Source organism: Dromaius novaehollandiae, chromosome Z (assembly GCF_036370855.1).
Source record: "Dromaius novaehollandiae isolate bDroNov1 chromosome Z, bDroNov1.hap1, whole genome shotgun sequence".
Classification (NCBI taxonomy): domain Eukaryota; kingdom Metazoa; phylum Chordata; class Aves; order Casuariiformes; family Dromaiidae; genus Dromaius; species Dromaius novaehollandiae.
In genome coordinates, this window is record NC_088132.1 from 25,958,465 (window position 1) to 26,240,349 (window position 281,885).

At 39.6% G+C, this 281,885-nt stretch overlaps 2 protein-coding genes across 4 annotated transcripts; one reads left to right on the forward strand and one right to left on the reverse strand.

Annotated features, from left to right (window-relative positions):
* The first annotated feature begins 18,294 nt into the window (after positions 1-18,294).
* LOC112983254 (nuclear receptor ROR-beta) lies at positions 18,295-162,483 on the forward strand. The gene is made up of 10 exons (XM_026100245.2): positions 18,295-18,699; positions 117,310-117,395; positions 121,733-121,874; positions 124,963-125,364; positions 142,766-142,887; positions 144,194-144,326; positions 146,248-146,355; positions 147,560-147,670; positions 153,107-153,219; positions 153,710-162,483. Exons 1-10 carry the CDS (start codon positions 18,693-18,695, stop codon positions 153,863-153,865), a joined length of 1,380 nt encoding a protein of 459 aa, XP_025956030.1. The 5' UTR covers positions 18,295-18,692; the 3' UTR covers positions 153,866-162,483.
* A 20,573-nt stretch (positions 162,484-183,056) lies between these two features.
* Positions 183,057-279,375, reverse strand: LOC112983250 (transient receptor potential cation channel subfamily M member 6). 3 transcript variants are annotated; one of them, XM_064502925.1, is made up of 40 exons: positions 279,253-279,375; positions 273,123-273,281; positions 255,096-255,175; positions 254,184-254,222; positions 248,610-248,790; positions 248,010-248,223; positions 246,301-246,425; positions 245,344-245,515; positions 243,803-243,977; positions 242,845-242,968; positions 241,748-241,820; positions 241,527-241,627; positions 236,624-236,758; positions 236,028-236,081; positions 233,567-233,707; positions 231,670-231,807; positions 230,332-230,612; positions 229,099-229,327; positions 228,373-228,528; positions 225,533-225,664; positions 224,372-224,500; positions 222,086-222,337; positions 220,978-221,152; positions 219,233-219,347; positions 217,304-217,503; positions 213,947-214,079; positions 211,064-212,202; positions 210,200-210,312; positions 209,100-209,226; positions 208,100-208,197; positions 205,742-205,800; positions 204,306-204,331; positions 202,420-202,470; positions 200,057-200,122; positions 197,440-197,726; positions 197,092-197,174; positions 194,740-194,945; positions 192,678-192,729; positions 187,462-187,568; positions 183,057-186,471 (listed from the first exon to the last, which is right to left on the reverse strand). In XM_064502925.1, the coding sequence occupies exons 2-40, from the start codon at positions 273,150-273,152 to the stop codon at positions 186,356-186,358; spliced, it is 6,114 nt and encodes a 2,037-aa protein (XP_064358995.1). In that variant the 5' UTR covers positions 273,153-273,281; positions 279,253-279,375; the 3' UTR covers positions 183,057-186,355. The 3 variants fall into 3 exon arrangements, with proteins under 3 accessions (XP_064358995.1, XP_025956024.2, XP_025956025.2); XM_026100239.2 differs by having other exon boundaries at positions 225,533-225,667; XM_026100240.2 differs by having other exon boundaries at positions 211,067-212,202; positions 225,533-225,667; positions 279,253-279,374.
* Between the last annotated feature and the right edge of the window lie 2,510 nt (positions 279,376-281,885).

The window sequence follows — 281,885 nt, forward strand, 5'->3', positions numbered from 1 at the left end:
ATGGAGGAAGATGAGGAAGACAATAACATAAACATACAACATTTTAAACATTTGTTGCATTTTCCATTGCACCTAATGGTGTTCCAGGAAATACTGGTTTAGTCTGAAAATTCCTGGGAGGGAAGAGGAAAGGTGAGAAGACACTTTAGGAGTCACCGCAAGGTGTTATGCTCCCTGCGCTCTCCCCCTGAGAAAGTGCTTTCCCTGAGGATCTTCCGGACGTTACGCAGCTACACTGCCACATCTCTGCAAAAAGGGCTGTCCCCTTTGTCCCTGCTGTTTTTCTAACACTGCGGTTTTTGCAAGGCTGGTTGTTAGCCAGGTAGGTTATCCAACCCATCCTGCTGTGCAGCTGCCATAACACTGTCCTGCAAGCAAGGGAAAGGGGCAGAATTATCCCTTTTACTAGCGATCCAGACTTTTTCTGGCATTAAAGTACCTCTTGCCCACAGTTGTAGTGTAAGTCCAGAGTGCAGAATCAGGCCTTTAAGTTTTTGCACCTACAGATTTTTTTCTCGATACAAATTTATCTTTTTTTTCTAACAAATTTGTGAATACTGAAGCAGGTTAAGAGCCTAAAGCTATCCTGAAAGGTAGTGGCAGAGACAAAACTATCATTTGATACTTTCTGGTTTTCAGATTCCTCTTAACTCATTATATTATGCTACCTTTAATAGCCCTTCTTTCTTCTTCAGCATTGGTGATGAGACTGTAAATTTAAAAGACTGTCATTTAAATAAACGCAATACACTGCAATACAGCTTTAATGATGCACCTCACAAGGAACAAGGAGCCTTTTATGACTGTTTAAGGTTGCATTTTTTTAATTAAAAATCATATTTATGGAATGATGTTCAAACAGGTTTCTTTCAAAGAAAACTGCAAATGTGAACTTTCTGTATTGCAGTTTTAATTTTAGTGTGGGCACAGAAAATACATTGAACCATGATAACAAAACAGAACTCAGATTTCATCCCACTCTCTTTTGTATTTAAAATAGATTGTTAAACAAAGCACACAATAATAATGCTAATTAAGATGAAGTCTTGCTTCTGAACTCCTTAAATTGTCAATGAATCTTACCCACTTTTGCTTTTTTTCAAATCCTTTTTTTCTCCTCCTCATTGACATTCCAGACTAAAGCACACGTTCTTTAACCTAAATCTGTGACCAAGTGTGGGCAACAGTCTAACCTTTTCAAGAAGATAATGATAGTCTTATTCACTAAACAAATTCATCCTAAAGATTACAAAGGCAAACAAGGCTGAAATCAATTCTGGTAACCTGTACCACCAAAGGCACCTTGCTTTTTCTTAAAAAGTGGAGGATGGTGTTGGGTCATTGACATCTATAACTTTATTACCACCAATGAAATTTTAAAGTTCTCTTTCATTTAACATTTCAAGATATTTTCTAGTATTTTCATATGCAGATTAGCATATGGATAGCTATGAGGAGATTTCTGTGCTGATTTATTAATATTCTGAAGTCACACAGAAATCATCTGAATCATCTATAATGTGAAATTGGCCAGATCACTCCCTACAACCTCATCTCTACTGTCCTTTTCCATAATGTTGGTGTAGTAGGCACTATCTTTAAAAACATGAAATAAAATGAAGGTATGTCCGTATAAAGCAGACTTTATTTCCTACTTCTTGACTTCTTTGGCTTAAAAACTAAAATACGTCTAGAAGGCAGAAATAAGTTTACATTCATTGTTTTCCAACAGTGCTCACCAGAACATTTGAAAAAAATCTTTTAAAATGAAATAAAAAATAGAGTACTTTTTGAGATATATTATTTCATTTCTAGATAGGAAGAAAAACAATAAGCTGGAAGAAAGGAATTTCCTTGGAGCCTACATTTTGGTAGCTATGCCAACTTAAGCAAGTACCTTCAGTTGCTGTTTCATCACATTGCTTGTGTGCTTGCACAGTGAACTGGATCAGGGAACCAATCTGGCTGGAAAATAACCATTTAAATCAATACTCCACCTCATGCTGTCTGTCTGGGAACAGAGATGATTCAGAATTTTCCAACTTTCAGAAGAGTATCCTAACCTACAAGGTTATACAGTCATTCTCATTCCCACTGATAAAAAACAAACAAATAAAAAGAAAAACATATTGAAATGGCTCAATATTAAATGGAACTGGAACACAAAATGTGTGTACATACGCTGGATGTTACACATGTGTTGCCTAAGCTGTGTGAGCCACCTAGAGAAGCAAGAGAAAGGATAGCAATAGGTGTGAAAATACTTTATTGAAAAATAATATGAAATTTCATCCATTCTCCTTCTACGGGTTGAGAGTACTTCATGCCTTTATGTATATCCAACACAGACCCTTGGTTTACTGTAGATTAAGGCTCTGTGAATAGTATAGTGGTCTGTGAATAAATCATGTGAATATACCTTTACAACCTCCCTCTAAAAATGAGAGAAATCATGTTTCTGCAACATTGTGAGATAGGTGCAATAAGGCTTTTGAACTTTTGTGGTTTTTAGTTTGAGGATTCCTACATCTTCCTCTACTTTTTCTAGCATAATGAAGACATTTTTTCTTAAAATCTCATAAATATATGTTAAATGGCAATAGTCTGTATGATGCTTTAAATAAACAAGCTACCTAAAATCATTTTTTTCTGAGATTCTTTACATATTTCAGATGCTAAGAATATCCTGTCAACCTGGAATGCAAAGCTGTCAGGCTAGATATATTAAGAACTGCTGATTAAAAAAATGTTCTGGGTTTGTTTGAAAAGGAACACTGAGATTCATTGTGAATCAGGGTTTTTTTTTTTTTTTTCCTTAAGAATGAGAAGACAGGTGATAAAAAAAGGAACGAGATTTTATTTAAAATGAAAATGAATGAATGAATGTTATACACACTGTGTAAATCACAAAACTGTTGTGTTGTAGTCACAGTCACATTTTGCTGTCATGCCCACATGAATCCCAAGTCACTGGAGTCACTCCAACTTTTAGTGCTTTAACAGAAAGCAATTTTTTTGTTCCATAATGAGACTCAGTCCTCATTTCCTTTTCGTGGGGTTAACTCCTGCAATGTGGGAGAAGCATTTATTTGGCAAGTACAAATGACAGCAAAAACGAGCTGGGCCTGCAGCATGCAGGTTTTGGCTCAAATTCTAAGTCCCACCATCATTCAAATAATGTGCAGGGATCACGAAAACCTCCCTTTGCTCCACAACTTCTGAAGTGGAGTTGATTATTGTATATTGCTTATTGTATAAGAGGTTAGATCTGTCTCTTTTCAGACTGGTTGCTAAAGAGTTGCCACCCTAGCTAACTGTGTTTACTCTGGGACCACAGGGTAGGTGGAATAGGAGGTGATATGAAAATATCTATAGCACACATTGAAGGAGGAACTTGAGGCAAACATTTAAGCTAGGATGATGAGGATTTAGCCGTTGGCAGTTGCTGCACTTTTTTAACAGGAGCTTTCTGGCGCCCACCAGTTCTGTAAAACAGCAGAATCTCATTGAGAGCTTTGAATAACACTGAACAGCTTTACCTCATTGAGTCAACAAAATGAAAGGTTTTTTTTTCTCTGAAGCATAACAAATACCTTACATTTTAAAATAGAGGTTATGTATGAAGATACCATAAATGGTTTTAGGAATGTGAATATTTTCTTTAAAATATGGGTTTGAAAACTATCTGTGGTAATGAACTGCTAAAACAGGGGAAGCGAAAGGTGGAGATGATCTTCACTGAACAGTATTTTCCACTGGGGACTCCACCGGCATTCAGTTGTCTCATTTAATTATCACTTTCCTGATTCAACCATTATTCATGAGCTTCCTCGTGTTCTTAAAGAGCTCTGAGCTGTGCTTGCCAATGTTATGGCATATTATGAAGCACAGTTATGCAGCAAGAGGGAGGGGGTGATAATGCATTGGTCTATACTGCTGGCATGTTTTCTGTTTGAACTCCTCAGCTGCCAGCAGAATGCAGAGCTTTTTATTCAAAATCAATGCTGTTTTTCAAGCATTGTGCTAGTATCACGTCCTTTTGCATTGCCTGAGTAAAATACAGCAAGTTGGACTTGTGCAATACAGAAGCAGTGGGAATCATTTGCATGGAGTTTACACTAGTTTCCATTTGATTGCGTCCCTCTTTGTAGCAGTGGTGAAAGAAATGCATGGAGAGAAAAGTTCCTAACAGATGCAGGCAGAACACACCCGGGTAGGTTTGAGATGAATTTTAATTGGCATCAGTTTTATCCATACGTGAAGCTGAAGTGTATTCATTTTGTTTCTTCATGCCCTCTCTGCCTAATTTAAATGCTTAGGTTTTTTCAGCTGAATTATACACTCAAAATTTACCAGGTTTGGTGGATTTATATTAAAAGTATGTACGTTCAAGGCAGCGGTAGTCAGGATAATGATAAGGATAGAATGGCTAAATTAAAAATAGTTGTTCTCTTAAATGTGCCTTGAACCATGTCACAGCTAATTTGAAGAAGGGGGGACAACCAAAATTGTATAATTTCTGTTCTAAACCACTGAATTTAGTTTATAATAGCAGCATTCCTGTGGAAATCGGTCATTAATGAACTTAACAGCCAGTTTGCTAGAGTGTTATCTGCCCTTGGCTTCACCCTAGGCCATTAAGTCAAAAACCATCACTTGCTAATAATGACTGTTGTTCTTTTTTTTTTTTAATTATTGCTTAAATACTGAATGGGCACTTCATAAAGGTGAAGATAAACTTCACACAATAGTTAAAACAGAATTTATTTACTGATAGTTCAGAAGCATTATTAACACTTTTTATTTTTGGATGTGGAAAGCAAAAGCCGGAAAAAGAGCTCATTAGGTTTCTTTGCTGCCTTGCGTCAAATATATATGAAACTAAATGCTGATTCTCCCTATTTATGCCAGAGAGAAAGAATATACAGACCAATACTTTCTGCGCAGCCTGGCTGAAATAGTTATTATTCCAAATTCCTCTTTCAAGCACCTATATTCTTTTGGTTTAAATGAGAGAAACTATGAGACAGTTTGAAATGAGATGCAGTTCCAATAAATTCGGTAGAGTTGTCTTTAACTCAGTGGCAAACAAGTCTGAATTTGGCAGGGAGCGATGCATTAGCTGAATATTTACAAAATTCTGAAGGCTTCGCTTAGTCAAACCTTTCATTAGTTTCAGTGGGAACAGGAGTATTATCTGAGTGGGAGGTTGTTGAATAAGCATTATTTTCATATCGAAATACATTAACACTAGTATGAGCTATGAATGAAGAAAGCAGGCCAGCAGCTATTCAGAATTACATCAGTGTAACTAAGAACAGAACTTGGCTCGGCGCGCTTGGCTGAGGCGCTAGTTGCTAAGACTAGTCTATGAATCGAAAAAGCTGCTGCAACCAGTGCGTGCCAGCTGAGCCAGTCCTGGAGCTCCTGCCCCTCTGTAGCTCCACAGACTCACGGACAAAACCCGTTGCACAAAAGCACAGCCCTCTGCGTCAGGGCCCCGAGGACCCATGTCCGTCCCGCGTGGTCTGTATCTTGTGTTTTAGGACAGGACATCCAGCAAGGCACTATATTTAAGAAAGCAGGACACCACCGCAAGGGGTAAGTCACAAAGACAGAGCCCCGACAAGCTGGCGTGACATGGATTTGGTTTAGAGATAGTAGCTTGCAGTTTTAACAGCAAGAGTAAAAGCTGATTGGATGGTTTTAGGAAAGGGCATGATAAATTATTCAGCATTGGCAGGTTTCCAGTTGGTATTGGATGTTTTGCCTAAAAGTTTTGCTTTAATTCAGACAAGTTCCTGGGGAAAACCTATGGAATTTGTTGCAAGTACAACAGCCCTTCCTTGCTTTATTTTCTAGCACTAGGGTTTTTTGCAGATTTTTGCATCAGTTCTACTGAACACGGATTCCATTCTTTTGCCCTTAATTTTAGAAGTGAAAACTTTTGATGTTTTCCATTTGATTTATTTCCTGCATTTTATTTTTCTTAGACATCTATTAACCAGTCAAATGGGGCTGATCCTGTAAAAGTTTATTTGTGAGTCTTTTGTTCTTTTGATTAATAGGTCTGCTTGATGCTTAAGGTAAAATCATGTGGTTTTAGGATCATTGTAAAACTAAAAAAAAAAAATCCAGAATGACTTGGTATAATATACAGATTTTATTTTCAGTATTGGTTCTTTTTTTAATGAAATATATGGCCTTGTATAAGTTCAGTTTTGATATGTAAGGGAAGATCTATCAAGTGCACCAACCCCTTCCATCTTCTGTTCTTTATTCTTTTTCCATGGCTCTTACAAGCTAATGTGTTTTATGGGTGGTGCATGGTAGGAGAAATGCCCAAATAACAATTTGATAAGTTGCAAGTACAAATGTAAAGATGAGTTTTGTTTCTAGATTTTACTCAACAATCTTTCTGTTAGACATTGCTTTTTTTTTTTTCTTTTTTTTTTGCTGTGATCAACTTAGGACTTGTATACCTTTTCTTACCTGCCATTACCTGTTAATGATTACTTCCCACTTCCACCAACGTATCTTTATTTGCCTAGAGTCTTAATTTAAAGTGACATCAGAAGAAAATCTGACAGCTTATTTGCATAAACTCTTAGACCTCAGCAGGATAACAAACATGATACTTCTCTCTCGTACTGATGATTTGCCGTTTTGCTCTGCCAAGGATTGGTATGGTTTTACTACATACTTCACTCACTTGACTGTTTGGTAGTGCCTGTGATCAGCAGCTTGACCATCTCACACTGATGTTTCCCTTTCATTGTGTCTCATCAAATAACTGCTGCTACATGCAGATATTTCTAATAGATACCACAATCTTGCCCTGAAAACAATGCAAACAGACTAAAAATGATATTGGTGCAACAGGTATACAGAAAACTACACCTCCTTAAACAAACAATATCACATTTTTAACTACCTATTTAGAAAGCTGTAGCTTTCCAATAATATGAAATCAGACATCTGGTGGAAATATGTAACCAAAATAATGTATTTTGACTGTACGCAGTTTGTTTGTGTATTTGTTCTTTAAACATAATGGTGCTCTAGAAATAGAGAACAGAAAATGCAGGATTAAAGAAATGCACTTTTCCCAGAAAACAAAATTTTTGATGACTTTATTTGCTATAGAAGTGAATTTCACTGTATCAGACCAGTCCCTGAGAAGTCTTTTTTATCTCCTGTGTGTTTACCCTTATTGTAGGAAGCCCTGTTGTGCCAGAAGAACACAGCTGTCATTCCAAAGCATTAGGCAGTCTCCTAGGTATCTGGGACCCAACAACTATAAAGATAAGGAAAGAGTCCTTGAACATGATTAAAAATTCTATAGGAAAATGGTGGAAGGTCTCCTATGTTTGTGGTAGCTGTGTTGCTAAGGAAATGTCACAGCTTTTTAAGCTTGCTGGAGATTTCTAATCATCAGCAGCTTTGCATCCAGCTCTACTTCAGCGCTGTAGCCTGGTCATAGGAAGACATTTTTCTGGCAGAGTGGGATGGAGTTTCCTTGGCAAAAGGAGATGATGAACAGCTTTTTTGATTGATGCTTCTCAGAGTTTTGATTTCGTGGGAACCAAAGAGTATCCATACACTGGACATGAACCACTGTCCACTCAAAGAACAGTGTGCCATAACTGTCTGTTGGCTTCATCTTTTGCTTTCCCTGGTCAGGACTCAGCTTTGGCTGGTTTTGGCCAGCCTGTTCCTTCTGAGCTAGGTTGGTGGTCATAATATGGTGATGGACCATAGGGCTGAGTAGAGCCGAGCATCACTTATCTGTTGCCAGCACTTAGGTCCTCCTCCACTGGTTTATGGAAATTATACATAGAAAAACAAGATTGATCCTTGCAAAAATTTGTAAGTGAGGCACCAACTGAAAGAGGTGCAGTTTCTCAGGTAAGACAGAGGTATGATCAATAGCCGTGAAATCCTGGAGAAAGACCTGGCAGAATGAGAGTGGATCTGGTGGAGCAAGAGTGTAGTATCCATGGACAAAACCATATTCATCAATGCTGGCTTCAGATCTCACAGTGAAGCCAAGCAGTTTCAGATATAGATTGCTACAATCACTTTGAGGCCTTCCACCTGGCCTTTGGCTTCCTTTTGCATAGATAATTTGAGGAACGAAAGGTGTGACTCAGAGCAGAAGCTGTTCCAAGTGTATCACACACGATATGGCCAAGAGGGGGGAATGTGCGTGAAGCAGTGGTTGATTTGTTTGTTTAATACTGATTTGATTATTGTATATTTGACAACAGAGAAAATAGCTCTTTCTCTGAATAACATGTCTGTTTCAGTGACAGAGTTCATGGGACAAAGAAGGTAGAAAAAAGGTCTTTTTATTTTTGGTGGTTGTATGGCAAAAAAAAAAGTATACTTTTGCACGTTATGGCTTCTACAGCTTGCAAGAGACATCTTGGCACAATTGTCACCTGAATAATGTTGTGATTATCCCTTCACCTCCTTAAAATGTTTTGATATTCTTTTTTGTTGCCTGTAACTTTTGAAGTGGTTTGGCAGTGTGTGATTTTTTTTTCTTTTATTTCTTGGTAATTGACACCTTTTTTGTGTTAGCTTCCCAATCAAAATGGTGCACTGAGTATGTCAGTCTCAAAACATCTACAATATGTAACGATTACCTAATCTATTTTAATGGTATCTTATTAAAGTTTCCTAATGTAAAACTCTTTTTTTTCTCTCTCCCAAAGACAAAGCTTTTGAAAATGATTTTGACATATGAGAAGTGGTGCAAGCATAGCACTCACACCTTCTAGCAAGCCTTCAGGAGCATAGGAATTATCACACTGTATTATATCACGGTCTAAGCCAATATTTATTCTCCAACAGTCTTAAGTACCATACACTTTAGATGGAAGTAAATCCAAATCTCAACAGCTTATAAATTTCTTCAAGAGCTGAAAAACAAGTTTTAAGATCTTTTCCAAAACTTGTTAACATTTATTATCAGCATTCAAAATATCACTGCGTCTACAGATTCCAGGATTTTTGAGTCTTGCTCATTTTTTTCTTGCAGCAACGAGTTCCAACATTTAAGTGCTACGTGCCTTGGAGAGGGAGCCATTAGGTCTTGGGGAGGGGTTTTTTTTTCATCTTTTCATTGCTTTGAATGTCCCTTTGCCTTCTGAGTGAAAGGAGAAAAATATTCCCAATGCCAATTATTATTGTATCTCTTATTCTCCTCCTTTCTAAGGAAACAATCATAGCTGTGCCAGTCCCTAATAATTTTCATCCTCTTCCTTTGAAACCCAACTAGTTCTAAAAGACTGTTTTGAGACTAATGCATTTTAAGAGAGCAATGATATAGACTCCAAAGTCTTCCGCAGTTTGCTCTAAAACACTAATTTCTTTTTACTCTTTCTCCTTATCTACAAACATCTTCAGAGTCCCTGAGCAGTATTGCCACTGCTCAAGGGAGAAGGTTCTTGTATAACATCTCTATATTCTTCTAAAATGCAAAAGTTTTACAAGACCCTTAATGTAGCCTTCCACCTCCACACTATTCTCTCTGTCTAGTCTCATCAGAATAGCTGTGGTTTCTCCCAGCTCCTTGCAGTCTGCTGGGCATAGTTATGACAAAAGTTGTTATACAAAATAATACACCATGTAAGATAGTATCAGGTGGGGCTTCTGGAAATTACATAGAGCTTGTATGTAGTGCTCTATTTCTTCAGCAAAAGAATGTGTTTTTTTCTTTTTTCTTTTTTTTTTCATTTCCTGTGCCTACTTGTATTTATCTCTCTGTTTGCTCTCTATATTGTTGTCCTTCCTAGAGAAATCATTTTAACATAAAAGCTTAAGAATTATGTATAATAAGGAGTAATATGATTCTCTGTCCCACTTTAAGGCAATCCTCTGTTTAATTTAGTGTGACTAACATGGCAGTGTTTATAAATCGGCACATTTTTTTAAAGATTAAAGGAATATCAACATTATATTTGTTTTATTTTATTGTACTACATTTTATTGCACTATAGCCATATCTGTGCTTCTCTGTTTCCATTTAGATCTCTAATCTTGAGTTATAATCACTGATTTGTGCATATGGGGGGCTTATGCTGTTTTCTCGTCCTTTATTTTCCTATCCTGAAAATTGAGTCCTGGCCGTCTGTGTTCCTGCTGTCCCTCCATGAACATCTACATGTTTCTCACTGTTTTTATATGTTGTCTGTTAGCTGAAATTACTATTGTGTTTTCATACCCCTTGATCACTGGACTTCATGCCTCCTCGGATAGTAGCCCCTTGTCCACATGCCAAGAAAGTTAATGTGTTTTGACACATGAGCTATCTCCCTGAGACACGGTGGCAAACCACCATGGTTCTCTGGGATTGGGATCTTATCCTTTGTGACTGATATTAAAAACAAAAGAGAGAGACACTTGCATTTTTAGCTGAATGTCCTATTATCAGCAGCAGTCTTTAAGTTCTTTGTTTCATTCCAGAGTCTTGCAAGAATTTTAGGTGTTTGGAGACTGACTTTCCATTTGCATACATTATAAATGGTAAAGTGGCCTTTCCTGTAGAAATACCTTATTTCTTTAATAACACATGATTTTTTTTTCCGAAGGGGGAAGGGAGCATATATCTCAAGGCTGTCCACATTTCACCTAGGAAAGTTCATAGCAAGAGTGAAATCGTATCATGAATGTGCAAAAATGGTTAGAATACTGTGTGTATATTATATGCAGTGTAGAACTATCCCAGCTGTTCTTTGTGGTGTGCCTCTGCTGTGTTAGATACATTTTGCAGGAAAGGTATTATACAAAATAATACATTGCAGCCATCTCGCAATAGCAGCATGGAGCACAGGACAGGCTGCTAAACTTGCCCATGCAGCAGAATAAACTTCTTACACTGAGTTAGCTCTCTGCTATCACAGCTTGACTGCTGCCAGTACCCAAAATAATTCATTTAAAGCTAGCTCTAGCATCTTTATGCTACATTGTGTCCTAGTGGGCTTTTACATTTTGCTATTCTTGGGATTTAAGCAGAAAATACGAGTACATTTGCCATTTGTCAGGTACCACTGGCCATCCTGGAAACCTGGGATCTAAGAGGAATTTAGCTCCTTGGCCTTGCTTATGTGTGTTCCAGCTGTGCACATACCCCTCCACGAGCCAGCTGTGCTGCAAAGGGAAGCTGATCATGCCTCAGATACTTCAGAGCTGCCAGGTTTTATGCTGGAATAACACACAGCAACATTAACATGGGATGGCATACAGACCAAGAGATCTATTTTACACCAGCAGTTATTAGTCTTGAATCTATCTGGTGAAGACTTCTTTGTACAGCTATCCACAAATACAAGTTTTTCAGCATTCTTACATTGCTCTATCTAGGAAGTGTCTCCTGGACTCAATAATAATCCTGTCTTGTTCCAATGATCATAAAAAACTGTTTTTGGAATTAAAGTAGGCAATGTTTATGAGCTAATTTGCAAACAAATATTTATATCACCCATGTACCTTAGCCAAAACATATCAAACAAAAGGGACGTTCAAAACAATGTCACTTTCTGTATTAGGTCAGTCAATATGGGAAGATTTCCTTAATATCAGAATTGTAGCTAAATAAGCATCCTGACACAGATTCTAATTCAGAAAAGCACATAGCCACACGTTTAATCTTAAGCATTTGCATTAGTACTTTCTCAGATCAAGACTTGCTAAATCTGCCTGCCTCATGTAAGGGGTTGAGCTGAGGACACTTTTCCCTTCTTGAGTTTGGCCTATAAACTGGGGGGGGGAAAAAAAAAAAAAAAAAAAAAAAAAAAGAACACATGCATCACTAGTAGCTTTATATGAAAAAGGGCTTTTTTTTAATGAAAGGAGAGCATGGACAGTCACTTCTGCTTTTGGAGACTTTTTCTGTTATCTGACGTAACTATCTTGTCTCTGTTACGTTGGCCTGTAAATAGATCATGCCAAAAATAGTGGTAAGCAATCTGTAGGCTCTTTTATTCTCTTCAAATATCTACTTTGACACGTTAAAAAAAAGAAAAAGAAAAAGAAAAAAAAATCCCCCTGTCTTTTTAGTGTCTTGATTCTGTTCTTATCCATTGCACAAAATTAGGCCCACAATGGGCATTTTGAACATCCCTTGACCTTACTGTTTGAACAGTGTTTGAGCATATTATTTCCAGCTATCTGAGAATCAGCTTATTTTGGGGTACCAGTTTCAAAGATAATTCTGCTAAAAGCAGTTTTAGGTTTCATCTTAAAAAACAGCAGGAAACCCACCGTATGTGTTTCCCAAAGTATTTGCACTATATGCAGTGTGAATAGGTTGCACTTATTCTTTTTTTTTAACCAAATTTCCTAGACATACTTTGCAGTTTTATAAAAAAAGAATAAATCTGCAGATAGCTCTGGAATATTGTCATAGACCAGATACACATTACATGAAGAATCTTCCTGCATGAGATGGTTCTACAAATACCTTCAACCCTGAAAGAAAGAACTAATGTAAAAAATTCAGAAGAAACTAAAAAGTCGCTGTAGAGCAAAGGCTCTTAAACATCCTTAACTGTAGCTGCTGTTATGAGCTACAACTAAAGCTATGGAACATTGAGGTAGACACAACATGCAGGGCAGGTTAGTTTAAAACTGAACCCAGACCTGAGCTTCTCAAAAGCCATGAGAAAGGCCAAACACTTGAACATGAACTTTTCTTGGGTCAGTCAAAATCTGCAAGAAGTCCATGGGTTTTTTTCCAGTTTAAACCCATGGAATATGACCATTTTAAGCTGTTAAGTCCAAACCAACTTTTTGTCTCAGATCTGTCTCTGCTTTGCAGGTACTAATTTATTACAAAATGCTAATAAATAATCAAAACTTTGGGACTTGGTTCAAGGTTGCTCCCTGTCAGTGTGTGTCATCCTTCACCTTGAAAAATCCAGGAATCTAGACTGTCTAAATATTTCCACATTTTTGTGGTTCATATTCCTCTAATTCCTTGTATGCCAGATCCCAGTTTTAACCATAACCTGTGTTGAAATGCACACAGAGTGTTACTGGTTCCCACAATTTTACGAGTTTCAGAATGAAAGTTAGTAAGAAATATGTGCTTTTTGGCTCTTCTAATAGTAAAGAACTGATTTAAAAAAAATAGGAGATATACCCAGTTCATCTAAATGCTGTAAACTAAAAATGATTTTTCTAAACAGACATTAACTCAGAAATAGGAGAGCTATCCATTTTGCATGCTACAGAGAAAATGTTAATTAATGTTTAAAAATCCACTCTTTGTCCTTTCTTAACCCTAAAAACTGTGATGCACAAATATTTATAGGAAAGCAGGATTTCATCAGAAAATGAATTCATTTCCTGATATATCTCTATTCTGAGTTTTGCTTTTTCCAGTGAAATGACAAAAAATTTTTGAAAAAGTGGACTGCTTCCATAAGGAAGAAAGAAAGTTTAGCTGGAAGGTCAGCATCCATTTAAAATGGAAAATCTTTGTTTGTAAGAGATCTTCATTTTCTAAATTACTGTATGATGGCGATAAGCCTTGAAAGAAACACTTTGTTCCTTACTTACAGTGCCTTGTCCCTCGGGGACTGCTAATGGTAGGGTTCAAAGCACCACTCCATAGGCTGGTCTTCAGTCTTTCTGCTTCTTTCCTAGTGCATTTTATCTTGCCTGCTTATACCTTCCAGTTCTCATCTTCCCAAATCCTTTGCTGAAGCTCGTTTTTGCTCTTTGATGGACTCAAAGAGGCTTAGGGACGCTTGGCTCTGCCAAGAAAGGAGAGCATAGACACGGATGCCAGAAAGTCATTGCCTCTTTGAGCGCCGTCTTTCAGGACGGCAGTCTTTCGCTGCTGCCTCCTTATTTCAGAAACCTTCAGGCGTTCTGTAGTTTCTTCAGAGCAAACTCCAGGGTATCTGGGCATGGGTGCTAGCATCAAACTTAGCCCTGTTCCAATTTTATCACCCAGTCTATTGTTTTAAAGTTTGTGGTGTTTTCAGGTTAGCATGGCTCCAAACAATTACACCCTTACATCCAATCTTTTCAATTGCTAACCATCTTACGTAAACATTGACAAAAAAAGGCGGTGGGGAGGAATCATGTTAAAACATTTTCTCACCTGGAATAGATTTCCTCTCTCCATTCTTGCTCAAGGATGTATTTAACTGAGACATTTTGTACGATTGCCCGGCAATCAATACTGTTTCCAAAGCAGGTGTAAGTCACTATACAACTTCTGCCATCAAAGCAGAGCAGAATATATGGAATGAAATGACGCTTGACATTTACATAGCACTTAGCTTCCACAAAATATTAAAAGCAGTCTATTAGTAAAAAAAAATCTTTAAACATCTTGACTATGCAAACTTGATAGTAAATTTGCAGTATTGTAGGAAATATCAGATTTTAGATGTCATGAGGTATTTACAGGAGCTGAGATCCATTCTTGTGACTAGGAATTGCTTTTTATCTCACAAGACAGAGGATATATTCAAGTATGGTTTTGTTTTGTAGGTTTTTTTTTTTAAGTTTCTGGTTATCCTGTCATGCATAATACATTATATTCATAGCTTCTAAAATTGGCATAATTAAAGACTTTCAATTACTGAATATTGTTTCTGGTTGTGGCAAGATTTTTTGGAACTGCTTTTAAAACTATTTTAGTAGAGTTTGAAGAAACAGCACACGATTCTTGAATTAAATAATATTCTGTGGAAACAGTCTGGAATTTTATGATGGTTATAAGATTTTATAGGAGATAACATAAACAGGGTATAGCGTATGTGCATGCTTTGCCTACCATTCTTTCAGATGGCGGACAATAAAGAAATGAGAAAGAATTTAGAGAGTGAATTTACACTGAAGAATCTATGGAAGAAGTTCAGATTCTTAAGTCGCTTGATAATTCCATGCAGAAGTCATAAAATGCAAAATTAGAAAGTATGCCTCATGACTTAGAGTGAGGAATGTCTGGCACTGAGACCAGATCTGCTGGAGACAGATGAGACTAAGAAAACTGTGATCAATCTTGCTCCTGTTGAATCTAAGAAACAAATTTTGGCTATGGGAGGGATCTGGCTTCCTTTCCTACCGATAGAAATTAGCCATTGATATCCAGGGGAATGGAACGGGGCCTGTAGGCACAGTTTGTTACTCCACTGTTTTCTATTCAGTAATTTTTAATGAAGCAACTAAATTAGGCATAACTTGTTACAGCTTTAATGAATATATTGCAAATGATTAAAATGATAAAACTGTGTGTCCTTAAATATTGTCTTAGAAGATTGGTCATCCAAAGAGCCTTGGGGAAGGTGCTAAAGCAAGTGAATATTTGGAAAGGCAATTTCTCATTGTTCAGTCTGTAGTGCAACAATTATATTTATTTTTATAAAATGTTTGTTAACTTTTTAAAGTAAAACAACTTAATTTATTATATCTTATTTCCTTGTGCCTGGTCTCCCCCCACCCTGTTTCTAAACTCTTCCTCTGAAGCATGCCTGTGAAACCAGAGGAATCCAATTAAAGGCTCTTTGAAACCCAGGATAGCTACCATCTTACAAGAATAGCAAGGCTGAATTGTGCCACTCTGTTTAACTACTCAAAATATTTGTGTTCAATTTTTAAATTTACTACAAATCTCTTGTGTGACCTCCAATCCTATGACTTTTTCTGTGTCCTGTTTACCCACTTAGAAGTATAATCATTTCAGGAGCCATACATTTGGGAGTAAAGTATTTATAATTTGTCTGGTGCTCACTGAAGAAGCCCGGATACATGTATTGTATGTAATATTTTAATACCACCATTATTAATGCTTAGCAGACAATACCTCACTGTAAGTACCAGAATAAATTGCAAATTGAACAACTTCCTCCAGGTAATGAAGAGGTAAGCTCAGATTCAGAGTCTGAGTATACTTAGGCTATGTTGGAACAAGACAGAAGAATAAATCGAAAGTGGGCTAAATATTAGGACTTCTAAAAATAAGTAGATAAATGAAAATTGCTGCTCCAAATGATAGAGAGAAAAATACATTACATTCAGGGCCCAAACCGTTTGGGCTTTGTAGGTTAAAAAAAAGTGATCTGGAAACAAAATCAAAGTTAAATTAAGACAGAGTAGGTGCATTTCAGTTTTGTTGTGTTTTTTCCCCTGTGTTGTCTAAAGCACCATCTAAATTCTTCTTACAAGTGCACCGGTACCCAGTACAGATCTCAGTGCAGTAGGGCAGGGGGGTATTCTGAATGCACTGCTTAGCAGGATGACAGCTTGTTATTTATTTATCAAAGTTTTGACCAGTGTTAAGATGCAGCCTTACAATAATTAGATCTAAAAGTCATAGTGGCATAGACAACAACAAGACTCAGGATATGAAAAAGGAGTCATTGCCTCCTCTTTGAACTCATCTAGCTTTTGTTACTGCTGTTATGTGGACAGCCAGGAGGAAAAAAAAAAAGTTGCAATATACTGAGCAAGAAATAGATAAAATCTCTGCCTTCTCCCAGATGTTTCTCTAAAACTGCAAGCACTAGCCAGGAGTTAATGAATCCTTCTTCCGAATCCAAACAAGATAGTGGGTAAAACATATCCATTAGAAGATGAGCTGTAGAGCCGAAGCCTTCTTGTAAAGTGCTGTGTGAGAGTTATTTCGCTGCAGTTACCTCAGATACTTTTGAGCATAGTGACCAGGCTGAAGAGATGGCTGATGGGAACATCCATGACAGAGAGTCCTTGGTGAGAGTCCATGGATGCATCCAGCCACACCTGCTGAAATCTCAGTTAAAAAGAAAATGTGCCACTGTAAAGTCCTATGTTTGAGGAGGGCAAAGGTGAAAATCATGTGATTGGTATTGGAAAGCCTGCTGCTGTCAGTGGAATAAAAATAAGCAATTGGTAAGGGTTTGTGAATGGGAGCCCAAGAAAATGCCATAAATGAATGTTAGCCGCTATGTATGCAGTACGCGAATTGCATAAATGCATAAAACTGGATGATCAAGAATATGAGAAGCAATTAACATCTTATGAATTGAGCATGAATATGTGATCTTTAACTGGCCCTGTTTTCACCACAGTGAATTCAGCTAAAACATAATTCACCAAGATCGGGTGAATCTAAATATTTTCCAGATAGGCAGAGCTGTTTCTTCCTGTCCTTCACAGTTCGTGTTCAAACAGGTGCTTGGACAGAGGCTGGCCAGGTGAACTGCTTTCTGTAAACCTATTACCATGCTCTCCAGGAGCAAAGCTGTGCCAGTTTGTACCGAGAGCGGAAACACCACTTTCCCTCTTGTCTGTACTGATTCTTAACTTCTTAAGAGCAAAAGAGATCATACATCTTGCATAACAGAGCTAATAGCATTTCATCTCATAATTCATGTAGGAAAGAATAAATCTCCTCTGTCGGGTTCATATTTAAGTTAAAAGTATCTCTGTTAGTAATACATCCCATTTTGATTAATGAGGTTGATGTGCATAATTTTGTATAGATATACTTCAATTAAATCTGGAGTTTCTTATTTCTTTGCAAGTTTGGGGTTATAAACTGTGATCCTCTGCATCAGGGACCTCTTTGGGGACTTGACTCTAGGAAGACCCACCGAGACAACTGGTGACGGTGATCCGAGTCCATAGGTTCCAGCCTATGATTTACCTCGAGAAAAAAATAACATTGGGAAGATCTTGCAACCGTTTTTCTAGGGGGCAAAACATGAGAGGGGGAGTCAGTACGACTCGGGGAAAAAGCCCTCTGTCCTCAGAACAAACCAATTTCTGCAGAACTATCAATCAGCCACCCCTGTCCGGTGGAAACACGCCGCTTCGGACCTCCAAAATCCCTCTGTCGTGAGCAGACGACTCACCGCCAAACTTCCATTCCTGCCGGAGAAGGGTGTGCGAGAGAAATCCATGCCCGGGGTGGGGGTTTAACCTTCCTCCCCGGCCGTGAGGGGGTTCCTGCGCCTCTTCCCCCTCTCCCCAAGCTCCAGCGCCCCGCAGCCAGCACCAGCGCAGCCTCCGCCGGTGCCGCGGCGGAGCCCCAAAGCCGCGCGGAGCGGCCCGCGGGCGCGGCGGCGGGGCCAGGCCGGGCCGGGCCGGGCCGGTGCCGGTGCCGGTGCCGGTGCCGGTGGCGGCGGGGGCGGCGCCGGCGATTGGCGGCGGCGCTGACAGCGGGCGGAGCCGGTCCGGGGCGCCGCCCGCCCCCGCTATAAGCCGCTTTGCCGCTTTCTCGCCGGGTCTCTCTGCCGCTCCGCGCGTCGCTGTCGCTGCGCGGTGGAAGCCCGCGCCGGGGAGCTGCCGCCGGGCGCAGATGTCATGTGAAAGCGCACATGCTCTGCCGGCCGCGCTGCCCTCCCCGCGCTGCTTTCCGCGCCTGCTTTCTTAACGGCGTTGTTGCCTTTTTCCACGCGGCTCCTCGCCCCCTCCCTCCCCTTCTTCGCGCCTGAGGAGCCGCCGCCGCTGCCCGCGGGACCCCCCGAGCCCTCGCGGCGCCGGCGGTGGCGGCGGGGCGGCCGCAGCGCGCCCGGCGCAGGGCAGCCGCGGAGCCGCTCCGCGCCGCCGCCCGCGGAGGGATGGTGTCGCCGGCGGAGCAGACCCGCTCCGGCTGCCGCCTCCGCGCGTGCTGAGACGGGATTTCTGTGCTAGGGCGCCCGGGCTCCCAGCTTCATGACTGCGCGCAGCGGGGAGTCGCCAACACCATGCGAGGTAAGGGCGGAGCGGGGGCCGGGGCGCGGGGGGGCGGCTCTTCTCGGGGCGAAAGCGGCGGAGAAGGGGCGGCCGGGACAGAGGTTTCCTGGGGGCGCCTCCGGCGGAGAAAGTTGGCGGGTCGCGGCCGCCCGCGGCGTGGACGCGTGGCGTGTCCCCCCCTCACCGCCACCCCGCGAGGGGCTCAGGGCACCGGCGGGGGCAGCCCCGAGTGCCCCGGGGTCTGGGCACAGGGGGGCTCGGGGGCGCCCCGACGGCTGGTCGGCCGCCGAGCGGTGGGGGGAGCCCGGCGTGGCCGTGGGCCGCAGCGAGCGAGGGAGGAGGTGACAGGCAGTGCTTTTGCCGTGACCCCCCCCCAAAAAAAAAAGTCTTCCGCGGGGCGCGGACGGGGCGCGCTCGCCCGCGGCAGGTGGCCCGCACCGCGGGACCGGCTTCCCTCTGGGCCCCGGGCGCTGCTAGTGCCCCTCACCCCCCCAAAAAAAGTTGTTTTCCGGACTTTTCTCTGGTCTCCTCCTCTCCCCCGGCTGCCGCCGAGGACTCCTACCCAGCTCCCCGCGCAGCCACCTCGGGGGGCAGCCGGAGCCGCCCCTCCGGGATCCCCGCGGTTGTGCGCGCCCGCGAGCGGGGGTGCCCCCTCCGGGCACGGAGCATCCCCGCGGCCGTCCCCCCGCCCCAGGCCCGGGGCGCTCGTCCCGCCGGCCTCGTCCGCCCCCACGCCGACCCCCTCCGCGGTCGCCGCGCCCGGTTGCCTGCCTCACCCCGGGCGCGGAGAGGGGGCGAAGCCCGGGCTTCCCCCGGGGCGCGGGGCTGGGGGCGAGGCTGGGCATCGGTACGAGGAGCGGAGCGCGCTAGGGGCTGACGGCGACATCGCGCGCAGATGTCTCGGGTCTCCGGCTTGTTGCGGTGGATGGGGCGCGCACGCCGGACGCAACTTTTAGCCGGGCTTTCCTCTTGCGGGGTGGCAGCTCCCTTAGCGGCGTGTGTCCGCGGAGCTAGCGCATCGCCTGCTTGCGTGCGCGTGGTTTTACCGGGGGGAGTTGTAACTTAGACCTTCGCACGGGAGAAGGAAAAACCCTCCTCCCCGCTCCCTCCCTCCCCAGGAGACGCACGGGGTGCGCGCCTCGGGGCACCCGGCGAGAACTCGCTAAAGGGTTATTTCTCTTTGCAAGCAGGACAAGAAACGCAGGGAAAACTCCCGGTCCCGTAAAGCCGCCCCTTGCTGCGCCGTCGCCCTCGCAGCCGGCGCTCGGGGTCCCCTTCGGGCCGCGGGGCTGCGCCTGCCCCCGGCCCCGGGGGGAAGGCGGCGGGGGAGCCCCGCCGTCCCGCCGCGCTGCTCCTGGCGCAGCCCGAGGGGTCCCGGCTCGGGGCGCAGGGTGCGGGGGGAGGGCGCGGGGCGCAGGGCTGGGGGAGCGGCGGGGGGGCTCGTGTCCTCGCAGGAAGGGCGTCGTGCGAGAGGGTGCCGGGACGGGGTGTCGCGCCGGGTGGAGGCCGAGGCGACAGCAGCGCTCGACGCCCCTGCGAGCCCGCGAGGAAGTGCTGCGTTAAGAGAATGTCCCTGCGTTGCTTTTGCGAGCTCGCTAATAAAGGAAACGGACGCCTATCAGAATTAATAGACTTTCCGGCTTTTCCGCGAATTAATGCTCTGCGACAGGTAGGAGCCTTCTTGCAGCAGGCTCAGGAGCGGCTGCGTTACACTCGCAGCTGGTTTGGGAGAAAGAGGCTCTAATATAGGAACAAATCCATTCCCAAACTTTCCCAGACGAGCCGTGGTCTTTCCACGCTGCGGTCGCTGCGCTCAGCCCAGTGTGCATGGGATGCACAGGGGCTGCTGTGGTCGCGTCCCCTGCCCCACGTCGGAGCTGGGTCCAAAGAGCCTCCCAAAAACGCCCAGCCTCGGTTACCACCTGCTGCACCCAAAGTGTGGGGCAGACCCGGGGTCTGGCGACATCCCATCCCACGGGAGCACAGCTAGCTTTGGGGCACACCTCAGCCGTTACGTAAAAACACTGTAGTCATTGGTAATGTGATACCCGAAATAATAATTCCTTGTGCTCAGAATCTTACTTTAAATCCCTTTGAGGATACTCAGCCACACTGATTTATAGCTGAACAATGTCCCGTTACAGCAGGTTGAATATTTGCACTTTTGGAGTGCGCACCGTCAGAGCAGGTCCACGTCTTTGCCTCTGAACAGAGAGCAAAAGTCTTAAAAGTTGGTGATTTTTTTGCCTGACATGCATGGCATTGACAATAAAGGTTCAATAGAGTCCTTCTTTTTTCCAGCCTTCCCTCTCGTGCCAAAATCCTGGCCAGTTTTCAGAACATAGATGATGTAGTTAACTTTTTTTTAAGACTTATAAATATATTTTTAAAATGCACTAAAATCAATGTGCCAGTTAACTAAAAAGAAAATAGAACTTATGGGTTTTATCTTGTGTAGTTTAACTTCTGTTAAACTCTTCTGTAAAATCACAGCAGTTCAAAGAATTAGTGAATCTCGCATATAATGTGGTTGAGACTCAAAAAATTAACAAGTGGCTAAAAACTGTGTCAACTCTACAAATTTTACTCTGGGCACTTGCTCCCTATATACACAAAAGACAAGTTTGCAATCACAATTACTCGAGCTGTGAAAATGTCTTTAACGGTCATACAGAGCACCCCTTTTTATTGGGAAAGTAATATTAGAGCTTTCAGCTGGGGATTTTACAAATCAGGTGTGTCTTTTATCTTTCGAAGAAAAGGAACCCCTCAGAACTCTGAAGCTGGGTTGTTTGTTCAGCTTTCGCTGTGTGGTTTACTCTTTTATTAGTGTCAGGACTGAGCAGTGATACGTGTTGCATAATGTTACGTAATTATTCTGTTTTCTCAGTGTCACTGAAATATTTGTAAACAATTAAGATTTGATTCACACTGTCCTATGTGCAGTATTTCTGAGACAGTTTTTGATTAATGTATACAGATAGTCTGGATAGCTAAGAAGTAAGTAACATCTTCTGAATTTAACAGATGAATGCAGGTAACTTTTATACATTCATTAAAGTGAATGAAGTTTGTTTCCTAAGTTATTCTAGCATCCAACGACTACTTACCTGAATAAAGTCATCTGACTTCACTGAGGCTCCTTGACATAAGATAGAGCTCAAGTAAGTTTCTAGTGTTGGGCCTTTGCTGGTTGCACCAATTTTAAGCTTATAGCTATAAGTAAATGCTTAGAAAGTGAGTCAGTAACAAACTATTACTGTATTATATAATAGAAAATACAAATGTGTATTACAGCATGGAGTGATAGCATTTTATTTAGAATGAGCAAAATCCAGCCTGAAGTGTGAGAGCTTACTTGTACTTCTGCGATCCTTTACTCTGAATTGCATTGTATTTACATTCCATAGAGTATCTTGCATTTATTGTTGTTCCATGCCACAGTTTTGTGGGGTGTGGGAGGGAGAAGTACATAATGAAAAAGCATCAGTATAGAATTATCTGTTTTAACATCTTTTCATCTTTTTCCTTGGAAACGATTTTTTCTTTCTACTTTTTAACGGTCAAATTATTTTTGGCAGATAAAAGTTCGATGGCCTATATTATGGTAGTTAATTTAAACAAAAAAAAAGAAAAAAATGGCATGCATTCATGGTATGGAAAATATTTCACACCTGCTACTGGTCTTTTATATATAAATATATTGATAAGTGATCCTCATAAATTGGTATTATTTACTTGTTCAATGATACTCTCTTGATTGCATTAAGAGACAGTAATTAATCTGTGTTTTGTGATTAAAAAATGTATTCTGGGCAAAAAAGATGGCAGGGACAGCAAATACATATTCTGAGTAAACTGGACGTCAGAATTCCTAGTTAAAACATGGTTCTTGCACTAACTAGTGGAAAGTGTCTTTCGGGTGTTATCATTGGTACTGCAGCACATGACACTGACAGCTACCCATTAAGAAATGTATGGATGAAGTGTATCTACAGTAGCACTGTTTGTTCCAGGAACTAGAATTTGCTGTAGTACGCACACTGGTTACCTGATGCAGGAAAACAAAATTAAAAGAGGGCATGTATCCCAAGCTATCCAAGAAATCATTTTCTTTCCTCTCAAATAAAGCAGTGAATTCACAAAAAACAAGGTCTGTGCTATGAAATTGAAGAATGTGTGCTTTGTAGCTAAAGACAAAAGAAGCACACAGGAATAAATATTGATTGAACTAATCATCAGATGAATAGAAATGAGCTTTACCAGTGCACCAGTATAATAGGTTATGTTAACCAGCCCTTTCGTAGCCCATATGCTGCCCTTTCAACCCATGACCCTACCTATTAAGCTGTTAATGAGGGAAACCACAGGTGTTATAACGGCATCTATGGTAAATCAAGCTAAATATAATAGTTGTGTAAATAACTTGGTGTAGTTACATTGGACAAAAGGAACACATAAAAAGCCAATGAAAGGAAACTTTGCAAAAAGAAAATTCTCATGCATCACTACAGAATCATGAGATAATAGCAATGCATCAGTATTTATGCATTGTTTTGCACTTTTAAGATCCTGTCCTAAATCACTTACTGTTGAGTTTAGTAATAAACCTGTTTAATCAACTTCAACTGAAGCATAAGTTTTAAAGAACCTGATCCATTTGAATTTAAAATCAGTTTCTCCAAAGACTAATTTTAACAGCTTTGAGCATTTAGCACAGTTGGGGCTTTCCATAATGACTTTCATAGACAAACTATAGATGTCAAAATGTTGTTCCTTGTGCTTCGTGTTTATAAAGTTCAATGTTGTTCCTTCCAATTCTGTGTGCAGTCTGGGCAAAAAGTCTGTAGCGCTGCTTTGAGGCTAAGACATCACACAGTGTCATTGAAGGTGGAAGACAGAAGGTGCATTTTGGATTGTGCTATTTTCCTGTTTTTTCATGGTATTTTTTTCATAAGCACCTTTAACTCTCGTATTTGTACAGGATTGATAAGAGAATAGAAGTATCGTGGTCTGGTCCTTATTTGATTGAACAATGCTGACTCATTTGAGTGGCCCTGTGAGAAAGGTTGAGGAGAAGTTTGGCCCTCAGTATTTTTGCTGTCTTGGAACTATTTTTTATAAAGCAGAAATGCTCATGCTTAACTTTGCCAGACACATTCTGCTGGAAATTTATGCAAACAGAATGACAGCTGTTTCTGCCTCCAATGCAAGTATATAGGCTAATTCAGTTTGACATAAATGTGGTTATTATGCTGTTAATGATGAATTATTTTGATGAATTGGCAATTACGATGCATCTCAACAATTTTTAAGGAAAGTCGGTGCTTTTATTGCTGTGCAAAGACTTAATAAATTTTAAAAAATCATGCTTTTATCTAGATCTGAATCATGGACATTTAAAACCACATACTCATTAAAGAGTAAACGTCAAGTAATTGTGCTAGCTTGTCAGATGAACTCATTTTGAAAGAATTATCCTGCTATCGTGGGCCTTGTTTATGCGAGTGATTCAGTTAGATTCGATGGGACTACTCGCATGAATAAGGCAAACCAGATTTCAGACTGTTTGCTCTGTGTCCCTGTGAAACCCGGTGATTTGGGATTGTAAGAAATACGAACGATTATAAAGGCTTAGAGGGAATCAAAGTCCTAAGAAGCATGCTTTGTTAACAAAGCTTGTTACCCTAAAGTTTCAACAAAATTGCCTACCACTCCTGATTGCCTCATCCTCTTTGGAGATGGAATATAGCTGCTCGCTTGCCTGGAAATTCATGCTTGCTGCAAAGAGAGGTGGATAAATACACGACCTGTTTTGGGTTTTGTTCGTTTGTTTTTCCCCTCAGCTAATGCTGACATATAAAAAACCTTCTAAAATATTGCTCTTCTGCTAATTATCAATAAATTACTTTGTTTAATTATGCTGATAACACTTATTCTGATTGCCACATTCCTGCTGGTATGTAATGGGCAGATCAACCTTTCCTGCAGAAAATGCTTGCATTCATACTATATTTAGGCAGGAATATGCTACATGAGGTAGTGAACGTTTTAGTATGGCTAAAAGGCAGTACAGTTGTAAGAGTAATTTAGACAAATGCCACAAAACCTGTCTTAAATACATTCTGACAGAATATCTGTCTGCTTATACATATTCTTGAGGTGGTCTCACAGTTAACTGCTCCCTTTTAGTTATCCATGGCCAGTTAAAGGTTTCCTGAACTAGCTCATATAGAAATTATTCTGTTTAAGATTCTCTTCTCTGCTTCATTAATCCGCAGGAGCTAAAAGTGAACTTTATTCTTCAGAGTAATGTTTCCAAACAAGACATGCATTCTCATTGCATTTAATTTTTCCACTCTCTAAAGCAATTCTGTAGACTAAAAATGTCGTTATTCTTATGAGTAATATGTATTACGAATTTTTTCAGTGAATGTGTTCATGGGGAAAAAACTAGATCAAAAGAAGACAAAGAAGAAGAAGTTGTTAAATTACAGTTCAGCGTACTGTCAAAATAATGAGCTGTCAGGAGAGTAGCATATTATGTTTTGGAGCAGGTTGTTGTTGATCTCAGATGAAATTATGGTTCTCCTAAAATAAACTTCAAGTGCAAAAAGTGAAGACAAGTCTGTTTATAAATAAGCAACCCTTAAATCACCATTCCCACTACAACAGGAAATAAAGTGTGAGAGGCTTCATCTGATTTGATAATTCGGGGAGTTTAGTTTGCTTAGTGTAAACTGACAGTTAGAACTTGCGTTAGAATAATTGAGAACTTTTTGATATTAATGACTCTGGTGTTTGCTTATGCTCTAAGGAGGATTCAGAGCTATGAACCAGTCCCGGAGCCAGTGGTGTGTCCCTGTTTGTCAGCTGGCAGAGTGAAAATTGTGGAGCAAACTATTTTCCAAAGGATCTTTTTGGAAATGAAAATCTTTCTTGAAAAACGATAGCGTAACGAGTGATGAACTTACTATATGGGAACTGTAAAGACACTGAGTTAAAAAATTAAGGACAATATTTAGGAAAAAAATGTTGCTAAGAGACATTTACTTCTGTCATCTTCTCTTTCCTAAAACTGTGTCTGGTTTTATTAAGTGATGATGAACTGCTTTCAATTAATGTCTTAATCTGAGAACCTGCCAGAGGATTACTTTTTAGAAAATTTCATGCCGCCCTGCAAGCATTTGTTTTCCCTGGTCACTTTAGTGTTTCAGCATAACAGTGCTGATTTTGCTTTTCAAAACAAGAGGGAAAAATGAAAATAAATGTTATAGTTCAGGTCCTGACTATGTAGTGGAACAGGTGCTCTATTGTTTCTTATCGTATTTGTCTGTTTGGAAGAAGAATGAAGCAGCAAACTGGCCATGAAAAGCATCGCTGACTTCACTGCGGGTTGTTTGGGGGATTTTGTACAATAGTTAGACAATGAACCATATTTAGTATTTAATTGGACTGAAGTAAAAGAGAGGACAGACCATGCACAGGAACCGCAGCTAGATATTCAAGTGTAGTAGGAGCACAAATATGAACAAATGCAGCACAGTCTAGTGGTACAGAGCAGGAATGGCACTGGAGAAGCGACGTTATTAGATAAGGCACAGTGCCCTTCCGTGGTCATAGCTTTGTAGAGAAGAGGAGCTTTTCTGCAGAAAGTTCCAGGGGCATCAGGCAGAATTTATTTTAGTATGGTTAGGAATTAATACTCAAATTGTCATTGGTTTGTGTCAGTACATTTATAAAATTATAGAAGTACCAATTATTACTGGTCAGGATAGCAGATTTCTTTTATGACATAATCCCTTCTCCCTATACCAATACGTATGGAAAAGTGTTATGAGAAATATCAGCTTCACTGTTCTTTTAATGCAGAGAAAGCTATAACAGACATCAAAAGATAGATGCAGATAAGTAGTATTGCACCAGCAATCTTTGAGACATATCGATTAGAATAGTCAGAGATTTGTATTTAAAATTAGCATTGCTAAATATTGAAAAAGTCAAAAGTAGCAACATTTTTACTAAAATTCCTTGTTTGAAAACCTGTGTGTTCCAAATAAGCTAATTATGTATCTAAAATCATAACTATTACCTAGTATGAACTAAAGCCACATGTAAATAAAACAGCTTTCATTCATTGAATGGAATGCACTTTACTGAAGGATCACAATTGTTAATATATACCATCTTCTTAACCATAGTCAGTTCTGGAAAATTCAGATTATATTTATCTCTCAAGTCCTTAAGAAGGAATAAGCAGTAAGATTAAAACAACAGTGTCAGTAGATGCACGGTATAGTTCATTAACATCCATAATTTAGAATAGCTCAAACTGCAAATAGTTCCTTAGCTTAAAGAATGCCAACATCTTCTTCTACTGGAATTTGTGAAACATCTCTACACCATGTTTATGGAAGTAAATTCCTTGTTGTGAACTGACTGAAAAAAATAAAGGCCTTACCAGTGTTGTGTTTAGCTGTTGCAATATTAAAGATAAAACTTCAAAAGTATTCAGTAATGACTAGCCATTTACCACTGTCTTCAGTGACACCAGAATTTAATTCATAATTAATTTTTTTAAAACCTCCCCAAAACTTTGCAGTCAGTATCTACTACTTTGAGGTTTTGAAAAGCAACAATTACCACACAAAGGTTCCTGGAGTAACTGTTCATAACTATTCACATGTATCTGTATTTCAAGCAAATGTATGTTACAGTGTATTATACGAACAGAGTGAGATCTCTCTGCAGAGCTGTGGTTGATCCAAGCTGTATCTTTAATTTGGAAATAGAATTCCCTATAGACGTGGCTAGAGCATTTTACTTTAATGATACAATATGGCTCATTGGTTGTTTATACTCTAATGATTTTCAAAAGAGGGGAGAGTTCAGTAAGGCTATCGCTTTGAGTTCAGAGGATAAGAGGGAAGAGAACTTGCACTCTTTGCTTCAGGTGCATATGCAGGAACTCCCTTCTTCATTTATCACTGATTTGAGCTTGCCAAATTTCCAATATTTATTTTTGTAAAGAGTGTTTACCAAGCTGTGTTCTAAATCAGTAATTGCTACTATCTCTAGTGGGTGTGCTTTGAAGAACAGGGCACTAAGACCTTTCACAGGGTGCAATTTTCCATTTTCCTGGGAAAAAGACTGGACCACCTGCATCATAAAACTAAAAGAGAAATATGTATTTCAACATGGCATTTTAGAAGATGCAGGAGAAAATAAGGGTAGAAAGGGTGGTGAATTTGGATAACTGAACTGAATAGAAGTTGTGCTGTTTAGAAAGAAAGACAGTGATATGGAAGAAAGAAACAAAGAGATAAGTGGAATTATAAACGAAAAGAAGACAGTGTAAAAAGCCAGAAAGGGAAAGGAGGAGGACTTGGAAGTTTTTTTGATGTGAGCAGTTCTATACTCCAAAGTGCTGGGCTTTTCCATTTCTGCTCATTGCGGGCAGAATTAACTGCAGTGTGTACGCTGTCAGAAATGAGAAAGAAAGGGAAGCGGGAGAAACAGGAAAAGAATGAAATAAGTTAAGGATCAATGTACAATGTGAGCGTATTCATTGTAAAATTTTCTGTTACTTGGTGTTACATCTAGATTTGCTGGAGTGGGACCTCAGTCCATTTGGTATTCAGCTAAACGCTAACATTCAGCATCTGCTCCCATTCATTTGACTGTGTATATCCAGAGCTCTGCTACTCAAGAGTGCTGCAGGCTGGAACTTCACATAGACAGTTATGTAAGCTGTCTGTAAGAGCCTGGCATTTGCTTCATTTCAGCCAAGTTATTCATTTGCAAAATTAAAATATCATTTACAAAGTATGTCCAAACTTGATCTTTTTAAACGCTGGATGAAATTTAAAAAAAAAAAAAAAATTATTTTTCTGTTTCTCATTCCCTTTTTTTCTGTCATTGTTTTTAAGAAGAAATGCATTCAGAAAAGTCCTTGACGCTGACTTCACATGTTAAAAAAACGTGGAATTCTTTCATTAAAACTATACATTGCACATGTTCATGTATCATAGAATGACTTTTTATTCTTTTCACCCTTTTTTCCTTTTAGTGTATCAGAGTTTGGGATATGTTGTAGGGGAGAAGTAAACAATTTGTTAAATCTTGGCTTGGATACATCTCCATCATGCATCTCCATTACATTTGTATGATTGTAGCCTTGGAGATTGAAGAGGTGCTTAAGAGATGAATCTCTCCTTCCTTAGCACTGTTTGGTTGCCAGCACCTGCTCTTTCTCTTGCTAGGTAAAAGAATTTGCCTGTATCTTCACTTTTTTTTTTTTTTTTTTTTTTTTTTTTTTTTTTTTGGACAATAATCTATTATAATGGCATTCACCTAACTAATATAATAGGGTTTTGGAGACAGTAGAAATGTGCGGGAGTGAAGACATAATATCCTATCTACTAGCAGAAAAACATTTTTTGCCTGTGAAAAATAGAGATAATGCCTTTAGATCCTTTCTCCATACTCAGAAGATAGAGAAACACAGAGCACTGTTATGATGCTTTCCTGCTTCAAGGTATTTTTTAAGTACCTCCCCTTGACCACTTTTCCTTCTGTAGCAACCCCACAGAGCTTATTACAGAACCAAACAACTGCAGAACTCTCTATTACCAAAAAGTAAAGGGAAATCTGAATTTTCAGAAAACTCCTCTGGTAGCGTAGGAGGCTCATTTACATGAATGCTGTGCTTTCCCACCTCCCCCTTTTTTGTAAGTCCTAAGCATAAAACAGGCAGAGAGCCAAGCTGTCATCCTTTAACATCTATTTCATCCATTCTCAGGATCAGTCAAGCTAAAGGAGGGTATATATCTCGGGAAAAAAAAGTCTTTATGCCATTATTGAAATGTTTGGAAATGCATCAGATTTTGACCCAGTATGAACCTACATTATGTCTTGGGCAAAAATGAGCAGTAAGATAAAGTCATTTCAGGAAGGCAAATGCTATTAAATGTATATTGTGGTTTTTCATTATCTCCAAAATAATATTTTTGAGAGGCTTCACAGTGGAACAAGTCAAAGGATGGACTTTTAGATTACTGACAAGAATAAAATAAATCACTTGGAAATTGTTTTCATTGAAGGAATAAGCTAATTTGCATAAAACTCCTGCTCACTGTCTAGAGGCTGGTTGTTATGGTATTTTAAATAATACTAACCCATCATCAATTTTTTACTTGCTGCATAGCCAGGTAACTGAAAAGGGTCTGTATTTTAGATGTGTATAGGCATGTGTCCTATTTCATGAGCAGAGGTGACATTGTGATACATATGTGCATAGGATGGCTGAACATTTCCTTAAAAATTAAAGAATGTGATTCTCCTGTCATGTGAGTTTAAATCCACCAATTTCCAACAGGAGATATGTGTTCACATCCAAGCATACAAACTTACCTTAATATCTGTCTACTGCTGTAGTCTGTAATTAGGAAGAAAAAGAGAAAATAATATGTCATTTTCCAGTCCTGTTTGGACATCATGTTTATATTTTTGTAGACTTTGCTCTTAGAGCTAACCAGTCATTGTGATATGTGTTTACTGGTTTTGTTTTTTATTGCAGGTGCATTTTAGCTTTTAGATTTTTTTTTTTATTTGTGCTGTGTTAATTTAAATCACCACCTCTACTGATTGTCGGTTATTTGGGGTTGAAGGGTGTTTTGGGGTTTTTTTATTGGTACATTTCATATTCTTTTAGTCTTTTTTTCCTTCTTCATTTCACAAGCTGCTTCTATCACAAAGATACTTCTACTGGCAAACTTAACAGAAAATGATCACTGAATAGGTATTAAGGATGAACCTGGAATACAGCCTTTCCGGGCAGGGCATTAGACTCATTAGAAAGGCAGACTGAAGAAGAGATTGTAATTGCTCATACTCGACTAAGCTATAGTTATATCTATGGATAAATGTTTTCAATAGTGCCATTTATCAACTATCCTTCTTTAAGAAAACAAAAAAAGTGCATTTAGGTAGTTTATTTACTTTTTTTTCTCCTCCATGACTGAGTGTTTTTACCTATACAAAAAGGTCTATATAAAATAATACCCTTATTATTGTGGATACAGTCAGCATCCTTATACAGTAAGGAAAAGAATAAGAAAATTTTTGTGCAACAGAATTTGTCAGGTCAGTTAAATTGGAATTTTCCCAAGGGTTTTTCTAAGGCAGGGATTGTTATCTAGTGCCTTCAGCATGTCATGTATTTGTTTAATACCAGAAAGTGCCAGACCGATGGCTCTTCTGCATGCTGCAAAGATTTAGGACCTATTCCTGGAGGCTTTCTCTGCATGCAAACATGTTTTCAGCGTGGGTGAGGTTAGTGACGTGTGAAAGTCTTTGTCCGACTGATCTCGTTAGGTGCAGGCGAGACGCCGGGAGCCGCGTGGGCCTCGGCCGCGGGGCCGGCTCTGTCCCATGTCATTCCCCCATTGTGCCTCAACATTGACCTTGAAAGACCCTTTTCCCGTGTCCGTTGTAACCTTGGCCTTGCTGCTGACAGTGCCAACAGGGGTGCCAATTAGTGCTACGTGGTGGGGTTTGTTTTTGCTTTTTACGAACAAAGTCCATTGAGGGCTGGGTTGAGACCACCAACTTCACACAGGCCACCAAGTGCCATGGCATTTTTATTTTTGTTCAGTCACTACCAATCTGGGGTTGAACCTTCATCTGTAATCTGTGTATAGTCTCTGTACCCAGCATTACTTCTAAATCATTTAGCTTGGTAGGAGGAGGCGTTTGGCTCTGAAGTAACGTTTATCAGTAAAACATGATATTATATAGCAAGCACATAAAATAATTCTCGTTGCTTCTTATATTTAGATGCTAGGTTTAAGATGCTTTTAAAAAGTTAAAATATTATCAAAATTCCAAGGAATTTACCACATAGCAAAAGAAAATAGAGCAAGAATGAAAGGAGCAGTAGTATTTTGTATCAAATAAAGATAATCCCCTGTGTTACAGTGCAGTCTGGAATCTAATATAAACACATGAGCATCACTGCTCTGTTATGGCCCTCTAAGTGATCTGACAGTACTTCTAGCTGCTAAGGCCTTTCTATCAAAAATATTCAACCATATTCAGACATGTTTCAGACTTCTAAGGTTTTGAGCATAGAAAACTGAGCTGAAAAATAGTTTTGCATGAGCATCGCAGGAAGCCCAGAATTAAATCGGTAGTTCTGGAACAGTGTTCTATATCTTTCTATCTGTCAACAGAAAACTTATTTTAAAGGGATCTTGATTTCTTTCTTAGATTATGTGAACAAGGCTTTATCAATGTCTAATGGACGTGTTGATCACCAGTCTCCCCTTAAATCCCTAATTCCAAATTTCAAGTAATGTGCACGTATATATCCAGTAAACTTGCGTTGGCTGAACACAACATTCTTATTTTCATGCTTTAGACAGTTTTTAATATTTTAAACCAACGTATTTCATTCTTTTGTTTTCATAATGGTCCAGAAAATAAATGGTACAAGTCAGGCTATTTGTGTCCCTCCCCCCTCACCTCCCCCTTTAGAATTCATGATTGCCTAGTAGTGAGATGTATTATAACTGTGTCTATAACTTTAAATCCCATGGTGATGCAGTTAAAGTTGAGTTGATGCTAGAACTTTGTTATTAGCTGCAGTAGACTGGAAAGCACAGGGAGAGCAAAATTGACTTGTTATTAAGTTATAATAAGGCTGCAGGTTGGGCTGTGGATATATCCTCTTAAAATAGCTGTCCTGATATTGCAAAGAGCAAGTCTCCTTATTTATTCCAAATGTATATGTATCTACAAAGAGGCTGTAGAAGGAATCATATGAATGTTGGAACAGCTTAGCAAGTAACGCCAAAAAGGTTCTTATTCCACTTCAGTAAATTCAACTGGCTGCATGTCTGAGAGAGAGAGAAGGCTACAAGGGGGAAGGGCAAGTGTACGAGTGAGTGTGAGTGATTTTGTGAAGAGGGGGCAAAGAAGTCTGTGTTAGAGATGAGAGATTTGGGGGAGGGAGACACTTTAGCCTCTCTTTAAGTACATCTCCCTCCTGAGTACATTTACTTCCATCACAATGGGCTAGAAGAGATCTTTGTTTAGTGGTGCAGTGCCCCCGAGACCTAATTTAGCTTTTATAGGAAATTCAAAAAGAGACAGAGTGAGCAAGAGAGACCAGAACAAAGATAGGAGTTTGCACTGGGAATATTGATACTTGTGGGCTGCTTCTATAAATCCTTTAAAAGAAATTCTCCTGGAAAATGCTGAGTTGGACTTTCTGCTGGAGGAGGGCTGAACTTGAGCGATGCGCATTGTTTCGTTGTGCGGCTTTGATAACGAGGGGTGGTGCAAACATGCATCTTAGGGCAGCCTTGGTTTTGTTACTTTGAAATAACAAGTAGAGGGTCATTAAAGTCAAGCAGAAATACATTAAAAATTAATTTAATTTTGCATTTGAAAATGCCTTTTTGACAGAGGCATCCTGTTAAAAGCATGCACTGGGTCTAGCTCTGTGAACATAACAACATTGTCAGACATCTCAAAACTTAATAAGTGACATTTGTTATTCCTTTGTTCAAGTCACTTTGACAGTTTGAAGTGGCTTGGCTTCGCTTCTACTGTGTAAATGTGAAAAGATCATCTTTGACCCCCTGAATTTAGGGCCACCATGATATTTTTAGATGTATTTTTCCTGTATTTTTTCAAGTTTGTCTTTTGATCAGGGATGGAGTTGTATCATGTGTTCACATAAGTGTATGAATCCTATTCAGTAAGATCCGTTTCTGTAGAGTCTTGATTTCAGAGCCTTCCTTTGCCCCACTACAGATGTATCTTATGAGTATCACTATTTTAAAAGTACAAAGGGAAACAAATTTATATGTTAGGAAAATATGCTGTGGAGTACCTTATTCTGTTATCAGTTACGCAAATGTTGTTTTGATCTATAGTGTTATGGACAGCTGTGGAAATATCTTTTTGGCTAAAATGAGATGAGATGAATCTCCTGTTAGTTGATTTCACTTTAGGTTTTATTGGTACTTTTTTTGCAGATACAGTCATCCCACAGGTTCATATTTTACTTGTACATTTCCCTCAAAGAGTATTTGATAAATAAAACATAGGCTTGTCAACAACATATGGGAAGCTGATTTGAGTCAGCTTAAAAGTATATACTTAAAAGTGTATATTTTTAAGGAAGCTATATTTATACTTTATTTATCATCTCATTTTGACTGGCTTCCTTTTTCTCCTCTAAAGAGCACTTGCTAGTAAATATCCTACTTCCATAAACTCATGCCCACAGAAGTAATCACTAGTTTTTATCATATTGCTTAGCTGAAACTTGTTGTTGTTGTTGCTAGGCAGCCAGACTTACACAAACCAATAGAATTATATAATTTTCTTCAGCAGTAGATTTCAATTAAGGGTCTGGGCATATAACTGATTTCTTCAAATGGTCAGCTCCAGTGGTAAGAAGAGAGGAAGCAAAGGCTAGGCTGCACGTAAGTGTGGTTCCCTAAGTTTTTTTTCTGATAAATTTAAGCAGGGTAACTGATGAAAACGCTTAAAGAAATAATTGAGCTGTTTCTATTTCTCTTATATAAATCTAATTGGACAGTAAAATAGTGTTTGCAGTTATGTTTGTTTCCTTCATTTTCCAAACAGATTTTATTCCCTATATAGTGCACTGAGGAGGGGAAAAAAAATGAACACAAGCCAACAGAAAATCCCAATCTAACCTCAGGTGTGGGTAGGAATCCCTCAGAAAGAATTTCTCCTAAGGCTCTTTTTCAGTGAAGAAAGCAGCATATGAATATATTTTCAAATCAGTTTGAGATCTGCATAAAAACACTGCATATTGAGAAAAGAGATCAGAGATTAAACAAGAGGTTTGGGGATCAATGTAATATCTTGCATTTGTAAAGAAGCTATTTTGGTATGCTGAGGAGTCATATGGAGAACTTGAAATAATCTAGAAAAAGGAAGCATTTGCTTCAGAACTATGTCTTGGTGTCTTGAGTCAGGGCTGGAAAAACCAAAGTGACAAAAGCAGGATTTGAGATGGTGTCATTAATTAAAGTATAAGCTGATTCTGCTAATGTGGCATTTAAAAACACAGGTTGAAGAACAAACTTTGTAGGCATGTGGTTATCTTGCCTCATCAAAATACAAATAGATCATTTTTACCTATTATGTTTCGGGGGGTGGGGAATAGAATTTAGATATTAGGTATATAATTCATTTTCTAAAAGGTCGTTCTTGTTATATCCCTCAAGCCTTTCCTAACATGCTTCTTTCTACCAAGATATTGCAGAACTTGCTACGCAGAATTATACTGATTTCAGCTTTGCTGTTGCTGCAGTAGTATTTTCATACAAGTGCATATTCACATAGGACTGACCTATTCCTTAGCCCTTCTGAGGGGAAATATCACCAAAGGAAGAATCAGTAAGAGCATATACTGGTTCATCTTATAAAGTTTTCTGCAGCAACACTGTAATTATATTAGAAGTCATATTCTGATCCCAGTTGCAGGCATGCAAATCTGCAATTTCTCTGCATTTGCAGAAGTGTTACTTTAGAGAAAATTTGTTCCCAAGTGTTTTGTCTTGCTATGGAAGGGCCCAGGGCCTTTCTGGCCCAGAATTTATCTCCAAATGCAAAACTTGCTCCTAAGCTCACAAAGGGAAGAGAGGATGCATTTCCATTTTTGAGATGCTTGAGATGCTGAGCGTGAAGAGGAAATTCTATGCTTTTGCCTACCTACACTGTAATTAATATGGGAAACATAGCAATGGGTAAAATTCCTGAAGATTTCCTGTGAGCTGGGTAATAATTTTACTCTTGGGCCATGTCTAAGTTATTCAAACTCTGAGATCTGTTCCACTCTTTCAGTATTTCCGTTCTGTCCTAACTTAATCTCTAGGGCACCATCAGGCAGGATATGTAACTCAGTTTTCACAGCACTTCTAGCAAAATCTTAATAATTCCCTGCCCCCCAAACTGGATCTCCATATAAAGCTTACCATGTATGATCTACTTCATGTGGATCTTCGCTTTCTTAACAAGCACCATTACTCCTTGGAGGGTTCATCTGTCATCTCCTTGGCCACCTCTTGCAGCCCCTACAGCACTAGGTTGGGGTTGATATAATTCCCTAGCAGCAAACAGACTTGGCGCAGAGGGATGTGGGGAAGAAGTCTAAATGTTTGTGAGTTTGTGTATGGGAGAGGATGGGAATTTGGAGCTGAGGCTTTTCCACAGGACACAGAGACAAGAGAGAAGGATACCAGGATTTTACACATGCTTTAACGCTCACAAGAGCCAATAAAAATTATTATTGACAAGAACCAAGTACTTTGGCTCTCATCGTTCAGGTAGTAGATAAAGTATACACACACACACACACACACCCTCCCTCCTTCAAACAAATGAAACAAAACCTCTTCTCCTTTATTTTTTATGTTTTTCCAAAGCCACTTTTGGGTGGATAAGAAACTTCCTCTTGGCACACCCCGTGATAGTATGAAATTCAGCACTTGTCAAGAAACCAGGCTGAAGCCACCTGATTTGAAGTCTTCACAAAAAAAGAACAATGTCAAAAGAAACATCTTCCACTTTGGCCTTCTGCAAGAAGGCTTCTTAATTAACTGTATCTCAGTGCCAACAGCAGTTGGTCTTAGCGAACACATACTGTCATCAAAGATGGACACATCTCACTCCAGTTTGAAAATTAGGGTTTCCTATACAGACAGGATGCCTGGATTGGGGAAAAAAAAAAGGAGAGAAAAAACAGGACAGTCTCCAAAAATGCACTACATGCAAACTCTTCCTAGGATTTAAGGACTGTTGCAGTGTTCCCAGACGGCACATACACTCTCTAGCTCATTTCCAGGTTAGGTATGTTGGGAAAATATTTTTGAATATTATCCTAGTCAAGTCTGAGAAAGATGTACAGCTAGAAGAAAATCAAAATCATCTAGGAATGAATCCTAGATTTTTCTGATGCCCAAGACAAAGAGAGAAAGAAAGGATGGAAGTCTCTTTCTCTCTAGCATGGTAGCCCAAACGATGCTGAGCACAACGGGGCAGGCTGTGGTTATGGTCAGTCACATCGAGTCTTAGGGATGGACTACTTGCTTCTTCACGAAAAGACTGAGTGAAGGAGAAGAGAGAGCAGGGTGCATAAGTTGGCGGGGGGGGGGGGGGGGGAAGTGTGGCTAGCTCAGGTGCTGCAGCTGCAAGTCACTCATTAGACTTTTTCAATATCTATTTAGCTCATTATATATGTGCCCTGGTGTGCTACCTCGGACAGTGCCTGAGAGGAACCAGGCACTTTCTCTTTGTATCTTCTGTGTGAAATTTTCTCCACATCATCTCTAGCCCTGAACACTTCTGAGGGTATCCAGCATCTTTCCATCTTACAAGACTCAACAGCTAGGCTAAAAAGCTGCTGTACTCTTTGCAAGCATGGCACAGTATCTAACAGGTAATGTTTTCATGTCATTGTTCTGCGGAGTCCATCAGCTGGACACTACTGGCTTGATTCTTGGCATACAGTAATGATCTTGGGGCTGACAAAGAGAAAGTCATCACAGGAAGTCAGTGTCTGGCTTGCCACTTGCCCCAGATTCAGCCATTTCCTTGGGAGACAATTCACAGGCCTGTCTATCTGCATAATCCTCCTTGGGAAGTGGTATTTATTGGTATTTATTTGGGAAGTGGTGCCAGGGCAGATCCCTCTGGGGGTGTCACTACAAAGGGATAGCAGGGGCAAGCAGTCCCTGGGCTTCTTCTTGATGGTCTTAAGTAGGTTGAGTAAATGATGCTTTCAAACATGCCCCAAACCAAAGACAGTAGAGGCAATAAGGAGACTTGGTCCAAAGGAAGATTACCAGAAATGCTGTCATAGGACACTGTGGGTGCAGTTTAGAAATACTGTTTGTTACTTGGTCAAGCTTTTCATCACACTTTTTCTGCAAAATAACATCTTAGATTCTTTAAGTTTACAGACAGAATGAGACTTGGTAGCATAATCATAGGACACTCATACAATATGTTATGGTTATCATACTAATAGATTTATGTAACGGTTTAGTGCTGATCTGCATGTAGCTGTGTGGTGTAAGTTCCACTCTTTTTCTTTATGTGAGCAGAAGATCAGTCAAGCATTTCTGAAGCAAATTTAGCAAAATTGGGATTCATATAAAAGGGAACTACACTGACAAACACTGTGTTTACTTGTCAATCAAAACTTTGAAAGCAAAAATTAAGGAGTTAGGGAGGTGATTCTGAAAGTATTGCTCCTTTTGTAATAAATATTCTTGGTATGTTTGCCAGGATTTCCAATTCAAGAAAGGCTCATTCCAGTGAAAATGTGCATCAGTGGTAGTCTTACTGCAAAACCGTCATGTGACGATAAGTGGTAGTCCTCCTAACCACAAAAAGCCAAGAGTAGCAGACGTGTTAAAAGATTCTGAAGTCTAAACTCAGAAGGCATTGCCTGGAGACAGGCAGGAAATGCTTGTGCCCCATTTGCACTCTCTCTTTTATGGTTCTTTCAAGGACAATGCTATTTCTGCCGAAGTTAAAGAAGCCATTAACCGGGATGTCTGAGAGCTCCTTCCCAGCCCCAGCATCAGAGGAGAAAGGATAAACTGGGACCAAAATTATTTCCTGCCCATCAATAGGAAAACATTGCATCCTCCAGCCACCCCCAGTACAAACCATATTGTGTTGATTTAATGGAGCACTTTGCCGTAGTTGCATCCAAGCTCAAGCCAATAAATAATAACTTTTTCTGAAGTTTTTCAACCTCTTAAGAGAAAGAATAGCTCTTACATTTCTAAATGTTCATTTTTTGTTTCTTAATACATCAGTTCTTTCATTATCTGTTTAGCTGTTTTTATTTTTTTTATTATTAATATTGTTAGTGTTCCATATATTTTTACATATAGTCAGGCTTTCATCTCCTTCTACCTGATTTTCTCTTCCACCAGTTTCTTCTTTTCATCTGATTTGTTTCACATTCTTCTTTTTTTGCTTATCTTTTACTCTTCATTCTCCAGTTGCTAGCTTTTCACTGAGCATGAATTTTTCTTTATCTACAGTGACAGCCCTTAAAAATCTTAAAAACCAAAACTTTTCACAAGACATGCCTTTTAAGCATCAGAGATCGTCTCACCTAACCCCCTGAATCTCCAAAGGTCTTCGATTCAATGCCGAGCTTTCTAGTAAAACACAATTAATCTCATTTTAAAATTTACACCCATGAGGGTGTGCCTGGAAAATTATTCATCGTGTATTCTGGACAATTTTGCATAGCTCCTCAGTAAGTTAATACGGCTCACTTTTTGTTCACGATGGTCCAACGTATTGCAGAAATTACTGACTTCGCTGTCACATCTTAGTGATTGTAAATATAAGTTTGTGTTGGTGGAAGCATGCCAGCTTTTTTCTGATGCCGTAAGAACTTAGATCATCATCTACACATCATTATAAATGAAATTTAGTGCCTGTGATAGCTGTTCAGCTCTGAAACTGTGACTCTTAAAGGCTCTCCTTAGCTGCTTTACACCTTGCGGAATACTTATCTCAGTGAACCCATTTGCTTTTAATATTAAGGTTCCTCAGGTGTCCAAAGTTCTTATTTTCTCCATCCCTCATTCACGTCTCAGACCTGTACCCTCTTATGAAGGGTTCCTCTGTGTGTGCTCTTTTGAGGATCAAGTCACCAAATGTACAAGGGCTTCCCTAACGGAGGAGGCTCTGCACAAAGTACCAGAGGAGAGGGAGATGATGGACCTTTTTATACAGTCTGTCAGTTAGGAGCACTTCTATAGGACTAGTAACTGTATCAATCTCCCAGCTCAGCAGTGTCCTAATCACATTGCTGTAGGCAATTTGTAGCAAGGAGGCAATGGAGATGTTGGTTTTCCATCTCACTTGTTGACTCTGCTCACTTACAGTGCCTTTAAAGATTCATTGGATCAGGAGCAAGACAAGTGTGACCTGTTAGCCCAGTAGTTAGAGCAGGACTGAACACCAAAATTTGACACTGTGATCTTGGATCTTTCTTCCAAATTTTAAATTGGATAAAAATAGTTATTGAATCAGAAACTGGAATGATAGCTGCCTCCCCAAGTGACTTGTTAACGGTGCTAAAGAATTGTGCTCACTTTCTTTCTCTCTTGATCTTCTGCTCACTTCCCCCTCTTTCTAAAGAACAAATAGTGCAAAATTGAACAGTGTCATGAGGAGAATCTGAGAGTATTCACCACCCTTCATACAGTCTCTGCAACCTCTGTGAGTTTCTAAAGCTGAGTATTAGTGTCTTCATGCTTTTGCATGTATAGCCCTTACTTGCTATACTACGTAGCAATAAAAACAATTGCCCTGATCTTCCGCTTATTAATCATCATCATTCTGCTGGAAATGCTGGGGCTATGATAACTTACTCCAGCTGATAATTTGCCCAAATACATGATTTACATCAGTGTCTTTAAAGATACATTAGGAGATCCCTGTCAGTGAGAAGTCATCACTCAGTTTTAATAGAATGATGCTGGTGTCTTCCAAACCAACATGAAAGTTCATTGCCAAATAGTAAACAAGGACACCAAAGGTTATCAAAGGCACGTGGCTATATCAGGATGGGTTGCTTTGTTTGTGGCGTTTTGTTGGTGGTGGTTTCCTGTGCTCTGTAACAAAGTGAAATATCTTAGTTCCCAGTTATGCACTGAGTATACATTCGTGTTGATTGTGATTTCAGGCTTAGTACTGAAGGTATGATGAGCAGCGAGGGCCAGCAGTAGCCTTTCTTAGTAGCCTCGGACCATGCTATCCTCGGACCATCGTTCTGCTGACAGCTGTGGCCCTAATCGTGGGCTGCGGTTCAGCACAAGAAAGGCAGGATCGGTCATCTGTTGTACTATGTTGGATTACCACAGCACCAGAATACTGTTGAACATAATTGCTAATCATCTAGTTGTTAACATACACAGATTTATGGCTCACCCTGAGTAGCAGATAATTCTCCAAGTGGTCCCATTGATTTCACTCGGGACAGAGCAGAGTAAGAATTACTGAATGTAAGGATGGTTTTTTTGTCTCAGGGTATCTGGTATGTCTGTCCCTCAGCTCAGTTCCACAGGCACAATACGGATGTTTGTCAGAAATTCACGGTTTTTTGTTTTCACTTCTCCTAAGCTATTAAGTAGCTAATTGAATAATTTATTCTTTTATTCAAGACAAACTTGATCCTCCTGGCTGAAGGAGTAAAATCACTCAATCTTTTTCCACTCGCTATTTATAAAACAAAGATAGAGGGTCTCCAAAGATACACTGATCATTTGAGCTGTGTGTAGCTGAATCCAAGACAGAAAACCTAAGCTTTTTGTTTATTTCAGTTTGTTTTGTTTTTTACAAAAGAAATTATGTTTCTATAACAAATGAGGTTCAGCTCTTAGCAATTCACTCATTTTCCATTTTTCATTTTCTCTTTTAATACTTGGAAGAACATCTGCATGTGGGGCAGAGAGGTTCAGCATAGGAAGTATGCTTGCATATTCTTTATATTTTCTCCCCCTTAGCTCTAAATGTTTTTCCAAAGACTTTTGCCAGTGCCACATTATCACGTTGTCCCAACAACCTCACCATTTCAGGTCATTTTTCTTCAGCATTCTTGTTGTCTTTTCTTCTGTTACCTGGGTGTTTTCAGCTGGTTCCGATGCTGTACTTCCTTGAGGTTTGAAGTAAACTTGAACCAAAGCATTTTTCCTCTGCCAATGAAACCTCTTTCATATTAACCGTCTACAGTGTGTGTAACACATCCTACATTTAAGTATCGCCTCTCTGCTACTACTCAGGTGCTGTATAAGAAAAACGTTGCTTTCCCCTACTTAAAGACTATTGCTCAGATTATATATTGCTATCATAATACTGAGGTAACATATGCAAAACTGGGTCTGTATTTTGTGTTACCGCAGCCTGGTCAGGGAGGATACCCTTTCAGTACAACATCTTTCCTCCCGTGCCAAGCTTTCCTTGGCAGTGCACCAGGCCCCTATAATTCTATTCTCTAATTTCTCTTTCCTCGACACACTTCACTTCTCTTTTCAGACAATACGTCTGTTCTTAACCCCATACTAAGTACCTTGCTGTGGGTAACCCTTTAAAGGCACCCTTCCTGCTAGTCTCATACTGTATTTTCTTTGTTCTTTTCCCTTAGGTTAGCAACCCTTACCTCTGTTTCTTCTTCTCTTACTCCAGAGGTGCTTTCATGATGGACCTGTTGGATACTCTGTCCCATTTTTCCACTCCTTCCTTATTTTTCTCTCTCTCCAACAATGATGATATGGCATCTAGCAGACTGTCCTCTCTTTCTGAATGTTGGAAATGCTTACAAGCTGAATCACAACAAATTCATAAAATACACATCTAGAATAGTTATGATCTTTGTTAATTTTCAGCAGAAACTGTGTAGTGTTGTTTTTCTCTTGAGGAAATCTAGATAAGCTAAACTCAAAACACAGAAGTGCTGGATTACATGTCCAATCCCCTGATGTCACTACATGAAGTAATGACATCATGACCTCTGTAGCAGCACTGAGTGTTTGGATAATGGTTCGATTCAGTTCAGCTGCTTTTGATTGTCCCACTGTGGTATCTATTGGATCTCCAAGTAAGGACAATTTTATATATTTTCCATGGGTTTTGAAAGTTTATTCATCATACAGCATCTTTGTCCTTGCTTTTTATTTCTACACTTTCTGCTGCTATTCTGTCACAAGTAATATTTTTTCCACTACTTTGGTTTCCTTCATTCACTTATGCACCTAAATAAACTGTACTACGCAAGCCGCGGTGAGGTTCCCTTTTTTGATAGCTATACAAGAAGAAAAGTTAATTTCCCAATACCTTTCAACATGGATGTGCCTTGGCACTATTTTTTATCATGTATTATGTACTATTGTTGGATAAAATCATGATCACTTTTCCGAGAAATCGCTGTCACATGACAACTAATGAGCTGATGAGGTAATTGGGATCAAGCAATAAAATGTCTTTTCATCCACCAGTGGGTCTTGCACTTTTTTGAATCACCAGCTCTTCTCAAAAATATTCTTGCAACATTGTAGGTGGCAGACAGTGTCTTTAGAAGAGGCACTGGGGTCAGCTTTCTCATAGCCCTCTCTAGAGTAAGGAGAACAATTCCCACATGCCTGGGACGTGCATGTTAATTTAATATTTGCCAAGGATGCTATCTCAATGACAGAGTATTTTTTAAGTTTCTTTTACTAAGTAACAATTTTCCTATGGGATATTCAGACATCTATGGCTGAAATGAGACGTAGCCACCATTTTTCCCGGCTCCATTTGCACACTAATACAAAAGAGGAAAAACTGTGGTAAGAGGAGGAAGGTTAAAAAATTTCTGCTGAAATAAGCACTGTGGCAATAATAATTTATCAAATTAGAAAGCTGTTGAAATATTTCTAAAACAACCGCAGGATACAGTCATCTGGTATCTGATTGCCTTTACTTGCTGTGAGAGTATTGCCCTAAATAAACCATCTGAATTTTTCCCAGAACTATGTCTAGAACATTTGGCTTATAAGACATAAAAGGGCTAGTTGTTGGAGTCTTTCCCTGCATTTTTGGCACATTCTTTCTTTTTGCCTTCAGCATAGCATGGGGCAACATGTTTTTGCAGGCCATGAGTGTTTTAAAAGGGAGACATCTGAGAAAGGTGCTGAAATGGTTGTATTTTCACCAGTTTTTTTTTCTAAACTTATTGTAATTTTAAGTCAAATTTATATAGTTGTGGTTATTAGAATTTAAATCTTTGTGTTTAATTGCATAATCATTCAGTTTAATTTTTTATAGTTTTGCTTAAGTATTCTCAATGCCTTCAGGGCATTCTCAAAAGTTTTGTTGAAAGCTGTGTGTCTTTCAGCTAGTTTCAGCAGCTTTGGAGCATTTACCCTCGCATAGGGAAGTCTGCATCGTGATGAGTTTTGTGACCTGAAAAGCCTATCAATAGAGTTAAACAGCTCCCTTTTCTGTTTTTTACCATATCTTTTGATATTTGCCATAAAAAATGTATTTTATTGGGAAATAAATTCAGGTTGGAAATGCATATATACATTTTCCCCCGCTGTGTTCTCTGCCTCTATATCAGGGATTCAGTTACAGTGACTCAGTGGTGCCAAAATAAAACTTTTTGTTTACTCAGTAGTATAAATAAGGTCAAGTTTCTTGTCTGTTCTGCTCAGGATGTAGAAAGACAGGGCATAATAGTATTAGTTGCCTCTGAATCTTACCTGAAATCATCTTTATGTACATAAAGTCACTTGAGTAAACTTTTCAGCTGAAGTGTTGATCATTCTTAATACCATCAGGAAGCTGCTGGAAATCTCCCTTTTCTATTGCAGCTGGAATGCTATGGGTAATTCATAAATCTTCTTGTCTCAAGTTAGAAAGCTGGTTAGGAAGTTGGAACCATAGGCTTCAAAGTTTCGTGTGAGCATTTAGAATATATGATGTAATTAAAGTGGAAGTTTAGATTCTGTCAAAATTCACTTGTGTTGTCTCTAAATATTTAAGATTGATATTGCAATTTTATAATACACCCCCAATAATTATGAATGTTAAATAAACAATAGACTTCTTTCTGTAAGTTAAGGGAAACCCAAAGAAATATGTTTTATTTTAAAGAAACTAGTCTAGGAAAAATGTAATTGTTATGCTGTTTTTTGTTTAATTTTGTATATAATCTTTAAATCGGGAAAATGATCAGTTCAGCTTATCATAATTACAGAAACTGAGACATGTAGTTCTCATAACTGGAAGAAATACTGAAGAAAATAAGCAAAATAAACTTCTATATTACTGTGTATTGTTAAACTCTCAGCAAAGTAAAAGGCAGATATTATAAAAGTCTGGATGGTATATTGATTTTTCATTATAGGCTAAAGTTTGCTTACAATTCAAAAAAAGTGGCAACAAATCGTACTTGTTCTGAAATTCTTTTGCAGAAAGCAACAGACGACCAAAAAGAAATCTGCTTCAGTTCCGTAATTCTCTGAGATGTGGATGGGTAATGATGCAAGAGTTTCTTTATCTGATATTAAGAATATGTAGGGGAAAGGTTTGGCTTATTTTGATTTCTTTTTTTTGTAATTAAATCTACAAAATGCAGGCAAGATATTCTATTTTAAGTGTTTTCTTCTGCTCCATTCCCAAGTGTGCAAAATCAGACTGCAATTTTCTTCAGTTTTTCACTTTTAGTTGTTGAATTCCTTCTCTGAATAATCTTCAGTCTCTAGGCTGCTGGTAAGCAAGATGTTGCAAATATTTGGTATTTAAAATTCCAGGTGTGAGCATTTTGATTGAAAATACGACATATGGTCCAGGTTCTGTTTCCTAGCAAAACAAGTGTAACTTGAACAGTTGGCTTTTTATGTAAGTGTTTATAAAATCAAAATTCATGAACATTCTCTAATATTTATTTTAAATGAGTTGTTTATGGAAGTCAGTATTTGCTAAAATATTTGTCGAAAGTGAATATGAAAGGGTCACAAATAAGCTGAAGTTAAATCCATTTTTTTCTTGCAAATATTTGCTAAAATATTTTTAGTTATTTGTTCTAGTATTCAACAGATTAATCATTATTGGGTTAGAGAAATATCACTTAAGTTCCTACGTTGGCCATTCATATGCTACAAAAACATAAAGGATATGTTGCCTGGTATGTCTTATTTAAGCTTGTGATACAGGAAAGCAAAAACTTGCATACATGGTGCAGAACCAAGCTATGATGTAATTAATTTACGTTTTATCCATATGAACTCTTATCACAGAGCTATGTGTGGATAAATTCTGCAAAAAATAGAATCGCGAGCAGTAGCCACAATAAATGTCCCACTCTTGCACCGTAATAGTTGCAAACCTGTTTAGATCAGAAGATTTCCCCTGTGCAGAGTTTGCTGATGCAGCATGGTGCCTTCCCTGTGCGGACACAGGATATGTGGGTTGTTTCTGTGAGCTGCCAGCCTTTGGTGCTGATTGAGGTTGCTCGGTGCCTCTGAGGGGACAGTCAGCACCTTGCACTATTAGACCCTATAAATTCCATTTTGGACTAATAACTTCCTGTTTAATTGAACAGTTTGTTTCGTTGCTTAATTGTGTTAATTGTTTAGTTTCTTAACTGTGATTTAAGAGACTGTATCAGACTATTTCTGGCACCAACACTGATCGCTGAGCTGTTTGGCTTTATAGCAGGACAAAATAAATTATTTAAAACTCTTCTTTCCTGATCTTGATGTATAGACTTCATGCCATGCTCATTTCTTAGCCCGGCAGAAATAGCTTTTCTGGGAAACTTAGAGGAAATAATATAATAGACGTAGCTGGTCATAGTTCAAAGCTTGTTTACCTGATACAGTTTTAGTACTCAAATATGTATTTCTATCATTTATTAAATTTTGAAGAAGCATTTCTATTGGTCAATAGTGTCTTTCCAAGTGAGTAGGGGCCTGGGCTCCTAAACTTCAGAGACCCAGCCATCCAGTTCACAAAGGGCCTTAGTAGCTGCAGTGTAGATTTAAGCCTACTTGTATTACAAAACTTTCAGGTCAGGACAGATTCCTAATTTTCAGTAAAAAAATGGGGTTTGGCAAGTTTGCTAGGAATTTTATAAATTTGACTACCCACCTCTTACATCACAGGCTACAAAGCCACTGCTGAAGACGGTAGTTGAGCTCACAAGCCTCATAAAAATCATATGAAAATACGGCTCGATCTTAGGGTTATGACTGCCAATGTTCTGTTTTCTTTACCAGTCTTAATTTTAAACTGGGAATCCTAAATATAGAGAGAGATCCTCAGACAGATTGCTTCAGCAGTACCAGAAATTGAAGTTTCCGTTGATTGACACTGAAAGGATATTTTGAACTAAATTAGATATAAGGATATGAAGTAGGCATATGCTCCAGTTAGAATAAGGCCTTAATTTCAAATAATAATAAAAAAGTAGGTATTGCTACAGCGTTAGCCCCAAAAGGACTAAGGTATTGTTACAGTGTTAGCCCCAAAAGGACTAGAAGTCTACTTTTGAAAAATGTAGCTGTATGTTGTTATTGCCAGCTTGTAATTCCTTTCCAACTTGCATATTCCCAAAAGGATTTTTCTGGTAACTTTATTATCTGAATGAGATTATCATTAAAAATTGAACAAATATTGTTTGACTTCCCTCTGAATAAAAGAACAGCTCTTTGGAGATGCTTATTAAACTTTACTCCAGGCGCTGTAGTTCATAGAACTGAAAATCTGGCAGTTATAAAAAAAACAAAAAAACACACACACATAGTTTTGATTGATTGATTTATGGTGTGTAGGGATAAAAGAAAAAGCAAAGGAGCCTGCTGGTCATGGATTAAAGCCAGAGCGGGGAACCTGGATTTAGACCTCCCTGCTAGAGAAGGGACAGACTCTAAAGCTTTCTCAGGTGGTCCGCTTCCGTTTTTGGTCCTATTGCTCCATATCCCTACCTTCCTTATCTCGAATAAGATGCAGGGGGTGACCGTCAAGGGTTTCCCTCAGGTCTCTTATTTGTGTGGTAGGAGACCTGTGAACGAACGCTGCAACCTACTGCCTGAAATCACAGGAGCGTGACATTTCCCACCTCTCCCTGCTGCTTCCACTTGGGTGGGATTCGGGGCCGGATTCCTCCTTTCGGGATCCACATCCACAGCACGACAGTTTTGCAGGTCTCCGGGAACAGAGTAGAAGAGGAACGAGAGTACAAAGAGCAACTGGAGGCCACCTGATGCCAGGCTGGGCTGCTGGAGGTCCTGGGGGAAGTTTGCCCGTAGTGTGCAGTAGTTGAAACATGGTCATGAATAAGTAAAATGCCTATTCCACATGGGGCATTCATCTCTCATCTTCTGAGCATGGGGGAAAGATTACATGTGTATCTAGCTACCCATATTGAATGCTGTTTTTCTTTTCCTCCAACTGAAAACTGTTTTGGGGTTGCACTGAGCTGCCGAGGCAGAGGTTGTCAGATGAATTTTAATAAGAAGCTGAAAGCGGGGAGGGAAATAAAACAAAAATAAGACCCCTAACGCTTGTCGACAGCTCTACATGTGTTTAAATAGTTTCCTATTTAGACCCTCCCCAGTGAAGATGACCTTGGATTTTGACCTTTTGCAAAGGAGAGAGGATGTAAGCCTATTCACTAAGTGCATGCCTGTCTGTTTCTCAGCCATTCCAGTTTTCATAAACGTACCACTCTTGAGGTTACCAAGGTTGGTCCTACCCTATAGAGTGTAATGCAGTTCCGTAGCTGAACTTTTCTTGGCTAATAGACAAGGGCAATTTGGTGTTCTCTGGCCCTGGTTGAGCATTGTATTTTATCCTTCAAATGGATCACAAGTATTGTCAGTGACTTCAAAAATGTAGTGTAGAATACAAACTACTGTGTGCACAGACCATGTGCATTGCATATTAAAAACTGACAATAAAGATTATATTCTCCCCCTAATGTGCATGGATTTACATATGTAACACCAGGATGAAAAGTTATTATGTCCACATAAAAAAGCTACTTTAAAATGCAGAACATGACCATTTTCCAAAGTGAATATTACAATATTAAATATTTGTAATACTGAATATATTATTTCAATACTGTATATGCGCCAAATTATTAACAGTGGCCGTGCTCAAAGACTTGCCAATTTGCTGTTAGATAAATTGACCAAGTTATTTTAATATCAATTTGTATAAGCAAAGCTTCTCTATTCTTACTATAGGGAAAAATATGGAATACTGAAAATGGTGCAGTATAATTACCCCTGCCATGATTAATCAAAGAGACTATGCTGTTTTTGTCCTTCTCATGTGTTTCTTGATGACCGAAGTTGCATTTAAAATGTCATTCTCAGTGCTTAATTCTACAACCAAAATTCTCACAATTTGGCCTTCCCCTATAAGTGGACCTACTGTGTAAAGGGTCCAGGATGATACCGTAGTAGGGAGAAGGCTGAAAAGCTTTTTGACAGCATTTTGACAGCAAGACCTTCCAGGAAGTATAAAACTCAAAATAGCGAGTGAAGAATTAATGGCAAACTGTGTATGATAAGAACAGTTCAAAAGACACAAGTTGCTGAAAGAAGTAGAAAAGAAAACAGAACAACAAAGTAAGTGCTTGAGGAGGAGAAAGATTAAGGAATCCTTCTGAGAACCCATGCTGCTCATTATTATTCATTACAGTGAAGCTTAAATGCCTCTCTAACCTTCTCTTATACTCCAGCCGAACTCATGCCTTTGTTCGACCAGTACAATTTTATTGATATAAAAAATGTTTTTGTGAGCAACACACGTTTGTCTATTTCCTACTAATTTGTGGAGCTAAAGAAAACTGATGAAATCTAGAAAAAGTCTGTTTTGCCATGGTAACCCCAGAGTTTTCTGTGAGGTCTGCACAGTCGTGCTTGCATTCACAGACCTGTACCCAAAGTTCATGCAACTTTTCAGGCTGCATTTAAAGTGAATTCTTTGTGAAAATTTCTTAACAGTGCTTTGTATCAGGATAGCTCTTCCAGCTCTAACAAAAGAGCCTGGCTACAGAGGAGGCCTGAATAAGTGGTAAAAAAGGCAAGATGGCTGATTCATACCAATGATTCATCAATAGTACCTACATTAGGTGGTACTGACGAGGGTTGCAGAAAAATGGTTAATTAAGAAAAAGAGGGCAAATTAAATTAGCCTGAAATTCAAAATTGGAAAAAGTTTTCCCACTATAAAAGAGAAGATTTTAAACCTTGCTAATAATTGTGTTGAAAGTAAACTAGATAAAGGCTATTTCAGATGAATGGATCATGTGGATATCCTTATTGCAAAATAAGAGTATCCTATTCTTTTCTAGATGGTTAATAGTGAGATATTTCTAAGGCATTGCATGGACTCTGTTTCAAATGAGTATTTAACAGAACAAGTTATGTGTTAGGTCCACAGATCGGTCACCTTTACAGAGGAGACGACAGAGGAGCTGTGAAAGCTTAGTGTCTGGGCTTATAAATGCAAGTCCCAGCCCTCTCCTCTGTCCTGCTCTCACCTGGACACAGATGCACGTATATCTCACTGCCCACAGTGCAGAAACCACATTCTCTTCAAAATCAGTCTTCCATATAGCGCAGCAATGAAATGAATCACAGGAGCTTATCGTAGTAATTATTCTTAACCTCGTTTTAAAACAAGAGTTTGTGCTGTCTTGCTGTGTTTCTTCTGTCAAGACAGATGCAGTGCTTTAGCCAGAGACTGAGAGACTGTTGGGGATAAATCTATGGGAAGGTGCTTTGGTGCACTACTTCTCCACGTCTCTTATGATCTCCTATAAACTAAGGGAATTTTTCAGTTCTTAATTGGTGGAAAAATGTTTCAAAAAAGAAGTTTCGGGCTCAGATGCTACTCACATTACTGTGTATAAATAACTGGATTGTTTCACCTAACACATCGACTTTTGTGAGCGTCGTATGGCTGGTACTACCTAACACTGAAATATGCATTAGGAGATGGCAGGCAGGTAGTAAACCACCAACCAGAAAACACTGATGAAAATAAATTTCAGTATCGTCTAGTGGGATAGCATGGGATAAGAAAAAATAGCAAATTAATCCTTTTCTTCCTATAGGCAGTGCAGTTACTTGTCTCCAGTAAACTTCAATGATTTCTTCTTTCTTTTATAAAGAAAAAAACTTCCCTAGAACGCATATAGCTCCTTATTGCTTATTAAGAAGAACTGGACCCCTCGGTTCAATGGCAACACTATTCTCTATAGAAAGTTTTGATTTCGCTATAGAAAGATCTTAACTTTTCACTTTCAGAAACTAAGGTAGGGAAGGGAGGTTGCCGAAACATACTCTGACTCTTGTTTTATAGTAACCTAGGTAGTAAACAAGACTCTTAAGATGTTGTTTAGTTAGATATCTATTTCTTTAGGAAAAGGAATATGAAATTATGTGAAATAAGTTTTCTGTGAATAAATAAATCCCAATTAAAAGGATTTTAGTGTTGCAACAAAGTGTTTATTTTGCAGGGCGTTAGGGGCTCTGTGGGAGAGAAGCCAGTGGAGCTAAAGCCCTCTAGCAGTAGTCCACGAAGGCTCCAAGTTCAACCATTTAAAGAGCAAAACATTAACACGAATTAGAGGAGATGTGATGCCGAACCCTCAGCAGGGTGCTTGTACACACAATGGATATATTGTGAAAAGACTGACTCATAAAGAGTGTCTTACATAAAGCATATTATATAAAGTAGCTCTTCCCCTGCTGGCATATATTCTGGATTCCAGAAAGTTCTGCCCATCTCCCAGGGCTTGTACGTTTTGCCACGGTCCATCTGGTCCGTATGTGTAAGCTACCACCACCGTTAGAGTTTGTAAATACATATGTGCTGATCAAACGTCCCAACGTAGCACTTGAGACATGCCACAATGAAAGGACCGCTTCTGCAAAATTTGGCAAATGTTGCCTTTTGCTAAAAATGTTATTGAAGTTCTCGTATCTACACAGGGCAAATAAGAGCATAGCCTGGGCGTGAAAGATTTCATAGTGAACTGCCTGAACGTGAGCAGGCATCTTCCTTTCTATGCTAGGAAGAACAAATAGTTCATTATCCTGTATACTGTGATTAATTGTTATTATTATTATTTATTATTTAAAAGATTGCCAATGTGCTGAGGTGTACAATCGGAATTACATTTTACCACACAAGCGCGTCTCGTTCAGATCAGCTTTGCTTTGCAGCTCTCAATATCAGCCCATTAATCACAAGGTGACAATCCTAAGTGGCAAACCTGATGATACATATTAATATTTATGGTTTTGCTATACTGTACTCTCGCTTTTGCTATACTGGGAAAGAGCAGTGCTGTCTATCAGTATGAGCTAACACCTCTTTAAAGCTGTAAACTGACAAGCAGCACATTGGAATTTTACTAATTATTTTACCAAGCTGACGACGACTAATCAAAGGGAGCTGCCAGGCAGCCTGCCTGCACAGTGGCTGGCACCGCTTGCTTTCGGGGCCTCTTTTGCGGGTTTGAGATTTTCTTTCTCACAAAATTCTGCTGAATATAACATATCCCTTGAATGCAGTTGCATTGACTAGTCTTAAAGGAAAACAAATCCGCAGTAAGGTCAGCCCCAGATCTTCCAGGATCCCTTTATTCAATGCAGCTTTTGCAGCGGAAGGTGCTGGGTCCTTTGGAAATCCAGCCAAGCATCCAGGTATATAGACTTTAAAGCTAGATTTCAGTATCATAGTACTTTGCAGTTCAGCACCAGTCCTGCCAGTATTTTGAAGATGCAACTCTTCAAACAGGGCTGTATTTATTTTGATGTAAGGCTTTCGCTCCCCTTTTACAAACTTTACTTCTTGGGGAATGGCCTGATTATCTGCAGCCAGTGTAAAAATGGACTGAAGCAAATGACCGGCTTTCCGCATTAAAATCTGTGACTCCGTTTGCCCTTTAAAAGCAGCAGTTTATTCCTCAGTCTGAGGCTCTCCCGCTGCCCTGCTATGCACAGTCCTTGACGCTCAGTCTGAGAGTTGCAAACATGGCTGGAGCCGCTTGTGCGGAGTTTTTTCTATTGATGATATTCTACCTTGAGAATGTTGGCCTAGCTGATGTTTGGGTTCATGAGTTCAGAAATTTTGGCAACTGTTAAATTTCTGTAGAGCTAGCGCTGCATGAAGAAACGCCTGTGATCTTTTTTAGCTGAGCTGACATACTGTCTCTCTAGCTGAAAATAAACTATCTAGCGTGTTGAAGAAGCCTGATTCCAAGCTGAGTTTTCTGTCAAGGCTACTTTTTCTTAAGCAACTCTCAAAAATCTCAGTCAAATCCTTTTTTTTTTTTTTTCCTTTTTCCCCCTTTTTGTTTGTAAATGTTACTGTAGTAGATAAGGTATCTACAGGTGTTATTTTGTGCAGATAAGTGAATTATGCATGTTTTATTACTAATAACTATTTGTAGTTAACTGGAATGTGCAAAGGAAATCTACCATCAGAGACTATAAAAGCATATTTGAAGGCAGCTGCAGCTCTTTTGTGTGTGTGTGTGTGTGTGTACATATAGAAGGCCACATCCACTGAAGTCAAGTTTTGTCCATCTTCCACCACATTTTTGCTCTCCGTTGAACCATTCATTGCTGATTTATTCTAGAACGAAAACAGCCAAAGTCTTTGATTAATCAAAAATACTATTGTGTTTGATTGTGGTGTTCTTCGCTAAGCTTTATGAACATACATGCACAGTGTTTGTGGAAAGCTCCATCATGTTCCCTTAGGGCATGTGTGGGGTTTTTTTGTCTGAGCTATCATAGCATATTGGCCCAAGAGGCTCTGGTTAACTGAAATACTAAGTGTCAGTTGTAAAACTCAGGAAAAATAAGTTTCTGTGACAGCTGTTTTGCATGTCAAGTACAATGTTTAGTTCTATACAAAAGAAAAGTAAGAAAAATACTGCAACGGCACTAGCCGGGCAACTGTTGTCTTTGATGCACTCATTTCCTGCCACCTCGGGTCCTCATCACAGTACAGTACACAGAAAGATTATGCCTATGCTATGTATAGGCTTTGCCCTTCACGAATCCAGTCATTTCAGCTTTCACAAAGAACAAGCCTGTCTAAAACCAGAGTGGATTTGTAAAGTGTTTACTAAGCTTTAAAATCCAGCATAACAGGCATGATTAAATAGACACCAATGACAAACAGTTCTGTAAGAAACAACAAAACACATAACCAAAATTGTTCTATGAGGTTACTGTCTCTTGCTGCTGCTGCCAGGGAAATTGAAAACGAACAATAATTTTTCTTTCAGAATTTATTTGAGTGCTCGAAGAGCTATCTTTAATGTGTGAATTTTTAATTGCCGATTTCTTGTAAAACACTGCTATCTTTACATCCAGCAGAACCCTAAGCAAAATGACTCCTGCAAACAATCTAACGTGCAAACCAGGATTGTGCTTCAGATGTGCAGGCACTGCTGAACAAGCAGCTCAGTCTCTCACTCTGTGGCAGCTGATAGCGGCGGTGCTCTTCTGCTACACCGTAATGATAAGTGACTGGTGTGCTTTACAGCCTCCCATTTAAGGGACGCACACCGCCCTGCAAACTGATGGCCAAGTTTGTATCCTGCAGCTGCAGCAGGGGAAGCTGCAGCACAGGGAAGCACCCCGGCCGCACCGCGTGAGCTCCTGCAGCCCTAGCACGGGTCTCGGTGCGAACAAGGCGACGGCGCTTTGCCCAAGGTCGTTCTGTGCGTCGGAGTCAAGTCTGGAAATAGAGTTAGAGAGTCCCTTAGAGTTAAGGGACTCTGATTCTTTGTTTCACCATTATAAGCTGCTGCGTACCAACAGTTAGCTTAATCTGTACAAATGAGGACTAATATAGCTACTAGTACAGTATGTCAGTAGGAAAAATAAGATAAAATGCATTCTCTTGCTCTTCCTTGGAAGAGCACTAAGGCATGTAAAATTCTGAGAGGAGTCTTCTGTCCGTCAGCAGTAAAGCAGCTTTTAAGCAGTGTAATTAAATACACTTGATACAGTTGATTGTATCTCCCTGATGACTCCTTTAATTTAAAAAAAATAATTGAGAATATAAATCACCACTGCAAATCAAAAACGAGACCAGCAGCCACATCAGTGCAAAGCTTTCATGACTCTTACACAAGAACTGTCTAAAGCCCCTGAAGAGAGGATCAACTTCAAACTACGTTTAGGCCAGCGTTCATTTCGCTCTTGTAGATAAGTGGTTGCAGCTTCTAGGAAAAGCACGGAGATGGGCTGGAAAAGGGTCCTGTAAATCCTGTGAGCCCGACACCTCGGTTTGTCAACTTTATGCCACTGCAGCTCTATTGAAATCTCTCTAGCTGATGGGTAGTTGTAATTAGTGATGTGCATTCTTGTTAAGCTAGTTAGGCTGACTTTTCAATGTTTATGATGCAACCTACACCAAGGGCTCTGACCAAACGCAACGTATTGGGGAGACTGGGGTGGAGAAGTCCCGAACCGATGGCAAAGGGGGAGGAGAAAGGAGACATAAGCAGAAATAGAGCATTAGCTATGGATGCAGTCAGCTGTGTGATTTACGTACGGTATTTAAAACAAACAAAAAACCCTAGTAACCTAGGTGTCAGTGGCCTTTAGTGGATTTCCTCGTAATGCTGTTCACCCCTTCTTGTACTTCCATGTGTTTTGTTTTTATTGACATGGACTACATGTTATGTGTGGCTTTCTGTATACTGTTATCTCTCTCTGCAATAGAGAAGCAGTCACAGCCCTTCGGACTAGGAGGGTGGCTCTACAGGGGCAAGAAGGGTGTCCTGCTCCTTGCAGATCTCATGATCTCTTGCTGGGAGTGCGGCATATCTGAGCAGAGCCTAGGACATGCCTGTGTCATACCTCTTGCTCAGCTCTGGACGGAGAAGAGCATACACCTTCTCCGTCCATTGAGTCACCTCGGTACGTGGCAGTGCCTGCACTGATACCTTCAGCCTCCCATCAGAAAGTGATAGTGCTGGCAGAGCTCTATATTAACGTGGCCACGCAGCTTCTAGGCAAGGGCTGTTTCGTCTGAGAACTGGCCACCTCTGCCTGTCCGTCCCTGTTTCATCTCTGTTGAGGGCCTGCTGTATTTGCATCTCTTGCGGGCTCCACGGTTTTTAAGCAAATCTAAAAAAAAGCCAAACAGACCATTTTACACTAGTCTGAACAGTGTGAGGATGCTCCTTCTCCTTCCAAGCAGGGGCTCTCCTTGGTAGTACTGTGCATTACTATTTTGTATTTTTTGCTAGTGACACATTTAGCTGCACAAAATATCCTCGTTATTGGTAGCCCCAGAAGAGGGAGGGACCTGCTCCTGCATTGTGCTGCACTGTGGAGCGTTATGCATGCATGGCAGTTCATGGGGAAAGATTATGAAATTACTCCAGGACAACTGTGGCTGGCCTGGAAGACAGGAACATAGAGCCACAATGATTATATATATATATATATATATATTTTTTTTTTCTCCACAGTTATTGTATCCCAAAGTGGTTGTGTCAGGACATCACTACTTCTTTTTCTGTTTTTTCAACCACAAAACTAGGCTCAGAATTTGATTTGGCAGCCACTGAGCCACCCTAATATAGCAGCAGACGAATCTAGGCAAAGAACAGATCTATCACTATATCTGACTGATCTGTCTGCTTATGCACAGTGACAAATTCTCACCTCTCCATATAGATCAGCAGGCTCTGTAACCAGTCAGTCACGCATAAGTTGTGACAGCGCATCACAAGATTGGCAATTTGGAACCACAGAGTACAAGGTAAAACATGCAGTTATTTTACATGAAAACAGCAGCCTTTTCCATTCCAATACTATTTTCCCCCCTTGATCCTTTTACAAGAAAACATAATGTTCTACTGTCTATCTTGAAATACACAGAAAAACATACAATGGAAGGCATTAATGAAAACAAATCCTTCAAGATGAATTTTCTGTACCATTTGTTTTTTTTTGTTTGGTTTTTTTTTTTTTTTGGTTAATGTTTTTTCATTCTCTGAGGTCTGGACCAATATAAGAAAGAAAGAAATTCCCATTTCTTATGTTAACTTTAAAATGGTAAAAAAGAAAAAAAATCTAGAGATAAAAATTTAGGCATGGAAGTTGGTGGAGAGCAAAAGACACTCCTAAAAAGAATAATCCAGATAAGCTAAGTATCGCTAGGTGTCTTTGGTGTCAGTGGAAACTGGAAGTACCTGGTTTGTTTTTAGGAATTAACAATATGGATTTAGGGCATTTTAAATGTGCTTTTATTTCTTACATTGCTTTTCTATAGAACTTGAATTGCTAAAACACCTGGACATGTCAGAAAACCCATCCCATGGTTTCCAGTTAAAGACATTTAGTCAAATGCCTTAGAAACAGCGTATTTCAAGGAACTGTTGAAAAATGTGTACATTTTTCTCTTTAGTGTGCATGTGTGTGTGTTGAATTAGTAACCACAGAAATAACACAAGGGAAGTAGGTTTGAAACATATAAAATGTTATTTAAAATAAATAAATAAATGCATTCACTGGTGCTTTTAGACATTCTTATTGTAAAGAAAAAATCAGGGGCACATCTGAAATGTGCCTGCCAATGTGAGACTATTGATAATACTAAAAAATAGTTCTGCCAGTTTTACTGTTTCCTCTGGAAATGTTAAATTAAAAAAGGAATTTCCAGATCAGAAAGCTGAGAGGAGATTTGCAGAAAGACAAATGTAACAAGTAAGCTTATAAAACTTATATTTTATGTTAGACCTGATGTTCTGTGTTCTATTGCATGATGTGAGTGTAATGGAGATCTCTGCTCATCACAGCATGGGTCTGTCTGTCAAATAGACACTATTAATGACACTACCTTTAATATGATGGTTTTCAAACTTTTCTTGATCACTGAACTGAATATGGATCAATTATTCAATTTTTATGGACAGCTATACAGCCTTAGCATTAAACTTTTAATTGAAAACTCTTTTTAAGATGATATAAATGAAAATAAAGTAATAGCTTCTGTGGAGCAGCTGCAGGCTGTTGAGCATGGTCTCACAGACCACCCACCAGTCTATAGACCACCATCTGGAAACTACTGTTTAATGGGCTTATCTGATGATTTTTTTTACAGTTTGCATATAATTAGCTGGGCTCAGCCTATTTCCTAGAGTTTCATCCACTTTCTGACAACCACAATTTCATTGTTGGTAGAGATCACAAAGATTGAGGTGGACATAAAACAGACTTATCTTCTCAAGAGAGGGTCCATGCTTTCCAAAGTGCCAGCATGCAGGATTTCAGAAAATATCACTCTACTGCAGCAGACTATGGTGTGAGAATGACTAATAAAAGTGCATATCTCAAAGTATGGCGACCTAGGTCACTGAGACTGACACAGAAGCCTGACAAGCCTTTGGTATTAGAAAATTCAGATGTCAGAATAATAGAAGCTTTGAAACCATCTAATATTTTAATTATGCAGGGTGTATTATTCTGGATCCCTGATTCCCTAAGCCTGAAGTGTCATTGATTATAATGATGATCTGGACTACTGGTGTAGCAAGGAGAGCATACGCTTGCAATGACTTATTTTCTTGCATGAGAGGTGAAGCCTTAAAGCTTTCATTTTGTTAGTGAGCATAACCAATAGAAATACCCAGTTTAGCAGGTTACTTTGGTATATTCCTAACTTTGGAGTTACAGTGGAAATGAAATAAGATTTTTAATTGATGTAAGAAGAAGGCAACAGCATTGAAAACATAATTACTGATTTTGATATTGTGAGAAGAGGGCATCAGCTTTGAAATTATTATTACTGAATTTGATATTGTGAGAAATAACATGCTTTGGCAATACTCTCTGAAATCTTGAAATTCCTAATAAACTGGCTGTGTTCAAAACCTTCCATATGCAAGTGGTTATGAGAAGATATTTGCCAGATAAGCCAGCCGATAGGGAAGAAAGAATAATGCGGAACAGTTACTTTAAAACCAGTAGGCACAGACAAATTAAAAAAAAGTAAAATATGTATTTTTTTCTCATTCTTGTGGGATAAAAATTTTAATCTTACATATTTGTGATCTGTATTCCTATTCTTAGACATAAAGAAGATACAGGAGTTTCCAGATTGTAAGCCCTTTGGGATTTGCCTTTCCTCTGTAACAGTTTTAAGACTTCATCTTATCATCAAAGTTTTGTTTTCACTCGAGTTGCAAAAATGCTGGACAATTACTTATTCTCTCTATATATATATTTAAGAACTTACAGACCTTCGAGGACATCCAGTTCAGCAAATGGTGAGAGTAGCAGTTTAAAGTAAACAAATTCCAACCTCTGGGAGCGTTACAAGGAAAGGGATATGTACAGAGTGATCCATCCTGTGCTCCTCTTGACAGTTACCTGCTTTGAGCAGATGGAGGAAAAATTGCGTCCAAAGTAAAGGAAAAAGTAGAAGACTGTAAACTTTTCTATCTAACTAGAAAAACCTTTTATTGTGGAGGAGAAAGCAAAGAACATCCATTGCGTGCCGGTTCTTACAGGACATGTGGAAGAGCACGTGGAATCTCACAACCACTTAGCTCCTTTCCTGCAATCGTACCATAACAGCTCTGGTGTAATTCAGGTGAAGGCACTTTCTAGAAGCACTTATTTAAATAAATCGGCAGCATTTCTTGAGAATCCACAATAGCAACAGGCCAAGCATTATTTTCAGCACCACAGTGTTAGTAATATTCAGTATGGATTACTGCAGTATCGAGCTGACCTCAGTCCTCCACCTAATTTCAGTTCTCCAGAGATACCCCATGGAGGGAGAAACCTAGTCCTTTTGGCATTTTCTTTCTCAGTGCTAGTACAAATCCCTCTGCCAGATACCTCTCACTATTCTTGCCTAAAAGTGTGACCTGGCTTTGAGTGTTCCATAGAGTTGTTATCTAAAAAGGCAAATAATATCTCCATTAAAATATAGCTTTGTTGCAAGCCAGTAGAACACTGTCTAGCTGGTCTTTAATGGCAGATGGGTTTCTTTTTTCTGTTTGTTTTTGGAAGTGGAAGGAATCAATATCTGCCTAACAGAACAAAATACTACATTTCTAAAACAAAAAAAGTAAATTTCTGCATTTTGTATTAAACCCTGATGTAAACTGAAAAATTCTAGAACAGTTCCTTCTGAGGCAAAGTAGCATAGTGCAACCTTTAAACTACAGACGAAAGAAGGACCTTCAGTTTACTCATCACAACAAGTAAGCAGCCTTGTCCAAGATGTTAGAACCCTGCTCAGCCTCACTTAGCCCACCTGGAGTCATGTTAGACCTGTGCCAGACCTGTTTTGGAAGGAAAAAAAAATTGTCGATTAAGATTTTTTAGCTTAGCCTACATTTTGTTGGGCAAAATGGACATAACACAACACAACATGAGCAAAATGAAAAGCCACAAGGCAAAGTCAAAAGCAGATGCTGTTCTATTACATCACGACCCTAAGGAAAATGCAAATACTCTATTATTCCCCCCACCTTCCTTTCATGAAGATGGAAGTAGCCCATGAGATATTTTTTTTTCCTCAAATAACATGAAATTCTGTATTGACAAGTAAACCTTTAGATATTCTAGGTATCTGTGGTTTTAGGTATGCAGCTGGCTGAAACCCTTTCTAACCAGTGGAAGGGGGAATTTAGGTTCATCTCCCTTAATAGCTGAAGCATGTTCTAAATTAGTCTGAGTACTTAGATTTCAAGCTATGTGGTTTTTGATTCATTGGGATTTTTATTTCTTCTGTTGATTAGCTTTGCAACTTCTGCACCTGTTTCTTTAAAGAAAAAAGGGGGAAATGCTATCCCAGTGCCCTCTGTTACACTGAAGAGAGCAGAGGGGGTGAGAGATGCAGAATTTCTCTGGCATTTCCAGGGACTCTGTAGAAGATCAGTACCTTTCTGCACACTGGGGTAGACTGTATCTGTGGTGCGTTGCCACCCGGCCAGTGTGAAGGGACAAGGACTGATTCTGCCTTCCTTCTGCAGGCAGCCGCGCTGGAGGAAGCAAGATAGGATAGCAAAGATCACAGTCCGCAGTAGGGCAGCCGCGCTGGAGGAAGCAAGATAGGATAGCAAAGATCACAGTCCGCAGTAGGGGTCTGGTCACTGCCTAAATCCAAAACAAGAGCGAATGCTATGCAACTATCCAAAAAAATTGCTTTCCAGAGAGATCACCAGGCAAGATCTGAGCCTTGAATAGTGTGAAATTTGGGGGCAAAGAGGCAGTTTTCCTGTTGCCTGTGCTCTGTAAAGCATTGTGCAAACCTGTGAGAACATTCTACAGAAAAGATAATCGCTGCCTTTTATCGTAGCAGATATACAGAAAAACAGAGTCATTGGATATGTCCTAGGCACAAAGTAAATTGATTGGTTTATAAAAGACTTCTTTTTCCACACAACGTGGAACATCTATTGTCCTTGCTCCATTGCTAAAGTATCTGTTTCTTGGTAGGCTTTTTCAGAGGACAGGAAACTTTACTTAGGAGACTAGTTTCTGTTCCCTTTCATTTGGCAAAGTCAGTGAATAATTGGTAATATAAATCCCAAAGGAAAAAAGAAATCAAGTCAATATTGTGCTTAAAAGTGCTGTATGTTTTGTATTTTGTCAAAAAAAAACCCTTATTGCTTTTAAAAATACACACACAAAAAAAGACAGAGATAAGCCAAGGGGCTGCATTCTGCTTTTAATTTCATAGTAAATTCCACTGAAACACCAGAAGGAAATGGATTTGGAAATGGATGCAACTGAAAGCCTGATTTATGTATGTGCTCCTAAAAATGTAAAATAGAAAATTTGAGCATGTATTCCAAATATATTTTCCTGCATTAAGGAAATAAATTTATATTGGCATGGGGTAAAAGGGAATCAGATGCTCTGGCTTTGGTCTCCTGTAATTGTACCCTTGCTAAATTAGGTTTCGATGACCTTTAATGAGATAGGACTTCTATTTAGTTCCTTTCTGTCTTGCAGATAAATAATAATAATTTGGGAAAAAAGAAGGGAGACTGAGACCTTTGGAAATCATATAGAGCTGAAATGCTTTCCAAGATTAAATAATAAAATCCAAGTAGCCATGTCCAGCCAATGAACTGGTCTGCAGATACCCATAAGTACTGCCTGGTCTGCTTAAACCTATGTTAAGAAAGTAGTACTTGATAGTGCACCATTTTGTGCCTAGAAATATCATCCATAGTATGTATATATACATTAAAAGAAAGTTATTAAGAAAATGTCATGTTCCAAAGTAAACTAGCTGCCACTGGAGTCAGGGAGGCATCGTTCAGTTTGTTGTGCAAGCAGGAGGCTGGGCGAGGTGACCTCAAGTTTCCCTTCCAACCTGAGTTATCCTGTGATTCTGTGATTGTTCAAATCTGGCCTGTTCTAAATCTGGGATTCAGAGTTTGGTTCATCTTTAATTTAACCAATTTTAAACATAAATTAACATTTTGTTTGGGGTGGTGGAAATCAACTACTATCCTAAATATTCTAAGCTAAATCTTCCGCTAGTTTATGCAGAATGGATCATGCTTGAGTGAAGCATGACCAAAAGCCCAAGCCAAACTACTCAGAAGTAACTTTTCAAACTTCTCTGTGTTGGGAGGTAAATTGAGCCTTCCAAAAGCCATTTGGACCATATGGTACTTTGACAGTATGGCAATATATCAGTTTCACTGTGGAAGTCAGGAATATGGTCTACATACATGAAAACTTGGTAAAAGTTTGCAACATTTCACTTGAAAATAGCTTTGTGTTTTCTTAAGAATAATTGATTCCCTCTCCCTCCTCCTCACTGCTAATAACCGTACCATGCGAAACATGATATGGGTCGAGCTGCTGCTGGTTTTTGTTTGTTTTCTCTTGTCCTGTATATATACATTTTTTTCTTCTGTTGCTGGTCTTTTTTTCTGTAAGCATTTTCAGGATCGCGGGCACGGCTTCACCTCGGTGATACAATTTTGAATCCTCCCTCCCCAGCACTACGTAGGTAAATGTGAGGACACATCATGTTGCTATCTGAGCTTTAATTTCTTTGAAAATCCTGTTTGAATATCTTTAAGAAAGAAATGGAGGGCCATTATTCCTTTTACAGAATCCTTATCTGATTGGAACTTCGAGATAAGTTCTTTTTTTTTTTTTTTTTTTGTTGAAGAATGAATTAATACAGACGGTTCCAGAAGAAATAGAAGGTAGCTGAAACACTAACCAGGCTGTTCTGATGATCCAGAAGTACTTTTAGAAGGCCACATGGCTGGGCGACTTTTTCTCCCTTCTTCCCCAGACAGTTTGGCTTAAATAGTGTTTCAGGAAATCTTTTCATGCTAAACTTGTTTGGAGCCTCTCACTTCTGCTATTATTAAAGTAAATAAATGCCGTGTAATTGCCCTGGGGAGCACATATATGGGGAAAAGGTGATGCTGGGAATACTATGTATTGTGTAGGGCAACAAGAAAACCAGGTTGAACCTTACTTTTTTTCCCTTGGTTCCTCTTTTCCCCGTTGACTGCTTTATTTCCTGAGGTGCTGAAGATAAAACGCAGTCTGCCTCTTATGCAAGTCTGAAATCGGAGCTGGCATGTGGTTTGTTTCAGCCTGTCAAAGATGCAGTATGCTATATTCTGTTCAACAAGGCTGCTCAATACAGCATATGACTGTAAATCTTCTTTTTATGTACACTACAGCGGAGACCTTTGCCCCAAGTGATTTACCAGGTTTTATTAGCTTGTAAATGGACTGGCGATCAAGCTATTTTGGGAGGGGCTTAATCAGTCCAGAGAGAGAAGAAAAAGAAAGTTCTTAAAAAAAAAAAAAAACAAAAAACAAAAGTAGAACAAAGAAATAGAAACAGAGCAAAATTTTGGTTTTATTTCCTGATTGCTGTGAAAACTGTGAACACTTACTACTTGCAAAGTTGTATGCCAGGAGGTGATAACTGGAAATGTGAGTCAGGAAGCCCCTGTAGTCTGGAAGGCGGTGTTTTGTTTAATAGCTATTCTTTTTAAATTCCTGAAAGTTTTTACTGTCTAACTTTATACTACCATGTAATTCAAGCTAGGTCTTGGACTCATTTTTCAGCAGTAGTGGCAAACAAGAGCTAACAATGCTGCGTTTAGCTGCTTCTGAACATACACTTGACATGGCAGTTTGTGTATAATGTCAGAAAGAAAGAAAGAAGGAATTAGCATCTGTAAGCCTACATGAAGTTTCCATAGAAGACACACATCAAGCCAACACTGCTGAACACACAGTTTAGACACTTTTTAAAAATATATATTTAAGCCTTAAAGTCCTGTCAGTTACTGTATTTGTATTGCCAAGATTTAACTTGTATTGTATTGCTACTAAGTGTCAGCTATCTTCTGCCTAGATGTCATTTCAACCTAGATTTCTGAATAAAGCATTTTTTTGGAGGTTTAAGCCATGGAATTAACCCACTCTACACTGAATTTCCAAGCTATTAAGAAGCTTCATACAAATTAGTTTGGAAACATTGTGTCCAGCTTTTATCATTTGGACTGAAAACATCTCCCTGGGAGCACAGGGCATGTTTTTGGATCTCTACCGAGTGCTAAGGCTTAACTGGCCGACATAACATTAGTCGCTCCTTACAGTAAGTATCACAACTATTGCAGAGGCACACAGTCTAGAAGCTGCAGGTGTTGCTATTGATCCGTAAGATCCAACATGCACAGGCCAATCTATTGTGCTATAGTCAGCAAGAACAAGCCTGCAGTCCAGAAAAGCCCATGTTTGAACTCAGATAGTCTGGATATAGATTTTATGAAGAGTTTGCATGATATATACATATATTTATTTACTTATTTTTACTTTGCACAGTGAAAAAAATCTTAGAATGATTTAAAATCATACAGTATCCACGGAGGAACAGGATCTCAGACAAGCCCATCAGCATCCTAAGCAAGATGCTCCAATAAGCAGAAAATGCAAATGGATGTGATGAAACAGCAATGAATGAAGAGGAGGCTAGAAATGTTTCTTGAGGTCTTTTGTTAATTGTACTACAAAAGTGTGCAGATGTAAGTGCACGTATACATTTTGTATTGCATATACAGGTATATATATACACAAAGCAGTGGTTTGCGGTTTTTTATTTTACACATAAATATGAATGAAAAATGGTGGGAAAATCATAAGCAGTGGGTGAGGAGCTGTGAAAATAGAACAAAAATTATGGGATGGTTAATTTTAATGTTGTTCTCTATATAGATAGGATATAATATGAGCTATTTTGTAGGTTCTTGAGGAGGGTTTTTGCAGGTCTAAGTTAAATTATACTTTAAAATACAGCATTTGAGAGATGTCCAAATTCTAATCACATTTTAGAGTTCACTTCTTTGTTTAATCATCTGAAGTGAAATTTCAAGCAGTCACTCTGCAGTGCTTGGAGTAAGTGGGAAAAATGCTCTGCTCTTCCTTGCCTGCCCATCTTGTTATTTATAAGGCCCATACAAAAGATGTGAATTATGCTCTTACTGGGATGATTATAGTGAAATATCTACAGAAAAACCATAAAGATGAGGGCTATGTTACATGCTAGATATTCACATTACTTTTTGTGAAGGCTAAATGTGTTTAAAGTTAGTTCAAACTTAAAAATGCATCTTCAGATAATAGTTTGGGTGTTATGGGAATTATAGCTTAAAAGCCTGACTGTCAGTCATCTTCTTGCAATTAATTTATGGTCCTGTGTCCCTCGCCAGAGACCGTCTGCCATAAGGCAGCGGAAATGATGCAATTCTGACAAAAAGCACCACAAAATGGTGAGATGTTCACATCACGGTGTTGAAGATTGTGTCCTTCAAGAATTTTGGTAAAGAAAAAAAGGATATCATGATTTTAATAGGGATGTAATTTTAAATAAAGCCTTCAAGGTGATGTCAGCATAATGAAGTATCTCCTTTTTGAAATGACCTACAATGCTGGTATTTCTCTGACTGTAATATCAAAACAAGAGTTTCTTTACAATAAAGTCAGTTTTTGCTCTTCCTGCAATACTGAAGTAATAGCAACAGTCCAGCCAGCATCGATGCATGAAGGTTGGACACACAAGCACATTCATGTGCATATATATGTGTGTGTGTGTGTGTGTGTATGTGTATGTGTATATATATATGTGTGTGTGTGTGTGTGTGTGTGTGTGTATATGTGGGATTAGGGGGCAGGGTGTACACAGACACACATTAATGTAGAACAACCTAAGGTATATGTTTTATTCAACTATTTTCCTGGTGGTAAAATGACCATGGCAGAAGTAACTGGGTTGTTCATAGTATTAGTATCCTTGTAAAATATACATAGAAGTACCTTCTGTGTAGAATATGTAGTAAAACATATATCATTTATGAAATGGGATCAAGCACAAAAAATATAATAAAGCCTAGAAAAACTTCTAAATGTTTTCCTTTCTTAAAACTGAAAGGTGTGGGGGGAGGCTGGGTTTTTTTGTTTTTTAAGGGTGTTTGATGTCCTTGAATTTACCTTTGGCCACTACCTTGTTTCTAATCCTCTAAAACCTTTAATGGAGTCCTTGATAATTTTAAGTTATTAAACATTTTTGGAGGATTATGATTGCTACTACTAATTATACCATGAATATGTAATCAAATAGTCATCATATAATTGGGATCAGAATGTATAATCTTGGAAATGTTTGGAGTCGTGTAAAACTCACTGTATTTAATTGAAGTGGTTAGAAGGTTAGGAATAATATTTTAAAGGAGTGCTGGGAGACGAAGAGGAATTGAGCTACATTTATTTGTGTTCATATTTAGCTTAATTATTAAAGCCAAGTTTTGGATCAAGGAGAACATAAAATTCATGGCAACACAAAACTGGGTCTGAAAAGAAACGTTAGCTAATACCTGATTTTTAGAGTCACAGATTTTAACTAAATCAGGATATTTTTAAGACTAAACACTGAAATCATATTAGTGATATTATTGCTAAAATTATGCATAGTGGAATTACAGAGCGCAAATATTCTTGCTTACATGAATGCAGAAATTAATATTGCTTTCTGAGAATAAAAATTGTTCTGCAGAAATGTTTTGTTTGGTAGGAGGTTCTGAACTCGGCCCAGATTAATCCACAGATTTGTTGTCGTTCAGGAATAGTTTTTTACAGTTTGTAAAATGCACAGATTAAAAAGGTATCACACGTGAAGTGCAACAGCCCTTCAAACCATAGTGGCATTTTTGTTGCTTTTGTTAAGTGTCTATTATCACAGTTAAGGGTGCCATATTAGCACCAGCCACCAATTCCCCTTATCACTTAAATCTGATGTGTTAACTAGTTGTGGTTTTTTACCTTCCTTTTTTGGATCAGGTCATCTAAATTCTGGCTACCCCTTAAAATATCCTGAAAGACAGGGGACTTGCAGGTATTTGATGTTTCTTGCAGAATAGGGCTCTATCTTGTGTCTGAATAGCGAGTAGTGTAGAACCGAATCGAAAGTGCCAAAAAGCAAAACTTTTTGATTGATCTGTCAGAGAGGATAGTTTTGCTAATACAAGGCATTTAGAAGTCTTTGCACAAACGATGTGTATTTTGGCCAATCTAAATTTCTGTAGCTTTGCTCCATATGGTAAATCAGAAAACAGCAGGTCATTTTGAAGCAAAACAACCTAACCTTTTTCATATATGTCAGTAGCCTTCTTTGTCCTCCCATATCTACATCTGGAAACACGTATCAAAATTCAGCCTGCAGTTATGATACTGAATATGTATGACATGGCTGAATACAAAATTAAGTATAATTCAGCACTGGACAGCAATTTTGGGAAGATGAGTGAATCAGGTTAAAACTGTTCAATTTTTATGTTTGCCTGAAGCATGTATTTACATTAATTTTCCCAAAATGAAAGTCAATGTGATGACGATGATGATTATATTTCCTGTTTTACGTAGTGACACCAGAAAGTGACAGCATGAATGTGGCTATAAACAGATCACATCTTCTCCCCAGAAGAACCAATTAAAACATAACAGATTTCAGAATAAGTAACCTGTAGCTTTCAATCTTCTGTACATGATAAAAAGAAAAAAATCAAGCTTAAAGTCCTAGCACTTTTAAAATCCGAAATAGAAATAACTCTGACTCTCATCAAGAAAAATAAATATATTACAACCATTTCTAAGCCTCAGATGTTCTAGAATTCACGCTGTGAATCTAAAAGCATGAAATTCATTAGTCTCAACATTGTACATTCATAACTGGAGAATTCAGAAAAACCCCAAATGTTACAGGATTATGTGCTGTTTGTACATGAAAGACATCACCATCATACACCAAAGCCTGTGAAGAAGCATTGCAGTGAATATTTGAAAGGTTGAGTTGTTAGATGGTAGTCAGAGCTGGTTAGAAAAATTATCCTTGCACTGCTGATACACTGCAGGAGTGGTACTGTATTAATAAATAATCTATCCTAATAATATCAAGCTAATAAATGTTTGTACAGGATCATTATATATTGAGTTATACACATTGGTTGAATGGCATAACTATGTAGTTGCAAACTCAGTGATCACATTCTGGAAAAATTAACACTTCTGCAGTTTTTTATACCTGAATAGAGAGTGGAGTCCACAAGTAAATATTTTAACAAGTTATGCAACATTGTGGTAATAACTAGTGCACCTGCGGCAAAAAGAACAAAAACAAAAAAAGAAAAAATGAAAAACAGATTTGATTAATTCTACATTCAGTCTTATTATTTTCAAATATGGTACTATAAAATTAAACTTGACTGAGTTCTCAGCTGCTGTAAGTTAGTAGCTCCACCAAAGCCAATATAATCATATCAATTAACAATACCTATGACTCTGGGATCTTGAGTATTACGTGGCATGGATTTGTCATGGTTAGGTAGGCGTGGTTGGGTGGTGACGAGCCTCGCTGTCACAGGCAAATATTGGAAGGTACTGTGCACGTAGGGAATATTTGCAACAGGTACAGTAAAAGGCACAGACCACTGCCTTGCTCCTCTCACTCTATCCTCTGCACAGGTTCAGTTGTGGTCTCAGTTCTCAGACATGGTAGTGGCCAATTTTTGGATGGGCTCCCGTTTTTTATGATTTGTGCTGTTATAGTCAGATAAATACACTAACAGAAGAGGCAGTAATTTTTTTACAAGCATTTACATTTACGTTGCAAGCAAGTCAAGTGACTTCCACTAGATGGAACCAGCTTGGCTGCAGCATACTTGCATATGTAACATATTTATATGTGTGTGCATGTGTGTGCATGTATATACACACATACACACACTTATTTGTTTATTTATAACATATTTCTGCTACTGTGGGCAACCATGTCATGTGAACCCCACTGGAAATTCATCAGGCTACTCTGTAATAATATATGGGCCATTATGGTAAATAACCCATCTAGTTTTAACCTGGAACTGGACAGATTCATAAATGTGGTAGGGGTAGCACAGAAGTAATCACAGTGAGCTGTACTCTTACAACAGCCAAAGGTAAGTTTTGTTTTACCTCCATTACTAATGTCAGTGAGTTGTCTTCCCATTGTATGGATGAAATGGCTAGTATATGCTTCATTTGACAACAGTTAGGAGCTTTTTGGTGACCTTTGGGTGCCACATTCCAAAGAAAAAGAGTATCCTGTAATTTCAGATCTGAAAGGCTCCTGAAAACAAACCAAGCAACAGCAAGATTATTTTCCACCCCAAAGAATCTATGTAGCAATAATCAAAAAGTACAATGTATTTATGGAAAAATAGGAACTTTAGACCAAGCTCAGCCTTGTTGCAACTCAGATAAACTGGTCTCAGTGAGTTAACCTGCAGATAAATAAATGACATCCAGCTTACTTTCACACATAGGTTTTGTAAAGTTTATGTTTAGGACTGTGTAACTGTCGATGACACCATATGGCCGATAGAGATATGTACAGCTTGGTCCAGCTGGTGTAATAAATCAATTGGTACCTTATAATGGGCACATTCTAATCTATTTGATATGACTTTATAATTGTTCCCAATCTGTGAAAAATAATTTTGATTGAGCGCTATCATTATAAATTTACAATTAGAGCCTGATTTTTCTCTCACTTAAATAAGAGGACTGTTTGCCCTGCAGATTTGCTTGTTGAGAGCATTAGTACAGGGGTATGGAGCGATCTGTTGTTTTATTATCACAGTATCGTGACAAAAGAGGTTTTCCAGAACATATGAATGATCCCTCTCTCTCTTAAGGACTGTAGTGTATATTAGTTTATTACAGCATTAATAGAAATGCTATCGCCTAAAGAAATGGGAGACATTTCTGAAATAACTGTGATGTATTATTAATTAAGGAGCTGGATATGCCTGGGCTTGCCTCCAAACTATGAGAGTGCCCAAGGAAAGGGGGCTGGTGTCAGTGCTGGAGTTAAGCCAGGACCCACCAGGACTAAGTTGTGGTGACCGAAAGAGCCCCATACTATTTGTAATGGGAAGTCAGACCACAGTGAAAACTGAAGGCTGAATCCTCAATAGTATAAACATCTTATAATGTGGGGACCTCAGGCAGCACCACCAGTGTTCAGAAACCCCACTAACAAACACTGAGTTTGGAGCCACAGCTTGCTTGTTTTGGTGGACAAAATTCAGGTGTAGCACAAAACTATTTATTAAGTGCTATTATTCTAAACAGAAGTAAAGAAAATAACTTTAAAGTCTGAAATAAAAAAAGAAGTCCAACACTGGTCTTTGCCTTAGGTGTCTCTAAATTATTTTTTATAGCTGTAGTTTCTCAGTTTTGTTTTTGTGATGTACAAGTAAAATCACTGAGCTGTGACTTGTACCATTGTGAAATAAGGTAGTGTTTCAGTGCAATAGAGAGTACCGAATGGCTTTTGCTGCTCTAGTGTTGATACTGGTAAAATAACGTTGTCAGATTTATCATTTTGAAGAACAACTGATTTCAATTTGACTGAGATATTTCTAAGGCTTTTTCAGACGACGAAAATTTTCTTGTGATTTTTTTTTAACCTGAAAATATTCAGTATTCAAAATCAAAACTGCTTGTGGGAAAAGGTATGCCGTATTTGTCAAGATGGAGAGTTTGAATCAAAAGCAAAAGTGTTGAAGAGGGAAAGAGATAACTAGCTAAACTTTCTCCCTCTATCAAAACAGTCTTTGCTAGAGGCTGAAACAGACAGAGGAACTGTAGTACAATATAGTTCAAGTCCCTACTGCAAAAAGTATTTCCGTATTTGTTCAAGGTTGCATAACCCTAAGTGGGACAGAATAGCCAATGGATGGGTAATTAATTAGGTGGCCATCTTCATTATGTGATGGCATAGATCAAATCCTTAATTGGAGGGAGCAGGGCAGGGAATTAATTTCAGGACACTCATACAAATGGTTTACTCTGGTCCTGGGCTATCCTAAGGCTGATATATCTCTCTGTCATATTTCCCATAAAATGCTTCTAATGGGTCCTTGAATTGTTTCAGAATGAGACAACCTGTGAAATACCCAAAATCTTCACAAAGCAGCAAAATACACTCTCACTGTATCTGAAGCGACCTCAGGAACCCTTTGGAGGCTGCTCAGATGAAGCCAGGTACTGGCCAGTCGTGGTTCAGAGCAGGCTCTTCTGTGATTTAAGTTGTCAGTTAAGTCAGTTTTTTCAAGATTTTGTACAAGCTTTTGCTTTTTTGTTCCCATCTTTAAAGCAGATACATTTATAGGATGCTTTGCCAAATCTAGGGATATGTAGCCATATGTTTTTCTCTATGTTTTGGGGGATTTTTCAATCTGAGCAGGTATTCCTCTAATTCAACCTGTCATTCCAGGCTCTTTTCACTGCATCCTCCCTTCGAAACCGCACAAGCTTTATACCACAACTTTCAGCTGTATGAGCTGGACAGAAAGCATAGCTACTTGTGAACTCCATTGTGAACTGTCCACAGTATAAACAGTGCCAAGAGTATTCTCTATACAAAGTGCTCTATGACAATGCCAAATTTGTTGACATGCAAAATTTGAAAAATGGTCACAGCAATAAAAAATATGGCACCTGGTACACAACCATGTAAAGCTTCGTGTTGCAGTCCTGTTGATATGTCTGTGCTATTAGGTGAGTTTAGTCTAGACCTAAGTGTTCTCCATGGTGCTGTCTGATCCTTGTCTTTGGATACAGTGATACATCCTCTATTACTTGTATGATGTATTGACTATACGGTCCAGTTCATTAAAGCTTTCATGAATATTAATATCATCACTAATATATCACAGGCTTGAAATTACTTATTCTTTGTTAAGTACTGTGTTGTTTCATTTACTAAAATTGCATATGGCTTTGCAGTAATTATCTTAGAAATATCCCTTGTAATTTTAAGAGGCATGATCTCATTCTGAGTAATGGCACTTCTGACTTTGTCTTGAGTTTTGTCTGACATGCTGAAATGTCAGGGTCTTACTGAGACTATAACTAAAATGGTTGTGTAAATGCCTCATCCTCTTCACTTAGGAGTTTTCTGCTGTTCAGGTGCAGTGACCATATAATGCCAAATCTTTTCTGACAAGGCGGCGTATATTAAGTCATTCCATTTGTAGCTTTTCATTTTCTTCATTCTTCTCAGAGGAGTGAAACCATGCTATCAACACACTTGCTGGTCTTTTGAAGAGTATCAGTGTATTTATGGTTAAAAAGAACAAAAATAGTAGCTTGTTTTCTTTCATGCTTGTTTGAAGGGCTTTTCTAATTAAAAAGAAAAAAAAACAGGCTGTATACATTTTTCATCCACACATGTAATAAAAAGTGCTTTCTACTTAAACTGTACTACCTTGCAAATAGCAGTAAGATACCTAAGCAACTGTTAGATTCAAAACCAGGGAAACATCTAAAATAAGGATAAAGAGCACTGGATTTTCAAAAGTTACTTCGTCGATCTTAATATTTGTATCCTGGAATTGCTAACAGAATCAGGCAATTGGCAATCGGGTCTGGTTGCCAGATGACTGTGAAGGCAGTTCAGAACTTCAGCTAGCAAAAGTATATTGTGGAAGTTTGATTTCCGCCTTATAATTAGTCATGTCTTATGTAAGTGGTTGCATATCAGTAGCTTAAAAATGGACATCTTTTTATACTTCGCTTGATTGTTGCTAACTGAAATGACACAAAGTCGCAGAGTTTAAAAATATATACTAGACAACTGAAAAGTCGTCTGGTCTGTTGCTTTTACATAACCGCTAGATTTTTTCACAGAATAGTCTAGACAGTGGCAGAATGAAGTGAGGCAGCAGCCCACACACAACTTGGGGAGCAAATGCTTAAACAGGTTTCTCAGTTCTTCTCCCACCCGGAGATTTTGATAAGGTTAAAAAAATTCAGAGGCATCTTGAGTCCCTCCAAGCACAGGGTGGGACAGGGAGGAAAGTCTACAGATGAGCAACTCCATTACTCTGACCTTTGCTGATAAGAGCATGCTTTTGTGGACTCGCTGTGGGACACGGCAGAAAGGGAATAATGAAAGAGGTGGACACTAATCACTGTAAATCAGTCCTGGAGAAAAGCTATGTAGGTTGGACATAACGGGGAGGGATGTTCTCGTATACAGAGAAGAAGGATCAGCAGTCTTCCTGAAAAGAGGCGGGAAGTGGCTGGCTTGGGCCAAAACAAGGAGAAAGAAGCATGGAATTTCCCCTTTTCAGAGGTGAATCATCCTCCAGAGAGGCAGGGGGAAAAGCAATGCAGAGTGGGCTCAGACAGTGCACTGTCCAACAGACAACTCCTTTGGTCGTTGTTCAGCCCAGCTGGAAGGGAGAGCCTTCAGGACCATCAGAGCACATATCTTAGGTTGAAGAGAAAGACTACTGAGTTATTAGGATAAGGTTTTTCTGCAGTAAATAGGATACACAATAACATTTAGTACCAACAAACGAAAAAAATTGCTGGCTAACCCACTGATTTTCAGTTGCAAGATAGAAAAGCATGCAGATCTCTCAGGTGTTGTTTTGTTTTATTTTCCGCAAAACAGGGTGTGTGTATATACGTATATGTGTGTACACACACACACAATGTTGTGGTAGTAATAGGTATTTTTTAGACACAACCCGGCAGTGTGGCTTTTCAATGGACTGCTCTTTAAACCATTGAAGTTTTCCTCAGTAGTATGCAGTATTGTGCTCCTGACCAGTGCTTTAGAACATGTAAGGCCATAATTTAACAGGAGGTAATATAGTTAAAATTATACAGCATGTTACGCTGATGAACAATGTAATTTTGAAAAGGGAACTTCCAAAAATGTCACACCTGCAGCATATTATCAGCCAGTGGCCTGTCTGTAGGATAAAGATACTAAGGGCATGTCCATACTGCATAGCTCAGTTATCATTCCAAACACGTTAAAGAACAAATAGGCCGTTATGAGTCAAAAAACTTGGCTGATAGGGAATATAAAGTTTTCTTTAAGTACCTTTGTCTCAGGCTCTTAAGATTTAGTCTATGCGAAACTAAATGATTTATTGGTGATAAGAATATGCAGTAAGAGATTGAATAGAATTTTTTCAGTGGAGCTCCTCAGTCATTAATTTGGGGGCTGATCTTGTTTAATGTTTTCATTAGCGACCATGACATGATTTTCGGGGGTGTGCTAACATCACAAAGTTGGTGGGCTTTATTAGTCTGCAAAAGGCTGTGGAATTACTATAGGGAGAGCTGTACAGATGGCTGTGAGGACAGAAATAGGAATGGGGTAAAATTCTCTAATACAAATTTCACAGCATGTATTTGGGGATTAGCGGCAGAACTGCTATCGTCTGGGAGCTTAACCATGGAAAATGATGAGGAGAAGAAGCAACAGAAAGTAGTCGTGGGAGAATTATGTGTCATCAGTTCTCAGAATTTCTGCAGGGTTTTTTTTTTTTTGCGGGGGGAGAGGATTGGGGGGGGTTTGTTTGTTTGTTTATTTGTTTAATTTTCAGGTGAGATTCTAGAGGAGGCTTAAAAGACATTCTCACTATAATACTAATGTCAATAAGCTTCCCTCTGTGCCAGACAACTACTTCTCTCCAGTGTTTATGGCAGTTTCTTGAGGCAGGGGAATTAGAGATTCACTCCCACTTAAGAGTAGACTAGGGTTTCACCTTTGCAGGAGGGATGTGTGAGACACTAATATAAAAAGACATTATGGTGTATCATGAACCCCAGGATACAGCTTTCCCCTCAGAAGAAAGTAGAAGCTCTGCTTTGTGTAAAGTCCCCCAAGTTAGAAGATCTGAAACAAATTGCTAGTTTGTCATCTTTTTCTTTTTGCCATACAGTTAAAAAAAAAAAAAAATCTAGCACCACTCTACCAACAATCCCAGTATATAAAAACCCATAATTATTGGCCACAGTAAATCCACCTTTTGCTTTCATATTTTATTCTGTTTATTTGGAAGATGATTTGTATTGAAAAAAAGTCAGTCATTTTCCAAGCAGACTCATTCTTTCAATTCTCTATTGGTCTATGGGGTTTTGTGTTTTGAAAAGGATAACCGAGATCAGGACCCAAAAAACAGCCAACAGCAGCATTTTTGCATGTCATCTGAACTAATGAATTTCTCCATTAATCTTATATTTTAGCTGGCAGCTTTGGTACTTTTATTTATTTCAGTAGCAACTGAAATGCAGAGCTCCTGTGAGTCTGATCTGACAACCTTCACCACAAAGGCAGAGCTCCTGTTGTTAGACAACTGGACTTAATGATCACAGCAAGCAGGATTGAAATTTTATTGGTATGCTTCTGTGTGACTGTGACAGTGTTGACATTAAATCAAATTCAATTAGCAAGGGCTTGCTAATGAGTTATGGTGCTTTGCAAAGTAGAAAGGACAAAGCATTTTGCAATCTCCAGCCTGCAGACTAGTTACTCTCAGCGTTAACGGAGCAATAGCTTAAGGAACAACTGCAGGATTTTCTCCCTAGATTAATGTTAAAGAATGCTTTGCTAATGAATCCCTGAACAAATGTGTTGTGTGTTACTGGAGGAGGGGGGTGGCAGGAGAGAAATACAAGCAGCTTTTTTGTCCTCAAGTGCTCTCGAAGTGATTTATAAAACCATTATGGAGCATAGAAGGCATGGAAAACTGCATCAGCAGATGACAACATGGCTGAGCTGAGTATCGAAGTTGCAGAGGAAAATGTGCTCTGCGAGCTCCTAGAGCCAGCGCCGATGCCCTTTATGCCTCTCTGGTGGGCCTGGCACGTTTCAGGAGCACGTAGCAGGCAGCCCGCCGTGCGCTCAGTCCTGCAGCAGGCTGAGCAGCTGGCCCAGACCCAGCGGAGCACTTAGGCAGCCTCAGACTCGGAGGACATGGGCAGTGAAGCCTAGGGGACTATGCATCCTTTAAGTAAAAAGGCATGTGCAGATGCTTGGCCAAGGCTGCAGCACTCCGCATCTGCTGGGACTGGGCTCTGTCAAAGGAGCAGTTGAATAAACACTGCAGCTTTCCTTACGCTGCTTGCATCCGCTAAGGCTGGAGGGGACATGTACGGTCTGTATCGTGGGGGCTGCAGGACCCCCGGCTGCCTTGGTCTCTTCTCATCTATTGTTTGCCTCATAAACCTCTCTACACACTTAAGGTATCTTTAGCCTGAAAAGCATGCAAAAATCTGTTTCATAATACATGAATGAAAAATAGTTCACTATTTAAATTACAGACTAGCAATAAAGATAATAATTTCCCCTTTAAAAATCTTCTGACAAGTCTAACAATGAATTCTCAAGCAAGGTATATATGTGTCATTCAAATTGTATTGTCTTCCTGCTTCCTGCTATTGTATGACTATATCAATAGTAATTTATGATTATATTTTAATTTAACATTTTAAAGTATTTGAATTCCTACCAGGCATGACATCTCTCTTCGGTTTGCACACACACTCTTGGCATAAAGGTGTCTGTGTATAAAATCATTGTTTCATACTGATATCATACAACTCCAATGGCAATGGACTATAGCTTTATTAAATTTTAAAAATAGGGACTGAAAATTTCCCTCCAAAACTTGATATCTCGCTCAGAAAAATATTTCTGGAAAATTTTAACCAAAACCGTTCGGCCACTTCAAGCCAAAATGGAGGCTGGAGGACAGTATTTTGCTTTGCCCAAGCTGAACCCATGACCAAAAACTAAGCTGCATGTTACTGGATCACTGAGTCCTTCCAGTTTGCCCTGGATTGCCCGTGAGCCTACAGCCATATTCCTGTTGTGTTAGCAGGCACACATAACTCATTGCGTACGTGAGCTTTATGGTAGCTATAGGGATACCAGAGCAATGCTACATTTTCAAAATGTGTGAACAAATTGAAACTGAAGGAGCTGGTATCAGTTCAATCATCACTCAAAAAACCACTGTTTTTTGACCCATCGTTTTTTGATTTATCATTTCACTTCCTTCACTGACATATTCCTCTGAACTGAAGCCGTTCAAGAAATTCATGCCCCCATGCTGCAGCTCCCCTTCCCTGGCTTTGGTTAGTGGGGGCCATGATGGACACTGAGTCATCCAAATCATCGGACATATTAAAACAAATCTAGGGGCGGGGGCAGGGATATGGAAACCTTTTAATATCATCCTTTGGAACAAATCTTGATGGTTTGATATGAGTGGCCTGATTCTCAGACCTCGTTATCTTCTCATTACCATGGAGATTCACCTTGGAGGAAATACATTTTACACATGCTCGGTAGACACTTTCCAGAGCTTTGTAGCTTTATTTCTAGTAACTTCTATTTATGCTAGACATACGATGTGCGTGGAATAAGCAGGACTTTTCCTTGGAGTTGTCCAGGACTGGGAGCTTGTGATCCTATGGCCTCTCTTGAAATCATTCTCCGAAAACTGTGCCTCCCAAAGATGGGCTAATCTCAAAGATGAAGCCAGCTGAACTGAATGAAGACAGGGGGATCTCTTTTTATGTCCTTAGAGATTTTGCTTTTGTGTTTCTGTATTGTTTTCAAGATTCAGGAATTGTTTTCATTTTGCATTAGAATGAATCTCTCAAGATCTCTCATCTTTGCATGCAGTTGTGTGCAAATGCAGAGTGAAACATCTGTACGTGTGAAAACAAGGGGTGAGAGCTGAATCGTGAATTACTTGGTGGCTGGTAGCCTGACACTTTGGCTCAGCAGTCTGTGTCGCCGTACCGCCTGACTGACAGACTTGAAACAATCCCCTCTCACACTTCAGCCAAGTGTCTGTCTTATCTGAGAGACACCTTTTCCTTTTTTTTTTTTTTTTTTTTTTTTTTTCCTGTGTGGTCAGGAAATGTAAAACATCCTAAAAATAAGAAAACCCTCCTTGGAAACATTTCATCAAAACTTTTTGAAACTTTTCAGCAACTTTTCTCCTAAACAGCTGACAAATCAACATCTTCAGAGGATAAACCATTTAATTAAGAAAGCTTCCAAACAGGTCTATTTCTTTTAAAATAAACTCCCTGTTCCTTAGTTTTTCTCTTTAAAATTTGCGTATGAATACATGGGGAAGACGTGGTAAAATAAATGTATTGATATTTATGAAGCATTTGGATGCCAATGAACATCATTTAAAAAGCTCATGAGAAAATTAACAATTCTGTTTTTAGAGCAGTATTTGGTAGTGTATAGTAAATAAGACTCCAGGCCAAACATTGAACAGCCAGTAGAAAACAAACTATCGACTGGCTGCTTTTTCAATGAACACCATCCATCCTGTGGACTAAGTGAGGTAGGGTTCTATGGAGAAAATAGTATATAAACTTGTAATTAAGCATATGCACCAGAGAGAAGAATTAATTCTGGTATTTCTTAACTTTAGAGCCCTTGAGTATGCTACCCTAGTAAGGTTCTTTTAACTTATGTGTGTGCATTACACATCTGTAGCATGAATAGCAACACTGTCAGAACACGACATGGTTTGATGTGGTCCAACTATTCAATCAGAAACACTTGCAAAGTACAGTGTTTTGCTCTATCAGTGAATCAGATGATACTCTGCATTCTCCTGAAAAAAGCAAGACCAATGTAAGAGGAGACTGGAGCTCCAAAGCTTTAATTTCAACTCTGTTGTTAAATTGGTGGTTGCCTTTGGGCAAATCACTTAATCAGCCTCTCATCTTGGTTCTACGGTTGAGCCTAGAGTAATTCAATCAAAAACAAAGGGCTTGAACTGAATTTACATGACCACAACAGATCAAAATCTGTCCCTGAGAGTGCAATATGAAAGCTGGAGGAGGGTGTAATTATTATTTATTGTTTTATTTCAAACATAAAATTTTTAGTGTCCTCACGTAGAGTTTGTGTAATGCTTTTTAAGTGTTAACCTTTATTCAGGAAGTTTCCCATCCCCTCTACATGATGGTACAAAAAATTTTTTTCTGAGAGAAAGGAGTATTTTTTTGGTCTGTCAGGAGAATATGTGAAAGATACAATGTTGTTTTTAATACCTTCTGTTCTGTTGGTGGAATTTTGGGGGGTGAGTACATTGAATTAATGTAATGAGAACAATTTACTCTTTAATCTTTGCATCCTATCATCCTTGAACATGTTGCACTGGAACCTGAGATGCTGTATTTTATTCTCATATCGTGATTACTTTAGGGTTCTCCTTTAGACTTTGTGGAAAGTTATGTGTGGCCTGGGAGTTACATCCTACTTTGCACACAGTAGAGCCTTTTGTCTATGAAAGGGTCCCAGTGCAAGTGGAGTTTCACAATTATCCTGAAGGGAGACAACCCATCTAGTTGGTAGGTAACTCTTAAAATGACATAGCAATTCAAGTGGCAGACCCAGGAAGTGAACCCTTGTTTTGGCTCCCAGTTGCTTCTTCCAGCCCTAGCCACATCATTGCCTCATGAACATTAAAGGTCCAGAGAATAGCTTTAATTAAATCATAAATGATTAATTTGTTTTAGTCATCTCCTTGGAACAGTGGTGAGTAAGTACAAAGTGGATGATCCCGCAGAATGTTTTAATTGCAGTGAAAAGACTCTGGGTGAGCCTAAAGCAGCACCAATGAGAGAGAAGGCAAAAAAAGATGGGGCCAGATATGAGATGGCATGCAGACCCACGGTTAGGAGGTGGAAGCTCCTTCTTGGGAAAGCATATTGGAGCCATTTATAGAGGTAAGAGAATTAGAGAGGATTTTTCTCAGGGTAAAATCCTCTTGTAGTGAAGGATCAAGTTGCTGTAGTTAACCTGATATTAGGTAAACAGCAATGTGAGTAGCATTAATGAAGCAATTTTTCTTTCCTTATCCAAAACTAAAATGGATCTGCGATATAGCTGGATGACTAGATTCCAGCCAAGTAATTCTTTTTCCTTCTCTGCTTTGCTTTTTTGTACCTAAAACGTTAGTAATAAGTAGACAACTACTGTGAAATAAATTCAAGATAATAGATTTGTTTCATAATGAAGTAAAAGTGAGAAACTAACTGAGAGTGTAATTTCTTGTTTAAATGAAAATGCTTTTGAAATGTTTCTTTATCATGACCACTTTCTGAGGAAAGTCATTGATTCAGCTTAGTCCATATTCCAAAATGGAATTTTAAATTGCTGACTTCATTGTTAAATATTTTAGGATCTTAATCTGTTCCTGTTAGTTATGCGACCTATTCCTCTGTGAAAGAAAGGCTGCATTTCTACTTGTCCTTCTGCAAGATCAATAAACCTTTTAATATGAGAATACTGTGAATGGGGGGATGTGGTGGCATTTAAAATTTATTGGTCAATAGATCTATTTTATTATCACTGCTGAGGGCAGCTACTCTAATTTTCTCTGTCACGGTTGCTTCTATTCGAGAGCCACTGCGCGGAGGGATGCGTCCTGCTCCCCGCTGAGACCTGCAGGACTCAAGGCAGGAGGAGACCCTCTCTGGGCACTTGAAGCTGAAGTGGTGTGCAGGGATTTTCCTGCAGAGTTGTGGGTGAGGTAGGATTTGGCCACAGTCGTTACTGTGTAAAGTAACGCAGTATTAGCCTGTGTTCAAAACTGATATGGAACAGTTACAGGCATTTTAGATGCTGTCTCTTCTACAGTTTTGTATAGCCATTTCTTCACGTGACAGTGGGAACACCACAGTGACTTTAGTATTGCCTCAGGATCTTGGAAGTGTGATATACTAGTTTACTGAAAACTTCGCAGAACATTGGTCTGAAAAGTTTGCAAGTGCTGCCAGGGCAAGAGGTGAAACCAGGAGAGTCTATTTCTCCTTGCCCATCTCCCTGTCAGGAAAGCAATAGTTAGGTAAAAGTGCCACTCTGCTTCAGTTTTGCCAGCATTTTCAGATTCAGACTGTTCTTCCTTAGACTGGAAAAAGAGCGAGTTAAATAACATCTTGAGGTGCGTTGAGACTGATCTGAAAAGTTGAGGAAGAATGTGATTAAATCCATAATGGCAGCTTGACCCCATTTGCCTACTCGTGTAGGCATGGCTGAGCCCACCCTTTGGTAAGTGAGTGTTCAGTGAAGTTGTTTCTCCAGGAGTTATTAAAATTTATCACCAATAAAATATTAATTGTACAAATACTAGGAATACTCAAGATTCACTCTACCTTGGAAATTAGGCAGTGGTTTTGTTGGTATTTACTCTTTAGAATGGCAAAAAGCCCTGGATATTGCAAACTGTTTGGGTTTTTATTTTAATTAACTGTGTTCATCACTGAGTGGTTCTTAAATCTTTTTATTGAAATAAGAAAAATGTGATGAGATCTGTTCAAAAGTGAGTTGTGTGGTCTTCTGTTCTTTCTGAAATGTATGGGTTCGGATTTTTCACCATAAGAAATAGCTGAGAAGTGATATTGTAAAGGAATAATGGACTGATTAAATTTCAGGGGGTTTTTTCTTGACTTGTTCTAATATCACTAGGAATATGCTGTGTCATTACCATTCCAACTTCCCTCTGTTTTTTTAATTTTGTTCTTGTTTGGACGGCTTTTGTTTGCTTACCTCTTTGTATGTAGGTCAACCTTCAGTGCAATTAATTTATTAAAGTGTTAACTTGAGTTAGATTACTTGGCCAGTTTAGAATAAAGTAGGTTGGTTGTTCGGGGATTTTGTTTTGTTGCTATTACCTGATAGCAACTTACAGACTTTGTAAAATAAATGGATGATGCTGCGTTTTACTTGTGAAATCTTCCTGAAGAGAGATGTGGCCAAAGGTCAGGATGGTATCAGGCAGGCATAGATTCTTTACATCCCACTACCCTTTATTTGACTATACCCTTTATTTATTTATCGAAGGGAGATTAGCCTAATTTTCATCAGATTTTGATGAAAAACCAAAATACAATTTTTACCAATGTCCTACTAATGACTCTAGAGGAGCAGTACCTAATTTGTAAACAAGAATCAGGCTTGCTGCCTGATACCAAAATGCACATTTATTGTGCATACCTGGTGGCCTATAAGTTAAAATTTTGGTAGGAAACAATTCGTATGTAGCCAGTTAGCAGATTTGAATATGTAGTCAATGTGATTTACAGACATACTGATGTGTGTTTACACTTTCATGTGTTAAAATCCACTTTTTATAAATAAGCGCCCATGACTGCCAGTAGAGATCAAACACACTAGCTGGTTTTTGCACCTTTGGAGATATTTCCTGATTTATCTATGAACCTGAGTGGATGTCGTGGCTTGGTACTTTTTGTTATATATGTTGTTACAATTTTAAACCACACCTAACAGGTACGAAGAAATAAAAAGGCATGCCTGTGATTGTGCAGCTGGTACTCTACTATTTAGTTGAGTGACTTCTGTTTTTAACATTTAATTAGCCATGCTTTTGCAGAAGGCATAAGACACAGTTCTTCTGCAATATGTGGTTTGTCCTCCTTTCTGAGGCAAATAAATAAAGAATGGGCTATCTTTGAAATGTACCGTCCGCAAAGTCTTTGTATTTTTTAAATACTTGTACAGAGGATCTAAGTATAACAGAGGGGGAGGAAAAAGTCTTTCATCTTTTACTGCTTGGATCAGTATTCCTTGCTGATACATTTTTTAAGGATTAAAACAAACTCATCCTCACCAGATTGGAGTCTTCTGCCATGCACTGTGGGCTTTAATTAATTCTCTACCGAGAAGAAGCCTAGGGGGGCATACCAGAAAAAAAGAACCTTCTAGTTAGGGCTGAGGCTGTGTAGAAAAGACTCTTCTGGTTGCTACTGCTGTTACTAAATTTCACAAGCACTCCACAGTTTATTTTGTCACTGTTCAAATGCAACACATTTTGTTAGCCCTCAGTGTTGTCATGGCTATGTATTTTAACTAAAAAAGAGAGAAAATCATTTATTTCGTTTTGAAGGCTTCCCAGACTCAGCTTGAACAGAATTGCTTACCAAGTTCTAGCCACGTTTGACCTATCTTGGTGAAACTGCTATGTTAGTTAAGCATTTGATGTTTGTATTTTTGATATCAGGAGCTTCACTGCAGGTCAAGAGATCGTTATTGCTATTAGGATATATTAAAACTAGATAGTGCATGGCTGATTCAGGTAACTGAAGGACAGAGCTGTATGCAGATATTTGATCTCTGTATGTTGACTATGTAAATATTGGGAATTTCAAGTCAGAAGGTGGGAAGGAGACATGCTTGTAACAGAGGATGTCACCAGGACTTTGAAAGCTCCTGTTTTAAAAGAAGTGCTAAAGGTGATAATATATGGGACCAAGAGACCCAGTGGGTCCCTGTGGCTATTTCATTTTACAAAGCTAGCAGTGACAAACAAAATCTCTCCTTTTGCTTTTAAATAGAATCCGTTCGGAATGATAATTATTCAGAGAAACTGTAAATGTGGAGCTTCAATGTTATTTTTAGGTAGTTGTTTCAGTGAAAAGCTGAACTTCAGTGAAGTTTTGTGTATTGACATTGGCAAGAGTAGCTAATACTACTAAGATTTGTTGCATTGTAAAAGATTAAGGATGGTAGGAGCTACCCTTTAGCAAGGGAAAGCATGCTGAATAATATAATATCTGTGCATTACTTCTTAGTATTTGGCACACATCTATGGGCTGGGGGGGAAGGATAAAGCAGTTGTAGCCTCACCATTAGCATTTTGCAGCACAATAAATGCTCCGCCTTCAGGGCATCTGACTTGAAATAGCTGGACCTTATAAAACACTCATGGTCAAATTTTGTTCATCAAGTGATTCATATATACACTGTCGTACAATCTAAGCCAGTCAATTGAAATTCCTTAATAAGGCAATTTGATTAATTCACCAGACTTTAGAGCTCTTTAGTAGACTCCATTTAAAACTAATGCCAAGATACAGGCAATTTGTAGACACATACATTTACACCGTCAGAATTGATGCTCCCTTGCTCCCCAGCCTGAAGGCAGTGATCATTTACTGCATAGAGGAAACAAAATCTTTGTGGTTTCTAAGCAGAATTTCACTGACACAAAGAGAAGAAACAGCTTCAGATTCACACCTTAGTTATAAAGAAAATATTTACACCCTGTGAAGCAGTAGTGATTATTTCCACAGGAAGAAAATATAAAAGAGAAAATGTTACTTCGAATATATGGGCATAACATTTATTCATGAATGAGTAACATAGCTGAGAGCTGAGTTCATAACAGAAAAAAATTATAGGCAGATATGTCGTGCAGAGTAGAGAAAAAAAATTTGCTTGTAAATCAGGACAGAAATTGCCTGAAATAAAAAAAAAGTTAATGCATACTGACAAATGTATGAAACTAAGACAAACTTTTTCCACGAAGAAATGACAGTATCTTGTCATGCAAAGGAAGCATTTCAGTCTTCATCTTGAAAGAATATCTCTGTATTGGAATTTCTTAAATAATGATGAAGTTAAATGAAATATTTTATTTGAGGTCAAATGATGCATTTTGGTGATTAAAAAACATTTTGCCCTTTTTGCAGAGAAAAAAAAAGATTTCTAAAATTTTTAAATCCTGAACTGACCTGCAACTATTTTTGATGATGTTCTGGTTTAGCCAGCAAGCCAAAAATCAATTATTTGCTCCCCACCTCTCCCAACCTCCAAAATGTATGCAGGAATGAAATAGAAGGGAATCTCTCCTATCCTTGTTCTTAGAGCCAAGAAGGAAGGAGCCTTTATCCCTTCTCATAGCTAGCTATAGGCTGGCATTTGTTAGCATTGTTAGCTAAAGGAATCTGCCATGCTATTGTTAAATCAGAAGGTTGAGGGGTTTGTGTGTGTGTTTTTATAGAAATATGTATGTGTGTATATTTACAGTTTTATATTTAAAGATATACTTTTTTCATCTATTTTTTTATAACCTGTTTTTAATGAATTGTTTATGTGTTGCTGCTCTTCCTTTTGGAGCACATTACTACTGACTATCAGGCAAAGGGCAGACTGTGTTAAATAAATTCTATTTGATCCCTCTGGGTATTTCATCGTCCAACAGTGAGACATGAAATACTTTTTCTGAGCTTTTTCTCTCTGCCCATAGTTTGTATATCGGGGTTTTGGGAAAGCCGCTGCGCAGCCTTGAGGATGCCCAGGTGAGTGCTCAGGGCTCAAGGTGCACAAGGCATCACCGTGCTCTCAGGCCCTTCTTTCCTGCCGCTTCTCCCAAATCCATAGCCAGCAATGAGAATAGGACACCAAAAATCATCCAGATCCGTCCTCTAAATTCCTAGATTACTAGAAAGAATTATTTATAGGAGATGCGTGCCTCTGGGGAGAGATACGAAGGTACTCTTTCAAAAAGTCCTTGATGTGACTAGGGTTTGCGTTTAATCTTGCCAAGTGCTTATAGTATGTAAAACATTGAGGGGGTGGCAGTTGCGTGCTGTCTGAAAAAAACTCATAAAGATCACCTTGAATATCACTACAGCAATGGGATAGTGTACACATTATCAAAGTCTGAACATTACTGAACACCGTACTTTGTACTTTAACAGAGACCACTTGATCAACACAATCCTGTAAGGTTATCTAAATCTGTCAAAGTACAAGGCCAGTGAAGAATATATTTCTCTGTAGTTATCATCTCGTTCACATCGCCATATTTCTCTCCTGGGAGTTCTGGTTCTTCGAAGGAAATTTTAAAATGCATAAGGTGGTTTAGCCAAACTCATGGTGACCTGTGTTTGACTTCCATCACTGCTTCCACGCTACACTAGGGTAAAGAAATATCATGGGAAATGTCCATGCTCCTGAGTCATGCTGTTGTCAACAGAGATTTTTCTTCCTTATATACTGTTAAAGATATCCATGCATTTTTAACGTACTTAAAAAGTAAAATAGCCTAAACGGAAGCTTTGACTCTGGAGTTTGGATCATAAGGTTTGCTTATGAGTCAGAGTCTCTGAGGAAGGGTGTATGCACCCGTAAGTACGACTCATTTTCTCAGTCGTAAACATATACTAAACTCAGCACCAAACCTTGTCTTACCTATGCTCTTTGGCTACTGCAGCTAACCAGTACCATAATATTGAAATACGTATTTCATATAATATTCATTCAGTAGTCATATTGAAATACATAAGTTTACATGCTTAGTACTGAAACATGATTGCACTTTTTCTTTGAGAAAAGAAAAAAGTTGCAATCATGCAATTGCACTTTTTCTTTTAAAAAAGAAAAAAGTTAATATTTAGTGTAAATAGATAGTTCCTAAACAGTGTTCTAAAAGCACCTTGCAACTTCTGCATCTCATTTTTCACAGAAGTCATTTGGATGAAAAAGTATAAATATACATGTAGTTTGTATAGAACTAAAATTAATTGTTTAAGCCTTTTCTCAAGTCTTTTCTTGAGCCTTTCTGTTTCATTGAAAGAGAGTCTCTGGTAATTATATCTCATTTCCATATTCTTCTCTCAATTAGGACTGAAATCTTACAGACTAAAGATAGTGTCTTTTAAAAAGGACAGGGTATTGTTCATTCATTCATTCACTCAGTGCAAATTGCAGGTTGTAATCCTTTTTTTTTTTTTTTTTTTTAATATTGTCCTCTATCTTATTTCTCCCCCACTATGGATTTGGTAACATTTCTTCCTTGTCTTCTGGATTGTCCTTCAAAATCTGCATAGCCCTTAAACTCCTCCTCTTCACAAGGGTATTTCTATGTGAAACATGTATAAGATTTGATAAAATATCACTCAAAACTAAATGGTGGCTTGATTATTTTGATATAATTGCAAAGCAATTTAAATTAGAATGCTTACCCTTGAGAACTTTCTACTGTCAATGAACCATTTTAGGAGGTTCTTTGGGGGAAAAAAAAGTGTAATAACTTTGTATAAAAAAAACTTCGACAAATCTCTTCTGTTGTTCAGGTACTATGAACTTTCTGGTTCTTTCCAAGTTTCTGAGTGCCTAAATGCCACCAGACAGGCTTTTCTTGCCATACTTCTGGCTATTGTGGAAATGAAAAATTAAAAATGCTCACTTGAACCTTTTCCTTACACCATGTCAGCAGGTTGTGGTCCTTGTGGGGTCATCATTAACACCAACCAGTCAATTTCTCCCTCTCCCATAAGTTGACTTAATTGGGTGATGATTTTAATTACCATTTTTTCCCTATGCATTTGCTCTTTCAGACTGATCTGTACATTTCCCTTTGGGCCATGTTCTGGTTTGGAATCTATGCAGTTGCTATTCCATATAATATATGCTGGGGCAAGGGGATGTCATTAATACTGGCATGATTGGTTTTACTTTTTGAATAGTAGAGGAGACACAGCAAACAGCTATACCCCTCTCTATGCTTATTAATGGTTAGGTTCTGTTGTGGTATCTTTCCTCAGGCTCAATGGCGCATTATTTCGTGCATAGTCCCTTGAGCGTCAATGCTCAAATCAAGTTTTGGCATCAGTCACTTGCACTTTAGGGAAATAATTTGTTTCTAAACTCTATGCATGGAGATTTCAAACACTATAATAAGATAGGTAGGACCATGGAAGCAGCTGGTGCGGTAGAAAGCAGTGGTGCTGTGTCACCACAGTCAAACTGATCTTATGTCAGCTGTCTTTTTATTGGTAGCTAAATATACGCATTTTTCAAACTTTTGCTCAACAGCTTAGTGTATCATCAACACCAGTTACACAATCCCGTCTCACATAAATGAAGAGTATCTCCATGGATTCATTCCCTTAGGGTCAATTTTCTGTATTGGTCAGATGCCAGATAACTCCTGTGAACATTAGACACACATTCCATGTGATGAAGCCCTTCACTTACGCTTCATCCGGGCGTGCTGGTTTGGAGCACGCCCCTTCAGCTCAGTGCAACTTCTGTCTCCCATTGCAGGAGATTTTCCCTTTGCTCTGTTGTTCCAGCTAAGAAAAACTCTTATGCAGTGCTGTTCCTCCTGCTTCTTCACGATCGCTGCTCACAGCTGAGCTTATATTTTGAAAAATAATGGATTAGTTGAAAAGTAGTTATTTCTTTGCATGTGGTGTTTAATTTTATAATCCAGTGTAATATGGTGTCATAAATTTGCCTGGTTCGTTAGTAATATTGGTGGCGAGTGACTGTCCAAATGCACAAAAAGCCTGTTTCAAAATGTGTGTTAAGACAATACTTACTCCTTTGTTCTGATGGATCCATATGTAAGAATATGACTATGAACACGGTTGTCCTTCGCCTGTGCTCTAAGCTCGTACAAGCAGTTCTTAAGCTCTGAAAATGTATCAGTTCAATTTGTTCTGCCATTCAGAGCTGCCAGATCTTCGATCCACAAAGTGGATGGTTATCTTTAAGTCAGAAATAGATGATGTTAGTACGACATCACAAGCTCCAAACAGTGTGACCAGCATACGTTTCCAGGTCGTACACGGTGTAGGAACTGCCTCCATAGCTTGTGTTCCTTTCGTGTCTTCCGTGATCACATTTACAGAGTGTAAGTTTGATGTTTATCTAATGGAGGATTTTACACACAGGGTTTCCATGGAGGCATGAGGTATACCCCTTAACGAAGAGCTAAGGCACATCAAAAATAGAAATTTCTTGTGTGCCAAGCCAGCAAAGCATAATTTGTCTAATTTACATAACTAACCTATACTGGATGCTGGTTGAATTAGCTCTTAAATGTTACATGTTATATTTGTCAGGGATGATAAACTGCTTGTAGATGTGAATGTGAGGTATTCATCTTTTGGGGGTCTGGAGTACTTTGGACACCCAGCATTATGTCTTAGAGCATTGAATTTTGTATCTGGATCTCCAAGTGGGCTGAAAAGCACATACAACCACATGTAGGCTGACAGCTTCCTATTATCAATGTATTTGAAGAAACAGCTACTTCAGATATGTAATATTTGAAGCACAGAAATGGGCTCTGACATAGTCTTTTGAGAAATTATTAGGCACATAGAAAGGGTACCGCTGACAATTTGAATTTATATAGATACTGGTACCTTAGTTGTGTTCTAATATTGTCATAAGCTTAAAATAAACCTGCTATTATGTCTCCATACATAATAACCTTCAAAAATAGCTTCTAGAGCTAAACTCTAGAAACAGGAGAAGAGGAAACAGCAGTGGAAAACTAGCCTATCACAAGGACCGTCCAGCCTTGCAAATCATTTATAACTGATCGGCTAATATCAGCTTTCAGTTGTATTGCCCAAAGTGATACTGTGTAAAGTGCTAACGGTGTTGTATTGCTTAAATGAAGTTTGGGCTTGATCTCTAATGTGTGATTTGGGATCTCAAACAGAACTTGTATCCTCCTCAAAGGAAAGGCACAGCAAAATAAAAAAACAAAGGAAATAGTGAGAGACAGCCACCCACCACTAGTGATCAAAATAACCATCAATGAGAAATGCAGATTTTGCTTTTCAGTAATGTTAGTCATAATGATAAAGACTGCATAAAGTTTAACAGATCACAGAAGTCTAACCTGGTTTTTGCTACTTCAGAATGGTGTATTTTAAAGAAGATCAACTTCCTGCTGTAACAGAAAATACAATTTTAAAATTGTGTCTAAATACATTTTTTCCTGGGTGCATCAAGATTAATATAGAAGATTGATTTACTCAGCAGTTAATTCTGGAGAATGCTTTCTCTACATTCACTGAAGATGAAAAGAGAATAGCACAGGTGTAATAAAGCCTCTCTAGATCTGTATGTACCTAGATGAATGTTTTAAAGTCTTGAGGGACACCCGTTTGTCCTCTGAGTCTTCATTCCAATTTTTTTAATAAATTCTGTACTCTTAATTTTCTTTTTGTTTCAAATGCATTGGAAAAATTCAGAAAATAACATTGGAAGCTTTCTAACAAGACTTTCTGATTCCATTGTGCATTCAAATTGCATAGCTGCTTCAGTCAGAAAGAAAGATAGTATTTACCTGGGTTTGTTTTAATTCTTTATGCTGTTGTTAGACTTGTAAGAGCCAGATCAACTGAGAGAGAGTAAATTGAGTTCTGTTTCTTTTTGTGCATTAACAAGTTTTATTTCAGATAATTATAACCCCTGAGACACAGAATTTGCACTTTGTATGTCACTGAAGATAACACAGAAGAGAGTGGAGTTGGAAATGAAGGTAATTTTTCTGGACAACTCTTATTGCCCTAGCTGTAGGATGAGAAAGAGTCTGCCTGACTCTCAGGCCACAGGCTGAGTTTTCAGGGCCTACAATTAGGAGAAAAATAAATAAATAAAAACAGAAATAATGTCTCTTATAGAAGCAATTTGCTTTGAAAAGGCAAAAATGGATTTTTTGATGCAGTTTTTCTGCACAGTTTTCCAGAGAGCCCTATCAATGGACATATAAAGTGCCTAAGGTAAATATTCCCAGCATCCCATGACAAGCCATGCTACATTCAACTAGATGGGAGGTGGCTTAGAACATTACACTGTTTCTGATGTTTTGCATTTCCCTTTGTATTTCCCAAATCTCTTGTCTTTCTGAAATCATCCTCTGTGGGAAAATAAATAGAAATATCTGCAAAAGACTTAGGGGGTTAGCTTTCTGGCCAGCACCTATGCAACTAAGCCACCACAGATTTGCAGGCACAAATAGGATTGTTCTGTGCATCGCACAGAAGGATTTTGCAGGGCTGTTGCTACTAGCTGTGCTAAGCTTCCCAATTTAGGCATGGACACCTGGCCAGCAAAGGAACGATACAGCTCACATAGAGGTACAGTAGCTGAAAAGCTTACCAAGAAGCTCAGAGATGACTCCGTTAGTGTAGAAGTGCATGTTGAAGAAAATACTGAGCCCAGGGCTTCATCTGGAGATTAATGGAAATGTAATCCAGTAGGATTCAATGGAAAAATATGCTTAAATACGATATTTTCTTTGAAGAGTGTCTGGGGTGAGATTTTTATCTTTGTGCATCAACATTGTCCCTAGATAAAAAAAAATTAGTCCTCCCTTCTTTCTGCTCTGCAGGTACTTTACCCACTTGCCTTCTTTCTTGAAAAGACTTCTGCACCCTCTTGCAAAGAAGAGCTCAAAGCCACTGGTCTTCCCCTCCCTTACTTCCTCCAGCTCCTGGCTTCATGATGACAGGGCCTATTTGGATGCTCACTGTTAGTCATTTGCTTAAATCTCTGAGTAAACTGGTTCTTTATTAATCTTAAAATGGTTAAAATTAACAACATCCTTTTCAAAAAAGGTCTTTGTGTTAAGCATTGGAAACAAAGAATAGGTGCTGTCTGTGGGAATCTGGATTCAAGTTACAACTTTCTCTCTTCTTAGACATAAGGTAAAATTTCCAAATCCTGGAATGGAAGAAAGCTTTTCCAGCTCTAGGAAATTAGATGGTTAGGCTCTGAATGAGATGGTAAGGGTCCCATTTTAGACTGCTGGAGCATGCTAAGTAACTTACAGAAGGGATTTGTGTTCAGATCCCTTAGGCAACAAGAACCGTTTATTCTGGAAGAGTGCCACAGTCGCTAACTGATATAATGGGTAAAAGGGGATGCCAGCATCTCCATTTCCTTGCTGATTCTGCATTGAGATCCATGAACATTTGATCATTTTCTTAAGGAGAATTTATTGTTTCTGGCTCCAAAAAGTTTTCTTACAGTAAGCAAACTCCTGGAAAAACCTAGAGTAAAGAAGATCATCAGGTTTTGTGCATTTCCCTTAGAGACTTTAACAGTAATAGTAATAGTGATTGTAGTAATAGTAATAATGTTTTGATTTTGTCTTGCTGACTATAGACAGTCTTACTGATTGTTTGGACCTCTGGGACTGAATTCAATTCTCTTCCATCTCTAATGCAGTGAAAAAACTAATACAGATATAACAGGAGAAAGAATTTTACAGGTGTCTTTAGATACACAGTTTTCAAGCATGTAGGTGATTTAGGTTTCATACTGCAGTTTCCATTTCCAAAAGTAACTGAGGAAATTGAGGCTATAGGTCTCAGTGACTTCCAACAAGAGTTAAGCTTGTCTACTCAGATTCTTAAAAATACTTTGGCAACTAGTTCCCACTAAAACGCCTGGGAGTGGATCTCCTATTGAATGTTTTATGCCACTTTTGAAAAGCAATGCCTCTAAAATTACCAGGAAGTTTTTAAACATTCTGTCATGTACACTGAATGTGTTACTCTATCTGCACTCTTAGGTAGTGAAAAATTAAGCAGCCCACAGGAACAAAAGTTACCCAAATAAATAGTAAAAATTCGATGTATTTTGATTGGTTGATCTATAATAAAAATCAAGAACACTTAGGAAGAATAACAAGATATCAACTGCTCAAAAAGAATATGGACATTTGGTATGAGTTATGCATAAGTTAACAGTTGCCATCAGAAAGCATTCACAGTGTGTAATTGTTTGTCTACAGTCCAAATGCCTTATCAGAAGAAATGTGCAGGGCTTCTTTTACATCCACACACTTCAAAAGCGAAAGGCCATCACTTGAAATAAGCATTCTCAAAGTACATGAGGAGATGTAGGAAAGTGTTTGGAACACTTGGGATGCAGTATTTGAAATTTACTCATTTACATGCATTACCTAACAGTATTTTCCAGTGTGTCTGACGTTGAAGGTCATTCTGCTGTAACAGTGTTGTTTTCAACAGGAAGAGCTAAATTTATACTGTATTTGACAATAAATCAGAGATATATTTTGCAATTAACATAGACATTTAATGCCTGAGGGTAGTTGAGGCTAGTCATAATAATTAAGGCAACTGAAAAAAATGAATTATTCTTGTTAATCCTATATAAATCCCAATTGGTTGTATTAAGTTACTTTTCAAAATTTTACTTCTCAGATTCATCTGAAAAATATTCCAGTAGCCCTTGATTATCATAAACTTTATGCTTAGATTATTTCATTTTTTCTTTTTTTTTATCAGGTGTTTGAGTGATTTCGCTTCGTGGAAAGGTGAATCTCACTCACCAAAGATGTTCTCTATAAAGTAAACTGTGCATGCAACTAATTAGTTCATATTTCTCATTACTTTTAACCTCTGGGGACCTGCACAGTTGAAATATCTTGAATCATTGCATGGCAGTTTTAGCTACTTACAAGGCAGGACATTTTTCTTGAATATGTCAGTAACTGCTATTTAAATGTCACATAAATGCAGTTATTTTCTAGAAAACAGTTATTCTATTGATTTATTCACATTGTTTTGAAGTTTCTATAAAGAAAAGAGATTAACTAAGGTATTAGCTTTGAAAAAGAAAAGGTCAACCGAATGGCAATTAGCAAAATGTAGCATGACTGTTACCTCAAAATCCCTAGTTAACTGTTTATTTGAGTCTGTGTAGCAAATACTCCTTTCCCAGTGATTGGTAGAAATTGTCTTTCACAACATTTGATGTGTGTCTTTATTTATGGTTTTCATGAACAGCTTTTAATTCAAAGCAAAAGATATTTGGAGACTAAATGAGTTCTGTTATAGAGGGTTATATCATGAGCCTTTCCAATACATTTTGACTACTAAAGCACAGCAGGTAGATGCTAATGGCCTTGCAATTCTGACCTCTTCCAATATTCTGTTGTTTTTCTCCTGGGTGTTGGTGGCCTTGTGTGTCAGAAAATGTCATTGGAAAATGTTTACCAAAAACACTTTCTGAAACAGTTCCACGTTGCAAGAGCTGAACTGTGACACTGTAGTTACTCGGTATGAACAACAAAAGAATTTCCATTGCTGAGAATTTTTCAGAAGTTTGGAAAAAACTTTGCAAGAAAAGATCCCAGCAGGCAATGTGGCAAGCTGGCGAGAGTGACCAGCATATAGGGCAAGTGAGCAAGTATGAGTCATTGGCACGGTGGTCAATAGGCAATAGAAATCGCTGACCCCTGCAGTAGACACCTACTGGATACACTTTCAAGACTGAACTTGGTGCTTTGAGTTTGAGGTGTTTGGGCAGTAACAAAGCAGACTGAGTGTCCCATTTGTTGGTTCTGGCTCCAGGGAAGAAAGTGAGATTTGAAAGAAAGAATTCATGCGTTCAGTTTCTCCTGAAGAGAAAGTTTTTTATGCATGTCTTTGTAAGATCTGAGAAAAGTTTCATGAAAGGAGGTGGCAAATAGGATTTGAACATACGATGAGGAGTTAAAGTGTTGGGAGATTGGCAGAAAGGCATCTTAAGCTGGCTTTTGAGAAAGAGGACTGAGCAGCAAACAAGAGTGCTGAATGCATTTGTTCTGAAGTCAGTGAGGAAGAGGAGAGAGAAAAGGCAAACGAAGAGGAGCCCTAATCCCAGAATTGTCCCCTAGCCACCCATAGGCATGATGAAGGAAGAAAGGATTCAAATTCTCCAAAGGCATAAATTGGAGAAACATGTAACCCATACCTTTTGTAGGAAGTCGAGCGGTCAAAACTTGTCATCTTTTGAGATACCCAGTACCATACAGTGGTTTAATTACGTACACCCTGCTAGGAATAACAGTGGAGACCTATAAGAAGTGGAGATCATCTTAATAGCTGTTCTCACTTCTGGGCAGATGTTTCCTTCAACAGCCCAATGCCTATGATGCTACCAGGAATATATTTAGGTGCATCACTTTGGCAAAAGGTTTTGAAATTTCGTCAAGGCACATAATCAAAACGTGCTCAAGTAAATCTATCACCGTGGACCAGGATGACCTTCTCTTTCCTATGTGTACTGGAGATGCGTGATTGCTATCAAGCAATCACTGCGCCTAGGACAATTTAAAAGAAATATTTGAAAATACAAAATACACAGGGTTAAACAAATACGTAACATTTCCTGGAAATCTTACAGTGCCACATGACCTTCTTGCTTAGAAAAATTAGCTAGCTTCTGACCATCAACTACGGAAAAAAGGCATTGAGCTCTGGCTCCATGTCATTTCTTGACTTCAGTCCTTTTTTGCCCCCTTTTCTAGACATTTTCTCTGGTGTTGAGTCTGTTGCATGAAATCCTGCTGAGGCAATGTATGTATTATGTGAATGAGTGGTGAGGCAAGGGCAGTAGAGACAGGAAACTGAAAAGCTCAGCTTCAGTGAGAAGTTGAGACATGTAACATCTAAAGCTCTCCTTTTTTGTTTGTTTTCAGCGATTTACTTACATTTCAGCAAATTATTGAATATAAGCTCAGCGAGAATATGCAGTGCCATAGTATATATGCTTGAGACTTCAACCAGTCTTTTAACTTTTTTACTTCTATTTTTCATGTGCGGGAGAGCTGTGGATTTTTTTCATTGAAATAATAGAAATTCTTTCTGTAGAGAGTATCATTTTGGAAGTTGCCCAGTGAAGATTTGTAGTCTCGTAACTAGTGATTGACATTTGGATTTGACAAGAAGGTGATAAAATTTTGAAGACTCGCAAACTAACAGTGTTAGCAGTAGCATTTGAGAAACCCTTAAGCAAAGAACCTGCTGTTACATGTAATAGTCCTAACTTCTTATTGGGAAAAGAGCATATGAGTCACCTGAAGTAAGGAGATTCATACTTTCTCCCAGACATGTCTTTTCTTTGCATGCTGTTTAAAGACTGAACTGTATAAAACAGGATTGACGTTATGTAATTACTTGCCTCTTACACTGTGCTAACTCAATTTGCTTTTCATTCCCAGGTATTTAAAAGACCATTATTTTCCCATCAGACTTTACTGTCTGCCAATTAAAGGTTTAGATCGATGATGTGGAGAGGGAACTTTGTTATAAAAGGTTTCAGGTAGACATATTGAAAACATCTGCTTTGAATTGCTTTTCTTTACTTTTTTTAATGTCTATGATTTTTAGCAGATATAATAGTTTTCCTGACATTTTTTATAATGTTTTCCACCATTGTTCTGCAGAGCAAAACATTCGTGTCTGAGTACTTGATTTGCTAGCAGTACTAGCTAAGAAAGTGAGAGGAAAGCATCCAACCGCTGCAGGACTTTCTGTTTCTTTTGACTTCCCGGATCTAACAGTTAAAGCTACCCTGAATAAGATGTTAATATGGGCTGCAGTTGTGACATATCTCTCTGGCATATTGTTTCCCCCTTACCTAGCTAGGTAATTCTCGGTGGGACCAATATTACAGTTTTGCCAAGATCTTCTGAATCACCTGACCAGAAGTCATTAGTGTCCAAGGGAACATGAGGTAAGGCTGGTTAATAATCTAACGTATAACCACCTGAATGGAAAGTATTAGTGCTATCTGTAGTTATTCACTGTCATCTTAAGTAATAAGAGCTATGTTAGTAAGGGCTCTCTCTTGTACAGTAATTTGAATTTGGGTCATTTTCCTTCTCTCTGTGTTGTTATGGGAAATGGCTGCACTTTTGAGGTGCAGAAAATCATAGTAATTGCATTATGCATGAGAACTGTGCAAAGGGACAGATGATATAAAGATATACACTTTTTCCTCCTCAGAAAGAGCATTTACAGAGAAAAGAAAAATGGATAAAAAGGTCAGCGTAAGCAGACTTGAGTATATCACACCATTAAAACTTTTTTAATAGCAGTGACATTTCTGACAGCTGTAATATGACTATAGTTTAGTGTTTAAGAATATATTGGAGAGTATCTTAGTACTTTACCTTGATAAATATGATTGTTCCATGGTACCTTTCATTTAACTTTTTTAAGCAAATTAAGTTCTCAGGCTCAGCACCTAGAATGGGAAGTCTTTCAATTAGACGAATTGACTTGTTTTGTCTAGACAAGTATCAGAATTAAAGATTCCAAGAAACATATTTTTGATTGTGCCTTTCTTACTAGATTCTGAGATTTCATCAGCTGTCATATCTCATTAGGAGATACAAAATTTGTATCTAATCATTTTATTGTCTTCATCAAAGGTTATATCTTTTGTTGTCTTCAAGAACAATCAAAATATACCAGAGAAAGAGGGTTGTGTTTCACTGCCTAGAAAAGCACACTTCTCTATCCATAGGATTTTATGTTTCATGAAGATGACAAAGAATGGATCTGGGAAATGTGCTAACCTTTTTTCTCCTAAAATTTGTGCCGTTCCCCACTTGCAGTTTTCTGTCGCTAGTTTTGTTTGTTTTGAGGTTTCGTTAGAAGCTAAGAAGGGGAGATTCATTGCCACCCCCTGGAAGGGGAAGTCATAAAATAATACCTAACCCAATGACACACCAATGCAATGGTGATGAAAAAATTGCAGTAACACACATTTCTACTGGAGGTCTCTTCTCTCCTTACAGCTCATTCTTGTTTCTTTTGAAATGGCCTTTTGAAAGGCTTCTGGCAGAGATGTATTACTTCAATAGCCTGGTAGGAAACTGTACTTGTGACTCATTTGGTATTGCTCTTCTTTTTTATCCTGTCGATGGTGATAGGCTCTATCCATTGCATTAAAGGGTGAGGGGCTCATACAGAGGGCTCTCACCGTGCGTGGTGAAAGCGTTCTGACACATTAGTCCTAGTACTCCATGCATATTTTCCTGATTAACTAAATGTCCCCTGAAGATTTGCTTGGCTAGAACATTTTGCATTTCTTGTTCTGTACCACTGGTTCAGGTTAAGAAGCTATTGTGCTCTGTCTCAGGCGGGGCCACATTTCCATGGTGGCTGAGGTCCCTCCCAGATACTGGCCGCTAGATCTGTGCTTATAACCTGGCTTTCTCTTACAGCTTTAATCATAAGCAGATATAATGAAAAAGCTATTTTCCATTTAGCCTTAACGAAATTACAACTATGTTCATTAAAGTTTTGTCAGAAAGAAAAAAGCTCTGGTACTTTAGGCAAAGAGGCAAAACATCACTGTAGGTAGGTGTTTACATTTGATATATAATGAATGTATCAGAATCACTCATTCACTACTTCCCCCATATTCTGATCTCACTAATACCGTTTTATTGGTCAGTCACTATTGAGAACAAAATGAGGTAAATTTTCAAAATTAAAACTTTCCTTAGTAGATCATCCAAGACACCTTAGAAACTTTCTTTACCTCCTCCAGCTTTCCTATATGGCCAAGCCAGAAAGGGCCAGATCCAATAAAGAACCCCAAACTGTCCGTATACTGTATAAGAGTTCAGGCACTTCATGCAGGTTTACCACTTCCAATTTCAGTCAAACCGCTTCTGAAAAACAAGTATCAGAGTACAGAAGCTTTAGAAGTCTCCACCGTTTGTTTGTTGGATCTGGCCTTAATGTGTCTCATTGCAGATGAATGTCTTTTCCATGTAATCATTCAGAACAAGGCTGTCGTACTGATTGCAGTTTATCTCCACTCCATTTCATGCCTTCCTGGAGGACTTTCAAGCTTGGTGCCACAAGCTTTGCCATGTGTTTGGAGATCCCGTTGAATGGCATTGTTAAAATAGCAGCACAATATGTTGACTGGTGCATGCTCCCCGTCAGTTACACTTCTTCTGCCTGCAGCAGACATGACCTTTATTTAGGGTTTTTTTTTTTCAATTTTTAAAATTGTTGACCTCTGCATCTATTTTTCACATGCTGTACTTGGAAACAGAAGCCTGTGGTGGTGTTTAGAAGAGTGAGTTAAAAGCACTCGCTCTTTCTGTCAAAGAGCACAATCCACATCTTCAGGAGTGCAAAGGAGAAGTGCTGACAGAGGTATTAAAGCAAAGTTCTGGGCTTGTTGTTTTAGAAAGATTTGATGTTGTATTGTGTATTATTAATGAGCACAAGATTCAAGAGTAGAAACCCAGCAGTGATGCTTTCTTTGCAGCTGACCTTATACCATGGCAGGCAGTTTTCCTATTTGTGAAAGCTTATTTGAGTTTAAGATGAGGCACAAAATCCCCCTTCTCCCCATGAGATGTAGCATAAATTCATGAGAGGTCCAAGATCCCCACTGAAATAATTCTGCTGTGTTACTCATTTCAGCCCATTGCTTCCAGTATCTGGGCTCAGCAGACTGAAGGTACATGATGCAAGCACACATCGCTGAACATCACTGCCAGTCAAATATTATTTGTTGACAGTTACAGTGCAGCAGTGTCTGAGACATATTATTATTTCCTTATGTTAAAGTGGAAATACAGAGGTCTCAGACTGAACTATGTATCGTTGCATTGCCTTCACTAACTTGCTGAAGGTGACTGTGGTGATCGGCAGATAAATTGTCCTGTCTTACTAGGTTTCCAAATGCACGTTATAGTTACAGGGTACAATCTACATTATAGGAGACAGAGTGAAGTCCCACTGTGTCACGGGAGTAAAACCAGGAGGTCTCTGTTCATACTTTATGTAAAGTACTGAAGATTAAGGCTTGTATTATATATTAGGAAACTCTTGGAAATATTGTTTTTCAACACCGTTTATTTAATTACCAAACTTGTTTAAATCCCTCTGTTCTGCTTTTGATTTCTCAAGATGTAGGTGCTACTCTTCTTGAAAGACCACTTCAGTAATTCCAGAAAAAATGTTGGGGTTGCTTTTACTGCTGGTTTATTAATGTAGAAAGCAATTTATTCTTTCTTAAAGAGAAACCAAAATACCCTCTTAGATTTATCTCCACTTTTCTTGTAAGCTTTTTTCCCAGTCCACAGGCCTGTGTAATTTGCAGCTTTCCTTAAAGGTCAGATGAAGTTCTTGACATTGTCTCTGAACTTTCAGAGAAAATTCAGAAGTCTGAATTTTTTTGTGGAGGCACAATGATCCTGGCAAACAAATGAGGCCTCATAAGCTTTTAAGATCCACAAAGAGACAATATTTTGGTTCTTTACAACTGTTGAACCTCAGCAGAAAAGCTACAAAACATGGTGAAGATCTTACTTTCCCTCTCTCCGATTCATGTTTGCAAGGCCATTCAATTATTGACTTCCTTATGATGCTTTCATGCATGTATGGTCAATGAGAGACCATAGAAGTAAGGTTTTTGTTTTTGTTTTTGTTTTTTTTAACCTTGTCCCGCCTAGACTCTTCCTTTATCACTCTGATATGCCAACCTTGGAGAAGGAGAGATATGGGAAAACAGTCTCATTAGAGACACAGGGGATGGAGGAGGGGCTGTAGCATATATACTTAAGTACAGAAATATGCCTTGATTTAGGGTGAGATGCGTTGTGAGGGGTTTTTTTAACATTTGCTTGTTTATTGTGAACCAGCATAATAACACCATTTCTGTAACCGACCAAAGTCTGAGACCTGTATTTATTTAACTAATGCAGGCAAAGAAATCTACTGTTTGATAGCCAAGCTATTTATTTCATACTCAGAATATCAAGCAAAAAGAGAATAATATAGATCAATGGGTTAAACTTGAAAGCAGTCTTCAAAGCATTCCTGCTTTTCAGAAGGTGACTCACAATTAAGAGAGTATTTGTTGGCTCTTTTAATCAAAATAAAACATATCAATAAATCAGGCAATCAGTGAAGAGTGGAGCATAGCATATGGGCTGAAACTGTCCAGTGCTTCACATCTTTGGGAATGTGTGTGAATGCAGAGGGGGTTAGCTCATTGTCAGAAGTGCTGCAATCAATTACAGATTGGGCGTCGAGTGGGAGAAAGTGCTATGTTTATGACAAACCAAGTAGGAATTTTGGTGATAGTCCTGACGGTCTCCAGCCATAACAAAAATCTCTCTAATCACCCTACTGTTACGGGAGGAAAGGTGGCACTGTGACAGAATAGGCATTCTGACTGAGGGTGAGCCTGGGCCTTGCTGCAGACTTCCGCTGAAGGCAACCCAGTCATGCACACGTGAGCCAGCGGTGCTGGACTGACAGTCATCTGGAGGCTGATTTGGTATCCCGGGCCTCGGTAGAGCATGGCAGAGACTTTCTAGGAGTACCAGTGGCTGCTCTGCTTCCATTAGGGCTCTGTTAGGTACATCTTCATAGTACTGATATCTGTAATCACCCTGGAAAAGTACCTTTAGGAGTACAGAACTGTGGAAATCCTCAGTAGTTCCACAGGCATAAGAACTGCCCGGTTAGTTCAGACAATGTCTGATGACAGGTAGTTTGTTCCAGTGCTAAAAGCCAATAGCTCGAGATCAAGTTAAACTCTGACACTTGAGATATGACGTCATGGAAACGCAGTGATGATTGTTTAGCATAACTCTGGCTTTTCAGATTATCCACATAAGTATCTTTTTTTTTTTTTTTTCAATCCTGCTATGTTCTTGGGAAATCAGTTGTGGAAATAGTTTGGTAGTCTGATTAAGTGCTGTGTGAGCATCCAGTCCTGAATGGATTTAGCCCTGCATCTCTCCTTATACATTCCAAAGAGATCCAGCATAACTTTTAGGGAAGAGGTTTTTTACCCAGAGGAGCCTGTCACTCCTTGGAAGGTGGAACAAGAACTCATGAGACAAAAAAGTTGCTCAGAACAGGTCATCCAGACACTGCAAGTTTCCACAGAGAAGTTTAATAATAGACCAGCTCAAAATCTGAGGTCAGCACTTTCAGTTTGGTTCAAAGATACTATTTTCTACATGTCCTTGCTTTCCCTAAAAATTTTCTATGGCTAACCATCTCGTTCTCGATTCTTAAAACTCATTCAGTGTTCAAAGCCATTAGAGGTCATACTAACAGAGGAAGGCTGTCATCCTAATGTTACAAGGTTTTCCAAAGATACTTCTTTTCTTCACACAGAGGCACAGCCTCTGTTATCTTTTTTGAATTCTGTGAACTTAGAGTGCACTGCACATTGGACTAATAGACCTTTTATAGCACACTGCCTCTCATTCACTCCTTCCCTTCACCCAATCTGGTGTGTTTACTTTTCCCCAGGGGTGAGGAAACAAAACTAAACTAAACCAAAACAACAGAAAGCCCTGTTTCCAATTTATTGCACTAATCTCTCTTATATATCCTCCATACACAGCAGCCTTGATTAAAGCGCCTGGATTTTCTATGCATTTGTATCGATTTTTCTTTAAACCAGGAGGTAGCATCGCCGTGTCTGTATCTTTAGCCTGTAAATGGAATAGAGCTTGATTCACGTTGTTGAAATGTCCCCAGGACTGTGGAGACTTAGATTTACAGATCACAAGACTTTGGGATGCAGCAAGACTATTCTTTCTATTCTGTATTCACACGGGAGGAAGACCAACATCCAAAAGGACGTTTGTGAGGTGGATCAGAGCTTGCTGGCTGAAGAATATACAAAGCAAAAGAGAGCAAGCAGCAGGTTCATCTGATCCCATTCTCCAAGGACAATACCTACTTCCTACAGAAGCTCCTTCTTTGAAATTATGTGGGGCCACAACCTAGAAGCTGCCGCTCAGTTTCCCCTAGCAATGGCAGTAAGTCTGGGGGCTGTATCGTATGCAGGCAGCCTTCAAGAGAAGAGTGCAGTTATCCGCAGCCCCTTTAATGACACTCTCTTCGTTTCTTTTTAAGCTGCACTGTAATTTAGTAATAAATGAGGAGAGGACCTCAACCCACACTTAATATAATTTGGTGCTGCTTCGCTGGCTTCTGCGGCCCTACACCAGTTTGCACCAAACTGTGTTCTGAACCCGTGCGCTCCTGTGTGTGCACACGCTCACATCATTTGTGTCACTCCTTCTGCAGCTGGTGCCTGCCCTTAACTGGAGCAAGGTGTCCGGGTGGGAGTGAATCCAGCTACGCCCCTCCGCCCATCTCCCCGTTTATTGCTCTCTCAGACTCTGGCCAGACTGCCCTTGTTAAGCCAAACCATTTTAAATAGAAGTGCTACCTAGAACAGTTTTTACCTGGAGCAGCTTGAATATTCCTTGAGCTATAAACACACATGGGGGTCTCGAGCAGGATGGTTCCTGCCACCAAGGTGGCCATCCCGTGGAGTCGGATCCACACCAACCAGCAGCACTAGCTTTTGCAGAGGCAGAAAATACAGCCATGGACAGCTGCCAGCAGGGGCAGCAGCAATCTCTGGGCGTTGCATTGGATACAAAGCCCAATTATTGAGAGGCAAAGGATGGCTGGTTTTCTGAAGTGAGACTCAACGACGAGAGGTTGGAGAGCACCAGTCTAGCACTGGAGGACAGATAGCATCGTACTGGATTTTGTTTTTAAGTAGGGAACGGTGCTTCTGGAGGTGGGAATTCCCTTGGTTTTTCCTTGCCTTACAAAGTAATTAGTTTATGAGTATTTTATGCACAAAAGTGAATGAATAATTATGTGTGGCTCACTTCGGATGGCATAAGGATGGGGGAAAGGTTACGATTTCAGTATTTGCAATCTCTAGAAAAACCTGCAATAGCCACTCAATTACCTCATTGAATATCTGAGTCTTTGAGAAGCCAAAGGACAAACACATATGTCAGCGTCTGTCCCACAACTTTTATAGCTTATTTTCTTTCTAAGTTATTGAGATAAATTGTTTATATTCTTCCTTTCCATACATAGCCTAGGATTGTGTGTGTTATTATAATATGATAGAAACCGCTGCACAAATTAGACTGATGAGAGAATTAACTGTAAGGACATAAAGGAATAAGGCTAGATTCCATAGCTTTAACTGGTTTCAAACTATGGATTTGAGAAGCTTGATGGCATTAAAAACATTTTACCTTCTTCCTTTCTGGTCCTCAAAAATATTTACCAGATAACATTTCCTTTTTCTTCTCTGTTGAATTTCATCCTGCAGAACTGAACATGGGCAACATTTTTCATGAACATGCAGATAGGCTCTTTTCATGATGGCTTTGTGTTGAAATAGTTATAAAAAGGCCAGGTCTGTGACAGCCCCTGTATTTGTGTTGTGCATTAGTTCAGTCTATTCAGCCAATTCACAAGAAAGCTTTCTGGTCCAAATGCAGCTAGCAACGTGTGCATATCAGAGCTTGCATAACTACTAGGCTATAAATGAGTGGAGTTTTCATTTTATATTTGTTTAGCTTTTATAATTGTTCCTCAATATCATTTTTCTTCAGTTGAGAGTCAGTGAGACGCATTTCTAGAAATACAAACTTAAAATAGAAAAAAAAATTGGACTGGAGTATTTCTTTGTGAAAGTTCAAATATTGCCAGTTTTTCTGGAACTGAGTTTTCATTATGAAGCACAAATATTGTCTAGTAATTTTGATTCCCAAGTCTGCCTTCACTGGTGCCTGTGAAGGCAGAGCACACCCAATAGGACATACAGGATGCTTTATTAGGCCAGTAGTAAAGTGAAAATTCTCAATTTGAAATCCAGCATATCTGGAATTGTCACTCAGCACCCATTTGAAACTAATTCAGAAAGGTTCGTAATATTTGGCAAAAATCTAATGATTTCTTCCTGACTCTTGCAGAACTAATTCTCAGTTAACAAATTAGAGAGGAGAAAATGAAAAAAAAATCCTTAAATGTTGTTCATTTCTTTTGGCCATTTCTTTGATCCGTGTTTTTATCTGAGAGGGAAGCGGTGTGTCTAATAGGAAACTGTAATATATTATGAAACAGTGAGACTTAGAAATCTTGTTAAGCAATCACTGCTTCAGCAGAATGAAATGCTGTTGCAACAGGAGGAAAATTATACACCAATTATTTATCCAGTCAAGGAAAATTATGCCCCATAACTTCAAAGGTTTCCATTTATGAAATAATAGAGAGAGGGCAATTCCTATTCTTTTAGCAAGCCAGGGCATTTTTATTCATCTGAAATGCAGCAGGCCAAGAGTTTGGGACCTTACTTAAGATTATAAACCCATAGCATCACATGTAGCCTACGTGACTGATTCTAGGAACAGTCACAAAAAAATAGCTGTGTAATGTTTATACAGATTTAAAAGAGTTATTATAAGTAATGAATGTATCCTGTTTCTTCTTATCCTTCAAAGACTGCTTTCCCCATTATTGGAAAAATATTTTTTCAGGCTGCATATTCCCAGCTCATGTATTTGTTTGTTTGGTTTTTGTATTTCTCATAATCTTCAATAATTATCCTTATTTTGATAAACTTTGGAACTCTCTCCTAATATTTCTCCTAGCATCAGTTCCTTTTTTAAAAATTCCTCGACCACCAAACCAGAGCAAACATTCAAAGAAAGGTGTCCGTGCCGCAATTCTTTTATTAAGAGTAGGTGGGATTAACTATCCTCTGTTTGTAGCAGGCTTATTGCGTTTTGAAAACGAGGTCCTCTCAGTTTTATCTTTGCAAGAATTCCAAGGGAGCGAAGGTGCAGAGTTAGCACAACAGGACTGTCAAAATCTGAATCATCCCTTATGCCGACAACTACTTTATGCGAAAGGTTAGGACATGAGAGTATGGTTTAGCAGGGGAAGGTTGCCTGGAAATGAAGAAACCTGGTGGAGCTCTCCCAGGAAAAAAGCCTGGGAATATGTAAAAGGGGAGGGAAAGGGAATTCTTTCTGAGCCCAGAAAACTCACAAAGGCTCCCAAGGGAGAAGCGAATTAGTGAGCAGCACTGTATACAAACTATTAACTGTCTTGTAAAAGAGCTCTCATTTTGTGCCTCAGTTTTTTTTTTTCTTGTCAGAAAGGCCGTGTAAAGCTCACAGTGCTTTGTGTTTGCCTGTGTCGTGTATGACAGCTCCCGCCTGCCCTTGCAGGTATAACGTGTGAAGCAGAACGTGATGTGAGGCAGAGACCAGTGTGGGAACCTAGGGGGGGAAAAAAAAAAAAAGAACAACAGTTTCAGGGTCCTGGCAACTGTATTAGAAGGTTCATATTGAGAGGGGGAGTTTCAGACCCCAGCCCCCGAAATTCCCCCCTGCCATACAAACTAGGGGTAGCCAGGATTCAATTTATATTACTTTAAGGTAACAGGAGTCCAACGGGGGAAGTTCAGTCAGGTCTGTCACAAGGAGTATAAAAACACTGTGAGCAAATCAACTCATTAGCTCTGGAGGAGGTAGCAGGTAGGATAGAATATAGGTATTATTTCATGAGATGGTTTTATTATCTGTAGTAATTTGGCATCTTTCATGTGCCATTTTAAATCCTCCATTCCTTACATATATCGGCTGAAACAAAAATGACTGATGGTAAAGGAAAGCTGAGATTTATCTCCATAATTTCCCGAAAAGAAATATTATTTTTAAATGATTGGGCTGGAATAAGAAATGCCTTCTATATGAAGCCGTATCAGAAGACAATACTATTTCATCACTTTGTTCCTCAAGCGGTCTTCCTCCCTTCCCTAATGAAATGGAACAGTCTACGCCTTTATCACTTCTCCCATTTAATCTTGTTAATGCAGTCTGTTAAGCCTCCACTTTTGCAACAGCACAGGTATAACAGTGCATAAGTAGAGTAGTAGGAAGAATACTGTTCTGCACCTAGGCGTCTTACTTATTTACGACAAAATGTGTGATATTCAACCCCGAATAAAAACTGATGCAACTGGTGAGTTCAAACATTTTTCTTCTTCCCTTGCTTAGTAATATGAGGTACTCCCATGAAGAATAAATAGAGAAATATTAATCACGCTGTGCAAAATCTAATCCTGAGACAACTCGACTTGGAGTTTTACTAAAGATTAATTCTTCCTACTGTGTTAAAAGATGGCAGATTAAATTGGTAAGTAGACAGTCGGGAAGTATAACATTTTTCAGACTGCAACAGATGCAAATCCAGGAGTATCTCCAGCTGATTTGATTACTTTTCAAAAGACAGGGCAAGGATTTTAAATAAAAAGTGCAAAAGTGAAAATCCATAGTAATGAGCAAAAATATGATCAAATTCAAAAAGCTTTAAGGATGGAATGTCAGAAGATTTCGGAGTCATTGTGGTCTGAAATCATTTTTATTGTTTTCCTGTTGTTGTCTGTGGCTGTTGTCATTTTGCCTCGTAGGAGTTATAGCCTAAGGTATCAGGGAAGATACTGCAAGGTTTGATCCAAATCCCCAGGAAAGTGGACAGGAAATTTTTCCATTGACTTTGATGGCAGTTCATAATGTTGCAGGCAGTGCAAGGTAGATCCTTTTTTTCTGCAGCACTGCTGTAATTCTACTTGAGTGTATTGAGTTACTCCAAATTTACTTAGTGTGAATCAGAACCAAAATCTGTACCAGCAGAAACACATTTCCCTATCTCTTCTTTCCCTTGGGCAGCCAGCCTGCTGATTTTCTATCTTAAAAAAAAAAAAAAGAAAAAAAAAAAAAGAAAGAAAAAAACCTCTCATTTTTTAAAAAGGCTTTTGCTACTGAAACATACTCATTAATAAAAATAAATACATAAACTATGCTTATGTATTCTTCCATATGAACTTTTCCTTGAGCATTACAGTTAGCTATTTTGGCAAGAAGCCCCAAGCTGTAAAATATTTAACATGAAAAGCTGCATTAATTAGTGGTTTATCAGGGCTGTAAATACACAATATATTTAGCTTACTAGAATGTTTTTTTTTTTTAAGTTGCATCATGCCCTCTGGTTTACCATACTATTGTTAATCAAAGTATAAGATTGTAATACTCAAGTCAGCCAAAATTTTCTTGAAGATATCTTCAATAAGGCAGTCAGAAAACAGTATAATTAAGCATTTTTAATTGCAGTGGACAGCTAGGTTGACAGAGATGCCAGGAATGAGAAACCTTCCAGGAAACAGGTGTATTGAGGGGCAGGGGAAAAAAAGCAGGGATGTTGACAAAAAACTGTGCTTATCAATGTGTAGAATGACCCTTTATGCTCCACTTCACTCTGTTTTGCCTCTCCCACACCTTGGTTTGTGATCCACCCTCCGTAGTGCTTGATATTTTGGGATTGCTGTATCGAAATGTGTATGTTCAGATGACCCAGTGTATACACTTCTTGACATATTAGTACTGAGCTGCTTTATATGCTTAATTTTCAGTGTTAGATAAATGAAAGAAAACCTCCAGAAATTTCCAGAAATTTAATTATTGTAACATTTGATTGCTACAGTAAGTGGTAGAACTATAAAAATCCATACTGGGGATGTTATGTTTAGGAAAAACTGAGCATTAAAGACTGAGGAGAAGATCAGTCAATGTAATTAAGTATTTAAATACTCTTAGAGGCATGTCTAGTCAAAAAAAGCATAGAGGAGAGGTGTCTTCATAGTAATGGTGAGGTGCAAAAGGGAACTGGTTAAGTTAGTCTGACAAATAAGGTATTGGTCTAATTGATAAAGCAAAATGAAACTATTTGATTTTATACGTGGTTTCCACAGCAGAACACTTACCATGTGAAATACATCCTTGTTATACATCACTGTTAGATGTGGAAGATTTTTTCTATATCATATTTATAATGTACCATGTGTAGAAGAGAGAGAAGTGTTGGAAAGTAATTGTTTTCCAGAGTTTGTGAAAGCCATCAGTAACTACTGAATGTACTTTAAAAGTATGTTCAGGCCATTTTAAGTTACATTTTCATAACTTGAGAAGTGAAGTGTCATCTTTGGGTATAGTCTCCTGTATCCAGTTCCCTGGTGGGATTTCAGGTGGCAATAACAATGTTTAAGGAGAATTTTCATTTAAGTTTTTTAAAGGAACATACAGGATACAAATTTCTTAGACTTTTTATGTACATTACCATATGTAGCAATTTCTGGATTTTGAAGAGCTTTTTTATTCCTCTTAAGACTCACATTTTATATATAGCTTTTTTCCTACAGAAACCTTAACAATAGCAATAGCTTATAGAAAGCAGAGCATTCTGAGAGCTCAGTAAAAATCAGTTCCTACTATATATGATTAAATGTTCACAGAAGGGAAGGATATAAAACGTAAATACCAGGTTACTTGAATGGCAAGATCTTCTACTTATAAGAGGGTAAAATACTTTTTCATTCTAAGTATCACATAGTGATTTTTCTGTTTCTTATCATATTTTTAATTGCACTTATTTCTAACAGTGTATAACTCACTAATATTCAGAAGCAAAGATTTACATACTGTTTGATTCTTTTCTGTTAGATTATATGCTTATAAAAGAAGAGAGCATTTTAACTTCTTTACATCTTCCACAACTGGTGCACAACTTTTGCATTAATTATCAAAAATAATTTGTAAGTATCAAAATAAGTATGAAAAAGAGAATATCTGAGAGGTGAGGCGGTAGGACAAGGTTCTGGCCTGGCTGTGTCCAAAGTTGCACTCTCTGTGGGTCCTGCAACTGTATTTTGTGTGTATCCACAGCTTGAACAAACCTCTTTAAATTCTTGATCATTCACAATGCACCATGATATTACACCACTAGCCCCCACCCCACAGGCTGTGGCTGTTCCCGGTGGCTCGTCATCCCTGGTGTTGCTGCAGCCTTTCTTCTTTTTATCAGAACAAGTGCTGGGGAAGCAGTCTGGAAAATAAACAGTCTTAGAGGAGGAGTTAAATAGGATTATACTTGAAGCTTCTGGGCTTCAGGCTCCCTTCAGTGGCACCTGAGTCATGAATACTGAAATTGCCGACTGTCAGCTGCTTTTGCGTGGAGGCCTGAACCGTACCACGATCCTCATTTCTCCTGGTGGCTTTGCATTGCGTCAAGTTCTGGCTTTGGGTGTTACAGGCAGAACAGAAAACTTGGGGCATTTGAGCACAACGATATTTTGTTTGGAGGATGAAAGGACTGCGAGCATGCTGCAGCTGCAGCCCAGCCGTGACGGGCTGGAGGACAAGGTGCTACCACAAACGGGGACTGCTCCGGCTCGGTTAAGACTAAGCACTGCCCTTTGCCTTCCACTGCAAGCTGAAATAAGTTATGAGCTCATTTCCATCCCACTCTTCTTCAACTTGCAAAGTCCATTGGTCCATTCATCCTGAAAAAAATAGCCAGGGATTGCTGTCTATCCAAAAAAAAAAAAAAAAAAAATCAGAACTACCAGGCCACACTGAGCAGCTTTCTAAGCAAATTACTGAGTAAAGACAAGGAAGCAGGAGAAGGATTTTGTCCTTAAACTGCTAAATTGTTGCTATATTGTAAGCTATATCAATGAGTGTCCACAAATTATGAAAAATAGCTTGACGGAGTAAATACTAAGAGTGCCTGTTCTAGGTAACAACTTTGCATATGCAATGTATTTTGTGGATTGGCTGCTATTGTTTGAGCAAGCACACATTTACTGTGTAGGCAGCTGCATAGAAAAACATGGTCTTCATTGCTCAAACCAGCTCCTGACCAGCTTATATAAACACTAGCTAAAGCTGCTGGAGATTATTTGCAGAACGTTGGATCCGATGAGCTCAAATATAAGATAGCTTGGTTAGTATAATATTTGGGATTACAATAGTAAGCTCTTTAGGGGAAGTGTGCAGTATCAGCAGAACCATTGCTTGAGTCTTTGAGGGAAGTAGAAACTGTACAGTAAGAATTCTGCATTTATTACACACTTAAATCTTGCCCTGGGAATAAGGTAAGTTTCTGAGACCTTTATGGGCAGAGGCTACGGTTCTGAGAATTTAATTAAATAACTCTGATTTGGACTCACCTTTGGAGCCCAAATTGTGGGTTTGGCAACCTGCTTTTGTTGTGTGGTAACTTGTTTTACCTCAAGACCATCCTTTGAAGTTGCTCACATAGTTTTCATGCATATGAGTTACAAACAAAAAGAGTTCCTAGGTTATTATAGAAATGCCCACACTGAGAGGCAATGAACATGCTTCCATACAGACCTACAGAGCGGTCAGTATGTTGTCACAGTTACTGATGCTTTGACTCTTTGTGGTCTCTTTGAGTGCATCCTTTCAGGAGTCAGGCTTTGAGCCATAGCTTCTGGCAGTAATTCTCATATTTTTGGATACAGACTCTGAGCTGCACTTAGTCTGTACAAACCTTCACTGCCCTGGACAGAAAATTTGTGATTCTGCTTCTGATTCTGCTCCCTTCCCTGAACCACCCTTGAAAAGGCCCTGACAGCCTCGGGTGCTTGTGTGGCTCGCACGCTAAGTCCAGCCTGTCGCCACCAAAATAAGCAAACAGATAAGCTGCTAGGAGGAAACTTCAGTGTCTTTGAGGTCATCTTAACCTTTTGGCTTTTCTCTGAGTTCTGGACTGCCATTCTTGATGAAACAGCTGCATAGCTTTGATTTGAGTCCAGGAAATAGCATCTCCACCACTGGCTCATAATAATCCTTAACCTTTTAACGGAATTCCACTTTAAAGATCTTCTGTTAATTTACTGTATGTTTTAACTCATTAAAATCATCACTTCTGCAGAAAAAGCGACTGATAATCCAAAATAAGTGGGTATCAGTTATCTCCTGACATTGTGTCAGTAGTCTTAAGACTCTTATGGTTCTCCTGTTGCTCACATCCACCTTTGCTCCACAGAGAATCCTACAACCTTGCAAATTTCCCAGCTTTTCTTATTGATTAGCATAATGAAATTCAGCTCCGAGCAATTATTCTTAACCTTTCTTAGGTTTGAAGTCCTTTGTTTCTATCTCAGGTATGATGAAAGGCTGGTGCCCCAAAAGCTTTTCTTTTTAAAAGAATATGTCTGCTGGTTTAATAAAAGATATAATATCTACCTGAAAAATCTTATCTCATCTATATCCTTGGACCATCACAACATACAGCAGCTTGTTACTATTCATAAACTATTAAATAACCCTGTTATACCTATTGTAGTTACACTCAGAAAGGGAAAGAAAGGGCATTTCAACAAAAGCATTTTTGTTTATTTCTGTTCTTAACGTTGTAATGGGAAGAACTTGTTCTACTACGCTCCTTTTTCTCCCATAATTTCACCTTCACTCTGAATGTAAAGGCAAATAATCAGTGGAATTTTTTTTTTCCAGATGTGTTCCAAAATTAGTATATAACAAATAAGATACAACAAGATAGGATAATATGGATGGATAGGAGATTACCTGTAGCTCTGGAGCAGCCATAATAATTTGAACTCTCATTACTCTTCATCTGTCAAATTCAGAGCACTTGGCAGTGGTCTGTAAACATCATTATGGCCACAGGATAAGCAGACTCAAGAAAGTTGTCCAAGTATGTATCTACAGTGTAGATATAAATAGTTTTCCTTCATATGTGAAACCTGCAAAAAGGCTAATATACACTATGTTACTCTGAAACTGTTCGTCAGTCTTACAAGCATTACAATTCGTGTGTCTGCTTCATCCTGACCTTTTAAAAAATAAATGTTAAATACACACAATAAGAAAGCACAGTCTAACTACCTGAAAAGATTACTTTTTTGCATTGAAAAGCCTCAAAAGTTTTTCAAAGCTTTTCTGCTGTAGTCTTTAAATCAGTCAGGTAATAAAGTGCAGAGTTGATCTGTAAGATGAGGTGAGGTGCAGTGGGGTTTTTTTTCCTTTTTTTTCCGGAAATCATAGAAGGGGGAAAAATGTGTCACCAAAAAACCTTCTGAGTGACATTGGTTATGAACTAAAAAAACTTCAGCTGAGAGCAGGAGTCCATGAAGGAAATTAGACCTGCCAATTGTACAAATTTATGGGGAAAACAATCTTTTTAGTAGTAATCTATCACTCTGCTATTTTGAGTAATGATATATCAGATTTCTGGATATCCAACAGCCAGGGCTACGAATACCCTTGAAATCCTTGACAGATTGGCACAGAGTATGTACAGGTCAAGTCTACTGCGTGTGCCCGGTGTGGCCAGTGAAACATAGATATACAAGAACTGCTGCATTTTGCGAATTTGCGTGTCTCTGCATGTCAGCAGTAGACTTGGTATATTTGGGATTCATTGGCATTGCTGCACATGCGCAGAGGGCCCTTGGCAGAATGGACCTGCCAGCGTTCACAGATCTAACAAAGTCCAGGGTGCAGACACGTAGCCGGGGTTTTATGTATGACCGTGCAAAAATGCTAAGGTTTTATCAAGCAGATATTTTCCAGTATGAATTCAGTCATATTTGCTTATTTTAACAGCTTATTTGGGGTATGGCTGACAGAAAACATGTATCTACAGACACATTTAATTAGTATTAGCTAGCATTAATTAGCTTGCTTAGATATTGCTAATGTCATAGATCTCGCTGCATGAGGTATAGAAGAGGCTGGAAAATCCAACTAGTATCCTTGGTTGAGTATTTTCAGGTTATTAAATATAAATGCAAAGCAGTGGAAATGTTATTGTGCAGCCACAAAATGCCCAATCCAGTTGCAAAGGAAGTAGAAACATCTAACTGGTGGCATAACTTATACTGGAAACTTCTACTGATGGTAATGTGCAGGAAAAAAAAACTGTCCAGCTCACAGAGGTCAGGATGAAATAGCAAAATTGGTAACTAAATAAAAAGAGTTGAGTGCGTTTAATTTGAAATCACTTAGGGATACAAACATGAAAGTGAACAGGATGAATCTACCGGCAGTTTTCTCAGAACTCCAGCTTAAGGGTGATGGGAATTCTTGGAAGGTGAAGGAGCTACTTTTTTCCCCCATTGGTTTTCTGATTATCCTTGATGTTTCTAAGTACAATCCCTGCTGGATCACCAAATTAGAGAGAGGACTTCCCCTTCAAAGTTCATGCCCATTATGCTTTATTGTACTCTTTTGATCAAGAACTAACTATTGAAAGCTTGAGACTTTTTTCCCCTCGGAACCGAAAATATAAGTCCGGGAGATTATAGTCCTGTCTCTACTGAATGAAGTTCCTCAGATGTTAAACTAGGATTACGTAAAACATGAGCTTTGCTTTTTTCTTGTCAGACAGCATATGGCTTTGAGTGGCGGTCCTCACCAATACACGACTGGCCCATTAGCTGCCATGTTGACTCTTATCTTTGTTTCAAGAGGAATTTGTCAAGTTAAACTCTTTATCTCTTTTCAGGTTTATTTCTAATTTCACCAATAAAACAATTTTTGAAACCTGACTATTGCCTGCCATGTTTTAGAATAATGAATTTTGTCTTGGTGAGTAAATTCTTTCCAGGTTTAGGGAAAAAAAGGTTCAGCACACCTTTTTATTCACCTTGAGGCAGCATTTGAGAAAATAACTAATTCTTGGCCTGAAGATGACTTTAAGTACATATTTCTTTTTTTCAGTGGTTCATTTTGAAGGTGTCACGTGATTTTGTATTTGCTTCTTCAGCAGAATTTCACTCTTCTTCCTTTCATCCAGAGAGAATGAATTAGGTGCCAGGTGGTGAACTGAGCTTCTGTGGATTATTGTTATTGTTATTATTTATGTGCAATTAATTCATTTTCATTGCAGTATTCTGATTTTCATGGTGCCATATAAACCTAGGGACAGTTACCAGCTCATTGATATATGGTATAAAATTTAAGTGTAAAATCAGAGACGAATACAGAAGAGAGATGGGACAATGCCGTGGTACTGATAAAAGAACCACAGCATCACAGCTGAGTCATCACAGTGCACCAAGTATCCAACCATTATTACTGTTCTGTTAGATATCAGGATGATGGTGGTTTTGCAGAGTTTTATGGAGTGATACTCCTTAAGAAGGAGGAAAACTAAATGTTCTTGTTGAAAAATTGAGCAAATGGACAGTCAAGACTTGTGTTACTGCTAGAAAAGAGGCAGGAGCTATTATTCTGAGTTGCACTATTAAATGCGTAAGAAGGAAAGTGGAAGGACTTTAAAAGTGGACATAAGTAGTTTTGCTGTTATACATTTCCTCATGTTTACTACATTGGAATAAAGTAAGTTGTTTTGCTATGCTGCTGAAAGTTACCGTTATGGCAACTCCAGTATTAGTTCATTCCATTTTTACTTCAGTATGCAGGAAACAGTATTGCATGGATGCATTTTGTACTTGTAAGGAGTCCAGAAGTAAGCTGCTTATTTTATAATACCTATAAAGAGAGGTAGAATATACAGTTCCCAAAACTGTTTGTTGGTCGAAGAGGAAAAGGGAGAAAGAAAGACAACATACAATCCTGAGTGGCTGAACAAAGATGCAATGTGAAAAAGGTGTAGTAGCCCCTGACAATCATTAAATCTGCAAAAGAAACCTGGTACACTGGGTGTTAATTACAGTAATTCAAGATGTTTCTGGGAATACAGTGGCTTCTTTTTCATCTGGCCTGTACAATTAACGACTCAAGTTTTCTGTTACGAATCCTTAAATTGTTCTGCTGTCTTATGAACAAAAAGAAATGCCTAGGAGACAGTAGCAGAGTCTACTTTTCCAAACTTCTTCAAACGCCTTCTGTGTGTCCTAAAGATGCTGCCTTTTCTGTGTGTTCTCCAAAGAGCTGTGGCAGCAATTTGCTAGAGACCCTGTATTTACTAATTTATAAAATGGTTAGTTTTGAATAAGGGTTTGAGTTAACTGATGAGTTGTGGGCCTAAAGTATTTGTTTCATATTAATTGAAACCCAAAGCCTTAACATTTAGTGACCTGATCCACAAATATATACCATTAATGTAGTGCTTATAATTGCAAGTCACACATGGAGATATTGATTGCTCACAGTGACGAGTACTGTGCTCAATGCCGTGAGTGTTGCAGGATCAGTTTCTCTGTCTCTGTCCCTATCGCAGTTACAGACTGTATATGTGAGTAAACCACATTAAAAGTATCCTCATATTGTTTTTATTTGTTTTTTCCTCCTGTGTCTTGTCTTGTCCTGAGGATCCCCTCGTATTCCCACTGTAGCTCTTGCACTGACATCTGTCTTTGAGGCATGTCAACAGAAAGCAGCGTGTTGTCCCAGAGCCCAACCTTGCTCCCTCCGCATGACTCTCAAGCACGGATCTGTGAGCAATTAGCTGAATTAGCCTCTCAGACATCAGTACCTGGAGGTGCATGTTTAAATGTTTCAATGAACTGAGTGGGGATAAGGCATGGGAAATTTTTAGCAAGATCAAACTGTAGAAGAGGCAAAATTGCCAAGGAACTGCAGCTTTCTTTCTATAAAGATTTTCCCTCAATTTTATGAGGATATCATGCCAGGATGGTTAATGTTCTGGATATGAACTTTCTTAAGTGCAAAGACATCCAAGATTTTGGTTCTGGGTCTTCTCCATCTGAAAGATATTAACAACAAATTACAGTCTGATAAAATGCAGTCTAGGCATTTTGGATTGGGAGCAATTTAAAAGCTGGTTTGCTTGCCTAGACTAGTGCTAGTCTTGCTTAAAAATGTGTTTGATCAGCGCTAACATCTCAGGAAACTGAGCTCACAGTGGCAAGCTAAAGTTTTTCCAGACGTCCATGAATCGCTCTTTTCCCTGGCTCCCTTGGGGTATGGTGTCCCAGGGTAATAGTTACTTGGGTTTCCAGAGGGCAGGGGCCGCCAATGTTTGCTTTATGGAGTTTACTGTAATTCCACTGCCTACATAATTGTCGTGGAGTGGGGAATGTGCTGCACCTTCCAAGGGGACCTGCGGTGCCTCTGCAGGACACTGCTCTGAGTTTTGGTCCTTTGACCTCATGTCAGTAGGAAGATTACTCATAGAAAACTCTTGTCTTCTACTAGGAGTGATAAATGATAACTATAGGTTTAAACTGGGCAAAATCTAGATCATGCCATCATCATATTGCCACAGCATCCATTGTAGAAGTGTGCTTAGCGCTTAGCTTACGATGTGCAGTCTTTTTTAAGTTTTTCCAGCATTTATGACCCCTTAAGTGACCATAGATGTGAAATGAAATGCTTTTTTGGGGATCAGCACCTAAAATATAATCTTGTTCCTCAGTCTGCAAGTCCCTTTTGGAGTTGTACATGTCCAACCAGCATATTAAGAGTTAGCAGTCCTTGTACTCTGGGTAGCCCAGCTACACAAGCTCTCAGTTGTATCACCCAAGGATATGAACTGGTGCTACTGCTGACCCTGGGTATGCCGGAAAGCAGTCTTACCAGCTATAACAGTCATCATCTAGTAGGACGGGAATTACGGAGAAGCTTGGATCCCACATAGGAAAACAAATGAATGGGAAGCAAAGTAGGTTTGGGATTTCTTCTCCTCAACATGTCTTCCTAGAATAAGACACAATTCTTTCCCTATGTAACAGAGCATGTGCTCTTACAGCGCAGACAAGAAAAACATATTCAGAATTCAAAGTTCAGCTGAGGGAAGCGAATAGGTATGTTAGCAAAAGAAAAAAATATGGAAGATATGCAGAATATATTTTCCTTCTGTAAATTAAATGACCATTTTGTTTATAAAAGGATCTGAACATATCCCTATTCAAACATCTTCACATAGTGCCTGCCACTGGATCTCTGATTGCTTTCTGAATCATTTGTCTAGCCACAGAATCCCAAAGCGCAGGCACTGGATACATAAACTCAGCTTATGGTCCTTGCTTACCTCTAAGTTAGTGCTGAAACAAATGGCTTGAAGAGAAAGAGAGGTTAAACAGTCATTTTAAAACCCATCTCTGTCAGTGGAATTACTATCTTGGTCCGTCTTGAAGCCGTAATTTGAAGGATGTGAAAGCTTCATCATCTTTAATGCTGTGCAAAATGCATCGAAACATGCCGTGTAATTCTACCTCAGCAAAATAAAGAGTAAAGTCGTGAATATTTGAAAAGTGTAAACAAGAACGATCTAGATAATTATTTAGGATCCCTAATGACTGTCATTAGCTATAATGATGATGAAATTTACAAGTAAAAACAGAAGAGGAGAATACAAGGAAAAACTTGCTAATCGTGAGATAACTTAAACTGTTGAAGAGAGTTTTGTGGATAGGAACTACATAACATGAAGCAATTAAAATTCTTCTAAACAAAGCATTCAGAAACATATAATACAATACAAAGCAGTTTTCTATTGTAGGGGGGTTGAACAGGTTACCTACTGTATAACTCTAATTTTTATGATCTTCATTTGCAGAAGAAAGAAATGAAATAGAATTAGGTACTCAAAATAGATGTCTTGTTTGGTTTTTTTTTTTCAGCGCAAATTGAAGTGATACCATGCAAAATTTGTGGAGATAAGTCCTCTGGAATACACTATGGAGTCATCACATGTGAAGGCTGCAAGGTATGAGATTTTAATACAGCACAGTCATCAGCATCTGCATTAGCCTCAGGCATCTGTGTGCGTAATAATACGCTGTGACACTCTTTCAAGCAAGGGGTGCCAAAGGCTGTAAAGCCTGCTGCTGATATAGATGTGTTTCATGTCTAATTTTACTAGTTGCTTTCCTTTTTCATCAAATAGTCTTTAGAATTGCCTCCTTGTTTGAAACATGAATTAATCACATCTGATGCAGTACAAGTGCTGATACAGAGAATGGCAAACGTAAGTCACACATGTCCTACCTTAAATCAGCTTCAGAGCTGCATTTGTTCTCTTGTTTCCTATACAATCCATACAGCATTAAAAGTTGGTGCAGTATCTCAGTTCAGCATCTTAAAAGCTTACAGGTGTCTGTTTGGTCGTATTTTATCCCCTTTGTATTCTCTGCAAGCCAAACTCAAATCTCCAAAGGAAAAAATGCCTCACATTATGAGCAGTGTAAAAGGATCCTTTACCTTCCCTCTCTTAAGCTTCAGCATAGGAGAACTGCTGGGAATTGGAGGTAAAAATACCCTCCATGCTGCTTCATCATGTTAGCCCAGCCATGGGCTCAGACCAGCCCCAGTCAGACCCTAAGCCAGATGAAGGAAGGCTGCAGTTTGCAATTTTAAAAAGGCTCTGTGGTTAGCTTATCTAAGGAATTATTTCATTACTCATGGAAATCCAGAATTTTATACTGCACACGTCAGTATTACAGCTTCGAGTTTAAATATGAAGTTGCAAAGGTGGTGGGGGAGCACCTCTGATTTCTTCTGTATGCAAAGACACAAGCTGGTACACTTAAGGATAGATGCATCTTTGGAGAGTGAAATGGCAAGTCTGTATTTACTTAATGCTTTACAAAATTTTAAAACATCTGAAAAATCTGAAAATTTGAATGCAGCCATCCCTGAAAGAAAGAGCTTAATTTAATACCAATGCATTGAGAAGCAATACATTGTCAAAGATCAGATCCTCCTTTCAGAAACGTTAAGAATCGTAACTGAAACATCTCTCATTGTGACACTGTCTTATTGTGACACTGGACTGCAAATAAGCATCTTTTTATGATGATCACACAAAACAGGATTAGACTAATTGAGCTGATACTTCAAAACTGGCACAAAAACAACGGGAGAAAAATGCTTTAAGCAGAGAAGGAGCTTCTTGTCTCTGTACCCAGCCTACACAGAGCAGTCAGGGGTAGAGTCTCCCGTAGATGTGATTAGTGTTAATGCTGGCCCTTGTGTGTGCCTCGAGAGGAGACGATACCTCTCAGCTCTGTATGTAGACTGCTTATTGAGATAAAGAGCTCCTCTTCCGCTTACAGCAGTTTTAACCCTATTGTTTTTGTGCCAGTTTGCAGTATCAGATCAATTAGTCTGATCTTGTTTTGTGAGCTCGTCGTGAAAAAAGCTGTCAATTTTCACGCCGGGTCTGATGGGAGGCGTTTTAGTTTGTCAAAGGTCTCTCTTAAGGTAAGCGCTGTCTCAGACAGCATAAATCAGCTCCTCATTGTCCAACGATTAAATAACTATTTGCTCAGCTTGCATACTAATAACGGCTCATTTCTGGCTCCTTTTGTCTGAACACATTAGAAATCTCAATTAATTAAGAGGGAGAGCGCACGTGGAAGAAAGAGGAGACGCCGGCCCCACAAACACACACTCACGTTGAGCCCCTCACCAGACCGCCACGGTGTTTCAGGACCCACCATCTGAGCATTGCGCTGCCGGTGGCGGTGCGACAAACTTCAAGGGACACGAAGTCCTTTTTCTCGGCACCTCTGCTATGCCAGTAGCTATGCCACTGCAAATGCAGGTGATAAGCGCTGAAGGGACATCGCAGCACCACTGCTGTTCTGGGCTGCGTGCCTGGATGTGCTGAGTTACGTGCTGGGCCCCCTGAACAAAATGGTGCTTCTGCCACTGTCTGCGCTGGAAGGGTGAAACCTGAAGACAGGTTTCCACCCCATGTGCCTTGGTGGCACCTGCTTTTGCACTGCTTTGTGTAGTAACTCAGACAGGCGTGACCATTCCCACTTTCAGCCTGGCTGACAGTGATGGATAAAGGGAATTGTTCAAGATGCAGACAGACTTGTGGTCGGTGTTGGGAATACTGGGAGACCTGTCTTTAGGCCTTGCTCCTCTGTAATGAATTGCCTCATTCTTCCCCAAAAGGGAATTATTCTTTGTAAATATAGCCATTATTATTTAAAGATCCTCTAAACATGATATAAAGTGATGCTCTATACCTTGTAATAAAGCATTTGGATCTTATAGGGGAGAAAAAAGAGTATAAAAATCTCCCTGGAAAAATAAATTACCTGTTGTAGGTTAACATTTTAATGAGACTCTTGATTTTTTCTGAGAGGGACAAAGAATAAACAAGTAAACTCTTGCAAAATGAAATCAACGTTAATTGGGGGAAAATAACACTATAGGACAAGGCACAGTCAGTGCTAGAGTGTTATTTGGGAGGTTTTTAACTTCATTTAGTTCATTTGTTCTCTCAAATCCTTATTCACAGAAGAGCTGCTAAAATCTAAACTGGAAAATCCTACTTATGTAAAAAACAAAATTGACTGTAAAGTTCAGCAAATAGATGAGAAATGTCCTACAATTAGCATCCATTTAGCCTTAAATTAAACTCCTCTCTACAACTTCAGGAGAGTTTTGGTGAAGCAGATCAGATGAGTCCCCACCAGATTCTTCCTAATAGTTCCCCTAAAGGACATCCATGTTTCCCAAAGTGCATATAATGCTACTTAAATTAATTTTTAGATATATTGTAATCACTGCTAAACCCAGCGCATACTGGATGAAGTGAGTCTCTTTACTCTTGACCCGATGAACTAGCAACGCCAGTGTCCTTAGTCCTATCCATCGCTGTTGACACCCCATGCCGTCCTCATGCAGTTCACTAGGACTTGAGCAAACCGTCACATGCTACCTTCTGCAAGTGAATTGAGCCTTTTTACAACGTAGCTGACAGTTTCCCCACTGTCATTCCCCCAAAACACACAGCTCTTGCAACTTCCATGTCTTATTATTAATATCTCTCATGAGATAACACAGTTTTTACCTGCTAAATGGAATCAGCTCCTGCTTTCAGATTCGGTCCAGAGCGGTTGACAAACCGGCCTAGAAAGGCACAACCGCTTTGGTGTCACTGCTCCTGGTGACTGGTGTAACTGTGCAGTAATGACACTTTCTACCCTTTTTCTCTTCATGGCTTCCTGCATTTGCTGGGCTATCCTTCATCTTTCCTACCACACGACTGTGCAGTTACCTGCTTCTAAAGCGGCTAAGTTTGCCAATGAACTTCTCTTTGTTTCTCCCTCTGCCTCTCTCTGGGTGTGCTGTTTCTCCTGTGCTTTCTTTTGCAGGAAGGAAAAGAATATCAAATAAAACTCTCTCTCTGCCTCTCATCCTCCTCCCCTGGTTTCATTCCTCTTGCCACCTCCACCACTGCATGTCACTTCTACCATAACACTGCCTCTAGGTGTCATTCCTAGTGGTTAGGAGCTCATGAGGCCCTTAGGTACAAGTTAATACTCTAGTTATAGCCCACTGATCTTTAGTCAAATTGCCCAACAACTGTCTAGAAAAACTTTGCAAGAGCTAGAATAACTGCAAAATTTTAAATAGGTAAAATGGATAATGATATATTCCATGGACATAGAAAATGTCATTACTTTCTCATGGCAGTGTCTAAAGGTGTTGCTTTCTCCTTTGCATGTGAGCTTTACTTGATACAGTCATTAAACCCTAGTGCTTTTGTGGATGCTTGAATTTGAATTACTTTTCACTCCTAAAGTGTCTCTCCAGATAAGATCAACATTTGCCAGGTTAAACTAAGCAGCAGACTTCACCTCCTAACGCTGTGCACAGCCAGTGCTGGTTTTAACAGTCTCTTTTCTTAAAGAAGGAAAATAGTGAGAATGAGTACTTTTGTCAACTGTGTACAAACACAGATATGTTTGTCCTCTGTTAGGAAGAAGCATTAGATGATACAGGGTGGTTCTTGTAGGATAGGAATGTATTTTGTAACTCTATTGCTGGCCTTTTAACAAAGTAATGATTATTTTCCGTACAGAATAATTCACAAATCTCCTGGCTAGTAGTGAATGTTCTTTAATTTCATCATGCAAGGCAAGGCTAGAGCATCTGCAAAACTGTAGCATAAATGAAATTGCACTAAATAAGAGTTTATTGAATTCATTTATGTGGTTCTGTGTGTGTGTGTGTGTGTGTGTGTGCACATACATGTGCGTGGTGATTCTCCCGTGCTCGCTCACTCTTGCTCTTTGTCCCTAGGGATTCTTTCGGCGGAGTCAGCAGAACAATGCCTCTTACTCCTGCCCAAGGCAGAGAAACTGTTTAATTGACAGAACCAACAGAAATCGTTGCCAACACTGCCGGCTGCAGAAGTGTCTTGCCCTGGGAATGTCTCGAGATGGTAAGGAGTCAGATCCCTGCTTCACGCCTCAATCCTTTGAAACTTTTCTTCGTCACTGCCTGGCTTAAACTCCCTACAGGTTTCTCGAAGGAGAGAGAGGAGAAGGAGTGATGCACACACTGCGAGGCAGAGCTTTGCTGTTCAGTTAACAAAAGGAACGTGTTTTCATGGGCTGGGGTGGGGAGAATAGCAAAATGGAGAGCAGTATGAGTTTGAAATGGAAGGAGTCAGAAGTGAAATGTGTTGTTCTGATCGAAAGCACGTAAGGCTCACCTCTGGAGAGACAGATTCATATTGCAGTTTAGACAGCCTCTCATATTAATGACATTAAATATTGATGTGTGAAAGCGTCCCTTTCCTTGAAATCTCCAAAGGTCTGTGACAGTAAATAGGCAGTTTAAAAACAAAAGCACATCTTGATCGCATTAGGGTTTTTTGTTTGTTTGTTACATTCAGAGCACTTGGCTGAACATTTTGCATTGTAAGAGAGACATTTCTTTCACCTATGGTTTGCCACCTGCCCCTGTCTAGCTAGATCTACGCTTCATAGTTTAGTACTGAAAATGGAAACTATACCATGTGAAGCTTCAGAGGGGAGCTCCATGGTATACAGAAAGGTGGGACCCTTTGGTCCTGGGAGAGCTCAGACCCACTTTCCAACCTGTGGTGTGATCAGCTGCGACCAGGAGACCACAGACATGAGCCGGACCAGACCTGGTCTGGAGGGCACCTTGGAGATGCCGTGCAAAGCTCAAGCAAAGCTGCCTACATCCTACCTGCCCCAAGCACCACTGCTAATGTAGGTGGTTTCCAGATCACAGCAAGGTTTTAAATTGTCACCAAGTAGCAGAAGAAACTGTCATACTTCTGAAGGCAGGTTATATTAATTTGTGTTTCCTGGTATCGATATTCTGTCTTAAAAAGTATATACAAAATGTGTCATTGAAATTTAATGTTCTTTGAGGGATAAGTTATATAAAGCGCTATGAAGATTTTTTCATTAGATTGTTCACAGTTCATAAACTTGTTTTAAATTTGCCTTCTAATATGTCTTTTCCCACCTCAGTATGTCCTATATTTCTTTGAAACACCTTGCTAGATCTCTTCAGTCTGGGAGGGGTCTTGCAGTCTAGCCTTTAATCCACGAGCTCTTTTTGGTCCTATCGTGCAGCATACTTGATGCCTTAGCTCCTGCTTCTGCCCAAAGGAGATTAAAGTAGTAAAATTCCAATAATTCATCAGCATGATGTGCTTTCTCCCTAGAAGTAATGTCTCCCAAGGATTTGAGGTATCACAGGGACATTTTTGTGTGACCGACAGCGCTATCTTCTCAACCTGTAATTCAGGGACTGTTGCCTGCAGACAAAGAGTGATTCTTCTGACAGCATCACCTTCTTCTCTCATTGTTTATGTGAGGGTGCTTATATTCAACAATATCGAGGGCTCTTGCAAGTTTAAAATAGCCTTTATGGATTTTTTTAACAGAGAAATTGAATGTGAATTTTACCTCTCAGCCATAGAACAGATTCATTTTTATCATGTGGAGGCAGGATGCTAATTGACAGCAGCTGGAGAATCCAATTAATGAATATATAATGAGAATAAACAGTGGGTGTTTGTTTTTATTACTGAGGCCCTAAAATTAAAGAAAATATGCAGTGGCATTTTTCAAAATAAAGTCATTGTATACTGTCCCTAAGAGTGTGAAATGCATTGAGGACAGATTCCAGAGGCAGCCTGTATGTCTGCTTAAGGTAGCTTGCAGCCTGTGTGAAGGGGACAGTAAGTTGAGGTTGATAGCACAACTTCTTAGAGTGAAGCACTGCAAACAAATTGAAGGGGCAGCCATTCTGCTTGATGGTATTACACTCCCTTTTGATATTATTCTGTTCTTTTTCTGTTCTCTTCCCTGGTGGAAGAGTTTCATGTCCGTGCACATATAGGGCTTGGACTCTTCTGGAGGGTTATAAGTGAACAACGGGCTAGCCAAAATGGGAACCAAGCCCACCTTGTGCTACTATTTCTGATGATTCTGAATTGATCTCAATTTATAAATTGACTAGAAGTACTCAACATTGGAAAATACTCCTTCTAGTATATAAAAGAGAGTTTCCAGTTCATTTTGTAACTATATTTCAAAGAGAAAGTCCTGTTATCTGTGTTCTGATAAACTCTTCCAGATGTATCTTTAACTGAAGGTTCTCACTTCACTTGTTCTAGAGCATGAATAGCTATCTCTCCTCTGAGATCCCAAGGTCTAGGGGGAAAAAAGATAATCAGGTGTGACCCACCATATATGCAGGCAGTAGATTGACTCCTCATGGTTCTGCAGCAGCTAATCTGTTGCTTCTGAAAATTTCAATGGTGTTGTAATGAACGCTGTTCCTGGGCAGAGTGGTTTGCACTCTAGTGTTTTCCTCCCCTTCTCATCAGAGGGAATGCATGGATTTTGTGCATGGAAATTATGTAAGTGGATTGTGTAAATCCCTGAGTCTTGCCTCTGTGGAAAAGATGACATTCATTTGTGTTGTTTACCTTCACATCTGTTATTTTCCTCCAGGTTCTAACTCTAACCTGTAACATTAAAAAAAAAAAAAATGTGTGAAGATAACACCCCATTGAAAGGATGCGATAATAACGCTTTAGGGCTTGTTTTCATCCAGAGTACTAATCCTGTTAGTGCGCAGTTTAAAGGTTTGTGGAAAGTTGATAAATCACAGGGGATATGAATTAAAGACTGTACATTTCATATAGCTCTGGGTTGTTGTTTGGTGAACACAGAGACAAGAGAAAAGATGCAGGGTCTTTTTAACATTCACAGTCGGAAGTGAGTTACTTGACTAAGGCCCTTCCTGTCAAAAAGGAGTTCTTGTTCTCACCTTGTAAATCCAAGCGCTTGATATCTTTCCATTTGTGAGACACGTAGGGTGTAAAGCTATGCATCCTCTTGCATTTCCACAGAGAAAGATAAATTTCTGCCACAAAAGTGATGTTAAAGGTAAAAATCAGAAGAGCAATGGGGGTGTGGGGAATTAAGAGGAAAAAAATAGAGACAGGACAATGGTTTGCCTTGCATTTTGCCTTTCAGCTGTGAAATTTGGAAGAATGTCCAAAAAGCAGAGGGATAGCCTGTACGCTGAAGTGCAGAAGCACCAGCAGCGACTGCAGGAGCAGCGGCAGCAGCAGAGCGGCGAGGCCGAAGCCCTCGCCAGGGTTTACAGCAACAGCATCAGCAACGGCTTGAGCAACCTGAATAACGAAACCGGTGGCACTTACTCCAACGGGCACGTCATCGACCTGCCGAAGTCTGAGGGTTATTACAATGTGGATTCTGCCCAGCCTTCCCCGGATCAGTCTGGGTTAGACATGACTGGAATCAAACAGATAAAGCAGGAACCTATCTATGACCTCACTTCTGTACCAAACTTGTTTACCTATAGCTCTTTCAACAATGGGCAGTTAGCTCCGGGAATATCCATGACTGAAATAGGTAAGGACATTTCATATTCTTCTGGTGTTCAATTTGCAGCTTGTAATGGGTGTATATAAATTAGATTGCGATAGCATCTTTATTAAAATATTACGCAAGCATTCTATGTGCCATTGTACAGTAATTATATATGCACATGGATATGTATGTGTACCCACATACACAGAGGAACTAAAGAAAAGAAAATCAGTGTGGAAGTAATTAGTATAGTGTAGAGGCAATTCACATGCCATGCCAGCTTTTTTGTGATTTTTTTTTTTTACCAGGATCTGCAAGTTATTCACTTTCTTAAACTCAGCACTTCATGTGTTGTTTATGAAATGGGAACACCAAAGCAGGTGAAAAAAAATGAATCAATCAGAACGAAGAGATAATTAGCAGTGGGGAGCTTGTTTCAAATGAGCTCATTACTAGGATGGAAAAATGATCTCTTTAGCCAGCCTCCCATATTCCTGTCAACACCCCGAATCCCCCTGGCAGCTCGTTCGAGGGTATTTATTGCAGAAAGCACCAGCTCCCTACTTCTGTGCATGGGTGTGCATTCAGAGTAAGTACACTGATCTAGGGAGATGCACAGACAAGGTTGAGGTGAACATAGTCATGTAGCTCGGCCCGACAGCTTGAATGCCTTGGAGAAGCATCTCTGGCATCTGTCCTGTGATTTCTTCCTTGAAAAGCAGTAAAGAGACCTCTCTGTGAGATGTGAGAGCTTGAAAGGCCAGCTAGAGATCATTCTCTAGGGAAGATTTTTGTTCAGCTAATGGCTCTAGTCCTACTGCTCCAACCCAACTGGAAGCGGTGCTTTCTGCGTAAAGAAATAACGTAAAAGAAGGTTGGCATCCTAATGAGGTACTTTCCACATCAGCAAGTGATGAATGCTGAGTCAGTTGTGGCTGAGGATATAGGTAAAGGGTGATACTTCTTTAATTAGGTTTAACTAAAAAGGAAGAAGAAGAAGGAGGAAAAAAACCATTTGTTGTTCAACAGCACCCATAACAAATAAGTTAATGTCACATTACAAACAGACTCTAGAGCTCTAGCCTGGCTGTGCTGCCTTGGGTATGCAAGCAAAGAAGATGGCAAGAAGCGTAAACGCATGCATGCACTCAGACCGTCTGAGGGCCCTGGCTGGAGACGTCTGGGCCAGGGGTGGTAGTGCTACAAATGTACTCGATGGGTGTTACAGAAAGGGTGGGTGTAGTAGTTAATGTCTGATAAGAACTACAGGTGCAGCTAGGTGTGTGTTTGTTCCCATGTATGCTTATGTGCAGAAAGGTGTATAACAAACTGCACACTCTACTTACAAATAGCACAGAAGAAAATTACACTTTTCTGCCACTCTGCTCAGTGGGGCATGGTTGCTGGGCATGTTTGGCCTGAGCTGCTATCCAGTGATCTCCTGCGCCCGCCACGTAGTAGTGCGGGGCGCTGGTGAGGAACATCTTCACCTTCCCTTTTGGCTCTGGTGACTGGGACCATCATTCACACGTGGCTTGTGCAAACCTCAGTCCTGGAAAAGTGTTTTTAGTACTCAGAAACAGCTGGGAGACAATTTAAACAGCCACAAACAGAGACAATTACCCCTTTCTCAGCTATTAGCTGCTGGAGTTTCCACATAGGTCATTACCCATGCTTATATCAAAGAGACCCGAAGCTGGCCTAAAAGCTATTTTCCTACTGCACCCAAAGGGAAATATTCCCAGAGACAGTCAGAGGAGGCACCTGGAAATATGGCAGTTCAGACAGTCTGTGAATTCGGGTTTACGCTCAGTTACAGAAGTGAGCCCAACAGTGAGAATACAGCCATGGGGCTATAGCTTTATGAGCCAAAGGATCCCACGGACGTCAGCGGGATCTTTTGATTTTTGGAGCTTTAGGGCAGGCCCAAACTCTTATTCCATTTCCTTTGGAAATTGGAACTGGGCACCTAAATTGCCAGGATTTTACCCAAATTCTGTTCTATGTCATCTGTGACCCCCGCAGCAGAGAGGTAAGGCTGTTAGTGAGAGATATGGTAGTATAACAGATCAACTGACGTAACTGGAAAAAAATGGATGAGAAGTACCATAAAATATTCGGATTAGTGCACAGGTGAATGATATTTTCAGTGTTTAAAAACAAACAGCCTTTTAATGCTTCACTGGATTGTTGGAGCTTCTATAAAACTGCGGTCTCTGAGTCAAAACAGGAAAATTCAAAAGCACTTGTATGCATTGATTTCATTTTACAATGTGCTTAAATTTTACTGTAGCATTGCATCCTACCCACTCCAGTGAGATTTAGGAATATATCCAACTCACATTAAGTAGAAGTTAACTGCCTTAACTGTTAGGTGAAACCAATAGAGAATATACAAGATGGAAAAGCTGTACTGCATCAGTTCTTCTGCCTAGATAAAAATTTCTTTATACTATCTCGTCTAGTGATGAACTGAGCCATTGTTTTAAGTATTCCAAGTCATGTTAGTTCTTTCCATCACTGGACACTTTCTAGCAGATCTCGTGATGTGGGAGATCTCCAGTCTTTGTTTTCCCCTAACATTTATATTCTTCAAATAATTGCATTTTTTTAAGCACCACCTCACTTGCCACTTACCTGATTTTGACTGGATGTATCCCTCTTAATTTTTTCCCTATAAATGGATGCTTGAAATTCCTTCCACCTCTGAGCTCCTAAAAGTTGCTGTAAGCCTTTCCAAGACATGATGATTTCTCCACAGGCAGGCCAGAATCAAAGCAGTCTTTATGGCTTCTGCTTTATTTGCCAACCAATGTCCAATTCTCTTCTTATTCTTACACTGTTATTGCTTTAGTTGTTTCTCACTTACATTTTTCCTGTATAGGGCTAACTTTATCAAGATATCTCTACCTGCACTTTTCCAAGTTTGAATCTCATTATCTGTTTCATACTCATTTTTCTAAGCTTTTTGGTCCTATTGCATTATGTCTCAGTCCTCACTGATACTTGTGACTTCTCTCAATTTAGAATTATCTGGCCATTTAATTAATATGCTGTGAACCCTCTCTTCCACATTGTTAATGAAAATGTTAAATGCTTGTAAAACAAGTCCTAACAATGGTCCCTGCTGCACCTGACTAAATAACTTGCTGCAGTTGCATAAATTACTTTAATATTTACTTTTTGCTTGCTATCCACCAGTAAGATTCTCTCAAAAATCCAAAGAAGTCTTTATTTCTCTGTCAGTCTGATTCAATTATACATGCAATATTTTCTAAGATACTGTATAAAATAATTTACACATCATTTGTGTTCTTTTCTGCACATCTTAATTTTCTAATTCCCCAAAAAAGTAATTAAATTGGTTAGGCATACTTTGATCTTTAACAGTTATATTCCTTTAATTTAAATGTAAAAATTCTCATTTTCTTCAGCATAACTTCATCTGCATTAGGCTTAGTGGAAATGAAACTGCTCCTCTTAACAGTTTTGAAATTCAAAACTTTTACACAGCAGATGTTTCAATGCTTGGTATTAGAATGGCACAGCAGGCAAAATACAGCTTTTCCTGCATTGTATGCTTACCAGCATCTCTAAATACTGGACCAGGAAACAGCTGTAGGTATCGACAATTTTAAGTTACGTAGCGCTCCCTCACATGTCTTTAGAGCTGGTATATTCCTCTTTATAGGTGGGATATTCCCGGTACAGCTGTACATTAGCTGATGAAAAGCAGGATGGGCTATCTGTGCCGTGTGGGACGGAAGGCGAGGTGTAAGAAGCAGCAGTCTGCTGGATGCAGAGGCCAACTCCTCGCCTCGGCCTGGGGAAGGCAGAGATTTCCTGATGCTGCAGTGGCAGCTCAGACCCGTGGGGCAGCGTCTGCCCTTGGTTTCGAAGGAGACTACGTGGTCCTTCGGAGCGGGGCTTTCTCCTCGCAGAGGGAGCAGCAGAGGTCAGCCGGCGTGGGGAAAAGAGGCATTTCTGCTTCCTGACCCTGGCAGCCCCGCAGCAGGACGGTAACCCTTGCTCCCAAGTGCGATTTTTAAATTAGTAGATATTAAAGGCTTATTTTTAGAGTTTTGTCAAATTAAAGACCATCTCATTTCAACATAAGGGCATAACATTTCCTGTCACTGAGCTAAGCATCCTACTTCTCTCACACAACGTGTGGCTCAGATCCCTGTCTGTGAAAGTTAACGGAAAGGTTTCCCTGGCTTGACTGTAGCTGAGATACCAGCTTATGATTTTGTAAAGATGAAAAAAAATAATTAGTGGATGCTGTTGTGGGGAAAACAGACTGGCTCAGGGTTCACTCCAGGTCAAACTGAAGAGTGCCCTGTATCTGAATATATTTAGGCAGCTGGTAAGGTGCCAGTAGAGAGCACACAAGGTCGGGTAGCCAAAGCTTCTCTAATTACAGAAAAAAATGTTGTCTATGTATATTTACATGATATTTCTTCAATATCAGCACTATTTGAAGGGAGAAGCACCCAAAGGCTTGGAGTGCTTAAAAGTTTTTACCAGATTTGAAAATTAAATAGAAAGGTTGCCATCCTCAGGCTTCATCTTGTCTTTCCCCGGTCCCCTCTGGCCCTGTCCTGCCGCGCGTGTCTCAGCACGGGCAGGAGCTCCCTCGGGCAACCCTGTGGTGGGGCCTGGGGAAATCACCTCTCCTACTCACCAAATCCTCTGTGAAACACAGCCCTCTTGAGCCTGCCTTTGCCTGGGAAATGACAGCGAAGCAAAGCCTGCAAAATATTTTAAAGACTGGCTTAAGATGGGTATGCAAAAGAAAAGCCCCCTTGGAAACTGCAAATAACCTCCTGTGCACAAGTAATCTATAATTTAGCTGGGTTCATACATCCATCTCAGGTCCTTCAGTGAACATCTTTATGTACTGTATAAAGTTTTTACTTATTTTCCTCGCTGCACTAGCATTCAGGCCGGAGCTCAGCGCTGGGCTCATTCAGTATCCCACCCTGGGAGGAGGTCTTCACCTGGAGACGCTCTCAGCTCCTCTGCTGAGGGTGTGTTTCAAAGCCAGTCTCACACCTTTCCCCTTTCAGTGGAAATTCCCATTAACTTTAGGAGAATTGAGCCTGTTCCCCTCTGCCCATCCTGTTCCGGGACATCCATAGCACTGTGCCTCGTGCATGCAATACCCACCAGCCGCACGTGGGTCTCTTGGGAAGGTTGCTGTGCTGTGCTGCTTGCAAAAGCACTTCTCCATGCTGATATATGTGTATATACATATTTTTTGTTTAATTCCTTTCTCCATCTCTCCAGGCTTTGTTCTCTGTGCCAAATCCAGTGTTAGTAGACAGCTCACCAAACATGCATTGGTCAGTTAGATGCTACGTGGAGGGCTATCGCAGGGACCAGCTGACTCAAAATGCAGTGAAGCTCTCTCTAAATTAAAATCCTTACCTAAGGTGACGGTAACAGCTGCTATGTTGATGTTCCCTTTTTCCTGCAACTTCTTTCCAAGGCTGTGGCAGACTACACGGGAAAGCCGAACTGATGGCTCGGCTCTGTGACATTAGTCTGGCGTAATCATGTTTCTTTACCTCTTTCCTTTTCCTGAGCCATATTTTAGTATCCCTCCTACAGAGGTGAGAGTCAAATTTTGCAGTTCAGGTGTGCGCAGCTAAAGCAGAAGCCCTTAAGCTGTATTTCGGGTGGAGCAATGTTGCCATCTGGTGAGCAGTTAAAAATGTGCAGCATGTGCATTTCTGTGCAGATACCCTTAGGACATATTTCTTATCACCATTACCTCTTTAAAGGTGACAATCAGAATATATTAATATTTCAGTTCCGTGCTCATTTCAGTTCATCTGACATAACTTAGACCCCCTTCTCCTGTAATTTTTTTAACTAATTAATTAATTCTTTCCCCTTTTCATACACTCGAGAAGAGAGCAGAGAATGGCAAGGTTTAAAACCAACTTGACAGCTTTCCTCAGTTAGAAAATATTTCAACTTCATCAAAAATGGACATAAAAGTAGAGGAATAAATTAGAGCATTGTGATGCTGAAGCATTCTAGCTGAACTGATGCTGAAGTGAACACTTTTTTTAGTAAGCGTAGACTTTGAATTTTTTTACATCACTTATTTAGAAATAAATGTTGTCTTTACCCTCTAAGATTGCCATATAATTTGGCAGTAATATTGTAAAAATGTAATTTTTTGAAAGCTTGTAAAATTTTATGGTTTTATCTTTTTCTCTCTTCCAAATTAGCAATCTTTCTCTATTTTGTAAATTTACATACTTACGAATGAAAATTTACAGATCAAAACCAGCCTAATTACAAATTTACATAATGGCTTTACTGAGTTTATGTTGCAGGGCCCAATAGTTTAAAGGATCAAAATGTTCATAAATAACTGAATATGTTGTTATACTTTACTAAGTGCATATTTTAGCACTTGCTGACTTAAGGAGACTTAGGGAGGGCACAGTCTGTGTTAAAACTCTTGGCGTAGACTTAGAAAATAAAAAATGTTTTCTAGGAGGTACTATATTTAAGCACCAGATTTTTCACCCTGTGATTTTCAATCCACTGAGCACCCACTGCCTCCCACTAAGCGCAGTGGGCTTTGGATCAGACTCATGTTGGTTCTGGCAGTCCTCCTCAGTACACTTAGCACAGATCACAGCAGTTCAATAAGCCGGATACAATGTGCCTCTTTAACTAAACCTGGTTCAAACGTACGCAATCCAGCAATTAATCTAAAACAATTTGAACATGCAGTAGGTAGCCTAAAAGTATACTTTAGGCTCGGTTTTCCTGCAAATTCTAAAGCTTTTTGGATATTTCTGAAAGGGATTTGGCTTCTCTTTCAATTAAGTCAATTCATATGTCGAATGCAGGCCAACTAATAAAGCCACAATAATGTTACCAGTGGCAACCATTGGCAGTCTTCCTAATTGGAGTTCGATCACACTACAGACTATGCACTGTAGACATTGCCGAAACTGCCACTTTAAATATGGCCCTTTATGTTTATTGTGAGGTTAAGTGTTGCCAGCAGGAATACAATCAGAGTTCTGCTCACAGTCAGGAAAAGTTTAATTACTGTTGGTATACAATGCATGTTTTGGGGAGCAGAAATTTGCTGCTGAAAATGTGTTTTTTTGCAGCACCCAAGACCATGGGATCCTCTCCAAATTGTGGTTATGAATATTGGAATAAAACAAGCAGCTGGATTAAGTATTTAAACCAGTAAAATCAATGGCATCCTTTAACTGAAATTGAGCATGGATAAAACAAACAGGGGAGATTTCTGTGATCTTTAGCACTGTTTGACTTTTCAGCCTGTTATACCAATGAATTAAAAAGAGAAGTTAATATTAAAAACAACACGATCTGTAGCTTATACTTCTAAAGCATGAAAATATATTTCTCTAGAGTGGGTACATTTCTAATCCATTAAAGCAAGTATGTGAAATTCCTCCTTCTTCTCCAAAGATAGGAATATGTCCTTACATAACCGAACTTGACAGAATGTGTTCGTTCTATCGAGAATCCAGAAAGCAGTTAGAAAGCAACCATTTGTAGCAGTCAAAATATGTAAAGTACCATATCACGTATCCCATATATTACCATATATCATGATAATCTTCTCAGGAACAGTGCCGCGCTATGAATATTGTCAGCTTATAGATCACACAAGCAGATCGCTGTAAAGCGAGCGGTATAGCGAGTCCTGAGGTGCGCTTTGGCGGGCAGTTGTGGGAATACCTGTTCTGCTGATGCCCTGGGACGCCGCAGCGCTGTCGGCAGGAGAAGAAATGGTAACTGCCCCTTCGTGAGAAAGCCCTGAAAGGAGAAGGCTGGAGCAGGTGCCCCGACATGGAGCAGGGCCTGGGACGTGCGGAGGAGGGTGTCTTGCCAGGCTGTGTCTCACGTGCATCCTGCAAGGTGGCAACCACAGCAATGGGAATTGAGAGGATAAAGCCGTGGGGGAAAGGTGGTTTTTTAGGAATCACTGTAGTGTAGAGAGGTGACATGCTACCTGCAAAAATCAAGAGGTGTTGAGTTAGCAGTGATATGCTGCTACTCCAGCCTGGCTTTCTTCACGCTTGCTCCCCGACCCGAATAACCCTTCATCTTGGTGTCGGTGCTCCCTGTCCTCAGTGTTTTTGTATGTTGTTTCTGGGTGATGAGCACCAACAATTGGCAAACTCATCCCATGCTTTTTGAGAGCTTACTCTGGGGTTCATACTGTATTTCTCTGTCATTCTGTACCACATTGTCTGGTCTTTCTTTGACACTGAGGCAGGAGGAAGCCTCCAAAAGCATGATTTTACAGTTGTTCTTCCCAGAACACATGCAACATCACAATTTTGACTTCCCAAGACCTTAGTTCACTTTTGCACACCTCGTGCCTTCTGTTTAGTCTGGTAAATCTCACCACGCATCCCATCCATTTCACTACTTTCCATTCTACAGTTGAGAATAATGTAATTCCATGTATTATGCAGTTTGTGGTGCTGCTAACAGCTCTATGGGTAACGATGTCTTTCTTTAGATGGCCCATTCATTTTTGATACTTTCTTTCAAAGAGCAGCAATCATTCTTTTGTACAAGAGTGGAAAGATATGAGGAAAAAGTTGGAGTGAAACACACAAGAGGGAGGGGAAACAGTGCATATATTTAGTGGAAAAAATCAATGCAATGAGACATATGGGGCTGAAATTCAGACAAGAAATACTGAAGCTGAACATCAGAAAACAGTTTTGAAAGTGCAGTAGTCTTATAGGGATGAAAGTTGCATATAAATTGGAATACTTAAAGCCAGATATTAAAGCACAGAGCACTGTCTTGCATTCCTTTTTGACTGCGTGGATATCTTTTCTCTTGATGAGTGGAATCGCTGAGGTTGCTAATGATAACCAAATTGTTTCACTTTCTGACTTTATACTCTGGCACCATTTTGATCTGACTTAGTCACCGTACTGTGGGTAAATAGAAGAACTATTTTAGAATGTTTTCTCATTGCTTTTTGAAACATTTTTATTCCTAGATTGTGTAAAATCTTTATAAAAAAGTAAATGTAAGCTTGTGACAGTGAGAGAAATGCTAGGATGTATGCCTAACCTCTCCCATATACCAAATCTTTGCTACTTCACATGTGGGATGACAGATACTACTCTTACCTTTTGTATTCTTTGACAGGGCAAACTCTTTCAACTCTAGCTTAAACCTAAAATATTTCAATTGTCCCATGCATTTTTCTTGGTCTCATAGTAAGCAATGTCCACTCCAATGTTTGCTTAATCATAATAAATGAAGCTATGTTCTTGTTGCAGAACAGGCTGAATTTTAATATAAAAATCTCTTTGTGTAAGCTATGCTGGAAGAAGTTAGGAAGCAGTTCATCTCAATAAATTTGTGATAATTATACGGTGCCTGTAGAGTCTCTGTCCCGTAATTTCTAACTATTGCCTTGGTTTGTGCTTTTGCTGCCAGCTAAATGATTTCTAATTAGTAGGAAATATAACTTTTTTACTAAATTGGCTGAGACCCAGGAAAACTATTATTAGGCGGAGACCTTTAAGCATTCATAAAGATCCACCAGGATTTAACAGAACTCTGCATAGAACTGGGTCCATCCTCTGGGTTCCTCTGTATTAGGGCATAATTCAGTTGTAGTGTATTTTCCTGTTGAAAGGCAAATGAAACACTGATTTATTTGAAGGGAGAGAGGGGAAATACAAAATTCACATTCATAACTGCCTGAATGTGCAATCTGTTCCTGACACTAAGCACTCGACAACTTCAACCCAAGAGAGGATTATTCCTGAGCTAAACTCAAGCACTTCTAGACTCATATCAGTATTTGAATGTTTCGTATTGTCTTCCTAGGCTGCATATCGAATAGTGTTACAAATTTATTAAATAAAAGAGGATTTAGAAACTTGCTACTGTAACAGTTCTTGTATCTGTAACAGTTCTTGAAAGGGAATTTTTGTATATTATTACATTGAGAAGGTAAAGACAGATGAAAAATGGGATGTGCTATTTGCAACCATTTTTAGGACAAATATTCCCACTTTTTTGCCAGAAACTAAGATTTTTTCAGCCAGTTCATTTTAAAAATTTGGGGACCCTTTCTTCACATTGGACAGTAACCACAGGACATACTTCTGCTTTATTCCCTGCATTACTGCCTCCACTTCTGCCTAAGAATTTTTTGATATAGTCTGTGTAAGGAAACTACTTTGCAAAACTTTTCATGTTGCAGTCCCAATACCATTGAATTAGGGTTCAGAAGAGTGGTAATGCGATTGTTCACCTGGCATTATTTGGGGTACTACAATGTATAGACAGTTTTGACAGTTTTAAGAAGAGACAGGAATGCTTACAGCAGCCAGCCAGCCAGCCAAAGCTGTGGTGTTATTGCAGCATTAATTCAAAGTGGATCCCTGCGAGAGCTCAACTTAGGATATAAGCTGAGATGAGCTCTTAGCTACTCAACTGGATCCTAAGGGTAAGTGGCAAATTAAAAATTCATTATTCATTTTAATTGAGGATGATTATCAGTGTTTTAGGAGGCACACTTCAAAGTTCTTCAGCTCCCAGTGCAAAAGACAAGAATGCTGAGAAAAACTAGAGCCTCTCATGAGAGAAGAGAGACAAATGAAAGAACTAAAGAGCCTGTAGGAAACAGCCGCTGCAGAAGTCTGTGGATAATTTCCACTTAGCAGGCGAAATTTGCAGCTGGTGAAAGCTGTGCTCAGTCCGTGGAGCTGCTGCACCCATCCCCACCAGCTTTGAACCTGACCCCAAGTCTGAGTTTTCCCTCAGTACTGTAGCTCAAGATCTCTGAGTATTAACATTAAAAAGGGAGAACTGACTCATCAGCCGATGATAGACCCCTGCAGGTCTGTGCTATGCTGATTTATATTATCTAGGTTGCAATGTTCATTTTTCTGTATGTACTTTGGATTTAAGCAGCTCCTAACCCACCAGTGCAATGCACACTTGAGCTATTGTAACCTTTGGAGAGTGCCTTTTGTGAGGTGTCTACTGAAGCCTAAAATAAGAAATTTCAGTAGGAAAAAAAAAAAGCCCAGCTGAGTAGCTGAAACTGGAAATAGAAAAGGTCACTTGCAGTTCTAGAAGTTGTGAGCTGCAGTCCCAGATTTCTGCCACAGAGGTATAACCCATCCACTGTTGCTCTTCCCTTGCAACATACGCTTTTGGCCTGTTTTGCTGATAAAATAGGGCTTGTGCAGTCTTGCTGTTTGTCCAGTCTCTCTGTCAGGCGCTTCCTTCCCCAGTAATTTTTTAACTGTTGTCCAACTTCACATTGGAAGGGAAGCAGAGGTCTCAGAGATTTAATTTCCCACACATTTTCTGAGAAGACGCTGCTCAGCAGATGAAGGGGACAGCCAGCCTTCCCTAGGGAAGACACAGCCCTGGCACTGGGCAGCGTTCCCACCAAGCCTCAGCGAACCAGCCCGGCACAGCACTCCTTTCCCAGCCAAGCACAGCGAGGAGAGAGGCCAGCACAGGAATGATGGGTGATGTACCATGACCCATCAGGGCGGGTTTCTTCCACTAATTGTGGTATGGCTTATTTAACCATACACCAGGCCAGCGTCACCAAATGAAGCTGGAGTCCCTTTTTCCGCCTGCCAAAAGTTTACCATGCTCCAGACTGAATTTAAAAGCCAGTCATTTCAGCAGACCATCACCACTCTCTCATGCTGCTGCTGCTCCTCCTCCAGTCTCTACTCCATAGAGGCTTCCAGTCAATTTCCCCTCAGTATCTCATTCAGGAAACCCACAACTGATCTTAGAATTAGAAAGCCTTTTTGATAGATAATCTTTTAGCTTCCCCATTTGCCATTTTCAGCTTCTTCTGGACATATTCCACTATGTGTTGGCCTTTTATTACACTGCTGCATTGCAAAGTTCTGGTTAATTTATTGTCCACTATCATTTCTTATCTGTCTGGGTACCATTAATTTCTCCCACATGCTAGGTATCAGTATTGTTTGAGTTACTGCTTCCCAGTCTTTTTTAGATTGCCTTTTTTCTGATTTAAGTTTCATTTTCTGTTATTTCCTTCCAGTCTTTCTTATCATAATTTTTGGCAAGGTGTTCAGGAGTAAGGTTTGGCAGGGGAGAAGTGTAATAGGGAAATGACATGCTACAGGGCTGTTAAAATACAGGCTATTGTTTTGAAGACCTCGTCACATGCCAAGAATCAGAGTAACAAAAGGTTTAATGCCTCTTGCACAGTAGGGGCTTGTTATTCAATAAGCGCTATTGTCTGACCATCCATTTGGCTTCTTTTAGGGCCTCATCACCAGCATCTGAGCTTTTGTTACAGGAAGGGGAACATTTCTATCCGTCGTCGTGGAGCTCTGAGGTCAGCTTGGCCACTCAGGTTTCCGAAAGTGGCATTTTTGCCCTGGATGTGCTCCGAGCGCTGATGCAGCTATCAGCAGGCTCGCTCCCTCGTGGCTAGCCTCATTCCCTGCCTCTTTAGCTCCTTTTCTGGAGCTGTTCCAAATCCTCTGCTTCCCCATTTAGCTAAGCCTGGTGAAGAACTGAGTTTTCGTATCTTTCTCATTAATCAGCAATTATCTGAAAGTATCTAAAACATTTCAGATGCGTTTTCTCTCTTGTGAGTTGCTTTCATCAGGATACGGTCAAGCTCATATGGGGACCTGGAAGGGGGGATGATGACTTTTGCTCCAGTTCAATGCCTTTATCAGTTTTTAGGTGAACTGTGTTCCTGTCTGGGAGTTTGAACTATATGTTATAACTAAATTCTTATTTCTTCCGTTGCTTTGGAGATTTCTGTGAAAAACTGAACTTGTCAAACCTCCCCCTCTTTTCTGTGCAGGGAAACTAGTCCTACTGGTAGACATTTCTGTAATCCAAAGGATGAAGTTATCAGATCAGCTTTCCTTAAATTTCACTAGGATATGTGGTTTCTTAGGGTATATTTTGTCAAGTGGGTGATGTACTCAGACTACGGAAAAGTGACATTCCATAGATCATAAGTGTTGTAACCTCTCACTCCTAATGTTTAATATTTTTTGCGTTGCGATTTGGTGCCGACAGTCACCGCATTGACTGCCTTGGTGTGTTTTCATTTTAAATCTTTGGAAATTCAGAGTCAGTATGAGCCAACAGTATCTAACTTTCTTTGTCACCCCTAAGAATAGATGAGAGTCTACAGCTAAAATAATGCACCATAACAGAAAACTAGTCAGACATATGCAGGACAGATATGCAATATAATTAATCATTCCACGGTATATATTGTCTGAGTATTTCTGATGTTTCAAGACCTCATATTGGTTAAAATTATTGTTTGCTTGATTCATCATGTTGTTTCTAGTTTATTTCTCTGGGAGCAAATACTTCTTTCTAGAGTTTTTTGTTGTTGTTGTTGTTTTAAGTTACACATGATATTTGTATAAAATGTTCGTGCAAAGCAGACACAATTTCAGAGTACCAATACTAAGAACACTTCAAATTAAGAACCAAACTGCCTAAAAGAAGTGCTAGCATGTCACAGTGCATGCTGGAGTTTAGTTGCTTGAAACTTTTTATTTTCTGTAGGACGTTTCCTAGACAGAATTAATCTCCTAGGATATACTATGGACATCAACTTCTCATGGTATCATGTAGTATCAAGTGACCATGATGCGTGATAGGAGATACAGCATAACATAAGAAACCCAACATACAACAAAAGAGGACAAATGCAGCACCTAGACAAAAATCTCTGTTTACATACTATGGCAGACATGCATTAAAAGCCTTACACTTTACAGCTGTAGTTATTATAGTGCTGATAGTATCCTATTATACAGGCTAAGTATTTTGTTTGAGTTAGAATTACTATTTTTCACTCAACACAGCAAATGCTCTTTGTAAAATACTCTTTGCAAGCTCTGATAACTGAGTGGTCAGCATCATCACCTTTAGTTGCCTTCTCACAAAGGAAACCTTGCAAATTTGCTGTAGTTTATGCACAATGGAGGCTGACAACATTTCAGCTGGAAACATAGCCCATGTTGAGGTCACAGGAAAGGTGTTGTCGATCATGGTGCTTGCAGCCCTTCCCAATGTGATTCCTGGTTATAGTTGTTGGCTCATAGTGGCAGACACTACATGAACAAAAGCCAAGACCCAATATCTGGAGTAACTGTGGCAGACTCTTGGCCTGGAGGACAGGAGGGACACGGCTGCTGAGCATCACCCCAGCAGGATCCCTCCACAAGGTCGAGGCCACAGCCTCTGCACTGAGACAATAGCTCTCCTCCTGCTGTACGAACCTATTTGCCTTCTCTCCTTTTTCTTTGTAGTTCTGTTAAAAGAGTTCATCTATTGAACTCAGTTGCCAGCAACACTTCAGAGCAGTCAAGTCATCCCAGTATTCCAGAAATTCACTGTATTTTTGGGTACACCACAGTACCTGTGCTGCATGTCAGGACAGGTTGATATTAGATGTCAGTACCTTATTCCTAGTGATTGTCATTAAGTTCTTTCTAAATGGAATTGCAGAGGTGCAAACTGATTCCAACTTCATTATCCAAAAAAAAGCGAAAATCTATTTGAAAACCTCAGAAAAAAGGCTGTGGACTTTGCAACCATTTGAGAGCTATGTTCTTTGCTCTGCCTCCTCGCATATCTTATGTTGTTGGCCCCTCAGAGAAGCCAAGACAAGTTTTTACTTCTCTTCCTTTTTGCACCACGAGAAATGCCATATTTGCGTAAAGCTGGAGTTCCTTCTGCTGCATACGCTGCCTTCTAATCAGCCAGCCAAGCGAGCAGCCAGGCCCTCGTCCCCGAGAGCAAGTGCACCCTTTCCATGACGCGCTCTGCCTTGCCTAGCCCACGGCACAAAAATTTAAAGTCTGTCCTGCACCTGGTTCCTCTTTGGACAGCCACATTCAGTGCTGCTGCTTGCTGCTATTGCCTTAAGGCCTGTGAACATCTAAATGTGTTTTAATGCCGGCTTAACATAAGCATAAGTATGTAAGGAAATAACTATGCTTACAGCTGGATAGGGGTAAAACAAGATGCCACCCCACAAAACTGAAGAGTTTTTGAAGTGCCACTCAACTGTTGGGTCCTAAGATAAATACATAAGGGGTAGGAAAAAATTAAAAGAGTGGGGTGGGAATCTTCACAGTAAAGTAGCACTGCTAATCAAATATATTTTTAAGTCAGTGAAGCAAAAGGGTCTTATTTTCAGACTGTTAGCCCTCAGGCCATTTATCTGATTTAAAATCTGGCTATGCAGTAATGCCAGGGTTTATTTTCTCTGTGTCAAGAACGTGGATAATTGCTGCTTTACGCAATGAATGGTGAGGCTAAGGGAGCTGGATTAGGAAGCACGAGAAAAGAAAGAATAGCCCATGGGGGAGAGAGCAAAATCCTTTGCTGCTCAGAATGGGGAAATGTAACAAAAGTTAAAATTATACTACTTTTACAGGTGGTTTAGATACAAACCTCTTTCTTTGTCCATACTTCAGTTTCATCTGGTTAAATCCGTTCAGTAACATAAATGGCAAAATCTATCAATTCGAGCTTAATTTCTGCAGTCAGGTTTGCTGTGGTTCAGGATATTTCCAGAAAGCTGATTCTGTTAAAACTGCATTTAAATAGAACATGTTGGAGGTTAAAATCTGAAATTTGGTGCTTATGAAAGAATTCTTCTTGAATTGCATTTCTTTAATCAACCTTTGCTGATTTGCCTTAAAAAAAAAAAAAAAAAAAAGGCTCTTTAAACTTCATCATCTTTTTATTCTAACATGCCCAATTACCAATTATAAGGGTTTTTTTACTACAAAATAAGGCAGCCTACCAGCATGGGATGCGAATTCCATCTATCCTTCCATGAAAGAATGGTGGATGGATCCCTGCACTCACTAACGTGCACTTTTAGTTTTTTTTACCCCGAGTCAGTTCTTCCATCAGGAAGCCTAAAGATAGCACTGGTCTGTTAAGTGATCCCCATAAAGATTGCACTGGGCAGGTTTCATTGTCACTGCAAAAACCTGGAGCCCTTTTGTGGTGGGGTTTCAGCACCCATCCACTGACTTTCAGTTTGTTAACTATGCCAGTAAAATAGCTCTCATTTAAAGGATACTCCTACAGCAGTGATCGCAGTGAGCTTATACATGTGTACGTTCATTTTTAAATTATGTTTTTAAATTTGATTAATACATGACCAAAGAAACAGTCATATTTTGGGCTCCAAAGCACCAAGTCCATCCACTGTGCTCAGACTGTTGAGGATACGGATGAATAAACGATGAAATTCCTGGTACTTTTTCTTTTCCATGCTCGGGTCTGGCCGATGCATTGCCGATGTCTTTTTGCATGTCTTCTTTTTGAATGTGGTCTCTGCTATGTGAGGTTCTGTGGCAAGCATTTCAGTTCAGTCCTATGACTTCCACTTGTTTCCTTGTTGAAAGGTATTTCATTTAAGCAATTTCTCCAGGCTGAAACCCAAAGCTTCATTAGATATATAGACCTCAGAGCTGCAAAATTCAGGAATCATTGCTCTTCCTACAGCATGCTTTATCCAGAGATTTCAACTTCTGCTGTTAATGAACTCATGTTGGAAACTTTCTGTGAAAATCTTTCTTATCCAGTCACATGGTTTGAAAGGCAAAGACCTACCTCCAAATACTTCTCAGAGAAGTTTGCTGTTTGTTTCAATGGGATCTCAGGCCAGCGCTGACCACTTCACTTTCCCCAGATGTCCTGTATTCCACAGTACACAGTAGTTTATAAGGTTGTGGTTTCACAGTAACTTTAAGGTAACTTAATTCTGTGCTGTCACAGAAAAGTTGAATCTGTCCCTCCCCCTTTTCCTTCTAAACCCCAGACTGCTAGGTACAGCTCTTGTCCCTCACTAGCACCTGTCTCCATGCTCATGCCCAGCAAAAATCAGAAATGGATCCAGCTGAAAAATAACTTGAGAAAAACAGAAAAGACTCTTTTCCTGCTTCTCTGATGTGAATCGTCTCAAGGTCATGCAAATGCCCATCAGGACTAAGCTGCCAGGACTGGACAGCTGTACAGACCCATGGCAGACAGAAGTGATTGGGGTCTCAAAACCATGTTTATTTAAACATGGCGACAAAAATTCGTGTCCAAAATGAAAGCATCCAAACAGTTTCACAAGACCCGTTGTTATTTTCATGTGCAAATCCACAAAAAGTTGAGCATCCTCTGGCTTTGAGTTGAATACCAAAACATTTTGCAACAGACATTTTCAGAAATAAAAAAAGAGACAGTGAGTGAGTTAGAAAGGTACCACTGGAAAAAAAAAAATGTTTTTCTGAAAAATCTGCATTTTCCAACAACTTTAATGTTTTCAGCATTTTGCTATTGCAAATCACTGTTCACTGGGATGTTTCATGCAAGCTGTTTTTTCTTCTCCTCTTCTCAGATCGAATTGCACAGAATATCATTAAATCTCATTTGGAGACATGTCAATATACAATGGAGGAACTACACCAGCTAGCATGGCAGACTCACACATATGAAGAAATTAAGGTTTACCAGAGCAAGGTACTATCCTGTAATATGCTTTTTCTTCTTCTCCCCATTGATTGAAATGGTTACCAGTGTAACATATTGGGCAAGGCCATGCTGATGAGTTTCTTTTCAAAGAGGTTAAAAATAAGCTTTTAAGTGCCTTTAAGGAGCCTGGTTACTGAAAGCAGAGGAGTGACGGTTCATAAAAGGAAGCAACAGCTTTCCAGCATGTCGAAATGTTTGCTGGTGTCAAGGCTCGGGAGTGGTTATAGGATCTAGCTGTCCACTCACAGTTACCATAGGCCTAAACTTTTTGCAGAATTTCAGTTGACTTTAATGTCACCTGGATTGGCCCCTTTCTGTTGCAAGAGTTTGCAGAAAATAGGACTACATAATTTTGTTTCATGTCATTCTGAAAACTGTTAGACATGTGTCCCCCTTTCACGTGAGTAATAAGTATTTTCACTGCAAGCCAAGTAAATATCCATCACTTCTAGACATTAGATAATGATGAAAGCAAAGTACTTCTTGAAGGGCAGTTGTTCAAAAGTGACTGGAAAACTGATCTAAATACATTTTCAGTCTACCTCTATGATTTGCAGGTCAAGCTGGTTCAGGATATTGCTCACTAGTAGCTCTTCAGATGTAGTCCAGCCCACAGAAACCCAGCTGTGTCCTTCGTGCCTTCTCGCTTGTATCACTAGCAACGGTTCTGCAACCAAAATTTAGCTGACATATTAGTTGGTCAGACAAAAGACAGAATAGAGTTCCTTGAAAGCTTTGTGGCTTTGCAGGGCTGGCAGGAATAAAAACACACTACAGCTTGCAGAGCTATGGCACACAACCCAACAGCATCGATGTGCATGTGCACACAAGTGTGGACAAGGAAACTAGCATAAATCTGGTGTAATCACTGTTCAGACTGCAATGACGCTTTAATGACTTTTTTTAGAAGTTTTAAGCTAGCAGAAATATTCTGCTAGATGACTTAATTGCATTGCCCTGCTTTCTCTCTAACGGTGCTCCGGGATGTTTACGTTTTTTGTGTCACTGCTGTGTATCCTACACAAAAGCCATCACTGAAATCACACTGTAGCACTGGCCGATACAGTCCCCCTTTTGAAGAGGCAATGCCAGAGCTCAGATCCCTGGGACAAATGACTTGTGAGAACAGCCTTCTAATGAAAAGTGTCAGGCAATTTAATAAATAGAGATGCCCTAGCTCTGCCTTGGGTAAAATTTACGGATTGTGGTTTTCTGCCCGGCCACCTGAAGTCCTTAATGCTCTAATGAATGCGCTTGCTTACTGCTTTGCTTTTTCCCCTGCGTTTCCGGGAAGACGAGAGAAGCTCTGTGGCAGCAGTGTGCCATCCAGATCACTCACGCCATCCAGTACGTGGTGGAGTTTGCGAAGCGGATAACCGGCTTCATGGAGCTCTGCCAGAATGACCAAATCCTACTCCTTAAGTCAGGTGGGTAAATACCAAGGACTGGAGACCCGCTTAGCACACGGTGCGTTGGAAACGTACTCTGTCGTCTTGTTTGACAGGTCGTTTTAATTTTAAAGAAGAGTGACACTTCAGTCTATTTCACCAGCTGCGTTAGCGTGTCAATAACGTTACTTCTGGTCCTCACCCTCTACAGTCGGTTGTGGTTATTTAATGCCCCCCCACACACAAAATCATTGTGGAAACTGCAGTCTCCATCCTGACATGTAGTGGAAGGACCTTGTGAATTCAGCTGGTCGAATCGCTCATCTGCTGCCCCTTAAAACCCCGCTTGTCATTAGTGGAGCGCACACCGGCTCGCCGGGGCCTGCCTCTGTGGTCATCTCTCATCTTTGTAATGAGGCTGCAGCAACACCCTCCAGCCAGCGCACTGGAGGAAAGATCCCTGCTGGCACCTCTCCCTTGGTGTCGGGAGAGATGAGAGCGGATCACGGCAGCGCCGGCGCTCCGGCAGCGCTCCGAGCACGCGTGGGAGCACACGCCTGCTCAAAAGGGCAGGGGGAACCGGGGTTTCTGCCCCAGCATGGGGCTCGGAAGTTTCCATCTTCTGTGAGAAGATTTATCGTGACTACGTAATAGCACCGTTTAACTGGGAAGGACAAAATGGTATTACCGAGTGAGCTGCTTCTGCTAATTGGCTGCATTTACCCTGTCATATGAGTTTCTTGCTCCCTCCTCATGCAAAAGGCGGGGTGCTGGGCAAGGCAGCTCATCAAAGCATAAGAAGTGCTGCCTGTTTCCAAGCAGAGCTCTTCATTAAATCTGTGAGTCGGTGCGACTCGACGTGCCGTGCCCGGGGCCGTGGGTCAGCGCGGGGCTGACCCGAGGCCATGGGCGCAGGTGCAAAGAGGGAGAGATGCTCATAGATCCAGGGAGCACACGCGCACTCTCCTGCAAAGAAAAACGGGTCTTCGCATGAGATTGATTTCTGAAGCTCATACTAATTCCAAAACTTCTTCAGATGCCTGTGCACCCAAAGTAACTTCATTCATCTGACTGGCAAAACTAACAACACAATTGCACCTTAAGCAAAAAGATATATTTGACCATACGGTTGGACAACTCTGGTTAGCTTCAGCCTGTCTAAACATGTCAGGTTTTATTTTCCGTTTTGCTGTTAATGCTAAGCAGAAGAAGCTGGAAAATCAGGACTTTTCACTCAAAAATATGTGTGCAAAAGAATCCCCAGATTCACAGTTTCTCTTACGGGAAATTTGGATTTAGATAGGGAAATTTAAATTTAGATAAATTTAAAATTGTTTTTCCCTTCATTTTTCCAAACTGTATATTTTTGCACGTAGGAAGTAATAAGAAAGGATGAGGAGAAAAAAGAAATGTCTGGCTGTTTCCCAACCTGAAAGAAAAATAAGAGAAACAAAAGGGAAACATAATTTAGGGGTGGTTTTGATAGTTCTTTAATTTTTATTTTCTCTCTAAAAACACTTTGTAATATTCCCCCCCCCCCCCAGCCATATGAAGCTGGGATTCCTATCCATATAGAATGAAGCTCCTTTTTTATATTAAAAAAGTTTATTAAAAAAGAGTCTCAATAAATGCCCAATTTTCAGGAGAAAATATTTTTAATGGAAAATATTCACCCAGCTCTAAATTCAAAGTAAATCCAGGCTGCCAATTTGCTACATGAAGAAAGCCAACTTAAAAAAAGGGAAGTGGGGTTGAACAGAAAATTTCACTTTTCTCTAGTCTAACCAGACAGGAATATTGCTTCCTTCATTCACAGAGAGCACATTTATGTGGCTCAAAAGAGCATCCCTTGCTGATGTTTCTAGTGACTGATGTTCTCCTAAATATTTTCTTGAAAATTCCTATATTCTGACTTTTTGCAGTAACGTGTGGCACTTTTGCTCTTTTTTGTGACCAATAGGCTGCTTGGAAGTGGTTTTGGTGAGAATGTGCCGTGCCTTCAACCCACTCAACAATACTGTTCTGTTTGAAGGAAAGTATGGAGGGATGCAAATGTTTAAAGCCTTGGGTATGTTCATTTCTTTCTTTTCAACCATTTCACTGAGCCAAATGGTGTCAGATTTGTCTTTCTGGGAGTAGTGAATGCAGTTAAAGTCTTCAGTAAATTCAGAATCCTGAAACCTCCAGATCTCCATGCTTGAACTGAAGAACTGACTCCAGTAGCTGCCAATAGTAAAGTGATTTTCATTAGTGAAAAAAGCACTGAGAGAGTTTTAGGAGATAAATTACCTACTGTGTCCTCTAAAATTTGCAAAATACTTGAAAAAGAAATTGTGGTAGGACCAAAGTGATTTGTCATCACAGCACGGTTATGTCTGATGTATAAAATCGCTCCCACTGATCGTGTCATGCAAAAGGAGTAAAGGGAAGAATCGGTTTTACCTGCATCAATGAGGAGACTAAAAGGAGTGACCACTGCAGAAGGTATCAAGGGACTTACCTAAAATCCTCTGAATCTGCAGAAATTTTTAAGCTCATTTAGATCCATATATTAAAACAATTGCTTCATTTCTCAACATGCGATTGAGTGCTACTCAAAATATTAATAGCTAAATGGTTTCTTTTGTCCATCCATGCAACGAATATATTAATAGCAAATTTAATCATGAGACAATCAGGACAAACTCAGAGAGAGTTACTTACTTTACATGCATATATTACAATAGAGGTATATATTTTTATTATTAGCATATGGATAGGCATAGTAATACATTTCATAAAGAGAACATTTACATGTGTTAATATGCATTAGTTGATTTATTTTGATCCTTGTTATACTTTCACAAATCTTCAAAAATATTTGTACTGTTAATTAATAAAATGTTATATGTGAAAGTTATTTAAAGTTATTTATTTTATTTAGCTATTTAAAGTTATTTATTGGTCATCTCTGTCCTTCAGATTAATACCTGTTTAATAATAACATTTCTTGCCACGTAGGAGAAAAAAAAATTCTGAGATCTCTGTGTGCTTTTGATAAAAGTCATACCCCTAATTCTTGAGAACTTCTGTGCTTCTTTGGATGTTTTAATGATACATGAAATAGCCAGTTTTCAGAGTAGGTGGAATTTTAATAGCTGATGGAAGGCACCTGTTCTAGAAGTACAGACGTTGACTCCAAATTTTCTTTGGCACCAAAACAAGCCAATTTTCAAGTCAAGTTAAAAAGCTGATAAATTTCTAGCATTGACTTTGTCCTCTGTGGTCTGTAGGTTCTGATGATCTGGTGAATGAAGCGTTTGACTTTGCAAAGAATTTATGTTCCTTACAGCTGACTGAAGAGGAGATTGCCTTGTTTTCATCTGCTGTTCTGATATCACCAGGTAATTATTCATTCCAGATACCACAAAAAATCACTCTTTTCTCCCCCCCCCCCCAATCCTTGTCCACCTATATTTCTGCTTACTTAAAGAGTTGTTGCTTTCTTAAATGGGTGTTTTAAACAATTGAAGAATATCTGGATTACCCAAGTGTACCACCCAGTCTTTTTAGAAAACTATCAGCAGTTACACGTATTGGAAATAGGTTCAAAGCGTGAGGACCCCATCATAAAAATTCACGGATAGGCAGACTATGCAGTTATACAAAATTTACAGTTATACAAAAAGAAAAAAAAAGTCAGTTGTTTGCTACCTGAACTTAAACCATAGGAAAAGGTTGGCTGTGTCTGAGTCGAGGATCATCTTGGCATCTGTGGGCTCTATCACGAGACAGGAGGAGCTGTAACGGTTGGGAACGGTGCTGCCAGGCCTGGAGCCAGGCTGTGCCGACCGGGGGGCCGGCTGGCGTCCCTCCGCCCGCCGTGCGGAGAAGCGCAGTGCCCGAGGAGGTGCATGGTCCTCCTCGGATTTCCAGGGAGCTCCAGGTTTCAACTCTGCCCATCGCTCAGAGGCCAACTCCTCCTGTGGCACGTGGAGAGAGGAGTCCCTAACTCTGGTGGGATTTTTCCTGTGAGAATGAGGACAAGAACTGTAAAATACCGCACAAGGCCCTGTCTGAATTTAGCCCCAGGTGAGACACGGTGCTTCCTGGGGCAATGTGCTCTTTCCTGTGTTCACACACCACAACTCCTCCTGGGCAAGTGTGCTCTGAATCAGCTCAGGCTGTCTGACCACAGAAAAGGGGCTTTGGTGACTGAATTGACTCAGAAGGTGGATTTAGTAGACAGGCTCAGAGTTTAGTGTGGGATTTTTAAACGTGTCTCAGGGGAGGTAGGCCTCCCAATTCCCATTAAGAATAACCTCTTAAAAGCTCTTTGCAAAAAATCCCGCTGCAAATTGTTTTTCCAGCCTGTTCTGCTAAAGGCTTCCTCTAGGTCACTTTGCCCTTTTGCACATCTGTGGTGGAGATTACGTTAGACAGAATTAGACTAGCACAGATGGTGTCAACATGTTCGTTCTCATCATTAATAACACCTCCTGAAAGGACTCTGCTCCTTTTATTTTCCCTTTGAGCAGTCCTTGTGGTGGTGCACTGTCTGCTCCGGGGTGAGAGGGATGAGCTGGTGGCTGCTTATGCCGTGAGGCCAGGGGGCTCGAGCGGCCCAGCGGCCCCCCGCCACCACGTGTGTACCTTGGCTGCATCCCAGCTTTACGCGTATGCATAAGGCTGGCACCATCCCCCGGGTGTCCTGGCTCCCTCTGGGACTCTGGACACACAGCAATCTGATGGGTCCCTCTCCACCGTCCTTCCTCCAGCCTGAGAAGACCAAACCTGTGACCATGACAAGAGACCGGCTCTGCGACGAGTAGCACTGAATGCTACCCTGTACGGTTACATGCAGCCAGGGCTTGCTCCTGGGTAGCCTTAGTAGCCTGTTAGACCAAAAAATTTCCAGATTGATGAAGACAATCTGGAAAGTTGTTTGGGATCTGGACTGTGAAGTTCTTCGGGAACACATTAACAGCAGAGGTAGCAGAAGGTGGTTTAGATGTTTCCAGCTCACTTTGTATTATGAAACCAACATAAGTAGGAAGGTGCTGGAATCCTTGCAAGCAGGATCTGTATTTGCCTTTTTTTTAAACTAGGTGGTGTTTTATTTTGTTTTTTATTTTCTTGAACTGTTAGAAGTTGGAAAAGTAGGAGCTAACTGGATGGACAGAAGCAATAAGATTATTGCTGCTGACTTTAGAGCACTTTGGATAAGGTGGGGACATCTCATCTGAGGGAAGAGAGTTACTGATGTGATTTCTAGCCAAATTTAAAGTCAGATTTCTGTCCAGAATCATTTCCCAGGTAATTCTCAAAGAGAGAGCAAATTATAGGGCTAGCCAACAAAATCTGGTCACAGAACCCCTCCAGCAGCTCTGAGGCTCCTGTGCCTTATGCCTGGGTAAAGCCGATTCAAGTAATGCAATGTTTCCCATTGAATTTAATGTATTTTGGATTAAGTTCATTTATGAAATGTGCTTAGCTGCAGGTAGGCACTAAATGGATATCAAAATTCTGATTCAGGCTTTGTAGTTCTTTGTATGCTCTTTTTGTTCGCAAGGCACCAAAATCTCTTGCGTTCTGCCAGCACTTCATGTTGCCTGAGAATCCAAGCTCATTTCTGCTTCTTGTAAAACGTCTGTGGCTGTATTAAGTGCTTGAAAAAGCTAGCAACTCAGCACTGGCTTTGGGCCAACTATATGGCAGGCATGTGTTGTGAAAGCCTCCCCATTAGCTCTACTAATGAATTTCAGTCCTGATATACAGCAGTCCTAATACAGTACTCCAGAGCCGAGTGTTTCTTGGACAGCAGCTTCGGTTTCTGCCAAGCAGCACAGATAAGCAGAAGCAATTCCAGGTTCTTTTCACCACGATCAAGCTTGAGGGTTGAAGCTGGTGGGACAAGATGAAATACTACAATAATCCGCAGTTCCGCCTTTCATGTCCAAGTTGGCTTTTTCCTACACACAGGCAAGAGGAAACATACAATCTATTTCTCTCCTGTTCCTTGAACCAAGAATGTGAAAGCACTTGATGCCTGCTGACTGCTCCTTCCTGTAGTCTGTAAGCATGTGTATCCTTAGCTGTGAAAGAAGCAATAAGAAAGAACTGACGGGCTGAAGCAGCATGTACGTGTGAAACAAACTCATGAAAAAAATGCAAATTTCGATTGTGTAAGTAACTCCTGGTTCAGCTGGACTGCTTGAATTTGGGAATAGGGAGGCAGGGAAAATCAATACAGATTGAACTGACATTGAAATTTGCCATTTATTCTCTTACCAAAATAATAACAATAAATAATAGAAAAGGAAATCATTTTACTCCACACTAGATGTTCCAGGTAGTTCAAAATGCCTGTGTTTCATTTTGAGAAAATGAATGTAGAAGTAAAAAAATGGAGCACTGGTATGTTTAAGTATAGCCCTGCCTCATTCCTTCCACCCACCAGTGCAGGGACACAGACACTCCTTAAGTGAGATACTCAGATTCAGTTTCTTTCTTCTACAGAAGCTACCAACCTGAGCGGTGACTCTTGTGCTCTCAAACCCCGTGATTCTTTAGGTAGTTTACATGAAACAGGAGTCCCAAAGGGAATGACGGGACCTAAAGACATCTGTTAATCTAGTTGCTGGGGTCCTGCGTGCCAAAGGCCTATTTCAGACCCATTTTCTGCCTGATTCAGAGCACACATCCAGATGTTTCACTTTTCACATGAGTGTCATAACCACCATGCTGGTGGGTAATTATTTGGCTTGATTTCTTATTTCTAAGCTTAAGACATTGTAGAGTGACCCCCAACAATGGATGCTGAGGCATCTCCACCTGCAAACGCGTTGGAGCCCAGCTGGCCCCCTGCGTTCTAGTCCCTATTCATCTGAATCTTTGACTGACCACGGTCCTTTTTTCCCCATCTTCCTTTTTGCCAAAGGAGAGCTTCTGAGTTGTCCCTCATCTTCTGTCTCACACTGTACTTTAGCCTAGTAGTCTGTACGCTCTTCCAAGATAGATGAATCCAAATTCCTAATGCAAAAGCACAGAATTGAACCAGTATTTCTCATACCCTTATCGGTAGCCATTTATCTATTGACTTCTTTTTCCTACACTTTTGTAAATATAGCTAGAGGTATCTGGGGAATTCCAGCCAAATTTACAGATGGTTTTCAGGTGTTAGAAATCACATTTTGGGAGGCAAACTTAATATCCATTGTAAGAGTTTCACCTAGCTCTTGTCATGAGTTTAACCACTCTTGCATTATATACAGCATCCTCTGTGACAGATAATTTATGAAACCTGTGCACCAACAGCCTTAGTCTATTTTTAAGCTTATTCCTGTGACAGAAAGATAAATCTTTAAGGATTGCTCTCTATGATAAATCTTTTTAGCTTCAATCTGCCACAATAGGCCTTGATTTAACATTATTGAAATACACTTTTTCGCAACAGCATAAAATTTGGCATCTAACCTAGGAAGTCTAAATGCTACTGTGTGCTCGCTGCTGTGGGTGCTGTGCACGCTCTTAGCCCATTCTGTTTCTATGCCCACTGGTGTAGCAGAAAAGCAGGGTGATTTTCCCTGAGCACCTGATAAGTATCTGGAGATTTGGTGATTTGTCTCTTTTCGCAGTATTTGGTGACATACACTTTTCAGGCACTCTTCTCCGCGGTGTGTCAGAAAACAACTTCTGCACTGAAATACCGTTGTGATCTAGCCTGTATGACAAGCATGCTCCCTGAAATGGTCAACTTACGTTATATCTATGGAGTTTATTAGTGACTGAAGGGGTGGGGAAAAAAAAGAGCTCCAAAAGGGAAAGGGATTTTTCTACACCTTCCAATTCATGCCCTATGACAAAATGGATTTTTTTTTCATTTCCTGTTTGGGAGCTAAAATCTATACCAAGCATGAGTTTGGATTGTGAGAGTTGGAGAGGGACAGAAGTTTGCAGCATGGGAACACAAAAGGCTTACTGGTGCAGTAAACACATTCTATTAATATTTTCGGAATTGTCTTGAGGTCTGCTACTTCGCTTTGTGTGTGGTTGTTTCCAGAACCTATGGCTTGTGAGAACATAGATCTTAAGACAGACCTCCTACATGCATTGAAATCAATGGGGATTTGAGTTCAGCAGAAGCCACATAGGGTTCCAAATAACTGTATTTGTAATTGTTATTCTCCCAGATAATCTTTTATTTTGTGTTGTTTAAAAAGACAGCATTTCTAAATAATGAGAAATTTACATTTCAAGATGTTGCAACAATTCATAATTCTGTTGAATTATTAAAGAAATTCTTTTGAAGAAAGCCATTCTTTTTATTCAGAATATAATATTTGGTCCCAAAATGTTTGCCTAGTAAATAATGAGATATATTTTGTTTTAATTTTTAAATAATTATATTCTTTATTTTCAAAGGACTGACTGTTTTGATCAATATGTTTATTATTTATGGATTAAAAAGTCACTGAGGTGACATCACATGTTTTTCACCTAAGCAGTATGAAGCGAGAAGAACAGTCTGTACCAACAGAGAATAATAAAATGCTTGGACCTTGTTTCATTTCTACTCCCATCTTTCTCTCTAACGTCCTGGTTCAAACAAACATAGAGCCAACATCATGTTGCTCTGCACTTTGTATGTGTTAGTTAAACTCTCAGGTGATCCTTTAATGGACTGAGATGTTCTGCCTCTGAAAGCATGTGTTAATTATCTTGCAGTCCTCATGAGACCTGTGGTTGCTATGAATGCTCGTGGGATGCACTGTCCATCCGTGAGCATGCCCCACTTCCGTACTTTACTTGGCTTTAGCCCCTGCCTTTCCTTTTCTCAGATCGAGCCTGGTTAATAGAGCCAAGGAAGGTCCAAAAGCTTCAGGAAAAAATTTACTTTGCACTTCAACACGTGATCCAGAAGAACCACCTTGACGACGAGACTTTGACGAAGGTAAATTGTTAAAAAGAAGGGCCACGTACTCCGAGGCCGCATGTCTCCTTTAGTAGCAGCTTCTCTGTGCATTAATGTAAGTTAAAAGGAGCAAACTATGTGCTTGCCCCGTGTAGGAGAAGAAGGAAGGCTTTTTCTTGTACTCCTGACCCTGGATGTCTTTACTTTTTCTTTCATTCTTGTTCAAACCGCTATGGCTTTATTTGGTACCCTTGTAAGAATGAGACTGCTTTAAAAAAAACACCTGTGGAGGCAGTTCCTTCTTGTTAGACACATTCTTTGGCACTTGACTAAAATTTTCAGGATATTTTTGTTTAACCTCTACTGGCAAGAACAATTTCTTGTCTGTTGGATGGGTAGTTCTAATGGAGTTCATAGTATTGCATTCAGTCAGCCAACAAGATGCTACCGTAATTCATCTCAGAAACTGCAATTTTTACTAAATTTACTTCCACCTTCTTCCTTTTCTTTTTCTTTTAATGTCTCACAGTTAATAGCCAAGATACCAACCATTACTGCACTTTGCAACTTGCACGGAGAGAAACTACAGGTATTTAAACAATCTCATCCAGATATAGTGAACACACTGTTTCCTCCATTGTATAAGGAGCTTTTCAATCCAGACTCTACCACTGGCTGCAAGTGAAGGGGAAGACAGAATTGTCACATAGTCATGGAATGCATCACTGTTAAGACAAAAGAAATGTTTTCATGAAGAACTTATTAAAAATGTCACTACTGCAACACTAGGAATGTCCTGCACTTAATAGAATTATTTTTCACCGCTACAGTTTGAAGAATGTAAATATGCACCTCTGAGTGGGGTTCTTTTTTTTTTTCTTTTCTTTGTTTACTTTTTTTTTTTTTTAACTGACCATGAATATACAAATATAGGACACTGGGTGTTACCTTTTTTTAATTTTATTTTATTGGGGTATGTTTTGGGAGACAACTGTTCATAGAATTTTATTGTAGATATAAATGAGAATAGAGCAGTACTTTGCAGTATTACTCTTGCTGTTTATTGTTCAAATATAATTTAAGAAAATTCCACTTATTAGACTTGCCTATTTCTTGTTTTTAGATAGTTTAATGCATGTGGAAATTTGTAGCTGTCTTGGAAATTATTGTGCATGTATGGAATACACATATAAATATGTATATGTGCTATATACATATATATATATGTATATATTATATGCATACATGCTGTAGCTTAAAAATCCCATGCCTACTTTCAAAGGATGCTCAGCCAGGCTCTCATGCATTTCTGACTCTCCAAATAATATGTTAGATTTACTTTGGGCAATCAAGATTTACTTTGCCAGCCAGAGTTAAATCATCAACTGCCGATGTATAATGACAGGATCACTTCTGAGATGTGTAATGTAGTGCATGTGTGCAGTCTGTAAATGGAACATCAGGAATGTATCGATGGTGCAAAAGCCTTGTCTGGATGATTCCAGTGGAGAGAGGAAAGGTTTTTTTGGAATTTGCTCCGTTACAGGGATAGAGCATATACAAAAGTGAACATGGTAGGACCTGATGTCAGTAAGGTACCTAAAACACAGAGTACAGATGTAGACTATCCCACCCTTACATTTTTCTGATTCGACAAAAGGTTTTATTCTATATATATTTCTTTGAAAAGTAGTTGCAAGGCTTGTTTGGTTTTTGCTGAAATCAATGGTAATCTCAGAGAAAAACATAGGAAGCCTAAAATGGAGCTCTGAAGAGTAGCAGCCACAGGGAAGGAAGGAAGGGAAGAGGAAAGACAAAGTGAGCAAAGACCATGGTTACAAAGGCAACCACAACTATCACTAGATATGACATAGCCATCATCTAGATGGGCTGATGGTTTCCATTCTACATATATATATAAATATATATATGTATATGTATATATGCACATATGGTTGATTTTATATGCACTTCAGGAGGGGATCAAAGGATCAGGGATTTCTTTTTGTCTGTCTCTGAGTTGACTTTGTTCATTTTCTTGCAAAACCAAAGGCCAGCACAAAACTAGGTCTGATCTGGAAACATGCAGCTGTAGACTGGATTGCAATTGCCATCATCACTTCAACCCTGGCACATTCTGATACATGGTTTTAATTTATATCTATATAGATTACAGAGCACATACTGAGCAAATGGGAATGGAAGAATGCCACAGACTTAATCTTGTGAATTCATTAAATTTAATTAGTAGTCATGACTAATGTATCTGGATGCTGCCAGAGCCACAAACCATAGACTTTCTACCTATGGAAGAGCAGGGGTTCAGCTTCCCCCACGACTCTGTCCTTACGACCCTTTTATCCTGAGGAAGCTTTTCCAGAGAAGTCTTCTTCAGGGACTCCAGCAGAGGCCATAGAGCAGAAATCGTTGGAAGCAGGCAGTAGAGAAGAGATGATCTGGAGGCAGGACTTACGAGCACATGTATTTTTTGTTTCAAATCTCATCGAAGTCAATGCAGTCTGAGGTACAGCAAGGAGGAGGACACTCAGGGAGGCCGAAGGACCTCCTGTGTGCAGGGTTTTGCGGCACAGCAGTGCCATGGGAGCCCACAGGGACACAGCTGGCCCAGGGCACAAGCAGAAACACGGGGCTGTTGCCGTGATAGCTTAATGCCTCCAGCTTTTCCAGCAGACCCACACAACTCTCATGTCCATCTTCCGTCGCTCTTTCTGCAGGACCAAATAATTCACAGACTATTCCAAGTGTATTTTATAAAGTTTCCCTTTGTCCTCCATCAACTGATTTATGTGTTTATATGACACATTTCATGACAGCATCCACTCTAGACACCACCAACAGTTGTTTGTTCTGTTCTTTCTTCTTAGCAATCTCTTAGATACAACAACATCAACTCCACAGATGTTTCTCTGAAAGTCCATTTCAGCCTCAGGAAAAAAAAGCACAGCACAGTCAGTTGTGCTGAGAATAATTTTATTGTAAACATGACAACATCTGCAAAATTACATAGTGGTGTACAACGGCAATTTCTAAAATACTTGTTTTAATCCAAATTCAGGGCATATTTCCTGATCTCTACTAATTACATTAAAATGTCTCCAGTTAACAGAGATAAGAATGCATTACTGTTGATGCTTCTTTACACCATCAAAACTCTAAAATGGCAGCACTTTATAAGATGATTTGTCTTTTTACATCTTTTACATGGCAAGTCTGTGAATAGGACCACGAACTCCACTTCTTTCTAATTTCAGAGGAGTTAATTAGCTGTATTTATTCATGGCCTATGTGCAGGCATTTGGGAAAAAAGTCAACTTAATACTTACCTTGTAATTTCCAAACACGAGGAAACACAGATATATATTTATTTGAAATTCATTTTTAAATTGTTTTGATATATTAGAAGTAGCATATTTAGCCAGCCTACAAAAATATAGAATAGATTATATGTATTTCTGTCCTTAGTGTTAGTAAATAAAGAAGTTTTGTTGTGTTCATGTTTGTCCCTCACTGTTATGTGCTGCTTCTGGAAAATATTTTATTCTTTCCAAATCAGATATCAGTCCTTAGAATTTTTGACTTGTGTCTTAGGCAAGATGACTGAATGAAGATGACTAGTGAAAAAGACATTGTTTATTCATTACCCATAGTACTTTTCATCCTTAAAGCACTTACTAATCAGTGCAACCTATTCTGTAAATTCCAGCCTATTCCATAAATAAGGATTATTGTCCTTTTTTAAAGATAAGCATATGAAGGCAAAGAAGTTAAATGACTTGCTAAGGACCACAGAGAAAGCAGTGTCCCATCTTGGATTGAAAGTGGATTCTTGCCTCCTGGTCCTAAAATCTTTAAGCTACAAAATCTTCATTGCCATTAACAGGCAATAGTCTGTAAAAACAATTACGAATATTGACAATCATTCAAATTATTAGCTTCAAATAATGTTAATTATGAACAGCTTTTTCTGCTTTTGTTACAACTTTAAAGAATTTGCGCAATTAATCCTGTTGTTTATTTGGAGAATAAAAATTCATTCTCATACATTATTTGTTTGTGGTAACTAAGGTTAATATATTTTTTTTTAATTTGCTGTGATTTGGGACTGGCTACATAAGTGGAGTAGAACTTTTTTCTGCCACTTCATTGACTAATTACAGAACAACAAATAACTGTCATACACTATGGGCTGGAATTTTGTTGTTGATATATGGCCATTTATACTCAAATTTTCAAATTCCTGAGGTTGGGTTCCTGATATTTGGATCCTGATGTTGAAGTTATCCATTAGACTTTAAACAATAAAACAGTACTAGTCCCAGTAATTAGCAGCATATTCCATTCTGAAAATTCACTTCAGAAAATATTAGTGCTGCACTTTATTTCTTACTGGCTTTCATTAGTCCACACTAGTATCTGAAACCCTTCAATTAAATCTCTAGAACTAACATTTGTCACATCTGCTTTGCAGTAATTGCTAATGTTTGTTGACTTTTTAGCCACAAGCTCTTCAAATGGAACATATTTTTCAATAATTAACCCCAGATTTTTAACAAAAAAGGATTTAAAATATATATTGAATCTTCTACTTCTAGCATTGTTCTCAGATAACTCAGCCACATTGATCTAAATTATCCTTGGTGTCAAGCAGGCAGATGTAGACTGTTCATTACACTACCACAGGGACTTAATTTTGGTGTAAATGTCACTCTTGCCAGCTCTTTGTATAAAGAATTAATTCCAAGAGTCATATTTTCTTTTAATGAAAAGATTGCTTTAGTGATTGCTAGAAAAACAGGGTAATAGAAGGCACTCAGCTGAACCAACTTGTTTCCAAAAGCAATATATATTTTATGATAGGTTTGTGATAGGCAACATTTAGGATCTGATTCTGAAAGTTGTCAGGCTCCCTGAGCTCTAACTAGAGCTGTTAAAATTGGAGGCATCTCAGCACCACACAGAAGGTGCTCAACCCCTTGTAAAGTCAGAGGCCCTCAGCACTAGGAGGTCCCCTTTGGGCTTTGTGGAGCACAAGTCAAATGTTGTCCTCATACTTGCTTTTTAATGCTTTTGCTTTGCGCTTCGTGTTGTTCATTTCAGCTTCATTTCACAGAGGCCAATTTATTTTCTGTGTGGAGTCTTGGGCACCAGCGTTGGCTCGGTGCACGTATCTGAGGGTAGGGTGTCGCAGGTGGGGCAGCTACAGGACTTGTCCGTGAATGTGAGCTTCGCTACGTGGTTGTCTTTGCTCCCATGGGAGTAGCTTGCGCAGATGTATGTTTCCCTGTAGGTTAGTTTTGCAGGGATTTCTGCCCCAACAACTTTTACACAAAGAGGATGCAAAGCTTTTCTCTCACGCTGTCCTCTCACCCTCCCACCGCCAGGCTGTGAGAGCTGCTCCGAGACGGTGGCGTCTCCGAGCAGTTCGCTGAGCAGCCCAGAGCCGTGCAGCTGATGGCTCCTGTCCCCCCATATCTTTCTCCCCTCCTGTAAAGCTGTGCTACAAAGCACAGCCGAAAGGCGTTCAGGCTCCCACCATCTTCCTTCCTCCCAACTATTTTTGTGTTGATGTTGCTGTTGCCAGCATAGGCAATATCTGACCTGGAAGATTGGTTCCTGTTTTTAGAGTTGTCTGCTGGGCATCCCAGGAACATAGCGCCAGGCAACAAGATCAAAATGAAACACCAAATGGTCTTTTTGGTCCGAATGCGTTGTGTCTAGATATATGTGTTGAAATGGAAACCTGAGACAGAACAGCTTTCTTTTCCCTGACACTAACGAAATAGAGTATTTATAGTTACCTACGTGTCCCAGCACTTTCTGCCTCCACTCTGAAGACTAACTCTCTCTGACATCCTTTAGGAACAGTGTGTTGGAGACTCGGTCCTCTTTCCTTTAAGTTTCACGCTTTGTAAATGACAATCACTGCTTGATGCAGATGTTGCACTGTATGCCACTCAGGGATGTTTCATTATTAAAAATAGCTATATAAATATAATGGTAATAATAGGGAAGAGAATGTTAGAGGCTTTGAGGGGCACAGGTTTGAGCTGCCCAAACGAACGTGACCCAGACAAGGCTTTCAAGCCAGCGATTAGAACTAGCTTTGGTGTAAACTGAATTCACTGTCACTGTTTCCTCAGCTTGATGCAGGACTCACTACACCCGTTGTTTCACAGTCACTGGAGCATTTCTGAGCAGTCAGTTTACGCTTTGAAAGACCTTTTGGAAGCAAAATGCAAATGAGCTCTGTACAAGTTACTGAATTTAGGCAATTGACAACAGAAAGTGCAGTTTAAAGGTACTGAGTTTAGGTACCGTTAATGCGGGTTCATATTCAGAACTGCTGCGGGTATGTAAGAGGAAGGGCTAAGATATGGAATAAATGACAGCATGTCAGCTATGACAGCCACAGTTTTCTGAATTACCATGTGGAGAAATGCCTAAAGAGCAAGCAATATAAAATGAAGTGGCTAACTTCTATCCTTTCCTCTCATCGATGCACCAAGCCATAACCATCACTCAGGCCCCTGTATGGCATGCCCAGTCCTCTGCTCATCTCCAGCAAATGTGCATAAGACTGCTTTTTATACCACACTACTGAAAAATACTCACAGTTCCTAATCGTGAGAGGTTTGAAATGCACTTCTGTTTATGCCTCACTCTACCCCAAATGTTGTCAATAGACCTACCGTTATAAGAACATGCACAGAAAGACAGATTGCAGTGGATTATCTTACCAGTCATTGAGCTGATGCCAGGTCTCTAACCGAGGGGCTCTCCCCACCCCTGAGCCTGATTGTTGCCCCTATCCTCATAGTGAATAGGTATGCTTTTGTGCTCCTTCCATCTGCTGGATTTGCTATACCTAGAAGGCCGGTGGACAACCTTCTCAAGAGGTGGAAAGGAGAGACCAAGACCCCTAAGCAGCAAGGTCCTTATTGTTTGCCAAGTGTCCCACTGCAATTTCAGTTTTCATCTTTGAGGTTGCCAGGAGCCATTTCTAAGCAACTGAAATTCTTGCTAGCATTTCACTTGCCCCTTAAAAAGAAAAGTCCTCTTAATCCTTCTATTTCTCTCCCCCTCTCCTCCTTCTTCCTAATGAGTGAAGCCTAGAGTGGGAAATGACTCATCTTTGGTCCTTCTCAAAGCTGGCTCAGTTTGCATAAGAGATGTTGCACTCAGAAGGCAGGAAGCAGGCTCCTCTCTCCTCTCCCTCCCAGCCTGCATGTCATGACTGCGTTGTCCCTGCATGCATTGTCCCTGTAAGTAGGACTGTATGACAATGAGCCAAAAACCCCAGGAATTTACCATCCCAGAAATGGTTTGCAACAGACCACTTCAGCCTAAAAGCCACTTGCATATGCCCTGTAAACTGTAGGCAAAAGCCATTGTGAAAAGAATAGGCCCTAAAATTTCTCCAGTGGTAACTCATGGACCAGTAACTCTCCTAAAAAGGCAGTCTGAACATCCAGCAACACAGTGGATGTGTCAGTGTCCTCCAAACAGCACTTCCATTTTGTTTATGCTGAGAGAATAACGAAATGCACAAAATGCACTTGCAAAGGTGGAATAGAAACTCATTTGGGGCCGAATATTTCCTGGGTGTTACTGCACACAGCGAGGATAGTGCTGCTCACAGTGAGTTCACTAACATGATGTACTACAATTACATAATTTCATCATCCTTACAATTCAAGCACAGCACACAGGGAGAGTGAAAGAAAACATCATTGGATATAGCAGCAATAAATAAATTATAAGTGTTTCTTTGTAACTGTACATGCAGAAAATGTTTGCTTTGCACGCGGTCTTCTGTACAATAATATAAAGAAAAAACTTTGTTAAATGTAGATATCACAGTGTTTTTACATATTTGTTGGATTCGCTGGATGGAGCTGCTAATTTGTGATCGAAGATACTGCTGTTGGGAAAAATGTATGTGCTTCAAGAAAAGGCTGAGACCTTTGTTTATGGCTATACATTGGCAACAGTAAAGTATGTTCAATATAAAACTCTGTCTGGACAGAATTAGAAAATTATCTCCTGTTTTTCAATTTTATGATCATGTTGGTCCCTTATTATTTAGGCAACAAAAACTCAACTGCATTGAAGAACAAGCAGGGCCAGATGGGCAGCCACAAAGAACAGGCTTTACCTTAAAGTCTGTTCCACTTAAAACCGGCTTATTTAAATAAAAGGAGGGAAAAAAAGCACTTATATTTGTCTTGATTAGACACTCAGCTTAATAATCAAAGTAACTAGATTAGGCTGTCAGCTTCTTCTGGGATTCAGATGCACTACAGTTGTGTTTCTTTAATGTGTCACTTCAATGTCTAAATCAGGCGAAAAACAGAGTCATTGTTAGTATAAAATGCTGATAATGACTTAACCCTACGAAGTGTCAACCATGCATTCTTGTGCAGTAGACAGGGATTTATTCATGCACTTATTCTTAAAAAGCCACTGAGTAGCATAACGTGTAAACTAGCTGTGATGATAGTCTTTGCCTCTTGCATTACTGCAACGTGACCTCTGGCGGGCTGCAGGGAGGGGCTCTGCGATTGTACTTGTGGCCACAAATAAAGCACAACTCAACTCTAAGCAAGCCGTTATCGACACCCAGCTACATCAAATGCATGGGGTATTTTGAGTTTTATGCTAATCGCTGTGAGATAATTCCCATGTTAAACTAATTACTCTGGCTGTAATGAATGGACAATATAAATAAATTAGGAATCAGAATAGGAACAGAATCCCTTATTTTACAACTGCACTGTCTGCCTCATCTGATTAACACTAAAGAAAGTAACTTAAAAACTAAACAAACAAAACAAGAAAAAAAAGCCTGAGTATGTATTGTAGAAATGTAGAAGACAAATAAAATATTTTTTCAAATGTAATTACTTTTAATATATGCTTGTGGAAGTCTAATACTATGTATGCTGTCTCTGTAATTTTTGCTGTAAATAACTTGGGACAGTGAATACACTGATTTTTTCTATGTCTCTGTTTAAGCATAAGACTTTGTAATGATTTTTTTTAAAGAGGAAAAACATCAAAGAGCAAATTATGTACTTGCTTCCTATAAGTGTAATGTACTCTTCAGTTTTTATGGAAACTGATTGTAATAGATAAAGCCTTTTGACCAGCCGTTGGTGTTCAGTGTATAATTCTGTTTGTAACGGGGGAAAAAAAGACAGGACTATCAATGAAACCTGTTCCCAGTGAGTCTGTATAGTGAGTATTGTATTAATACCTGCAGACCGTATTTGAATAATATAATTTGAAGAAAGGTTGCTCAAGCAAATAATGTTTCCTTACAGCATATGGCTTTTATGAATCTTCTGGCATGGATTATATTAATAGAAACAAATTTTTCTTTCCAATAAGCAAAATATTTTTGTATGCTTTTAATTTCTTATTCAAATCTGAGGTCAGGCCACTCATTAGCTGTAATCTGAAGCCATAACTGACCTTCACCAAATACGTGTTTTAAAGATCATAATAGAAAAAGAAATTATGTCCAGTTAATCAACAGCTGTAATAACACAGGCAGGAGCATAGGTAACATGACTTTAATGGCTAGTATTTTATGATTACCAATTTATAAAAAAAGAAAAACATAATTAAAATAGATATTTAGATTTAAATGAAACTTTCTAATATTTTTGAAATATCCCTGAAAATGCTTCCTTGCTTTTAGGATTATGAGAGAAACTGATTTTTCATATACTTCCAACTTTCAAATATCTAATGTTTTTATCCTATTTCCAGTTCATTTTGTTAGAGTGAAATGAGATTGTTAAGACCCAGATCTCCAAGCCGTGAACTATATGGTGCTTGGTTGTAGCTATATTGTTGTAAATCGATTTGATTTGAATTTTTGGGGATATTGTTTGCCACTTGATAAGTGTGCTCACCACTGTTGGTAACGCACAAGAGTTGCATTGCCTGTCAAGAAGTGTGTTAAAAAAATGATCAGATAAAATACGAATAACACTCAAAATGAATTCCTCTCAAAAGCAGAACAAAAGTTCCTTTCTAAAATGAAATGCCTCGTAGAGTCAACAGTGATTTTTTTTTCTGATGCTTAATTGTAAAATAATTATGATATATATCTTAACTGGCTTGTAGATGCAAAAAGCAAAACCACAAATGAACCATGACATACTGGGTAAAAATCTGGCTCCATTGAAATCAATGGGAAAACCACCTCTGATTTCAGTGGAGCCAGGAGTTCATCCAGCATTTTTACATCTGCAGTTTTCTTCTGATCTTTCTCCCTTGTTTAATATATCTGACCTAATTTATGTGTACGTGAGTAAAACTACAGCCTGATTCATTTAGAAAGTGACCATTGAGGGTTTTATTTTTTATCATGAATTTCCTAGGACCAGCATCCCTGTCAAATGAAAAGGTTCTATATTACTTTAGAATGTAATAGATCTTTGTCTTATTTTATGTCCTGTAAATTATTAGTTCAATACTGTTAGCATTCCATAATAATGCACACATGATTTTTGAATGTTTTCTGTAAATGACAATCAATGTTGATGAAGTTCCTTTCTTTAATGCTGAACAAAATTAAAAAAAAACTGTATAAGAAAATAAAATCTGCTGTGTTACTTTTTTCCCTCTACCTTTAAATTACCTGAATTAGTCCGGGGGGAAAAAATGTGCATACATTTCCAAAACAGAAGGGTAAAAATAAAAACGTAAACATCAGGAGTCTGTACTTATTTTCAGGATTTCTTTTAACCTATTGAATTAAGGATAGCATGTAGCTCTGTCAGTGCACCAAAAGTAGCTCTGTTTTGCAATTTAAATTTCAGCTGCAACTTTTGAATATGTAAATCATTAAATTTATTCATTTATTTTCTATTTATTTTAGGGAAAGCCTCAGCTAGTAGAATAGCAAAGGACTTTAAGTAAGAGACACCTGCATGAACACAATCTGTACAATAACATAACAGCACGTTATCTTGGGGAGCCTATATTTAAATTTAAATATAAATTAAAAAAACAATACCTAAAGGCCTCATTTTGCAAGCTCTTAAATAAATCCTACACATAGTGTTACTGACTTCAGCAGGACTCTTGCATACATTTAAAGCCAGCCAGGTGTTTAGGTGCTTCTTGAATCACAATGCAAGCAGCTAAGTTTAGGATCTGAGGTGCAGCTTAGCGTAATTAGAGTTTCAAGTCCTAGAGACTTAAGACTCATTTGGAGATTTGGCATTCGTTTGAAATCCTTTCAAATAAATGTAACAGTGAGTTCATATATGAACAGTCATATTGGAGACATCATGAAGCTGAGCTGTTTATTATGAAATATATGGACTGCTGTACTTGCATTTTTCAGAACAAAGAATTGCATAAATATGCTGGTGATGTTTAAATATGCAGTGTCCACAGGTGCTCGTATAAATACTAACCTGTATTTTTCTCAATTAGAAAGCCAGAAGCAGTGTACTTTAAAACAATATCAGCAGATTTCATGTAGTTTATTCTTCCTTACTGTTTAATTGTCTTTAATATATTGAAACTGGTTTATATTTCTAGGCTGTCTAGGAAAAAGTTTTAGCTCAATGTCAGTGTAACTCCATTCACCAGGCTCACAGTAGATTTACTCGTAAGTATATGAAATATCTTATGCTCTTTGCACATTACAGTTTCTCAAAGGTAGATTGTAGTATGAATTAATATATGCTTTCAAGGAAAACAAAGGTGAAATACATTAGACAATACATCATGAAATTACAATAACTGACAGTCACAGATGGATTATATATTTACATGTGTTCACTTAATTAAAAACTCTTGCACGTGTAGCCTTCTAGATCATGATATGTGGTGGATGTATAAGAATTTGATGATAACTTACCATGCACTTCCTAAAAGGAACTGTCTCATCAAATGTGATAAACATCCTAAAAATAGTCCAGTGTTAGTCCTGGATGAGTCAGAATCTGGCAAAGCAATTTTTCTGCCTTTTTCCCTTCTTCCTGCTTCTCTCCTCTTCACCTCACTTCCCCACTCTGAAAATAAATCTTCAGAAAAATCCATTTAAAAGCAGATTGCAGGTTGCTTTGAGACAACAAGACTGATCTATACAAGATGCCAACCCTCCATGCTCCCAGTTTGAAGTGCCAGTATGTTGGAAAGGTAGGTGGAATTTTGGTGTTACCAGCCATGCTTACATTTCTGGAAAGTGTTTGCTTATGTTTCTGTTTATGTAGGCGTTTTATTGTATCTTTAATGGTCTGAGACTGTGAAAGAAGTGAGACTTACAGAGGTTTGAGAGTTGAAGAGTTTTAATTAGATCTGACGAAGGGTCTCTGGGCCCAAAAAGGGTTTTATTGCATTGTATAATCTCCCCCTGACAGACCTGACTATGCATTAAGACTGTGTGTATAGCTATGCTTCTTTAAAAAAAAAAGCCTGAGCAAATCTTTTATATGGATGTGATATCTGTAAGGGCTCAATTCAGTTGCCCATAGAGAGGTGTTAGTCCTGTTTGTGCTGCCCTTGGGTACCTTCCCCAACCTCCACCCGTGGCTCCTAGAGGGTTCAGGTCTCTCAAGCTCTTCTCTGGAAAGTGGACCTTTGAGATGACCCTAAAGTAACTCAAAAAGCTAGATGCTGATGTTTAGGTGTCCATAAAGGGGGCTGCCTACTACTGTAGTTTAAGCATGTAACATTGACTTCATATGAAAGCCTGGAATTTTGCATGTATGAAAGTAAACAGGTGAGGCACCATCAGTGATTTACAAATAATTTTTGCAAAATCCCTTCAAAACTCCCATGGCAGTAACTGCAGTCCTGAGCTTCCCTGTGACAGCTGAAGACCAAACACCCTGAAGTTTTCAGCTGTGGAGTTTTAGCAAACATATGTTGATCTTATCCTCTTACAAATAAAAATTTCTTCTGGACTTAGAAGTCAGCTTTCTCTCTTACTGGACGGACAGTTGGGCCCTCATTTTTTGCTCAAGGCAGAGCGACACACTTGGGAGCGTTGTGATACCAAAGGGAGGCAAAAGGAGCAGCATGGAGGGTCTGAGGTGAGGAGACAGCTGATGTTCACCCCCTTTAAAAGGCCGTGCTGCCCTAATCAACATGATTGTCTTTGTGCTACAGAAGGAAGAGGACTTTTTTATTATTATTTATTATTTTCAAGTTGTATGATAGTTTTGCGCACAGTGTCTCCTACTAGATGTTTCTGGAGACACTCCCAGCAGGTTTGGAGGGGAACAGAGGACTTCTCCCTGTTGTACGCTTGGCCTGCATCTCTGCCTGCTACAGATGCTGTGCTGCCACGGCTTGCACTTCAGGGTAATTTGAAAAGGGAACTGCATTTTCTGGGACTCCCCCTCATTTCTGTCTCTTCTGAAGGTCCTTCACATTATTCCTTTTCTTCTCTATTCTCGCTGCCTTTTAGCAGAGGGGAGGCTGAAGACCATGCTTTCGAGGGGTCCCAATACAGTGGTATTAGCTTGTGTGTGCCTTTTAACTCATGCTGTACCCAAAAGAAATTAATTCCTCTTCCATGAGCTTAAAGCTAGACACGTGCTTAGGTAGCCTTTTGAATTTATCTATCCAAGCAGCTTCAAGATGTGCAAAATACCAGCCAAAAGCTTTGCTCAAAATTGCTACTTGAAGAAATTAACATTTTTCTCTCCATGAACTTTAGTTTATAATACCATTATATCACCTACTGAGAGATCTACTAGAAAATGAGCACAACACCAAGTTTAAACACTGTGTGTTTTGGGACATTTACTCTGATCATTGATTACTCCTGTCATTTTAGGAAGGCAGGTGATTTGGTGTCTGTATATCTATTTATGTCTTTCTTGGCACTTTAAGGGTATAAGCAGTTTCTCCACCCCTACCGTAAGGTTTCCAGATGTTATCAAATAAACCCATGCTGTCTTGGCAAGGACTACAGCATTCCCTTGCTGCCATCTGGGTTACTAATGAAATCCAATCAGCCTTTTTCTGAGGTAACTTATCATTCCAGTGCCTCAGAGTGACTTGTTTTGTGGACGGCAGTCTGAACTGTAATGTCATCTGCTTCCTTAAGGGAAAACCCTGCAATCCTGTTTTATCATTGAAAAAGCACCCTGAGAAGCCGTTGCTGTCTATAAATCAGAGTTTTAAGTATGATTTATGTATTTAGTATGATAAATCATACTAAAATGTACACTATTTATGCCTTCTCTGAACAGTAGCAGATCATAGGTACCATGCCTTTTACAATCACATGGTGTATTTTAGAAAGCATATGCATGCATGCTGGAGAGGGTTTTTTGCACTTACAGCAGAAATATGAATGCACATCACTGAACTAGACCAACAGATTTCAAAATCTTTGTGTGAAATGAGAAATCCAAATTTGTCATTTTTGTTGGAATTTAAAAACATTCAGTGAGTACAATCAAAATTTCAAAGGTGTTGAACCTTTAGCCCTCACATGCAGATACTATCCACCAGAAACTATAGGAGGTCATTTGTGACTGATGTTAATAAAGGCATATATATTCAAAAAGAAATGAAAAAAAAATAGTATTAGGTCTATTGTCCTTTCAGTAAAAAACAGAATTTTCTTGTGGACACAGTTTTCCTGTGAGGAATATTGCTATGAAAGGTAACAGAAAAATGATCCAAAACTGAAGCTTTTTTTTTTTGTCAAATTTAAAAGAAAATTCTATATCTTTTTATGGTTTTCCATGGAAAGATTAAAAATCAGAGCAAACAGCATGGAAGATAAGTAACAGAAATTCCACTTAAACTTCTTCAGTCATTTAATGGCTGTATACATATCATTATTTATGATTATTATTGACTAAAAATGTGTCCATCTAGTGCTTTCATTAACAACACAGAGAATGAATCTTCTATTTTAAATTCACAGACTAGTGCCACAAGCACTAGCTGGTCTCTCTTAAAATTTTTGCCAGTATCTTTTTAGGCTGTTTCCTAAGAGCTTTTCTTTCCAGTACTGTTGAAAATGAAGAGCCATTTGAGCTTCTCTAACAGTCTTTCCAATAAAAAGCAGTGTTGCAACACAGAATCACTGACACATTACCCTATGTTGGAAAGATCAAGTTGTAGGAAAAATACTTATTTCAGCCTGTCTCTAGGCAAGGGAGGGAGCCAGGAATGTTTCGCATCTCAGCAATATCTTTTGCTCCATTAGAAATTGCATTTTTCCAGTATTAAGTAGACAAAATATCTACTCAGTCAAATGCTTCAAGGCAACCATCATGTTATCTTTAAACAGAATTTTTGAAATAGTAATCATTGACATAATGGTCACAGGGATTCCTCTAGATAATATTTGTAAGTTAACTATAGAAAACCAGGAGCACGTGAAACAGGGAAAGGTTGACATCTGTGACAGCCAAGAGTGCTCCCTTTCCAGAAGTATTAACCTGCAGTTACTTCTGAAATCAGTGGCATGACCTTAGAGCGGTGGCATGCATGCGAGGGTGTGCATTCGAGGCGCACCTCTACATGCAGGGTTGGTGTCTGGAGAGCTGCTCTGCTGAAATATGTTCACATGCCAGAGAGAACACACTTAAAGTACTAGGTTTCTGTAATGAGTGATGGAGGTATGGAGACAGTAAGGTTTAGTGGAGCATGGAAAAGGTGAAGCAGTATGAAGAAGCCAATGGAAAAGAGGGAGATAAGGAAGTTTAGTAAGGAGATGAAGTTTGCACTCTAGCTCAGGTGCTACAGCACTCTAAATACTCCTGAAGAGTCCACCAGTTTCCCCTTTCTGTGAAAACCAACCTAATCTCCTGTGCTTCTGCACTTCATTTCAAATTGTACCTCCTTGAAACAATATGAGTTCTGTCCATTTAACTTCAACAGGAGAACTGCCAGGTCCACCATCATGTCCTGATCATAGCCCCATTCAGCCTCAGACTGCCCTGGAGCCCCTAGACTCCTTTTGTGAGAGACGGACTCAGCTGGGAATAGACACAGATGAGCATTTGCAGAGCTGAGCTATTACACAAAGGCCTGAAACAGATATTGCTGCTTGATGGGAGACAATAGAGTTTGTTTTTTAGCTGTTATTTGTGCATTGCTGCAACAAAGAGAGACCCGAGAGGTGCAGATTTTCTGTGAAAGTTTCTTCTTCCTTAGCAGAAGCCAGCTATTGCCCCTTGACACACTACGACTCTAATGACACAGTACATCCTGCTCTAAGGTAGGACTCTAACATCATTGTACATCACTGTGCTAATAGAGCTGCTCAGCTTCCCAATCTGCATCCAGCTCCCACCAGGACCAGGCAAACAAGCTTGCATCTTGCTCCCTTGCCCAGGTAAGACTCAGCCCTCAGAGGTGTTCCCTGACATTGCCCCCTCTGTCAGTGGGCAAAGATAGACCGTGCTTCTTGAACCAATTTGTTCCAAAGGGCCTTTCCTTCCTCTCTGTAACCATGGCACAATAATTATGACTCCAGTCCTTGTTTTCTCATGGATACAGCTGCAGGCATTTAAGGTCTTGCCAATCCCCAGTATCAGCTCTGCCCTTTTGCTGGACATTACTGGTTGCAGGAATGGCATCAGTGAATGTATCCTGGTCCCTACACCAGAGGGGTCACAGGCTGATGTATTAACCAAAGCCACCTTCATCTTTCTCACACTGAAATTTGCTAGAGAGTATTAGCCAGAGCTTTTAGGTTGTAATAGGACTCAAAATGTTCCCTCTAGGGCACATAGGCTCCTCCTGTAGACCCCAATGAGCATACGAATGCCTGCTTCATAACCTGGGAATCTCTGTTTTTCGTAGATCAGAACAGATGAGTATAATGGCCTCTTCTGACCAAAAAAATCTGTGAATGAATTTGATGTCTCTGCCAAAAGCTGTTAGTCTGAGAAGGCCCAAGTTATCAAAAGACTGTTAAACTGCTGCTTGGTTTTGTTGTCATCTCCTCTCCCAGCCTCTTTCCAAGTCACAAGAGTCAGAAGCAGAAAGCAACATGAGAGGGCACAGGAAGACAGCTAGGAAAGCACCTAGGCAGCATAGCTGCCTGGAAAGCAGAGCACTCTGTAGTCTGTCCTCGCTAACATGGGCTGGCAAGTTTTACTGAGCGGCTCTTTTTTCTTAACCTTCCAATGCCAGGAAAGAAAATCTCTCCTCTAGCAGTACCTTCATCAGAGAGGGACAATTGCCTCCATATTTAATGCAGCCCATAATCAAACTGGCCCATCATTGCTCTGGCTGGAGGTGGAGGTGAGTACAAACCTTTTAGGCTGGTGCTATTGGGCCTTTAGTAGACATTAAAGAATCTCTCAGGAAAAAAACTAAGACCAGTCTTGCTTGACAATGAGCTTACAATTAAAAAGGAAATAAATACACCTGGGTGTTTCCCACCTTCAAAAGACTTAAAAGAAAATAAGCTGCATTCTAAGTGGTGTTAATCATGCTCAATCTATTTCCCCTCTCACTGCAAATCAGTGCAGTTTTCAGCTAACAAGAATGGGTGCCCTACTTGAGCCGACAAACCCTATTCCCCCTGGTAGGAGAGGCACTTAGCATAGCATTACTATCATTACATCCCAAGGTTAAAGGCAATGAAACTCCAGGAGTGGCAAAGTCAAATCAGTTCAATTGTCTGATTGTTCATACTCATGAAGCAGTGAGGCTGGCAGGGGTCCAGCAGAAAACTTAGGGCTTTCCAGAGGAGCTCCTTTAAGGTAATTCATTGCCCTCTACAGTAGCTTAAATCAGAAGGGCTAGAATGGTCACAGTAAATGTGGCTCCTGACACTTCTTAAGAGCAATATTAGCAGATAGCCAGCTGCTAGGCCAGATGTCAAAGGTGCATTAAGAGTACTTGGTTTTGAGCTAACCCATTCCCAAGAAGTAGAATGGATTTGGCTTTGAGCAATGCAATAAAAAAAGATTGTGATTAATGAAGCAGTACAACTTAATAAAGCAAGTTGACTCCTGCTTCTTTCTTGCAGGCATTTTCACTGTCCACAAAGCAGTTCTTTTACTTACCAGCAGGGACATGTAAAATGTTAATCATCAATCTGTGGGCCATTAAAGAAGTTGCTTTTCCTTTCTCAACTTGAAAACCAAGGGGAAAAGATAATAGGTTTGGTTAACAGAGCTGTTCAGATAATGGAGAAGTTCAAAAGAAAGCTTTCATGGAGTCAGCGTGGGAGCTTGGTGCTTTAATCCAGCCCTTATTCTAACCTGAGCTCCACATCTAGTTAGGGCTGGAATTTAGGATTGAGATGGAAGGGAAGCAGTCTTTCCTTTTCTGGGACATTCCACTTCAGAATGGCCCAGGATGGGAAGGGAAGACGAAAGGATGTTACTCCCCATGCCTTGTCATTTGAGTAGAGGGCACAGTGCCAGCAATATCAAGAGATAATGCCTTTATTTTTGAACTTTCTACTAAGTAATGAGACCAGAGTAAAATACATGCAATTGCAAATTCAAGGGAGAAGACTAAATAGCACATAGTATTTAATAAGCAACAGATATTTATAGCAAGAAGTGAGCTTACAGAGCTCTCTTTGTACTCCTTAAAATGTTTGTTAGAGCATCATGCACAGAAAACATTTCTGCATAGATCTGGGCTTGGGGATTTGAAGTGACTGACAGTATTTAAAACAGACTTTATGCAGATTGACAAGTCAATTTGCAAACTGTGGGTGAAGGGAACACAAGTTCTGCTGTTCTAAGGGGAGCAAGGGGAGGCAATTACTCCAAACACCGAGAATTACAGGGTGCAGGCAGACTGCTAGGCTGTGACAACCAGAGGGTTCTGGAGATGCCAGCAGAATCAAGAAGCCCATGGAAAGCTCAGCCCCCCTGGGACCTCAGCCTGGGTTCAAGCTACAGGACTATCTTCACTGGGCCTCTAAAGTCCCCTTAACTACTGTGTCTTAATCCTCCACCCAGTGTGTGCTCTAATAGGAGACTGTTGAGGTTAAAAAAAAAAAAAAAAAAACTAGCTGCTCCTTCTAGGTACCATGCATTCAACATCGTATTTCAAAACTTCTTAGCCAAGTAATAAGCTTCAGGAGCTCCAAAAAAACCTGTAGCCATACACTGAAACCTGAAAAATAGGACCTGACTCCTTACACCATTGCAATAATTATATAGTGCTTCAGGAGACTTACCTGAGCATGCCACTGAATGAAACATCAGGCTCTGAAAACTATCAGAGTTTGGGTTCAGGTAAATGTGGCTAACCGCAAGGCTGTGCTTCCTGCATTGTTAGGCTGGAAATAAGATTCTCTCTTCGCCATCCACTTTGCTTTCCTACTATTTTTTCTTTATTTCTATATGGTTTTTGTCTTTCCTTGAACTGGATAGCAAATATCAGCAGTTGAGCAAGGACTTATATTTTCATACTGTTTGGAGGAATTTTTTTTTCTCTCATAACACAGATGCTTGCAGAAGGAAATGGTAAATTTACAAGATCTGTCAAATTTTAATTGGAAAGCTGGCACCAGCACTGTCTATAATTTCTTCCATGTTGTGGACCCTGCATGCTGCAATTAGATGTCATTGCTATACCCTTGGTTTCAATTTTCTGAGGAGAAGAGGGGAGGGATCTCTTTGTGAGCCCATATTTTCCTTTCCACAACTGCACTGCAAGCGTAATTCTAAGCCCTCGGGCAACAGATTCCATTGCTGTGCTCAGGCAGGTAAGTGGCTTGATCCGTGAGGAAGGAATTTGCACCCAAAGTGAATGCTGCAAAACACAGGTGCAGATTTTGCAGTTACTAATCTTTTCCTAACAACTGGCATGATGGTCTCTAAAAACTTTTGCTTTATTTTACTGTTCTTTTTGTTGTGTGTCATTGAGTCTGGTTATATTTAACAAAAGAAGAACAAAAATCCAAACTCATGCTACTGGAGTAATTGGTTATGCAAAAAGCAGATATGAGCTTTGCAAGAAAGTAATGCAGGTTTCTGACAGTTCAAGCCCATCCTCACACAAGTAGCAGTGTTGGGAAGACAAGTGCAGCTACTGCGCAAATCATGTGCCTGACCTGAAACAACAGTAGAAAAGGTGTTAGCACCCAATTAGGTACAAAGCAAATAAAAAGGTTAATTATTGCCAGCTAACAGGAGGTCTTTTGGGTTGAAAATATGCTTTTTTGCCCTCCATATTGTCTCAGTGGGCAGATGGCTGCTTACTTAAAAGAGCACAAAAAAACAACAGAAGACACTTAATGTATTTGCTATTTTATATTTAGTAGGTTTTAGTAGTTTAGTAGTTTTAAGCAGGAAAGGAAAAACACCATGTATTTCTCCTGCTTCGCAGGCATGAACAGCCCATCTTGGTCCTTCAGTCTTATTTACAATAATTTTAGAGCAAGAAAGATGACAAAGAAAGAAAGAACAAATGTGAGGTGGCAAACAAGAAATTTGAGCATTTGAGAGGTTCATAAGCAGACTATTGTAGGGGTGCTCAACTGCATACTACTAGGATGTTGGCTTAAGTATTAAAGCAGATTTTCTTGGAAGTGAAGGCTACTCACATACCATGAAATTGTGTGCACTGTTTTGTTCAGGTTTAGGGGGTGAGGCAACAGAGAAGTTTATAAAGAGACCATGGCAAGGGCTTTTATTCAAGGTACAGAATCCCATGAAGCACACACAGAGGATGGTTGATATCTGTCAAGCTAAAACATGTATGTGTTGTTTAATATTTTGGCCACCTTCAGTATGTTACATACTTTTTGGTAAGGTAACTTAAATGATTGTTCGTTTCATGGAAGCCAATACGTCATTCTGCCAATGATCTGGAGAGAGAGCTGTGGTTCAAGTTGCTCAAGATAGTAGTGAAGAGCTTCTTGTAATGACAATTGTAGCATTTACAGCAGGCATCAACTGGAAGACAGTGTCTCATGTGAAATAGATGAGGAGTCACAAGGCAAGGTCCAGAAGAAATGAAGCAAATCGTGCTACCTGGTAAGATTTCCAGTCCTTTTACTCAGGTCTGTACAACATAGTGGCCCACCTCTGGCTGTGAAGCAATTTGCCCTGCTTTCCAGAAAAACAGTCTGTTTAGAGAAGAGCTAAAGAGTTACTGCAGTGGTGAAAAGTTCCTGTATTTCAGTTGCTCCCCAGGAGGACCATAGAAATTTTAGCCCATGGATAAAAGTGGGATACTTAAACCTTACATTCAAGCAATTACCACAGAGCAGCAAACGCAGGAGGGCTTCTTATATGTTTGTTGGTTTGAGTACATGTTCCTCACAATGAAGCAGGAGTTCCCAGCTGTTGCTTCACTTTGTGGTCTGTCCAAAGCATTGTGATGGAGCTCAGGCTCCACCCAGACTTTCAGACAGGACCCAGGCCTGGATCCCGTGGCAAGCAGGGAGGGAGATAGATAAGAAAAGAAATCGGTAGCAGTTGAGGAGTGAGGTCATGGTTAGTGAAACATGTAAAAGGACAGTGGGATATGGGAAAGGAAGCTAAAAGGAGCTCTACAAGCAGGCTATGCTGCGGAAGACCAAGATGAGGGTGCATGGTAGAAAGCAGAAGGTCAAGAATGGCAGCATGGAGCATGTAAAATGAAGATCAGGGGTAAGGGTAATGGTCTGAGACAGAAGTGAAGGAAGTGCTGTATTTCCAGAATGTAGAGATGCTGGCTAAGGAAGGAGATGGTATCAGAGGCTAGAAGAGGTACACCTAGGCTTCAATAAGATATCCCAATAACTATAGAGCAATGCAACAGCAAGCCTTTAACATGCAGATGCAATGCTCTAAGAAAACTAAGGCCAGATGCCCACCTAATTGTGATCAGTGTTGGTAAATCAAAATCTTTGATGGCTACCCATTAATGAGAATTAATGCATCCCTGATGACTGGCTTTCAGTTCTTCCTCCCAGAAATCAAACACAGCTTGAGGGAGAAAAGTCCAGAACCTAAAACTCTTCAGTTAGTCTCTTCATGCCCCCATGGATCTGGACCAACATCCTTATATTTAAAGGGCATAGAAAGCACAACAATTTCATCTTTATTCATGTAAATAATTGTCTTACTTTAATTAAATGGAAGGGAGAATGTAGGTAGGTGAAAGTAATTATCTGAAATTTGCTGGCACACAGAGGGTAAACAGCCAGCTGTCTGACTTCTCCCTTGGGAATCCTAAGGATTCCAATTACTGCACATGTTCATGCAGAGGAGAGACATTAAATCCATTCTATGCTGATACTTAGCCTATCCAATTTGTTTCATAATGATCTATTATGTACCCAAAGGATAATAATAGAGATGTGTCTACAGAAATTTAATTTGAACATGCCAGCTCTATGTAGCTCTCTAGAAAGTCTATTAATTTTAGAATAAGGTCTGCTCCCTGTTTTGCTTTCACTAAATGAAGAATGCAAGTCTGGCATACTTCAGATCAAGCGCTATAACATTAGCTCTGCCCAAAAACTGTTAGCCTTCTCCTCCATCCTTTACCAAACTCTCTTAAACCTCAGTACAGCCACACAAAATGTATGGAAGCAGTGGGCACTTCTGAACAGGCACATTTGCAATGATCCTAATTTGGTCTATGCTCTCTGATTGAAATTTTTTGGTAGGGGTAAAGTGGATGAGTCAATGATGTCTTGAGTCAATGACACTTACAGAGCAGGGCTGGAAGGCACAGATTTTCTAACTTGTGGGAGAGGTACTTTTCTAATTTTCACCTTAAGTCTTTTCCAGTAATTATATATTCATATTTTATCACAGTGTGCTTGAATAACCTAGGTAACATTTGGGGCCTCATCCATAAGTTATAAGTTTATACAAAGGAAATACTAAACATCCACAGAGGGATTAGCCAAGTACAAAACATATATGAGAGTTTGAGTTTCTAACGGGGCTTGAAGCAGGAGCTTTTCTTTGGTTATGGGTGAGAGTGGATCACAAAATACAAGATATTTGACATAGTATTTGTCATATTGTGGGATGCAAGAGAGAAAAGCATTTCTATTTCTGGAACGAAGCAAGATAATGAACATAAATTAGCCTGAAACTAAGGCTGGTGTTCTTTTAAATGTGGAACACTTTATCATTTTGCATATTGTGACTTTACTGTTAATATCCTTTCTTTCTGGTTGGTATTGCTGATCATGCTTGTAGCTGGAATGGATACATGCTTCTCAGACCAATGGCGAAGAAGCTGAAAGGGACAGTATTTTTATTGATGCTATCTGGGATTTCTTGTGACTCGGGTCTGTTACTTTGCACACATAAAAATGGCCTTACAGTATGTCCTGTTCAGAAAAGGTATCTTAGGTAATCTTGAAGTCAAAACAACCCAGAGAATCATCTAGGTCCACAGAAGCCAAGAAAGTCAAGTCTAGCTCATGGAAGAGGACCACCATGCAGGCTGAATCACAAAGGCTGAACTCCCACTGTATAATTAAGGGGGTTAAGAAGCAGACTGACTCAGATATCCTACTGGAAATACTTGTGCTGCGTGTGCTTCTGAGGAATCTACCTGATGGAAAGTAATTCAGTACTCCAGTTGTGGTGCCTCCACCCACCTAAAAGTCAAATGTTAGGTTAATTTCATGCCTGGCTTGGTACGAAACCTAATACATTGTCATTATTATAAGACTTGATATGTATTCTGAAGGGTATTTAGACTAATTGCTGCAGGGATTTAAACCACCTTAATAATTATGGTGATCTTATGCTGTAGGATGGACAGAAGGAGATACACTGTTTTAAATATCTTTGGGTCTTTAGTGGGAAGTCTCTTCAGGTGGAATGAATGGCATTTTGCATTTTTGGCAATTTTTGTAGAATGTAGAATGAATCCAGGTGGGTCTTAAGGGACAGAGAGACAACAAAGTCAGGGAGGTGATAGATGGATAGGCAAACAGACATTTTCTTGGACACTGAAATATGGGTTGAAATCGTAGCTCCACCGAGGTCAATGGTAAAGCTGCAGATTTGATTCAGGCCAGATTTTCACCAAGCACTGTGTAAAAATAATGTCTCTTTAGTGAGGAGCATAGAACTCTGAATGACAAACCCTGCATTTGAGGCTGCAGTAGGACAATAGAATAGGATGGGAATTTCACATGTCAATCGTCAGAGATACCAGACAGCCCAGCCCAGGGCTGGTCGTGGGTGACCTGAGGAATTGCAGCTGCCAGGTCCAGCTTCCTATTCACGTTTATAAGAAGTCATTTGAAGCCTATATGTGCTAGCCAGACATTAAGCTCTGACATGGTTTGCTGCTCAGATTTTCCTGAGGTACCTGTCAGCCTCTGCTTGATGTTCAGATATCATCAACTTTCAACTTGCTGGCCTAATTTAAATTTCTAAATTTCAGATGGCAGAGAGGGAGCAATAATTGAGATCATATCCTGCCACCACCACTTATAAAAGAGTCAAGTGAGGTTAACCACAGATGCAGACTGCGTCTGGGGCATTGCACTTGTTTATTGCTCAGGACACAACAGGATCATTTACTTCTCCAGTTCAAGAGAGTCATATGAGGTCCGTTACTGCCTTAAGGAATTATCCAGTGGAGATGTGAAATTAAATACTAATTTATGACCCGCATTTGGCTCAGGGGTCAGGAGTCCAAAGGTCAATAACTGCCCCAATTTGCTATTCAGGAAACATCTGCGAAAGTTACTTATTGAACTGAGTTTAGCTGAAATGAGCCATCACTACCATCTTTATAGTGATGACAGTAAGTTCCACAGATCCATGCTCCTTCTCCCTGGATCATCTGACATCATCTATGGCCAGAGTTGAGTACTTGGAGGTCAATGTCTGCCCTAGTTTACAGCTCAAAGGTCAATGAAGGTTGTTTACTGCCCTAATTTGCTGTACAATGTCCTCCAAATGTTAGTTATTCCTGAGGAATACGTGTATGGATCAAACAGGGACCATTGCTGCCCCATTTTCACACTTAGGCAGACTGCTGGGCCCCCACCTGCCCAAAATGTTATAAAGGGTTCAGTACCATTTAAACATTTCCTGAGACTGTTGGTCAGGTGCAACAGGCTGTCTAGCTGTGCTGCTCAGGAGCTGCCTGAAGTCAGCTACTGAGCCAGACTTGGGTAGATGAACGAGATGAAGTTAAGCAAATGAAAATTATCATGCTTAAGGAGACATTTAGGTAAAATACTTCCTCAGTTTTCTGCTTAGGAGATCATTGGAGATCAAACACTGACAAAGTCTGTGAGGTTTTCTGAAGTAATATACTGGTACAGTTTTCTGCACACCTACCATTAAAGGGCAGCCACTATATCTCCTTTCTATTTGGGATTAACTGAGATTAATTACTGTCACATCTGGAAACAGAACGGTTAGCCGGGGTCCTGCACAACTGCACTGTCATGCACATGGAGTGTGGAAATAACTTAATTTTCGTATAAAGTTGTCACCTGAGATTGACTGCAGACTGCAGCCATCTCCCTCCTCTGCCCCCTCCTTTTACATACACTACACAGAGGAGCTCAAGAATTACATCAATTACTCAGTGGTTCTGTAAGTTTAAGAGCTGCCCATGTTTTGTTGATTGGAAACCATCTGAGGTCAACTGCTGCCCTCAGTTTGTTGCATTGTAGGCCTTTGCAGAAAACAGCTGTCCTTGCTTGCCAATCAGGGGTCATCTGAAGTCAACCTTAGTTCAAGGTTACTGGTGTAACTCCCCCCTGCCCCATAATCTTCCTCCTCTCCAGAGCTTCAGCTGCCTGAGGTCCAAGGAGCCCAGGTCCAGCTTTGATCTGGCCTAGCTGCATGACCTTGGTTTGGCCTGCTGAGGAACTAGGTAAGTTATGATAAAGAACTGCTGGGAAGACTGTGCTAACCTAAGTAAAACTATGGAAAGGCAACCAGAATGATTAGACAGAGTGCACTATTAGCAAGTTTCTGTGGGATAACAAACTGAGGTGAGTGGTTGATAGGAGCAGCCTTTGTTTGGTGCACAAAGGTCTTTTAAGGTGAGCTTGAGATCCAAATATTTGCTTTGATGATCATCTGAGGTCAACCTACCCCTGATTTGGTTCTTGGGAGGTCATTAGAGGTCAATCACAACTGCCTGGGGCCATCTGAAGTTGGCTTTTGATCCAGCTAGTTCCTGGGGGCATCTCACATCAACTAACCTTTTGGCTGATGTCTGAGGTCATTTCAGGTCAACATGAGTTACAATTTCCTGATTCAGGGTTATTTGAAGTCAACCGTAAATTCAGTTATATGACTGGAGACCATCTGATATCAACCTGGCACTTGTTTGTTCTCCAAGGGTCAGCTGAGGTGTACACAAGATTCACTTATCTGCTTGGGGTTCACTTGAGGTCAGTGCTGGTCTCATTTTGTATCTGGGGTCATCTGAGGTCAGCCTGAGAGCCAATTAGTTGCACAGGGTCATTTGAGGTCAACCACAGGCATGGTTTCCTACTCACAAAGGTCATTCAAGGTCAAGTGGAGATCCAGTTAACCTATCCAGGGTCTTTTGAGGTCAGTATGGGGTCATTTGAAGTCAAACAGTTCTTGCTTGCTGCCTAGGGGTCATCTGAGGTCAACACTGCTCTCATTTGGAGGAGAGGGGTCATTTAAGGTCAAGTTGCGATCCAATTAAGATGCCCGGGGTCATTTGAAGTCAACCTGAATGCTAGTTAGCGTTCACTTGAGGTCAATGCAGCCCTTGTGTGGTGCCCAGAGGTCACTTAAGGTGAACATGACATCCAAATACTTGCCTTGGTGGTCATTTGAGGTCAATCTACCCCTCATTTGGTCCTTAGGTTCATTAGAGGTCAACTGCAGCCCTTGTTTCCTGCCTGTGGTCATCTGAAGTCACCTTGAGATACAAACTATTACTTGGGGTCATCTGAGGTCACCCCAGCACTTGGTTAGTTTCTGGGGTCAGTTCAAATAAGCATGAGCTCCAATTACTGATGGGGAGCATTTGAGGTCAAAATGGCCCTCATTTGATCCTCAGGGATCATCTGAGGTCAATGCTGCGTTCATTTGATGCTTGAGGTCATTTAAGGTCAGCCTAACATCCAGTTGAGGTCAACCTGTCCCTTATTTTCATTCTGGAGGTTATTTTAGGTCAAACTCAGAGCCAATTAACCTTCCCAGGTGTCATTCGAGGTCAACCCTAATTCCAATTAGTTGCCGCAGCCACTCGTTTAAGGTCAGCCTGGACCTGGTCTGGTGCCCAGGTTTATTTGAGGTTAATCCAGATGTCATTTCTTTCCCAGAGTCATGTGAGGCCTACCTTAGACCCAGTTAGCAGCACAGGGGTCATCTGTGGCCAACTCCAACTCTCATTTGTTGCTCTGAAGTCATTTGAGATTACCTGGACCTCCTTTGCTCGCCTTGGTCAGCTGCCGTGGGATCCCCTAAGGTTAGACCCCCTCACTTACTATGTGATGAAAGCAAATATTTGAGATCAGCCTTGGGCCTTTTTTCCCTTCATTATTACCTTGCAGTCTTATCCTGCCTCTCCATTCCGCTAAGGGTTCCTCATGGGTCAACCTCAGCCCTGCTGTGCTCCTCAGAGATCATAAGTGGTCATATTCAGCTCTTTTCCTGTGCACTATAGCTATTTAACCTCAACTGCCAGTCTAATTTGGTCAGGGTGCCACTTGAGTTCAAATCCTTCTCTAATTGGGTGCAGGCTGGGATCCTCTGTAGTCATCTTCCACCTTCATTTTGTCCAATTGTCAACTGAGCTCAGTCAGATCCAACCCTTTCACTTTGCCCAGAGTTCAGGTCACTGGTTATCTCAGCTGAAATCCATACTTTTTATTGTGGAAGAGGTTATGCAAGGTTAGCTATTAAACCAGGCTGCTATGCAGACATTATTTGAGGTTGAATATTCCTCTCATTTCCTGAATTGGATTTCACAGACTGCCCCAGCTTCATTCTCTGGAGTATTGCAAGGTTAAGTTCAGTGTTTATTTCATGGACCACATTTGTCCATGAGCAATCCCAATTTGCTGCTTAGACATTTTCAAAGGTCAAATAATACTTTGATTTCACAGTAGGGGTCAACTAAGGAGAAGTATCTCTCTTTTTCACGATCAGGTAAGGCACTCTCCCCTTGAATCTGGGCCACCTGGGATGCAGTGTCGAACCTGATTCCCACCTCATCACCACACCACAGAATCAACTCCTGAGAAGCTGCTGAGACATCCAATTCCTAAAAGTTCAAGGAAGGAAATCCTTAGTGAAAGCTGGGTACTCAGGTGGGTACCTCTGCAGATGTGTCATTGACTTTATTTCTCCTACAGTAATATTATGTTTTGTCACTTTTTTTTCTAATCACAAGCATCAAATACCTGTCCACTGGTAGTGTATTCTGCCTGATTTTTTTACAGTAAATCCCCCAGCATTAGTAGTGGAACAGCCTATCCCCTTTCAACTTGTTTCAATATTAGATCTCTGACACAAATGTCTTGGGTCTACACGGTACACACAAATGAGCTGCACTTTAGTAGAGCCTGCCTGACTACAGATCACAGGAGCAAGCTGAAGTTGGCAATATCTCATCAGGATGAGTTCAGTCAGGAACAGCAACAGAAAGGCTCAGAAGTCAGAGACTCCTCTCTGCTCCTTACCCTCCTTTTGCTCCTCCTTCTCCTTTCTGCCAGCTGTGAGTATGTTGGCCTGGCTGCACAATGTCAAAATCCAAGTCAAGTTCGTTCAATGACAGCCTAAGAAATGGAAGGTTTTAGACTTCTACCTAAATCCCTGACACAAAGAGCACAGTCTATCTTTCTTTATGCAATAGTCATTTTTTCCCCAGGATTTTGTGCTTTTTTTGATTTTTTTTCCCTTAATCTTTAGCATTTTATCACAACTAAACATCACAATCTAAATGAAACCAATTTATTTGAAAACACTAGTTTATTTGCTCTGTCTTGGCAAATAGAACTGATGCCAGATAGGCAAATGAACAGAGCCTTGCAGCAGCTTATACACTATTTAAATAAGAAATATGAAAGTAGCTTTTGTTTGGTTTTAGCTTGAGGTTTTCCTTCTCCTGCAATAGTTACCGTATATTAGGGGATCAAAGTGTGTTCCAGAATAATTCAAGATATAATGAGTACAGTAAAGAAAAGCTGAAAATATTATCAGTTTTTGTAAGAGGTCTAGCAACAGGGAAAGTATTAACAAACCTGGGGTGCTCACAGTTCATGTGAAGGCCAGTGTCACTGCGGATAGGCTTTTCTATATTTCTAGGATCTCCTTGTCAATCAGAAAGTGAGATAACCATTGGCGTCAACATCCTAAGAATAGAAAATAGATGTAAAAAGTAGCTGATATAATAGTCTCTTAAACAATGAAGTAAACAGAGCGCCATTAATCTCTACCAGTTCTTTGTTTACACCAGTAGCTGCATGGTCATTCCATAACACAGATCCAGAATTAGGGTAAAATTAATATTGTCATATTAAAGTGATTATTTCTTTTTCTTAAGAGCCTGAAACATAGATTTGGTTTATTAACTACCAAGTCTTCTAAGACTCAAATATGCATCTCAGTTCAACTAAAAAAAATCCAAAGGTTACTGAACATCTAATAATTTAAGTTGTACTTAATAGGGAACATTATAAAGTATGTACTTTCTAGGGAAGAAGTATTTACTTATGGCACAAGTATGTGCCTGCTACAAGCCTACTGACTCCAGTATAGCAACTAATGTTGTTATACTGTTAAAAAACAAGATTCAGGAGAGCGGAAAACCACATGATACATATAGAATTAATGTTTATTATCTTGAGATTAAAAATTCAAATAAATATAAATCTGCATTATTTTCTATATGTAACCTTCACCTGTTTTCCTTACAACTTGGAAACATACTGCTTCATTCTATACTCATCAAGACCAGAAACATTTTTGAAAATACATTTTTATTCTTTTGAAACAGGATGAAATAGATTGACAAAAGTACATCAAATACAAATCCATTTCTAGAAAATAGACATCTAATATCCCTTCTGTGTTTACTGTACCAACAATTAAGTCACCCTGAAAATGCCACAACTGACAAAATGAAAGAAGCCTTCCTGAGAATAAGGTTTGCAATGTCTGAATATTTGTTATATGTTTAAGCTAAATCTCCAACACGATAGCTGCCAAATTCACGTTTTGTTTTGAGCAATCTCAGCTGAATTCTTAAATAAGCTTCTTTTAAGTTCACATTAAAATGTGAGTTTACAAGTTCTTTGGTTTCAATTTTTTTTCAGAGCTTCTACATCACCTACTGCCTCACTTTTTTCAACGAAGTAAGCAGGGCTTATTCTGAATCCATCAGAAGAATAAATTAAAAAAATCCAAAACGTGCTTTCAAGCAAAAACAAATACTGAAACTAATTTTCAGAAAACTAAGGTTTGACATGTAGGATTTTCTCTTCCACATTTCTTGTCATGGAACAAGCATGCAGCAGCTGAGCCCTATCCTGCAAATCTCTTTCCACATGCACTGTGGTTTTAATACGAGGCTTACTGCTCTTCCCACTAAGGGCCACTGTTTTTTGTTTTTGTTTTTTTTTTCATTTTTTCAGCATGCCAAGGCTTCAATCTGTGGTCAGCATTTAGACATCAAAAGACAATTTAAAAAGAGTATAGAATCTGGAGCAAGAAAGACACCAAGGACTCAAAAGAAAAAGAAAATAAACCTTTTCAAATTATTTTCATTACTATTTAGTACTGAACTATGACAAAGGTAGGAGTAAAAAGGATTTTTAAACAAATTACCCAAACTTACAGTTTAGTGAAGTGTAAAGCAGGCCTTCCAAAAAAGTGAAAAAATAAGGTGAGGAAAAATTAATTAGCACCCAGAATCACTGGAATTTTTCTGCTTAGTCTCCATGTATGGAAAAATTAATGCGCTGCTACAAGTATACAACGGAACAATTTCAAATGCATTCTTTTCTTGGTTCACTGCATTAATACTTGACACTGAGCAAAGTTAGACATAAAACATGTTTTATAAGTTGTATTTTATAATGGACAGTCATTTTGTGAGAACCCCTAAATTGAAGTGAGGGCAGTATGTACATGGATGGGAACATTATAAAAAGGGATAAGATGAACCTGAAACACCATAGCAGTTCTTACAAGCATTGTTATGAATTCAGAAGCCACTCGCTCTCGAAGGCAACAGGATGTTTGTTAAGAAAAGGTAATCTAAAGTATGATTTAGTAATATCTTTGAAACACAAAAAGAAACAAAAGGTGCTTAAGCCCAAACTGCTGTGGGGCTTATTTTTTGTGTCTAATACGTAAGTGTGCATAATTCCATTCTTTTGATGCAAGAATTTATGGCAATGAGTGAGGAAAACAACACTATCAGGATAAGACTTAAATAGTCCTTAACTTTAAAGGCATACTGAAGTCTCATATAACTTAAGTGAATTTAAAGGCATGCTAAAAGTTAGATAACTTCCAGAGAAAGTTTGTTCTTTAAAGGACAGCACTAAGTAGGTCTCTTCCTAAAGGCAAATTTTAAAAGAATAATCATTGGAAGTAGATCCACTATCTTATCAGCAAAGGGATCAAAATCCACCACCATTATGCAGAGATGCAATTAATCACTTTCACAGACAAGCAAAAGCTTGCCAATATGTTGAACGGCTTCAAAAAAAAAAAAGGGGGGGGGGTCATTTTTGCAAAATGAGTACAAATTAATACAAGCGAGGCATTATTTTCCATAAAAATAATCTTACCAAAATGATAAGAAAAAAGCAAAAGTATGTCTTCAGGATGCTCTCACAAACTGAAGGCATCTGAGGCAAACATACAGCTTATGTCAGTGTCATAATATCATAATGAATACAAAAACCGGGAACATGTAATCTCTAATTCTTATGTATACATACACATTTTCTAAATATACCAAATGAATGATAAATCATCACAAGTAGTCCCCTTACACAACAATGTACTTACTATCAGTTGTGATGGAAATATGATTTTGTTTTGTATTCAAGTGTAAAATTTTCTGATGACTTATATTTCAAGATTAAGTATTTCTCCTGTTAATACAAAAGTACAAATTTTCATTAATGATAAAAGTGATCTCTAATACAATGTAAGTTGTATTAGAGATATTTATGCTGAGCAGTTCCTTTAGATCCTGATTCTACAAAGCAAATCGCACATACTAGATTTTTCTATATTGAGAGGTTCTACTGAAATCACAGGATATCAATAGAAACATGTGGATACTTTTGCAGCATCTGCATCTAACTGCACCACTGGTAGAAAAAAATCCTGTGTATAGCCTGACATTGACAATAAGCAGCTAAGTACTAAGTGGAACATACTATTTTTTGTGCATTTTCAAATCTTGGTTGCAATTTACAACTTAAAGAACTAAAAACATTCTGAAGCCAAAATATTTTAAAAAACCCAGATCCTGGTTAAAAACAGAATCATGTTCAAGATCGTTGTTTAGTTCTTGTTTGTATTAAAGATAGTGGATTTTTCAGTTCCATCAACTCAAAACGGGAAAGGCCAGTGATACTTGTGGGTCCAACCCTTCACTGTTCGACTTTATTAAAGTCTTGGTATGTGAAAACAATTGAAGATGAAGCTCCCATAAAATTTTGCAATCTACCTGCTATATCCATAACTGTTGTTTAAACCACTGATTTCTCATACACTCTTGACTTGTCACTGCATCAAAATGAACAATAAAGAGAGAATAATTTTTCTGCAATTTCTTGAAGAGTCTCCTGTGCACAGGACAAAAATGAGCACGGGGTTGAGTGGGCTCTGCATCTGAAAATGAATGGTTTATACATGTGTATACATGTAGTTTTTACTACAGAGCAGACAGAAAAACATCAAATCATTCCTCCATGGAAATATGTTGGTTGCAGTCATTTTTTTAAGCAAGCACACACACTTTGGCATCATTAACCACATTTCCCCAAAAAAGGCACTGATGGAACAGTTCATCCTGCCAAGGGCTGACGTGCTCCCGGCAGTTTACTGAACAGTACCAGCAGGACCAGCCCGAGCGGACGGGAGAGGGATAACTACAGAGATGCTTTTGACTCCTTGCCCATACAGTACGTAGAGGGCAGCAAGAAGCTGCACACAGACGTCTACATTTTTTTCTTTCAGATTGACCCTCAGCCATGATAAGGGGACAGTTTTTGAGCGTGCAAGTATGTGGGCTCCATTCACAACCGCGTGTCATACTCCAAGGGCTCGTCCACGCTGTCAGCTCCTCCTGTCTCTGTTTCTCCTTCGAAGGCTGGACTGAGCCTTTCCAGCATGTAGTCATTTCTCCTCAAATCTATGGCAAGAAAATACATCAATGACACAAATAAATAAATGTTTGAAAAACATGTGTGCCCAGAGCAGAGCATGCAGCCCTGCAGCTGGTGGCAGCCTGTTAGCTGCATCCAGGAAGCCGAGAATTGGCAATGGGGCAAACCAGAGCCAGAGGGATGAGAGCCCTGGAGAGGCCAAAAATGGTGTGAGCCCTGGAGAGGCCAAAAATGGTGTGAGCCCTGGAGAGGCCAAAAATGGTGTGAGCTGATAGGAACGACCCATCTCTTGCTGTATTCATTCAGCTGATTTTCTCCTCTCCAATGTCTAGCTGCCATAGGCACAAGTAATCCAAAAAAATAACGTCAGAATCAAACAGCAGTTTTCCATGTAGCTACTGAGAGGAAGAAGCTTTCCTCTGGAAAAAAACATACAGGTTCATCCAAAATAGCAATATATTTTGGCTTCGAGCCCTTTAAACCTGCATCACAAAAAAAAAAAACAGGAGCATGTTCTAACAAACCTAACGCAAACAACAGGAAATCTATTTAAGCAGGAAGAAAGGGTTGCAGTGCATAGGACCCTATTCAAGGGGCAAGAGAGCTGCAGTGAGTTTTTCCCAGGCTAATGCATTGCTAGTTTTTACAGATCTCCTCAGATCTTTAGCCTCTCTTATTCTAAAAATTATTGCTGAGGTTAACTGTATTGATTCTCCCAGAAAAATGATCCATCGCGTGACACAGCAAAGGAAACAACTCAGTGTGTACAAGCTAACCAACTGACTGCTAACATCAGACCAGCATCATCAAACCCTAACATGGTTGCTGGGCAAAGGAGTAAGGTGACAGAAAAATATTTTCCTATTTGCCTTTGCCCAGAAAGAGTGTGCCAACTCTATTTCAGTGTTCATCACAACTCAGTTGAATTTCAATTCCTGTCTTTCTGTCATACTTTGGTCTTTATTATCTTGCATTCAAAAAGTTAGAGATTAAAAATTAATCTTTATTTTGCATACCAGGAAGTTTCAGCTTCCTGCAGCAAGAGTTACAACGGTGCTTTGCAATGAAGTTTCTTATTGCATTTTCTCCTAGGTTTGCTGGTCCAAATACCATTTTTCCAGATCTGAAAGAAATAATGTAAAATAATCAATGAAACCAAAACAAAGCAATTCCAGTATAAAAAAAATGAGGAAGAATGCAAGGTTCTAGAAGTAAAGTTCAAAGGCAAATATCTTTATTTTTCTTCAGATTATAGAGAAATTGTCTCGGGGTGACTTCTCATTAGGGTGATGACATTTTCTATTTATTAAATCAGAGTTAAGTTAGCCCTTTGCATAAAGATAATCACAATCACAAGTTAGCTCAGGGCCAAGAAAACTGCCAATTCTGGTAAAGTATTAGCCTAGATATATACCAGATATATATACCCCACAGCTACTTAATCCAGTACTGCATCTCAGAGATGCAGCATAGCCATGCTGTGACCTGCCCTGGAGAGATACAGGGCAGACCCAGCACTTCCCACTAAAGGGCTTAGTAGAAAATCGGGCACAGCAGCATTCAGAGAGCATATGCCAGAACATGAATGACTCTGTTGGAAATGTTGTCCATTCTCATCGAGCAACTGGCTTGATTTTGGTTTCGATCGTGGACATCTGGGAACAAACCAGAGCTAGCAAAGAGGTGAAATTCAGCAGAACTTTTGCTTCATTTAAGAACAGAAAACCAGGTTACCCAAAGGAAGCAGAGCCCCAGTCATATCAATATGCAGCACAGAAAAAGAATATAGTACACTGCTGGCAAGCAAAGCTTTAAAATTTATTGGCTTCTTTCTATGCTCGTTTCTGTGTGTCTGCACTCTGGCCAATTCAGCAACATTACTAAGGGATCCATTTGTGAATGCGTATTGCATATTCTGGATGAAGCCAACACAATTACAAACATAAGCAGGCTATACCCAGACACGTATTAGAAGTACCACATAATTATAACAGATTCTTAATGTAGTCTGAAAGATCAGTGTTCATTAATTTTAATATTGCTCCACCATTGTTTTCAAGAATTTAATTGACATTCTAGACATCATGGAACACAGCACACAAGAAACACTTCCAAAGAAACTTTATGAAAGCTAATATTTTATTTTAATGATATGCAGAGTGGAAACAACACATTTTAAAATCTGAAATCAATTATAGCTCTGAGAAGCTATAGAAAACAGATTTTAACTCTCTCAAATCTTCCTGTAATCCACACTCAGAAGATAAATATATATAAGGAGAACAGTTCGCAAACATGACAAGTTCTCCCCTTTCACATGGGAGAAGTGCAATGATTAGCCAAAACTCATATTGAAAGCTTAATATCTGTCTAATTTCTGGCAGACAGTAAATAGTGTCTGTCTCCTGGTTCATTCAAGCACTAGTCTAATCAACCTTTACTGCAAATCAGTGCATCAAAACAGATAAGAAGTGGAACATTACTTATGTGCCATATATACACTTTAAATGACACAATCCTACATAGCCATTTCCAGCCTTTGGTCTAACCTGGTAAAATGCCAGTAAGAATAGAATAGACAAATATTTGATTGAGCAGGTACCGGAAACATAACTACTAAGCTACAGAACCACTCTGATATTTCTTCTTAGATTATTCCATGCAAAGTGCAGCAAATGCCACAAGAAAGACATAATTTTCCCATGTTATTGTGGGACATATAACGAGCGATACTGTCTGGAACATATATGAGGTAATCCTTCCTCTCTACCCAGCACTGGTTATGGTTCAAGAGGATTGTTACATTCAATTTTGGAAACTTATTTCAAGAAAGATGAGGACGAATTAGGGAAAGAATGAGAATGACCAGCAGTCTATAAATCAGGACACAAACAAAAACTTGAGAGGGTGGCCTAAAAACAGAAGAAAGAAACTGAAGTAGAACATAGGAACTGTTTCAAACTGATTGAAGATTTGTCCTCTATGCCAATTATAGACAGGACCAGAAAGAAATGTTTCCAGTGGAAAATCAGGTAAATCTTTTTAATAGTAAGGATAGCAAAGTATTGAAAACAGATATTCTGTGAAGGTTTTAGGATCACCATCCCTGGAAGTCCTCAAGAGTTGGCCATATAGAACCTGTAAGGCCTGACACAGGAATGACTTGGTGCAGAAAGAGAACCAGCTGAGCCCTTAAGGTCCCCTCTAACCCTACACACATTCTACAAATGAGGTTACTCTCCTGGTTATTCATGGTCTCTCCAAAGAGAGATAAAAACTGAGCCCCACTTTCCTGCATCCTGAGCAGGTACATTTATATGAGCTACCAGGTTTAAAAAAAAAAAAAAAAAAAAAAAAAAAAAAGACCATTTCTCCTTTTGTGCAGAGCCCTATCTAACAGTAGCTACAACCTTCAGCCCATCACTATCTGCTTGAGAGCTTTCAAAAGGGAGACTGAAAGATCTAGCACCTCTGACTCCTCCTTTTCACATGTTCGTAATGAGTTTTTTGCCTGCTAGGGCCCTTTTCTTCATCTCTCTCAACAGGCCTAATGCATCAGTTCTTTCTAGTTTGAAACTTGGTCCACAATTCTCATCATCTACTCTACAGACATCCCGCACCTTGCGTCTGTGAAAGCTTTACCAGTACAGACTTTGTTGTGGATGTGGCAAGTGCTACACACTGAAAAGAGTATTACTTATGAGGCATGTCTTCCCAACATTTCGGCGGTACAAGAGTCTGCAGGGATTGCACTGTGTCATGATCCTGCTGTTGTACCTTGACTACTTCTGCTTTTACAGGAAATCTTTCAGTGTACATTTTACCTGCATCTTTTTTTCCCACTTCATTCATTCCATGAACTGTACATGGTCAGGTCTTCAATACGTGTTAAATATCCGTGAAGTCACAACGATATACACCAGTTTGGGATCTGTCTGAGACTCTACAGCGTCAGGAATACTTTCCAAGAAGATCTGTTATTTTTAGCTTGGTACTGTATATAAAACCAAGATATAATGCTTCACTACCACAAATATAGGGGTTACATTTTGCCATTAAAAACTCTATTCCAAGACAGTGTGTGGAATGCATGAAAGAAAAGACTCATTACAAGATAATGACATGAGCTACTAAATCAATGGAGTTACAGAAACAAAACATAAATAATGTAATTATAAGTAGTGCTAAAATTTGTATCAGCCCTGTCAGTCAGATGCCATCTACTGTCTCCCAGGCTTCTAAGAGAATGTGAGCTCAAAGCAACTTTTGAGGCAGCACACAGGTTTTGATGAAGTATGTTATTTACAAATGAAAACATAAAACAGATCTTGATACTGCTAGAAATGTTTCCCCTGTGACGGAGTGAAGGTTAGAGCAAAGAAAGTGCATTTACATTATTATTATTTTAGAAAGCATGCCTTAGAATTGGGTATCTGCTGGCTGCTTACAGAATCCATCTGCAGTTTCACTGTCTTATTCCTTCAGATCCCTGAATCAAAACAATATAGTTTCACAACTTGCTGTTCTGAAGATTTTCCAGAACATAAGAAAATCAAGCTGGTTTGATTAATTAATCAACATTTGCTCTTTAACTAAGACTTGACTGTACTGCAGATGATAGAAACAAACCAAGAAGTTTTGAAAATAGAATTTGCAGGATCAAATTTTAGTAAGCATGACAAAATTATTTAATGACAAAAATAATCCAGAAGGATGCTAACAAACTTACCCTTCAAGATAACATGGGTAAATATTATTTATATAAGCTGAGCTGCCATGAGAATTACCGTGGTCTAATGATTGTGGCCACAGTCATCAGTAATAAGTCACACCAATGGTTTATTTAGCTTACATATTTGCTTCCACTGAAGTAAAAAATCCACTTGAATAGCAGTGAGCCAGGCCTTTGTTCATCTATCGCAATACTTTAAAAACATTTACTCAAATCTATGTAGTGAACAACTATATAATTGATGTCTCTGACTCTCTCTCCTAAGCGCTCCTTGTGCTTCTGTCAAGATCCTATGACCTACTTAGGGCAAAGACTTTATCTCTGTGAAGTGTTCAGCGTATTTTTGATGTTGCTTTCAGAATAAATATTATATGGCCAATACACCTGCATTCATAATTAAACATTCATGCAACATTAATACAGTCATTTATTACTAATCTTATTAATGAAATATTAACACTGGTCCCAGAACTAAGAGTCTGCCTCCAAAATGGACTTGTTCTGAGTTCTGAGGAAATCATCTAGTATTTCTGTCATTAATTTCTCCTTGCATTAAATCAGATTATTCACATTTGTATCTTCTTTCCTGCCCAAATTGAGAAACCTTTTTCATCAGATGACATGATCTGAGCGAGGGGGAGCCCAGCTGAGCACGCAGCAGCTGGCAAGACATGTGGGTCGAGGAAGACCCCCTCAGAGAAGCGGGCCCTACAGGGTAGCACTCCTCGATGCCACAGCCTCTCCTCTGCTCCATATCTGATCTGCAGGTCGGCTCACAGCGATACAATCAACAAGGGACTCACAGCCCTGTCTCAGAGAGCCTCAGGCACACGGAGTGGGCCGACATGGCAAGACATGAAGGGCACGGAGGCATGCCTGGGGGTGTATCCAGGAGCCAGCTGTGTTTGTCTCATACTCCACATGTGAGGACTGGTGTGGCTGTTTTACTTATTGCACACAGCTGCAACATCTGCCTAGATACTAGCCCTGATTCTGCAATTTAATGCACGAAGCCAGATTGCTACTTCTATGCAGCCTCGCTGATTTTTGTGACCTGCAGTGCATGATTAAATATCTCCATGTCATGGCTCTTAGCCTGTAAGGTGCAGTAGGCTTAAATGCACCATTAGGACCTATCGGAAAGATCAGAAATCCAGAGCCTTATGTGCATGGCCCTCTCCTCACTTTCTTAAGCCCTGTGGCCCTATATACTCAATGAAGCAGCACCCCACCAGACGGGGGAAACAGAAATACATTAAAGTCACTAATGAACTCTTTAGGTGCATATTTACTAAGAGAGTTATGGAGTCCAGTCTCCCATTCCCGCTCTCCCTGGAAAACTCATGTGCTCCCAGCACAGCAACGTAAGACTTTCCCCACCTTTCATATACCCCTCATCAGATGTGGGAGCTGGGACGCATGCAGCTCCCCAGATCCAAAATGTATTGAATATCGCAGAATGTCTGACATGAATGATAACTTCCTCAGAGAGAAACTTACTTCTTGTCTTCAGGTTTAATCACAGATGGATCAGTAAGGTTTTCCCCAACACCTACAATAAAATCAACAGTGTGTGTTATAAGGGATAGCAGTAACGCTCTCAGAACATGGTGCTTAAAAATATGTGATTATCCATTTTCTTTGTAGATCATAAAAATGTCACAGTTAGAGTGGTCATGAGTTAAAAAGTACCTGATAAGACTACAAAAAACTGTCAACTACAGGCAAATATTTAGAGTTCTCCTTATGGTCCTGACTTCAGCTACTTTGTGGTTTATTTCTATGTAGACTGAAGGCTTATGCAAATAATTGTAACCACTAAAAATTATGCTGAAGCTGAAATAACTAAGCAAAATGTAACCAAGACTAACACTTTTATTTAGGTTGGAATAAAGGTATTAATCAGGTGTAAACTCCTACTGATTTCAATGGATCTACTCCAGATACAGGTTCTCCTCAAGGTACGAAGCATGAGACATAACTCATTATTCAGCCATGTTATGAGCAAATGCTTGGATCTGTTATCCTTTTCTCTTCTGAGTGGTCACAGAAGGAAATTAAATATGCATTTGCAGTGAATGCTTATACATATTTTGCAGTTCTCCCCAAACTGATGGCATACTTCCATTTTACCAGAAAGCTCTTTCCTTTTATCTGGGGAAATGATTATTTTTCAACTAAAGAATGAAGTCTATGAGCGTATGCTATGCAATTATTTTTATTTCCATAGGCCACTGATGATGAGCTTATGTTCTGCAACTAACACCGGTAAAGATTGTGGAAATAGCATTTTGTAACTGAAATACCCCCAAATCCACTCCTTTCATTAAGGGCCATTTCAGCTGAGGTAAATTAGACAAAATATAGTGTATGTGTATGAGATGGTTATAGTATAATATAACTTTTGTTTGATAGAGATAAGTCCTATTAAAACTCCAAGAGAAGCAGCTTTAGACTTTTCCTAAACTCCAGATTAGAGAACAAGGGGTTTACTACAAGATAAACATGAGACCAAAACTAGAGCAGATGCAAAAGAAGTAAAGAAGTCTGCAAAGATTTCAGTCCATTTCCTTGTTTGAGATGAAAACTGAAGCTCCAGTCTTGATGCGATTTACACAGATGTTTAACTTTTCCATATTTGAGCCAACACAGTTGGTCTGGAACTGTCGGGAGTTGTATAATAAACCCAAGCAAATTTAAGACAAATTCCAGTAAGCTACAGTGAAGACACACTTACTCCTTCTGCATTTTTTTAATGTGCAGCTACAACCAAATGAAGGCAAGGATAGAATTATAGGTTTATTTTGCATAATAAGCATGTCTTTTTGTAATTCACAGCTTCTGAATGCTGTAAAATGTAAATATGTTAAGTCTCTGTCTACCCATACACATTTCCCTTGACAGAAATGACAAACAATGGTGTTTATACTGTTTGATGGGTGCTGTTCGTCTTCTGAACATTGTCAACTGTTTTATCTCTTTAAAATATGCCATGTTCCCACTTACACATGTACTGTAAAGAGATCACATGCTCTTTGAAGGAGCCACCAGACTTTGTGAATAGTATTCAGGCTTGCAGCTTATGTAAACTGCTTACCGATTTATTAATAAGAAAAATAAAAAATACAGATAACAGTTCTCAGTATTCTGACAGATATACACACACACATACATGCAGCTGTGCATATATAATGTACAGGGGTACGCTTGAATCTATGTATTATCTATATATCTTAATAAATATAAAAATATTTTAGAACTGTGGAGTGGTTTTTTTGGAGCTGGTTGAAGTGTTCCTGCATGCTTTAACTGCCTGCTGCTTGTCCATGCTGCCTAGATGTATTTGAGGCTACATTATTTTCCCCTTATACCTACAAAAATCCAGCGCAGCTCTGTGGATGCGCATTTACCAATGCTACGTGAAAGATACCCAGGGGTTGCTTGAGCTTTGCCAGTATGGAAATGAGAAGAGAATTTGGCCCATTCCTCCATATTAAATTCTCCTTTGAGAGAAGTGCTTTCTTTGGGTTTCATGATAAAACTGTTCCATGCCAGCACTTACCTTGCAAATCCAGGACAAGGAGCTCCCCACGGGTATACACATAGGTCCAATGGGAGAAGGCCAGCATCAACTCTTCCAGCAAGCTGCTGGGAGAGATCTCATCTCCATTGTTGTTGTTGTATTTCCGAAACTCGCCAGTCATGTACTTCTCAATGGTCAGCCACTGGTTGACTGAATGGCAGTAGATGAGGAAAACTTCCAGGAACCTGTATATATAAATGCTGTCTATCAGGAGCTGGCACAGTAACAAACATCTTCACAGTCAGAGCACAGCACGATGCAAAGCAAATATACCAAAAAGGTGGGCATGTCTTCCCCGGCTGGAGCACTTTCAACAGCAGGAGGTAACAAATGGTAGACATCAGGAAGGCCTTCTGGGTTTGATAACACTCAGAACAAAGCACTTCCTCAGAAGGTATAGTTTATGGACAAACAACATAGTCTGATTTACTCCAGCCAACCTATAAACTGCCTACACAAATTCTCTTATGTTAATTGAATAAAAAGCAATTCTTGCTCAAGGGCTAAGGAACAGCATCACCAAGAAGTTTATTTTGCCACCAGATCCACCTATAAAGACATAGTTCAGAGATACTTACCTTCCTCTTAAAAGGCTGATAATATTATTTTGGCAAATGGAAGCAGTTATATAAACTATTCACTATCCATGATAATTGACTCAAACCATTATATACAGGGGTGTAACTCCACAAAACTCAGTGGAATCACTAGAAAAGTCATGTGGAAGAGTAGCCAGTGACTAAGTGCCCTGCCAGATGTCTCCCTTTTTGCCATCTTCTGCAGAGGGAAAGAATCAAATTTCTGTTTGTAGTGCTGTAATGGTAAAGTCCACTGTGCTCCTACCACGAAAATTACGGCTTCCATTCAAATGGGAGGAAGGGAGAAGCAAGGCTTCTTGGAAATGAATACCTCAAAAACATCCTTTAAAACACATCTCACTGTATCCCAAAATTTTCAGTACTAGTACTGAAGACAGAAATTTCTCTTAAAGAAGAGCATAGGCAACTATATCTTTAAATAATTGCTTAAGGAGGGGGAGAAATAAGGAATCCTGGCTTCCAGTAGATTATTGTCCTAAAACCATTATTCTCCCACCCCTTCTCACCTCCTGTGACATCCCTAGCAGGCAACATGTGCTGTGCCTTAAGCACATACCAGTTGGCCATTCACTGAGCAGGCACTGAGCAGCCAACCAATTGCTACTAAAGAAAATGCGCAACAGCTCAGTTCATCTTGCTTTTTCCCAAATAATGACTTGAAATTGTGTATCTCTCTTTCTTCACTATTTCACTGTCAAATCCATGCCCACTAAGACAAGGGAAAGTATGTTATCAAAGTGGGATTGTGCCACTTCGGTAGAGCAGATCTAAAATGAGACAATTCTAGAGAGAGCTTATGGGAATGGGAGAGAAAAAGGTAACCAGAAGGAAAAGTCTCTTCTGATACAGGTAAGAAATACATGTCCTAGCACTTTTTAAGCCAGATGTCCTTATCTCCCCTAAAGATGTGACTAAGCTCTCATAATGCAAAAAGCCATTTTACTCTGCTGAAATTTTCAAGTGTTTTATGAACTGAAGGCCCAATGTTTCTTGTCATGGTCTATAAAGTCCCTTGCAAAAGAAACAGTAAAACTTTATTGTAAGTACTCAATACCCAAATTATGATCTGTTTTACCAAATGAATACAGACATGTATGGAAACATTCAAAATATGGTGATATAAGAGATGCTTTAGAAACAGACTGTGTGCAGGGCAATGGCTTGCTTCTCAAAATGTACGTATTTCAGTTTAATCAGTTCCTAATCAAAAGCTTTAGCATTATTCAAATAATATGAAAGGCATGGATATTTTTCCCTCACTGTTATAAACATATCTATACACATATATGTGTATATATATATATATATATATATGATTGAAATGGACCTAAAAGGTATTAACAGTCTGCTTTGGCTAATGCCAACCCTCTAATACATAAAATTTCCCCACCCACTGGCTCAGATATCTTCCCTTCTTCAGCCACATGCTCAAATATTATCTACCAGATAATTCCTCCTGTAAAAACACTGGCATCAGAAAACAGACTTCAAGAAACAGGCAGTAAACCTTATTTTTTTAAGTCTCTTGCTGAAAACTTCTTTTCATTAACAGCCTCTTGTTTAAGCCACTGCCATCACTGTCATCTTCCATCCTGATTTATCTCGATGAACCCAGGTATATAATGAGACTGTCTAAGCAGCAGCTATGTTGACCCACTGTGGAAAGGAGGCTGTGTTGGATCTGAGATACAGCTGAGAAGAGAAACCCGATACTTAAAGACTGTTCTCCTACCTTGGAGTATATGGAATAGTATGAGGCTTCACTTGATTGAAGGTATAGATTAACTTCTGGGCAGCCCTTTGCTGTTGTATCTCCTAAAGAAAAGCATGCTATAAACATTACTCACATGCTATCATGTAGAAAGATACCATTAATTGTCAAAAAACAAAAAAGAATTCAGCTGATTGTTCGCATATTGTGTACAAAAGGGAAATAGATATTCTTCAAAATCATTTGCCTTTCCAAAGAGTAATATCAAACCACAGGTCTAGTATGCTGAAGGCATTACCAGTATAACCAGTATAACTTTTAAGACATGTCAAACTAGACTGGTCTGTGTCCCCTAAGGTATGAACTCACCTTCAGGCAGAGATGTAGCACTGTGCCATCGTGAAAGATCTTTTGCCAGGTCTGAACCACCTCTGGCAGAAAAGACTTCACAATGAAGACTTGTCCCAACTTTAATACATCATTCTCAGACCAAGTACAAATGACTTTCATGGCTCTCCGCAGACCCCCATCCATCTCCTCCCGTGATAAGACTTGGATCATTGCAGCCATACCACGCTGGGACCAAGACGATATGCTTTTGTCGAGGTTCACAGGCGAACTCTCTTCTAGCCGATAGACCGTCACTTCTTCTCCGGCTGAAAAAAAACAGAATTTTGTTGGTAAAAGTCACCCATCACAGAAACAGGAGAGAACTGCATTTTGATTTGACATCTTAAAACCACACACCACTTTTCAGGCCTGTGTAAGCCACACTTAAAGAGACAGCTTTTTTTATCATTATTGTTCATTTGTGTGAAAACCACCCCTATCTAAATTTACACTACTTATTACATATATTCCACTTAAGATCTACTGTGATAACATAAGTGGTCCAAAGAGCTTGTATCAAGCCTCTGAACACAGATGAATTTAAGAACTCATGCGCTTTTCCACACATGCAAAATATCCCTTTGATATTCTGGTATTCATAAAAACAGTCTCCTCCGCCATAGTTTTTAAGTATTTAAGGATGACTGGACTTTAAAAATACATGTTTTTAAAGGATTATCACTTTATCGCGAATGGATGAACTTAAATCTAAGTATCTTTAGTAGGACTCCCTTTGTTTCTTCATTTATGTAGAAGGAAAATGTTTATTAAGACTTGTTTTAAGTTAATCATGATTGATGGAACACACACAGCACTGTAATTGTGCTTAATTAAACAAACTAGTAAAGAAGTCAAACAAGTAGATAAATGTGTTATCTACTCCAAAATTAAAGGCCTGGATATTGCTACATTGTTTGGCAGACAGTCAGCTGAGTTGTGTCAAAAGTAATGAACTGGCCATGATGAACAAGGGAAGGTAGAATCCGAACTGAAAAGAGCTCAATTTTTCCTTGGTATTTAAAGTTCTGTTTTAGAGAGCAATCCAAGGAGAACAAGTTAAAGCAAATGAACAGAAAGTTTTCAGTTTGCCATTTTAAAGTAAGATTTGTCTTTTTCCCAGAAATTTCGGTGTTACTTGTAGCGCACAAAATTTCAGAAGTTCTGCTCCCACTAACAACATTTTTCTGAAAGCAGAACAAATCTGGTGAGCTTCAATTCAGTCACAGTCTGTCTCCCTATGTAGCTGTAATAGCACTCCTCTCTTGCAGTGCAAGTGGGACACCTTCCTGTTGCCATCATCTGTAAACTACTTTCTGTAAACAGAAAGGAGACTGTTTTTTTAAACCTGGCTCTCCTTCTTGTAACTCACATTATTTGCAATGTTAATTCATAGGAAATAGGTATTCACTGGCAAGCGTGACAAGGTAACTGCATCTGCTAGTGGCAAAGAATGTAAAAAGGAAGGACAAACTGGATCCAGAGAGAAATAAGTAGATTTCTACCCCCAAGTCAGCAGTTAGCACAAACGTAGGTGCTGCTGAACATGAGACTTTGTACGCACGTTAATTTAAAATAAAGCAATGGAAAGTGATATAAAAATAAGACACTTGAACAAAGACACGATAACCAGGTACATTTCTTAGTCTTATATCAATTCTTCATTTTCTTATCTTTTGACAATTTAATACCTAAAAAGGTGTCTCCCAGGGGCTTCAGAGATTAGAATGTTCAATATGGTCATAGCTGTATTAATTATCTGCAGTAATCAGCTTCCAAGAAATCCTATGAAGTATCAGCAATTAGCTGCTGTGAGACAAAATATTCTACCCATTGAAAAAAAGGTTCCTAGATCTCAAGTGTCTAGAGGCAGAGCTCCTGCTGCTGTAAGCCAACATAGTACACTAATTTCAAATCTCTTCCAAACGATCACATGTATTATTCCCTGCCATTCTTCAATTACAGCACAGTTCTTTTTTCCTTGGCAAATTACAAGGCTTCTGTACCAGGTACAGCAGTGCTGCCCTTTCAGCCAACATCTGGTTTTCCTCTTGAGATGTGCTGCACATATACATAGGTGCGCGTGTGTGTGTGTCTGTGTGAGAGAATATAAATATATATAAATACATATAAACATTAATAGGGGAATCTTATTGCTGTCTTCAACTAACTAATGAAAGGTTATAGACAAGGCGAAGCTAAACTCTTCTCAGAGGTGCACAGTAACTACATGAGTGCCAAGAGACCCAAGCTGCAGCAAGGGAAACTCAAATTAATATTATGAAAAAAAAATTCCTAGTGAAGGTAGTCAAATACTGCAACAGGTTGTCCAGAGAAGCTGTGGAATCCCTGTTCATAGAGATATTCAAAACTCAACTGGACAAGCCCTCGGCAACCTGATCTAAATTGGCCGTACAGGGAGTTGAACTAGATGGCCTCCATAATTCCTTCCTAACCTGAATTATTCTGACTCTATCCCGGTTCATTTCTTTTAGAAAATAAATTTAATTTAATTAACTGAAATTAACCCAATGTCGCAAATGCAGTCTTTAAAAAATAACGCATGGATAAAGAAAACAACCAGAAAGTTGGTACTCACCAAAGAGCTGGACTGGTGTAAATGGTATGGTGTGAGCAAGTCTCATTAAGTTGTTTCTTTCAACAGCTGCAAACAAGACATATCTCTACTGTACTGAGTAAACATCAACCTGGCTGAGCTTCAAAAAAATCTGACATTGCTTTATTGCAGGGCACAAAGCCAAGTAAGCTGCAACGTGATCCTAGTCAGCATTTTAGAAATTCTACCCAGCCAGCAGCACCCTTTTGTACACCCAAGGTATCTCACAAGCATCAACCGCCACTGTTTTCCCTGTTCCCTCCTTCCCAGAAAACAGGCTGTGCTCCTTGCCTCTCTGGGACTGGCCCCTTGCGCCCTGGCAAGAAGAGCTCCTTCTGCTATGCTTCATCCTCACCTTCCACCAAGGGCCGTGGCTGCTGCTCCCTTCTTCTGCCAGCTCCAGGGTAGCAATATTTGAATTGTGCTAAGATGATGTACTGGCCTCAGCTAACCTTGCTGGCTGTCTTTGTAAGGCTCAGAATTGCCTGGGGTTTTAGCAAGGCACTGCAGTGAAATCCAAGCTCACCCTGCACAGAGTGCAGCCTCTTCATCTGGGCTCTGTGCCAGACCACACCAGTAACGTTATTATCCCACCCTAACTGGGGGCCTATTTCTCAGATAAACACCTTCAGAACTCCTGAGCACCAACCAAGTGTTTACGGATTTGTCTTCAAAATGTGCAGGATATCAGGAAGCAGGAGAGGGGTGTCAGATAAGCCTCAAAGGGGTTAAGGTTAGAATAAGGAGGCAACCCAGGAGCTACAATGCTGAGCACCTAATTTCCCTGTTCAGTGGCTGAGGGCACAACTCGTGTCCAAAGCAGGACGCGACCCATAGCTGAGCTCTGTTTCTCTGCAGAGCAACCAAACAGCCCTGACTGCAAACTCTTCTAGAGTTTGGGCACTCCCTTGTCCTTCTTTTCAAAACCACTTCCCTGAGCCGAAAGGAATTAGAGACTGAGTTGCCCAGAAGCAGAGAGCAAGGGGGACCATGACTCTCTAACCTATGAATTAGGGTTCTCAGGTGAGAAGATCGGTGTTCCAGACTCCGATTCAAGGCTTGTTTACAATCTCTATATTCCGAATTTGACAGGGATTAGTTAATATGCCTAAACAGTCCTTGGAGCATGGATCAAAAGAACAGGGTCGTCCTTTGAAGCCCTGCTAGGAACATGCTTTAGTCAGTAAATTACTGCCTAACAGGGAAAAGGAAGTGAACAAGAGGATCCCCCTCTGTTCCCCTCCTGCCAGGCTTTGCAAGAAAGCCTTCAGACCAGGCCAGAGCTCACTCTTGCACAAGCCACTAAACTCAGGGCAAAAGTCAAGTTCTTTTGAATGTGCAGAGAGGCAGAACTGTAGCTGCCTGTGAAACACTACAGCAAAACTAAAGCATTTTTTTAATATAAGCAGTATATGGTGTGGGATTTTAGGACCAAAGTTTTGGGCTTAGCTGACTAAATTCTATCCCGGTCTTCTTGAGAAATGAAAACATATACCAGAAACCTCCCAAAGCCTTTGATTTTGTCAGCTCACAAAGGAAACAATCCTTATCTATGCTAAAAATCCTAACTAATCCAAAAGAGCATGCATGAATAGAGCCCAATTCATCACTGCAGCAATCCCACCAAGTGAGAGAAATTACTCTTGTACACTGACTACAAACGAGGAGGTGTTATTGAGAGCGAAAATAGTGTAGTTTTTGGAACTTCAGGTGGCTGCTAATGCTCCTGGTTTACCCTAAGCTTCCCTTGAAAGGAGCCCAAGTCATGCAGGCAATAGAGACATCTACCGGCAAGCTCTGCACAGTTCTCCTCTGGGAAAAACAGAAATCCAGTTTCCTTTGGAGGAAACTCTGTGCATGCTCAAGGACAGTGGGCAATTAGTATCCAAATGATTTATTCCCTGACAGATTTCCATGAGTTCATAGGTTCTCTGTTCATAAACACAGATTAAGTAGTACAGGACAAATAAATAAATCGAAGAAGCCAAGCCCAGAAAGCACGAAGGAGGTGTGAGGGGAAGCGACAGCTATAAATGAATGCGTGCATCTCCCACCCCCACAGGAATCAGAGCTCCCTTCATTGTTTCCGCTGATATTTTGAAAGCTATTATGTACCTTCTGCTCAGGATTTGCCAAAAATAACTGAAATGGAGCAATTAGCAGCAAGAAAATAATTCACAGTTTCCTCAGTGCTGTGTTAGGCATGATTTAATAAACAACCTTCTTTGCAGTGGGCAATTGTGCAACTCTTCAAAGTGAAAATCACAGAGGATGACAGGGAAAGGAGTAATGTTCTTTTTAATTTGTTAAATTACTCAGCTATCATTCTGATGCCTCCTGCTTACCTGAGTAATGATGATGCAGATCTTGAGATGTTTTCAAGCAGGCAAAGATATCTGAAACAATGTTTAAAGGATCATTACGTTAATTATTACAGCAGAGATAAATGCTTGATTTCAAATTCCTTCCATCCCAGAGTTTGTCATGAAACAGATTAATCAGAATTACTGCCTGAGCATTCTGAAGAGAAAACTGCTGATAGGCTTTAACTATGCTATAATATACAGTATATTGGCACATCTCATCATCAATGCAATATAGCCAGATGACTTATTTATTCAGGGAAATGGTGGGAAACTAGTCATATTAACCTCAAGGACATGTAGTTTTTTTGAGCCAATTACACCTCTGGGATATTAAAAGCACTTTGCTGTCCATCATGCTTCACAGGCTCCCAAAGGCACGATTTTTCCAACACCATCCTCAGTCATTAAGCATTCCATTAACTATGCTATTACACCAAAGTTATAATAATAGTGGCCCATTAACCCATGACATCTAAAATGCTGTTAAAATATAAACAGGCAAATAATCTGTGTGGTTGCATGACGTTAAAGAGGCACAGCCAGATCAAATTTGGTCCAAAAAGCTTTGTTTTATTAAAAGCCATTTTATAATAAAACCGAGATTAATGAACATGTTTCCATTAATCAGATGAAACTACTTTTTCCCTATTGGAAAATAAGCCTTCAAAATGCCAGATTTCAAAAAACATGTACACTGTGCTACTTTTAATTCTGAAAATGGAGGTTATTAAAACCGAATCTCAAACTATTTGGACATTACACTTTTCTTGCTGCTTTTTTCTTTTTTGTTTTTATTTTCTTAGATTCCCCTCCCTAAGGAAACAGATCTTAAATAAAAAAAACAAATAGATTTGGGGGGAAGGATTGGCATTTCTGGTGAGTGCCCTTAGCTGGTGATTCAAGATCCGTTTTGCTCTCTTTCATGCCAGGCCCAACCAGTATCACAGCATTTCACACCAAGCAGAACAGCTAGCACGAAAAGAGAACAGTGGCCAAATCAGTCCTTCTGAGGATGGGAAAAGTGGGTTTTAATCAAAGCAGCAGCACTGTAACCGCTGGGCTCTGGAAAGCAGCCCCGCATCTCACCGCAGCAGATTTCAGCGCTGCAGCCTTTTGGGCACAGCCTGAGCAGAGAGAGCAGCTCGTACGGGGGGGGGGTGAGGAGGAGGGTGCCCCATTTCCACATCTCAGCCAGCCTTAAACAAGGGTTAGATACCCAGCTGCACAGCCCATTACAGCTGTGCGGCATGTCGGGAAAACTGGAACACAGAGTAGACTAAAAAGCCAAAAAAATGTAAGTGAAGTTAAGCAGCGCTCTACTTTTATGGAGCAAAGTCATTCCTTGCCATGACCTTGAATTTCTTCACTGCCAATTTGATAATAAACTCAATCCTTCACTGCTTTTATAATTTCAGTGAAACCACACAAATGGAGGAGTTGCACCAAACTGCAACTTGAAAATATCAAGCATACATAAGAAATTTTTTAATCATGATCTATCCTCAGGTATATATCCAACTTTAACTCAGAAGATCTGTCAGACTGCCAGGGATAAAAGCAGCACTATCTTTTTAAACAGTTTATTCCTGCTGAAAAGCAGCACATAACAGGGCAGACTTGCGTAAAAATAGATTTTTTTCTTTTAAGACTTTGCAGTTAGCATGAGGAAAACATGCTCCCATATAAAAAGGCCTTAGACTTTAAAGTAACAATTAGTAACTAACATATGAAATAATAGTTGAACATCTTCCTATAACCATCCAACTATAGCAAATTAACTTCCCTTTGGATTCTGTACTTCAGGATTGTCAAGATGGGATTTGCAGAGAGGAATTACAATGAGTAACAGACAATGAAAAACTTACTGTTGGTTCCCTCTGAACTTCTTAACCTGTTCAAAAGCAAACATTTGAGATTTTACTTCAAACTTTTCTGAGCTAACACTGATACCTATAACGAGATGTGAGCTACGTGAAGGCCAAACTCACAAAGGTTCGATCTGTAGCATAAAACAAAGTAACTCCCAGTGCAATTTTGTTTGTTGCAATGATTTGCAAATAAACCCCAGTTACGAAAGAGCAGTGATGTTTTTCTGCATTCTTCTGCTTTCCGCTGAGCTGCTCTTAGCATTGTGCGTCACTGTCCACCTCATTTAGACGGTAACAATAGCATCAATCAAAGACCACTTTGGTCACCTTCCCATTTGATCATTTTCCAAACCATGTGAATCAATGCTCAGCTGTCCTCAGTGCTACACGTGCCACTGCACTCGCTTGCGTAAAAGCAGCCTGTTTCAACTGTTGGTTACGGGTTAAGGTTTCAGCCTTAACGTTAAAGTAGCTTTTATTACAGAGGATGGTGGATATCTCACACCAGAGAGGTGCCACTGAAGACAACAGATTGAATGACAGAATCAGGCCATGCAAGGCCTGTAAGTCCTGATGGAAGATATGCAGTTTGCCTACTGCCTATAAATTTTGGAGTAAAAAAGAAAAAGCACAGCATGGGTAAAAAAAACCCATAGTATCTTTTTTCCTCTTCCCATGGTGAAATTATATGGGATGTGACAGTTTTACAGTGCCTTTTATTTATTACATCCACAGTGTTACTAAGTAGGGGACATGTAAAAGCAATCAATGAAAACAGGAAAGCAAAGGAAAAGGAAGAGAGAGACAGCACCACATGTGAAAATACCCCAAGTATTAACATAATTATCAATCAAGCTGAAAACAAAACAAGAAAAAAAAAGAAAATTAAAAACATTTTTGAAATCAGTATAATTTCACTCAATATAATCAAAGTTTAATAACTACTGAAAGTTCTTTATAAAAAACAAACCAAATATTTTTCAAATGTGCAGACTCAAAACAACAGATTTTAATCAGAGAACGAGAACAGCTTTCAGGAGTTACTAGGGTTTTAATTATTAAAAGAGCAAACATGCAATTGACACAGCAAAAGCAAATGCAACCTTTCATGTTCACTAGATTGGAATAATGGCTAATTAAAAGATGCGATCATGATCTCAGTGATTGAATTAGAAAATTGGATATTGTTAGAATAATAAAGGGGGTCTCTATTCCACCTAAAATTACAAATTTTTTTTAAATGGATCTCTTATCTCCATTAATAAGCCTGCATCGGAAGAAACTAAAACACAGTGAATTGCCTTAATTCTTCATTTCAGATAAATTTCTCATCCAAAGCTTATTACAGAACTGAAGTGGAAACCTGCAGAAAGCATGGAAGTCTCTTCATAAAAGCTTGTAATGAATATCTCAATATATGTAGGAATACATACAAGGAGTTCCTGTTCAGATTATTTTTCTGGGTGTTTCCAAACATGCTATGACTCCAATCCTATAAAGAAAAGAAATACTTTTACTGTTAAAGTCTGCACATCACTGTCACATGCACACCAAGCAACTCAGAAAGGTCTAAATCCTGGAAATAGTTATTGGTATGTTTATTGTTAGCGTGAATAATCCCACTGACAGGCAGGTGAATTATGGCATTGTTGTACCTACAGTAAATTGAAAAATTAATTTGTTCATGTTGTCTCCATACGTTTGAATAAAATACTCAGGTCTCCACTTACATCTCAATACACTCACAAAAGCTTACTATAAAAGTGTCATAAAGGCCTTCTAGAAAGTATTCAGAAACTTCCTTTGTATTAGAAAATTCAAATTTAAGAATAAGCTTTACAGTTTAAAAAAAAATGCATCCTGAGCCTTTATAATAGAAGACAACATACTGAACAGTTTTCCAGTGATATTTAGATCGTATCCAGGTCTTTCAGTTAAAAAAATACTCAAAACATCTTTTAATCTTCCAGCCCTATCAGGGAAAATTGCACTTATCAGACAGCCTGTCATTTGCCAGGTCCTCCTAAAGTGCTAGTCAGAGATGGGACTATTCTTCTAAAAGCAGTAGCCAGACAGATTTTGTTCCTTAAAAGAAGTAGAGCACAAATTGAAAGTTCAAAGATGAAGTTTAAAGACAAATTAACTAAAATTCAGCTCTGAATATTATCTCAAACTTAATTCTCAAATTTTCTAGCTTAGAGTTCACTCATATTTTCACCTTGTAGATTGCTTTGCAGAGAAAAATTCTTCAACAAATCTGAGACCTTCCCACACACATCTCCCTTGCTTTGCTCCCTGCTAGCCATTAAGAGAGACTTGTGAAGCACTGGTGTTCGGGGGGTAAATCTGAGAAGTACTATTTTAGGGAAAATTCTTTTCTTTAAAAATATATCTCAATCCAAACTGAACAAGTTGGATACAGCAACACTGTGACAGCTTAGCAATATATACATATATATATATGCACAAACACACACTCATAACCCAGGCAGAAATCAAGGGGAGGCAGAGCGACTTCAATGGGTATTGCACCATAGATATTTAAAGATTCAAATTATTTGAAACTGGCATTCTGGAAGTAACTAGTTTTGGCCTAACTGATCCCACTGTAGTCGCTAGAACTTTTCTCAGGACTTAAAAATCCCACCCTTGAGTTTTACCTGAGCAACTTTAATCTGAGTTTTGAAGCATCAGATTAGTCTTTTCACACAGCTTTACCTTTATTTTGCTTGTCCGACCCTGTGTTTCCCATTTCAAATATTTATTGATTTAGTCTCCAAGTTTAGGTTTAACAGAAAATGTACAATCAGAAGAAATATTTAGATTTTTTTTCTCTTTCCCCTCTCTCATACACAAAACTGCCATTTTTTAAATTTAGATCTGGCTCATCTTCCTTTCTTTAAAAAAAAAAAACCAAGAACTCACAAAATTTACAGTGAAAAGGAAGCTAGGCTTTCAAAAATCCCTCTTTCAATAATCAAGAGCACTACGAGTGAAACAGGCAAGGAAGGGTGCTGTTGAGAAAGGAAGAGGAAAGGATTATTTCACAGTTCCTTTTCTCAATTTATTCCCTGTTAATTTCCTTTCATACCTCTGAGATACCCCTATGCAATGTGGTGAAAGATGCATTTTCTTCCATTAACCATGCCATTTAAAAAGAGATAGATGTTTCTGTAACCCAGCTTCTTGCCTACACTCTTTAGATCTTCAGCAAATATAAATTGGTCTAGTTCCATCAAAGTCAATGAACCTATGTTGATTTACATAGGCAGAGGGGCTTTATGATACGGAGCTGCAAATTAATTCTGGTAAGATATGGTCTTTTTAAGCCAGAGGTTAAGAAAACTAAGCTTTGCAGTTATTATCCATATTTAACTCACACTTTACAAGAAATAACTATCTCTGCCTTCTAGATTAAGAGCTATGTAGCTAACTTTCCAGAAGTTACTTCACTTCTCTAACTGATTCTGCCTATAGATTCAAGACCAAGCTGCGTACTCACTCAATTGCCTAGTGAATTACTAATACATGCTTGGCTTTTGGACCACCTTAGTCATATCCAAACCCACCTCCTGATTTAATACTTTAATATCCCATTTTATTAATCTTCACAGAGCCCTAACTGCTGTTAAACTATTCATTTACTAGCACACACGTGCCATCCCAGTATATAACATAGTTCCTCATGTATCAAGGGGTATTTCATGACAAAGAACCAGCAACTCCACGGAGGGCAGGAGAGCTGCACTGCCATGTAGCTATGGTCTAGGATGTACATCCTTAAGTCTTACCTCTCGAGAACGCCTCAGGTAATCACAGACTGGTATGGTATGCCTATCAACTTCTTGATTTTTCAATTTTTGGTGCATGTAACTGAGACGTTCCAAACCTAAACAAAAGAACAGATATCAGCAATATCTGGAGTGTAAATAAACAGCCCGTTGCTGTAAAATAAACACCTCTTTAGCACTATAAAATAAACACCTATACACCATACTGCCCTAGCAAATGAGTAATGGGCTATAAATGCAATTATAGAATTTCACAGAATTAAAACAGACTGTTTCCATTCTCTGCCAGCAATTTCAGGGGAGCCTTGTCCTCCTCGGACCACAAAGTACTGAGTCACAGCAGTCCTTGGAGCTTCTCCTAGCAGCTTGCAAACCAAAGCCAGTGAGCTGTGTCATACAAAGCTGAGAGGTAAGATGACCTACGCAAGGGTTTCTCAGAATGAAAGAGCTAGAGAATTACTAAAAGAAGAGCAGAAAGGTCATTCCCTATTCATTCCTACAGACACAATGCAGAATTCATTTCTTGCCCTTGGAGGATGTATTTCTGAGCAATGAATAATGCATGCAGGGAATCTGCCAACAGATAGAGTATTGCAGCATCACCTGCAAGTTTAAACACCCTTAAAAACTTGCCAGAGACTATCTTTGCAATTAGCCAGGATGCTGCTTTAGAAGAAACCTCAGGAGAGGAGACAAGGATATCATCCTCCTTGCTTCCTCCTTATTCTTGAGGATTAGTGCTCAGCTATCACCCATGTGAGCCAAACAACACTCAACAGCAAGATGTAACTGAACTTCCATCCCACCTATATCCATTTTGCCTCTACAACGGCAGAACAAATGTCCAAGCCGTCCACACCAACGTCTAATTGTATTCAGCATGTACAAGTTATGCCATGAAGTGAAAGTGGTGGATAACACTTTGAGTTTGCAAATTTTTGTTTACTGCTTTTCTTTTTAAGGCTGTCCTGAATTTCACCAGCTGCAAAGTATCACATACTTAGCTGGCTGAAATTAGACACAGTGAGCCAGTTCTTGCTGTGTTTCTCTTCTTCACTCCAGACGTTGCTCTCCACAGGTTCTGAACTCACTTGGGTGTTCTGGGGACAATCATCCACTGTAATCACCTGGCAAGACACAGACAAAACAGCACTCAATTTACAAGCTGACTAGCACCTCTGCAGGTCCTCTGACAGCTGCACTATGCCATGGCCTTTCAGAGTATCACTGAAATGCCAATGACTGACATGACTCCCAACTGAGAAATAGATTTTCCCATTTTTGTTACAAGTTGCAGAAGACACATTGCTTTTGTCTAGAAAATACTACCAGTGAAAAATCTAACACTATAGCTTTTCAAAATAAACTTTGAGGTCCCCTGGAATACCTTAGGAGAGAATTAGGTCTCAAAGTTCAAGCCTCAGGTCTGTTGCTGACCTGAGCATCGTATGTAAACCAATCCACCTTCAGCTTTCATCTCATTAAACAGGGGTAACTGTTTCCAGATGATAAATAATTTTTAATATATGTGCACATACGTATTGATACGAGACTAGCTTCATACATAAATAATTATATATATATATATATATATATATATACACACACACACACCCCTACATATGTAGAGAGAGAGAGAATCAACACGCTATCTGCCACTTATACTTGGATTCAGAGGAAAGATTACCAAACCCTCATAGACAGAAGACAACATAAGAGGCATGGCTTGTCTCTTTACTGCTGCATGCAGGAAGCCGGGATTGAGCTCACTGCTCCCAGACCGTATCAAGCCTCCCCAAATTCCCCCTTTCAGCAAAGTGTGAGGGCAGATTCCTTACTGTGTAAAGCCAATAACAGGTTTGGTCTACTACCTGGCAAAGCCAGTGGACTTCACCAGGTTCAAAACTGAACTCCCAAGCACTCAGACAAAAGGGAAATTAAACCAAAGCCAGAGAACAAAAGACTCCCCAATTCGCATATAGTATTTTATAATGTATGCATTTTCAGTGAAGCTTTAATTTTGTCCCACACTACAAAACTGCTCTCAGTGAACTAAAAAGACAGCTATGGATTATGTGATTCTCTTGCATCTACACATACCGGCACCTGAAGGAGTTTTTGCTGCTTCTTTTCCCTCGGAGACGTTCTGTATCTGTTTTGTTGTTTTGCTTTTGTCGCCTCACTGTGGCATAGCTCACTAGATAGTGAGGAGTCTGTAAGTGGTCAAAAAACATGGTTAAGCTACAGAGATTTTGTTTACAAGAGAAGAACTGATAAGACTGAGAGCTGGCAGATCTCCAAAGCAAGCTGAGAATGACTTGTGATACCCAAAGCTAATACTCATGAAATTCATGCAGTTCAGTACAAAGATGTTCACCATCATAAGATATAAAACAACAAATGTTAGCCATCATCTCATACTATTTATACTTAAAATTGGAGTCTGCTATATTTTAGTTCTTGTAAACAAAGTTGGTAGCGGATGGGTTTTTTCTTTTTTTTTTTTTCAGATCTACTGTGAAAATATCTACCTCTTCATTCTCTATTCATCCATCTGGCCTACAATAATGCTGATGTACCTTTAAGGGTTTGCACAGTTTCTTCCAGTTCCTGTTATTTTGGGATTGCTTTCCTGGTGTGGGAGATTCCCTCAGAGCCAACACAGTCCATTCATCACCCCGGTTGCATAGTCACAACCACAGGGTGCATGCCAGAGGGGGAGAATCAGGGTTGGACTGCTGCTGTGCCCTGACACACAGCGTCATATTGCTTAGATACCAGCCACACTTCAGATTTGCCCTACAGCAACCAGACCCACCGCAAGGAAAGCAGAGGAGTAACTCTGGATTCCCCGCTACTCCCCTCAACTGCGGCTGATACATCCTGCATGCAAAAGAGAAATCTGTGCAATGTCTTTGGCTCCTCCATAAAAGATATGGTAGAGGTATAAAATTTTATTATTACCACCTCTGGCCTTGCAGGTTTTCTCTCTTTCCTCTTCCCTATGGGACTGCAAGCTGTTGCTCCTGCAGAAACTCCAGTCCCTCCAGAGTGGGCTGATCCAGAAGGAGGTGCTGCGTTTCAGCTTGTTCTGACAGACATCACTGCTGTATCTTGACTTGCTGGAGTTATAGGAGAAAGACTGTGATTCTTCTATCTGGACATGCCTGGGAGGACTGCCCATGCAATTGCAGTCACTATTATAGGTGGAATGTATGCACAGTGGCTTCTTTTCTTTCCTCCTCAAAACCCCTTTTTCATCACCTTCAGAGAATCCCCAGTTCACATAACCACCTTCAGTTTCTTCCCTGTCATCACATGAGGGTGTCGCATTCTCACAGAGAGGTGGCAATGGCTGGAGACCTATAGGACAATCAGTCACTACACCATCAGAATTTTCTCTTGGCAAATGAGTAACAAAGTCACTCTGACTCCATCGATAATCTTCTGGCTCTTTTCCACTGAGATGGACCCTCTTCAAATTTTGCTGTGCTTCAATGCTGCTTTGCAGCTTGTCCCCTAATGTGACTTCCCTGTATTTGTCAGGAGCGCTTGAAAAGGACAAATTCAAGCCGACATCCTCAGAGAAAGACCCTCCTTGATGCTCAGGAGGAACCAGCAAAAATTGTCCATATCTAGGAGTGGACTTAGTCTCAGAAGATACCCCTGAAGTGAGCGTGTCACTTTCTATTTCTATCCTTGGAGAGCTGTCTTCCACCGCCTTCCTATCCTCAGTCCTCAAAACATGGCCTCGACACTCTGATGACCACTGACTCCTCACCAAGCTCCGCAAGAGGGACGGTGGCATGCTGTAGTAATTGTACTTCTTATCATGCAAACCCTCCAGACTGCTCAGAGTCTTGGAATACAGCGCATTGCTCCAGCTATGGGGGAGCTTCCTACAGGCTCGATGTTTTCTGTCAGCCAGCAAGGCTTCTTCCACCTGCAAGGTGTCTACAGCCGAAATCACTTTCAGGATGTCCACAGTCAAGGCAGACAGGTCTTGCAAATGTCCTAGCTGGCTGTCCAGGGAAATTAAAGATTCCTTGATATAAAATACCTTCTCATGTACTTCTTTTAGCTGCAAAAACATCTCCTCCACTCTAGGTGGAAAAAGAAAAAATTATTAAAATATCAAAACAGAGATCTTAATTTCTGTTTGCCAGGTGATGAAGGAAGCCATTAACAGAATTGAAAAAATCTGTAATTTAAACAGTCCTTCATTTTTTTTTACATGACTTCCATTCTCATACACATCTACATTTGACAAAACCAATCCAGACTCTCAATCTGTCATTCAGATTTGCTGAGCGAAAAACCCATGACTTTTAAATAGACAGGCTTTTTGCTCAGGGGGCATCTATTTTAAAAATTACCATTTTCCTACTAATCCACACGCCTTGCCATATAATTACTAAACCTTGGGTAATATGACACAGCTTTGGAGATGAGAAGTGTATTGCTAATCAGCCAGTCATCCTGCATTTCTACGTTTCTTGTGCAAGAATGAGAAGGATAAGGCTCATGCAAGCCTACAGATACGCTTCCCTTTCTCAAATATTAGAGTCTGCTGGGAAAAGAGCCTTCCCAACGACCTCTTTTGCCTCTTGAATAGATTTTGTATGTCCAGCGCCACCAGTTATCTTCAAGTAAAATTCAATTGCAAAACAAGCAGAACCTTTTCAATGGTCTTCAAATCCCCAGCAAACAGTGTGAGAACTTCTCAGCCTGGAAAAACTGAATGATTTCATTTTAACCAAATCATTATCTTCACACCTCCTGAAGCTACTCTCTCTGGTACTTTGTCACTAAGATAGTGATAAACTGGCTGCAGGCAATATGCCAGAGGTGTTCCTTTCCTTTGCCACTGAGTAACTAAACAGTGTAATATTTAACCAATGGCTGAATAAAATCAAATACCCATGTTCCAAGATATTTTATTCATCTAAATGAATTTATTTTAGAAGGGATTCTTCCTCTGCTATGATACACATTTTACCTTTGCATTCAAAAAAGAAAAAAAAAATCCCTTTTCAGATCTATAGCTATCCATTAAATGAAATCTTTTTGCTGCAGTCAATATTGCAGCTTGTGAACAAACCCATTTATTTTATTTCTTTTACAGGAGACATCCTTTTGTTTATATGCTTTCTTTTGGTATGCAGAAAATAGGTCTATGAACAAGAAAAGATTAAGGGGCTATCTTACTCTAGTCAGAATTAATTTATTGGATCATATCAGTATTGGCATTCAATAAGACTTTTTACAGGGCTCAGTTTGTTTAATTCTTCCCATCAAACTTAATGGCAGCTTTGCCATTGATTTCAACAGAAAGCTGAATTAGGCTAATACTGCGAGTTCTGAAATCCTGTTAATAGCCCTATCGATATTTTGCAAACCAAAAGAGTATATTGTAGCTAATGCTACAATGGTTATACGGTTATTTCTGCAAACAGCAGTTTGCAGAACTTGATCACAAGAAACATTCTCACGGTGTTCCTGCACTGCTAAGCCTTTAAATGAAAAAATGTACTGTATGCTCTATTCCAGCATCACCTTCTTGGTGCTACCTAGTCTGCAACAGTGAAGTTGAGCAAATCCCTCCTGCACCGCTTTAACTGCTGGCATACTGCACACATCCGGAGATCCAATTTTGCCAGCAGCACTTCCCAGCCAGGCTTTCCATTAGTTCAGATGCGTTACATTTCAACCCAATTATAAGGGCCTATGCATACTAATGCCTCTCATATTCACAGTGGCCATAATCTGTTCCAAAGGTTTTAGCTTATCAAAGTCTTTTTATACGACAAAAGCATACAAAGGACACAAATTAGCCACAAAACACACCTTTCTGTCGTCACACGGATCCTTTCACTGTCGCTGGAACTCAAGCTTTCATTCTTCTCATGAAAATATTTTTCCACACACTGCTCCTCGAAGTCATGGAGCTTCTTTAACTCCTCATCACTCAGGTACAGCTCTGAACAAAGTAATAGCTGGTATTAAGCATGCTAACAAATGCCCCTCCATTTATACCCCACCGTGAAAAAAGAGCAAACCTTCAGAATAGGTTTCCTTCCCTTCCTTGACAAAAATGAATCAGACCTCATTGTATGAATTTGAGCCAAGTATGCATAAATGTGTTTTTCATCTCATCTTACGTAGGCCGAGAAACTACCCTGACAGAAACTCCACTCACTTTTAAAGACTTGAAAATGCATAGCTAAATCAATGCTCACAGATAAATTTTCTAACTTTTTCCAGTATTTTGTTACACATGTCTAAGACTCATAAGACTTAGAGACAGATATACGAGACTTACCTACGAAGATCTTGCTATAATTTGATCAGCACATTCATTAAGGGCTATTCATCCATAACAATTATCATCCTTTCAAGAACACAAAGCTACAAAGCTTTTTCTCACCTACTTGCTTCAAATGTTTGTATGAACAAAATATTAAGCAAATATTCTTTGCACTGGGGTGAAACGAATTCTTTTAAAAGGTTAGAACTCCACCGCTTAGGCTGTTCATGAGACTGTTCTTCTAGAAGACCAACATAAGACTTCTGAGAGAAGGGGTTGAATATAAGTTAGCATGAAGAAGTGCATATGGTATAAAAAAGCAATTCAGTCTCTAGAAGATTTATCTTTAGCTACCTCTGTGATCCAAGCTGCACATCTTCCAAGCTCTTTTTTTATTTTTCTTTTTGCGTACCAGAGTTCCCGCTGCACTTACTATGGGGGTAGCTGTGACAAATTGCAAGACAATGTTCGTTACCAGCTTTAATAACCTGCTGCAACACAGGGCACACCAGTGAAGCACTGCACAGTGGTCCAGGATCCTTCTCCCATGCAGAATGAGATGTGATCATCTGCTCGGCTCTTTTCCCCTCTAACCCGTTGGTGACCTTGCCTCAGATTTTACCTTAGCATTTTCATTGATTTTCCACTGGGTGGCACTGGATCCTCATTGCTAAAACCAGTTAATTACCATCATACCAAAATTTACGTAGAAGAAACTTATCAAGCAACGCATAAGCGTATAGAAAAAGAAAGCAAAGGTATATGAAGAGGAAATCTCTTTCTGAGAAAGGGTGTAGGCGAGGTACTAGCTGCCTTCCATCTTTTTAGATATGCGAAGCAGTCGTTTAGCTTTCCTGGTGCCTGCTGTACCTTACAAGTAAGACACCCTCTGTGCCAAGTTAGTCACTTAACATACTATGCACATATATAAAAAGAACAGTGCTACTTCAAAGGAAGGCTGCTGTACCCAGCCACGATAGAGCAGCCGAGTCTAGGAGCAGCAGTAAAGCAGCTCACCATTGATTAGTTCAGCCCACATTTGTGAGCACGGCAGATATCTTCAGGGATTCATGTGCAGCAGAGAAAATCCTGAACGAAACATAACCCAAGCAGGGGCTGTGCAACTCTTTTATTAGGCATCAAGGATGTAAGTTGCATCACGTTCCAAAAAAAGGATGAGGCTGTCCAGCGCTGCAGACCAACATTCCCCAGCCTCTTATGACATAAACTTACAGCCAACCACCTTTCCTCCTCCTCACTCCCTTGCCTTGCCCCATCACCCAGCAAGACCCCACCGCTGAGTCTTTGTCTCCCACCCCATCCCAGCACCTTGTGGTCATGCCTCCCCTCACAACGGTGGCTGGGGGCTGCTCCCGGCACAGCGGCTGGAGCTGGCAGCAGCAGGATGGGGAGGCGGCATCGCCAGGAAGAGGCATAGGAAGGACCTGGGGATGGAGCAGCGCCAAGGCGAGAAGGGTTAAGGTGACAACAGCAGGAATGGTGCACAGAGGGACTGCCACAACAAGGAGGTAGGAGGCTCCTGTCCTCTATCCCCAAATCTGCCATCTCTGGACGTCTTCTGGCCTCGGGCTCTGCTGCGACTTTCACATTGCATTGCTCATGCAATCGCACTCATCACACTGCACTGCAGCGCTGCTGCTGCCTCCCCGCAGCCCAGCAGGATACAGTACTGCCAGGGACTATGGGGGACTGCTCTGGGCCTCACCTTTACCCCTGACACCCACTGTTACAAAGTATGGCACACTGACTAACATCCAGCCCAGAGCCTAACACAAAGGGGTCCTTTGATGCATGGCCACGGATCTATCTAGCAAGCAGGAGTTTCCTTTTACTAATCCTGTTCACTCAGAGGCCGATGTGCTTTAATGGGGTTCTACCCTCATGGCTCCTGTATATCTACAAACAGTTTTTGTTAATTATTGCAGAAATGGGTTCTCAAATATTAGGTTTCACATCACCAGCTGATGCCACAAAGTCAGGAAGGGACTCTCCACTCATATGCAGCACTACATAACAGGTCTGGGACTGTAATGTTTGCTGAAGCATCTTTTACGGGCCACTAGTGCCTCATCTCAGAGCATCCTTAACTAGTTTACTTAATACATATGACTATCATTACTGTACAAAGGGACTGAAAACAGAAGTCTCATCTCCACTCAGTGTTGTTTTCACTTAAGCTGTCCTTTACCAAACGAACCAGAGATGCTGATGACCTATGATCCAGACAGAGAAAAGTCATGAAAACTTAATGGGCTATGGAGGGCACAGAGGGAAGAAGTCAATGAGTATTATCAGAAAAATAAACATAGAGTCATCAAAAAGGTCTGTGAGCCTGGGCATTAAAAAAGAACTGTTCATTTTTTCAGGACAAATGTACAAAAAATGTTTATCTCCAGTGTAGCTTATTCTCTTTAAAAATAACATTATTGTATCCTACAGAAAAAAACTGCTGTCGCTTTAGTTCAGCTCAGAGTTGCAACATATTGATGCTACTCCATCAGGACAGTTCTGCAACATCATTTGGAGGTCATGGGCCAGCTTCATTGAAAATAAGATAATAACCGTGACTGAGCATGATGGTGCTGCCAGGCAATGGTGTAAGTTAAAACTCAGAACCTGTTTAAGTTCTTCATTCTGTCAATAGCATGTCTTCACTGACACACAATATGTAGCAAAGAGAAAGCCAAAAACTAAACATAACACTGCCCTAAATGAGCTCTTAGACAGGCAGGTTAAATTCAATTTCGAAAATAAAAACAACTCCCACCCCAGAGAATCTCTTTTCTTGGAGGAGCTCAGCTACAAAGTAGCTGACGGGAAGAGGGCAAAACACTCCACCAGCTATTCCTGTTGGTCCCCAGCTTTGCGCTGCTTACTTAGTCCAACATCGCCTTCCTCTTGATCCAACTCATTTGGGGGCCGATGGTGGAAGATGCAGTTGATGAGGAGTCCAATGTGGCTCAGGAGGATGAAAGGTGGAGGCAGCCATGGCTTCTCATGGTAGGTCATAATGTAGCGGTAACGATTGTACTTCCAGAGCTTGTTCGATATGGATTTCAAGTCAAAGTAAACATTACTGAGAAGAGAGATAAAGGGGAGAGGGAGGTAAAACATTCCTGTGAGAAATCCTCCCAGTACAGCAGAAGATGCTTGTCTACAGATCTAATTTAACAAAGTCCCATCTCTCCAGCGAAGTAAATCAGCTTAGCAACTTTCATTTAACAAAGCAGTAGCATGTGCCTGCAGCTAGCGCACAGAGGATGAGATCTTCAAAGCTGCCTAAAAGATTTGGAGATCCAATTCCCATTCAAATTAATGGGAACTGGGCAAAAAATATCCCTGAAGTGGCTTTGAAAATCTCAGCCAGAGCATTTAAACTTTAATATGCAGTCTATCTGGGAACTCAACATTGTCTGCCAATCTGAACCGGATTAAATGGAGGAGTCAGGCTAAAGGAAGCATGTTAACAAAACAGTCCTGCTGTTCTTCAGTTCACTCTCCCTCAGACAAAATACCTGCTGCAAGAAGTAGCTGCAAAGGCAGCTCTTGTGCAGGGTACTTCTTGCAGTGATGCTGCTAAATTTGACTGATGCAGCATCTAACATTTTCCCATACTATCACAGACCCCAGTTCAGGCAAGCAACTTTGTTTTTTCTGGCACTTTAATTTCAATTGCAGTCCTACCTGAGTCCTTCATGCCCAACATATAATCACAAAAACATCAGTTTTGCTTCTGGGAGCATAATTAAACATATTGCTAATATCCATTTTTGGTCCCATTTCTGCAAATCACTAAGCAGAAGGTTTAACATGTCGTTGTTGCTGAAGGTCTAAATCTAGAAATAATTCAAATTACAATTTCACAGCTGTGTATTTAAAAAACAATTAATGCCTTGCAACAATTTCAGGAAAGGGATTTCTAATTGGAAATGGGAATAGAACAAGTTTTGATCATTCAGTTTTCTTGAATATTAATCACTACATTCTTCATTTGATTTTTTTTCTTAAACTTACAGCTGACTTTTCTTCCTCAGAAATACTAGAACTCTAGGAAAAAAAATTAACTGCTTGGATTAGATTGTTCTCTGCTAACATTTGCACACATTGCTTTTTAGCATCAACATATCCATGAGAAACTTAATCCACTGCAGTGGAAGGGTTTTCAGGGAGTCCCCCTTAAAACTGAAAAGTTTCGGACTGCTACAAAGTCATCGATGAAACACTCCTATTCTGGCAGCAGACATTAAAAAGCAGAGATTTAAAAACACTGCAGTTAGATTTCAGTTCTAGAACACATCAGATTGCACCAAACAACATGAATTTTCAAGTCATTTCCGAGAGGAAGAGCACGCCCCTAACAAAGTCATTACCCCTCTTTCCTCAAATGTCTCCTTCATTTATCTGTCAGTTTAAATACTATGTTTCTTTATGATGAACAATATGACGAACATTATGCAGGCTGTCAACACAAGAAAGGTAAATTTTAGGAATGAAGAACAAATTACATCAGAGTAATTAATACTGGTTGTTTGCCAAGTGGAGTTGTTCCCTTCCTTCATCACAGTTACATGCTTAGATTCTGTTTAAATGGCAAAACAGTTTAGTTGCCTCCTCATCCCCTTCCTCCCACCCTCCTACTTCCACCGTTTTTCTTTTATCCACCTGGACCCCTTGAAAGATGGGGTAACAACCCCTCATCAACATGCCCCTGGTGGAGCATTTCTGGTGGAAGCCTCGTACAGAAGTGTTGGCAGAGCACCTACTAGTTGGCCTTGCTTTTGCAGCAATATACCCATGGTACCTACTTAAAGAAAGCAATGAGCAAGTTGACCATGATGATGTACTGCACAAAGAGGTACACAGCTTGGAGGAACGGCGTAAGGAAGGAGCCAGGAGGACAGTCTTGGCTGGATTCACAGACTGAAAGTAAAGGACATGCAGACAACGATTAGCAAGGACATCAGCAGAGCAATGGCATGGGCTCTGCACTTGCACCAGTAAGAAAGAGGATGGCTCCAGTTGCTCCCATAGCGTTAGGTTATTTAGTTTCTGATTAAAGAGTCTACCTCCGCTCAAGGGAGATGATCTGAGGCTTCTTCACGACACTACTGTCCCATAGTTTCCACTGCAAGACAGAAGCTCTAGATGCCATTTCTTAAATATCAGTTCTTACAAGAATAATGGACTTTTTGTTAAGGGGAAAATGATGTAACTGAAATATATGCTGGTTACAGCACACACTCAAGAAAATTGCAATCCAAATCATCAGTCGTTAAAGCAAGTAATAAAGCTTTCACCGACTCCAGTGTGGAAACAATAAGGCCCCAGGACTGCTTCATCGAACCTGGAGTATGATTCCTATACAGCTTCAATTCGATCATATTAACGCATGTGCAAATGGATATATGGCTATATATATATTATATATATATATATTGTGAGAGGACACAATGTTTCACTAACTAAGGGATCTCTTAAAGTTTTTAAATTGCCAAAATATTTTTTTAATGTTTGTAATGTTTTAATCAAATTTTGTATCTTTGAGGACATTTTAAAAATATATTTATAAGGCAGCAGCCCTAAATGCAGAAGAAATTCTGCAGCATTCAGGGTCATTAGAGAAATCATACTTTTATTTGGGAAGTTTCAAATTTCTAAAAGTTTAGCATTAGTAAGTGATTAAATGGACTAAACTGTGAAACTTTACAGCGCACTTTTATCAAAAGTATTTTGACTGAGAAAAAATTGTTCCATAATCAAGATACATAGTCATCATGTCACTGTTTCAGCAATAATAATGGATGCAACATGCTTCATTATATAAATGAAGCAGATCTATGCTGAACTATATATCTTAAATATCTCTGTTTACCTATTTTTCTGTTTTAAGGACTGTTTTACTTGCACCCACAACTTAGCAGCATCTGAGTGCCTTCCATCTGTAATGATGAAGTACCTCCTGGAGTGCCTGGCTTTTCTCTTATTGCCATAAAGTCAAAACCATAAAAATCAAGATAGAACATCTTTTTTATTTACACTGATTTGGTATATTTTTGCTATATGTAACTGGTTGATTTAAGAATGATGCCTGTTAATACAACTCTTATTATGGTGAAAAATCCTTTCCTTTTTTTCTTTTTTCCTCCTCTCCCCTTTTATTTTTTATGGCAACTTTGCAGTCTTTTCTCCAGGAGATCAGCACTTTTGGATTGGCCTAATTGGAAATTCATTTTGCTGGCAGATCCCCTGAACAAGAATAAGCCTAGTATTAGTCCCTATGTGCTTTGCTCTGACCTTTGTAATATATTTCATTTCAAAAGTTAAATTTGGAGGCTTCAAAGCTTAATATTCATTTTAAACAAAGCAACTAACATTCTCACCTTTATTCATACAGTATTAAACTAATTAAGGACATATATGCATACTGGAATCAAAATCATTTGAGCAAGAACAGATGCAATTTGTGGTCCAAGCTCTAAGAGCCCTAAGTGACCATGTTTGAGTGCATATTAAATTTAAGCTGGTGACCTGGCTTGTGAAAATTACCTACCATCTATTTCTCCAGCATAGACTTCACCAAATATCATCCAGTAGGGCTGAAACACAATATCTCGTGCCAGAGTCCAAGAAGGAGGCTCCTCTGGTGAAAGGATTGCCTTTCGTGACACTCCAAAACTCAACAGGACTATGGCCATCATGATCACAATATAGAACATGTTTGCTGTCTGCGTGGAAAAATTATGGTAATTATATGTAAAGGAGACATACATTTTAGGGAGTAGAATCAATCACAGCTTTTACCAATAGGAATAAAAAAACAGTACAAATAATCTAATCTACTAGAGGAAGGAAAAATATTCTATCAACTGGATTATCCACGTGTTCTCTAGAAGTTAAATTCATTCTGGTCTAAAAAGTCCACAAATCCTACTCGCTTAAGACCATCTTAAGGTCTTAAGTAGGATTTGAATAACGCAGAGACTTGTGTTGGTTCTCTTCTTTAGTTATACGTTCTTTCAAACAGAGAGCAAGGAATAGCAGAGAAAATGATTTCACGTTCTACCACTAGACCAGAATTACTATGCAAGACAGAATATAAAAGTATTAATAAGATAGTTTCCAACAACCAAGGGAAATTACAGAGGGAATCTGCAGATGTCCCTCAAGACTAGGCAGCAGTTCAGCAGCAGTTCTGATACCAAACGGAAAAAAATTAACTTTGATCTCAGAGAAATTTTGCCTGCTAAAAATGGGATATAATTATTTGAATCAAAATGTAAAATAATAATGAGACAGTTTCCAAGAGCTAGGGGAATTATCTATAGTAGTGAGCCCGTCTGCCAGAGACTGAGATTTTTCTTCCTCCTATTATGAAGCTGGACCAGAAACTCAATTCAGATGCAACCCTTCTCCAAGCAACCGAGTGAAAATGGCTTTTGTGAATAAATTCAAGTTATAAATAAATTAGAGAGAACTGAAATCTGATTGTAAACTCACAAACAGAAAGAACACAGGTAATGCAGGTAATATAGTCACTATGAGATATTAGGTCACCTCTCATTTGGCCACCGTTCTTTTCTAGATTCATTTCTGACATTTACAGGTTCCTCAGTAGATACCTTAACTACAAAAATGTTTCTCCAAAGTGTAATACTTACCATTTTCCCAATCATTGTCAGGTATGGGCCAGCATGCTGATTCACAGCAAAAAGATCAAGGAGCCGTGCATACCAAAATATTATATCCAAGCAGTAAAGCAGCCGCCCTGCCGTTCGAACAGGTGGGTTGAACCAGCGCAAGCCAAACCCAATCATAAACAGAATGATAGCTATAGAATCAGTAAAATTCCAGTATTCATAAATCCACACCTTCACTTTTTGACTGAATTTTCCAGGCTCTGAAATAAATACCTGAGCAGAATGTGGAAAAAACAGAAGCACCATTAAAATCACTGATACATTCTTTAAAGTTTTCCTGTCTGAATCGTTTCGTGATATTTGGGAATGTACTCCTTTTTCTCTGCTTTTAGCAGGTCTGCATATTACTACTGCAATCCACCGTCTACTGAGGTTTGTATTGAATCTATAATGTGATATTGCTCAAGCAAATAGGATAGCTTATTCTAAGGAAAAATGAATTCTGATACTGAACCCACTCACTGAAAAGCACATTCCTCAGCAGAAAGGAGCAGGCAGTACAGAACTATTATGCATATGTATTGTTATAAATTAATTAGTGTTTTCTAGAGGAATGGTCATGACCTGCAACAGACATTTCAAAAGCCCCTAAGTCATGGAAAATGCCAATCTAACCTTGCTGACAGGAAAATAATTAATGCATCTTACTTTAGACTGAAAATATAAAGCAAGATCCTTGCATTCTGCCAAGGACATGCTAAAAAAAGGAGTGCTGGCAACTAGCAAGGTAAAGAATGAAATGTTCGCTCCTTGAACTCTTGAGGTGCCCCAAAGGGATTTTAAGCTTCACTGAACAAATGCGTGAAGTGGAATCTTTGGGAGGCCATAAATAAAGCCTTTGCACATTGCGTGAGTGAGGCCAATTATGCAGTGCTATGTAAGATCACACAGATAAGTAGCAAGTGAAAGAGAGCTTTTGAAATGTTATGACCTGATCCTGAAAGAATTTACGCACAGGAACACATTTACACAAACAAGTGATTCTACTGAACTCAACTGGGCTAACCCACATGAGTAGCTGGTTGCAGGATCAGGGCCTAAAGCCTTTAACAATTACTTGATACAATCTAGAGAAATATGGGCTTGCAGTCACATATAGCAAGGCCCTCAGCAGTTCATTAGCTGCACGTGTAAGACCTCGTGTCCTACAAAATCTTTTCCAGCAGTCCAGAACCAGTACATGGACAAAGAAACGCATGCAGAAGACATCAACTTCTAGGTGTCTAGTAAGGGTTAATGATAGAAAGATGCTGATGCACCATCAATAGGATGCAATAGCACAATAGTGATCTCCAAAGTACTTGCTATGCATATCTGATTTCTTCTCAGTCAAACAGTCCCTGGGTATATTTTTTCAGTTTTATCTCATGCAGCCACAGAACTCCTATGTTCATCCCAGACTTCAATCTATTCCCAAAATTTCTGCTGCCCCTTAAAATTCTTCACCTCTCTTTAACTGATTTCACACTCTCCTGAGTGATCTGACTATTTCAACAGCATCCTTCACTCAGAACTGATTTTTTTCAGTGCTTTATTCTCCTAAAAGTACAGCATTGCAAAAATCACATTAAAAATACCTCACAATACTGTTGACTATTATGTGGCAATTCCACACTGAAGATATGTCTGATCAGATAAAATAATTTGGGAAATGCACAGCTGCTTTTGTTCCTAACCTCAGCTTTGGAGTGCAAGGTGTGTTCAGAAGCTCAGACTTAATCAGGCACAGTTAATATGATTAATTTTGACTGATCACTGTCATTTTTTCCTGTCCAGCTAATACAGCATAAAAATTTGATGGATTTTTTCTAATTTTGTTTCTAGGGGGTCAGCTGGACTTGAGGGAGACCCTTAAAATATTTTGTATGTAACATCTGTTAATTGACAATGATGTCCACAGTTAAAGTAAATACCTAAAGAAAAATCCCTTATTTCTTGTAAGTTTAATGGTCTATACCAAAAATTTAAGAAACTGATGCCAACACCAAGGCTCCAAATCGCAATTCAGCACCATGACTTTCAAGCAACCTGCACATTACCAGCTTTAGGAGATTTAAGGACAAACTTTAAAACCTTTTTTGAAAGCCCCAGTAGTTGTCTTCAAGTAAAAGACTTTTGAAGCATAAATGTTGTATGCATTTCTTTCCTATGCCATGCAAAATTCTCTACAGGAAGAATGTAGGCTATGATATTCTTTAGTCTATAATATACCCTCTAAAGATGAGGAGTAGAAATGGAAAAGCTTACCTCTCTGACTTTTTCGATGGCAGTGCTGAAAATATAAACAATAACAAGCCACTCTTGCCCACTAGGTCTCGCTTCCATCTTCACCAACACAGTGTATGTGAAAAGCATGAGAAAAGCCATGTACGCCATCTACAAAACACATACCACATGTTCCAGATGCACAGACAACTGTAACAAAAAACCAACATATTTCTGCAAACATACTAACAAGTATTTCACCTGAGAAAATACACTCAAATTACTGTGGCACTGTCAAATTTTTGAGCCCAAAATCTTTACTCAAGCTCTCCAAAGCTTTTTTTTTTTTTTTTTAATGGGGAATACCCTTAAATATGATTTGAAAATTGGCACTTCAGTGCTGAAAGACCCAAAGCGGAAGATGAACTAATGTCCCAAGCAGCATGCAGCGCATGTCCACCTGGGCCCTAACCCCACAATGTCCAGAGCTCAGACAAAGTATATTATATCTGCATGCCACTACTTGGATGTAAAGGCAGTGCTAGGCTTTCATCCTAATCTTCTGTAGGAGCAAGTAACCACTCCCAGAGCTAAGTGTAATGCTGCTAGCTTATCAGTGCCTGCCAAAACACAGAAGGAATAATATCAGGTGGAAAAAATATATTCTAGAACATACTATAAAAAAAACCTGAGATAATAAACTAAGAAAATACAAAGCTGTTGACCACAACCTTTTAAAGCAATAATAGTTTATGTACATTGCAATCTTAAAGATCACAAATTCTACTGATACAGGGTTAGTTACAAAAAGTGATCTGATAAATGCATATTTGTCTGTAGCAAACTATATCCTATATCAAAATTCACTCCTTCAGAAACAGTTTCTAAAGAAAGGGACATGAATATGTGCGAAATTTTATGTATTTAAGGTCAGATTCAAGTTTATCTCTACAGATGCAATTAACTACCAAAAAAAACCTGTGCTTGGGATTTTCCTTTAGTCCCCTATAACCAGATTTTTTTACTGCAGCTGCACAATTTGGGCTGAAAAAAATAACTGTGAGAGAAAAATTCAAGTGTCTTCCCATTCTTCACCACTAATTGCCTGTAAATTAGTGTTAGACAAAGTAAATGTGGTATGTAGCGACATTTAAAGGATCAGAAGAGGACTTTGGCATCATGAGTTCTAGTGCGATGACCAACCGTGTGAAACCAGAACTTGACAATTGGTGCATTGTAGAATTCATAGATTTTTCTAGTTCCAGGAAGGCTTCCTTGTCCGCTGTCCACGTGGCTTTCATCGGACTTCTGAGGTGCCTTCTCCACATCATAATCCTTCTTAAGAGGAAACAGCATTTTAAAAGTAAGAAACCATGGTGTACGATTGCAAAAGTTGTGCCATGTTAGCAGGAAGCCAGGCACAGGTGTTTAAGCTTTGTTCTAAAGGTAGAAACATCCTGATTTTGTCCTGTTGCAACTATCTCATTTGCAATAATTAACACACACACACTGTTCTGATACAATCATTAGAGTCTGCTCTTGCAATTGAATGCACTGGACTGGGCATCAGCAGACCTGAACCCACTCCTATTTCTGACACAGATTTCTGTAAGTTTTTCAGCAAGTCACTTAATCCCTCTCTGTCTCACCTCTCTTAGCTGTAAAATAAGGATAAAAATTTCCAATGTGACAGAAGAGCCTTGGCTTGAAACCCACTGACAACCGGATGGTGCTCTGAAAAAAGGGAATGAGTGCCACAGTTCAGCACACTGTAAGGTCAGAGTACAGTCACACAGAAAATGTCAGGGCAATTGCAATTCCAATTGTTATTTTTGATGTACATCTGATTAGAACATGATGAAACAGGTACTCTCTTACAAAGATGCCTATACAAAAAAATACAGATAACTTATTACCTCCCACAAAACAAACAAACAAAAGAAAGAAAAAACACATTTGATTGTACATCCAGAGCTTGACACTTATCCAAGTACCCTAATGAAGGTATAAATATCTGAGGTGCTGCTGAAGCCTAAGAAAAGCTGCAGATCCACAGCCATGGGCAACCAAGAAAACCAGGTGCTACTGAAAGGGGTTTTGAGAGATGGAGGGGCCTGGGAACTATAAACAGCTAATAGCTGGGCAGGGCTGAGGGAACCAAGCTACCTGGTTTAGTTTTTTTTCAGGGCTGGTCAACTGCCTCTGCTAGTAGCAATGCTAAAATCTACTGCTAGTAGACATCCGCAGGATAGCATTTTTCTTGTAACATGGAGGCTTATTCCTAATACACAACATTTCCCTGGGCAACTGGGGGAAAACTGCAATTTATGCATCACTTTAGACTCAGAAATGTGTTAAAGAGAGAGAATCTGATACACAGAATCACCCTGACATCTTAACACTGGATTTGCTGAGGTGAAGGGGAGAATTTGTCCTGTGAGCGAGGGCCACAGTAGGTCAGTGGAATTTGACTGCGGATGAGAAACCCTCTATGTGGCACTCATACAGTGTTGCAATTTGCTACACTTTTCGCTATTGCATTTCATATCAGAGTATTTAAGAAGTGGTAGCTCAGCCTTTTAACCACCACTCTACATTAGACAGAATAGGAAGATCAGCTTATCGTTGGCTCAGAAAGGAAGCACCCCTGTCTGAGGCAGGTCAGACACACACTTACACAGGTTGCTTTGTTGCCTTCTACCAGGCTGCAGGGAGTCCCTGCTGCAAATAATTACAACTGGCCTTTCCTCTGTATCATAGCTGTTACCTAACACCATCGAAAGCCTTTTTGAGCTGACTATATTAGACAGGCACTGCAGGAGGTAAGTGCTTCAAGCATTTTTCTGCATCAGAGAGAGAAAACACAGGCGTGGCATTGACAGGTCGGCCGTGCTGCTGGGAATGTCCTCGAGAACTATCTGCTCACTTTTGTTTTACGCAAATTGAAAGTTAATGGAGAAGGTCTCAAGCAATCCACAACACTTATCAGCTGTAGGCACAGCAAATAAGATTGCCTGACATGTCTCACTTGACAATTCTGCTTTCATTTGGTTAGGGCTTCACCGACACTTACCCATTTGGATGGAAATTCTCTGTGTCTGCTGTCTGCCTCAGATTGAAAACCTTTGGAAAATTTCAGTGCAGAAAATGGGACAGACATGTGACTCTGATTAGCAGAAATCTGGAGGAATTCAGATCTTAAAAGGCCAAGATTTCACCTGTGTTGGTGATTATCCACAGCCAGGTTTAAGAAGGACTTTTGTGCAACTACAGCTCCCTGCAGAGTGTTTCAGGCCTCAGTTCAGGTGATTAAACCAAAAGCAGAGTCCTTCTCCTGTGCTTTAAGTGATGCCTCTATTAGGCTTAAGAAATGCAGAAGTAGAGGTTCCCTTCTTTTGAACAAGGAGGGCAGGAGCTGGACCTCTGGAAGGGCTGTGATGTAATTTGGGACAAGATATCTCAAGGAAAGACTAAGAATGAAGGATGGCAAGAGAGAGGAGGAGAGAGGCTGAGTACCAAGACACAGAGTGGAGGCTGCTGGCCAAGCAGAATGGGAAGAAAAACGGAGGTGGAGAGGCACGTGACGCTGTTCTCACTCTTGGATATCCTCAACTCTGGCATCTCCCTATTTTGGAGTGCTTGACTGTGCAAACTGAATCGAGTTTTATGGATGCCATCTTGTGTATGATATGAAACCACTGTCAGATTACACAGAATATAAGATTACAGACGTATTTATCTGCATCTTCAACAGACCTCGTGCCCTGTAATACCTGCATAACCAGTTAATTCTAATTTTATTACACTCCTGTATGGTTGGGAAAGATCGCGGTATTACAAATAGGGAAGAGACACCCAGGACAGATAAAGTGACTTGTTGAAGTTCACACAAGAAGTCCGCATCTGAACCAAGGACTGAACCCCTAATTCTTGAGACGCAGGCCCTGACATTTCCAGGTGATCACCCCTCCTCTCCCTTCAGAAATATACTACGGTAAAGGGACAGACAGTGAGACACAAATGACTAGTCACTGCAGACTCACCAGAGATGATGCATCTTTAGTGCTGGCTGGGCTCTCATCCCCATGGTACCATGTGAACTGATGGAAGTCTTGAGACTGAGGCACATGAGACATTTCTGCTTTGCTTTTAAACTCCAGCATCAAGATGGTGGGAGGCAGAAGAATACTTACAATGACCTAAAAGAGAAACATAAGACTTAGTAAATTAATTTGGCATGGATAGCATAGACCTGGGGCCAAAGCCAGCTATGCACGGTGCCAGCACAAATCCAGGGCAAAAGCCCAGACTTTGGAGGGAGCTGCTGAGGCAGGAAACTCCATATCACACTCCTCGAGCCTCTGAAGAAGTGTGTTACTCTTGACTGTCTTGTGGCTTTTGAGAGAGTTGGCAGTATCTGTGGATACTACAGATACCACCCTCCATGTCGACAGGGCGCTCCTCCCACCAGCAGGTCTGCCAGAGGAGCAGGTGTGAGTGAGGAGGGTGCTTGAGGGAGTAGAAACAGATAAAGAAAACTCAGAAGATGCATTCTCCCAATGTAACCTCTCAGCTGTTTTCTCAAAAAAAGTAAAACAGCAGCAGGAACTGTCCTCCTTTCCACTCTTGTCTTCTCTTCCCCAGATATTTATCAGTTCCCATCCATGCCAGAGCATGTCTGTCTGAAGCCGCAGTAAATCAGTTCATAACCAAGGAGACACCTACAAAGCATCTAAACATTCAGGAAAAACTAAATCGAGTGATGTTACCTTAAACCAGGAGTTCTTCCGCATCTTCAGGCGTCCCATCCACATATCAGTCAGCAGCATCTGTGTGCAGGTATGAGATACAAAAGGCCGCAGTCCCACAGACACTGCCAGCTTTAAGCAAGTTGAGTTGCTCCAGTTTTTCAGTTCATAGGTCAACAACTTCATGGCCATCTGCTCATTTTGTTTGAATGCTTTCTCCAGCACATCTAAGGCAAGCTGCCCAAATTCCCTAGAACAGTAAAGAATTAATATTCAATATAAAAGGGATCAATGAAAACTCAAAATCACTGGTGCAAAGAGGTTGTTTTGAAACCTCTGTTCAGCTAACAATTGCAGTAAGCATGCCTCCTGCCATTTTTCCCATTGCTTTATCAATATACCCAGTGAAAAATAATTTAGGGAATATCTAATATTTACTTGTAATCACAAGCTTTAGTGTGATCCTGGTTTCTGCTTTTGTGATTGGTTTGTTTTTTTCCTAACCTCTTTCTTTGATCAAAATGGACCCTATAAAGGTCAGTGTATTTCCTTCAACAACAGACGTGCCATCACTGTGGACAGCACTGCAGGTAGCTGCAACAGCAACTCTCTTTTGCACTGGCTCTTACACATCTTTTTAGGAGAGACTCCTCTATGAAAATATGCCTTCCTTTAAAAGGATCTTTGGAGCTGTGTTCAAAACAAGACAGCACATCTTACTGTACTCTGAATCTGAGGCATTATGATTACGAAAGCATACAATAGAACACCAACAAGAAAAATTAGCAGAAAAAGACTAAAATGAAATCACAAACTTGAAAAAAACCTTCTTGGTCTATTTCTTTCTTTTTTTTTTTTTTTTTCACTCAGCTATTTCAGCGTATTTTTTCTTTAGGTCTTACGCGGAGCAGAATTCAAGCTTGCTCATTACCATGTGCAACATGTTTGAAAAGTCCAACACAAATGTGCCATATAGCTTTTTAACATGATAAATTGGTAAGCAAAGCTGTCAGGGAAATTTCAATCTCCCATTTGACCTTTTAACTAACAGTTTTCCTTTAAATCTCAACCAGACTGTTCACTAGTATCCAGCGTCATTATACACTATGAATGCTGGGCAGCTGAAAGTATTTTTTTTACACTCTATAGTCTGTGGCACCACTAATCTGACAAGCTCTTAGTGGATTAGAAAAATGTCTAACCATTCTAAGCACTGCAGATCTTTATTAACTGAAGTGAAGGGAGAACTCATACTTTGAGTACTTTTTAAGCTCCTCTGAAGTGTCGTCCACCATGTTGCTCTGCTTAGCTTCGTGGGCCATTGCCCGGTAGAGTTTGCAAGCCACAACGGCCTTGACCATGGCTTCCTCTCCATGCTGCCAGAAGAACATTGCCATCTTCTGCCTTTTCATTAATACTGCCCAAACCAAGAGGTCATTATAGGGGTAAATAAAGCCAAATGACTCATAGTCTTCTGCGAAGTTTATAAACTCTTTCGACTTCTTCTTAGACTTATGGAAAGCAGTGGATCTTTCCTATAAATTTGTTTAAAGGATAGAAAATCCGAATGAACTGCTGAGGTTCAGATTCATGTAATTAAAATAACATGCAGATTTGAATTACAGGTAGCAAATGGTTTTATCATTATTCAAGTCTTAAGCCATAGCTAGGATCACATTCAGATCATCAACAGTAGGAAGTTGCCTGCATCAATGGAGGAAAAACACCCGTTTCTCAGTAATCTGTACCCTTGACATTTACAGCCTGCACTGTTAGTCTCCCACTCCCTTGATAGCAAGGTATTAAACTTTTCTTTTTTTTTTTCATGACAAAAGAGAAAAGCAATCAGTGGATTGAAATATGCAACAGATATGTGATAGTTAATGGTGATTTTTAATACGTCTGTCACAGTTTTAGTGTAAACTTGCTATACATTCATATCTAGATATTTCCCTATTAAAGGCAAAGCAAAAGTCTTATTGGTTTATTGGTTTAAGTGAAGTACATCTCAGGTTTTCTCAGGGTTATAATGGTTTCTGTTCAGCTCAGACTAATTCCAACAAAGTCAATTAAATTCATTTAACTTTATGTTTTGTCTGGCATATGAGAGTATGTGGGGATCTTTGATTTTTAACGGTCTTTTTTTTTAACAAAATATTTTGTCATCCTTTTCCAGGTAACAGAACTATATCTCTTCTTAGAAGGCTTACTGTAGCTACTTTAATAAGCAATCATGAGAAAACATAGGGAAAGTCAGAGCATTCCTACTATTGCTTCCAAATAGGAAGAGTTTCTACCCATACTGTATGCCCAGAAATTTTATGTTACATGTTCAATGAACGAAAGCCCTTATCAACCAGTAAATGGAAGTTTAAAAGTATTCTGGGAGGAATCACGGCTTGCATTCAACACTAAAATTGCAAGACCTGTACTTCTTGAATAGTGCACAGTAAAACACCTTTTCCATTGAATTTAAATTGAATTATGATAAATAATACGACTAAATAGAATATGTCTAAAATAAATCTCTCAGCAAACTGATTAGCAGCATCATATGTCCAAAGTTAAGGCTAGAATAAACAATTACATTACCTTGCATTTGTAAGGCTGTGCGGTTCTGAAGAACTGAGAATGCAAAGTATGTTCAGCGGATCCCATTCTGCTACCCATGTGATTACTGTGATGAAGGGAATGATGAGACAGGCTCTGAGAAAAACTGGAAAGCACTCTCTAGATCCAAAGGTAGACCATAAAACACAGAGAAATGCAGATTAGGGATGAAGTTTGCCTGTATTTATTTCTGATTTCAACAGTGCCTGTGAAAACTGACGTTATTCAAAGACCAGTGAGACAGCTATCATTGTAACTGCATCTGGAGCTTGTACTATCAAGGAAACAATGGCCTGTATCCCATCTAAAATTAAAAAATATATTTCTTAATCTCTAAAAGACAAAATACTGATTCCCCCAATAGCATCCACCAATTAAAACAACATAACCAGAATGAAATCACCCAATCTGGAATGTTTCCTGAGTGCTTACCCTTACAAAAAGTGCCATAAGCGCTTAAACAAATGGAAGTGCTCTGGACCTTTTGCTTATCATTTCTTCTGAAGGACAGCATGTCTAGCATCCCTGAGCATTTTGTTCAATATTGTCTCAGAAGGAAGAACATTACTGGCTGAATCATTAACACTCATCTCTGCAGCTCCTGGTTATAAGACAATTCGGTTTCACTCATCCCTGCACAGGTTGTCCTTCATGAGGCCACAGTAAAAAGTGTTACAGCAGCTCAAATATCACTTTTCAGGCATTATAATAAGTCAGTGACACGTAGGAAGCTCTATCACAGTGTTTCTATTCACTCCAAGTCATAGTTTTCATTTTTTCTTCTCATTTCCTCTAATCACCTTAAGATTTTTCTGCCAGTCATGAAAGCAAGACACTGAGATGATGGTATTTTTTGTTTTACAGATGGAAGGACTGTAACCAAAGTCCAGTTCCACTCTGAAAACTGGGGAGAGAAAATGGAATGTTCCTCTGCAGTGAATCCGCTCCTTCTGTGACATTTGGATTAATAAATTAATAATTTATGGAGAACTTCAAGCTGTTTTCAAGTTACTGGTTTTGGAAAATGAATAGGTGAAACAAGGAAGCTAGTAAGTTTGCAGGCTGTAGCTCTGAGGCAGTTTAACTGAGTTACTTGTTTGCAGAGGTGATGCTAACAGTATGTACATACCATACAAGGCAGTGCCATACAGTGAAACACCTTCAGCATCCAGAAGGTGCAAAACAGCACGTATGGACAAGTGTAATTCCCTTCCAGCGCAGAGACACTGTGTCTGGAAGGCAGTCTGGCATAACTGGCAGGAGACCTGCCAGGCAATGACCAGAGCTTTAAGGAAATAGTGCTGTCAGGCAAATGTGGTTCACGAGCCCAGGCCATTGCTGACCTGCTTCTAAAAGGTAAGATATTTGCTCAGAACATGGGTCAGGGATCTCCAGTGTCTCTTCACCGTGGGTCAGGGGTCTCCAGTGTCTCTTCACTGTGCCATGCAGACATCCTCCAACAGGCTAATTCAACGCCTACTGAATTCAAGGACTTTTCTGTGACTTGGTTCAAGCGCTAAGAGCAGAAAGAGCGTTCACAAAAGTGGAAATGGTGGTTGGCACAGACTTGAAGATCTTTATTGATGAATTCCAGAGGAAAGAATGCAATCTGGCTATCAGGCACAAAGGCGAGTCTGTTGAACTAATAGTTAATTTAACAGTCACCAATAGTTTTCTGGAGGGGAGTAGTTTGGGGGAGATTTGGCTGTTTTATTGGCAAATTTATCACAGCTGACTAAGATATCCACAAAACACACTAAGCATGTAATAGAGTTAAACAACACTTTTCAGTCAAACCACAATGATAACCTGAGCTATTTTTAGGGGTCACATTTTGACTTTCCTTGGTGACCAGCAGTGGCCATTTTGTGGATGTTACCTTGTGTTTTCTGTAGAGATCGTTGTACAGGATTCTGAAATGTTTCCTTGTGTAGCTGCTCCGATAAGCTCCACCAAGGAGGTACTCTATCACCAGCCCAATATCAATCAGTGATATCTTATAATCCAATGGAAGGGTACTCTGAAACACCAAATGTCACAAGATTTTGCGATGCTATTTCATGCAACATCCAACCCTGTCAACATTTGGCAGTGCTGTTCAATGTTCACAAGACATTTCAAACAGTGAAAGAAGACAGGACAACCTGCTCTAGGTGACCCTGCTTGAGCAGGGGGGTCGGACTAGATAATCTCTAAACGTCCCTTCCAACCTCAACCGTCCTGTGATTCTGTGAAGACCAGCTGCATTCAACAGTGAAGACAATGATCCATCAATAAAACGACCAAGAGCTAGGCAGATCGAAGAGTTGTTCTCCGAAAACAAGAGAAAACTAGCATGGTAAGACTTACTCATTAAGCCAGTTCATTACCTAATCATAAATGAAGGAGATGTGTATGAAACATATTTATATGTTTTATAATTCCTGGAGACTGGTGGTCTATTGTACAGGCTCCACACTGTCAAGATAACTAGGACAGCATCTGCACTTACATTAGCTAGACCTTCTGAGCCTCTCACCACCTCCATTTAAAGCACCATTGCTTCCCAGTTTCTCTTTGCTGTCACTCCGGGACACACGGTTTGGGCAAATTCTCTGACAAACAGACTATCTTCCATGCCAGCTTTAAAGATTTTCAGTAAAATCTTAAGCTGTAACTCTTAGAAGTGAAAAATGGGCCTGGGCATAGAAAGGACCAGAGGTGTTACATATTCCCAGCAGACCGTATCTTTCAAACTGTGAAAAGCCATTTTCTTCATTAGCCAGAGCTTTTTCAATAGACTTTAGTAGACAGCTCTCAGTCCAGCCAACAAGCGCAATCCAGCCCAGGGGAACGAGAGGCACTAGCATGCTCCCAGAGCTCTGTGGCAAAAAGCAGTCTCACAGGAGACAGCTTGTCAGCTCTGGCATTGAGAGTTAAGCAAGTATTTTTGCCCACCTATAGGTATAGAGATACTTCTCTGCACCCATGTATCTCCACCCAAATCCAAAGCAGCAGCAGCAAAATTGGTCATAGTAATGGAGGTTATGTCCTAAAATCCAGGCTCACAATTCTCTGGTGAGTGTCCTAAACACTGTATTATCATATAAAAAGATTGTGACTGCACAACCTGTGCACAAATCACTCACACATACTTACAGAAGCTCAGGTGTGAAAGTCTTTTCAACATTTAGACCATCTGCAGGTCTCAAGTGAGTCTAGCTTTGCCACTGGAGTGGAAAATTTTTAAATTATGCATCCACATTCCACCTAAATTCCACTATTTCATGTTCCCCTTTAAATCACACACTGAGATCTCCCAGAATGTCCTGAGAGGTAACCAGGCCAAGGGTTTTAGGACAGGGATCACATCAAGGAGTCCATCACTCCGGTTTGAGTGAGAAAGACAAACTCCTCAGCCTGAAAAAGCTGAATGTATTTTCACTACAGAGATCTTCCAGGTCCATCACATAAATTAGACTTCAGATAGGCCCGTCAGTACAGGACAGCACAGAAAACAGCTTGCCAGGGAGACCAGCATACCCTTATGCCTATCACATCAGTGAGACTGGCATTAAGGTCATCCAAAATATGAAAATCATACCAAAAATACCAGTACTTGATAGCATACTACTCTAACCAGTCAGATTTGCCATTTTATTTTACATCAGTATTCATATCCTGGGAAGAATTAGCCACATAATCTAGTTTTGGATCTCGGCATCTCCTACAGTGGAGACTAAATGCACAAAGAACAGCTCATCCCTTCTTGGGTAAGCAATGCTGGGATTTGCAACAGATAACGGAAATATGAAACAAATTAACTGCATAGCTAAATAACTAGGCTGCCCCTACACTCCTAACTCAGCCAGTGCTCCATGCAGTAGTCATCCACTGCCACCTTCTGTTCTCCCAGGCACTGCAGCACAAGAAAAAAAAAAGCATCTTGTCACAGTATCTTTCTGCTACTGCTTAACAAGGAAAGACTTTTCTAGCTTTGAGGGAAAAAAAACAACCTTAAAGCAATGAGCATAATTACTGCCCTAATTCGCTAAGCCCTTTGTACAATCACTGCATAATGTCACTTTGGTAACTTAAGAAAGAGACAGTCTCATCTATATGAACTGCAGGGCTTTCAAATTAAGGTATGGGGCTCTTGGGAGCATTCAGGAGTAGTATGTTAGTTAATTGCTTGGGGGGATTAGTGGGATGAAGATGAACCACCAGATATAGGAGTGTAGTAATGAACCCATCACTTCTATTCCTAAACACTCTCCAGTATCATCTAATAGCAGTATGCCGCTGGACACTGAAGTTTTAAGCATCATTCTTTGCTCCCCAGCCTTTCCTATGTATATTACCTGTTTCACATCTCGAACTAAGTGATGCAGCAGCAGATTTGATGGTCCTTGTTTCTGTGATGTGAAAAGAAGAGAGCAAATGAACATACCTTTCTACACTTGAAAATCAAGACTGTGAAAGAACGCTGAAAGACCTTCAAAATAAGCCTCTGCTATTCAAGCTCCCCCCACAAACCTCTTCAGAAGCATTTAAACACTGATCTGCAACATTTCTTTTATCTTAAACCTGGATATAATTTAAAAAGCATTTGATATCACCTTGCTTAAACAGTAGACCATTTTCAGCAAGATAAGTGTATGTCAGAAATCAAATTAAAATCAGAATATATTTTTCATCAGATTCATTTGTGTATTCGGTCTGGTTCAGGCCGATGAACTCAAAAATAAAAAGCTAGGACAGCAATCCAAAACTCCAACTTACAATCAAAACTGATGAAAAAATACTCATTTTCAAGTTTTTTTCAAAAGTCCTTCTTTAAAATGTGTCCTTACTATCTAATCTCTTAAGAAAGATGCTATTCTCTCTACACATTCATATCTACAAGTTATGTGTGCATCACTGCACCATTTTGTACACTGGGATTTCAAACACTCACTGTATTGTAAAGCTCTTCCAATCGAGATATGGTAAGAAAACGGTGCATATTCACTCCATGCTCTATTAACAGCTTCACAAAATCCACACGGTCCATCACTAAAGCATCCAGCATTGCTTGTTCCAAGGCACCAACCTCCAGAAGGACAGGGATAAGGGAAAAAGATTAGAAAAATATTACCTTCTTTTGGAAATAAATAAAACATTCTCGAACGGTTAGTGATCCCTCTATCACAATAATCTGCCTCTAGGTACATTTAAAGTGTATAGGCCAAAGAAAATTATGCCGCAGGAAGCACTGGTGTAAAAAGAGAGGAGGAGAAAAACCGACTATCCATAAACCCAACATCTGTAAAGACTTCTACAAATCTAACTTCACAGCCAGTCTCCGACAATACATTTCCAGCTCACTTGGAACTCACAATTCCAACTCACAATTTCACTTTGGAAGCTAATGTATGATAACGGGGGAAAAAAAATTTCTTTTTTTGACATATGACAAAAACCATTTCAAGGTACTATATTTCAAGACCTCCTTGTAGAACTTGAAGTTCTTTAATGTAGATTTCTCTTCAAATATGAGAAAGGATCTGAGTTAGGACAAACTCTCTGAAAGTCACTGCAAAGAAGAGTCCTACCTATGACAGCAGCAAACTGGGGAAGCACTCTAGTCATAGCAACTGCAGAGAGCTCAACAGGATTTCTTGATGCAAAATAGCAAAGGAGTTGGGAACAAGATGAACTATGACAGCAAAAGAAGAGAAGACTTCTGCAGAATACTCATGCTCAGAAAATGCAGCTGGGTGCGAAAAATGAGAATCTTGGCATACAAATAGGGCAGGTACCAGCATTAACTATGTAAAACTGGTCCTGCATGTATGCATTTATGTTTTGTGGATTTTTGCAATATTAAAAGATGATCAGTAAACATTACAGAATCCTTGCACGTCAAAAGAAAGCATGCACAATGCCTCTGAATTATCGTTTCTTTCAGAAATATCTCAGGTGACCCTTCCTGGTTTAAATTTCCTTGAGCAGTCATTCCTTGGGCTGGCAGTGTGTCTTAAAGAGGTTAAAGTGATAACTAGGAGAATGACATTCTTTGTTGCAAAGTCCATTTGAGAATGAACTGAGCTGACATTTAAGCAGAAACATAGTAACAACTGATTATAATCCTTACCAGCTGAATTTTTAGGACCAGAGTTCTAAAAAGAAATGCCCTCAATTGGTATATAACCATGCATGTTTCCCTGAAATACTGAAATACATAACAAAAAATACCAAGGCTGCATGAACAGTCACAGATTCCTGCTTAAATAGCCATTTCAAAAAATTTGAACACATGGCCACAATAACCATGCAGAAACTGTAGGCCTTTACAATTGTACCAGGGGGAGGCTACTCCTCGTTAATTAAGAATGCAACTAAGTCAAAAGACAGCTTTAGAATTGTACTTAGGTCTTTTTTTTTTTTTTTTTTTTTTTGCTTCTTTACAATGTATGAAGAACATATTACTATGTAAGACCTTTAACCTGCTTAATGGGGAAAAAAAAAGGCATATATGCCTTTCCAATTTTTGCTTGGAGAAGCAATAACAGATGTAAGAATTGTTTATTATGAGCTCTTTACATCTTACTTGAAGGGGAGAACATACTCATTATTTGACAATGGCTTTTTCATTCAAAATGATGCTGAACAATTGCACTGAAATAGATATGAACAAGTACAAAGATCTTTTTTGAACAAATCAGAAGAAGAGGAGGGGGAGCAGTAGGACTGCCAGTTAATCTGTAAGGCCAAAAGATGATCAAGGTGTAAAAGAAACACTCAAGGAGGTAAGGCTATTGCAGAAACCGTAAATTAATTCTTTGCCTCGCTGCTCACTACGGAATATGTTAGGAAAGTTCCTACATCAAAGCTATTCTTTATGGCATACAAATCTGAGGAACTGTGTGAAACTGAAGTGTTGGTAGAAAAGATTTCAGAAGTCATCAATAAAGTGGTAGCAAATCGTCGGGACCAGGTGGTATTCACCTAAGAGTTCCCAGGGAACTGAACTGCAGTGAAATCGGCCTCTCTGCCAGCAGACTGCGAAACCATAAAAAATATGCCAATTTTTCAAAAGGACAGAGGTGCTCATGTTGTTCGGGTACTGCGTATCCACACAGTCAGAATTTTGTATGAACAAACATAATGAAACTATGATAAGCAATAGCACTAATAGGGACATGGGTAAATGTGAGGCAACACAAATAATCTGTAGAGCGCAATCATAAAGCTACTGGAGGTTTTTCCGGAAGCCAATGAGGATAAGGCTTTCTGATTGATAGAGTACTTTTGTGGCCCTCAAAAAACTTTTGATAACAGCTTTCCTGAAAAATCTTTAAAGGAATTTTACTGTCACAAGATGAATGTCCTCTCGTTGATTAATAAGTGATCAAATGATGGGAAAGAAGAATAGTAATAGGTGGTGGGAGTCCAAGGAAGTCCCACAGGTTGCATATTGATTTGACAATACTTGCTGATGATACAAAAACATTCACAGTAATTAAGCTGATTGTCATGAAGAGCTGCAGAAGACTCACCAGCCAAAAAAACAAAAAAGCAAAAAAACAAAAAAAGGTGAAACTCCACATTGGTAAATCTCAAATAATGTGCACTGGTGAAATAACCCAGCCTGCACAATGTCAGTCTTGAAACTAATTCAGAAAAGATGTTAGTGGACCTATCTTCTGAAAGCATGAATACAAATTCAGTACTAGTCAAACAGACATACAGAATATTAGGGTTTCCTTTTCGATGACTACAAAATAATGTATAAGATATTAGTACATCACTAAATAATTCAATGGAGAACATGGAGAACCTGACATCTTTACTACTCGGTGGAGTGTTGGTCAGCCTATCCCAAAAAAAAGACTTAAAGATCTGGAGAAAGAGCAGAAGAGCAGCAAAGATTGTCAGACTTAAGGAGAAACAAAGCAGATTAGCAGCTCGGAAAACCAAGGAGGGAAGGGGTACTATGAAACAGTTCTCTAAAATCATCAGTGTCACAGTGGTGGGGAATGGGAAACTGTCATTCATTATTTTCAACACTACAAGAACCAGAAGCATTACATGAAAATATCAGGCAGCAAAAAAAACCACCAAAATTTAACATTCTCATTTAAGAGTACAGCTTTCACTCTTCACTTTTTCATGAGTTATACCAATTCACCATTCAAAGTAGGTTCCACCTGCCTCTATAGCATCCATACTTCTCATGCAAATGGCTAGCAAAAGGAGGATACAAATCCACAGGCCTTGCCAAAATATATCTTCAGTGATAAAAATGGCAAAAGCTCAATACTTCTGACTTACTCAAACAGGATAGACATTTAGACAATAATGAATAAAGAGTGTCCTCTTTCTTTAATATCTTAAACAGACTGTGCTTTAATAAAGGCTTATCTACGGTTGACAGTAAGACAGGTGAATTGTTAAAGACAAATGAATGTAAATAAAAAATTTTACATGCTATAAACCAGCTAGTGAAAGATGACATGGAGAAAAGTATATTCTCTTTATAGAGAAAATAATAGCATATTGCAATAAATTTCCTAAAGGCAAAAATATGCATATATTTTGATTTATAAATATATCTTTCTCACATGGCATAAAAACAAAAGTCTGTGTTACATAAATATTATTAAGGTTATGAGGTCAAGCACTCACAAGCTATCAGCTAATTCATCATCATGAATAACGGCACAGTTATTCACTGCACAATCATATACTGTGTTCCTCCACTGGGCTCAGCCATATCCAGTTCACAGAGTGCATGATGCTCACTTAACAAGCAGCTACTCAGCATTTGGTTCCAGCCTTACTGTTCCCGGCTTGGCACATCCCTTATGTTCTGCATACCGCTCAAATCCTGAAAATGAAATTGGTAATTCCCTTCTGGACTTTTCAGGGGGCACTCAACACCATTTGTTTTTACCAGATTTCTATGCAAGAACCTGTTGTTATCATCTCCACTTCACAGATAGTGAGCTGAACCCAGACAGGTAACAGCAAAAGTGTCCATTAATTCACAGATGCCCAACTGTAGATATCTTGGGCACAATTTTCCACATGTTTAGCCTTACACAACACAAGAAAATACGGGTTGGTGATCAATAAATTAAATTCGCTTTTTCAGTCAAACCACCAGCTAAGCTCACTCAGCAAAAAAGTTGTTCCACTTTCCATCATCCGAAATGTAGGCGGTAAAGAAAAAAAGGGACACATGGAGACTGGCAAAATCAACTTTGTAATTCTTGGAAAATTAAGGAAATTTACTTCTGGCAGCCTCAGATACCATTTCCTGAAGAAAATATTTACTTTTCTAAAAAATGGGAATAACACTTGTTGAGAGATACAGAGTTTATAAAAAAAAATAATACCACAATGCCATATTATCACACATTTAATTCTATCTTTTTTTACCTGGCAACTCCACAAAGGATTCAGTATTGGTCTAATGATTTCTGTACTGTCTAGAGCTAGGAAAAGACAGACAGCACATTAATTCCTTTGGAGAAAAAAGTGTTCTGTTTGACAATGAACTATCTTTGACCAGCAACGACTGCCGGAACAGGCTTGAGGGATATATATCCAGGAGGACCAGTGAAACTATTTGGAAAAGCCAGCAGGGAAAATGATAGGACTAGATAAACGAGTGTGCTTTTAATTTTCATGTGATGTTCACTGTTGTTGAATACTGTGATTTTAAGAACACTGTCTCTCCAAAATCAAAGATGATTATGCCAAGACTGAATCCAAGCACCAAACTACTCCTCAGTTAAAGCCTGACAAATGCAAATCATGGAAAATAAGTCATCACAATAAAATACAAAGCTACTGTGAAAAATAAAACATACCTTCCAGTGTTGTCCGTAAACCAATATATGTTTCTTGGCAATATCCAGCCGGTTCCAGGCCAACGCCAAATCCAGCTGATCTGAAGCAGACATATTTGTACCTAGCAAACAAGCAAAGCATTTAAGAGCTCTCATACATTAATGTTATTCCTTTGCTTTGAATGGGTAAGCCAAAACAGCTATACATCAGATTAAAACAGGTCGTCTTCTCAGTTAAGTACCTTTCAGGAGTGCAGTCAGAATTGCCAAATCAATGTCCTGCTGTTCCTCAGACTCCGCATCAAATATGGTTATCTGTTAGAAATGTAAAAGTACTTTATTTGAGGTGGGGCAGAAAAGCTTGAGGTTATTTCTTCTTGGTAAGGGTTGTGTTAGATTAAATCATACAGATCTCGGCACAAACACCGGCAAAGGACCCATATCTGAATGTGTTTACTCTGTTTCAGTAAGAAATTACATCATTTTGCTTTTTAATGCAAGAGCATCCGAGACAAGCTGACATCAACCTACTGTATAATGACATGAGCTTATTTCCTTTTGGTTAGTTTTCAAAGCTGGGAAATGTAAAAATGCAACATGACTGATATCTACTCAGCTTTCAACTAGAAAACAGTCTTAGACACTCAAATATAATAAAACATACAGAAAAACAACCAAAAAATTATAACATTTCCATTTTAGTGTCTATTGCTACGATTGTCACGGCTTTCACAAGAAATACTCAGGACTCCCAAATGACTACCCTAGCCATCAAATGTGCCAGCGCATTTCAAAAACCCTGATACTCTAGAGACAAATTCTAGCAAAATTCCGAGTAGAAGAATGGATGGATGCATTTCTAAATTACAAAGAGGACACTAGTAGAGAAGGAAAAAGAAAAGAATCACTTGATCTTTACTGTGAAAACATAGATGTCAGGCCTTTTGCCAAAAACATGAAGGCTGTTGTTTCATAAGCAACCACTGAGACTTGAAAAGTCAACTAAATAGCTTCTGTGGAACTACCTAATATACACCTTAGTAAAACAAAGGATACACAGATCAGTTACTGGTGCTTTATAAAAACAGAGACTCATTTCACGTTATCTTTTCAGGAGTTTTGACCAAACACACTAAGCTTCCTTTCCCCTGTAGTATATGATGTGTACTGAAACCAGCAGAAATGCACAGAAAAGCACAGACACCCTCTTGTCATCTTCATATTAGAGATAACACTATTACTTTGCAACCGCCAAGCCCAAGCCAGCCCATCACAGAAAGAGCAAAAAGGGTAACTGCAAACAAAGACATCATAAAATCAGCACGTGAGCCCTACTCACGGATTCCCTGCGCTCCATGCACTCCATCAAAATGTGACATAAGTGGCTGGACTGTTTCTGCCCCAAATTAAAGGTGTTTTGGATCATTACTAAAACCTCCTCCTTCACTTGAGGGCGCAGCTCCCTGAAGAACAGACATAAAAGCAAATATATTTTTGGCTACTTCATCCCACCTCAAACAATACCTCAACAATAAAAGACATTTGTGCTAAGCAGAGATACTTGAGAAACCTCTTTTACTTTCACTTCTCTGTTGACTTTTTCCCCCCATTTTTCAATAAAACAGAGCAAAGGCATCACCTAACATGAAATATCATTTACATGGGCATTACATAATGTTTTTCTGTCTTTCAATATCCCAGCATCTGCAGCTGAGCAAAGGCTCTGGGCAGCTAAGGCTGCACTGGAGGTGGCAGAAGAGTTACAGCTAGATGGGATGACAAATATGGGGCATATTGGCATATATGGGAAATATACTGGGACCTAAACTAAGGCTAGGGAACACTGGTCCTCTTCCTACCTCAGACTGAGGCACTCACAGCCAATAACCCCAGACCTAGCCTCAAAAATTTTGTGTAACCCAAACCCAAGCCCACTTTTACAATCCTGACAAAAAGGATGAAGGGATGGGGTCAAAAGCAAAGCAGGTATCTGGCATCCCCCAAAACCATCCCTAGCCAGAGGCTATAAACACTGAAATAACTCAGAATAGCTAGATGCAGTTTCAAAGTTTTCCTCTTCAGAGAAGCCTTAGTAATTTTGGCAGAATAGTTTTTTTTTTTTTTTAACACCGGCTTGAGGTGGGGAAGGAAAAAGTACTCTTCTCACTTCAGAGAAGTAAAAGCCAGCAGAAGCCCATGGTGGGGTCATTATTAGCGGCAGGAATCTCTTATCTCTCTGGAGACAGTCCCTCCCAATATTGCAAATCAAGCAGGAGGTGTGGTATGCCACTACTCACCCCGTATCACCCGTGTGTTTGTGGGTAAAAGCCAGGATATCTGCAGCTCTGCCAGTGCCCTCACAGACCACCACGGGGACAGCTGGACTGGCCCTCACGTACTCCCACACCGTTAGGATCACATTGGGGCCTCCTTCCACCACCAACCCAACTACAGGTACACCTTGGCCCATTCCTGTTTCAAAACACACCTAACCAGTTACAAACAGGTCTCGGTTACAAAAAAAAAAACAAAAAAAAGAACAAAAAAACCCAAAAAACCCCACATCAGAATGTCTCATCAACGAATACTCATGAAGGAATCTCCCAGTAAGTACATGCTTCAATGGAGAGGAAATCATGCCTTCACCATCTCTAATTTGACTTACACTTTTTAAGACCAACTTTCACAGAATATCTGCAACCGGGACAAAAAGGTCATGAAAACCCCTTGATGCAATTGTAAACAGCCCTAGCACTGGAAGGAAGAAAGAGCATATTATGCAAAGTATCCTTCTTCTGCACTTCGCAAGAGCTCTCACACATACAAGGGCACTGATGGAGTTTGAAATATGGTCCATATCCATTTGCTTGCTTATACATATAGAAAAGCAATCAGGCACTTTTCTACAGACTTTGACAAGTTTTACAGCAGCAAGGCATTGTTTTAATAATTAGAAATACCTGTCAAATAAGATGCAATAGAAATAGAAAAAAACAATAGGAAACACAAGTGACAAAGAGCCATATTAAGAAAAAACATTAGAGGCTGAATAAGAAGCTGTACATGTGAGCACATTAAAAAGATTTTGGGTAGGTTTCTAAGTTTGTAAAAACTAAATCATAAGCTGATAAAAAAAGCAAGCATTCAATATTATAACTCCACAAATATCTTTTTAACATATCTCATGATTTAAATCTCTAGAACAGAAGCAATTTCCAGAAATTGCTTAAATGATCTACTGCATAAAAAGAAAAACTTGTCTAGGTAAAAAATATTTTCTTTATGATTTCTATACCATAGTTCAGTTATTGCATAGGCAAACAATGGAAGCAGAAGCTACAAAGTCTGGCTAACGGAAACACTGACGACGTTTCCCTTTTGCAGGCAGTCTGTGTTTCTGTTCCTGAGGAGGTCTGAGGTAGGCAATGCAAGATACGATGAGGATAAAAGTATCATAAAGAGGCAGAGAAGGATTCAAGTGCTACTGAATCTGACAGTCTTACCACCTAGTCAAAATGTTGGGAAATTCTCTCGTGCTGATATAAAGACCATGCAAAACCGCTGAAAGTGAGCACATGCTCAGCACTTTCAGAATAATCTGACTCTTTTAGATGTTTCTGCAACTGAGAAACCAAAACCTGAGTTACCCCAAATGCCTAATTCTTTCTGAGAGTGTCCTTTTCATTTCTCCTGATTGAGTTCAAGACACTTGAATTGATTAAGTTTCAATCAGCGAAATCCATGGCAACGGAAGATACACAGCATGTAATGGGAAATGCCAAGTATCTCCATGACTTTCAGGATAGGATTTTCAAACTGTGACCAAGGCAGTACTCACTTGTGTGTATTTTTTGAAGTGATATGTACTTCTCCAAATTCCTCCTGAGCGTCATTTCATTCCCATACTTGCCTACTGTCCCATCATCTGCCATTAGGAAATGAGAATGCATGCTGTTGAGGGGACTCAGCTTGCTGAGTGGATTACCAAGAGTCTGGTACAGGCAAACTACCTGAGAAAATCAAAATGAAAAAAATCTTTAAAGAAACCAGCAAAATATTGCCTTGTGTGTTGCCTCACTTGTATATATTTCTTTGTCATACTGTGTGGAAGTCTCCATCCTGCTTCCTGCTGCTCTAATCAAGCACAGGTTTTCATTTGATTCTTAACAGCAACAAAAATATAACTAATACCACAGAAAGCATTTATGATTAGGGTTACAGTCCTTAGTGAGGAGATGAGTCACTGCCTGCCTTTCTTTGTAATAGTTGAAACACAGTGGCATATTTTTTCCTGTTGTATTTCCGCTAAAAAATATGATCTGTCATTTACATGGAATGATTTTGCCCTTACTTGTCAAGTGTTTTTAAACAGTTATGTAGATTGTGCCCTCACACTGGCACTCACACAAAATTCTAGTTTATGAATAAAAATTATGCATTTTAATAGCCTACTTGTGTACACTATTAACCCGGCTGCTTATCCTGAATCACATGAATGCAGAAATACATCATTTGCACGCACAAGACAACTGCCTAGTTAATTACAAAATTTCAAAAAGAAATGGCAATTTTCTATAAGAAGAGAAATATTTTAAAACTATTACTTACATATGAAAAGTAAAATACAGTGCCTCAACATGTGATAGAATTGGACTGCTGAGCAAAATCTAAGATTGCTTTTACTGACAACAAAATCAAACCAGTGAAGAGAAGCAGGCAGAAAATGATGTAGATAAGAAAGCCAAAACCTCCCCTGAACAGGAAGGTTTTTATTAGCAAAATGTGTCCAACTCACATCTTTTCCAATGAGGTCCCTCTGGTTCTCGATGATGCCCCAGGGAGGGATCCCAACGGCACAGATCTTCTGCAGGTACGGGGAGGCACGGCCTTTCAGGGCATCCCCCACATGCCTAGACACTCCTGAACACATAAGTAATCATCACTTTTCTGATACATTTGGATTCCGGCTACCAGACACCAGTGAAAGGGTTCTCCATCATTTACTTTATTCTACGGTTATGTTTTGAACAGAAATAACACTATCCTCCTCACTTCTACATTTGACATGCACCGCAGGAATAGTAAGGTTCAGATGTAATGCACCAAAGTCAATACATACTTGTAATTGACATTATTCATATATGTTGCTAATGCATCTATCTACCTGCATAAATACCTTATTATTTCTATAAATTTTCCCAGAACTAAGATTGAAACTAATGCTTTTGTTAGTATTTATACTAACATATAATACTTTGTTACTATTTATGTTTAATTATTAACCATTTCAATTAGTTTCATTGTACATTAAAGTTAGTATACTATACTTTTAGACTCTATTCCTTCAAATATAATGCCTCACTCCATTGGAAGACCTTAGAATGACAAACTAAGAGCAAAAAGAAAAAAAACACAGAAAAAAATCACCTTAAGCATTCAAACATTCTAAAAAAACATATTTGGATTTAATAAACTTTTAAGTTAATAGTTTGGCAATGATTTTTTCCAATTTCTGCATGTCTATGTTTTTATATTCAGCTAATTGAATGAGTCTGTATTTCTTCCTGCGCTTGGTACTCCTTGCAACCTGAGCTAAAATACATTAAGAGTTTACTGTAAAGCAGCAATGATTAAAGGTCAGATTTTGTCTAAGCAACTGACAGTTAAAAAAAAAATCATGCAAATAAAAACACGTTTGAATAGCTCTGAACAAGTCAATTTAAAAAGCTCAATTTGTAGTTTTAGCTTATAGGAAGTTTTCAGATCATTCCTTCATCAAAAAAGATTAAATTCATGTAATAATGAATGTACTATTTTTCAGCACATCATTCACATGAGGGTTTTCATCAAGGGGATTTTCCCATGAGCTTCATGTCATCTCCTGATTGTCCATACTGCTTCCAGCCAAGCAATCTAGGTCATCTGTCAGGTGTAAATTCAAATCCCCTCTGATGTACAGGATAGTCTCCTCTAAGGCCACATGACTGAATACGAGCTAAAGAAATAAGATTTTTTCAGTTCCTTGGCTTACTGACCACTTCAGCTTTTGTGCGTAGTCTAGGGAACTTCAGATATTAACAGGCTAGTTAATGGATTATCATAATTTAAAACTTTCTTAATTATAAAATATGAATTAGATTTAGATTTGAAAACTATTTTTAAAGATGCTGATCATGGTCCTCAGAACCTGAATGTTTTAAGGAAGTAGATGAAATCCACTGCAACATAAGTTCTGGTTATCTATCAGTTGGCACTGTGCTTCTTATTGCATGCAGAATAATCCTTCCTCTTTAATAAAAAAAAATATTGAATATACTCAGATTATCAGACCACAGGAGAGCAGTCTGATGTCACTCTTTGCATTATGCATTATTCCTAATAAAAATTCCCTTATTTTGTGATAGAATATCCCAAATTATCATACAAACAACTACACTGTATTTGCCATAATTGTACATGCTCGTATATGATGAAGATTGAAACAAAGAAAAAGAATTACACTACCGCTATTGATGCCTTCTGTAAGTATCCATGCTCCCGTAGTCTCAGCAGCCTTGACCAATCCTTTGCTGAAAACCTGTTTGACCTTCGAGGGAAGCTTGAAATTTTGAATGCCTCCATGAACAGATATCACTAGCTTTGGCAATTCCATCTGCCATTCTTTAACCATCAGGTGCAACAGCTGGTCCAAATTGCTGTCATAAGAGAGTCTAATATACTGGAAGATATAATCACGGGTAAAATAAATATCCTTTAAATATTCCAAGTGAAGAAAATGAAACATCTAGAAACTTCTCATCATTAATGTCTTAAAGATCTTGTGAAATATCAGAACTTTCACAAAGACAGACATTAATGCGATAGCATAAAAATGTATCAGAGAGCAATACAGAGAACAAGTCAGGTTGGTCTTAATCTCAATGAAGCTCAGCCTAAAAATATTGTATACACACCCTAATTCGAGTTACTTGTACCTTGCCCTGTTCTTTCAGGACTAAAAATCCAGTATTCACCCAACCTCACCTTTTGCCTTTCTTACACTGAAATTACAAAAAAGTACATATTAACCCAGCACCTATTAAAAAAATCAAATTATACCCAAACCTTGGCATGGTAAGTATGATCTCCATCTTGGAAATTGATTGTCCCAAATGCATCAGTTGGACTCGTCTTTGTGTGTTTTTTCACAGACCATTCTTCATCACCTTTCTGCAGGGCAGCCTCATAGATCGGCCAGTTACAGTCTATCTCTGGGTGATCTCCAATCAGCCGTCCACAGCAACACCTCACATTAAAAACAACGAAATGATTTTATATCATACACACTTGCACATAGCTGTAGGATCTTGATCAGAATAGCCCAAATAGTTTTCCTAAAAAAATGGATTTTCTAGCTTTCTGATACTAAATATAACAAAAATGAACTCAGATGAAAAAACTCAGCAATGGCAAAATGACATTGAATAAAATCATAAATATGTTTTGAAGGATATAGGATTTTTTTATACCTGGGGAACACTAATAACAGTTTGACAGTCCCATGAAGCAATTCTGATCTGAGCAAAGCAGTTTAGTTTATTGGGCTAATATGTGAGGTTTAAGAAGATGGTTTTTGGGCCATCAAGACTTTTCTGTGGTTATGACCAAGGTTATTCTAGGTACTGAAGAAGATCTTGGAGTTACAGTCATCAACCAGGAGGACAGAAGTGACCTTAAGTCTAGAGAGGAGTAAAGGGTGACCTTCATACTAACTCTTGGACACCAGCAAAGTGAATATACAAAATAAATTGATTGAAGTGCAATGTTAATGGAAATTTAGCAGAAGCTCAGTCAGCATTAAAAGCTTGCAACCAAATGAATAGTCCAGGCTCTGAATTCAGTCAGTATCACTGCTATACAGGCTCTGACAGGCTTTGGCCTGTTTTACAGGATTAACTTTGATGTAATTTATAATGACATCTGATACTCCAGTTTCCCTTTAGACATTTCCGATGTTAAAATACTCTTGAGAAATTTAGAGAAAGCCTTCCCTTCTACTCTGTGAGATACCAAGCAGCCTTCAACATCCCAAACTTAATGAATTCCTTGGGACTCCGAAACATTACTTGTGGATCTAGGAGCAGGTTAGATGTAAACTTGATCTGCAAAACCCTAAAGAGATAACATGCAGAAAGACAGAAAATTTTCTACAGAGATGAGAGAAAGTTAAATGGTGTAAGATAAATGGATCTAAAAAAAATAAAAGCCCTAAGCAAATTAAGCAGGTGTACTGTTTTAGAAAGGCACTTTCAGACACCTAGAAACCATATAAAGTATGTATGCACTTTAGTTTTTCAGCACAGGCAAACGACATTTGATCTATTCAATGCTCTACAAAAGCACACTGGAGAAGGGAGGCATCTCACAGTCTTGAGGAATTAATAACTCAATTAAGTAATCTTGTTCAGTGGAGAATTAAAGAGTTGCCGAAACCTAGCACTGCGGAAAGCTACCATCAAGATATCAGCACATAAGGACTACCTCTGATGTTACTGCACCTTACAGAGTCACATCAGTAGCCCTTCCTAGAGCAACACAAACTGCAGCAACCTGCCTTTTCATAGCAAAGATCCTACGGAAAGGAACTAACCGTCTGACATGACAAATCAGTGCAGTAATCTTGAAATTGAGAGGGCCAATGAACACCAAACTATTTTAGTAAATAACAAATTTCCACTGCTTGCTAAATGTTTAAATGCAAATGCACACAGGGATCAGACACGTTTGCAGAATGCCTTAGCTACACTGAGCAGGCGGTAGAGGACTGCACGTGGACCTAACACCGCAGGGTATATACACCTGCTTTTTAGACCTAAGATTACCATACAGATGTATGAACTCTAAAGGACTGGTATTATCCAGACAGCTCTTGCTCTGCTTCAAGTTGGCGTGTTCTTCCTAGGTGTCCAGCAGGAAGGGCCAAGGTGGAAATAACTCCTGAGCTATCTGGAAAGTCGAAAGTCAAGACCAGGAGGCTTTCAGAAAGGGCAAGGAAATCAAACCAGGACATTACATGGAGCTCTTTGTATTTTGCTGTAGATCTTTGTGCTGTATGTGACAGGGCTCAAAGAGGAGAGGAGCCACCAGCCAGGATAAGGATTGAGTCAGGGGTCACTCGCAAGCGCTCGACTCACACAAGGCCCTGGGATAAGATCAGCTGCACCCTGAGGGAGCTGGTGGATGTCCTTGCAAGGCCACTATACACCAGCTTTGACATGTTGCGGAGATTTGGGGAGGTTCCCAACGACTGGAGAGAGGCGAGTGCTGCACTCATCTTCAGAAACGGGCAAAAAATAAATCTGGGGAGCTGGAGACTGGTCAGCAACATTTCAATCCCTGGGAAAATCCTGGGAGGGGTCCTGCAGGAGCCCACGTCTGCACACATGAGGGAGAAGGTGGTGATCAGAAACAGTCAGAGGACTTACCAAGGGTAAATCACGCATGACCAACTTGATTGCATGCTGTTATAAAATGACCAGATTTGTGGATGAGGGGAGAGCAGTGGATGCTGTTTACCTTGACTTTAGCAAGGCTTTTGACACAGTCTCCCACAATATTCTTGTATCCAAACTGGGATGTTATTTTCTGGGTGAGAGGACGACAAGACGGGTAAAACACTGGTTGAGGGTCGGGCTCGGAGGGTGGTGGTTATGGGTCGCACCCTACCTGGAGGCCAGTGTCACATGGGGCACCGTGAGGGTCTCTGCTGGGACCTGTCCTGTTCGGTGACCCAGAGGAGAGGACGGCGGGTGCTCCATCGAGTTGTAAAGGACTCCAAATCTGGGGGAACTGGTGGCTATGTGGGAGGGCAGGTGCCGCTCAGAGGGCCCCGGCTGGGCGGGAAGAAGAGGCCAACAGGGCCGCGGTGAGACAGGACGAAGACAAGGGTGCAGCCGTGGCCAGGCCGGGCAGTGCTGGGGCAGGAGGCGCTGGGGGAGGCGCTGCCGGGGAAGCGAGAGAGCTCAGTATGGGGAGAAATGATGTTTCCCCTGGGGAAAGCCCGGCAGCGGGGCTGGGCCGGAGGTGGTGCCAGTCCTGTCCTCAAGCCCTAGCTGGGTCCAGCCCTGAGCGACCTGGTCTGCCCCATGGCTGAGCCTGCTCTGGGCAGGGTTTGGCCCGGGGGCCTCCTGCGATCCCTGCAAGCCCACATTATCCCGTGATCCTCTGAATGCACCGTGTATAGCTTCAAATCATCCTTGCAACAGCTTTTCCTTCCTTACTTTAGGGGCTCGCCAAGCTACTAGTGAGGCAGGGAGTAATGTGGAGCGACGCAGAAACAGCACCCTGGAAAAGTCACGCTTGAAGTAACGAGGAGAAACTCAGAGGGACGATGGTGACGCTAGAGCCATGCAGTAACAGCATTACAAAAGCCAGTGCCCTAGCTGGCAGCACGTTAGAGCCAGCATCCAAGAAACGTGCCTAAAGGGTCAAATACAGAGATAACTCGCAAAAACAATGGAGATGCGCAAGGAACCAGAGGTTCAGCACCACATTGCTGAATAACCACGCAGTGAGATCAGCCTTGATGCCGCAGCGCAGCAGCCCGGGACGTGCTTGGGAGCACTGCGCTGAAGAGGACATAGGCCAGTTCAACATGCTGGGGAAGCATGGACAAACAAATGTACCAATGCATTACTCAGATTTGATTACCAAGTACTTAATGGAGTTATTCTACTTAGTATTAGCAAACAGTTGCATAACCCACTCATGAACCGACTGCAAACCTTGAAAGTTCTCTTTAAATAACATCATTAAGAGATTCCGTTTGGCAAAAAAAAAAAAAAAAAAAAAAACTCATTTGCCTAAGGTATTAGGTCAAATTACAGTATACATCAAGTACATTCACATCAATTTTTGATAGCGGTGAAACATTTACAAATCTCGGAAAGCCTAAAACTAGTTTAATTTCTGATCTAACAAACAGAAAATAACCAATTTTAACACTCACGTGGAAGTGCTTTTCCCATGTTTGGAACTTTGAAAGAAGGGCTCTGCTAGAACAAAGCGATGCGTGCATCTCAAAATACACAAGTAAAAAGATTAGCTATCACTCAGGAAAATGTACCCAGAAGACAATAGCTGACTGAAACAAACACCAGATACCCACACACATCCTGCATATATAGACAGATGGACAGATGCGATTTACACGAATTTGAAAAGCAGGAAAATGCACACCAAAAAGTTAACAACAGTAAGAGGGGAACAAAATCCAAATCTATGAGATCTAGAGAAAATTAAAAGAGAAAAATAATTTAAGAAGAAAACACTGTGGCATGCACACTCCCACTTTCTCTCCTCCTTCCTCCATCTGCCCTCCACTCTCCCACTGTACTATTAGCATTCATACAACTACACAGTGTTTGATTAGAAGGCTGATGTGGTTCAAAACTAATCTTTTTTATTTTTCCCAGGTTAATTTTCATATCAATGAGGTTCCTGAACCAACCAACAACATGATTGCAGAGGCAAGGGGAGAGCAGAGGGAAAGCTAGAACTGCAGTACTCTGAATTTAGATGGACTTAAAATAGTGTGAAAACTACATCTTAAGTACTCCCTTACTGAACTCATCTGAACTTATCTGCAAGTTAGCGGGAAGCACACATGTGGTCACTCTTTTGGGACAGAAATCAGATGAAGGGAGTAGACCCTTTAAGAGTATATGTTGCACAGATCATTCACATTACTTTTAAGGCCAATGCTCTTCATGCTGTTTTGATTTACAGCAGTGTTTTATTTGCTTTTTAGAAAGTTTGAGTCTGGTTTCACGTAAACCTTAGAAGTAAAATAAAACGTGAAATGTATCGTCAAAATGCAAGTAGTCACGCTCATGCAGATGACAGGAACAGTCTGCACCACCCTGTTAGTCATTAGTTATTGGGAACTCCCAGTTTTCCATTGCTTCAGCTTTCAGAGAAAAGGCCTTATTGCAAAACAACCGTCAAGAAAAATTAAAGTTTTGATTTAACAACTGCTAGTTTATTATCCTAAACATGCAATACTAAAAGCTGTTTGGGGACACCAGCTACAACACCACCAGCTACTACAAACACTGGACTGAAAACATTCAGAAGCCACAGACATTAGTTGCCTGAAAAATCCACACACCAGTTAAAAGCACTAAAATGATGTAAATGTGTTGTCTGCCTTCCCAAAAGTAGGAATTCAGAACTGCCAGTACAGTGAAGATGAGAAAAATCTTCAGAAAAATAATATCATCAGGGATGTGCCTATTGTCTTCTTCCTTCTCCCTTCATTTTGTTCTTCCCCTTTCCCTAATTCTTAACGTTCTTCACTGCCCTCCTCTCCCTCTCTTTTATGGCACCCAGGATATAGCTGGAACTGTCACCCACTTAGGGACACACTTCTGCCTTTCTTTCCTCAGGAGAAGATTAAGACAAAGACATCTGCAGAAGTCCTTTGGATAAAATGATCTATTTTGAGTAAATTGAAGGTTATTAGATAATTCATTGTACCATGGTTTATAGTAAAACTTTCCCCAGCAGGCCCCCAGGAGGGCTCTTATGACATTTCCAGAGGAAAGATATTTTTGCTATTGTTGCTTCCTAGACCAGGAAGGTCCATTTTTACTTTAGCTCATTTTAAAAAACATAGACTTTTCATTTATAAACCCTTACCTGATTAAATTCTGGCATATCTGGCATCCTGCAGAACATCTGTGACAATAAATGAATAATTAATACATGCATGTATAAAAGAAAGCACCTGTAATGGTATTCGTAAAATATTAATTCACCTGTGAAAAAATTCTAATCAACAGAATTAAAGGTTGTATATGTCCACATTCAACCTAGAAAGATCTACTGGATAACTTCAGTGATTTATTTGGAATATTAAATCTCAGACTGTATGTCCAAACTACATTTCATAGACAAGCTATCATTTACACTATCACGCTATCTACGTGTTCAAAACAATATGATCAAATTTACAATTTACACCCTTGAGATGTGATCTCACTGAGTTTATTTAGGCAATACAACCGATTAGTTACACAATGTGGAAGGCATGATCTGGAAGGTTTGCATTCTCAGTTCCTCAAACCTGGGTAGAACATCTGATTTTTTTCTTACTCTTTTCACATTCTTTGCCAGCCTGAGCAGAAACCTGCATCTCGGAGTACCATAAGCAACAGCAGACATTGTTTTCTACTTAAAGCAGATTCTGCTTTATCCTTTGAGGAAGGCACAAAGCAGTAAAACGGGATTAAGAATTCCAGTGCAGTAGTAATATGACATTAAGAAGCATGTCATTTTTCTCTCTCTCAGTTCGATGCCGTACCACAGTTTTGGTTATTGGACTGAGAGAAACATAACTGAGAAGCCCAGGAAGGTTAATAGTTGCCGATTTCTAACAGCCTCATTTAAAAGGTACTGGTGACAGTATCGACAAAAAATCATAAATGTCAGCAATCACTAACTGAGGCATCACAAAACCACAAAGAACTGCACTGAAACTACACACAATGTCCATAAAAACTTATTCTGACTCTTTCTAAATGTAGCAGAAAGAAAAATTCACTTCTTTACCTGTGAGGGTCTTTTGAACTGGGAATGATGTTGGCACATTCTCTCTTACTGAAGACCTCTTCAATCCAAGACTTTGGGGACTGAAAAGACATTTCAGACATAACTGCATTCCTGAACTTCAGAACATAATGTCAAAAACTGCACTATAATGTCTGTATTGCTGTGTATGATGAACATCTCAATGATCCCCATCATGGTGTTAGATGAAACCAAATGCTATGAGCTGAAGCTACAGCTGTAACTCTGACCAGTCCCAGCCATTCACTCCCAAGCTTTACAGAGCTCCATGTAAATATGAATACTGAGATTTATGTCTGCCTCTGTTAATGAACATGAAAACGATTTAGAGGACCAGTAAAAAACACACATATAATAGAAGAAGCAGCTAGGATGGATCAGAACTGGAAGTGAGAAAAGGAGGAGCTGCTGAAATGACTACCCATTCCTTCTGTCAGAAGACTAGTGTGTGACAATCTTATTAAACCTGTGAAAATCTGGAAAAAAAAAACCAAGACTTTTAAATTATTTTTATTTATTTAACCAGAAGGAGATGACTGATTCCTTTTTTCATTATTGTTACTAACATTTAAGAACTGAAGCTTCCTGGTTACATGTCTCCTGAACTAGGACTACAGTGAAATGCAAAATGCAAAAATCTGGGACCATTCTCAAAGACCAGACCTAGCACTTAACAGTAATGTCAAGTGGGATTTTTCCACTGACCTCCAGGTACACTCCAAAAACTGACTTGATGAAGGCTATGTAGCTGAGTAAATAGTCACTGTGGTACAGAGTTTTTTCAAAGAATCTCTCGGGGAGTTTTTGAACCTCTTCCGGTCTATCGGGATCAAAATTCCCAAAAGCAGTAACAGGTTTTTGGATGCCAAACTTTGAAAACTCCATGACTGAATTTAAGAAATACTAGAACATAGGAAAATCTTCTTACAGTTTATGGGAGCTGTTACCTCAACAAAATGTGTAACAGACAGATATTGTACTATAAAAAATAAATACAGTTATAATGATTAAAACTGTCTCCTTGCCTCTCTGCCTCTTGTCTATCTTGGATTGTAAGCTCTAGGACAGGCCACAGTAGGGTCCTGGTTTATGATTAGGCCTACAAGGCAAACAGTAATAAAGTGACTCCTTCCTTACTTCTGATGTTTGCAAACAATTATCCCTGCACAGCACACACTTCCCTCATAAAAATGTTTACGATAAGTACCTGTCTCCATGTTCATTTGCAAAAGGTCTCTTTCATATCATGAATTAGTAAAGAATTAAATTCATAAGGATGTCTGTAATTCAACTGATTAAGAATACTCCTGGGAACATTTTACGGTTGGAGTTCAGCAATAATTCTTACAAAAGAGAATATCTCTCTTTTATCGGCTGAATGGAATTATGATCCTTAATAAAACAGGTCTGTTGGGGGTTTCTTACCTTTGCTTCACATTCACAAATATTATCTGCCCCCACATAATCTTATAGCTAATCCTTTGGTTATGGAAAAATCAAGAGCTGTATAAATGAAATACCAAGATGTCTGAAGGTTTGAGTCCAGCTTTCAACAAAACCAATGAGAGTTGCTCCTTTGATTTTAATGTAGTCTGAATGAGGCCCCCATTGACAAAGATGAAAGAGTTTATTAAAAAATAGTTTGCTGGTATTAATGTGCTTGTGTATTCTTCTGGGAACAACTAATTGAACTGCATCTGGCTGAGCTCGGAATGAAGGAATATCACTGTGGCAAATCCTCAGGGTTGGACAGAGCAAGGCATGCAGAAAAACTAATTATCTTCGAAAGACACCTACTGAAGACCAGGCACAAAAATTCAATCCAAAGAAAAGCCTGAGAAGCAGCAGAGCAAACTTCATTTTTTGAAAGCAGCTATGCTCTGCTCTTCTCAAAAACCTTTCGGCAGGATTCTCCTCAGCAACCAGTATTGTCTCACACTTCCCAAACCACTTCATCCTAACTGAGCTATCAAGGAAAACACTGAAATGTTTCTGTTATTACAACATCCTGGGACTCTTTTTATTGAAATCCATTTCCTGTAAATACTGCTCTTGACTTATCAGAACTAGAGAATAAAAAAATCTTTTATTTTATGGAATGCCTTGGAAAAAAAGGGTTTTTTTTAATCCTTACTTTGCTAAACTTCTCATTAACAAGAGTGGGTATAATGGAATGGCTAGGAGAGTTTTTGGTGCGTGCTGAGCAGTACCACATGAGAGATTCTGCCTTCCTGACAGGCCTCCCAGCATTTGCTGGGGCAACATGCTCAGCCTTGTGAGAGGAGAAAGAAGAACATCTAGACCGCGGTCGCTTCAATTTAGTAACAGCACTAGTAATTCAAAATAATTTTGTACAAGCCATTGGTATCACACAGTCTCAGGTGGCTTCCCTCAAGCTACTTTATTTCCAGCACAACATAGCCCAGAAATCAAGTGTTATCTGCCTATTTCCTGAGGTGGGGTATATCACAGCCCAGGTGTGAAGGTCAGTTTTGGAGAACACAACCCAGCGTAACGAGGACACTCTGCATCAGCCTACACACCAACTACACACCATGCAGAGCATGGTGCCAGCTGAGCAAGGGGCTGGCACTCAACTGACCCACGTGTGAATACACACAAGAAAGGATGTCAAAGAGGTTTTTATCTCTGAAGCTCAATGTCTCTCATGATGCCATCACATGGTACAAGTTACAACAGCTTTTTTTTTTTTTTTTTTTTAATGGGGACAAGTGATCTGGTACACTATAGTTTTTCTGGGTAGTTATTTCAAATCAAAAGATAACTTTGCTCTACATAATCCTGAAGGATGGCAATAAACTACGTCAGCCAACATTACAGTATCTAGTAAGGGAGATACAAAGGCATCTTCTTTATTATCAGCTTTCCGAACATCCAAACCATCCCCTAAAAGAACATACCTTATTATAAAAAGATTTTTTGTTTGCTTTGGGTCTTTCTTTTTTTAAACATAAAAGTAATGTTTAAAATTCTGGATATTTTGCACAACATTTTACAAATTGGCCCAGTAGTACCTCTTTTTTCCTGCAGCTGAGACAGCAGCAGCAGCTGCTGTCTAACCTGCTACACATGCACATTAATACCACCACACAACACACCTAATCCCCTGGTGAGTGACCAGACAGCTCTAATCACAATGGGTCAGACTCGAAGCCTAACAAAGTCAGCCTATTGACACCAATGAGCTTTGGATCAGATACCATGAATCTGACCTCACTACTATAGAGGTAATTGGCAAAATTCCCATTTACTTCAGACAAACCAGACTTATGAAATTAATCTGACCCTTGAATCCTGAAATGCCAAGGATACATGTCTCCTAACGGCATATCCACTATGAGCATAACTACTCAAGTCCTTTAACTCAACTTAAGGATTCTTAGCCTTTAAGAATTTCTCAGTAATAAGGACTGAAACCATTTCAAAGTGAAATTGAAAGAATACTGGTAATTTTCACCCTGTTCTGCAAAGAAATAGAGTATCTTCCTATACAGATAATTCAACAGTAATCTTCGATTATTAACAAAAAGTTTGCCAAAGGTTACACTGCATTGTCTCACATCCTTGCTTCTGTAATTTTTAGATTGAGAAAATGATAATACTTGGATTGCATATCATCTGTATATGATTGTGATGAAGCCTGCCTAAAAGACTGTAACTCTACGGTTGGTTTTCATATCAAATGATAAACAAGTGCATACAGCAAAAAATAGCTGGTGAAGTCTCCAACACTATTGCCTTTAGTGAAGTTCCTTAAAGAGATGGTGCTACTAAAAATAAAAACAAAAAAAAAATCAGTCTGTATAACTGTATATCATTTTGTGAAGCACTACAAGTTTCAGAACTGAAGAAGACACACTTACCATTACTTTTATATAAAATTAAGCTGAAATTTTCACTTGCTGTGTAAATTTACCCTATAAAAATAGCATCCATTTCTTAATGTAATGCTTTAATAAGGTTTCTAAAATCACAGCCTAATCAGGAAAAGGGCTGTAATGCTTCATCCTTTTTTCAGTCATCTAACAACTTCAGGATTAGGCAAGTAACAATGAAAAGAGGAAACTTCTGATCTGCAATTAATTTGCTTTTGGTCACTAGCTTTCTAAATTCTCTCTATAATACATATGTTTCTTTCATAAAATTGTAGTTAACATTTCAAAATTATGATCATTTAATTAAACTGTGACAACAAATTAAAATTTATATTTATAATTTTAATTTATATACTCCAAGCTGGTATCAACCTGTGCCCTCTCTATCACCAAACCTTCGAAGGAGACAAAAATACAACTGCACGTTCCTTCATGCTGGTAAACTTCTTTTCTGATATACGGAAGGTCTAAAACCAAGTTTATAGTGGAATTTTCTTTCCAGACAGTTCTGAGATCTTTATTTGGGAGTTTTGCCTTCTCATTTCTCGCCAGTCTGAGGATTAGGCTTGCTGCTAATGCTTCCCTGCCGCAGAAGAGGCTTTGGAGATTTCTAGACTGGTTTAGTCAATGGAGTGGGAAGAGTTTGGCTCTGAGATTTCAGGCACATGAGTAGTTCTTAGCAAATTGCTTTTAATCACTTCTCCAATATCTTTAGTGTCTGATATCCTTAATGTGATATTAAAGGGACACTGCCAGGTCAAATCTGGTTAAACATAAACAGGTTAAAGACGAAGATTTCCAGAAGTAAAGCAAGAGACCAGAGAAAAAAAATTTAGAGAAACATCTGCATTGCTCACTCCTTTCCAACCTTTGTGGACAGCGAGCAACAGCGGACAAAACTTAAAACCTCACCTCGTACGGAAATAACCCGTCCCCCCAAGATGGCCAGGCTGTGCTCACTGCTGCTCTCTCACACGGGGTCCGGCACCACCAGCTTGGAAGCACTACCCAAAGTGAGGAGCGGTCCCCGCCTCGCTGTGCCGGGTATACACCGTGCATATAGCCATGCACTTGTGTGCTCACTAATTTCAGCACTTGTCCATGGGGAACATTTCCATTTTTGTGCGCCTGCTTGCTTCAGTCCGTGCCCACCCCACCCCCTCATAAAGGACTTGCCAGAGTCAAAGCTTTTAAATGCCCTGCGCCAATTAAACTCCGATAAGCAGGGGCTAATGTGCACTTGTCCTGCTCTGGCATTAGCTTTACTAACTCAAGGTCTGCACCAAACATTCAGCCCCTTCAAGACCAGACAATAAGCACTGTCCACTGGTTGAGTACCAAACCGAGGAAAACTAGGTTACACTCAATACTAAACACCAAAATTTTTTAGTACAATTAACTGCACTAATGTCCCCTGTGGGGTGAGAGCACAGATACACGCATTTTCTGAAGAAACAACATACTGCTCCCAACACAATCAAATTCTTTGTCAAAGGAAATTAAAAGGCACACATCTCAGCATCAGAGTAATTTTGTTCATTACTGAAACATAACCATCTCTTCCACAAAAACAGCATCTGCCTTTAATAACACACTGTAGATCTAGATGGGGCAGATAATAAGAAATTATGTAACGAGTAGCCAATTTAAATAACAGGCTAGTTTATTTGGGCAAAATACAACTGTGCTGGAATCTAGCCAAAGCAACCAAGCTGCAAGTCCCTTATTAAAACTACAGGGAATTTGTACAGACAACACAGAGAGCAATGGACTTCCACCTTGTATCTTAGCCAAAATACAACTTCTTCAAGAGGTGATATGTGCTGTCAAGCACCAAACACCAGCTGTGCAGAGATTCCACTACACACAACCACTTTTCTAAGTCACTTCTCAAGAATGTGGGTATCCCTGCAGATCTTAGAGCCAATATTTTTGCACATTTGGTGAGATGGGCAGACTTTCAGTCAAACGTGGTATAGCTACATGTGATAGAAATACGTTGGTTAAGAAATGTTTGGTTACCCTTAACATAATGAGAAGAAAAAATATTAAATAGCAACGTGGCTAATAGATTTTCCCCAGGACTCAGTGTATTTGTACAGTAGCTGTAAAGAAATTTACCACTGGTGGCAAGGATTAGAAAGATCAGAAAGACCTAGAATTGATGCTCTTTGCCTTGGAAGCAGGGAGATACCATTTCCCTGTAATTGTACCTGTGAGAGACCCACACAGGGCAGGATGTGACCAATCCTTACTCAAATACAAAGTGAGGGGAGGGAAGGGAGGATTTCCCATTTGCAGAGCCACTGGAAGTATCCACCACCTCTGTGCTCAGCTGACTGTTCTAGACTATTTTAAACCCTTTTAAAAATTAACTAGACATAGAGCAAGTCACTCACAAGAACATTACGTACCTGAAAGGTAGCCAGAGTTCTTGTAAGCCAACACTCAGACTGTCTCACATGTGTTCAGGCTATAAGCAGAACGGCATCTCTTGAACCCGCAGCCCTGGAAACGCTGCCTGAGCTCTATAAACTAAGCTGAACTTACAGGTATCATCACTCCATACATAGTAATTTTTAACTCACAAGCAGGATGTCAACAATACTTCTGCCTCTCATTGCCCTTGCTAAGTTACTCCTAGCATTAAAGAGATTTCCAGCTTAACAGGCTGCATGAGCTTTTCAGGGCAGAGACTTTCTGGTTCAGCATCCATCACCTGCACACTCATGGCATTAAGTAAAGTAACAACCGATCATAACAAAGAACGCCACTTCAGTTTCACGTAGGGAAGAAGTGTAGTGTAAAACTCCAGAGTGACATGCAATAAAACATGAACCCAATGTGAGGTTTTCAGCTAACTCCCCTGTCTTCTAGGATTTCACTGTGCATTTCACTGCTGCAAGACAACAGCCTGGCTTTGTAACACAGCCATGCTGTGGTTCCCCTCCTGTCAGTACTGAGACAGTACTGACAGCACACCTGTTATTAACTATTATATTTTGCTTTTCCAATCTTTCTCACCCACTTTTTGCCCAAGTGTTCAGAAGCCTATACATCAGTGCAAGTACTGTCTCGTAAGCAACTGAATTCGCAAGAAAACTTTCATCCGCACGTTTCAAAAAGATGCATAGAAGTATTGTGCAAATAATGTAATTTGAATGTTTTCACTGTTGTTCAACATTTCAGTAAATCCAACTATAAAAGGCAACTATCACTTAATCCCAGACTGCCTTTTTAGGAAGTCTGCAGACTCCATAGCATTGAGGAGTTTCTCTTCTTTCCCCCTCTTAAAAATAAAATATCATTTCAAGTCACAGCAGAATTTCTGTGATAAACTGCTGGTAATTCATCCAACCACACCCACCATTAAGTACTCTCAAACTTTCCTAGAAACCTACACCAATAGGAGAGGAGTCACTTATGCTAAAAAGGTTAAAAATAGATCTAAGTTAGGGCAGAATAATAAAACTTGCTATAAGCCTTCAGTCATACTGCGGGGAGATTTTGGATGATTTTCCCTAGCTCTGACAGAGCCTGTCAGCTTCTTAGGAACTTATCAGTTCAGCCTTAAACCAACAGAGAGTACTGTGGCATTTACTTTAACATTTACTCAACTGTACCTAAGAGCTAAGTCTGTATGGCTAAGTGCTTTTCTGGATTGGGGCCTTGCATCAAAGGCTCATGAAACCATATCCCAAATGTTGATCGAAACTTATGCAATTAAAGAAAGCCCCTTTGGCTGTAACAGGCTTTCCAGCACGTAGCTTTGGACCACATGGTACAGTTACAAGAACATTCCCGATGTTCCCAACACGAGGAAATGCTTCCAGTGCACCTAACACACCAGGACATGCAAATAGCAGCAGGGTCGTGACGACAAAAAGCAGGAAATATTAAATAGTGAATTCTCACCATGTTGCTGTCAAAGATGCTCTTACTCCACCTTTGGAAGCGCTGAACCAGTCACAGCTACACACAGGCAACCTCAAACCACAGTTCGTTTTCCTCAGCCCCTCCCTTGAAGCAGGCCCAGCAGTGCTGCTAAAAACCCTATTTTATGCCTGGCCTGGCCTTAGACGTTGGCAAATAACTTGAAAACAAGACAGAATCCGTATAAGCATTAGCTGGTTTCCTGGTCAGCTCCTCCAGTTGGAAACAACACAAAGTCTCCATGACGAGAAACAGAACTGGGCCTTCTGCTAAAAATAGCCAGTCCAAAACCTATTGCTCTGGAAGCGCTGCTACCTTCGAGAAAGTTTAGATCTGGCTATGCTCCATAACTGAGATGCATTTAAATAACGGAAAAAATCTGTGCTTAACACTGGCGGCAGCTATCTTGCTAAAAGCTGACATTTTTCATATATTGCCAATATTATAATACAACATAGTTCTGTACACTATCTTTTATTCTCCCATAAAACCAGTTCAATGATCAGTGTAAGATGTGGATTATTTAACAACCAGTCATAAAAAAGGTACAGAAAAGATATCAACTGACAGAAAGCACTCCAAAATGTAGGAAAAATGGTATGACACTCAAAATTTGTGGCAAATAACAGAGCAAGCACCAGTAATAGAGCAAGAAATGGCAAATGAATCCAAATTATAGCTGCCAAAAATTGTAAACCCCTTAATATAGAAATGGCTTTACTTTGTCTTTTTTGGAGACAAAAGTTGCAGGGTTCCCTTAATGAACACTCCTGCCTGCCGCATGGACAAAGTTTCTAAGGTCAGTATTACTATTCATATCATGAAGAAACTAAAGGATTTCACCTTCTTTTATTAACTAACGCAGTAGCATTAGAAGAGTCCACAAATTCAGACAAGTTAGACTTGAAACAATGTTGTTCAAAGTCATTTTAAACTGGCCAAAATTCAAGGAGCAATGAGAAATTGATGCTTCAGGCATATTATTCAGAGAGTCAGCACAACGCTTCAAGCCTTGCTTGGGTTTCCACTTCGGGAGGAAATGCCAGTGCTCACTCTTTGTCCAACACTTGATGTTAGCAAAGAGCCACTTGCTGTTTTTAAAACTGGGTCTAACGTACCTGGCACTGAGCGATCACAGAGGTCAACTACCTACTGTTCTTATAACAGCATTCCTCTATCAGCGGGTTCAAAATTATACAGCAATTTTACACAGCTCTTCCTGGTTTAAACCAGATACAGCTGTACTTGTATTGGATTACGATCACTCGCATCTCGCACTTTACCATTATTTGCTGAAACTATAAAACCTATTTTCTACACTCATATTGTCAAATGCAGCTTTACAGTAAACATTATGGGTCATTGATCACTTGTCAAAGATTTCCTCTCAGACCATCAAATCATGTAATTGCATTGCTTGAATATTTTTAGTCTGTCCAGGGAAGCTCACACTTCACCTCACATTCAAGCCAAAAATGTTCCTCTGCCCCTAAAAAAAGTCCTGTTTCCAAGCTTCTCCACAACCTTAGTCTCTGTGTATACTGTCATACTGAAGTATATTTTTCTGCCTGCATTTTTCCAGACGACTCCCCTCTTTCTTGCACCTTGCTTATTTCTGGCCTCTCTCAGACAAGTCAAGAGATCCCTCCTTCACCAAGAGAAAAAAGGTAAAAGCAGGGAGAGAGGGAAATTAGATTTGATACCAGCTAATAAATTTGGAGCTTTCCTTTGCTTACTGTATATTTTCACAACCAGGGAATTAACAATAGACACAGAGGTGACAAAAGACAGGATGTGTCTAATGTAGCTAAAGGTGAAACCAAACGCAGTTTGCGAGATCCAGCTGGAGGAAGCATGAAAGGCCCCAGGAAGTTGCAGTTTGATATAAATCCGTATTAAACTGAAGTACTACAAAGGTTAAAGGATGTGAACCACCAACACTGCTAGCCTCTAGAGCCATGGGATCATCTGCTGTTACTCCTGTCTGCGTTGTTCCCTTTGCTCCGTTGTTTGTCCCATGCACTAATAAAATCCTTACAGGCTTGACTTCGGTGTACAGCAGTGCTCAGACATATCGCGAGGCTGGGGCCTGGGGCAAGCTCTTCCCATTTTGCAAGAAGCAAGGGTGTCCATTCCAGTCCCGCTCAAAAAGCAATTTCCCTTTTTGGTGCTACCTCGCTTTTGAACAGAAATCACCCCATTCACCCTCTAAATGCCCAGGACCCACGAGGATGGACAAGGGTCCTTGTCCCTGCGCCCCAGAGGCCACCCAAGCACCCCCTGAGGCTTTGCACCAAGTCTTTCCAACCTACCCTCCAGCCTCGTCTACCAATTCGACCACTTTATCAGCTTTTTTTCAGACTTGGGGTTGCAAAAGCAACCAAAGAGCCCGACCAGGAGGAGGGAAGGATGTATGTTGTAAGCCTTTGAGGATTTACTAACATAAGCTCTTCTACCTCCTGTTTGGAGGTTAGATTACATCAATAAACAAAAACAATAAATACATTAACAGATACAGTGGTTTATAGCAGCAGGACTGCGATCAAACCTGGGACTGACCCATTCTAGCTGGGCTGGTAAAAAAATCTACACCCATAGTCCTAAGCAATCTATCGTAATCCAACTGGCACTAAAGTCCCTGTGCATCACTTTAGGGAAATGACCAAGTTTCTCACTGCTTTTGCACAACTCCTGGTACCACACGGCATCTAGAAAAAAACTTTCATACTGTAAACATGTTATATTTTGACACTGCAGAGTTGGCCCAGAGACACAGCCATGTGCCTCTGTTTATGGCGTTCCAGACCATCACGTCTGAAACCATCACAGACTAGGCAATAAGTGTCAGTCTGATTAGACATTCAGGGTGCTTATCATTAGCAGTAATGCAGAAGAGGGCTGAACTCAATTCTCACCACCTCATCTATCACCTGAGGCTTCCTAATTAGAAAGAAAAAAAAACAAAAAAAAAAAACCCATGCATTTCACTAGCAAACCAAACCAAGGACATCTGATTTGGAAGCAGTGACAAGAAGACACTGAAAAAACAATGGATTTTTTTTTAAAAAGCTTCTTCTGACCTGCATTTATCAATGCACAGCACCACAGTGTCTAGCCTTGTCCCCTGGTCGAAAGAACAGTAAGAAAACCCAGAAATTATTTTTAGGTGCAAGCTGCTGTTCCTCTTTAATGAGCAGAGGGAACTGGACAACTCAGAATGGTGTGTAAAAGAAACAGCACTATGGAAGTAAAGCAAAGCCAGCCATAAGAAAATGACGAAAACAACTGCGTATTTCTCGAGGCTTAATCACTTTACTTAGAGCTCTTAGAATTTGTAGCATACAACAGCCTCATGAAGAAAGATACTTCTGCCTTACACACCCGAAGGGGCCTCCTTTCTTTTAGGACTTGCAGGAGAAGGTACAATCAGCTCTCAGTAACTGAATGAACAAGTCGGAGGTGTGAACATAATGCAAAAGAACATAATTCAAAACATACAGTGTGGATCACGAGAGTTTACTTAACATGCATGTTATACAGAAATACGCTTATGTACTACAAGAATCAGGGAAGCGTTACACACCAGTTGATAGAGCAGGTCCGGGCAGAAACAACACTGAGGGGAGATCAAACCTTGCTAAGTCACAACCACCTCAGCTTCCCATCGTGCTGTGAGCTGATCACAGTCTCAAAGAGGCTAGGGTAATCATCCAAAATTTGGATTACCTAAATTGAATCTACGATCACTCTGGACAGACCCTAAAGGCTATAGGCTTGTTAGGGGCATCTCGTGTCGAGGGCCCCACCTCTTCATCTGACATGATGCTACTGGGTGAAAACTGAATTTAAGAAGAACCGAGAGCCAGAAAGGCATGACGACAGAGTCATTTGGGACAAAACCCTGGGCTCTGTGCTGAGTGTCTGCTGCACATCCTACTCTGGTCCCAGTGCTTCATGTCACGCCCCGGAGGACCCTGTAGGTGAGATGAAGCCTGCAGTGGTGAGAGCACTGGTGAAGAGAAAGCTGCTGCTGCCACTTCTCTTTCTGCAAAGCTGGATCCACTGAGTGCACCCAACACCCTGCCTCATGGAGCATAGCCTTGGGATATCGGCAGAAACGTAAACCAGACACAAACCCTGCGAAGATCAAGACAAATTTCACATGCCAGTATCCTATCTGAATTCAACCCGAAGAGCTTAGCTTATCTAGCCCCTACTATAGTTTCAGTCTTTCCTTCCTCACAGAGTACGTTCATCTGATATAACTCGCCTGCTGGAGTACAACATTACTATCTTTTTTGAACGTGGCTGTCTGATTTAAAATACTCATGTTTTAAGTACAATTAGTCATAGTGTTAAGATAAATGTAATCATTGCATTTCAAAGATGTAACACTCATTTGCCTCTTTCTGTGCTGTCACAATACCAACCATGAGCACAAACACAACTAAATCATCATCGTCTGCCTTTTTGCTTCTTTCTGCACCATTCTCAGTTCAAGTCTCAAAACCACTCAGCTGGAAAGAAATATTAGGAGTCATGCAAATTTCTTCTGGGACAGAGTATGCAGAGCCATGAATATTAATGAAATTGAATTAGTTGTGCTTTATAACTGATTATCCCTAAACTGAAGTGGAGGGAACCTAATTATGTCTCAGCTTCTTCATGTCTTCCCCCAGAAACGTACTTTTACTGTAACAGAGGAGATCATCTCACCATTTAGTTTACTGTTTCCATTGCTTTGTCAGATGCTTCTGATTCCTCGTATCTCACACTCAAATTGCAAGTTCTTTGCAGACAAAGGCTACCTTGCCTTGAACAAATGTCTTTCACTTTAACTATAAGCTAATAAGAGGAATGAGACTGGAGCATCTCAATAAGGCATGAATACAAATTCCCACCGGCCTGGCACAGGCACTTTCATACTAGTATGGAAAAGACACAGGAAGAGTATTACCCTTTCTCCCTCTACTTCAGAGCTTCTTCCTGGGAAGGTTCATGTCAAGCTTAGGCAGCTGTCACCCAATCCGATCCACACCGATGCAAGCTGCCGAGGGGACAGAGCAGCCCCCACCCCAGGCACTGCTGTCTCATTTGCAACACCAGTCATTTTCAGAGCTGCACGAACAGCAACGTGAAGGCATTCGCCTTCTCTTCGCACAACTGCAGCCTTCCCCAACAAGCTATCCCATACTGCAACCCCACTTTAAAGACACTATTATAAACTGAGGATGACTCTGGTCCCAGACTGCTAAAATCTGTTCTCTGTTATCTCTTGGCACCTACCACAGTGGTCAAGCAGAGGCAAAGGGGAACGCTTTGGGATGACAGAGGACTTGCATGCTGTGGCTGCCTTCGTATCAAACCCTTCAGGTTCTCCACAAACACATTACAACCAGGGATCTGATCCCTGGCAGGCCGATAGTCAGTCACGTACACTCTACTGTATGTAGAAACGACACAGAAGAGATGGATTGCAACAAAAGCTGGGCAAATTGTAACAAATCTGTTGTTTTCAGAACTCCACAGATTGCATCTGATACGATCTTAAATACAGTGTGTGTAAAGCAACTGAAGAAACTCGGTCAATATGAGGCTTAAATTTAAGTCACCTTTAAGATGTTTAAATTTAAAGTGTATGTTGCTCTGGTTTAGGTAGATATAACACACTATTTGCACAAATATTGCCACTATATGCACAAAGTCTGACTGGTTTCAACGTTATGCTATGCTCTTATGTGCCAACACCGTTTTGAAAAACGGCACTTTGGCACTTAAATCACTTAAACGCTCTTGAAAGTGTTATTTGCAGCCACGTGTGGAATACTTTAGGCACTGTACAATTATGTGCGTGCACGGAGAGATGCTTACTGAGACCTCTCATTCTTTTATGAGCTGCAGAAATTTTCATCTCACATACCTTCCACTACTTAAAGCTAATATGTGACTTTTTGACTTCCATTTAGGTTGTCGCAAATGAGAAGAAGTAAGGCAACAATTACCTTCCTTATCTCCTTCCCATTCCTACAACGTAAAAAAGCGAAGGTGGAGCTCAGAAAGAAAAAAGTCTTTCCCTAATACTGCTGTGCATGGTCCTTATGTTTTCCTCCTGAAACTGGTTACCTCCAGGGATCACATACTTCAGCACATTGACTATTGGGCAACTTCTGTACGTCTGACCTTGTAGCAGCTGAGAAAGCTACAATGCTTGTCCCTTATCAAGCCACAAAACAATTAAAGAAACTTTAGTTCAAATATAATCTAACCTGTTTGCTGCTTATCATGTTTCCAAATACTACTATATAAACCCCTTTTAACTTTAAGTAAGGTTGTTATAGTATAATATAAACACATCAAAGGAAATGCTGTAAACTGATTTCACAACATCAGAGCATATTTTTCATTAAGAAAAAAAAAAAAAGATGATGCTTCTGTAAACCTATTTTAGGCTCCTAAATACGCCTTAGTTTATTTTTACAGGTAACAAAAACTAATTCCCCTCTGTTGGCTCCCTGCATGATCCAAAATGCACTAAACCTCTGAAAATTGGCCAGTCCACTTTGGTACCAAGAAAAGGAATTAGTGGTTCAACTTCAGGCACTCACAACTGAAACCCATATCTCATTTTTTGTTGGCGTGCAGGCAGATGGTGCATATTTTGAAAACTATACTCATAAACTGTATCATTCACAAAGAATATTCCGCTCTAGGCATATTTCTTATATTAGCAAGTATATTTGAAATGAATACATTAGACACATTGTTACAGCATCCTCTGCACGAAATAGCAAACAGTCTCCTAATATTATCGCTAGTTGCAGAGTGCTGTTCTTAAAACCCCAACTTCTGAATGATATAAATTTCATCTCTGTATTTTAAAAAAGTTGTCAGCCAGCGTAACAGTATAGAGAAGTGAAATTTGAATACAGCCAAAGGCAAATTACTTATAAATTACATCGAACCTTTGTAAATCTCATGGTACCAAAATGGCACCACCACCAAATCACCATACGATGTCCTGCTTGCAGGGCGGGAATCCTTTTTGCTGGAAGCCTTTCACAGTTACTGGAACACAGGCAGATGTAGGTATAAAAAATAACCGAAGTCCACCTCCGCAGAGGCACCGCGGGCAAACAGCACCAAAACCAGCACGCTAAACCACAAAACAAAACAGCAGTGAGGCTGAAGCCACTCGTAGCTCGAGGTTTTCTCCTAATGATCAGCTCAGCAAAACTGTTCTCTCCCCAGGTCATGTGGACTTTCAGACGAAGCCCGATGCCACCCAGGTGCTACTTATTAAACAGTGACTGCGACAGACATTGCTGGAAAAAGAAAAGATTATCTAACCGCACTGCTCAGGTGAGCTGATAGCCTCCTCGCCCACTCCTGACCGAGAGACCTATCATTCGCGCCAGCGGGACTTTGGCCCGGATGAAGACGAAGAGGATCAGGCCCGACGGCGTCTCCGTCCCCTCCAGCCCCTCTCTTCCGCGGAGCGCAGGGGGAACCACGAGGCCGCGGGCGGCGCATGCTCCCCTCGGCCGCGCCATGCCCGGCCGCCCTGCCTGCGCCTGCTGCTCTCCCCCCGGCGCGCGACGGCTGGGGGGCGAATGCTCAGGAATAACTTAAAAATAAACATAATAAGAGAGAAAACCCGCAAATGGCTCTGAAGCGAAGGGCCCCCTCCCCTCCCCTCCGGCAGCAGGCTGTCAGCCCCATCCTCCTCCCCGCCCCCGCAGCGGCCCCCTCCCCCCCCGGGCTCTACCGGCGGCGGCGGCGGCGGCGGCGGCGGCGCGGGGGCCGCGGCCGCGGGTTCGCGGCCGCCCTCGGGCTGGTGGTAGCGGCGGCGGCGGCGGCAGCGCGACGGCGGCCGCAGGCGGCGGAGGGCGACGGCGGCGCAGCACGGCCGGGGCCGGCGGGCGCGGGCGCCTCGGCGGGCGGAGCCCGGCTGCGCGGAGAGCAGCTCCCGCCACCCGGCCATGGCGCCAGGCGCGGCGGGCGGCGCCTCCCGCGGGCGCGGCGGCCCCGCGGAGCCTCCCCCCCTTCACCCGCCCGGTTTATCGCCTTCCTCCGCGGCGCGGGAGGGTGCCGCCGCCGCGGGACGCCGAGAGGGAGCCTTGGCTTCGCCTGCGCCCGGCTTCATCTTGTCTCCGTGTTGGCTGCCCCTGGAAAACCCGAGGGCAACAGCCGTCCGTTTGTCAGGGCGCATCAGCGTCGTAGCGCTTGATGGTGAACCTAAGAGAAGAGTCCCTGAGGAGGGGAGTGATGCTGCCCTGGGTTATTAGGCCTCGAATCATACCTAGCAAATGCATTTAAAAAACAAGACGTGGAAAACACAAAATTACTATCTGGTCATTTTGCTCAGGGCCAAGAACGACTCACCCTGTGTGCAAGGAAAGCACTATGTGACCAGTGAATTAGTTAAAAACTGGTTATGCGTAAAGGGATGAAACATGGATGTAAAACCAAACTCTTGATTACTCAACTACCTGGTCTTCCTGTTCTTTCTAGACATACCTTTGCTGTCATGTTTCCCACACTGATGAAAAAAGCCAAAGGAAAAACCTCAACAACCCATCAGAAGTTACCACCACCTCACCCAGGGTGGGAAGCTCTGAATGCACGGAGGACCACCACCATCTGACACGTGCAGCAGTGACGGGCTGCTGTACTTTATGTGGACTAACACAGAGCACACAGGCTATTCTTATTTTATCCTGAGTTTCATTCTGTGTTTCTCATCTTCCACATTTCCTCCAACTTTTCTCTCAAATCTCACTTTTCTTTCAATCTCTGTTTTCTCATCCCAAACTACTTCTCTTCCTACAGTCAGTCGCAGTCTCCAGTTTTTTGGTTTCTCTACCCCAGCCTCTCATCCGCTGCTGATTTTTTGCCCAACGTTTCTTTCGTTTCATTGCTTTCAGTTGTGCCATTTCATTGACTTCTGAGCCCCAATGCACACCAAGCTCTGCATATTATCTAAATTACCCCTCCCCTTACTGCTGGATATTTCCTTTCTCTCCACTTCTAATTGTCCTGCCCAGCCAATTTTTGCCTTCCTCCTTGGTGCCCAGCTCTCTGTCTCGCTGCGGGAAGGAGCTCCACGTTCGGACCAGGCAGTGTCTCCCCACAGCACGGGAGCCCAGGAAGAGGGTCACCAAGAGCACGGCAGAGGGAGTTTTCCCTCTGTCAGGTCAAGTCCCCAGCCTCCGTGGTATATCTGAGCCAAAAAGCCTGCTCAGCCCTGGAGCATGCCTCGGGGCCTTCTGAAGTGCAGGCTGTTAAACATAGCAGCGCTTTCACAGGAGCAATTTTTCAAAGACAAGGAGGATAAGAAAACTGTGTTTCGGCCCCTACCAAACATAATTTTCTGCTTCTCACATTGCTCCTTTGTCATCCTCAAACTTCTTGTATTGCATTTCGTATGCAGGAGGACTTGAAAAAAATTAAAAGCTTCAAAAAACAGAAAGCGTTGCTAGAAATTTGTAGCAGGTAATAAATACCATGTTCATTCTTGTTCTAGCTACACCTTTCAAAATAGTGAGATTATTTTATCTTTCTTAAACAAATCGTCTTGAATCAGCATAGAAACTTTCAGCTCAATCTTCAATTTTACCAATGCATATAAATGAAATTTAAAAAATTTTATTTAATAGGAAAAATCAGGCAAACCCATCAGTGACTGTTACAAGGCTCACTCTTTTTGTGAGTCTAAGCCTTGTAAAAAGCCTGCATACATGTGTATCTCAGCCCATGTAGATGCTCTAGACTTTTACTGGGACGTGGCTAGATATATATATTCCTCTGATTGAAAGCATTTTCTTAATTTCAAATTTCTCCCATTTCATTCTAAGTTGTGCGTCTTCCTTCAGACGTGAGAAATTCTCACTCTTCCTGGAATGAAGACTCAGCATTTGTTATCTAGTACAAAGATATAAAAAAAATTTCTGCAAAGCTAAACAAACTAATACCCATGCTGAAAATTCTCACACACAATTCCTTAGTACTTCATATCATACATGTTTTCACGCCTGTGTTTTACAACAGACATTTCAATAGCTCAAAGTTCACATAACTATCATGTACTCCTTTATCCTGTTATCTCTAAAAATCAGAACTGCTGATGTGTTTTCTCCTGCAATCCTACTGCAGAATATCAATCCTATTTCTACAGACTTACCTGAAGATCAGAGATATCTTGCTTGTCCATCCTTTAAGCTTCTTTTGTCATATATCCTGTCTTCCCAGTGTTTAAGTTGTTATTTCAACAGCAGTGAGGCCAGCTCAGTTCTTGGAAGCCCTTTAGAAGTAGCACTTCAGACTTCCTGCTTTCCACATCCTAAACAGGTGAAGCACACACTTGTCAGCCTATGACCGTATTCATCCAAGTGGAAGCTTCCACTTTTTCCAAAATCCAAGAATCTCTTTCCAAAAAGAGATTTTAAAAGAAGGATAATACACCTAGTAGAAACTTCTACCACATCAGGGATGGTTTGGTTTTATTTATTTCCATGAGATGCCCGTGAAAGGATGAACACACAGATACCCATTCTGTTCACCAGATTCTGTTAGATCATACCTCCTACCCAACAAGTATATTGAAGTTGAGTGTTTTTCATCAACTGTGTTTAATCAGGCAAGATCTATTAAAGGGGTGGCTTTATTTTAGAGTGCAAAAGCCAAAACTAATCTCTGTCAAATGCACAATCTGCTTTAGAGGGAACTCCCAGTTTCATTGCTTCCTCATCGCCAAACGCCCACTGAAGACATTAGGTTTCATAAGACTGCCAAATTTTTATCTTTCCCTTCGTGCCTTTGCAGATCTACAAGAAGTGATGGAGCAGTGAAGAGAAGAGCAAGGGATGAAACTGGTAATGACTGCTTCTAGATTTCCTTCCCCCCCACCACCATATCCTCATCAATAAATCTGCCTGTCACTAGGCTTATATACCTTTATGTTCCAACATAACTAAAGAAGTCTCGTAAGTCAGTCCCACAAAGAATGCACATTCATCAGATGATGACATTTTTCAGCTACTCTTTTATGATGCTGTGGAGAAGCACTGTAGCAGAGACTGGGCGATTTATAGCACAAAACTTAAAGAAATCTTGTTTTACTATACAGGTTCTGGACTACAACTGAACAGAATATTCTGCCCTATTCTTGCCCTTCAGCTTACAGGGTGTGCAGGCGACCTATTGGCATGGACTTAAGTCTGTGCTTTATTGCTTATTTCACAGCATGTGAACACGGAATGATGACTGCAGCTCTGCTGCAGCACAGCTTCCCTCCTGGTGCCTACCACATACAGATATTAGAAACTAATCTGCCAACAAAAGCTTTTCCAGGAAGGAGAACGTGGTTTCCCTCCTCAAGAGTGACTCATTTTTTCATCAAAATTAAGGGTGACACAACACGGGCAGGCTTAAAAACATCTATCAGGTATTAGCTCATGTGATGAATGTGCTTCAGTAGGAGGCAAGAACAAGGGCAGTCTTAAATATCGAGTCTTGAATATATACCCAGGACACTACATGGTCTTGGAGCTTAGGGTGTTTTCTTGCTCAGATCACTCACTGGTTGAAACAAGTGGTTACTGAGATCTAAACAGGGCTTGAAATCTTTCAACATAGTTAAGATGTCACTATTTGAGCGAAGAAACATTCTGAGTGAATAGGATTGTTTGCAGAATTTATCCTAGGAGAAAAAAAATGGTATTTAAAAGCTTTTATTAGACTGCATAACTAGTCAAGAATGCAATAGGTGGATATTGTCAGCTTGATGGTCAGACTCGCAAATATCCAACCATCAATTCTCCTCAGATACATTCTGTAAATACCTTTGGAGGAAGTGCAGACCCAAAGAAGAACAAAATGTGGCAGTACGGCTTAGTGTCTCAGTACAATCATAAAATATTTTCTGTGTTTCTGGTGATAGTTCCACAAAAACAATCATCCTCCTTTCTAAGGCAGGATGCCAGTGTCCAGAATTGCAAAATGAGATTTCAGGGGGTGCCATTGGTCTCAGTTACCCTATTTTCTTAAAAGAGGTAGGAAAATACATGAAAAATCCTAAGGGGATTCGGTGAAGGAGTACGTTCTACAGCTTTATGATGTGCCATCTCTGTCTCTTGAGAAGAAACCCTTAGTAGTGACAGAGAAGCACTATGTACTTTTGCTGGATAACAATCTTAATAGAGACAAGCATGAGGAAGATGCACTACCAGAGTGCATCAGTCTCTGCTCTTACCTCTGTATTAGATGACTCATTGGGTGATTTGTGTAGCTAAACAGTAATGCCTTAAACCTTTTCTAAGTTTCTGAGAAGCCTTAACACAATCTCTGCTTAGCTGTTAAAGAGGGATTAAGGTCTGTAGAACAGTCTCAGGGAACAGTGGCTCTTTGCACTTTGCTCTGTCATTCTTTGTATCCCTCAGGTTGGTTGAGAGATGACATACTGGAAAGATCTTTAAGGGTACTCCTGGAAGATGTGAACGCTGACTTGTCAACCCCCTGGCCTGGGTCAAGTACCAGGTTTAAAGATTCTTCAGTGAGATTTTCTCCAGATGGGACCCCAGGACTTATGAATCCTCATCTTAGAAGAATTTTCAAAATTTGTTCTGTTCCTTCCCATCTTTTTCACACCAGACACAATATATCTGTCTCATGGGGCCTATACAGAAGGCAGGTTTGGCAGCATGCTAGTAGTTTGTGCTAGAATTAACACTCAAAGATGTGCCAAAGCAATGCTTCAAGCCTTAGAGGGGGGAAAAATCCTGCCCGAGATAAAAAAAGAACCTTATCTACATGACCTCTGTATTTTGAACTAGACTAAAACTGTTTACCTATAAATTGAGGGTTAAACAGTGATGAACACACAAGGAGCACCAAGTCACCACTTCTCAAAGGAAGAAGGACCTCTGTGCTTTGACCTTGGCTGGAGGCACGAGGAAAACCTGGTGAGGGTGCAAGCATACAGAGCGCCTCAGATTTAAAGGAAAACCGAGTGACAGTTGGTTCAAAGCACATACTTATCCCAGGCCAATCTTTCCAAAACCGGGGACTAGATGCCAGATTTAGGATGCATCCATGACTCATGCAGATGCTCTGCTGACAGCTTTCATGTGCAACTGCTGCCCACTGCTCAGGTGAGTCCCTGCCACTTCTCTGCTGGGTTTCACCGGCTGTGCCAGCAACTGCTCCCCATCGGGCACAGGCCCAGCACGGAGCTGTGGCACAAGCGACCGGATGGACCTGCTCTGCAGGCCATCGCTTAGACTCACCGCTACCAAGAGCAACAGATGGGAAATAGTAGGCAAAAAAGTCAGGTGTAAAATTGAGATGCTACTGCCGGTTAAGCAGGGCTCTGTTGCAATGATCCCTGCTTTTATACTGTGTTTCAAGGAGTGATTGCATGCCACATGATAGAAATAGAGCATATCATGAACCTTCAAACTGAGAATTTGGCTGTTTGCTGCTGGTTTCTGGACAGTTTCTCCTTCAGGTACCTATATTTCTAAGAAGAAAACAAAGTAAAATTAAGCTTACTTTCCTTTAGTGAATAAAGCAGTTGATTTTGGATTTTTTTTCTGTGCCAATCATCCCTTTCTGAAACAAAATTATTTTGCTACAGCCCTGTGTCTTAACATTTACATTATTTTTTATATCGAAGTGTTGCGCCATATATGACTAATTGCAATATTGTGGTTTTAAATGGTAGTTTTTAAAGCCACAGAAAACAGTATTTGCAACAGAAACCACTCTCCCAAGTGCTTCTCTCATATGAAAAGGCCTTAGGTATTTTTCCTTTCTGAGAAAAAAACAATCAGCCTAGGAGAGGAAATGAGTTTGGTTACATCCTCAGCTCAAGGCGGCATGGCTGATTTTTTTTAACATATTGTATGATCATACAATCTTTTGCTTTCTTAAGAAACCACACTAAAAAACTACTGTTTTTTCCTTGACTGCTTGAGACTTCAGATAAAAATCTAACCATCTGTCCTTGTAAATGCCGCCACAGTTACTGCTCACTCCTATGAGCTGTCCTGAAATCACAAATCTCTTATAGCATTACTACACTGTATCTGCAGGACTCTGAATCAGAAAAGTACATTTCAAAGTAAAAATTCAGTGCTCTAACCTGTAGTAAAACAGTACTGATGAAATACAGAGACCTTCAAAACCATATCTTTAAAAGGTAAAATGTTTCTAAGTTTTCATACTGTAAAGGAGAATTCAATAATGCAGTTTTCTTTTATCATTCTTTTAAGTCAGTCATAGACACTGGTATGTGGTCTAAGAAATTTGACTGAAATACTTTGATGGCTGAAGTCAACATTGAAATGACCGGCCTTAATGAATTAGCAATTCTGGCCTCGGAATGATCCAAGAGCAAACAAGCAAGCAAAAAGATAAAACCGATTTGAGGTTGGAGTAGTTAACACAGACAAATCCAGGATATTCCTAGATAAGCTGCACAATACAAAGGGGGGAGGAAGGAATGCACTGAAATGTAGGTATGAGAATCTGCCTTGCCGCTCAAATTAATGAGAAACAAAGATAATGGAGAGCCTATTCTACCTTTTATGCTATTTGCTAGCACAAAAATGAGTAGACACACTCACAGTAAATACTTGTTTGACTCAAAGAGATGTTGCCAACCAAGTTTATCCTTAAAGCTCTTTGGGCATATATATGCAGCGTACGTATGGGCTCTAAGAAAAAATACACGTTCTGGACATCAAAACCATCAGGATTCCACCTGAGGCCCTTTCATGTTACAGAAATGAAGGTATTTGGATATTTACACTCCCAGATTTATATTACTATTAATGTCCAAAGTATGTTTTTGCTTGTTAGTCATTACTTTTCCTCTCAAATCAACATCGGAGTCCAGAATCATACTTTCAGATGGGTTTAATGTAGAGTGATTTTTATGCCTTCACTTTCAATAACGAGAAGCTGTAAAGTTTCTCTCATTAGTCTTTAGTGCCTCTGTATTTGCATGTTATCAGCTGGGAAATATAGAGGGCAAACCTCTATATGCTTTCCTGTTTTCAATCACAGAAGGTTTCTGTAATTCCTAAAAGGTTAAAAATAGAAAAGCAGTAACTATTAAGGGGTACACACATGAAACATTTTGTGATATTTGATCAAAAAAACACTGTAGCTTGTATCTAACAATTATGAAACAGTAGGATTTTGGCTGTTTACTTTATGCCAAAGTAGTTTTTCTCATAAGTGCTTTTTATGTAGTAATAAGCAAAATTAGTTTGTTTGAAATGCCAGGAAGAAAATGAAAACAATAATTTTCACATTCCACAGCATGAAGCATCAGAAAGAAATATACACTGTTTTTACAACATCAGGCTTCAGAAAGAGAACATTTGACATTTAGGGTAGATTCTCTGGAATTAATTAAAGGTTCCAATTTAATTAGAAGAGCACTGTACACTGCTCAAAGTATATTACAAAATTCACCTGTGCAAGAAAACAAACAACTGTAGAAGTGACTCATTTCTATTCACAGTTCTGCATAAAAAAAAAAGAAAAACTTTTTTCCTTTGGCTTACACTTCACTGGAGGTACTACAATATTATTTTTGTTAATTTTTCTCTCAGCTGCGTATTTAGAAAGAGACTTTATTTCACCATATTCCAATCCAAACATGAAGCCTCCTATTAATATAAGAAAACTGAAAAACCTGCAACGCTTAGCTAGTCTGTATTTTTCTCTCATAGGTTCCATATCATACAACAAAACAAAAACAGAAAAATTAACATCCATCACAGCCAGTCTTAAAAGCAAAACAAAATAACAAAATTACAAGAACTGATTTTTCCTACATCTTCCTTTCATGAATTTTTTCTCCCGAGTAATGTATCAGCAATAAGGAAACTACTTCTACAGTAGTGAAAAAATTATGATCTGTATGGCTTTAAGCAAATAATAATGCTTTTAAGCACTATTACATTCTTACAAGTGAATTAAAAGTCACATCTTGTTTCAGTGATAGGGTGTTCATTTTTTAATGAAAAGCACTTAAAACACACTTATTAATACTGAAGACTTCACTTACAAATGAAATACTGATAATAGAGATGCACTGTTTGCTGCATCAAAATCAAATTCTCTAATAAGACAGGTTTGAAATCAAGAATTTTGAGTAAGCAAGCTTTTACTACTACTACTACTACTGGAAAAATCCCTCTTTGAAATTTTTTCATACATTTTAAATATATTTTGTCACCTATATACCAACATTTAAACACTGCCCCATGAGTTCGTCTCTTACGAGCTAGCATGCTTACCTTTTTCATCCCCATGTTTAACGAATACATTTCAAGTAGCCTTCAGCCACAGGTCGAGATTTCCATCCAACACACAATCAGATAAAGCTTGCTTTCCAATTGTAACTAATGGAAACAGTGCTAAGAAGTAGTGACAACAAATTTCCATGTGTTTAAATTGATAGCTTGGGGGGTAGGGGAAAAGGGATAAACAGAGATGAACCAAAAACTGACAAAATGTTTTTACTTGAATTATACTGAAGACCTTGTGTCACCTTAAAATCAGGAACTTGTGACTTGATCTGCCTTTATTTATGTATCACAGTAAGGAAATGATTAACATTCATGATGTCACTGCTCGAATTTTCAGTAGCAGTTCAGAATAAAAGCATACCCAAAACATTTTCCAGATTCACAGTAGTTTACTGTGTATGTGTATTGCCACCTAGAGAGTCAAGGTTATAACTGTAGGTATGGAAATAATTAAGCCAGCCCAAGCATATTAGCTATTTTAAAGTGCTTTATCGAACATAGGCTTTGCTATGCCAAACAAGTAGTCCATGCAGCCAAACATCCCCTACAGCAGCTATCATCAACTTCCAGAAAAATACACATGAATTGCCACAATGCATCTGCCATAAACAGAACTAGCTTTCTACTGCAGGACAGTTGTCATCTCTGGAGCTACTTAGAAACCTGTATTTGCACTCCTGTATTTTCTGTTTCAAGGGACCTGTGGATTTTCCCACTAGCCATATAAACAGGTGTGTACTTTTTAATGTCCATTAAATTCTTGGCTTTGCCAACAGGAAAAAACATCAAGCAACAACTGCCAAAACAGCAAGAAATCTAGTAAAATTACTGTCCATCACCATATTCAAATTATTGTAGATGTTGCTGTGCCAAAGATGGAACCAGCCCTGAAAATACTACTACATCATATTGTTCAGATGGCCAGCTATGCCTGCGATCATCTGCTGTCCCTCTTACGCATCATTACCTAGCTTCCATTCCCATTTTTCTTGTTTCTCTCTTTCTTTCTAGCCAGGTCTACTTATCCAAGACTTGGTCATTAATACAGCACATTTTTAGTAGCAAAAATTCTTCATTCTCCTGATTAGGAGTGAGCCTGAATCTTCTCCTGGAGGCTTATCTGTCACTGGAACCATGAACACAGTACAGATGAAGTAGCAAACCAACCCTTCTAAAATAGGCCTTGAGGTTACAAGGAGAAGCAAGTAGATAATAATGCTAATAATACTTGGCTGTTTAAATCTACTTTGAAACATCTTCCACTTCAGCAATGTACCTGCTTCTGATCAGTCTTCTCAACCCAAATTGTGCTACTTCCACATTGAATGCCCTCATCAATTTGCATAATCTCTGTGGTTCAATCTTTTTTTTTTGTTCCCCCCCCGACTTTGTGAACATCAGTCATATGCACCTGTCATTTGACTAATTTATCATGTTTTTTGCAATGGCAAAATAAAAACAGACATCAAGGATAAGCAAGCGCCATCCTACAACATACGCAAGACAATGATTTCAGAAATGTATACCAAACCAGATGAAGGTGAATTTGCAAACCTCAGTGCAGCGAAGGACACTCCATTCTAAGGTCTCTAACCAAGAGCGATATCCAGACTGACTCAACCTCTGATGGAAGTCTTTTGACACTGAATGAAGAGATGAACACAGAATCCATCCCAGAAAAGCAATCAGAACAAAGTAACGTACCAGTAATAGTTCTCCTTTGTTATGTTTTATTACTCCCCACCCCCCCAAGAAACCCAAGTTTTTTAACTAAGCGACATTGCCTATTTCTTTACTCTTAATTTTGATAGGAGCTCCTCCTTTTAGAAAGGAAAATTTTACAAAAAAGCAAACTGCCAATTACCTAGAGAGAATATAAATGACATTTTTCTGAGTGTTTATTTCAAAGAAGATTGTCAGCTTAAAAAAAGTGCTAAGAAAAAGTTGGTAGACACTACACCTGCTCACAAGTTGTCTTAAAATTTCTCTGTATTGATATTTTATTATTTTAAAAGAACATTTTCTCCTCCTATTGGATATATCCTGAAGGAAAGTTTACTAAGAACCAAAAATAGCACGCACATGCAAATTAAAACGACTTTAACTTACTTATAATTTACGTACATCACTTGAACTCTAGCTCTTTGAAAAACGAAGCCAGACGTCAAGACCAACGTTCTGGTAGCCCAGAGTGACACACAGTGTCTGGAGATATCAATCTGTCAGCAAAAACATTTCTTTATTATGCTTTGCCACAGTTCTAATGCGAGGATTATGTACTCTATCAACACCCACTTACCTTGCCCAGCCTTTTATATTACCGAGCCTCTCAGACTCATTTCAAAAGGTTTTCCAAAGCTTTTAAGTTTGCTTCTACTTGCAAACAGATGAATGGAAAAAATGAATCAGCTCAGCAAATGCTCTGAGAGCAGCAGTAACATTCCATCCCATAACCCAGGCTCCAGGACTGGAACAAGCCACAGGGAAAGTGTTTGCCTAGAGCATAATTGCACATAAAGTGCTCCGAAACAATGGTGAAGCCTTTAAATTTTTAAAGGGATTATTTATTTTGTATTATTTATTTATTTATTTAGAGCATATAAGGAAGACAACCATAAGTT

Coding starts and splice junctions, on each gene's coding strand:
- LOC112983254 (XM_026100245.2), top strand. Junction 144,327..146,247: donor AATCCTACTCCTTAAGTCAG/GTGGGTAAATAC, acceptor TGTGACCAATAG/GCTGCTTGGAAGTGGTTTTG. Junction 147,671..153,106: donor TGCTGTTCTGATATCACCAG/GTAATTATTCAT, acceptor TCCTTTTCTCAG/ATCGAGCCTGGTTAATAGAG.
- LOC112983250 (XM_026100239.2), bottom strand. CDS start 273,152: ATGGACAAGCAAGATATCTCTGATCTTCAG. Junction 214,080..217,303: donor GGAAGGCGATGTTGGACTAA/GTAAGCAGCGCA, acceptor TACTTTGTTCAG/AGCTGTACCTGAGTGATGAG. Junction 210,313..211,063: donor AACCTGCAAGGCCAGAGGTG/GTAATAATAAAA, acceptor GACCACTTACAG/ACTCCTCACTATCTAGTGAG.